At 36.3% G+C, this 286,316-nt stretch overlaps 7 protein-coding genes across 13 annotated transcripts; 3 read left to right on the top strand and 4 right to left on the bottom strand.

The window, feature by feature from the left end:
* Positions 1-651: 651 nt before the first annotated feature.
* On the top strand, positions 652-61,098 carry LOC139119667 (neuronal acetylcholine receptor subunit beta-3-like). Its single transcript, XM_070683493.1, has 6 exons — positions 652-803; positions 37,870-38,009; positions 51,264-51,308; positions 52,582-52,691; positions 57,285-58,377; positions 60,089-61,098. The coding sequence occupies exons 1-6, from the start codon at positions 704-706 to the stop codon at positions 60,209-60,211; spliced, it is 1,611 nt and encodes a 536-aa protein (XP_070539594.1). The 5' UTR covers positions 652-703; the 3' UTR covers positions 60,212-61,098.
* A 16,133-nt stretch (positions 61,099-77,231) lies between these two features.
* On the bottom strand, positions 77,232-151,801 carry LOC139120851 (schlafen family member 11-like). Of its 3 annotated transcripts, none has more exons than XM_070685450.1 (5): positions 124,839-124,977; positions 85,866-86,833; positions 83,581-83,697; positions 81,630-82,344; positions 77,232-80,141 (listed from the first exon to the last, which is right to left on the bottom strand). In XM_070685450.1, coding segments are annotated over exons 1-5 (2,580 nt in total). In that variant the 5' UTR covers positions 124,841-124,977; the 3' UTR covers positions 77,232-79,363. The 3 variants fall into 3 exon arrangements, with proteins under 3 accessions (XP_070541551.1, XP_070541550.1, XP_070541552.1); XM_070685449.1 differs by lacking the exon at positions 124,839-124,977 and adding an exon at positions 151,663-151,801 and having other exon boundaries at positions 77,907-80,141; XM_070685451.1 differs by lacking the exons at positions 83,581-83,697; positions 124,839-124,977 and adding an exon at positions 151,663-151,801 and having other exon boundaries at positions 77,907-80,141.
* On the bottom strand, positions 121,053-124,569 carry LOC139120853 (uncharacterized). Its single transcript, XM_070685455.1, has 3 exons — positions 124,149-124,569; positions 123,002-123,107; positions 121,053-122,283 (listed from the first exon to the last, which is right to left on the bottom strand). Exons 1-3 carry the CDS (start codon positions 124,419-124,421, stop codon positions 122,186-122,188), a joined length of 477 nt encoding a protein of 158 aa, XP_070541556.1. The 5' UTR covers positions 124,422-124,569; the 3' UTR covers positions 121,053-122,185.
* LOC139120852 (B-cell linker protein-like) lies at positions 124,516-207,934 on the top strand. 2 transcript variants are annotated; one of them, XM_070685452.1, is made up of 20 exons: positions 124,516-125,228; positions 144,503-144,565; positions 148,855-148,913; positions 156,652-156,711; positions 159,460-159,527; positions 160,340-160,374; positions 163,541-163,597; positions 165,715-165,771; positions 166,811-166,841; positions 169,613-169,660; positions 176,122-176,162; positions 176,380-176,414; positions 176,877-177,063; positions 179,889-180,042; positions 183,147-183,209; positions 184,109-184,885; positions 188,986-189,221; positions 194,972-195,052; positions 200,566-200,721; positions 206,076-207,934. In XM_070685452.1, the coding sequence occupies exons 1-20, from the start codon at positions 125,151-125,153 to the stop codon at positions 206,184-206,186; spliced, it is 2,397 nt and encodes a 798-aa protein (XP_070541553.1). In that variant the 5' UTR covers positions 124,516-125,150; the 3' UTR covers positions 206,187-207,934. The 2 variants fall into 2 exon arrangements, with proteins under 2 accessions (XP_070541553.1, XP_070541554.1); XM_070685453.1 differs by lacking the exon at positions 184,109-184,885.
* Positions 207,935-227,616: 19,682 nt separating this feature from the next.
* Positions 227,617-235,729, bottom strand: LOC139120861 (max dimerization protein 1-like). Of its 2 annotated transcripts, XM_070685479.1 has the most exons (6): positions 235,511-235,729; positions 235,293-235,380; positions 234,373-234,405; positions 231,450-231,564; positions 230,933-231,092; positions 227,617-230,325 (listed from the first exon to the last, which is right to left on the bottom strand). In XM_070685479.1, the coding sequence occupies exons 1-6, from the start codon at positions 235,566-235,568 to the stop codon at positions 230,207-230,209; spliced, it is 573 nt and encodes a 190-aa protein (XP_070541580.1). In that variant the 5' UTR covers positions 235,569-235,729; the 3' UTR covers positions 227,617-230,206. The 2 variants fall into 2 exon arrangements, with proteins under 2 accessions (XP_070541580.1, XP_070541581.1); XM_070685480.1 differs by lacking the exon at positions 234,373-234,405 and having other exon boundaries at positions 235,511-235,709.
* Positions 235,730-252,897: 17,168 nt separating this feature from the next.
* LOC139120862 (uncharacterized) lies at positions 252,898-263,194 on the bottom strand. Its single transcript, XM_070685481.1, has 2 exons — positions 261,650-263,194; positions 252,898-254,832 (listed from the first exon to the last, which is right to left on the bottom strand). The coding sequence occupies exons 1-2, from the start codon at positions 261,894-261,896 to the stop codon at positions 254,099-254,101; spliced, it is 981 nt and encodes a 326-aa protein (XP_070541582.1). The 5' UTR covers positions 261,897-263,194; the 3' UTR covers positions 252,898-254,098.
* Positions 263,195-272,023: 8,829 nt separating this feature from the next.
* LOC139120854 (uncharacterized) lies at positions 272,024-283,362 on the top strand. Of its 3 annotated transcripts, XM_070685456.1 has the most exons (6): positions 272,024-272,326; positions 273,161-273,240; positions 273,971-274,079; positions 275,084-275,271; positions 278,812-278,880; positions 279,352-283,362. In XM_070685456.1, exons 3-6 carry the CDS (start codon positions 273,993-273,995, stop codon positions 279,713-279,715), a joined length of 708 nt encoding a protein of 235 aa, XP_070541557.1. In that variant the 5' UTR covers positions 272,024-272,326; positions 273,161-273,240; positions 273,971-273,992; the 3' UTR covers positions 279,716-283,362. The 3 variants fall into 3 exon arrangements, with proteins under 3 accessions (XP_070541557.1, XP_070541559.1, XP_070541558.1); XM_070685458.1 differs by lacking the exon at positions 278,812-278,880 and having other exon boundaries at positions 272,139-272,326; XM_070685457.1 differs by lacking the exon at positions 272,024-272,326 and having other exon boundaries at positions 272,687-273,240.
* Positions 283,363-286,316: the final 2,954 nt, after the last annotated feature.

Below are 286,316 nucleotides of genomic sequence, written 5' to 3' on the forward strand. Positions count from 1 at the left end.
ACTCGTCTTCTTCCATAGCTAGCTACCACAGTTCACATGTAAGGTAGAATTGCCACAGAAAGTAAAGTAAGTGGTTTAACATTATGCATGTCACTCGCCTACATGATAATTACACCTAAAACGGACTGATAGACGCATACTGCAGGTATGCACCTTATCCATACTGCTGAACATTCTTATTGTTATGCCTTGGTCCTTAGTTTTCTCCCGATTTCGCGCGTGTACATAATATACACGTATTATCGAAGAATTGTTCTAAATTTGGTGATTTTATTTTTGGCTTCCAGTCCTCATACCGAAAATTTGCTCTTTCAACATACATCCCTAGCTTGATGATCAATATTAGTACTTTGTTTGGAATCAAAGCCAACTTAGGTGGACCTATCATCTCACATTTTGACTGAACGATGCCGCTAATGACAGCTCCGAGTAACGCCGTATATCAAACTCACCACTTTAATACGATCATCTTGTGATTGAATTATTACTTCATCGGCCGCGCCTTGGCACAGACGATGTGAAAAACACGTTGATCGTCAGCAACATGAGATGACCCTTTAACTTCGTGGAGCCGCATGCTCATTTAATATTCTTCCATCCTCAGGGAGGCTTCCATTGTTCGGGCCGACGAATTTTTTCGTGTGGATTTTTCAGCTTGCGGATAGCGTAGACGTAACGGATTGGCTCGAACAAAAAGTCCAACATGCCAACTGAGATTGTAAAATGGAATTCATCGATGAGAAGACATGTTTTATTGGTTCACTGTCTATCAGTGCTGGGCTTAGTGGTAACGCTCCCAATGGGTGAGTTCAACAACTTTTACTATATTAGCGTAGCGAACGGCCTTTTTCAATTAATTGATCGGTTTTTCAGAACAACACCTGCCAACACTTAGGTTACAAAACACCTGCTCATTCTAGATGGGTAAAGATTGTGTTTCCTGTACAAACTCGATGTTCTATAACTAATCCTACATGTCTGATCAAATCTGCAATCATAACATTGATGTACAAGGCTTTATTTTAAAATATGCCAAAAATTACATCTGAAAACTCTCTAAGGATACTGGACCAGATTAAAGCCGACTTGTTTATTCCATCTTAGACTCATTTTAAAAGAACTTTAGGGTTTTTTTGTTGCCTTTTGGGTTCCACACGATTTTATGTCATTTGCAACTGTCTTGAATCTGCTTATTAAAAAAATCATCTCTCTCTCACAGTCCGTTTACCAAAACGGGAACTCGGAAGGAACCATTCAAAATGCGATACCACTATATTAAAACTATAGGTAGCTGTTTTTGGTACCGCTTAGCTCGTACAAAATTTCAAACGCTTCGTTGGAGAAATCAGGGTGCTCGATCTGTCTCTAATCTCTAGTCTCACAATAAATCGTGGGTTTAGACTTTTCGTGCTCTCTCACACAAATTTATAGGCATAACATATCTCATTGACAAAGTTTAAGAACATCCAGAACATTCAAGTTTCCAAATATTCAGATTTAATATTTCTTGCTGTATCAAGAGTGTTGTTATGGAGATGTTCTGATGATATTCACAAAATGTTTCATTAACATTTTGAGTGAGAGCAATTTGAATTTGAGGTTTATCCCGTAATATATATATATATATATATATATATATATATATATATATATTATATATATAGTATATATTGTATATATTTTATTTATATATTTATATATATATATATATATATATATATATATATATATATATATATACACACACACACACACCATATTTTATTCTCAAATGGCAACTCTGAGAAACTTTTTGAGACATGAGTCTGAACAAAACTTTTAGACGTCGATATTCTACACGAACACACGATCAAGCGAGGTCCTTTCCTCTCTCTTAATCTTTTAAATATTTGCTTCAAGTTATTTGCATCGTATTCTAGGATTTTCTAATCAGCGTTTACATCCTCTACTTGCAATGTGCTACGTGCAGTAAAGTAACTTTCGCAAACGAAAATATTTTCCTTCTTAATTTAATTATAGTCGAAAACTTTTACGGTCATAAAGAGTGAATTGTATTTTTAATACCGGAACACTCTACAAAGGAACTTGTGTCGCCAAGGTTGGTAAACGCGATGTACCAATGGACGGTTAAACGCAGACATACATAGTAGCAGGCTTATATAGATAGACAGAAACAAGCAGAGAAATACTTACGCTCATGGACGTATGAAACACTTCATTACAGCAATACACTTGTTCTGAATCAAAGTAAGAGTTTCCCCACTGAGCATTGGCGATATAATTGGATAAATAATTGATTAATATTATGCCTGGAGTCCGTCATAGAATATGTTCCATGCCGCTGCTCGATCATATCTCAGATAAGTTGGCTCAAGGACGAGCGTTTTGAACTTTGACTTGAATTCGAATATTTCGAGCGAGTGAAGTCAAGCCAATTCACAAAATGATCTGTTGGTACATGTATAAGATTAGAACCTAGTTCGAGGACATCGAAGTGTTAGATGATGGCATGATCAAATATTTCTGGTGGGGTTCATAAATTCAACAAGTTAAGATAAGTGCAGTAAGCAAGGCAATATATTGAGAGACACAGAGAGCCAGAGGATTTCTTTCGGCAATTGTGATGAGACTTTGGCTACATTCAGCAATTTGATACGACGCTATAGAGCCATGTTAGGCACTGTACGACGCTATAGAGCCATGCCAGGCACTGTACGACGCTATAGAGCCATGCCATGCCAGGCACTGTACGACGCCATAGAGCCATGCCAGGCACTGTATAGTGTAGTTTGGCGGACATAGTGTTTTAATACATAAAAGTGAGAACAGTTTGCATGGAAAGATATATAACAAAAACCCTATCGACGTGGTCTGAATGTAGGTTTAACAAAATTATCACTCTCAGACAAAGGTGTCCGTTGTCACGTGCAAGGTGTATTAGCTTTTGTGCTCAAGAATTGCACACGTCACTTTCTATATTATTGAAAATGCTGATACGACCGACAATTGATTACACCTTGACTATCGGTAAATATGGTAATGTAATTGATAAGTGAAAAACAAAACAAATCAACGGAAACGATTTAAGCATCCCGTATCGTTAAGAGTACCCGTGCAGACATGATTCTCATAAAGCGAAAAATATTGTACGATATTCGGGGCGGTAATTGGATAGATCACTCAAAGTATACCCAGTCATTGAAATGTTTCTCTTCTGCCGCTAATAAAATGCATTTACTGGTCATTGAATTGCATTTAACGAAAAAATTATTTTAAAAACCGTACCAGCATCATTTCAGACTAAACAATGTAATCATAAGATTAACTTTTGCCGAGGATGTTTTATTTCAGCGTGTTGGCATAGAGAAAATGCAATGTCAGCTTCAATACAGAGGAGATACAGAGTTGATTGTTCCGTTAACAATTACAGTCCTTTTAAAGCCGAACATTATCAACAACACCTTTCCTGTAGTATCTATTCAACTCCGATAAAGTTTGTTGACATTGCACAGTTCACTGAGAAGCACTGTCATTGTTACGACCAAGACCAATTTTGCATGATCATATCACAGATATTCCGTTTCTCGCCTGCATATCCCCTCTTTCTGTTTAATGGTAGACCTGAAACTAGCTAAAAATTTTACTTATTTATGTTTTGTATATTGGTCCAAGAATTTCACGGTCACTAGTCAACAACAATTTAAATTCTAACATCAATCATATTGACTTAATTTCATTCGTATTGCTACCAGTTTGTGATATCAACGTAATCTCAGAGTTATTTTAATGCAGATATTACGTTTTTCCACGCAGGTTGCGCATATTTCATTTTCTAGTTTATTGCGGAATTCTAAATCAAATTACCTCCTCATGGGAGAAATCTAAGTTCTGGGAGTTGCTTAGTTTTAACCTTCATATTTCATATCGCAGGGCACATTGCAAAGTAACTGTAATTAAGTGTAGCAATGTAAGGGTCTTTTCCCAATCTTTCTATGGTATCTACTTCCACGGTCATCACCTCGCTACACCTGTCTCTCTGCAGCGTTGAAGACCACGGAAGTAAAACCATAGAAGCGCGTACTAAAAGACCAACACATACTGTTGGAGAAAGTATTTAATCATAGACAGTCGAGACTGTCTATGATTTAATCAAATTTGAGTAATGTCGGCATTATATGCACGTTTAACCGGTAATTCATAGTACTATTAGTATCATTCGTAATTTATACTGTTATTGCAAAGGGGGGTCATTTTGTCAAACTTGTTCAGAATAAATAAGGAATTACAGTCGTGATGGCTTTGAATAGAACGGTATTAAGATGCACGCACATATATGTGGGCATCAGAGCACAACAAAGTAATTCAAAACAGTGGCCATAAAGAGATGCGGGCAAAGCTCATCAGATCGGAACTTTACCTAGAGAATGCAGTAACTACATTATTTGTTGAAGTGAAAAGAAATGACTTTGGTGAAAACTGAGCAAAATTGTTGTTAGATTTGACCGATTATTGTAAGGATAGAAAATGATGACATTTTAAACGTGGGTACATTGATCTATAATTTTGTCAGTACGGGTCATATCGTAATTTCATGGAAGCATTTTCGACGTATCAACCTTAATCCTTAACCTGTATTGCATTTACGAATTTTGTGCAATATGGCCTCATACCTCTAGTTCTACATGGTAAAAAATACATGCTAGGTCACTAGTAATTATGATTACATGCTATGCTCTTACTGGAATTCACCGTAATGTTCATTGAATAGATGGCCGTGTATTATCAGAGGTTATTAACTTAAGGAAAAATGACTGAAAAGTAAAATCGTATATGTTTCTGGCACTCTTTGCTACCATGGGATGCACTTATCAGTTTGTACATGGACTACTGTAGTTCAATTTTTCAACGCGTGCGCGAACGCTGGTTCAGAGAAGTGCATGTGACAGTCTTTCAATATAATCTACAAACAGTGCTGTACTACTTTTTAATTTTTTATGTCTTAGCGTTATTTGCATTGTTTTAATAGAACGAACTACCAGTATACAGGAACTCAGGTTATCATACAGGAGAATTGGTGTCTATCCTTACGTCTGGTCACTTTAGTGTGTAAAAATTGTGTTCACTACCCGGGCACAGTCTGCCAATCGGCTAAAACCTGTACCAAGCCCCGTGATCGTTTGGAAAGACTGATGAGATGGCAGCAATACCTGCTCAAACTTTGTCGACTTTATTACGCTAGAAGGTAAAGGATGAACCATTTGATATTTGGGATAGTAAAACAGGGGCAAATTCACTGAGCTGAACTTTTGCTTGTGTTAAAGTGGCATAATCCGGACACTTCGAAAATTTTAGAATTTGACAGGTATGCATACTATGTAAATTCCGCAAACTAATGTTTCGAGTCTTAGAAGGTGAAAACAACGTCGTTAGTCCTAATTCAAACCAATTTATCTCTAAGGACGTATGTATGCGGTAACAAATTACCCATCAATGAAAACAGAGTTGCGTCATAAGCACTGTCAACGTTAAGTGATGTCAATATAACGATGGGTTGGCCACGGCTGGCTAAGAAATCAGGACAAATTGTTCTCGTGTGCAGAAAACAAAAAAGTTCGCTGAATCCTTCCATGATCAAATTTGTTCGTTCCCACAAAATCTTCATTCAAAATTCAAAAAATTATCTTCATTTTCAAGTGCCACCATAGGGACAGTTGAAATGTCCGTTCCACGAGTGGGGTAGGGGTAGGTACTGGGTAAAATGCTTGATATACAATAATATATACACATATACTAATTCTGTACATTTGTCAAATACGTTAAGTATACGCGAACGTATAAAAATAAATGTACAAGTACAGTATACACTTGGTGTGCTAAGATCTGCATTAGAATATACGTAGGCGCTTGTGCTGCAGAGATATACGTTACGCATATCAACGTATTGAAATATTCCAGACACAACGATATATGTCACGTATACCACTAATGTTGTGTTCAATATACGTCAATATACGTCAATAAGTAGGACGTATATCAAGCATTTTACCCAGTGAGGGGTGTCATGGTCTCAGCAGAGGAGCTTGTTGTTATTGTTTATGTTAGTTTAAAGCCCTTCTAACCAATTTAAAAGCATCAAACCAGTGTTTGTGTAGATGCCATTACTTGACTTACACAAACAATTCCATAAATATACAACGTGACAATGGAAAGAAACAAAACCTTTTCAAACAAAATTTCCAAGCATTTTTTCCATACAAAATTGTCATATTTAAATCTACAGATGTAAGAGTTGGTGATTCATAACATGACCTTGCTGGACTGAGCAGCAAAGTTTGCTGTCTATACTGATGACACTTTTGTGAATATACTTATGTTATCCTGAATCTTGGAAATGAAAAACTGGTTGTTCTCAAGATCTGTATACCAATTTTTTTAGATTCACTACGCACCAGCAAGGGTATAACCACAGTCCGTGTATGGGGGACTGTGGGATAACAGTGCATGGATACCCTTGCTGCTGCGTCCATTGCTGACTTTGACAAAATTAGTCCGTTGATAATCTCGAGATAGCGTCCACGTCCTTTTGGCGCATTAGGCAGTCATCAGATAATAGACGTAACACAGTGATAAAATTTCGCGAAGGAGAAAGAGAAATCTTTACAAAACAAGTGCTAACATAAGACCAAGACACCAAAAGGTGAGTAGTATAATTTTTTATTGGCAATACATACCATAGTCGACCGTATTAAAATAAAACAAACAACAGCAACAAGAAACTTTATTGAGTCTAAGAGACCCCTACCCTCGCCTCCACCCCTGGGGACGGACATTTTAACTGTCCCGATGGTGCCACAATACTAAATCTAGGCATTTTAGTAACACAGTATTTTTACTGTCTTTCATTTTAACTAAATTGAATTAGGACTCACTACCTCTATTACTTAGGTACGACTGTTGTGATATGTCTGGCAATTGATTCTTGACTATTGCCAACTTTCTTACAGTCATCAGTCATCTAAACTACTCATTTAATGTTGATATTCTCTTTTCCTTTTTCGTGCCTGTATTCAGTCAGATGTGACGTGTTCTCAGCGGACACGTCCATGTTGTTACAGGACGTGCAATGGTTAATTTCATCATGTGACACTCAGCAATGACCCAAATGTGTTAAAGCCCCTGTAGCCGTAATTCTTCAATTGTTGACCTGAAAAAGGCTTTCTATTTTCCATGGGTTTCTTTAAATTCTACAAATTTTAAAGATTACTACTGAAAAATTGGTCAAGTAAATTTAAATTTTAATCTTTATTTTGATTTCCCGCCATTTTTAAAAACTGGTAATATTACAAAGAAAACAAAGCATATGATGACCCAGTGGTAAACATTCAGCTCTATGCATAATATTGGACTACTCTGTTGTTTCTATGAAGATTCCAGTGCATATATGCACACCGTACAGTGTTTTTGTTTTACTTGCATGAGGACACCATTTTATGTTTGGGCAAACGTTTCTTATCAAAAATGCTCAAAATTGCACATGTAGTCATAGTGGACAGTTTATTATACTTGTATAAACACCCCTGAATGAGTACATTCCCGCTAACTTGTTTTAGTTTGGAAGTAAAATCACAAAAATGATGCTAAAAGATACAGCTATTGGGCCTTTAAGGTCGCGTTGCACTTAACCAACTCATCTTTTTTAAAGGAATATTTCTTATAAAAAATGACATGAGAATCCCCTAATACTACATATTTTCAAAGACCAAAGATTTCAAGTACGGTAGTAATAGTATACTCGAAGGATGAAGGAGTATATTGAGGGTAGAAAACTTCAATTTTAGTATTTAATGGTAAACATTCGTTTAAGTGAAAAGCTTGAATTTAATTTCTCATTTCAAACTAGATTAGGTTTTCAAATAATAACAATTATGTTTTGCATTATCTATGCTCATTCTTAAAGGGCAGGGATTGAAAGATCCGGGTGACATTCAAAATAATTGTTAAAATTATAATAAGCAAAATTGAAATGATTATTATTCAAGATATAAAAACGTTATTGCCAAATAAAGTTAGTGTTTTGTAACATAGTATTAAAAAAACAAGATTTGAAAATTTGATAAAATTTAAGCAAGCCAGCCAGAGAGCAGAGTTAATTTATTTTTTGAAATGTTGAAAACGAGAGGAAAAAAGCCAGGAAATTGAGTGATACGTACAAATTGCTTTTACATATCCTATTCACTCAAATTACGACTGGTTGTCATGCTACAGAGTGAACCAAACGAACATTTTAATGTTAACAGATCGATGAAAATTGAATCAATCTTTGCAAAAAATTGTGTAGCCATACACTTTGAAGAACCCGATTAATAAACGTTTGAACATCATCATCATTATCATCATCATCATCATCATTATGCGGGTATGATTCCACGTATTGATAGTACAGGTTTATTTGATAGAACAAGTAGAAGGCGGGCATTGTAAAAGTCGATGAATGGAAAAAACGTATGTCACTCTGCTTAAATTTTGAATCACATTTAGATGTCTTTTAACATGAATTTCGTGAATATTTGGGTTCTTTTAGGACACATTATTCAGTTTTAACTTCCAGACGGCATGGAGAAATTTGAGGGGTATCAATTATTCTCAGAACAATTAGGGTTGGACTACAACAATCCAAAAAGGCATTTTAGGGGATACACAAAAACAAAAATGATTGAACAGATAACTGTATTTAATACACAAATATTAAATAAATGAATCTGAGCTATTGTCATGCTATGATTCATATAAAACTTAGTTATACAAGATACGACACCTGGACGTCACTTTAAATGACATGATTATGTTACTAGATCATCCTTGAAAAGTAAGTCATATGATCTTTGTCTAATAAGGGAGTACTCCTTTCAACAAGTAACATGCACCTTCAGAAGTCAAGCTATTTCAATTACTTTACAGTCAGCACGTGCATTGAAAGTGGTCCGCAATATTTCTAATTTGCAATGTGGTGTGTCTGCAATCCCGAAATAAGTATATCATTGTCATAATAACAGCACTCAGAAAGTTCAGATTCACGGTTACATTTACTTAATAATATTAATATTTATTGATACTGAATATTTTTAGCTTATTTTGTTTATTTTCTAAAAAATTTTATGAATAAACTTAACATTAAATATACAATAAAAACACTTACTTCAACATAATGCTTCTCATTTTGTACAAGTCTCTATCTATGTAAATATATGTAACGATTATCACAGTTAGCGCTAGCCGTAATACAAAGAGATAGAGAGACAGACAGATTCGATATTATATATTATAGCCCAAACATGGGATTATGTGCCCGAGGGTAGGTGACCATTTGGCTGACGTAAGGAGGGAAATTGGTCTCCTGCCCCGAGGGTACATAGTCCCTTGTTTGGGCTATAATGTTTTTATTACATGCCTCTCTTACATAGGTTTCACTCAAAATATTTAGGTTTATTTGCAAATTATACTCAAATGTTTTATTTCCGTCTTAGACGAAAAACTGTTAAAAATGGAACGATTTTCATCATCAAAAAACGCATTCATATATTTAAGCTACTGTTATGCGGTTTATCATTTTTAATGCAAAATTTTCCTAAATCGGACTTCCAATGCGAAACATGAAATTTCAAGATATTTACATCCAAAAGTTGTCAAGTTGAAAATAGTTCCGGTTCACTTTCAGTCCAGTGATGACTATGCGGCCCGCGATGTCATCGACGAGTTATCATTGAATGCTATGGAGCGTGCGACGTTCGATATACGAGGCATGTAATAAATTGAACTGAAAGTATAATGGAAAACCATGGCAACTGGAGTTAGTTAACCAGACTTGGTTTCCAAATGCGTCTAAGAGTATGGGACACCATTATTGTTCTACATTGGGTAGCTGGAGGAGGGTGCCTCACGTCAGTTTGACTTTAAACTATGAAGCATTTTTCGAATTCAGTTTAAGATATAGTAAGCTTCTGATTGTCGATTTACAGTGTGTGATGAAAAATATCCCATTATAGACTAACAGCCTGAGTTTAAAACCAACTCACGAAAATCCTCCAAATTTCAATGTTTTTGATGAGATTAACATGCCTCCTGGGTACTCGTGTGTGGTCTATTATTCTAAGATAAATGTCCCTCCTTCGTTGTTTGACTAGCAATGAACACATAAAAATGCCTATCTCATTGATCATGTACAACAAGATAACGAGACAATAAAATGATAGGAATGACATTCCTACTCTAATTTGTCGATGTCATCAACCTCTGTCCTTTGAATTTTAATCCATCAGCAAGCTTCGCTCTGTATTCAAACAGAGGAATTAGCAAGAACGGGTTCAAAATCTGTGTAGACTCCTAATTGGAGTTGTAACACTTAATTTAGATATAGTGTCAACGAAAATTGCCTGTGTATTCAAGTCGCCAAGACCAAGTTTACCGCCAACGGGTCAGAAGTAAACTGAAAATAAATAAAGAATTAAATGTTAACAATACCATATTTAGCGGGATCGACGTCATGGCGTTTATAGAGTGTCAATGGCCCTTTTTATAGACATGGCTTTCTCGATTTGAATTCAGTCAAAGTTTAGCTTTAACCGATTAAATCCACCCGAGATCTCTCTGGCGTTAAAACTGGAAAGATTAGTAGGTTGCATCTATGAGATCTGGGATATGCGTAAAAACCATAATTGTTTCATAAGCCCGAAAATCTGAATTAGGTAAATGGCAATGTGGTCCCTGTGAGACTTAACTTATGCACAGTAAGGGCTTTGTAAACCTTGGACTATATACACATCCAATTAATGAGTGTACTCCGATGACCCGAAGTATTCTATTAAACTATTCCCTTTATAGAAAGAATGTAACACTAAAACGCTGCACACGAGAAGGATCTCGATGGGATCAAGAACCACACGTTTAACAGATTATCTGAGGTTTCACCACACTAATTGAAACCTGCTAAAGTGGATACATTCATTCATATATACGATAGTATTTATGATGTAATAACCATTTTGGACTCTGCACGTATGTGTAAGTTCTATAATTATGTAAATTGTGTCTGTTTACATGTTGAAAAGATGAACACCTCTCTTTAGTACGAAAAGTTTGAATTTTTACTGGAGATATACGAATTTAATCCGTTAAAAACAATATTGTTTTGCTCAATATCAAAGCACAGCCCTCTGAATCGTCTGAACATCCATGAGGAATGTTCTGCGATATGAAGGCAAAATTATACTTTGAATTATGATTAGCATAGTGGTGCCGGTGAATTTTGAAATATGAAGTCTAATCTCGAATGATCTGCTCCCCATTCACCATCAGAATCATTTTAAATTATATTACTAAACGTACAGTAACGATGATAGAAGACTTTGCCACCAACTGGCGATAAGAGACGCCGATTTTGAGAGGATTTTGGCCAACACACTCGGTTTAATAGCTGTTTTTACATCGCTCAGTTGAAGTCATCATTTTATCACTTCTAATTTCATTTAAAGTACGTACCGTTATAAAGGAATCGAATTTTTAAGATCTGTTTGTGACACAACCTTCTGATTTGTGTTCTGCGTATATAAGAGCAGAACTGAATGATTCAACACTAGAGGTTCCAAATTAACGCGGCCGCCGACGTCCGATTGTGATATTGAGAGAAATTGACCCTTTAAATGTATATTTTGTCAGGTTTTCATCATCACGATTAACCTACGTAAAGCCCATTATCCTCTGTTTGCTGTTAAATATAAAAACAAAAAAATCCAAACTTTCGGGAATGACAGTTTTCGCTTTGAACGACTTTGACATTTCGAGTCACACAGTATCGCTGTCTCGAAAACGCTGCCCTGTCCCTGTGAACGTGTAAAATATTCAGATTATAGTTGCACGAAAATGTGTTATCACCCTACATTTACATAAACATCGATAACTCATCCCTGAATGCATTCAACAAAAAACACTGGTACCCTGTTAGTTGTGTAGCCTCTATTCAACTAACTCCAGCTGAGCCCAGTTAGAATGCTTTGAAGTTGAAGTCAGATTGTATTTAACGCTCTTATGATCTGTATAGACCAGTTAATTGATTTTGCGCCTGTCAATGGCTTTTGTCTCTCGTGTTTTCATAGCTAGCCTACGAATGCTTTAGCTTTAATGTTACTGTCTACTAAAGGTGTGATACTCAACGTGTACAATGCATTTTAAAGTAGGAGTTCTTTTTGTACACAGTGTCAATGTAGTATTGATGTCGAGGATGAGATATCTTATCTTACTTGTTAGGGTTATCATCCTTTTTCATTACTTTGATAGTGTTCCATTATCAATTGCAAATTACATGTACTAGTCTAAGCGATACAATCCCGGACCCACGAAGATGACTTCAGTTCGGAAAAATGATAAGAGCTATTCATTACAAACAACGGTCGTTTCGGTTGTATCCCGACACTGTTTGTCAAGGACAGTTGTGATGTTCAAGGACGCAATGACATATTGCGTACTTATGCATCAAAACCTTTTCTCTTGATAAAGGTTGCCCAGATGAATTTTTTAAAAATAATGAATTTCTTAAAACTTGTGCACGTTTTCTATTATCTCGCCGAAACGATTGTCCTCTGTTGTTACTAAGGTTGTTGAAATCTAAATTTGATCACGATAGGGTTGAGATCCGACATCGTAAAGACGTGTTAAAAATGACTGCTCTGTCAGACAATTTTAGTAGGCTAAACATCTAAGAATTATTTAAAGATGAAAATGTGACCTTCTTAAGCCGATTATGCCATAAAAATCCAGCTGAATTCTGAACAAAGAATGCTTGGATGACATGTGAAATTAATGACAGGGTAAAGATTATATGTTTATAGTTCAAGTGATAAATGAAAACAGTGTAGCAGCATGTTGTATGGATCACTTGCCGTGAGAGTAGAGTAAACGATCAGTAAATATTACGGTGATCAGATACAAGTGTGTATTGTTTCAGCCTAGTAAATATTACGGTGATCAGATACAAGTGCGTGTTGTTTCAGTCTTGTAAATATATTTTAAGCTTTGTAACTTTTGTGCCTACCAAACGGTTATTACGTCAACATTCTCTTGGAATTAATTTATTATGATTATGACTTATCTCAGTATATAAAAATTAAATGTTCTTGACTTCGATTTACTTTCAGATGATTTTCGAATTTGAAAGTTAAAATATAGAAATATAAATATGTTGTTAGTTGTAGTGCAGAATTCAAGTCACTTTTACAATTAATGATGAGAGGATATTAAGTCACTTCACGTAAGTAAATCGCCACAAATTAAATGGTGCGAACTGAACGCTGTCAAGCTTTGAATACTTAACGAAACGAACATAGGGTTCAAATAGCGTTTATGTGTGTTGTCGGATTCCATCATTCAGAATTCATCTGTTTAAGTCTACGCTGTGTTTCTTGGCACGGATACATCCATTTATCTCGTTCAAGTTTATTTCGAGGACTGTGAGAACGTTTCATCAAAAGAAACAGGAAACGGACGTGCCAGGGATGTTATGGCAAAATTGCAGATATACACAAAGAATATGAAAAATCATCTGCAAGAACGCTGCATCAAAAACACTCGCTCTAAAATACCAACAATCTTTGATAGCATGTGCTGTCACTTTCATTCGGTTTAGTAATGCCAAAATGTCCTCATTGAAGAAAGGCTCAGAGATATTAAAATGGTGTTTGATACGAAGAGGATTTTAAAAACGCTACTGTATTCAACTTCTTCTTCTTCCTAGTCTAGCCACCTTCATCAAATTGAAGATTTTGCTAGTTGTGCGCAACTAAATTTACAATGTAGATAATCACTCATAGAAATGTGCTACTTTGGCTTTGAAATTTTCGAGTGTTTCTGCTGTCAGAATGTCTGGGGTAAATTGTTCCAGTCAATAATAGTTCTTGGGAAAAAGGATTCTCTCCTGTAGTCTGTCTTAAATTTTGGAACCTGGTACGTTCTACAGTGCATGTGTCTTGTTAGCCTATTTGGGTGTTTCAGGAATGTATCGTTATCAATGGCTACTGATTGCGTACTAATTTTAAACAAGTCATTGACAATGACATAGTCCCACTTGTAATAAGAGTATAAGTCTTGATGGGGCAGGGAAATGTGGTCATTAAGAAGTATCACTGGAGTGTATATGTTGAGATCTATGGGCACATAGGTCTATGTCGTTGTTCCCAATTTGAAACACATGAGGCATGTCTAAGTTATGATTCTAAATCGGGAAAAAAGATCAGACCTCTAGCTGTATTGGCCAGCCAAGAAATACATATGCGCATAATAAATGAGGTACAAGATGTGACATCTTAAGGTCTAATATCCTATCAAAATTGGAGGGTATAGAACTTGTGGTTACTGAGTTATGCATATATATGTATAATCAAGGTCAAAGGTCATCGAGGTCACGTGACATTAAAAAAAATTGTATTGCTAATTAATCCCTATATGCCAAAAATCAGACCTCTAGCTCTATTCGCTTGCCCAGAATTAGATATGTGCATAATTAATGAGGTAAAGCGTGTGTTGTCATAAGGTCTCCCATCCTACTAAATATAAAGGACATAGCACTTGTGGTTACTTATTTATTGACATAAACGTATATTTTAGGTAAAAGGTCATCGAGGTCACATGACATTTTGTCAAAAAACTTCTATCCTATAGTTATCCCTATATACCAAAAATCAGACATCCAGCTCTATTGGCTTGCTCAGAATTAGATATGCACATAATTAATGAGGTACAGTATGTGGCGTCATAAGGTCTCCCATCATACCATATATGAAGGGTGTAGCACTTGTGGTTACTGAGTTATGGACAAATATGTATATTTGAGGTCAAAGGTCACCGAGGTCACGTGACATTTTGTCAAAATATCTGAGATATCTGCGTGAACGGATGGACGAACGGATGGACGAAAGGATGGACATGACCCAATCTATAAGCTTCCTGGACTTCATCCGTGGGGACTAAAAACTGTCACTGCATCCTTTTTGCAAATATAAATACGATGAGAAACTAGATTTTATTTTTCTTGACCTTATACATGGGAGTCTATGGAGAACTGCCTTATACATGGGAGTCTATGGAGGTGTAAACTAAAAAGTCCTCTAACACGGCCAAATTTGATCGCATTGTGAAACAAATCGACGTGCATCTGTATGGGGTACGGTACTATCCTTGTGCAAAGTTTGAAAGAAATTGACCAGGGCATGTCTGAGATATCTGCGTGAACGGACGGACGGATGCACGCACGCACACATGCACGGACGGACGCACGGACATGACCAAACCAATGCCCCCCCCCCCCGGACGGTGTCCGTGGGGACTAATAACATTGCAAGTCTGGTCTCTTTTCTACATAGTTCTAGGGATTTCCATTGTAGTTTTTGTAACATATCATTAACACTTCATTGGGAACGGTATTTGTTGAAAACGAAACGAGCAGCACGTAGGTGCGTATTCCAGCATACTCATGTCAACTTGTGCAACATGGCTGAACACTCAACAAATGAATGCAATTATGTGACATTGTTTAACACTCCACGCGTCATCTGTGATGCAGCAGTAACAATTTGTATGGTGTTGACATAGCTGTAGCAATAGCAATAGCAACGGGGGCTGCTATCTGCAGCTCTCTTGCAGGGTTGCGTGTTACTTGTTCATCTTTTCAATTTTTCAATGTTTGACAAATCTATTGTCAATCTCCTCTAGAAGGCAACCGTTTCGGGTCAGCTTGCATATGGCAGAAAATGGACTGACCTCATTTACACAACTGTTCAACAAATTTGCGAATTAGTGTAAAAATAAAATATAGGGAAACAGACCGATCAAAAATAGCTTGCAAAGAGCTACAGACAGCCACAATAGTTGCACCAATAAGGTCATTGTCATTGTTCACATCGGGAACTTAACGGAACGGAATCAGCCTGTGTATGTGGAAGGCTGTTAGTAAAATAGAAAACAAATAGACTCTACGACATGTATGTTCAGTAGACAGCCTATGCCTATACCTGCCATTGTCCAATCAATTTCCCATTGGCTATACTCAGCTGAAATAATTAAAGGTATCATAATTAAATGTCAGAAGTACCATCCATTATGTGGCATCTTTGATTACAACGCTCTGCCAATGTCGGAACGGTCTAACTTATTATTTTTTAACATGTTGCATTTGGTGACCAGCACATTCATGCAGAGGATGACAGATGGGTAGATTGTTGTTGCTGATAACGTTTCTTTAAAATCGCCCATCGTTTATGAGACAATGCTTTACAACAAAGGCATCAGCGCAGAGACGATTTTCGTTAATTCTACACAATTTTAAACATATTTGCTGTTGAGTGTGTGTTTTTGTCGTTTCGAAAATCGGTCGAGTGCTACGCTTTTTCATATGGGTTAGCCAGATGTAAAGACCATTACGTTTAAAGATGTCCAATCCGTGTGTGCTCTTACAGCAAAGGATGTCACAAAACTGAGAGCTCCATGGTATCGTTTCTGTAATTTCGAGACACTTATAACCTTTGACCTCTCAGCTACTTTCCATAACTCTGATTTACACCCATATGCCATGGGTAAATGAACCACTTGGTTAGTCACGGTACACCCATAAACCGACTCGGGTCATTATTATCCAGATTCTTGGCATGGGCGCTGTGGTTCTCCGCTCTCTTCATGCTACTTATGTTCAAGACGGATAGTATACAACGAAGGTCTGACTCAGTGCAACTGATAACTACTGTAGAATTGTACCAGCCCTTAACTGATAATGTTCAAGTTAAAACAACACGATTGGAACTAATTTTGGATAATTGGATAGTGAAGTAATGTCGGTTTAATCTGCAAATGTAAGCTCATCTGCTTTTCTTTTTAGGTTGTACACTTTTTTTATGAGTAATTAGTAATATTGCAACATTCAGCTAAAGGGCACCCAACACTTTTGAGAATTTTGAACAATGTGGAGATCCAATTCTCTAAAATTAGTTCCAATCATATTAAACTTAAATCGTACAGCAAACGTTTACTGCAATCATTGACATGAAGTGGGTTGCATAAAACTAATTCATCATAGGGCGCTTCATCAAACTAATTTATACATGTATACTTTCACATATTATCTACACGAAGTAGGGCCTATCGCTTTGCTGTCGTTTAACGTACACAATAATAAATATTCCATCTGACGAGATGTTAAGGAACTTACATCGATTCTACACGTTCATTATATTATTCCTAGCGACTTTTATTAACAAGGGAAAGACGAATGTTAACATGACCTACCCATCAACGCAGAGAACGTAAGGCCCAATCGATACCAAGGTAGAAAACCCAGTGAGCAAACGCTCGAATTTTTATTGCGGCAATGCTGGATATTCACACATCTTTTATAAAGCTCGACCGATTGTGACGAGAATGTTAATCATATTGTGGATATGATGGCGAGAAATGTTGATGTTAATTTAAAGGTGATTTGATCACATTACTAGTTTGTTTATTGACAGTAAAATATCCAAACATTAAAGTAATTATGTCCTTTGTACAAAGGACATAACTAGCCACCTCGTTCACGGCAAACTTGTAGATTCCAACAAAAACCTAACTGAGAGTCGGCCAGGCCGTTTGGTATTAGCTTGCATCGGGCATTCCATCAGGCGGTGGTCCATGAAATTCGAATTTAAATATAAACCTCGTGTATGTTTTTAGAATGCATAAACACATGCCGCGAAATAATAAGGTGACAGCTGATTTAACCTATCAGCTAGTCTTCACGATCTGCCGTCTCTCTCGATTATTTCAATTCTTTGCGCACGTGCGAATTCTAAGAATTTTGCCGATCATATCGCGATAACCATTAAATTATGAGATGGACTCAAGCTAGCTTTACCGAGACCTGATATTCTATATCTGGGAAGAATATTGAGAGAGCATCTTACTCACTCGGACAGCTCATTTAAAGGTGGCTTTTGTTACAACTTGCTATTTTCAACGGCATTGAAGATGGGATTTGTCGCTTCTGTGTCTGTATGGGTTTTGCTGTTCGTGCAACACTCTCTGCAGCTTGGGTTCGGTGAGTACATCTGTCAGTACTTACCATTTTCAACAGATATTGACAGAAAACGCCAGAAGCTCAAACCCAAGAGCTTCAAACCGGACAAGAGTTAAAGTCACACGTGGCATCTATTCTTTCGTACAGTAATATCTTTTGACGAGAACAAATCGCTATGGCACTAGCTGTCACTGCTCTGTTGAATGCACTACAAAGAAAACATTCTTCATCATAAAGCACATGGACTAAAGGATATATATATATATATATATATATATATATATATATATATATATATATATATATATATATACTTGTTTAGTTCAAGATCAGCTGGAGTAGAGTGCTCAATACTAGAGTAGAGCTAAATACACAACTGAGTTGATCAGGATAATCGATCACAGCCACCCGATGAGTGTAGGCGGCTCTGCAGCCTATACGAAACAAATTTGTAGTGGAAATGTAATATTTTAGATTATCCTGATCAACTCAGTTGTATATATATATATATATATATATATATATATATATATATATATATATATATATATATATATATATATATAATAACACAAGTTACTTCAAGTACAAAAGAGTAATAATACATTCTATATATTATATGACATATATGAATGTGTCATGGGTACAGTTGTGTGTGTGTGTTCAAAGTCGTGTATTTATAATTTTTGCGTTCGTCTATTTTCATCATCGTTGTACGTTGTGCACGTGAGGAAAACTTCAACCCTAATTTAACTGATTATCATTGTCGATCGGTTACTGTACTTTCACATGGATGAGGATATTTCATCTTTACACTTCACTTCATTTTATTACAACGGCAATGTAGTCGACCCGTAAAGACAAGGTTCTACATTAGATATTATTCATCCGTCCAGTACTCTTTATTGCAAACTGGAAAGCCCAGTGCATCCTCAGGGAAAAAAACAAGTACCAAAATACATATAAAGGAAAGAATTGTACATATCAAGGTGTGACATACAGAAATAGGTTTGACAAGAATTATTGGACTCCTAATTAAACATCAAGCACAAATTAGCAAATAATTTATGGCTAATTCGGTAAACTGCTCAAGGAGTTTTTCACTCGGTTCAAATTACCGAAACTAACGGAGCGGCAGGCATATGATATCGTTACAATTTAAATTCTAAAACCTAGCAGACGATATTGTACAAACTGATAATTATTAAATAATATGGTACAAAAGTGACTTTGTAGAGAAATAATATTTTAATAATTGAAGATAATGTTCTTATATTGACTACGACATGCTGAATTGCCAGTTAATACGTGTAATTTGAATTCAGATACAAACTATTTGCTATGGTAAACCTTCTGCGACCGACCTTTATGTTTATTTATGATGTTAACGAGAAACCAAAACCTCTGAAAATTTGACTCATAAACTGCATTATCTGCTGGGTTATATCTTGAACTAAAATAGCTGAACGATCGACAGATGGCGACTTACAAACCAGAGCAGAAAATTGATGACAGATTATTAAAGATCATGGCCAAACAGCCGCTTTTCAAACACAAAGGTTGAAAAAAAACAGCTGCTATTAGTGCGAGGAAATTCCCAAGGCCAATTCTGGACTACTTTCCATGTCAAGGAAATAGGCACCTGGAAAATGATATCCTGGCTTATACCTTGCTAACGGAAGCTTGAACTATCCTCTTTCATTATCTAGTGTCACCGAGCAAACTGCTTGAATGGAACAAATTACCTCAATTGATTGATATTTTAAATTCAAAGTTACCATTACGCTCCGAGTTGACTTTAGAGAAAAATTTAATTTTAATTTTCGACAAAGCCGGACAGTGAAGACTTAATTTTAATTACAAGTTTCAAAATGAATCTACACAAGATGTGGACCAGCAATTTAAATTAAACATTTTAGAGTTTAAAATCTGTCCCTGAGGCGCGCGATGAACCATGACTTAAAGTGCTGGGTAAATTCGATGGCCATGCTTCTGTTGACGAAAGTGGTGAACGCGAACGTCCAATTTGGATATTGAAATATTTGTCCCTCAGAAAGCTGAATTTCATAGAGAACCACTTCCCCAAATTCATCATAGAGAGCTACTTCCCCAATTCATCAGTCAAGCTCGGGATTAGTTATGATCATAATGCAAGTAAATTATTTTCCTTGGAGAATGATGAATTCATTGTATTTTATATTTTAGCCCTGCAGCCGTAAAATTACACAACCAAGTTATTGTTTTTACGACTGACTGTCCGAACTTCTTTACCACAAACTAAACATGCCTCAAAACGATCGATCGAGAAAATAACAGAGAAAATGAACAGCCGGATATTGGTTGTTATGGAGATCATAACTCTTGTATTGAGTCTCGTGGAACATGTTATGCAATATTAAATAAATATGGGAATACGTTGACAATTCATCGGCTCCAGTGTTCCTTCACGAGAGCCTGCTAGTGATCGACTGCTCTCATGCAATCAATCCATACGTAGATTCCATGTAATGCGGTAAGTCTTTAACTTTCAGTGGCAGCCACTCACTCTCTCTCCCTGCAATAGTAAAATAGCTAAAAACCGCCTAAGTAAAATAAATAAAGATGCGCTGCACTGCAAATATATGACACTATGATACAATGATGTATGTCTGAAAGTACAGCTGTAGGGGATTTTGCCGTACGTGTGAAATGTTCATAGTTTCGCCACAATTATAATTAAGTAGTTTTTTATGTGCACATAGTCAATCACAACCCCCTACCATCACGTGATCAGATTTTCCTTTCTGTTAAAAGCAAAAGTCCATATCCTTCAATCATATGTACCAATGTTGTTGATGTATCTTCAAGAACTTTGATGCTGTTTGAATGCACCTTCGCTTTCTATATTTGAATATAACGCATATCACACCATATAATCTATGGTAACAGTTATCGGTAACAGTTAACTACTTTGGCTTCCTATCGGCATAAAGGCTGCCTGACACTATTCAATTGCATTTCAACTGAGAAAACATTTTTTTCCTAATCTTTTGTCAATTTTAAAGTTGAAACGCATCTTTTCAAGAAATTTACCTCTTGGTAGAAGATATGGAGAAATCGTCTTTTAAAAATTTAAACACCGTGACGATTTGAAAAACAAAATTTCAAAATTTTCTGTTCATTTACAATTTTCACTCTTTCTCTTGGGATGTCACTTTTTCGATTAGAAATAAAACATAGCACAAGCTAACCGCTGTACTTTACTTTATGCAGTTTTAGTTCAGAGCATCATATGTTAGATTACTCTATTAACCCTTTGAGCGCCAAAGCCAACTTTTGTCCCCTTATAAAATGTACCCCAGTCAATTTTTTTTTCAGATTTTTGCAAAAATTTTGGTGAAAACCTGTAGCCAATGCAATATGATGTCCGTTTGGTCCAAAATAATCAAAACAATTACAGAAAAATTCATAAAAATTGTTAAAATGTTGCACTAAAATTTTGGCCGGAAAAATTACAGCACTCAAAGGATTAAATAGTCTTTTTAACGGCATCGTGATCGAAGTCACTGGCTTTTAAAATAGAATAATATGCTACAGTCGCTCACGGAACAATCAAGTAAAGGTCAAACGAATTTCATCAATAATAATTTGATGGGAATTACTGCTGGAAGAAAGAAAAATGAGGTGATCGGGTAGTTTCGCTAAATAATGTGTTGTTTCCAAATTACTGGTACCCTGTGAATGCAAGACTACAGTAAAACGGATCACGTTCTACTTTAGTGATTGTTCCAGACTGTGACAGATTTATATCCAATATATCATGTCACTATGGCTTTGCATTGACGTGTTCTCCGTCTCCTCAATTGAAATTACCGTCAAGCATTTTATTTCAGTTCTGCAGAAAATTATGATAAGAACCCTGCCTGTGCAGAGATGCTGCATGGAATACAAATAACTAAAGTGACCAGTTTGATAATTTTTGATCAGCATTTGTTTATGAGCCGAGATATCATACCAGCGTATGCTATGACGTTTAATGACCATTTAATTTCTTTCAAAGATAATTATCATGCATGACAAGACTAGAGACCTAATGTTAAATAGTTTTTCTGATTAATGCAACAAAGGAAAACCTCAAACTTTTCCAGCTGTGGTATTTTTCTCTGGAATGGGAAACGGATTGAGTGAGAGCACTAAACGGTTGTACTACCCGTTACAGAGCATACACTGACCCTGTAAGAAATTTGCTAATTCCACCGGATAATTGAAATTAGAAAATTTCACTTTTCAGTCCCTTGCAAGCATATTTTCACACTTTCCAACTATTCAAAAAAGTACAAAGAGAATATTTATAAACTACTGTCAATTGTCAGACTTAGTCGGAGTAGTCCACCCACCAAATCACAAACCACGATTTAAATGAGGCCATAAACTTAGACGATAACCACATGGTCCACCACACCGTAATATTGAACTCAATTCATATGCATTCATATTCAACTGAATACTGCAAATGCACTTGCCATCCTTGACAAACTTTAATATTTGTTACTGACAATTTTTTTGTAACATACCCTTCTTCGAATTTTTGAAGTCGAATGTATGACAACGAAATTTTCCGGTTTTCCCTATTTTTGGCGTTTTTAGACTTTACCGTTACATCACAACCCCACTCATGGTCAAATATTTTTAAAACCTTTTTCATTATGAAATCTCAGCTTAGTTCTCTATATACTTTCACTAGTTGATAACAAGTAGCCCTTTTTTTCTTAAAGCCCTACCAGCTGTAACTCATGAAATTTGTTGACCTTAAAATAGCTTCCTATTCTCTCCTTGTCTTCTGTGAATTCTACCCTCTGAAGGGATATGTGCTTTTACTGCATTAGGAAACCATTTCTTTGTGAAACATTTGACAAGTAAATTCAAATAACGGTCATTCTGAATTCCCACAATTTTCAAAATTGGTAATATTACTACTGTAACAATGGAAACAGAACATACAATGTCACAGTTGAAAACATTCACCCCTATGCATTACATCAGACTCCTCTGTGCTGTTTATGTGAAGATTTCAGTGCAGATATACAAAGTATTTTACTTTTCCGCATGCGGTTGCGACTTAATGTTTAGGCAATAGTTTAATCGCAGTGTAATCTTTATCTTATTCAAAATCGCACATACAGTCACGGCGGGTAGTTAATGATAAGTTTATACACAGACGAACTTGAAAATTAGTACATTCTCATAAACTTATTTTCGCTTGCATAAAAATAATGCTAAAAGATACAGCTTGCGGGGCTTTAAGTAAATAAGCAGGACTGTGTATTATAGAAAGAAAGAAGAAATGAGATTGTAACGAATTAAATCAAAGAGATCAAGGTACACATCCCAGATTATGCACACAGTATTCGACCTTAAACATAGCAAAACGTCCTATAGTTTACCAGGTCACAGGTCTTATCCAGTGTATTACATTGAACAATTCTATTCGACCCGAGAAAAAAATCACAGGAAACAGTTTTATCCTCTGGTGATGACTCCGAATCATGTATAAAATCTAGCAGTCATGGTGAGATATGTTTATAATGTGTGTAAAATGCCAGGAAAGACTATAGTCTGATTTTAGGTAGCAGTACACACGAACAAGGAAAATGTTTCCACTCTGAATTCACCCAATATCGAATACAATACCTATCTAGACACTGCATAATCAAAATAATGTTTACATTTTCCATGTTTTTCGCATACACAAAATCCTGTAACGTGATCAACTACACCCCAGTGACGTCATGAGGCTCAAAGATACTTCATGACCTTATGAAAGTACCTTTTGATATAATTTTTGATAAAATGATGATAAGTGCGTCGAGATATAAATCTTGCTCTGATTTTTATCCTGGATGAAAAATTTAAATATGTTTTCAAGCCCTTCTAAATGCAAAGCTAGCAAGCAAAATTGCATCAAAATTGAAATCACTTCAACTAAAAATAGCTTCATTGTTTTAATCGCCAACATATAACATGCTGTGCGTTTAAAATGAATGTTGTTTAATGTCTTCAGAATGACTCCCTGGTAACCCATTGGAGGACAAACAGACAGTTTAAGGACGGGTATTTGCACAAGTCTTGTCCAACTTTTAACGGTAGAGTTCTGTTGTGGAGGTCAGGATTAAAACAGAATTGAATGAGCATCATGCTATGTAATACACAAGTCCTGCTGTCCGCACTGCAGCATATTATTAAAAACAAGAGAGACTACTCAAAGGCTGCTGTGCGATATCAAATATCCCATCAGACATATAATGTGAACGGCAATATAAAGTTTCATCATTGATGAGAACTATGCGAATTAACACTCCCGCTTAGAATTGTCGCATAGCGTCAAATATTATTTCACATTGCCATGTATTCAATTGTGATGGGAAGAACACATCTTGAATATCTATGAGGAATGATTTCGTAGTTCCCAGGAATTTTTTGGTTAACATTCTAGAGACCGTAATGTCTCGTCCAACAACGACTTGGCAATAGCCCAACGTAAGGAAAATCACTGTTTTGGTGATGAGCACCATCCCTTGCGTGAATATTTGAGATCAGATACTGACTCAAAGTTGAGCATTCTGAATGAAATCAATATTACATCTCACAAAATTGCTTTCACTAAATTTTCAACTTTCCTCAGTTTCTCTCCAACCTTCATTAAATGCGTACAAATGCCTACTTGTAAAACACATCTACCTAATCTGGCAAACAAAATTGAAATTGTTTTCCAATCTAAAGTTCAATTCATCATCAGATAATGACTCTTTCAAAGTAACATCTTAAGGCGTGACTTTCTGGTTACTTACCAGAGCTGTCCTATATATAGGGCTAGGCCTCAAATGTTTTTAATCAAGTTGGCACCATAATGATAAAACCACAGAGAAAGCCCGAAGGTGGTATTTATTCTTCATATAGTTGTGAAGCTAGTTCTAATTAATTGTACCAGACATGGCGGCGCGGATGATCTTGACATTTCGTCATCGCCAGTTGCATTTCATTGCCTTCTAGGGGTTTGTGAGTGTCATTTCTTTTTTTATCACTGATGCCTTTGTAATGATTGATGCAACCGTTTTAGATATTCATGTTCATCAACAAATATGTCAGATAAATTGCCGAACAGCATTACATGTCGGTAGGACAGAAATAAATTGACCATAAATGATAAAGTTTTCCATCTTTGTATGGGCGCAAAGAAAATTAATATTCCACTTTCACAATACATTAGCGTCCTTGGACGTGATTGATCAAGCTGCAACTCTTCTTTGTTTGGACTCTAATCTGTGCAAATCACCAGAGATATATTATATGAGTCATATCCTGTACCTGCAACTGCTAATGTCTACCTTGTTACGAACAAGTTTCCAATCAGTCAAAAAGGTAAAACTCCTACTCGAACTTTCATTGTCATCTTTTGACGTATTTTGAATGTTCCAAAAACCGCCGTAGACATTGCTTTTATATTTTGAGTATTGCACTGCTCAGATTTCTCCAAACTATTATGATATTCATAGGTCTGTATTTTTAAAGGCTTTTTAAAAATTTCAAATGTGACTGGTATATTCCGAGGCGTTACTTCCATTCAAAGACTGTGTATATTAAGAAAACTTTGCATATTGTAAATGTTTCGGTAACTTTTTAACACGATTGGAACTAATTTGGGATTAATATTTTTTTTCAAATACAAAACTACCTTAATCTGTATATTTACAGACGTTTGATAATTCATTTTAAAGTACTTACTTAGTTAGGATGGTTAAAGGTTGATATGTGTGCAAGAAATTTGATTTTGGAATTTCACCGAAATGTTGATTCACTATACATTAGAGTCTATGAGAAAAACTATGAATAATTTTTTACAATGCTAAATTAAATTAATTTGTGCTTTTATAGGTGTTTGATAATTGATACAAATGTTAATTGATACAAATGTACTTGATTCAAGTAGGGTGTTTGAAAGTTCAGATTTTGATAACAATTATGATATTGGAATTTAACCTAAAAGTATGTGGTACTAGTAGCCTAATTTCCCTGACAAAACTTGCTATATCTCTAGTATGTAAGTAATAGGAATTGTTCAGTGAGCTCGATTTACAATAAGACAAGCCTCAGAGTTGCCAAATCAAGATGTTCATGTGACAGATCTAGATAGTTATACTTTTTGTTCAGAGAATGAAATCATGCAACGAATCATTTTTATCTCCCAGAATATTTCTGAACACTGAATCTGATTTTTGACGGGACGGATACTTATGAAAATTAAGTGACGCCATCTGAGCTGTTTGAAAAATACATGACCCTCCCCCCCTTTGCAGTTTTCAAATTTGAGGTGAACCCCCCTGGATTTTGCCGGTCCACCCCGGCCATAATAACTGAACGCTCCCTTATTTACATGAAAATATCGTTACTTTATTTAAATCCTTTCTGTTACAAATTTTCAAATCAATGTCTTTTTGATATAAGGTTAGTGTGTTCACTTCTTCTCCGTAGTATGAAACTGTTTGCAAGGAAGATGAACATTGCTGGGCATTTTATTATGTTGTCTGTCTTTCAGTCTGCCCGTCTACCTGTCCGTCTGCCTGTCTACCTGCCCGTCTATCTGCCCGTCTGCCTGTCTACCTGCCCGTCTGCCTGTCTACCTGCCCGTCTGCCTATTTGTCCAGTTACACTTACATACAGTTTCGTTCATCTGTCAAATTAGCAACCAGGTTTTAAGTCATAAATCCTGGGTACTTAAGAAATACACATGTTACGAATCCAAAACAGCAGTGTTTTGATTTACTAATTTCCTGAGTGTCGCTAGAGTGAAGGCTGCATTGGTTCGATGAAACATGCTATTTTGGTTGGCCACAAAATCTTGTGAGAACGAATAATTAAAGTAAACACTAGAATAACCTGGTCGTTCTGCATAAATCGCGATGTAAGTAAAATTCCTTTTAGGATATTTAGTAATGTAAACACGGAGCATATGATATAATTATGAATCGAATCATTAACATGGCGTGCACTTGCAACCAAGTATTGTGTAAACGACACGGTCCCAATGAGTCCCATTTTTCGCATGAAAGATCCATGCAAGCGATAGCAGACTACATATTTATTATACTAAAATAAACCAATGATCAACTGAATTGCCTGGTAAGTTTGAATAGACTTTAATGTAAACCTGTGCTAATAAAAAAAAAACAGCAGAAAGTTTTTGCTGGTTGCCATTGCGTAAATAAGAGACTGTGCTGTCTTTGGCCGCGTGAATTAATGTCATGACCCAGCTAAACATGCTATCGTCCAATGCCACTTCTTTTCAGATTACATCTACAATTGCACTATAGCCTGTAGTTGAACTAAATCAAATCAAAATGTGTATCCATTGAACCATAGAAATCCATAAACATCCTTTACATATTGTTTCTTTTCTGAACCTATTTGTTTAACCACGGTCTCTCCACTTTTTGTGGAGGGACCGTGGTTCAACTAAAGTGATGCTATTGCTAGCCAGGGCTTGTTCTATCGCCGCCAGGGCAAAAGCTATCACTGAACGGGCCAGTGCTACTTATACTAGAGACAGGGCCATTTCTGAAGATGTAAAGCTAGATACATTTGCTGTATACAATCATAAGGTATAACTTTCGAGTCACCATAAAACAACTGATCACAATCTTTATTCATTGGGCACTTTCCTGGAAGTTGAAACAACAAAACGTCCCCGAATTCCCTCGACAGCAACATCTTTCATTTTCTCTATATCGGCAAATTTACGTGCTTTGGAGTCTACATGAAGCGATCAATGTCATTAACATTTAGAAGAGGCCAATAGGGCATAATAAGCGGCTACTGTGTATTAATATTTATTTGAGATCTATCCCAGGTGCCAGTAGTTGCTATGCGTGTTTACATAAAATAGTACTGACTACAAATCGACACATAATTACTTAGTTTATATAAAGGATCTGCATACTCGAGTGACTTCGGTTTTAAATTAGAAACAAAAACACGAGTTTTCTTTGATAATACACTGTGAATTCAGCAGAGAATACTGGTGTTTTTGTTTTTGTTCGAAGTAAATCTTAACTATTAATCTCTGGGCATATAGAACACGATTAGAACTAATTTGGGATAATTGGATTTTCATATTTTGCAGATTTCTCAAAAGTGTTAGGTGTCATATAGATAAATGTTGCAATATCGCAAATTACTCATAAAAACAAGAGTGTAATAACAAAAGAAAAGCAGATGAGATAACATTTGTAGATTAAATCGACATTAATTCACTATCCAATTATCCCAATTAGTTCCAATCGTGTTATAGGAACTTGTTCCTCACATCAGAGGGCAAGGTACATTGCCCGTCTTGAATTTTGAGGGGCAGTGACATGGCATCAATTACACGACACGTTTTTGCAAGGATATAGATCCGATCAGTGACGAAATGTGTGAAAGATCGAGGATAATTCCTGAGTAACAGTATTTGGTGGAAAAGGAAAACGCCGCGTCCTATCCATATATTCACAGTCCGATTGTGATACCTTCAAGACAATTATTTCAATCAATTTTTTAATTCGCTAAATCGGATTAAAAATAGGTTGAATATCTACCAGATTGGTGCACTTTATTCTGTAAAATCATGAATCTGATCCACCACACCTATTCGGAAGTAAAAAATGGAAACCTTAGTCAGTAAAAGATTTTCAGAAAAACCACGTTCATTCAGAAGCTTTCTTTAAATCCTTAATACATTCATATCTTTCTTCTACACCCTTCTCGAAATGTTTAAGATTTGTTTCAGATTTGTGATGAAAGGATTACTTGAAAAATGAAGTTTGAACTCAACTTAGTACTTCTCTACTCCTCTCTGACTCAGAAAATCTTCAACCAAGTTACACAACTATGATAATTGCAATGTAACTCATAATGATGTACATTTAGAGTAAATCACGTCAAGAGTTGTCCCTGATTTTGTCTGATCTTAACAACATCTGTTACACTGGTGTTTACGTCATCATAATTACCTTAACGCATATTTTGTTGCGAATAAACTTCTCTAGCGATTCCATACCGAGACTATGTCTGAGGTGATAATCAACTTTAGATGGATGAAATGGTTTCTATTTAAGTAATTGCTCATTTCTGTCTTTTATCATTTATACATACAATTTTGTAATCTGACTTGCAAGGAAATAACGTATTTCCATGGTGACATCAATGAATGAAATAACTTTGTCGGGATACTACCGTAATAGCACGAGTCATGAAATCTATACACAAGTGCATCAGACATTTTGAGTTATCAGTTCCAATAGGTATGCCAAAAGCTGTATAATTAGGAGTAAAAAATAGGAAAACGTCAGCGACAAATACATAACGAATTTCGCAGAGTCAATCAAACGTGGTCTGGTTTTGTATGTTTCAAATTATACAAAAAACTAGCATTGGAACGAAACGTTTTATGCTGAGAAATATCGCATACTGTCTGTTAATGGCATTAATATCAGCTTTTTACTTCTTTCAACAGATTCACCTAATGTTCATTTAATTAATGAAGCGAATAATTTCTAATAATACGAACTCCTCGAGTCTACCATATTATTTCATATTAATCTTGGAGGGGCTAAACATGCGGTATTAAAAAAATCATTTTAAATTTTGTGTTACTCGCTTCTGTAGCTACCGATATTGACTCTACTACGCTGAAGTCTATGAGATGTATAAATCTGATTGACGTGAAAAGTTTCATCTACACAATCAATTTGGGGCTGTAAGGTCTTTTTGACTGAATGAGAAACGTTTTATTGAGTGACTCATCTACTTCTACATCTACGCTTAAACTACTCTCTTTATTTGAGTGAGAAACTAACTTTTGAACTAAAATTTGTATTGATTCTTCATGGACGCATTGACTCTACAAACTGACTTACCCTCATGTTAACCCTACTCGCTAGTGAACGTAATGTCATCAGACGCTTATTAATAAAATGATGCACTAAAAAAGAGAGAATTTTTTTGAAAAGAAGCAAAGCCAATTCCAAAATTGATTAATGCACAGCATATGGAAGGATACGAGCCAAGTAATTTAAAGATCAGGCTACGTTGACAGTTTTGTCATGCAGAGCAGTGAATCCATACCAGCAGCTGTGTGTAGAGTCAATTAGATACCGTGATCCAACTTGCAACCAGAGCCGTCTGTAAGATAATAGTACGCATCTGACGTCCTAGGGATTTAGAGGTCTGTGATCCTTAATTTCATGCCATCTTATCAAGATTCAAAATATGAAGGATATGAGGAAGGATATACAGCGTTTCAACACGTGTTTCAGGACTGCCTGGTGTTTCTGAAATCTGATGCGTTCACTTGATGAGTACGTGTGTCTTGCAGATATCGCAGCACGGTTCATATTATGATTTCAGGACAAATTGAAGAAGAAGAATTTCTGTATGCTGAATCACACTGAAGATTTGTTGAAGGGTGAACGAAGTAGATTACGTAGTCTAGATATTGACAGCAGGTTACTGTAGTCATAAACTGATGTTGGAAATACATACGGTGTACGTGAGACGTCACTGAGACCTGACGCATCAGTAAACTTCTATATGGAGTGAATCACGTATCTAGTCAAAACAGTAAACTCATTTGTACTGACTTTCAGTAAAGATAACCGGACAGTAACTTGCTTATCTATGGTTAATTAATTGCTAATGCTTTTATTATGTAGACAATTACTTGCCCTCATTGTGATTGTCCTTCTTATTATTCATGTCATATAAAAAAGCACAGACAGTAACGTTAGAGGGCCAAACTATTAGCAGCTAACGACACAGTATGTCAACAAATGCCAATTTCAAAATTCTCAATATTTAACAAATATTTTTTTATATTGAATGCTAATATCAATAATTTGATTTGAATATATAATTAACATACTGACAGATAAACAAAACTGATCGTAGCCATTGAAAATATTTGCCATTTAGTCCAGAACTGCAGTATAGGCCTGCTCGTTTAGACTTTTTTCTGTCTACAAGAGGCACAGGAAATTTTACCGTATGAGATGATAGGTCAACGCTATCCATCAACATGAACATTGTTCTTATAAGAAACTCAGCTGCGAGTGATTGTGATTTCATGCGTACATCTGGTTGAATGAGCTAATTCAGACAAAGTCAAATTATGATCACATTATTATTATCACTGTATTTTCAGTTTCAAGTTTACTTACGTAGAACTATGGCGACTGCCCGGTAAAGCAGTGATAAATTAAAATGCGGAACGGACTGCCGTTGCATTTTTCCTAGACAGACAGGAACCCATTCCACTGCAAGGAGATTCCGTTCGTTGATTTGAAGTCTAACAATTGCTGTAGCTTATATATCGGTCATCAGTGTTTTGTATTGTCGTTAAAAACTCATGGGAACACAATTGCAGACACTGTAGTAACATCTGCCGACGCGAATTTATTCTAGCCATTCGATATCAATGTCGTTAAATTTAATGCAAGTCTGTAAAATAATGGGCTTACTATAGGCAATAGTACAATTTAGGTGATTGTTTCTATATTTAATATGAATTACACTGCCAGATATATTACTGCCACAGAAAACCATAAGGCATACGATATTATACATGAGCGCGAAAAAAGTAAAAGAATACGTAAAATTCTTGATCTTATATTATTTGAAATAGAGTAAGAATGAGAATTCGTTTCTGGAACGTTCCTACTCTCAAGAGATAATACAGCTGTGTCTTTTTTCAAGTATAATCGGTTGCCTTAGTTTGAAGCAATTTTGTTCCATATATCGATGTACACTGGGGAAGGAAGTTTACGATATATAAAGAGCATTTTAAACCAACTACCTCGACGGAAACACTTACCAGCCGTATTACATTATAATCTGGATGTTGATGATAAAATTTCTTGGCGGTATAAATGTTCTGTTGACGTCATTTCAGTCATTCATATCCTTCTCTCCTCTCATAGCGCATTTATGTTCTGCGTATGTATCACAAAACTTTCAACATTAATTTTCGCGGGGCCTGAAGAGATCAGCCGATAATTAATTTTATCTATCAAAGACGTCATTCAAAGAAGGCTATCTGATGACTATTGACATTAAACCCTTGAAACGTCTTCCTCATTCGTATACTTAAATAAATCATCTTATCAGTTCTCTAGAAGATTCTGTCATCAGTTTGATTAGAATTCTGTAGGAATTTTATCACTTATTTATCCATTAATCGATGTTTTACAGTGACAAAATGAACTAATATGGGCATAATACGACCCCATTTTGTCTCCTGGAGTTTTGTTAGGGTGAGATTCTTCGAGTTTCGTACAGAGGGGTTCTGAACTCTGGTCGAGTTCGCTCCCGATGACTCCTATTAAAAAGATTTCATATGTCTGTAAACATGTAAGCGACGTAATTATAACAGGTAACAGGGCATCTCACAACCAAGCTTCTATAATACTCAAGGATTGCACATAAAAATAAAATGTAGAATTACGTGAAAAGATATGAACACCTCTGTTACCGTCATTATCCAACGCATTAAATACCACCAAATGTTTATAGTCACCCTTACTATCGTATTACATCATAAAACATCACAAATTCAATTTTCATATCTATGCGACTCAAATAGACTGGATTTATGACCATGCAGATGAGACAGTAGCCGTATAATTTGCACAGCGGGCGTTTAAATGAGAACGTCAAAGAGTGCTAAATAATGATAAGCCTAGTATCAAGTTGGCCCCCCCAAAAAGCGAGCCACTTTACTCTCTCTCTCTCTCCCCTCTCTCTCTCTCTCTCTCTCTCTCTCTCTCTCTCTCTCTCTCTCTCTTTCTCTCTCTCTCTCTTTTGAAGATTTAAGAAGATTTTAAAAGTGTCCTGTATAGGGATACGATGATAAACCTAAGAAAAATGAAAACAAATCAGTAGTCTTACTTTGTGAAGACGTCAACTCTCAACTTGTTACAGTCCAATATTCAATTGGTGACGCAATAATAGCTTAGGAAGCTACATATTAAAACATGTTGACGTCAGTTTAAGTATGGCTACTTTACAATTAAGCAATCTGAGATCTATATTGGCACTTAAGGCAATAACACGCGAGAGAATGAAGTAAAACCATTGCAACTCATTTTCTACATCTTTAAAACATCGCGATGTGATACGCTCCCATTAAAGGATTATCATTCCTCATTGCTACTTTACAATAGACCATGTTCCGAACCGCGCGTGACATTCCGAGATATCGCGAGAATATGTGGTTCGCAGTGGACGCGTTCTCGCAACACAGGACAAACTGCGTAAAACAGGACAAGTCGCTAATTACGTTAAACACTGCATAAAATATATGAAGTTGCAACCTTTGCTCAGTTCTGCACTTTTTCTAGTTCCATACAAAGTTTGACTTGTATTATTAAGCTGGAAACCTGTTTCTACGGGCATGTATTAAAGTCTCGCGAGATCTCGCAATCAGCGGAAAATCGTCTATTTAAATGTTGCAACGATTCTGTATCCGAAGAGAAATTCGAGGCGTAATAAATTACAACACATATTGTTTCCTCAGGCTGTTTGAAACGGTTTGGTGGTGAAAACAATTTTGTGAAATTACAATTTCGTGCTTAAGGAGAGGTTTACTCTGACTGTAGTGACACAATATAGTCTGCTTCTCATTACGCATTGTAATGGGGAACCATGATACCAATGTTTATTTGATACACTTGTCTTTGCTGTAACCACTATGCGTGCATATGGCACTCATAAACCCCAGCAATGAAAGTGCCTGGATCCGTCATTTGGTGTACTTGTGTTTTACGTGACACATTTTTTATCCGTTTCAAAGTCTACTTTATCCTCAGACCTACAAAGTCATAGTAATAATGATTGAATACTTAAATAAAGAATGCATTCTGTATGTGATAATATCAGTTTTCCTCTTCTTTAACTTGCTTTCATTGTAACCTTTGTGGACAAAAGTCAATGGTAAGAGAACTTTGCTTTGTTTACGAGTGGCATTTTAATACGGCTTGTTATCTCACGTGTTCGTGTAATGTCTGTAGTAATGTTGTGCATGTAAGTTATTCTACTGAAGACGGCAGGGTGTAAATTCCATACAGAAATACAGTAAACATTGAAAAAGCTGCCTGAGTTGACTTTGTTTGTCATCGCGTGTATTATGAAAATAATATTCAGACATTTGAGCCAATGTTGACAATAATCAGGTTGCCTTTTACGCAAAACAGTAGATGGGTACCAGCTAGACTATTTGGTTTGTCCACATTTGAAACAGACACCTTTGAATTCGCCATTAAGTAGCCGTACTCCATCGTTGCTGGCAGCTTTTACTTTGTTGATTGTAAGCTTTGTGACATCAAACCTGACACATATTTCGCCTAGCATGTGGCATATAGTTTGTAGCCATGGAAACTAGAAAGGCTGTTTAAATTAAAAAGAAGAAGAGGAAACGGTGCCTCACATTGTAGTCGCTATTTTATTGTCAATGAAAATTGTACTTATGTTAATTGATGGTAAGTATTATTCAGACTGTTTGGGTTTAAAATGCATTTCAACTCCAGTTGAAAAAGACTAACTTGCCAGCGATTTTTCGATGTCAACCTCAAGAGAACCGTAGAAACAACTTGCAGTAAATGGTTTTGGCTTCAACAATGACACTACTTGGCAAACTTGAATTATTTCAATAAATGCTATGGGTAAGCAGGCTGATGATCTCTATCACAGATGCTTTCATTTGACGTTATTATTTTTATAATTAGCTAATGTAATACCAATTACGAATGTAAAGAGACCATCAGATGAATCGTCGTTGACAATGTGACTGATAGAATTTCAGCGAAACGGTAAAATTGGTATTTCTTTCGTTTGACCTGAATTCGCGACAACCTGAAATAGAAAGATGTCAAAATTATTTTTAACTGGTATAACCGCATTTCCAGTAAGATATAATGCTTTTAAAAATTCAATATCAAACGTTGCTAACTTTAGCAACCAAACCAAACGACTTTCACATATCGTTTTATGAGCAGAAAATACCATAAATTAACGTCTGACAACTTAAGTAGGTCTTGCAATTGAAGTGTATAATGGCCCTTCCACTTGCGGCAGCCGCTCATGAACAACGCCATTCTTACCACCCGAAAGTTTCCTCTTACGGATTTTGCCCAACACGGACACATGTAGGACATTCCAATGGATCTGCCTTTCTTTTTGTCATCGGTATGTGGGTTAGATGGATCCAAGAACATGGAATTTTGGCCATGATAGTCAATAATAATATGAATAGAATAGTGTGTTAGGGTAAAAAGCAGCAGGCATGGTGTTATTTTTATCTTGCGATATAAACAGTGGCTGGTATCAGAGTTGACAGGGTTTCAATTACAGTTTTTTAAAAATACCATCATCCTGCATGGGGCTCTATGATTCCAAGAGTCTCACGATTTAAACCTCGAAGGAGAAACTCTTGAGTCAAAAAATAAATATGACAGAATTTTAGGCAAGCGATTTTCACATTTAAACTGAATTGCAGCGTTGCATGTTATGCAGTTTTACACGATTTGACGGCGTTTTAGATGTTGACATAATGAATTGCACAGGTCTTATTTTCATACTCTGTAATATGTCTATGACCGCATGAAAAGCTACGTTGATGCGTATGTAACATTCAGTACGTTATGGGCCGTGCATTTATTTGAATGCACGATTAGAAATACCTTATGAATAAATTATTTACCCGCATTTTGATTAACTTCTAAACTAACAATTTTTCATTACATTCCTTATAGTCTGTATTAAAAAACATCTGACTATCTTCTGAAATAAGAGTACCGGAAAATTTACAAAGATGTGTTCAAAGATAGCATAGAAATGGCGGGGAAAATTGTGAACTTATTGGAATTTTATATTGTACTTGAACCGAAAAGTATTTTAGCAGAGTGTACTTTGGGTAAATAAGAATTACTGCGGGGAAACTGAGTCTTTAGAGGCCGCATGCTTTCTAAGGATTAATATTTGTGTTTCTTTTACATCTTTCTTATGACCATTCTGCTTGCTTTTGTCAGTGAATTTGTGAATCTTGGGAATTTAAATATTGCTCATATGCCACGCAATGCAAGATTTAAAGTATTATTTGCATTACTTGTTGCTTGTTTGCCTCCATTATGTACTTGCAGGAGCTTTCGGTGACCATGGTATAAAATGGACAAATACTGTGCTAGACAGTTGTCATTTTACTGTTCAATCGTCAACATCCGACATGAACCACAATAAGAATTGTTAAGTATATCAATACTATGTAGCTTTTCTGAATTATTGTCAAAGACTAGATGAAAAGTCGAGTCTATAAAAAAGATACAACTGAATCTATCACATATCTAAAACATACAGATACATGCATATTACAAACTGAAATCTCTGATTCAGTACCGTTTTAAGGTAGAACGCGCCTCTGGGACAGATAGTCGGACTCTCAAATTTCTATTTTTCTTTTCTTATCTACCACTTGTGGAGCCCATTTTAAAGCTCTTGCAGAAAGAAAATCTATCACCGTCTTGGTTTTGTCAAATACACAAATTTAATTTTCCTGCAGAGAGTTAAAGGGCCAGTAATGCTAACTTTTGAGAAAATTTTCGCCATTTTTATTTTGAATGTCAACCATAACTCCTGGTGTCACTCCTCAATGTTGATATACACAATGTTCAGCTTGTCAACTCAGCCATGCATGTGTAAACTGCATTTTTATTGTTGAAAAGTGACTTTTGGTCCGTACTGGAATTCAAATGTAAACAATAACAATGCAGTTTACACATATAGACACTAAGTTGACAAGCTAAATAGTGGATGTTTCAACATTCTTTGGGGGAGTAGAATAAGAAGTTGCAATTGATTTATGAAATAAAAACAATTAAAAAATCATCAAAAGTTAGCATTACTGACCCTTTAACACAGAAATGGCGGTCATTTTGAATTTCAAATATCGCAAAATGTTGGGTAATTTGTTTCACTAATTCCAAAATTTGCACGTTGACCCCGATTTGTATTGTTGATTTAGTGAGAAAATGGTTGAAAATTTCATGAAGGAAAGTTTGAGCAAAGGTCTTTTCCTTTCGAGGGGCAAACTACCTTGAATATAGATATACAAATTCAGATCCTCGATAATCAATGGCATTGTTTGTTCTGTGATGACAGAACAAGACTAAAACTCGAAATCTATCGACCGGTGAAATTTTAACATAATATCTTCATTCGTTTTAAGTCATTGTATTTGACCTGTGCAAAACTGTGTTGCAAACATTACGAATGAGAAAATACGATAAGTAAGGAGCAGGGAGGCGCATATTTGAAGTATCTCAAAATAAATTATCGTTCAGAACTAACGTTTTTGATTTGTTTTCTGGAAGACTCTTAGAGGAACATTAAATGCTTTAATTGTTGCCGTTTTGTACATTCACCTTACCTATCCAATAATGGTATACACACTCCTTCGTACAGGTCTACCTAACTATTCACGCTGGCTTTTCTATTCTGTTCTAATCTCTGTAAGACAGTAACCGAAGGCTCCTATTGTACATTGTACTCTCACTCTACTAATACATGGCTTTTCATACTCATCTGATCGGCAGTAATTCGTAATATCGCATTTTTGAATCAACACTAAACTAAACAACCAGAGTTTTTCAGTGAAAAATTTTCATGAGGTCGGTAATATTAGTGTGGTTATTTTTCAAAATTTGTCACGGTTACTCTTTCAGGAACTCATGCAGCCGAAGCAGAGGAAAAGCTCCACAGAGCTATCTTCGCGGGTTACAAAAAGTACGTACGACCTGTGAGAAACTCCTCTGAAACTGTTGTATTTCGCTTTGGATTATCAGTTTCGCAAGTTTCTGATGTGGTAAGTGATAATATGCCAATGTTTACAGCTTCATCTATTCAATGATGTCTTCAATTGCAGGCGAAATGACAGCTGTCACTCCTACGTACAACACAGAGTGTTACCTTTTTTTAATGCTGGTGCCGCCCGTTGTAGTTGAAAGCCTTTGAAACACGTAAGGGGTGGACCATTTAGTATTCTGAGGGGGGCTTGAGAGGTTGATTTTCGACCATAATTTTTCCACTCCTATTCTTTGAATTAAAAAATAATCAAATTTGATGCCGTTGTGTGCAACCTGAGAATGGGACCAATTGCTGAAAATATGTTTGCTTTTCAAAAACAAAGGCAAGCACAGGAGTATAAATGTGATGAGTACGAGAGGGGATTTACTTATTTCTTTCATCGATACAGAGAAAACCCCCCCCCCCCACACACACACACACATATATATATATATATATATATATATATATATATAGATAACTGATAATCTAGCACTTGTAGTTTGTCACTCCTACAGGTTTTTTCATGCGCAAAAGCAATCATGAGGAGGAATTTGCTGCTGTGTCTGCATTTTCTCAAAATTTTCTCAAAATGCAGACACCGCAGCAAATTCCTCCTCATTAATAACTGACTTGCCATTGGCCGCAACCGTTTATTTGAATATGCATACTCACCTGCAACACAATATAAACAGTTCCATTAACGCCAAACCCTCACTCCTGATGATTGCTTGGCGCATGAAACAGCCTGTAGAGTGACAACTACAAGTTTTTTGTTTTTTTTTTTAACGTTTTTATTGGAGTTATCAAAAATTTTCAAATACATGTCTCATTAAATCTGAGAAAAAAAAGACATTACAGAAATCAATAAAGTAGTGATCATACATCATTATTGTGTATGTCTGTTGTGCTAGGGTCTTGGTGGATATTAGTACTGTAAATTCTCCACTTTTTATTATGGGCAAAAATTTTATCTTTTCTCAAGGCAATGTGATACTCAGTTTTTTGTATAGAGTTCACAAATCTTTTGTATGCTGTAAAGTTAGGCAAGGTCTTTTTACAACGACAAATATAAATGTACCTTGAGATTTGTACCATGTGAGAACTCCATATGTCCCCGTAATTGACTGGACCAGCGTTTCACAGTTTTACATGTGCTATGGGTTTCTTGAAACATTATTATGTTGGCATTACTGTCTCTCACCCATTTAAATACCTTTTTCCGTTTTTTGTACCCACCGAGGCCCCTAGCATTCAATGATATTACTTTGATTTTAGACATACCAAATCTAGTTTTGTTTCTTTCATGTTTTCCCAGATTTTAGTATTCATAACTCCTTTTTTGTCATAAGAACAGAACAAACACAAAACAGGACTAAACGGACAAACATAAATCAGATAAATACCTGACAAAACTACATTAGAAAAACAAATACAAAGTGTCTGTGGTTGATGGTACCACAGACGTGACCCATAAACACCTTTGGGTCTATATACCATGTCTCAGACACAGGCTCCTACCCTGATCATCCTTACAATAGTAAAATTTTGTAAAAAACAGCAATAATAAGAAACTCTTTCAATAACAGTTTAACCTCGATTAGAAAATCTGCGTGTATCGTTTTAAAGGTTGTATTCGACCGACGGCGTCGATCGAAAGACCAGCAAATAAATAGGAAACCGAAAGCGTTAACAACAGTTGGGTTTCCACACATACTTTTCAAAGTTACATAATCTGTTGAGCAGCTACCGTGTAAACTACACAAACAACGCAATACTTTCCTGAAGTATCACTATCATGTTCTGGCGCAAACTATTCAGTTCATGTTGCAAATCAGATGCAAACAGTCAGTTCTAAATTTCTGCTCCGCGGCGCTGTAGTTCAATCGTATTGCTGACCGTTGATATAGAGTTTACCGTTTACGAATCTTGGCCTTTTACCTTGTTCATAGGCTTTTTTCATCACGTCTCCTAGTTCACACTTTCGCTTGTAGTCAGAGGGGCACAGATCCTCCGTGACAAAAATGCCTGATCCTTCGAGTGCACGTCTTGCTTTCATCAACACCTTCAGTCGCTCTGGGCGCTTCATGAACTTTACGATGATGTGGCTCGGTTGACCAGCACCTCTCCTTCTGTTTGCTGTTGCCTTTCCTGTGCGCGCGCGGTGTGCGTTTTCCAACATGGCGGTGGCGTTTTCGAATCCAAGTTTATCTTCAAGTAGATCTGCTAATATTTGTGTACAGTTCTCTCCCTCTCTCTCTTGTATCCCTCCAAAGCGGAGATTGAAACTTCTGGAGTACCGCTGCAAACGGATATTGTCTTCAGTGGTTGTTTTTAGCTTGGAGTCAAGAGCCTGGATAATGAGGTCGAGATCTTTGATGCGTTCTCTGTGACCACGTGGTCGTTCTTCAATTCGTCGATGTCCTTGGCCGAGTGCTCTAATGACTTTTCAAAGTTGTCTTGTTTTTCCTCGATACTTACAAGTCTTTCTCTGAAGTGTTTCTGTTCATTTGCGGCTTTATCTATCTTTTCTTCCATCCTTTGGAGGGTGGCCTTGACGAACTGTTCGAATTCACCTTTGCCGTGGTCGTGCATCTTGTCGGTTGTTCTCGACTGCTCTTCGTCATCCGTCCGATCCGAATTATCCTGTTGGTGGTCACGTGCTCTGGCAGTGGCATGGCTGTTGAAGTTGAGAGTCTTCTGATGAGTTGTCTTTGTGCTCTCTTTACCTGATTTTCCTTTCGGTGGCATGGTTTTCACTCCTTCAGTCGATGCTTGCTACTTTTATATGTCCTTTAGTGGTAAAACTGTTCTGGATAATACTGGTTGTGCTGTATATTTTACTGGGTATATTGGAGCAATACGATCAGTGGTGCACGCTCATGTCGGTGACCCCTGACCTCTCCGACAACTACAAGTTCCTAGATACTCAGTATTACCGCCCTGCAGAAATACATTGAGCATTGCATTGACAAGCAATTCATTTGTCGTGCATATATATATATATATATATATATATATATATATATATATATATATATATATATATATATATATATATATATATATATATATATATATATCACAAATTACTTCAAATGCAAAGTAATAATATCTGTTACTTAAGTTTCATGCATCCTGCAATCCTCAGACAGAACTGTCTGGAGATTGCAGGATGCATGAAACTTAAGTAACAGATATCATTACTTTGCACTTGGACATCTGCACACTTTGACATATAATATACAAATGTATGATCTGACTTGGACTTTGTCTAGTTGTGGTAGTTGCAGTGAAGTGGTAGGTGCTGTTGTACTCATCGAACGTTTGAGAAAACTTGTAAAAATTCATAGACCATGATATGTTATACATTGTGAAGAAGACTATATGTGTGTGTTTCAATTCTTCTGTAGACTCTGCAAAATTCCTACGGTCACACAAAAGGTTTTTTGAGATAATTTGCTTACTTTGGTCATGTCTTTACATATGCACGAACAGACGATGATGATATTGACTCCAAAAGAAGAGCGTTCTGTTGTTGCTAAAGTATGTTTTTGAGAAATTGAGCAGTTGTAGACATGAAGTAAAAGTTCGATGTTTAATGCATTTTGCAACAATGTCTATGTGATATACCTACCATCTGTAGGATACGTGTTTGCCATGATATAGATGCATTTCGCAGATTGTCAGGGTTCTCAACATTAGCAGTGTTTCATCTTCATTTCTGAAACAATGTAGCTCTCTTATCCGGATTAAGTGCTGTGAAAAGCAGTTGCTACGAACGATCACAGATGTGCTGTTGAGTTTTCAGTGTTTTAATATTTATTCAACAGATCTTGAAAAACCACTTTGTTTTTCAAAGTTTGTCTAAAAACAACAGTCAAGTATCGTGAAGTGTATTACCAACACTGTGATTACCAACGGTGAAAACACTGAAAAGAGGTGCTCAAAGGGCACAACCGATGTGGAAAATAAATACTAAATGTAAACTGTTGGTGCATTTGTTTCCTTCATGTTTTGCTCGCCATGATTTCGCTCGCTGTCCGAGGCTGGATTTTTTTCAAGGTGTCTCTGCTCGGACTCCTTTCTTCAATAATCATGGCCATGCAGAACATAAAATGAACAAGCCCTAAGTCATCACATTGGCTCATAGTGGCTTCCGAAATGATCCTAGTGTGTATGAGGGCTGAATAATGGATATTGCCCCTCGTAAAAAAACTGAAGGCAATTCATTGAATTCTCGTAAAGTGGACCCTGGTAATACGAGTGATTTTATTATAGAAGCAATCAATAACACATCGGGGAATTGTTTTGGATCAGCTGTGGATGACCCAGAAAACTATTGAATATCTATATCAGTCCATACAATACCTTTCAAATTTTCGATTGCAGCAAACTATGTACATTGCAAATTTCATTTTCTCGATGTCCTCTCGATGATTTTCTTGCAGCTATAGAATTACATAATTGTCTTTCCCTCAAATGAAGGTTGCATCTCGGAAAACTGTCAGTCCTTGCATTCTTTGTCACTAGCTGTGAGAAAGCTGTTTTGGATTTACATACTTTGATTATAAAGAGAGTCAAGAGTTCAATATTTCAACTTAAAGCTCGTATAAAGACTGTTTGCGTTATGAAATTTCAAATGTTTATTATGTATTATATTTATACCACCAATATTCATGGCGATCCCTGTTCCCTTATGTTACAAAAGTCTAAGGCTGCGTTCACAAGTAATGGTCGGGGGGAACTTGAGGAATCGCGATTGAAATCTTATATTTTGCAGATCCCCCGCAATAGCCTGGCTCAAAATATTTTAAAATCCCCCATCTCTATGATCAGAATTTGTCAAGTCCCCCCCAAAAACTTACAATATAGCCGCATCAGGGATACGCACAGAAGAATTGCGCAGTTCTCGAAGATGTTCGACAACACTGTTGTCAGCAGTTTGTAGAGCAACATTCTTAAGGCAACTTCTTCAACTGATTCATGTTTAAATGCATCAGTTGACTCTTTTGATTGATTGGTCTGAGCCGATTTGAGTTAATCCAACTCTGGCCAGATCAATCGCACTATGAAGAACACACAAAATAACGATCATGAGAGAGTATGCAAATTGTGAATTCCTACTTCATTTTGCAAAACTATGAAAAATTGAGCACAGTGACCTACCGAAAAATATTGGTTCATAAGTACAAAGACATATACAACTTAGATGTTGCTTAAACAGTTTTACAAAATTGAAAATACTGGAAGGTTAATTTATTCCATCAAATAAACGTTTTAATCTCTGAAATTGTGGGTGTAATACTGGCAACTTTGTAATAATGGTAAAAAATAAATCCATTCCATGTAGTCACACATTTTCTCATTTAAAATAGAGTCCTGTTCAAAGTTTTACTTTTATTGTACGATGAAAATGTGAAAATTTTATTCACTGCACGAACTTGAAGTGGTTTTATATATTGGTTTTAAGTGAGTTTCATGGAAAACAGTGCCTTTTATAGTACATTTATAGAAAATCAAGCATTGTGACCCCATCTTTTTTCTTTAATACTTGATTATTCTCGTATGCCAGAATTTAAACTATTAAGTCTCCCCGTGTTCCATGTGTTACTGTCTGGCCTGATCTTGTGTACAAGTATTTTTCAATGTAATGAGCGTCCTATGACCCTAACTATTCTTCAACTACATCAGAGCCAAAGCTATCTCTGTCACTGCCGGTATGCAGTGACAGTCGAGCCAAAGCTATCTCTGTCACTGCCGGTATGCAGTGACAGTAGAGCCAAAGCTATCTCTGTCACTGCCGGTATGCAGTGACAGTCGAGCTAAAGCTATCTCTGTCACTGCCTGTATGCAGTGACAGTAGAGCCAAAGCTATCTCTGTCACTGCCGGTATGCAGTGACAGTAGAGCCAAAGCTATCTCTGTCACTGCCGGTATGCAGTGACAGTAGAGCCAAAGCTATCTCTGTCACTGCCGGTATGCAGTGACAGTAGAGCCAAATCTATCTCTGTCACTGCCGGTATGCAGTGACAGTAGAGCCAAAGCTATCTCTGTCACTGCCGGTATGCAGTGACAGTAGAGCCAAAGCTATCTCTGTCACTGCCGGTATGCAGTGACAGTAGAGCCAAAGCTATCTCTGTCACTGCCTGTATGCAGTGACAGTAGAGCCAAAGCTATCTCTGTCACTGCCGGTATGCAGTGACAGTAGAGCCAAAGCTATCTCTGTCACTGCCGGTATGCAGTGACAGTGACACTGCCCGTAGTCAGTAGCAGGGCAGTAGCTGTAATAACTTTGATAAATTGACAATATTTTTGTTCAGTTTATACAACTGCGATGTTGTTCGAATCCCATGGCCACCACGCCCCTAACTTAGGTACTTTCTGTCACTATGTTTTTCACTTAGTCAGGACATTCAGCTATCATAATCTACTTATTTGTCATTAATCTGGTGTTGGGTATGAGCGTCAGCCCTTTTGCCATGGCAGTGCAGTAGCAAAAAACTTAAATCTCAGAAAACGCCATATATGTGTTACTAAACAACACAAAAACACATTGTAAGTGTCTAGGTATATGTCTGAAGATGGCCAGTTGACTGCGATCACAATATACGCACTGTTGAAAAAATTCACTTTTAAAGGAAAAGGGAGGAAAAGTGATATTTTTGGAACAACCCTGCACAAAAACACCTTCTAAGTATCTAGGTATATACATTTGAAGCTGTTAGGCCATCTTGCAATGCTGGGGTAATAATTTTTTAAAGTCAAAATGCACTTTTAACTACATAAATCGATATTTAAAGTCATTTTGCATTTAAAGGTAGTCTAGCGCTCTTTACGTAGCATGTTTTTCGATCCTATATTACGCTTTGAATTTGGCCGGGAAACCGCCACACACCATATATTGTCAGAAAGCAGAGTATCTGACCTTATCATTGCATGCAGTTGCAAGCTAAAATTCCTTAATTACGTTTTGTTTCATAACTTTTTGACACGTTTCTTTTGAAAGATGAATCAAGACTCTTTTCATGTAAATCCTCGGTTTTCTTTCTTGCTTTTGCCTCCAGACCCACATTGACACTTTGACCCATATTTTGTAGTAATGGTTGAGAAGCATATAGTTGGCGTCATCCCCAACCCCAGAATCAGCTTCTGGTGACTTTTCTAGTCGGTACTAAAACTGTGTCAAAATGACGCCACTCAGCGTCAGATTCAAAATTGCTGAACCTTATTGGATAAGGTGAAATTCGTCGCCTACATCGATATCCAAAAAGAGCGTGCATACTTTCACATTTTTTGGTATATTGTAAAGTTGTTACGCGAGTCATTTTTATCAGCAAAATATCTCACAAAGTCAACGACTCATTTTTATGCAGTGGTAATCTGCGATCCAAAATCCGATGGCCGTGTTTGTTGGGGTCATGGTAACTCTACACCATTCAAACTCATGGCTGAAATGATGTGTCGTAACGACATTGCCGTAAACGGACATCAAATGTTGGAAGTTGAAAAAAACATAAACTACAATGTTTTGATTAATGTTTGAAGTCATCTAAAACGTGGAGTACATTTTTACGCTTACTGAAAATGTATGATATGCTAATCGTAAAGTCGGGAAAAGTTGGATCTGACCTTCAGTGAAGCTGACACTGCAGTGTCATACACTCAGAATCCTTTTTGCTTGACCTGTGAGGCTGAGGGGAGTATGAAGATGACGCTAATTTCACGCTCGTAAGTGGTTATTCCACCTATAATATATAGCAAGTTAACTGCAAAGTTGCACATTCCAAAAACAGCAATTAACGTAAACCGTTTTACAGAATCGGTCGAGAGACCATGACACGATTAAGTTCTTCATAGTTGTCGTGTACTATTTTGTTTTTAATGTACAGAAAGAGTTCGGGGATCTTTGATTAGTTGTTGGAAATGAAAAATAGGAAACTTTAAGGTTGATATGATTAAAATAAATTAAATTCTTGTTCCCGACGTCTTGAGTCTAATGTCTCTGCGGTCATTGGTAGAGCTCGGGCAACTCAAGGTCAGGAGGGTTAGATTTCGAGAACGAGTCTAGTGTTGAATGTACGACTTTGAATGAAACAGAAGTGTTCAAAGTTATAACCATCAACACACGACAGTACAAAGGTCTATCATGGTTAACTTCATGGGAATGTGTTAGAAAAAGGCAAAACTTTCCCCCATTCAATCTTTGCTTCACCATCATGTTTGATTTTGTGTTTGAGTTATATTTATATGACATTTGATCAGTGAAAAATGATTAATTCATTACAACGTAAGTTTTTGACCATGACTTTCTATGATATATTTTTGTTAATGTGTCCTAACATAAAAATTGATGATAACAAAATCTACATGTATAATCAATAGGTAAACCGAACTACCCATTTTCCAAATCCCTTATCCTGAAACTTTTGCCCTTTCTACATTAAAGTCACCATATTTTCTCAGATATATACATTGAAGCTACTACGAGTGAAAATAAACTGCATATTTTATGTTTCCTAGCCGTCCTAAGAGCCCATAAGTCGACGAATGGATTTTTTTTGGAACTTGATAGCCTACCACTCAAAGGTGTTCCGTTGTTAAAAATACATTCATGTTGCTACTATTGATATTAAAGTGTCAGTAAAGTGTTGTCTTTCAACTGTACATGCCTCGGAACTATTTTTGTAAAGAAAACATGCAGCATCATCTACTTCATCCTTCGAAAGCTTTTTGGCAGCTTCGGATGCAAATTATCGACCGGAAACCAGCCTCTCATAACAGATGTCTTTCGCGAAATCAAGGTTGTCACTATGGATGAGCGGGTGCTCGAAGACTGACTCCTGTCACTTGGCTTTTCTTGACAGCAGTAACTGGCCGGCCAAGCCTGCGCCTTCACCCCACTGTCAAAGCAAAGGCCTGCCACTGTAACGCGACAGTCTGCAAAGATTATTCCTAATTCAATTTATTAGGCCTATATTTTGATATTAATAAAACATTTGAATCATCATTTTAATATCAAACTTGAGGCTAGTGGAAACATTCAGCAGGTATATTTCGACTGTTGGACACACTTTTCCTACTCTACACAACAGAAAATACCTTTTAAAATCACGTAGTGACAATTTTGGCCACCATGCCATCCTAATCAAAGGACCAATTTGCCTACAATTGACCTATATTCCATATCAATAATAGTGACCACTCTCTGTGTTTACTCGAGTGAGAAAATAGAATCGTCGCTTTTAGCACGTGTTACTTTGATATTTTGTGTGAAGATCCCTTATTTTAATTTTAATGATTATGTCAAAAATGTGTAAATTAGGTAAAAAAAACATTTTTGGTTTAAAATCTTCTCCTTCACAAACGCTGGTCCCACAGTTTTAATATTTGGTATACAGGTCTCCAAGGATACCTGAGTCAAGTTTGTTCAAACTATGATTGAGTATGCAAGTTTGTATTTTGAAGGCAATTTTTTTTGTTACTGGTCAAAAATATCTTTACAAATCTTCTTCTTCAAAACTGTTGTTCAGATAGCTTTGGTATTTGGTATTTAGGTTCCTAGGGATTACCTATTTCAGATTTGTTCAAATTGTGCAGAAATATGCAAATTTGTATTTTTGAGGCAATTTTGTCAATTTTGGTCAAAAATTTATTTCATCAAAACTGCTTGTCTTACAGCTTTGATATTTGGAACACAGGTTTATCAGGATGATCAAAATGTGATACATTCAAATTAAGATGAAATAAAATTTTGTGTTTTGGGGCAACTTTTGCCAATTTGGTCAAAAAATTTGTTTCTCAAAAGCTACTCTACTGATAGCTTTTGTATTTGGTATACATGTTCCTAGGATTATTTTAATATCATATATTGAAATTACGATGAAATCCGCAACTTTGTTTTTTGGGCGATTTCTGCCATTTTTGGTCAAAATATGTTTCTAAAAAGATACTCGTCTGATAGCTTTGGCTGACATGTTATATGTTAAAATTATGATGAAATCTTTAATTGTGTATTTTTGCATCTATGTTTGCCATTTTTGTTAGGCCACTGGAATGAGCTATCAAAGATTTCCACCTTCTTCATCAACACGTGTCACAAGTAGTTTTTCCCTACATAACACAGCAGAGCTACATCGGCTGTAAAGTCGCTTGTTGAGGCAATATTTTCAATTTTTGGTAAAAAGCTACTCTGAATCACAAGACTGATATCTTTGAAATCTAACATGTATAGCCTGTTGTTCAGTATGTGCCATTTTTGGTCAAACAAATTTGAATTCTTACATAATTTTTTATCAGTGGTAGCGAGACAGTGTCCTTGACGCTATTTTTACGAGAACACAACAGTGAAAACTTAATTTTCCCTTTTCAGTTTTGGAAATGAAACTGCAAAATTGTAATGCAGTAAAAAATGTATGACTTCAACATCATAAAGAATCTGGAGCCCTGAAAAATGAGTAGCCTTATTATGACCGGAGTCAAACAATATTATTATTATTATTATTAAACTTTATTTCAGACAGGTACAAGGACCGTCCATAGAATCAAAAAAGCTACACAGTACACCAAAAAAGTACAACACCAAACTACAAGAAAGTACAGACAGATTACAAACACACATTAAAAAACAGGAACCCTGAGAGACAATAAAAAGCAATTCTAAGACTAACGATACAGAAGCTGTCTCCAATAAGATTGCAATCCAGAATGGCCTACAGTCTGACAAAAGTAAAACTCTTAGAAGACTGTTGTCGGTACATTGCAGTCTCCGGACAAGACTGTATACAAGTCTTCTTCTAAAGACTGGAAAATTTCGTACTGGAATCATCAGCACCTGTTGATTCGTCCGCCCTGTTGTTAGTCCATCGAGTATGGTATATATTTTTCCACTTTCCTCGGTGGAAAATATGCACAGGGTCATTTTAAATCTAAACAGCAAAATAATGAAGAACAGAATAATGAAGATGACCTATAAATGTACGTTTGATGATGGGGCGGGATGACTGATATAAAAAAGGCCTAAAAATATGTTTCCTGTAACATGTCTCTGAGAAATAGGGTACGTCAATCGGCTGAATTTTTTTATTCCATGAAATGTACGTTTTTCATTTTTTTTTGCGAAATTCAGCAAAAACACAAGTAATTTGCAAAAAATCCGAAAAAAAAACCGTTTAGGGTAGGCGAATAGGTCGGATTACCTCAAACACAATTTTTTAGCGTCTTATCAGACAAATAGCAGTGACCTGCTATGGTCACAATTTTATATTAACCTTATAAACTAGAATGACCTCAATAAATGTCAATTACTTGCATCATGCTGTTGTAATGTTAACTTTTCTAGGCATGACCATGACCTTCATTACCTTAGATTTTTAATGTAATCGATCGGACAGCTAAAAATTCATACATCTGGAAATTAGATAATGCTTTTGTGTTGTTTACTTACTGAGAAATTACATTTTTCTGAAATTTTAGTTATTCCATCACCTATTGCCATAGCAGCAGCCCTGACCTGACATGACCATGACCTTAAATGACCTAAGTTTTAATTGCAACCAACTGGGTAGCTTCAAACATATATAGACTCATATATTTAGAGCAGCAGGCTGACCTGACTGCGAAATGGGCAGAACCTCTTCTGCGATTTCCTATATTTCATTTACATATAATTTACATATAAATATATGATTTGCATATCTTTAGTATCTACTTAGCCTAAATTTTCTTATCCCCACAGGCTAGGACTGAGAAGGTTTAGGCTAAGCCCCTAATATTGTGTTTTAATGTTGGTAATTACAAAAACATGAGATTTTTCTCAAGAAAAAAGATTTTCAATAGGGGTTGCCCAGGCAACAACCGTGATTAGATAAAACCGTAACCTTAAATGATCCATATATTGATTGCAATCGACTTGGCAATTTCAAACAGAAATCTAGGCACCCATATGGCGTTTTTATGTTGTTGAGCAACAAATATACAGGATTTTCTGAAATTACAAATTTCATCACACTTTTGTCATAGCAACACCAGTTCAATGGCAAAAAAGCAGATTATGACAGCTGTGGTCCTTAGCTAACAGGAAAACATGGTGGATAAAAGTGCCTGGTTTCATATGTTGGCTCGTGGACTACTAGTGCATGTTGAGCTCTCCAGTATTCAACTTGCCAACACAGCCTGTTTATGTGTACTGTGCATTTGTATCACTGACAAATGACTTTCTGTCTGGAGACTGATTCAATTATCACCAATAGCGTTTACATATACAGGCTTTGTTGAAAAAATGAATATTGTGTGTTTTAGCATGTTGAGGGAGACAGCAACAAACTGTATTTGATACATTGCATAAATATATTTCAAAAATTATCAACAGTTGTAGCTTCTGCCCCGTTACAAGGCCTACGTTTTGGTTTTCTCATGAAAATTAAATTACATTCATATATTTGAAATGCGAAAAAATGGTTCTAGATTTTGTTTTAGGTTCTAGATTTTTTATTACTGACATTACAACCATCGGATGACTTAAAATATTCATCGTCGTAAACCACGCGCACTTTAACGACAACAGCTTGGCGCCATCCTTGATTTTTGCGTGTGTCCGTGGAGCGGATATCATGCTCTGGCTCGCGAGAATGAAAATGTTATTCATAACCTACCAAACAATGGAATCGGAAAATGTAAAAAAATAAAAGGGAACCAAAATATTTTCAGGTTCCCCCATACGCAGAGCAAAACTTTCAAGTCCACCCTACTTCAATGAATATGAATGTTTGGACATGCTAATTGAATAGCACTTGCGGACAGTAATATCATGAGGTCAACTAATCGATCCAATTGATAAAATTCAGACGAGTGGAATTTAATGGTGAAAAGTAATGAAAAAGTGTATGATAAAGCCTAAGTAAATTCTGTACTATTCGCACAAGTCGCACAGGTTTCGTTTATCGAATTGTTTTGTTCCGAAAATAAGAATGAAGATGAAGTTCAAAGACAGAAATATCTCCAATCTTCTCTATATGGATTAATTTCACTTTGAACCTATAGGACGGCTCCTAATACCATTGATATCTTCTATAATAGCGATTATCATAATAATGGGTCCATTTATCAATATGAGTAGGTTTAGCATTTCGGCATAACGAAAGAACCAACGTATGTAAGAACACAGAAATTACTTTTAAACTTTCATTGCTGGTTCTTGAATTACATTAATTAAGATGTCACTCCTAATGATATTTCACCTTTCCTGTTTTTCCTTGTCTAATTTTCTCTCCAAGAATGAGAAGGACCAGTTCATGGAAACGACGGTGTGGCTTGATCAGGTAAGAAAGATACACAAACAATTACTGAGCCTCGTTATAAATTACAATTCTGTCTCCTGAAGGTTGCCTTGTACCCTTTACACTTTAATAGTTCATATAAAGTACTAGCAACCCTCTTCTACATTGGCCTTCTTTTTTCAATTGTTCGTATTTCCCTCAGTTCTATCCATTCATTCGTTGGCAGCATCAGCGATAAACAACAATGATATCATATCAAATCATATCATGTCAACTTCTTCATCATCATCATTATCGTCATCTTTGTGATCCAACGATAGGACGTTGTTAGTGATGATTAAATGATCTTTATATTATCTTAGAGTTGTAAGTTTTAAATGTTTGAATGTTGATATATTTACAAAGTATTTAAAAATCCCAACCAAATAATTTGAAAAGGACAGATTTCTCATCAAATTGTGATTTTTCACATTTCACATATGGAGAGGGGGTGATGGTAGGCGATGTAGGATTGTAAATAGACCGGTGATCCCATATTTTTATTTGATGCATATAATGTGCAATATCTGAACAGTAATTTATGTGAAAATAAACAAAAATTGTTGGATTGGAAATCTAAATAATTCTACTAAGTATAGATAAGGTTAAGTAATTACTTTTAAGTTTGCAACAGCTTTAACTGTTGTTTTGGAAGGTCTTAGAAGTGATAATTTAAATTCTTAGGCACATTTTCAGCGAAAATATAGCTAAAACTTTCATTTATTATTCAATGTGGTTCACATGTAAGTAAAACAAGTGCAGCATTTCAAGAAAGGGAACTGAAAGTAAATATGTCAGGTTGGGCAACACTTACGGGAGATTCATAATTTCTGTCATTCCAATGAGATAAAGTGGGTGTATTTCAAATCCTTCTAGCTGCCAAATTAATCTGGTGACATATTGATTTTTTGTCGTAATCTCATCCTCACATATAAGTCTTACTGTTAGAGAAAAATAACGAAACTTGTCGGTAAAAAATTTAGTGGCTCGATCATCCTTAAAAATTTAACAATTTATTCCAGCAAACAACTGTGCAATCTATTCAACTTCAAATTTTCGAAATTCAAGATTTCAAGACTTTTTTCACGGTCAATTTCGGCAGAGTTGTAGCCCGCGGATGCCCTTGGCAGTGGTGAAACAGTGCTCTCTTGACATTATACTCCCCCTAAACAAAAATACGTCTGGACAAAACCACGAGTTGCTTTGATTTAGTTACGTGAATATACTTTATCTCTAAGGCGTTTTCTTTCAATACATTAATTGGCTTTATTTTTAGTGGTGGAATGATTATCGTTTGATGTGGAATCCTGACGATTATGACGGTCTGGATTATTCCGTGATTCCAGTGAAGTGGCTCTGGTATCCTGATTTAGTTCTGGACAACAGGCAAGTATGACTTCATATCCTTTTCAGAAACAGTTTTAAAAGGGGGCATAAATAGTTCGGGTATCCTGGTATTTAATCCTCAATTTTCTGTTTATAAAAATTATCAATTGTAATGTATTCACACGGAATGAAGCATTGAAGTGAAAATACATTACATTACATAATTACATTTGCTATTTAGCTGTAACTTTTGGTATTATAACATGATTTTAGTTTCAAAATTACATATGTTTGTGCAAATATACAACATACTTAGAATGTGTGTATAAGCATTGTTAGTGCAGGCTATAGAACTACCGGTGGAAGTGCAAATAAAACAAATAATGAACGGTATACAGGTCTCCTTCATGCAAACATATAGAAACAGTGGATATGGCATATTGTTCATTCACACATTGAAGTTCTCTTGTCACCAATCGAAACACGTGGGACTGAATGTTCTCCTCTTAGACAGTGAATTTTGATTTCTTCTTCTTAAATTATGAAAACTAAGGGATATCAAAAAAATCAAGTTAGCGAGGACTGTTAATTCCTTCGACGTTTGTTGTACACTATATGCTTTTCACTTCACAAATCTGGCGCTGTTTTACAGACTTGGTGCCAGGCAAATGAACAATCGTCTGCTATTACAGGGCATTTGTGCCAGGCAAATGATATATCATTTGTTATTGTAGGGATTTTGTGTTCGGCAAATGAACAAATCGTGTGCTATGGTAGGGAATTTGTGCCAGGGAATTTGTGCCAAGCTAATGAACAAATCGTGTGTTTTTGAAAGGAATCTGTACCAGTCAAATTAACAAATCCAATGAAAAAAGGCGATAACAATTTAGCTGCCAGTGTATTTAACATTTTTGTTCCCAAATGTGTTTTTCTTAAGAGAAATAGAATAAAGACAAACCAATTGCAACTCTTCGACAGGATTTCAAACAAGAGAAAACTAGAAGAATGGAAGACTATAGCAGTTAAATACTGTAATTAGGAAGTTGTCTGATTTATGCGGTAGACTTTAGAGCAACTGTAGATTTTTTCTTTATCTTGTCCTTGTAACATATAACGGTAAATTGCTTTCATTTGTTCGAAAATAGGCGCCTGGAAAAACATTTCTGAGAATTGTATCTGAAGAACTGTGTCCTAGATACTTAGTCATAACAACTCCCTAATCAGAAAGCCTAAGTAAGGGAACAGAGATACGTGTGAAAACTTTGATTTCATTCTAAAATGAAGTCAAAACATAATTGTTTTGTCCAGAAGTCGGGGAAAGGTGGGCAATAATAGCCATCACGTATGTAAGTTCATTCCAGTGAAAACTGTTCCCATGTGATGTCAAGTTTACACTGAAATGACACATTGCTATTGCAACATTTGACGATTCATTCTGAACCCTTCCTCGGCTTATTTGACGTAGTAAATTCACGCATGTTCAACTCCCCGGATCGCTGACGTCAAGATTGTGAGAGGTCGCAGATGTGAAGCCCATCAGAGGTCGATTCCCGCGTGTATTTGATGTCTTTGTTCTCAGAGTTCAGCTCTTTGTTGAGTTTATGCACTATCATGGGTCTAGTTATGCTTCATAAAACACAGCTCCTTGGGTAAAGTACATTTTTGAAAACGCATGTAGACAAGATACAGCCACTGAGTTAAAGGGATTGTGATGAAAATTTAGCCAGTGAATGGGTAAGGCCAAAAAAAAAAAAGAAATGTTTCTGGTCAGGTCTTTCTTTAAAAAATGGTGCGGCGACGCGCATTTTATTCTATTTTATTTTATTTTTTTTCCCTCAAGGGAGGGAGGAGGGTCAGTTTTATAGTTTTATCAATATAGTCACATATATACTGTTCATGCAGTCACTGATCATGTCCCCCAAAGAATTTTTTCTTTCTCTTCAGCCATTTTGGTTTGGTGTCAGCCACGGCCGTCGGCCACAAACAGAAAAAAAAGGGTGACGCGCTGTTGTTCAAGTGACGCGCGCGCTGGCCTAATTGATATTCAATTCATGCTGTGACCTATATTCACCGCCGTAGAGTTTCTTCTTGATGTTCGGCATTCAGTTGTTTTAATAATTACTCTTGGATGCTTTTATCTCTCGATTTTATCAGCTTTTGGTGGAATGAATTTGTACAACACGTGATAGCCATTTTCTTTCTGGCACTCTACAATCCTTGACCGTCTGTGCTATGTACGTCATTAGTCCATGATTCGTGGAAGATGACACTCTCCTCGGGGACATATATTCCGACTATCAATTTTTACTATTCTATTTTAGTCTACCACATATGGCGACTCATTAAAAGCTCTTCGTGTAAGAATTTTTGTACCGACTTGGTTTTCCGAAAATCGAAAATTTTATTTTCCTCGTACAGTTAACACAGGGATGGCGGGAAATTCGAATTTCAAATATTCGGTAAATTTTAGGCAATCATACATCATTCAAATCTGGTCGATCAGTTATGACAAAACAATTAAAAAGTGACAAAAATTATAGTTTCATTAGCTGTGAGGGTGTGTACAGGTTTTACTTTCGGGGAGGGTGGAGAATTTTCAGGGAGCGGTATCAATTTACCATCGGAGAATTTAGGGGAGTCACAAAAACACCAGTCTTCTAAGGAGGTCATAACGACCAAGATTATTTACTCAAAAAAAAAAGACTTGCAATCCTGTCACTTCTGTATGTAATCTGTCACGTTCATTGTCATTTTCAGTGTCACTATTACTGAAACCGGAAATGCACTCTGATTCGTTAGTTTCATTGCTGTTATCACTTTCAAGAATTCCTATAACACCCTCATCAAAGTCACTCAATGTCCGTTTCTTACCCATCTGTACTGTGGAGAATAATGTACAGGAGATGATATGGACCACTGATGACTGGTAGTACCCAACTTGAATAACTGTGTATATAGAGATGAAGATATATATAAAGATGGTCTTTTCAAAAAACAAACATTAATGTGAAAATACTCAACAGACGTCACATGGACGGTCTGTTTGATGAAAGTGGATGGGGTATTGTAGAGGACTGGATTAAGTTTTTTAATATTATCAATTTATTAACTATGAGGGGTATCTCAGAAACTTTAGCTCAGGAATGACAACTGAAGCGGTGACGCCCTTTGCCCAGGGCAATTTTCTGGAATGTCTCAAGGCCACCGGTAGTTGATTGGGGATGATCTAGAAATTCAGTGGTCCTGGTATAGATTGTGTATTAAGAGATAGGTATACCGGCTGCATTAAGCATTTTACTTCATTTCTACAAATTTAGGATAACTGCAATTGAGTAACATGCCGCATTTAGTAAAGTATTAGTTTAATGTAAGCTCTGCAAGATTTCGTTGATTGGTCTTGTAACCTCCACAAATGTAATAATCTCCACAAATGTAATATCAACCACAATTGTAATAAAATGCACCCATAAATGTAATATCGCCCATAAATGTAACAAAAACCAACCATAAATGTAATAAAAACACCAACCACAAATGTAATAAATGGTAACCATAAATGTAATAAAAAAATCACCCATAAATGTAATACTTGTCAACCATAAATGTAATAAATCTATTTTCTCGTTGCAATTGAGGAATTAGCCCTTAAATATTGATCTATGTAATAAGGAAAGCAACTCCACACATTATTCATTTCTTAATTGTTTGCGTTTAGTGTGTTTTGAAAGTATTTTACGTTTCCCTGTTTTGTGTACAGAACTGACTGGTTAATTTTATTACAATTGTGGTTGATATTACATTTGTGGAGATTATTACATTTGTGGAGGTTACAGGTCTTTCATACTTTTTCATCTGTATTTCGGTTTTCAGCCGGATGGTTCGGAGATGTCTTAAACAATAACCCTCGCTGAGGGGGATACATACCAGGACATATAGCACAATTCACGATATATATGCACGAGCCTAAGGCAATGCATATAATGCATTGTGATAGCGCCATACCCGTACCGTATACACCCGTCATCAGCTGGAGGGATTATTGCTATTGTATCATATCACCTCCATGTTGTTTTGTAAACATTAATATCAATAAAAAGTGACTTTATTCAAATACTTCTGGCAAACGTTTTGTTCATAACAGTGGTTAAACAGTGGTCTCCATAAACACCCCCACTCGCGGACACTTGCGCAACACTAAGTGTCATATCACTTCGCAACAGAAAGAATTAAACATATATATATAGAGATATATAATAACATTTAATTAGTGTGATGAAATTGGAGCTTTTGTAATGAAAGGTATCACGGATGATTGCTATTGCCAAAGGTCCACAAGAGACACCTCCAAATGAAGGATTCTACGGTAGAATGATTAGTTTGTTTTATGGAACTCTATCCAGCAAGCAATGGAATGATGGCAGGCTGGGCGAGGGGTTTGGCGTATATAACTACGCAAAAACACTTGTAATTCCAGTCCAGTTCCTGATAAAAGAATAACATTCAAATGGCAGCAACGGAATCATGTGGCATCCTTTATTGTTTGCTTCAATCATGCAACGATGGGTTTACTTTCGAAATTGTTGAAATTTTATCAAACAATAAGACAAATCATTTAATCTTGTAAGCATAAATGGTTTTTTTTTCCAATTGTAGCGTCGATGGGAATTTTATGTTACCGGTATGGAAGTATGCTACCGTGTACAGCGATGGTCAAGTTTGGATGACGCCTCCTGGAGATCTGCGCAGTTCGTGCAGTTTGAATATACGGTATTTTCCGTTTGACAGACAACGTTGTTACATGACCTTTGGACCATGGGAATACACAGCAAATGAGATCAGACTTCAAGCAATTAAGGACCACGTCGTTAAAGAGAAGTACATTGAGAACGTTGAATGGGATTTAGTGAACTCTTCTGTTGAAGATATTTCCGAAGAACTTGAGTGTTGTCCCGGAGAATTTTACAGTGTTCTCCAATACAGCCTCGTTGTGGAACGTAGGCCCCTATATTACATCATAAACATCCTAATTCCTGGTGCATTTATGGCTGTGTTAACTATATTAGTATTTTATTTACCTCCGGATTCAGGAGAGAAAATATCTCTGAGTATATCGCTTCTAATCGCATTGTCTGTGTTTAGCCTTCTCGTTGCGGACATAATGCCACCGACATCAGAGTCACTTCCTCTGATTGGTCAGTATTTTTTGTTCAACATGACAATGGTGACTTTATCACTGGTAATGTCTGTCCTTGTCCTCAACGTACACCATCGAGCAGGCAAAATTCATCGTGTTAGACCATGGATGCGACGACTATTCTTCATTTTTCTGCCAAAACTATTGTGCATAGACAATTCTATATTTTTACACAAGCAAGAGAGTGTCAAGGAAGAGATCTCTTCACACGTGAGATGGTCCGAGGTCATATACAAAAATACATCACTGACACACATCCCTCACAACAATGTAACTGAAGAGAACGAGGACATTTGTTGTGGTGGAAAGCGAAACAAAGCAAACAAACACAGCCATTTTCCCATGATGCCCCTTGGTGCAAGATCGCAAAAATCTCGTCGCAATCATGATTTGAAGGCAGATATGTGTCTGGGAAACAGCAACAGTGAATCAATGTTGCATGTTGACAACCATATGTCTGGTGAAAGTAATATGACATGTTTTGAAAAGGAAATGTTACGGCACATGAGATACATCACAAACAGAATGCGTGGTGACGATAAAGATAATGCGGTAATTATGCACCTACTTTGGAACATAATTCAAATATTAAAATATTAAATTAAATATTAAATATTAATTTAATATTAATTAATTTAATATTTATTAATTTAATATCAAATATTCAAAGTAACGGTGATATCCTTCATCACCGGTGTATGTCTCTATATTTGTATTCATTTAGTTATAAGATTAAAGGGCAAGTATTTGGCCCTTCTAAATAATGAATTCTCTGCCAAAATCTCAGCTTCTAACACAATCAAAGTAGCCCGAAGGCATAAATATTGGCAAATGCTGTCATGTTTACTTGTAATCATTGCTTACAAAAGGATCATGTGATGCCTTGAATTTGCATAATCATAAAACTCTGTTTCACCTTTCTATGTAAAACGCTGCGGTGTGTCTGGTAGAAAGTTTCTCCAGCGATCGACAACATAATGAACTCGGAAACTATGTTTTGGATTTCTTTGTCTGTCTTCATGTTTTGTTACATGCCCTTAAATGATTCAGACTTCGGATAAGTCAAAAGTAAAAAATTGTTGTGTGCAAGTTCAGGGTCGTCAATCATAAAAGCTGAAGCACTAGAAACGTAATCCTTATTCGTTCATTGTCAAACCCCCACGTACAAATCGCGGAAAGATACTTCAGAAAGCGTATATCTATCATGATTTTTCCTGGTACAAACGTATAAAAAAGGTAAAAAACGGGTTTCATAAATGTGCTACAGGCAGGTCATTACCCGGGTTAATGACTTTTTTGCAATTTCCTGTTCTGAGATTATAATATCGTATTTGCTATGGTTTGCAGTCTGACTTTTTAAAATTTTGTTAAAGCAAAATCCGTATCGTCATCGTGAAGCACGCAAAAAGTATCGAGGTCTCAAATGCCATTCCCCTAAACTAAGGACTTATTTTAGTGCGTCAGCTTTTGTGATCGACGGTTCCTATACAACAGCATTTGATTTGGGCAGCGTTTGCTTAGGGCTAGGTAAAAACCAATTTTGAGAGGTTATGCAAATTACCTGTCACATGATCCTCATGTGAACAATGATTACAATAAACAAATCACAGCGTATGCCAATATTTAGGTTTTCAGAAAATATACTTAAATAGGGTTACGGACTTGACTTCTTACTGAAATTATTGATTGTTTGGAAGTATCCAACACATGTCTCGGAACCTAAAATCTACTAAGAATCTTCCTTTAGCCCCGTCCGGTCTCTCTATAGTATTTGGCAAATTTTCCATCACTTCGAAGACTTCAGATCGCAATTCGCTTTGTTAGCTGAGTTGGTTATATTAAGGTTTAGTGGTAACATAAGTGAAAGGATGCGGTGCTTATCATAAAGATAGAACAGTTCAGTTACTGATAAAAGATGACTGAAGTTGGCCGAGTGTAATTTTCCATATTTCACATTTTTCATTCTGATGGATGTGAGTTTCATGTTTTCCGATATTTATCAGTACCTAGTGTGTGCTGTGTGAACTAATCCGCCCAGTCTTGTTTCATCTTGTGTGTGCTGTGTAAACTAATCCGCCCAGTCTGGTTTCATCTTTAATCGAAACTCTTAATTTCATCAACCGTTGACTAATCAACTCATAAAGCTATTAAGAATATTGTTCAAAGAGCATATCTCTCTCTCTCTCTCTCTCTCTCTCTCTCTCTCTCTCTCTCTCTCTCTCTCTCTCTCTCTCTCTCTCTCTCTCTCTCTCTCGTTATACAGGATATGAGTGAATGGAAATACATAGCCATGGTAATCGATAGAACCGCAATGGTAATATTCATAACCATCACCAGCATAGGAACCTGTGTTCTCCTACTCCAAGCTCCACACATTTGGGGATGACAGTCAATTGGAGGCATTGACATTTGGGGATGACAGTCAATTGGAGGCATTGACATTTGGGGATGACAGTCAATCGGAGGCATTGGATGTTGATTGGTGCAGACACAAAGGGGACCTGCAGCCTATTCAGACTATCACAGATATTAAAGAAATCTGTCAATAAAAGAACATGGTCGTTGAAATTATGATACTTTTTCAGAACTGCTCGGTCGGTCTGAACGAAAAGTGTTATAGTGTTGTGGATCAAGTTACTTTTGCTACATAACACAGTTACAGGCCGATCGGCTGCACTGTATTCTATGATATTCATGAGTTTTTATTTCAGAATAGATATAAATTTACCTGTGGATAGTGCGTCACAGCACTATTAAAAGGAAGTGAGCAGTATGTGCCAGTTTGAACAAGAGACATAATAAATGTGTGTTCCACTCAAATATGCCCGCCTTCTTGAAATACGAAAATAATCATTGGATAAGACGCATACATGCGTTTTAATCTCTCATAATGGCATCACGTTTTCATTAGAACAAATTGCACTAAATGTCCTCACATGGAAGGTTTCATACCCAATTTTTGTCATTTTTTCAGCTCTTGAAAATGACGGGGCATCATCAAAATGGACTGAAATCTGTTAAAGTTATGTGCTTACTTTATTTCCATAATGTAGTTATAAAGCAGTAAAACTTTAAATGTGTTGAAAGGCAATCCATACATCAATTGTTCTGGGGTACCGATGTTAATGACGTAACACTCAAATGTGAACATTCATTGTGTATCGCTTTCATATTTTCTACTTGACCTTTACATTTTATTCTTATTGTCTTGAAGAAGTTCGTAAAAAATGAGGTTCAGTTTAGATGACCTAACATGGAATTATCTACATCAGGGAAATGAATCTTTTCTTAATGTTATCGCTCCAACTGTAAGCTTTACTACTTAGGGACACGGGGGTGGGGGTGCATCACCCCTATTTGTAACAATCAACCCTATTTGTAACAAAATTTAATTTTCAAAAAAACTTTGCCGTATATGTTGAAATATTAATAAATATGCATATTTGTATGTTTGAGGGCAATTTTCTTTTTTTTCCTTGTCAAAACTCATTTTTCCGAAACTGCTTTTGTTACAAATTGGGTTGATTGTTACAAATAGGGGTGACATGTCAACCCTATTTGTAACAATCAACCCTATTTGTAACAAAACCTACATTTCAAAGAAATTTGGCCGTATTTGATGAAATCTCGATGAAATATACATATTAGTATGTTCGGGGGCAATTTTCTTTGTTTTCCTTGTTTAAACTCATTTTTCCGAAATGCTCGTGAGATTGAATTTCGTTGTTCAGGTTCCTAGGGATAAGAGCCCTACTCGTAAGATATAATCAAGTCGTGCAGATACATGCCAAAGGTTTGTTTCGGGGCAATTTTCACCATTTTCGGTCAAAAATGTTAAAAATCTTGTTTTCTGACCGAAATCATACTAAACCTATATTGGGTTAACTTTTGTTACAAATTGGGTTGATTGTTACAAATAGGGTTGACGTGTCAACCCTATTTGTAACAATCAACCCTATTTGTAACAAAATTTAACCAACTTGTAACAAAACCTAATTTTCAAAAAAACTTGGCCTTATTTGATGAAATCTTGATGAAATATCATACTAGTATGTCTTGGGGCAATTTTTCTTTTTTCCTTGTCGAAACTCACTTTTTCCGAAAATACTCGTGAGATTAACTTTCGTTGTACAGGTTGCCTAGTATAAGAGGCCTACTCATAAGATATAATCGAGTTGTGTAGATAGGTTTGTTTCCGGGCAATTTTCACCATTTTTGGTCAAAAATGTTAAAAATCTTGTTTTCTGACCGAAATCATACTAAACCTATATGGGGTTAACTTTTGTTACAAATTGGGTTGATTGTTACAAATAGGGTTGACGTGTCAACCCTATTTGTAACAATCAACCCTATTTGTAACAAAATTTAACCAACTTGAAACAAAACCTAATTTTCTACAAAACTTGGCCGTATTTGATGAAATCTTGATAATATATATACATATTAGTATGTTTTGGGGCAATTTTTATTTTTTCCTTGTCGAAACTCATTTTTTCCGAAAATGTTCGTTAGATTAACTGTCGTTGTGCAGGTTGCCTAGTATAAGAGGCCTACTCGTAAGATATAATCGAGTTGTGCAGATAGGTTTGTTTCGGGGCAATTTTCACCATTTTCGGTCAAAAATGTTAAAAATCTTGTTTTCTGACCGAAATCATACTAAACCTATATGGGGTTAACTTTTGTTACAAATTGGGTTGATTGTTACAAATAGGGTTGACGTGTCAACCCTATTTGTAACAATCAACCCTATTTGTAACAAAATTTAACCAACTTGAAACAAAACCTAATTTTCTACAAAACTTGGCCGTCTTTGATGAAATCTTGATGAAATATACATATTAGTATGTTTTGGGGCAATTTTTATTTTTCCTTGTCGAAACTCATTTTTCCCGAAAATGCTCGTTAGATTAACTTTCGTTGTGCAGGTTGCCTAGTATAAGGCCAAAAAAATAAAATTGTGTGTTTCCTGTAACATGCTCTTCAGAAATAGGGTAGGTAGGTAGGAAAAATTTTTTTTTGGTAATTTGTTTTTTCTCTGCAAAAAAGAAAATGGGAAAATTTTAATACCCTTCGACAAGGGTCGATTCATTGTCATTGTCAACACAAAAGATTACATACACGAATGCGAAAGACAATTACGCAACACTCAGTATACACAACTAGACAGTGACAACACGGAACAAACAGTAAACAAAGTACAGGAACTATTAAACAAAATGTACGAGAACAAACACATCGACCATGATACTTATAAGTATCTCGATCCAGAAAACATAAAATTCCGTACCCCGCAGTGGTACTTATTGCCTAAAATTCACTAACCGCCGCCTGAAAACTCAACGCTTGCAGGGAGACCAATAATTAGTGGCTGCTCCAGTCCCACTAACAGAATTTCAGAATTCCTGGATTACTTCATAAAACCACTGGTCCAGCAACAACCGTCATATATAAAAGACACAACAAACTTCATACAAGAAATAGAAAAAACAAATGTCCCCCACATGTATTTCTTGTAACACTCGACGTGGTGTCGATGTACACAAACACAATTCACGACGAAGCGATTCGGCTAGTCAGTGACAACCTCGCTTCAAACAAATTACGGCATCAAAAAACCACCCACGGAAACATTCACTCCTGGAAAGGATTCAGAGATGATGTCTTTGCAATCTTTCTGGGAACACAAACCGAACTCACTAACTTCATTCAAAAAATCAACACAATGCACCCAACGTTTAAGTTTTCATACGAAAACTCAACACAAGAAATTTAATTCCTAGATGTAGTAGTTTTCAAAGGTGCAAGATACCACAAAGAAAATATCCTCGACATCAAAACACATACTAAACCAACAGACACATTCCAATTTCTACATAGAGAATCGTGTCACCCGACAGCAACATTTAATGGCTTATCAAAGGTGAAATCCTTAGATACGCTCGCACTTGTAACAACAATGACGACTTTACTAAAAAAAGTCGCTTTCTTTAGAAACAAACTACTCAACAGAGAATACAAAGACAATGAAATCACGAATAGAACAGTAAAAATAAACCACAGTATTCGTAATACACTAACAAACTGTACAAATACACGTAAAGAAGCAACAAACAAACTTATCTTCAGTACAACATACAGCCCTTACATAAAAACAATCTTTTGAAACATTGGGCTGAACTGGAGAAGGACTCAACACTAAGGAATCTATTCCCAGAATCACCAATCATTGCTTACAAGAGAAACAAAAACCTAAAAGACACACTAGTCAAAACAAAATTTACAGAAGTAAAGAAACAAAAAAACCAAACCAGACCACCAAACGGACTCACAACGAGACCCAAACATTGATATTCTTGCCTCGCTATTGGAAGAGTAAGACCACCAAAATACATTAAAATAAATTTTCACAAACACAAACTAAGGAAAGAATCTACATTGCGACTGATGTGAAACCACACTCGGGTTTCGAAACGCAAGCGTCAAAGGGCCACTCTATCAACTTTGTAACACCATAGATCCGGCTGCGTCTCGCCATAAGCATTCCCCACACAAACAAAACATTACCGTACACAGTAATCTAAACTTCCCTACAAATATCCGAGGCGAAACAAACATTTTCATTAACACAAACAATCGGATAAGAATGTAGGAACACATTTTTGGAACGAATCAAACAAAAACTCGACACAAAAACATTTTGGATAGTTAGGTGGGGAGCCTCTTTCACACTTTTTACATTTTTTCTAGAACGTGATCGCATTTCTCACATGTTACGGAAAACACGCTTGCACAAGCAGTCGCTATTGTTGTTTAATGACGTCATGAAATCACGCGTGATTTAAAACTTTTCAAATACGGCCAAGTTTTTTTGAAAATTAGGTTTTGTTTCAAGTTAGTTAAATTTTGTTACAAATAGGATTGATTGTTACAAATAGGGTTGATTGTTACAAATAGCGTTGACACGTCAACCCTATTTGTAACAATCAACCCAATTTGTAACAAAAGTTAACCCCATATAGGTTTAGTATGCTTTCGGTCAGAAAACACGATTTTTAACATTTTTGACCGAAAATGGTGAAAATTGCCCCGAAACAAACCTATCTGCACAACTCGATTATATCTTATGAGTAGGCCTCTATACTAGGCAACCTGCACAACGAAAGTTAATCTAACGAGCATTTTCGGAAAAAATGAGTTTCGACAAGGAGAAAAAAATTGCCCCAAAACATACTAATATGTACATTTCATCAAGATTTCATCAGATACGGCCAAGTTTTGTAGAAAATTAGGTTTTGTTTCAAGTTGGTTAAATTTTGTTACAAATAGGGTTGATTGTTACAAATAGGGTTGACACGTCAACCCTATTTGTAACAATCAACCCAATTTGTAACAAAAGTTAACCCCATATAGGTTTAGTATGATTTCGGTTAGAAAACAAGATTTTTAACATTTTTGACCGAAATTTGTGAAAATTGCCCCGCAACAAACCTATCTGAACAGCTCGATTATATCTTACGAGTAGGCCTCTTATACTAGGCAACCTGCACAACGAAAGTTAATCTAACGAGCATTTTCGGAAAAAATGAGTTTCGACAAGGAAAAAATAAAAATTGCCCCAAAACATACTAATATGTATATTTCATCAAGATTTCATCAAATACGGCCAAGTTTTGTAGAAAATTAGGTTTTGTTTCAAGTTGGTTAAATTTTGTTACAAATAGGGTTGATTGTTACAAATAGGGTTGACACGTCAACCCTATTTGTAACAATCAACCCTATTTGTAACAAAAGTTAGCCTCATATAGGTTTAGTATGATTTCAGTCAGAAAACAAGATTTTTATCATTTTTGACCGAAAGTGGTGAAAATGCCCCGAAACAAACCTTTGGCATGTATCTGCACGACTTGATTATATCTTACGAGTAGGGCTCTTATCACTAGGAACCTGCACAACGAAATTTAATCTCACGAGCATTTTCGGAAAAATGAGTTTCAACAAGGAAAACAAAGAAAATTGCCCCCGAACATACTAATATGTATATTTCATCAAGATTTCATCAAATACGGCCAAGTTTCTTTGAAATTTAGGTTTTGTTACAAATAGGGTTGATTGTTACAAATAGGGTTGACACATGTCACCCCTATTTGTAACAATCAACCCAATTTGTAACAACAGCAGTTTCGGAAAAATGAGTTTTGACAAGGAAAAAAAAAGAAAATTGCCCTCAAACATACAAATATGCATATTTTATTAATATTTCAACATATACGGCAAAGTTTTTTTGAAAAATAAATTTTGTTACAAATAGGGTTGATTGTTACAAATAGGGGTGATACAGGGGTCATGGAAGTTCATCCGATTGGTCTTTGCAACATTCATAATGCCATCGTCAAAGCTACACTGTAATTGGGCTGAATACTGATTACCAAATGTCAGTAAAATGGATTGTAATTGGTTTTGCTGCATGTGTTTGGAAATTCTTGATTGTTACAGATTTTAAATCTGGATCACTTTAAAGAACAGAGATGAACATCGAACAGCAGGAACAGTCAGTATAATTAAATCTTCCTTCAGCAGCAATATTTAGGATCAAGACCTGTTTACGACTACATCTAGAACTAGTTATACCAACTTTAAAGGGACATGAACTGTAACTCTTTACTCTCTTCAGTTGTCCATTCTATGCATCGATTATTTTATTCTCTGTCTACCCCTACATAAGGTGAAATATGCAGTTACTGGCTTGTCGTCATAGACATGTCTGACATAGACCACCGAATTCTTGTTCGGAATGAAATTTTGTGATCAAAAGTAAAAATTCTAGGCTATACACCGATAAGATGTATTGGTGTTTGTACAGAGAATGTAAAGAAACTGTTGTTGATAAATCTAACAAGGGTGCTGTATATACCAAAGTTACAGACATTCAGTCAGTTCCCAAACTCTACAACCTGTAAGCTTGAGGTAGACTCGCATGCCAAAGGTTCAAACGCCATAAACTTTAGCTACCACGATGCATGTTCTGAAGATACAGCAACTCTGAGACAGAAAAAAATTATTTGATTAATATGCAATGTTTACTGCATGCTTCATCTGTTCAATGTGCACACTTGTTTGTACATAAAGACAACTATATATCCATATATGCACGTTTATGAACTTCAAATATTTCTTATTATTTGTTCAATAATGTTTCCAAATAAATGTTTCTATAAAATTTTATTTCGATATATAATTGTACTTCATTAATCACCTTCAGTTTTGTCCCTTGTTTCTGTATTACTTGAAAAATATGACATGTTACTATCATCTGTACATTAATCAATGCGGCATATTTAAGCAATAGGATTGAGTTTGTGAGTTAGATCATTTCAAAATCTTTTCTTATCCTTGGAATCAACGACGACAAACAAAAAAAGAAACTATGTACATGCCTTTACACTATTGATGATAAAATCCTACAATTTGAAGATGAAATGACGAATGTCTGTACCCCCTCCCCATGGCTCTAGGTATTTCATAGTATGATTAATTCTGTCATATAATATTTATAACCAAGATGCATGTATTTATCGGAGCCTTTCCTAAGTTTACAATAGGACTGCCATGCCTGCTTCACTCACACCAAGGGATTGCATGAAGGGTGACCATAGTCATACATCTGTAATCAAAAAGTAAAGACGCCGAAACACTGGAGAGTAAGGTTCTCTCAATTCAGAAATCGTTTCTATTCAGGTCAAAGTAATTAGAGTTGGTGAAACAATACATATGCAAATTTCCCAAAAGAGATGTGAATGAGTGTCAGTAAAGTTCAATGACTCGGGGTTATGAATTGGTTGGTCGACTTGTGTACGGCAAATAGTGTACCGTCCGCTTCTTCCTTTTTTCCGGTGTTTGGTGACGATATTTGTTGTCACTTTTGAGGAATCGATTAATAAAATGGCATCGATCTTGTAACGATCTGCTGGGCTGTTTCGGACAAATGTGCTATCGACGGTTTGTTGGTTCTGGGCCAGACTTACAGCACCAAATGTACGAAATAATCAATGGACCAAAAACACATTACCATAGCAACTTATTTGTTGGTGAATCTATATCATCAAGAAACGTGATGCAATCTGTTCACTTCAAGGATAGCAAAGTACAAATGATACCCTTTTTCATGGATGTTAGAGAGGCGAGCTACAAGTCAGACTTGGCGTCACGTGTTTCCAACAAGAATAAATTTGAAATATTGTGTGTCCATCACATTACGAGCCCATGCCCAGTGCACTAATTCCTTCACACAAACTATATGTTCCACCTACAAAGTAAGATAAAATCCGTTGCCAGCCATCAATAATATTCATTATATCGAAGGCTACCCTTTACATTGAAAAGCAAATGGTGGAATTTGAAGATGAATTGACGACTGTCGGTGCCCCGATGGTTATAGGGAGGCCACTGACTTTATCTGAACAACAGGCAAGGCCCGCCATTGCGCCACCAGCGGCTGTAAATTTTGGTCAGATTTTCAGTCGAAAAGTCAAATTTCATACACTTATTCAGTGACCTAACGATAGATGACACTTCAATATCATAGGTCTAGTGTCTGACATGACACAAAAAGAAGGCCAAAGTTCGTGCAGTGTTTGACATCCGACTTGACGTGATGAAGAATTATGATTTTGCTGATCGTTTGTCTTTACATCCAAAATCACCCGATTGAGCCCTTAAAGGCAATTTTCGAGAAAAGGTGCGTCTGTAACGCTATTAGGGAGATTCATGACTTGTACAGGAGGGGTGATGAATAGTTAGTACAACGTTTCTTACATCGTCCGCTCGCACGGCTTGGTAGCCAGACAGGAGTCTTCCACTAACCACGATTTCGGGAAGCATCCAGCTGCCCGGCGCGGAGACCTTGGCAAGCGAAAATGCGTTGCTTACACTTCGACTGAGTCTACACAAATGCCTTGTGGCTAACAAAATTAAGTTCTTCCAAAATGCACCCTGATAGCTGAGAAGCAATTAGCTATTTCATTAGCCAATTAGTTCATTGAAAATGATTTTTTGACCAAAAAAGTGAAAAATTGCCCCAAAAATACAAATATGAGAATTTCACCATAATTTAAGATCAAGGAAATCAAGTTTAAAAAAGTAATCCAACGAGAACTTTGAAAGAAACTGATTTTTGTAACCATAAATGTGAAAAATTGCCCCAAAAATTCGATTATGAGAATTTAAACACAATTCGAAGCAATCTGACAGAGGCCAACCCTGGGATCATGCATACCAAGTATAAAAGCAACGTTCAACGTAGTCTACGGGTAAACCTACCGTTTCGGGTACCCTGTTCCAGAATCAATGTTCGTAAATACTCCTTTTTGCCACGTGCTTTAAGAACTTATGACGACAGTTCAGAATTACGCTCGAGAACTACAATTTTTGACAGATTTAGCCTTTTTAAAACAAGTGTAATAAATTATTTTTATTCATGATTTGTATGTTCTTTGTAATTGTCCTTTGCGTCCATTGTATGTTTGTCTCTATTTTATGTATTTTCTATGTTTTGCGGAGCCTGTAATTGGGAATTTACTCCTGTTGGTTATCCGAATAAATAAATAAATAAATAAATAAATAAATAAATAAATAAATAAATAAAAGCAGTGGTATCAGTAGTTTCAAAGAGGAAGAGTGTTTGACCAAACATGAAAATTTTGCCTTAAAAATACCACCATGAAAATTTCACCATAGACAATATCACCATAGCCATACTCTTAATTATGAGCAGTATTTCTTAGATCAAAAAGTCAAGACGCTGAAACAAAGAAGAGTAAGATTCTTTCAGTTCAGAAATAATTTATTCAAGTCAAATAATTAGAGTCGGTAAAACAATGCACATGCAAATTTCCTAAACAGTTGTGAACAAGTGTCAGTAAAGTTTAATGACTTTGGGTCATGCATTGTTTGGTCGACTTGTATATCATCCGCATCTTTCTTTTTTACCATGTTCAGTGATGTTTTTCAATTTAGTCATGTTTTTAATCATTACGTCAATATATAAAAAGAAATTCACCAACGGCCTAGGCATGACACATTTTTGCCAGGCAAATAAATGTGTTGAAACGGAATACATAACTATGAAGACATATAATATACCTTTTGCTTCTGACTTTTCCGAACTGACTTTTCCGAATGCGTGTAACAGCTATGTTAGTCAGAGACATCGAATTGCAAGAAATCAAAAAAATACCACCCCTCAAAGAAAAACCAAAAAAACTCATTCTGAGTTACGTTTTGTAACTATTGCAAGTTTCTCGGCAGTCATGAAAGCACATCACGTATAGCTTTGTGAGATTGATGCTGACACGCTCTGAGAAACTGTCATTTGTAATAATGCAATATGTTGACTTGACGGATATTGATGAAGTAATTAGGGCAACATGACTGGGTGTTACCTTCACATTTCCGACTGGTCAAGAGAGTTTTGTGACATTTGAATATTATTATTGCAGAATTTTCAGAATGAACCTCATATTTTAGTAGCGAAATATACCTTTACTCAATAACTAATCATAGAGAATTTAATTGCTACAACTGTAAGTAATATTTGGTTCCCATTTTGCCATTTTGTCAGTGTTCAGATTTTAATTTGTCGACACGAACACAATATCTTGTTAACTTGTCAGTGTTCAGAGCAGGTGCAAAAAATGCCGTGACTTCCAGTGATGCAATTCGTAGAAAGGATAAGCTTAGGTATCCATAAAGAGTATCTAGATATTCAAAAGATACAATTAAAAGTTTAAAGTCTTACCAGAAAAAAGTGATTGCAAACCTGTTTGTTAGTTTTTAAAGTACCCACAAAACATACTGATATCTGGTCAGCTCTTGTGGTTCAAAGCATGGGAAGTGTTCACCCATGCTACGTAAGCCGGAATTTTGAACAACAAGTATAACAATTGTACTGTTCAGAATACCTGTCAATATGTGAGAGTGCATCCATACTCTCTTGTCAAAAATAGTAACAATAAACAGTTGGTTAAAAAGGGAGAACATAGTATATGAAAACCAGAGCTCTTTATAACCGCGGATTGCCACTAAAACATCAACAATAGGAATTGTCTCCTAAATTAAACATTAACCCTTTGAGCGCTGCAATTTTTCCCACCAAAATTATAGTGTGCAAGATTTTACCAATGTTGTGAAATTTTCTGTTACAATCAGACTATTATTGCTAGCTGTGGACACATGCGATAAAGGGAAAGCAACGCCACACATCGTTCATATCTTGGTTGTTTGCATTTAGTGTATTTTCATTGTGTCATTTGTGAGTGTAGTTGATGTTTCGCTCTGTTGTGCATACAGCTGATTATCCATTAAAATTAAAATGATGATAATGATAAAAATGATGAATTTTAAGCGACTGATGAAGAACACTCTGTTTACAAAGCGAAGCGTAAAAGGGTCGCAGTGTCACATATTGTCTCTCAACCCTAGTGCGGGTTCTGAGCAAGACACGTAGATTACGGGTACGTCTCGCCAGGGCTAAATGATCAGCAGCCAAATATAATATACACTTACACTATCATACATATTAAAAACGAAAACAACCAAGATACGAAGGATATGCGGAGTTGCTTTCCCTTTATTATATTATACACAGTCAGCAAGCTTGGTTCTGTTTAAGTCACTCAAAATTTGCCAATAACGTCTGTCTGTCGGGGATTTCGAATGCAAGACACTCGCCCGGGTTATCGCATATGAACTTCGTTTTTCATCGAAGTAAAACGTTTTTTTAATTTGTGATGGAATTGTTGCCAGGTCGATTTTCATGATATTATACTCTTCTTTCACAACCCGATATCAAGTCAATCGAACGTTTCCCTCTTTGTCTGTTAGACTGAAGACACGGGTATGTAAGAAGTCGGAAACGGACGATCTGCGCTGATCGATTACGCCGGCGCATTACAATGCATTTGTGGAATGTAACAGTTCGTAAGAGTTGGTAAATTCATGCAATGCTCTCCTATTTAAACAAAGCTCCATCCATGATTCGGTTCCGTAGCAGGGCATAAATTTGCAAAGGACTTGGCGTCAATATCTGTTAGGCACTGTCGGAATTAGTGTCCTCTCAACACCTGGTATGTTTCCGTTACATTGTTGTGAGCGTACAAGAGAGGAAATAGGCTTGGAATTTATGGAGTTGAATCAGAGGCGATGATGTACGGCTGGTATGGCGGAGGAATTTACTGTTCTGAAAAGACAAAGATGTCTCTCTAATGCAGAGGTCATGGCCGAACGTTATGTTACTTAGCAAGTGGACACCAAAACAGGTCCAATGTCGTCTTTAAATGTGTTTATGATGACAATCAGTATCATTAAAATTAAATAAATAATTTACTCGGTTCAAGGAACAAAAAGAAAATTACAATAACGATGAAGTTAGACTTTGCTTAATACATTCGTCAAAAAGCCTTTTGCAAATGCTCGACTGTTCTTCAGGTTCGCATTTTTTAGGTTTCTGTAAGTATTTTTCAAGATTATAGTTAGACCCCTTGAAACTATCCAACTGTAAAGTGATTTCAAGTCTAAAGCGACAAATGTATTTCAGAGATCGCTCCACTTCACTCATACGTAAAACAATAAAGTTTTGATATGAGGTGAATTAACGTTAATTAAAAACCGTGATGAAGAAGAAGAATAGTATTGATTTCATCTCCCATGTTGAAAGTTAATTTGCATGTGTCTGAAATTGTAGATGAAATGACTTGTGCCGTTGACAAAATTTAATGGGGTTTCGTAAATTAGCTTCTAGTTTCGTGCCGTCATGATGGCATGATTTTCAGGTATACGAAAATGCAGCTGTACAAATTGACATTTTCGATGTTCGCTGATATGGAATAGTTACTACTTACCGAGGCAGGGTTTAGATTATACTATAGGCAAGTGAAAATCACTCTCATGAACTTTGATTTGATTGGCCTCAAAAGAAAAGCTCTTGCAATTGAGAAAAACATAACGGCAACCAATATGAAATGAATTCTGTGAAAATTGTTGACAGCTTTAAAAATTACACTCACTGGTCCACTTTTAGGCAATCCGCGAAATCGTAATTACACTCGTATTTCAGACAGAGGTTTTAACGAATGCAATAAATTACCAGATTTTCTTCGAGTTAAACTAAATTTGATCTAAGTATTGTGAAAATGAAAGTTGACATTAAGGTTAGGTGCTTATTGAATTTATGGGTGGGTGTTCATGTATTTAATTTGCATCTACAGGGCGAAATGATCCAAGAGTCATAAGATTACGTCACTTGATGGGGGGAGCCGGTGGCAGAATTGCATTTACAGTGTTTCACTTTTTTAAAACAATAAAATCAAGTCATTAATTATGACTTAATATTTAAGAAAGCACAATACATTTTTCCATTTTTCTCATGATGAGATTTTTCTACAGCTACAATCAAAACATGCGATATTATAATGTAATTCCTTTTGCGTAAATGGATATATGATGTAAATTGGCTGCAAATTTATTGCTATCTTTCGAAATTTTAAGTGCATGATTGCACCAAGACAAGGTTGAAACTCGTCCCCATCCCACCCCGGCAATTATGGCAGGATCAGACGGCCGTACCAACACCGTGACTGCAAAAGGGAGGTTCAAGTTGACCAAAGGTGCCCATGTGTTGGGTAGTCTGCAAGATCGATCGATTTTCTACTCGGTTTATCGATCCCGTGCTCGATCTGCCCACCACTGCAACCTAAATACTTCTAAATAGGTTGCAGTGGCAGACAGATCGAGCAGGAAATCGATCGATCTAGCAGACTACCCAACCCACTGGCGTCTGTGAGGTTGACTGCGTACTGAGATTCATGTGATAGTTTATTTCGGCTGAAAATTGCGCGAAAGATTCATGCGACAAAACTAATCAAGAAAACTAATCAAGCAATACGTACATTGGCGGTCAAAATTTTGTTTTATGAATACAACTTAAAGTCGAATAATTGAAGTCCAGCCAGCAAGGATACAGCAAATGTGGACCTAAAAAAAAGGGTACTCCCCACGTCACGGCCAACTTCACGCGCCCTCTGGTGAGCGAGACTGCGCGAGATCCTCATGTTTATGTTATTACTTTATTTAGGACAATGAGCATGTCCATACATATAAATCATTACAGGATTGGGAGAATAAAAATGATACAAATATGGTGACATCAAGAAAAATTCATTGATGGGTTAGACCTAGCCCTGCGTACGATGCTGTGTGTTCCGCTACAACTAATAGCCCCGCTCACCACAGCCCTGCAAAGACCCGTACGTAGAGTTGGTGACTTCAAATCCATTTTTGGACTTGACGTAAAAAGCCAAATTACTGCCGAAATTCAGCGTTCTTGGGCCCAAGTCGTATCCCTGCCTACCTCAGCTACTCGATCGCTTCCAAAAATGCCAGTCTTTTATTCTTTTTTCGTAAATAACCGTCGATGTCGGCAACTCTCTCGCTAGCCCTGCGTACGTACGCAGTGTACGCTGTGCATTCCCTGTGTGCGTTCCTAACACACAGCGTACACTGCGTACGTACGCAGGGCTAGCGAGAGAGTTGCCGACATCGACGGTTATTTACGAAAAAAGAATAAAAGACTGGCATTTTTGGAAGCGATCGAGTAGCTGAGGTAGGCAGGGATACGACTTGGGCCCAAGAACGCTGAATTTCGGCAGTAATTTGGCTTTTTACGTCAAGTCCAAAAATGGATTTGAAGTCACCAACTCTACGTACGGGTCTTTGCAGGGCTGTGGTGAGCGGGGCTATTAGCTGTAGCGGAACACACAGGCATCGTACGCAGGGCTAGGTTAGACCATGAAGATATATTTCTGTGCAAAGAAACTCAGATTTAGAAGAATGAATTTATCCATCTTCTCCTCAAGTCAGAAGTGAAGTACACAACATCATACACCTTATGTATAATTAAGTTTTCATTCATAGAAATCCTTTTCATCAAACTGTTGATTTGCTTTCTAACCAAAGTGTCAATCCTATTATACCCAAACATAGTATTAGCACTGCTGTGTCTGTCATATCGTAGGAATATGCAACCAGCGTTATTGTAAGCAACTTTCAATTGTTTCAGGGCGCTTTTATTATAGCTGACCCATAAGTTACCACCATACAATTGATAACAATATGCTTCAAATATTTTACACTTAAGGTGGTTGGAAAGGCTAGAGCGTCAGGTATAAATTTCAACAAAACTATTAAATATAAAAGTAGTCAACATTCTCTGTGGAATAAAAAAAACTAGACATTTGGGCACAAAGGCATTGCAGAGTTACAGCCTGTTAAAACTTCTGAAAAACTGACCAAATAAGAAGAAGTTGGGGAGTCCTATAGTGTATTAACTGTGGTAGAGGTCCTCTAGCTTTTAATAAAATGTTTGAAAAGGGAAAGTCATTATTTGCTGTTTTTCAGGAAAGTTTGACAAGGCGGTGCTGGCATTCAGAGTGAGTGACTGCTATTGTAAATGCATTTTTAGATTCTTTGAGTGTCAAAGAGGTGTCAAAAGTGAGATTAACCAAAAAAAATGCTCTATGACTTCAAAAGAGGGGTGCAAATATGGCTTGTTTTCAACATTTTTGACAGAATAACAGTTTTCCTACATAATTGTACACCAATTTAATCCAACTTTGAAATGAGATATGGATATGGAATTTTTACAGCCTATTAACAAAGTTACATATAAGATTTGTACGGCACAATTTTCCTGTATTTGAAGTACTTTTTGAAAAATCACATTTTGAAATTTTAAAGAATTTTTAATAATTTTTTGATATATAAACCCATGTAAAATCATAAAAACAAATTTTATTTACAAATCCTGCCGTACAAATCTTACAATTAATAGTGTCAACATATTTATAACTAATTTGGTAATATTAATACTATCAAATTATTATTAAATTCAAATATGTAAAAAAAATATGAAAATTAAATTTTAATATTTACTGGTGTCTTATTTCAAAATCATGGCTGCAAATATACAATTTTTATACTTTTTGGAGAAAATATTAACAAGGGAGTTATCCTGAAAATTTGAACTAAATATCTTGATTCTAACACTTGAAACTTGACTTAACTCTGAGAAAAGAATTGGTGCAAAAATAGCCTTTCCAACCACCTTAACACTTTGAGAACACAGAGAAAATGTTCTCAAAAGTTAAAAGTTATGTATGTTAGCAGAGACCTAAAAAGATCTCCTCTGACGCTCGATATCAGAATTGTTACTGAAGGTATTTGTCAACAGATAGCCGAGGTGTTTTTTTCTTTTCAACAAATCCCAGTTTAACTCCATTGAGATAAACAGCTGGAATATGCTCAATCACACATCCCTTGAAAGTTATACACATACATAGAGTTTTCTCTGTATTGAAAACAATATCATGAATATTGCCATAATTGCTGCAAATATTTAAAAGTATCTGAGTTCCTTTCGCTGAAGGGCTTATCAGACATATATCATCAGCATACATCAGATGGTTAACAAAAATACCACCGATGTTGCAACCAACCTTAGAATTAATCAATCTATGGCTCAGATGGTCCATATACACATTGAAAAATTTTAGGGACAAGACACCACCTTGCTCCACTCCGTTTTTAACAGTAAAATGTGTTGAAATACAGTAGCCCATCGAATAGAGATTCTCTGCTTTCTATACCACGTTAAAAGGTATCTCACATAACAAATAGGAACATTACGGTTGATCAGCTTCTTGAATAATGACCAGTGATTCACACGATTGAAAGCTTTAGAAGCATCCATAAAAGTAACGATAACATTGCTACCATGACTTCTATAGTAGCTAATGACCTCTTTCAGGACAAACATACACATATCAGTAGAATGAAAAGTTTTAAAACCAAATTGGGTGAGATCCAAGTAACGACTGAAACAACTCAATCTTATTCAAAATGACTTATTCAAAAACTTTCGAAGTAATAGAGGATGTGAATATGTGAGACAAAACGTGTATACTGGAGGGAGACCACCGCGATTACAATATGTGACAAATTCCGTCCACCCCTTCTGATGTGTATTCTAAAACACTTGTTTTGGCATTTTTTATTTGAAATTTTGATGATATAAGTTGTGACAAAGTCCCAGTCCTCAAATGTTCACAGTAAAGAAAACACTTAGGCAGATGCAAGACATCCTTCTTTTACTATATATCAATACAACGGTACCAGACTTTAAATCAAATAAGTCAAAACGTCGTTTTAGCGTGACCAATCACGTCAAGGTGATGTGTCATCTTTCAGCTGTTCTGGGCTATCATCATGACAACAGTATCATTGGGCATATTGCTTTTATTCCTTCTGGCCTATACAAATTTAATATTCAATAAGGTCAACTCTTATTCTTTTTTTTTAAAAAAAAGATATATTTATTTCAACATTGTCGCAAATAAAACAAATCTACACAACTATGAATGCATTAAAAGTACAATGCGTCTTGTCTGAAACAAAAAACAAACAAAAACTAATTAGCTGTTTAAATTTAATTACAAAGATCATCATATGAATACATTCAAGATGCATTCTTCTCCTTCAAGTCTTACAAGGCTTGAAAACTTTGTGATAAAATCCTCAGTTTTGTTCATCATCTTATAAGTGAAATATAATGTATTCATCCATGAGAAAAGATAACATTTTAATTGCATAACATAGGATTGAAGGGAAACTTTAATCCCATCAAGAGTAACTGAATTTTGAATATTCCACACTGTGTATTTTACAATTTAGGAAGTTAAATACAATAAATAATGTCAGATGTTGCCTTATTATCATTTTCGATTCCTGCAATTGCTAATCTTACGATATTAATATTGATATTGAAGCCAGACTGGCAGATTGTGTTACCTCACTGGCCAATACAATCTGCCAGTCTGGCTTCTCGGTAAAGTTGTCAAAAGCACAAGTGGAAAAATGCACTATACTGCGAGAGAGGGACTACCTTGTATGTGGCCGTACACTTCTCAGTAGACACTTGTCTTACTGACATTTATTTAGCAATTCCGTTTCGTTTATGATTGTTTGTTTTTTTCGCTGTTTTTGCATACTCATGCCAAGATTCCCCTGCACAAACGCTGTAGGTTCGAAATCATTTCCATATGAAAAGATACCTTACTTGAGGTGTGAACTGACTATCAATCGGTGATTGCTCTACAAATATCACGGATGATATCATAATCATAAACATTGTGATCTTTGGGTCTACTTGATCGGTAGTTTATTTACTCTCTGGGGAGTCATAAGCCATTAATTTGGTAACGCGGAAATTTTCCAGGGGATTAGCTTAGATACATGGTTTGTGTCGGCAAATCCCCTCACGCGAGTAGCTAGCAAGCATATAAAAACTGCACAAAAACTCTGTGGATATGTACGGCTACCCTGTATCCCGCACACGAGTACACGGCTATGAAAGCCAGTAAACATGTGGCAGCTGCAGCCGTCCGTGCTGGGTGATCTCATTACCTTGCTCGAGCTTGACTGGTACATTTTATAACTAGCAAAAATTTCAGGTTTTTTAAAATCTTGATGGTCATAATGTGACATTCATTAAATAATTTGTTTATATATAACATCAGTGACCTGATTATAGGAGTAAAATTTGAAAAAAATGAAAGCATGTCTGCTAGCTACCCCACCAAATGGTCTTCCAAGTAACAATTGTTTGCTGATATCAACTATATAGACTGGACCTGTAATTGCATTGCTGTCTCTTGTTTCTGCTGTCTTCCCATCGGAATCAAAGACCACAATTATTATTTTCACCTGGTATGTTACTAGAACCATTTACGCAAAGAATACATTAAAACATGTGAATGTATAATATTTAAGAACAATAGCAAGTTAAGCTATAATTTCATCTACAATTTTATAAAATATTTACCATGATTCCTTGGCAGCAGGGTTGATATTACTTTGAAAGCTAAAAACAATTGCACCCTAGTCCTACTTAACAAAAGTCAACTGTTCAAGACATTGAAATCTTGGATACCTTTCAACAATCAGGAGGGGTGCCATTTTGTAACTAGTGTCCTTTCAGACTGGAGTTTGATATTCCATGGGGCTTCAGATTTCAGAATTAGATTTATAGAATAACAGTCTGAAGATAGACAGATCCATCTGACATTATATCAGATGTATGGACTGTATTGGCATGTCAGGTCTGTATGAAAATACTGAATTACAAAAAAATGAAATACTGCATGGAGCTTCCATAATCACAAATAAGTTTTTCAGAGTATCTTTCTGATTTATACCTTATGCAGATTTGTCATATCTCCCACAAATTGAACAATACGGTCTTGATAAAAGTGGAATGAGGTTTACATTGTTGTGGTTGTAAAATATCAAGAATGGATTAACACTGCTGTGATGATGAAATACCAAGAATGGACAAAGAGTCCAATGCACTATCCCTGAATAATAACTTCAAGTAAACATGGAGAACACCACCCAAGTCGCAGATAACAGCCTCTAAGAGAGTCAATTGTCATTACTGCATTTGTTTACAATCAGTTTGAGTTAGAAGTTTGGAGTTGTCAGATTCATCTGCTGAGATAATCACCAATTCAGATGATGCACGAGATGCCAAATTTAACATAAATTTGTTAAAATCTGCAGTTACTGGATTCACTTTTGGATGAACACCTATAACAATTGGTTTATCTAAGCCACTGAAGTGTTTGACAGTGTTGATATGTGCGTTGCTTGATAGACCCTGCCAAGTCTCGGCTTCCCTTCTCTTGCTGAACAAGACGGCCACATCTTTTGCTTGGTAACCCTGATTAGCATACTGCTCAATAAGCTGAGGTAGTACATCTTTGATACAATCAGAATGACAAGAGATAAATTGAACTTCTCTACCAGGGTATTGATTTACACAACCTAATTGTCCTGAATCAGTCTCATCATTAGAGTTGAAATACTTTGAAGCAAAGCCGCAGATTTCTTTTGAACTTCTCAACACCTTAGTGAGTTCAAAGGTCATCTTATTGGTGAGATCTGGGATGCCAGTTCTGAATTTATGTACCTGTATAGAAGTATCAACAAAGGCCCACAGGTAACCATGGCAATCACGTCCATTGTCTCCAGTCTTGATGATCTTCTCTGCTAATGAATACCAGTCTCCGTCTCTGTCTTTGAAATTTTGTACTTCATCAAAGATGATATTTTTGACCTTATCATAATATTTATTGGTATTTTTTTCCGTATTGTCATCTGCATTAGCCAGGAAGTATCTTCTGGAGACTGCTTTACAAATTTGCAGACTCCTGCAAGAATGTACGAAAGGAAAACATCCAATTACAAATATTGCACCAATTTAAAACATAGGGCCAAAGTCCCTGAAGCTACTATAGACATGGATACAAAATTAAGTATTTCCTGACTGTATGAAATTATCTCACTAAGGTCAACCTACGGACCTGTAAACCAAATATTAAAGCTGTCTGACCAGTGGTTTTTAAAAAACAAACAACCCAACAGTTGACAGAGCTCTGCTGTGTTATGTAGACAATAACTTTTTGTGACACATGTATTGATGAAGACGGAGGATATCTTTGATAGCTCATCTCAGGATGGCCTGACCAAAAATGGCATAATTAGCTGTAAAAATACAAATTGATGATTTCATCATAATTTTAATATTACGATAAAGCCTAGGAGCCTGTATACCAAATATCAAAGCTATCAGATGAGTAACTTTTGAAAAACAAATATTTTGACCAAAATGGCAAAAATTGACCCAAAAATACAAACATTGAAGATTTCATCAAATTTCAGTATATCACACTAAGACAAGCCCTAGGGACCTGTATCCCACATATCAAAGGCATCAGACAAGTAGTTTTTGAGAAACACATTTTTTGACCAAAAATAGCAAAAATTGCACCAAAAATACAAAATAGCAGATTTCGTCATATATTCAATGTATCATATTTAGTTCATCTGTAGGAACCTGTATACCAAATATCAAAGCAGTCAGAGAAGTGGTTTTGATGATATAAAGTTTTGACCAAAAATGACCAAAAAAATCCTTAAAAATACAGATTTGCATATTTCATCACAATTTGAACAAATCTAAGTTGGGTTATCCCTAGGGACCTGTATACCAAATAACAAAGCTGTCTGACCTGCGGTTATGAAGAAGATGATTTTTTACCAAAAATGCCTTTTTTGGCGCATCAATATCAAAAAATTAAAAAAATTGTTTCTCAAAATCATATTTATCATCTACACAATAAATATCAAATCAGTAAGTACTGCGGTTCTCAAGATATTTGAGTGGACGGACGCCTCACAAACGGACATACATACATACATACAGACTGACGCCGGTCGCCGGATGGATACCCATCCCAATAGCTTCTATAGACTGGTAGTTACTGATCATTATTGCTAGTTATCACATTTACAAACATCCATCACACGGTGGATTGAGAGTTGTGCTCAATGTATCAAATTCATCACTCCTAACATGGTACCATGAGCCAGTCAAACAGCTTTTTTATGCAAACCATTAGTAAAGGCACAGGATCAAATGCATTGCCTCTAACTACTACTGTTCTGGTTTCAACAAATCAACATTAACAGAACCATTGACCACCCGACAACAAGCACATCAACAGTTATACCTATACTTCATCAGCGGGGATGCAGACTTCCACTACATATTCAGGTCCACAAATTTCGAGAGTTACAGCTACAGGGGCTTTAATATAAAGTCTACATCCAAAACCCTAGAATCTGGTAACTCTTACCTTATTTTCTCACACAGTGGTTGATGTTCACATATGTAAAGGATTTCATCTGTTGAACAGCCACGTCTCAGTAACTGCTTTATAAACTCAACCGCTGCAACCGTCTTCCCTGTCCCTGGGGGACCATGCACCCATAATTCCTTGTACTGCTGATGTTGCCATAGCAATTCAAACTGCTGCTCACTCAAGGTCAACAAGAATTCATCCTTGTGTTGAAACTCACTGAAAATTGGTGGAAATGTTGCTAGGGTAACAACCAAAGCATGCAATACATATTCCAGTTTGTGTCTGTTGAGTTGATACTCTGGTACTGCTACAGATAATTTTGGCAACTCTGCGTATTGTGTATGTGTTATGACATGACACATTATGTTAAATTTCTCCATACAGCCACCATCCATAACAAGTCTGTTTTTCAACATTTTGCCAAGTCTGATGTTGTAGTCTTCAGAAGCTGCAAAGGCAGGACCCTCTATCAATGTTATCAGGAAAATCCCAACAGTTGTTATCAAGAGAATATCACACAGGCACTCTGCTGGTTTTGTTGCTATGGGAACTGTCAAACATAAATCAGTCAAGTTGACAATCAGTGCTATTCCTGTTAAGGATATTTTAGTTGCAATATTAGTCAGCCATTCCAATCCTACATGTAACTTATTCGATAATCTTGTGAGGTCAGGTTGCCTTGGATACACAAGTAAGGTTCCTTCTGAAACTGAAAGAGAGAAAGTTGAATGTGAAAATTCAGATTAAAAACCCATGTCTACAGACACTTTTATGAAGTCATTTATAAGTACTTCATTTTATCGTAACATGACTCATCTGATCATGACAAATAAGCTTTTTCTCTCTCATATTCGTATTTCAAGAATTTAGTTTTGAACTTGCAGTGTGCCATACAGAGATGTAATGCTCAGACATTGGATGTTCAATAAAATAACACTCCGTTAAAAGAGAATTTACTATATAATTATGGCAGAGAAACACACCAATGATCTGATGCTCAATGGTACACTGAATTTGCTAGTATAAATATTAGGAATTTCTCACTGATGCTCAATGGTACACTGAATTTGCTTGTACAAATATTAGGTATTTCTCACTGATGCTCAACAGTACACTGAATTAGCTAGTACAAATATTAGGAATTTCTCACTGATGCTCAACACTACACTGAATTTGCTAGTACAAATATTACGAACTTCTCACTGATGCTCAACACTACACTGAATTTGCTAGTACAAATATTAGGAATTTCTCACTGATGCTCAATGGTACACTGAATTTGCTAGTACAAATATTAGGAATTTCTCACTGATGCTCAACACTACACTGAATTTGCTAGTACAAATATTAGGAATTTCTCACTGATGCTCAACGGTACACTGAATTTGCTAACACAAATATTAGGAATTTCTAACTGATGCTCAACTGTACACTGAATTTGCTAGTACAAATATTAGGAATTTCTCACTGATGCTCAACGCTACACTGAATTTGCTAGTACAAATATTAGGAATTTCTCACTGATGCTCAATGGTACACTGAATTTGCTAGTACAAATATTAGGAATTTCTCACTGATGCTCAATGCTACACTGAATTTGCTAGTACAAATATTAGGAATTTCTCACTGATGCTCAACGCTACACTGAATTTGCTAGTACAAATATTAGGAATTTCTCACTGATGCTCAACGCTACACTGAATTTGCTAGTACAAATATTAGGAATTTCTCACTGATGCTCAACACTACACTGAATTTGCTAGTACAAATATTAGGAATTTCTCACTGATGCTCAATGCTACACTGAATTTGCTAGTACAAATATTAGGAATTTCTCACTGATGCTCAATTGTACACTGAATTTGCTAGTACAAATATTAGGAATTTCTCACTGATGCTCAACGCTACACTGAATTTGCTAGTACAAATATTAGGAATTTCTCACCTGTGAAGTATTTTTCTTTGATTGATGTGATGAAATCTTGTATCATATAGATAGGCAACAATCTTGAACTGTGTACATTGATTAATCTATGGTACTTGTATTTCAATTCATCAATACCTAAAATTTGCAGAACAAAATAATAGTTTAGAAGACGTAGTGAATGAATCATTTCACAATACAAATATTTAATCTAAAGCAGTGGAAAGAAGTTTGAGGTGCAGAGACTTTAAAATGCCCATGCAGATTGCCTAGGGCTAGCCAAACTCTACATTAAACACAATACCGGTACAATAATGGTCCCTTCTTATTGTTATTAAACCTCTAAAAATTTACAGATCAAAAACTTACAACAGTTTGTACGGTATCTTAATGATAAACGTTGTTATTACAGACATGAATTTTAGTCAGACTAATCTTCAAATGCAGTAACAATACATTTTACACACAGACACTCTGTATTTACAAGTTGAGCACTGAGCATGTCAACATGGTTTTGGGAGTTGAACATTAACCTGTTCACCCCCAATTCCCGGTAAACAGGTCCACACTCACCATTTATAACAGTAGGTTTGAGCTAAACCATGAGGGTGAAAGGGTTAAGTAAATATACAGAGTAGAAACAAAGAAAATAAAATAATCATCAAACTTTACAGCTACTACCTGTTTCAGACTTACTTTATAGACATTTACAGCCATAATTTTATTGCAAGTGAAGTACCGGTAGCTGTGAAATTATCCTCAAGTAGCGCAGGCATCAGTGACAATAACGCTGCGTATACTCACTCTCTCTTTCCGCACACTTTTCAATGTGGGTGGCTATCTACTTTTTCAGCTGATGACACTGTAGACCCCACTCCCCATACAACCAGTCAAGAGTGGCAGGGCTACGGATCTATAGACTCCCCTACTACTCTGTACATTGAAAGTTCAGGCGGCAGTAGGGTCTGTTTGTATACGTACCCCCCATATTGGTGACAACACTATAAAAGAAGGACTCAAAATTTAACAAAGTCGATGTTTTTGTTAGACTAAAAAAATTATGACTGATTTTTACAAATTTTGACATCAGACAAATTTTGATCACGGGAGAAATATGGGCCACCATATTGTTTGTTGAGCACATTGAAGATCTACGCAAAGAAAAGTTCCGACGCACCCAAATTGATGACATAGCAGTTGATGCAGGTTGTTGTGACATACATTTGTAGAATGACCAGAGTATAAATCCCAGTATTTTCTGTTTAGAGACGACAAGCTTGGCTTGTGCATGTGATAATAAAATGTAGTTGCAATTGATATTAATAAATGACACTTTTGGCCCACTGTGAGATCTCAGAAAAGATATAAAACAGGTCATCGCTGATGACACAGTCCCCACGGGATTATGGTGTTTGCATTATGGTGATTGAATTACATGCTTTGTAGCTTCAGTACTTGGGGAGAGGGTTGACTTTGTTAAATGTTGGGAAATCACATGATAGTAGTCTGGGGGGGGGGTGGTCATGTTTGTGTACTTGGGACAGTAAAGTTATGGCTGTTGGTGTTTTCCATGACAAGATCAATAGTTACATTTATTTAATGAATGTTTACCAACATTGAACTAAATCAGTTCAGGGATAGTTGAGTTATGGTTCAAAAATGTGAATAAATCACAACAAAATGGCCATCCGGCAACCATATTGGATCGTATCGCAAAATAAATTGATGTATATATATATATGCCATAGTACTTTATCTGTGTGCCAACATTGAACTAAATCAGTTCAGGGATAGTTGAGTTATGGTTCAAAAATGTGAATAAATCACAACAAAATGGCCATCCGGCAACCATATTGGATCGTATCGCAAAATAAATTAAACTGCATATATACCGGTATACCATAGCACTTTATCTGTGTACCAACATTGAACAAAATCGGTTCAGGGATAGTTGAGTTATGGTTCAAAAACATGAAAAATTCGCAGCAAAATGACCGCTCGGCACCCATAGTAGATCATATCATGAAATAAATTGACTAGCATTTGTATGACACAGTACTTTATCCTTGCACACAGTTTGAATAAAATCAGCTCAGAGGTGACAGAGAAACGGCTGCTGACGGACGGGCTGATGGATGGACAGATGGATGGACAGACGGACAGGACCCAATCTATAAGTCCCCACCAGACTGCATCTGCGGGGACTAATAAATGGCACTTTTAGCCCATTATGAAGTTTCAGAAATGATACACAATAAATGGCACTTTTGGCCCATTGTGAATGTTTCAGAAATGATATCACTCACCCACACTTTGCAGCAGGATTCTCCTCCTCCATTCGTTGAATGACATTTGCTGAACTTGACCATCAACAATGTAATAACTCTCAGGCAATTGTGTATAAACCAACCCTGGGTATCTTACCACAGATACTATAATTACAAAACGTGATTTTGGAGTTCCTTCCGGTACATTATGAACTGGATAAAATACAATATCCCAGTGAATGCCTCTCTGAACACAAATATTTGGCATTTTCCATACACTCTTCATCATTCTATCGTTAACTTGACTGATAATGTTTCCTTTGGTGTCTTCATCTGGTACATCTTCTCCAAAGACAAGACAACTCTTGTCTTCAATGCCAAACAGAATATACCCTCCACGGTGATTGGCAAAAGCTGAAATGTATCTTCGAATGAACCAACTGATGCGTTGGGCAAGTGGTTGGTGGGAAGGGTCCTTTTCATTGCTGAGATATTTGAATTGAATTTGTGAAGTTTCTTGTCTGAAATTCTCCAATGGCTGACCATAACAAAAGTGTTCAGGATGCGCTGGCAATTCTGTCAGGATACCTATTTCATGACTTTTCTTCTCAAATAGCTTTAAAATAGTATGATAATTGACAGAGAGAGTTGCTGTGTCTGTAGGCACTCTTGCATGGTAGGAAATAGTGCATACATGATCTGAACTTTTCACAAAAATGTACAAGTCTTTGCTGTCAAATTTGCCAAAAAGATCAATATAATTACATACATCATCTTGCGAGATCAGCCAGCGTATCTGTTGTTCAATTCCACTCCACCAGGTATCTAACAGTTTGGAATTGACTTCATCGTTACTTGTTACATTATTACTCAAATGCAGGATGCCACCTCCAGAGTTCAACAAAGCACACAGATTAACTTGTACAGAGGCGTTTTCACCTTCATTGATTCTCTTGAAAACATCAATATCACAGTGGAGTAGATGATCACCAAAGTTGGATAAATTCCTGAAGATCAAAGAGAAAGAGCATTACCAATATAAGTTTTTATGTCTACAATATGAAGCAACAAATGTTACTTAAATATAAATGGATTTCTTTCTTCCTAAGCATTACACATACTAGTACTAAAGTCTGCAGGCTGCATACGTATACATGTATGTACATTAACTGAATTAATAAAATGAGTGAAAAGAACCAGTTGAGAGTGGTTGTAAACATTGAAATTGGGATCAGTTTTGGATTCACATTGGCCTACTATCTGTATCTGTATCCAAAGGCTGGACTAATTACAAATAGAAACTTGTCAATAAGAAAACAGAAACTACATGTAAGTAATGACTTGCAATAACTTGCAGCCCCTTGTTGGCAATGCAATTTATCCAGTGTAGCCTGACTCAGTAAGCTGGCTATGCACTGTGGCTATAGTGTAGCCTAGTGAGCTGGCTATGCACTGAGGCTGGTGTAGCCTGACTCAATGAGCTGGCTATGAACTGTGGCTGGTGTAGCCTGACTCAATGAGCTGGCTACGCACTGTGGCTGGTGTAGCCTATAGCCCTGCGTACAGGTCTGTGTGTTTTCGGTGTTATACGGCTGTGGTAAAGGTCATATAACGCCAGGAAAACACAGACCTGTACGCAGGGCTAGTGTAGCCTAGTGAGCTGGCTATGAACTGTGGCCAGTGTAGCCTGACTCAGTAAGCTGGCTATGCACTACGGCTGGTGAAGCCTGACTCAGTGTGCTGGCTATGAACTGTGGCCAGTGTAGCCTGACTCAGTGTGCTGGCTATGCACTGTGGCTGGTGTAGCCTAGTGAGCTGGCTATGAACTGTGGATGGTGTAGTGACTCAGTGTGCTGGCTACGCACTGTGGCTAGTGTAGCCTAGTGAGCTGGCTATGCACTGAGGCTAGTGTAGCCTGACTCAGTGAGCTGGCTATGCACTGTGGCTGGTGTAGCCTAGTGAGCTGGCTATGCACTGTGGCTAGTGTAGCCTGACTCAGTGAGCTGGCTATGCACTGTGGCTGGTGTAGCCTAGTGAGCTGGCTATGAACTGTGGATGGTGTAGTGACTCAGTGAGCTGGCTACGCACTGTGGCTGGTGTAGCCTAGTGAGCTGGCTATGAACTGTGGTTGGTGTAGCCCGACTCAACAAGCTGGCTACACATTGTGGCTGGTGTAGCCTAGTGAGCTGGCTATGCACTGTGGCTGCTGTAGCCTGACTCAGTGAGCTCGCTATGCGCTGTGGCTTGTGTAGCCTGACTAAGTGAGCTGGCTATGCGCTGTGGCTGGTGTAGTCTAGTGAGCTGACTATGAACTGTGGCCAGTGTAGCCTGACTTAGTGTGCTGGCTACGCACTGTGGCTAGTGTAGCCTAGTGAGCTGGCTATGCACTGAGGCTGGTGTAGCCTGACTCAATGAGCTGGCTATGCATTGTGGTTGATGTAGCCTGACTCAGTCAGCTGGCTATGCACTACGGCTGGTGTAGCCTATAGCCCTGCGTACAGGTTTGTGTGTTTTCGGTGTTATACGGCTGTGGTAAAGGTCATATAACGCCAGGAAAACACAGACCTGTACGCAGGGCTAGTGTAGCCTAGTGAGCTGGCTATGAACTGTGGCCAGTGTAGCCTGACTCAGTAAGCTGGCTATGCACTACGGCTGGTGAAGCCTGACTCAGTGAGCTGGCTATGAACTGTGGCCAGTGTAGCCTGACTCAGTAAGCTGGCTATGCACTACGGCTGGTGTAGCCTGACTCAGTGTGCTGGCTATGAACTTTATCCAGTGTAGCCTGACTCAGTAAGCTGGCTATGCACTGTGGCTATAGTGTAGCCTAGTGAGCTGGCTATGCACTGAGGCTGGTGTAGCCTGACTCAATGAGCTGGCTATGAACTGTGGCTGGTGTAGCCTGACTCAATGAGCTGGCTATGCACTGTGGCTGGTGTAGCCCGAATCAATGAGCTGGCTATGCATTGTGGTTGATGTAGCCTGACTCAGTCAGCTGGCTACGCACTGTGGCTGGTGTAGCCTTGCTAGTGAGCTGGCTACATGTATGTGCTTTCGGTGTTTAACGGCTGTGGTAAAGGTCATATAACGCCAGGAAAACACAGACCTGTACGCAGGGCTAGTGTAGCCTAGTGAGCTGGCTATGAACTCTGGCCAGTGTAGCCTGACTCAGTAAGTTGGCTATGCACTACGGCTTGTGTAGCCTGACTCAGTGAGCTGGCTATGAACTGTGGTTGGTGTAGCCCGACTCAACAAGCTGGCTACACATTGTGGCTGGTGTAGCCTAGTGAGCTGGCTATGCACTGTGGCTGCTGTAGCCTGACTCAGTGAGCTCGCTATGCGCTGTGGCTTGTGTAGCCTGACTAAGTGAGCTTGCTATGCGCTGTGGCTGGTGTAGTCTAGTGAGCTGACTATGTACTGTGGCTGGTGTACATGTAGCCTGACTCAGTGAGCTAGCTATGCATTGTGGGTGGTGTAGCCTGACCCAATGAGCTGGCTACACATTGTGCACTTTCCTAATTCTCTGTAGCCACGATCCCTCCACAAAATGAGGGACCGTGCTGTAGCTTAACTCTGCAAATTTCACACAGTCAGCCCATTATTTAGCATAAAACATGTTTGGCATGACTGAAACTTAACCCTGACTGTATTAAAGATTCATATACCAAGTTGCTCTCTGAAAATTTAGATCGCCTTGCCCTTAATGCATTTAACAGAGAGATGCTTTCCTGTCCCTCTGATATTGATTGCTTCACAGATAAACTTAGTCAATGTCATGCGCGATACTACACAGAAATATATTCTAGCTTCTTGTTTTCAACTATATTTAAAGCCTTATTATAGGGATATCAAACCATTTCACAAATTGGCTTTGGAGCTCTACAGTGAGTGGATTCAAGCCAATAGACCCCGAGACCTACAATATAAATCCTTTTGCAAAGATTCTAAAAGTGAATTCAGGAGAGATTTAAGAAACCGACCACGCCAAGCTGAAAGGGAAAAGTATGACTTTATTGAAAACTGTTTGGAACTTGATCAGTCTCTTTTTTGGCGCAGCTTCAACCTTCGCAGGAAAAACAGGTCTGACTCTTTTCCTGTTCTAAAGGTTAATAGTGTGAAAATTTCTGATCCCGACTGTGTTTTAAACACATTCACAAATTACTTCAAGTAACTTTTTACGAACCGTCTGAAGATGAAATGTTTTCGGCTAATTTTAAATACCAAATCGATAACGAAATTTGTAAATTGGATAACAACAGTCCGTGTAATATTGACACCATTTTTTGTAAGCCTTGTCAGCTGAAGAAATCACGCATGCAATAGGGAAACTAAAGGTGATACCGAAGGATTCAAAGCGCGCGTTGGTTGCTATCGCTGGCAACGTTCTAAATGCGCGCTTTTGCATGTGCAAAATCTTACCGTTCCGTTGTTTCCTATGGATTTTCAACTCCTGTTATTTTGAAAATGCTAAAAATCTTTCAACTCTCTCAAGTAAACCAATTTAGCTGATTTTTTGTAGGATTATTGAAGTCATAGACGAGAATATAGATAAGCATGCGTTTCTAAAAGTTTTGGACAGTTTATGAGATATCGCCGTAAAACCCGTCAAAATTTTACAAAATGACACAGTAGATATTTTCCTGTTCAAAAATTGTTTGTACCTGAACAGATAACCTAATCCATGCTAGGGGCTCTAAACAGGTATCTCATGTGTTACATTTGAAAATTTTAGAAAATTTGGTGCAAATTTGTAGGGGCTGAAATGTTTTAAAAGAGAGCTGTGAAAATTTGTGGACATGTGACGTCACTGATCAATAGCGTGACACTCCTGCGTCTTTTGGAATAGTATGGTTCTGTAAATCTTTATTTATATATGCAAAGAAAACCATGAAATCTTTGCATTTTGATTGATTTTGGAAATTACCCTTTGCAACCGTTGCTTAGCAATCTGAATCCTTCGGTATCACCTTAACTCTGCGAACCATGTTTTATGGACAAAAATGTCAAATTGCCTTTGGAAAGTATGTTTCACAAAAATACCAGGTGTTTTCCAAGGTGTGCGTCAGGGAAGTATTCTCTTCACCTTTTCAAAGAACTGCTATATTGGCTCGTCGTTTTTAGGCTCATCTTCCTTAGCAGATGATATTTCGATATTAGCGCCAACTCGCACTATTTGCCAGCAATTACTTGATATAGTTTGTGTGTATTGCTCAAACTTTCCGCATCAAAAAGTAAACTTTTAGTTTTCAGAGAAACAAAGTTAGAATGCCATTGCCAATGCAAACTTTTGTTATATATAATTCTCCTGTCACAGTAGTTGAGTCAATCACCTATTGTTGGCATACAAATTACTTCGATAGATCGCACATTATCTGCCTGCAAAAAAGCCGGGAGATTGATAAATTTGCTTCGCAGTGTGGGTATTGGGACCGCATGGTCTAAACTTAAAGAGGCACTCCCACTTGGTAACATTTTTAAAACACATTTTTGGCGACTGCGCGCGGATCGCGAGATATTGACAAAAACATGTCCTCAAAAAACTTAAAGTTTGAATTCCGGTGGCCCACCTGAATTCAGCTTCCGAACATAGAACGTTTGACACTGGGGCCATTGTCAACTGAGCTATGGAGTACGAGTCTACGCTGACGCTGCTGTACGCCACAGCAATACCACTCGCGTCGGTGAGCGGTCATGTCACAGAGTCCTACTGACTGGCTAAAAAAACCAACCAAAGTTTGCTGATTCCACCAGAATTCGCATAGGTGACTAGCACAGATACGTGCGGTTGATACATAATATGCGTAGTGGCCGCCGCGTGATATGCGCGCATACCGCACGTGGTGGCCGCTATGTATAAACCAAGCGTAACTGTGTGGCAGACGACAAAATGTAGTCATCAGAGGCAACTAATATTTTACACGTAATAACTGACATCTATGTGGTATTGTTTAAAAATTTAATACAACTGATTGAGAATAATGAAAATGACAAAAATAGCGCCAATGGCACTTGATCACAACTGGCACATTGTGAAACTACTCATAATTAATGAGGTACAAAATGTGGCATCATGCGGTGTCCAATCATATCATATATGAAGGGTGTAGCACTTGTGGTTACTGAGTTATGGACAAATATGTATATTTCAGGTCAAATGTCACTGAGGTCATGTGACATTTTGTCAAAAAAATTGAATTGCTAAGTCATCCCTATATACCAAAAATCAGACCTAGCTCTATTGGCTCGCTCAAAATTAGATATGCACATAATTAATGAGGTACAATATGTGGCGTCATAAGGTGTCCCATCATACCATATATGAAGGGTGTAGCACTTGTGGTTACTGAGTTATGGACAAATATGTATATTTGAGGTCAAAGGTCGCCGAGGTCATTGGAGATTTTGTCAAAATTTTGATATATCTGCGTGAACGGAGGGACATGACCCAATCTATAAGGCCCTGGACTTCATCCATGGGGACTAAAAACTGTGTCACTGAATCCTTTTTGCAATATGAATATGATGAGAAACTAAATTTTTATTTTACTTGGCCTTATACATAGGATTCTATAGACAGCTGACTTATACATGGTAGTCTATGGTGGTGTAAACTAAAAAGTCCTCTAACATGGCCAAACTTGATCACATTGTGAAACAAATCGATGTGCATCTGTATGGGGTAGGGTACTATCCTTGTGCAAAGTTTGAAAGAAATTGACCAGGGCATGTCTGAGATATCTGCGTGAACAGACGGACGGATGCACACACGGACGCAGGCACGCACACACGGACATGACCAAACCTGTAAGTCCCCCCGGACGGTGTCCGTGGGGACTAATTAGACAGACCACGAAGTCAATGAGCAACATACAGCTGAAAGACTATTTTTCACATTGCGATTTTAAGCCCATTTTTATGAGAAAAGGGACATGTACAGGGTTTTCTCTCGATTGCGCAAATTGCGCATTTCGAGTCATTGTCTGCCCTGAAAAAGTCACTGACTGCGCGAAAATCGCGCACAGAACACAGCAAGCAAAGACTTCTGCATATACTGACATATGAGGGTGACCAAATCACAGAGTACAGCGAGCTGTGTGTATCAATGATGGAAGTCGAAAAAATCGTGCTTTAGCATAATGATTGTGTATAGGCACGTGTATAGCAATGCAACACCATCGTTTGATCGGCGCATAGGGCTTGGTACATATTTTCATGGATTTATTTAAAGCCCCCCAGATTCGGACCGAATCGTATCCGAGGGAAACATAGATGTCAAATCCTGAGTCGGGGAAACTGTAGGTGACAATTAGACAGAAGATAGCATATGTGCTGCATACGACAAAGACGACACAACTGAAGTGGGTGACGATCGTAATGATATCGATGAAGCGCTTCATAGGAAGGCAAAATTCACATTAAAAGTGACTGCCCTTTTACATGTCAAGTCTGCCCCCTTATTTTGATGAATGGGGCGAAAGTGCCCCTTTCAATGAACATGCAGAGGAAACCTGCATGTATATGTATATGGAGAAAAAAGCAGAAGACATATTTGTAATTGTTTGTTAAATGACAATCATATATGCATCTCTTGAAATTTTGTGGTTATAAGGTATAACAGTAGTGTAAGAATAATGAGGTTAGAATAAGTTAGTAAAGCTAGTTGACAGTAATTAAGATTACAAAATTATACACTAAGCTGAGGAAATCTGAATGAAATAAATGTTGAAAAGTAGCAAAGTCATGGTCATCTTTTGTCTAATACCTTGTGTAAGTTCATGAACTTTACACAAATCTTGCTATAGATTTGTTGCTATGGGCAATAACTGTGTTTCAGATCATTTAAGAGCAATCCATCCATGACAGGTTTAAATTGTAATATACTTCTATTTAAAGGAGAGAAACTTCTCAAATAATTTTTTTCCCTGTAATTTCCTGTGAGAACACATGGACATGCTTAGGACTCTATGCTGGTGCTACCTTGATAACTAACCTACAACTTGTAACGGCATTGTCTAACCTGATCACCCCAATTTCCTGTAGACAGGTCCACACTCACCATTGATAACAATGGGTTTGGGCCATACCATGGTAGTGAAAGACTGTAACATGTGAGGTCCTGGATACTTAATCTCAGGAATGTCAAAGTCTGTATATTGACTCAAGGATGTTTACATAACAAATGCTTAGGGTCATCTCAAAAGTGAGAATCTAAACTATGAAATATGTTTTTTTTTATTGCTTTTGATACCCAAAAGAGCATAGAAATCTCTTATACTTTGAATCAGCCATCCTGCATATTTCTAACATTCATCAAAACCTCATTTCTGTTCCACAACTCATAAAACAGTCCACAATGCAGGATTGGTGTACATTCCAAACTACATATATGAAAGACCCCTAAAATCAATTAGTTAAAAAGGGGGGTTAGAAATTTCCCAAAACTATATAACCTCCGCTCCGTTTGGCTCCATTTTTCGGAATTGGAACCAGTCTATGTATCGGTACCAAATATCAACGCAGTCTGTTCAGCAGTTTTTGACTTTTTGTCGTTTACGGAAATGGACGACATCAAACACCGGTTGAAACCACCTCTATATCACAACTTCCAGTTGTGATAAAACTAAGGAGAAGTTTTAAAAAAGAATTAACAGAGGTAAAGGCATTGATAATGATGTATATAAAGTCATCGCAGTAGGAGGTAATTAATTGCGTCATTCGAACGTTTTTGGACTCCTTAGAATATCGTCAATCAGCACAACAACACACTTTCGGGGGATTTCGGGTCATAACCAGAAACGATCGTACAACTTCGGGATGTGAAAAATACGCTCAGGAAATGACATGTTTTTATAACTATCTCCGCGATCCGCGCGGAGTCCGCCACGTCAAATATCGACCATTGGCATTAACCCTTTCACCACCATGGTTTGTCCCAATCCTTGTTTTCTATGGTAAAGTTGGATCTGTATACAGGGAACTGGGGGTGAAAGGGTTAAAAAAATGTGTTTTAAAATGTTACCAAGTGGGAGTGCCTCTTTAATTCTCAGCTGTGAAGTCTGGAAACGTGTGTGCCTTCAAGCTGATTTTCATGCAATGTGAGCTTTGGTCTCTCACAAAAACTGAACTGGTTATGCTTGAGAAAGTCAGTGTTATGTTGCTAAAGTCGTGCAGGGTTTTCCCATCAGAACTGCCACTGACTTCGCTTTAAAGTACTTTGGGTCTCATTTCAATTGAAGCCTACATTGACAAATGTAAACTGTTATTTTTTGGAAATCTTTGCTACTGTAATATTTTCAAAAAGAAAATGTGTTTTTTTCACATCAACTTTTTGAATTCAAAATGTCTCCTACAGAGAAATCTTTAGGATTTATTGCTGATACTGTTAAGATCATTTCAAAATACGATCTGACATGCTTTCTTGATGAATTTTGCACCACTAGCTATTTCCCTTAAACATTTATTAGGAAAACAATTGTGAAAGATGCAATCATGAGAATGAAAATAATTGTTGGAGACAGAGATTGGAAAGTAGAGATGAAACGCTGGTTTACTCTTGATTACACACAAAGTTAGTTCCACTTCACTTACTACACGTATTTACGTATTTACGCAGTTTTCCTGAGCGCCGTCAAATTGTTTACAGTGTTGTACAATCCCAGAAACGAAGACTATTTTAAGTGTCAGATACAGTTGATGTTTTGACTAATTTGTTACCTTCCTGTTGTCATACAACAATAGCAAGGGACTCTTTTTGGAACTCGCTTTTTGACAAAATGGGCATCACTATTCAAATGACCTTCACTTCAATCTAATATTTTAGGAGATAGCATTTAAACGATTAACTACCAGGAGTCTGGTGAACATGCAACTCTTCAAGAAATTGTGCTGGACTTTGTACAAATGTGCCTAGAGAATTGAATAGTACCGTGTATTGCTTTCTGTCAGAAGCTTATGTATAATTTAGTTCAATGCGAGTGACTTTTTTTTCTTTCCCTGATACCTCTATAATTAAGTGTGTTGATGTAACTCATGTTTTGAGGAGGAATAAAGGAACAACAACAACAACAACAACAACAACTGTGGCTAGTATAGCCTGACTCAGTGAGCTGGCATAGCAACAGTGCATGTTAAGCCAGCAGAGGGCCCTGGGAGTGTATATAATGGTACCAGTCTAAATTGAAAAAGAGGAAGATACTGACTAATATATCAGGACTTATGTTCTGCCTCATTACATGTAGAATATCCATCACGTGAATATGCACATGGTTAGACAAACAAGATCATAATTGATAGTGAATGTTAATTTTTCTGTCCCTAAGGTGACTGCATGGTAATTTGATGTTTTTTAAAAAAATATCTAAATAAACCATCATGATTCCTGTCTTTGAACAAAAATTACCCATATATTTGGTGTCATGGGCACAGATATACTAGAATTGAAGGTGGATGGTCAGTTATCTGCTGATACATTTGAGAATTTCACACTCTTCCATGTTCATACCAAGTTTACAGACTTACAAGAAAAAGGAAGTCAATGAAATTTTGCAGGCAATTAAGTTGTCAAATAAACATGGAATTGATGTATGAAAAATTAATTTTGTAATATTCTCAAAACAATATCACTGAAAAATACACAATGAGGAGGAAAATGACGAGACAAAATATGCCATTATTTTTGGCAAACCACTTCTGCCAGCAAACTTGTTTAAAAAAGCCAACCAATATTGTAAATTTGCAGTAAAACATCTGAAAAGTGCAAAAAATAAGTAAAACAAGTCATTGACAATGACAATTTCCTGCTTGTAATTGGGAATTTGTTCGTGGAAGTAACTAAATTTAAGTCCATATGATGATATACCACGTTTCATAAGTTTTGATGCAATGCTTCTAGACATTCAACCTCAAACCAAAAATTAATTTTGTATGCAAATTAGCAATGATTAAACTATACCGCTAAATGTCATTGCATTCTATTACAGCACTGTGAGATCAAAAACTGCACCAAGCTTTATCAAACTTAATACTGTATTTCTGAACATATCAAACTAATAAGGAAAGTTCATTACATATGCAAATTAGCAATTATCATGACAATGTCTTTATTCTCTATTCAAGCACTGCACTGTGAGCACAACATCTGTATTAAGTTTCATGACATTTGATAAAGTATTTAATGACATATCAGCCTAATTACAAGAATGTATTGAATATGCAAATTAGCAGTCAATTGACATGATACTGTTAAATTTCTTTGCACTGTGAGATCTACATCTGTATCAAGTTTCATCAAACTAGCTTCTGCATTTTTCGACATATCACAATAATTACGAAAGTTCCTCAATTATGCAATTAGGATAGAGGCCAGGGCTTGTAAGAAATTTTATCTTTATATTTTGACATTGAGGAGAAATTCTGTTAGCTTTATGAGTATTCCCAATAAAATAAACTGTAATGTTTATCACAAAACAGTTCCTGAGTGTGCTGCTGATATTGAGTGGGAAGAATTATATTGTACACTAAATACAAGTATTATTCAAATTAGGGAGGTGAAATATCAGGACAACTGATGGCCTTTATTTCAGTTTTGGGTTTCTTTTGCATATAGTCCAAAGCTCACCAGCATCAATATTAATGTGGTGGAAGTATGGAATTGCTACATAACGCTGTACCCAATGATATGAAACCAGGGTCTATAAGACCTGACAGTAATTGGTGTAATTCAGTTTGACATATTTAAATTACATTCCAATTGTATCATTCAAAAATTTCACTATTGAAAACTGATACATTTGTTGTCTCTTACATTTTATGACTGGTTGAGAATTATAACCTTTTATGCTAGGTCATAGCTGTGGAAACGCAGCTATCTGTTGGTGGGGTAGTGTGCATAATTGCTATGTGGGTCATCAAAGGGTCAATCCCGCCACGGATATGACCTTTTGATGACCCACGTAGCGACGCACGCTACCTCGCCAAAAGATAGCTGCATTTCCACAGCTAGCTAGGTCACTGCTATAGAAGACTGAGGCAGTTTTAAACTATTAATTAAGTTACATACAAAACTGAAGTATCTCTTACTCATTTTCGAAAACAAGCAGATTCGAAGAAATGATCAGACAGGAGAGGCAAGGAGAGCTCTCTCTCTCTTAATACTGAATTTATGAATTATCTGACATCTACTAAATACAATGTAGCCAAGTCACAACTATAATAAAGTCACGCATCAAATAACTAAATCAATGAAAGTTTACATGTAAGTGAGATGAGGTATTGTCATTATGACAAAAGGTGACTATGGACGCTTGTATCCATCATGTCTATAGCTACCATCCAGGGTCACATAAGTTATCAGCCACAGTCTCAGCAATCATAGCAAATATTATGCAAATTTTACCGGGTAAGTGCAGGGCATGTGCAGGCACATGCGCGTGGAGCGTTCAGAGTGGAGTGACTTTTTATTTCTGTTTAGACTGCATGTGCTTCGAATGTAGAATACGAATGTCGGGCTTTGGCTAGGCCACCGTGGGAGCCGGCGGCTGAGCAAAAGCCTGACACTCTCGCCATAGTAGGGCTGAACAAACTGAGCGAGGATAAGGCTACGCTGCGCGCCGCGTTGTAGTTCATGTCATTCATCGTAACTGCTAGTAACTAATAGCTGCTACAGGGCTCGAAATACTTTTTTTCAACCACCTGTCCACTGGACAAGTCAAAATAAAAATAGCGTCAATGACACTGTAGCTCCCATCCTGGACTATTTAGTGTTTGTTCTCTGGTCAGATATTTGAACATGTGTGAAAGGGATAAAGTGCATGAAGTGAAAATACTTAAATGAAATGTACTGGAGACAGTGAAATATGTTTAATGTAATTATTCAGAATATAAAATGGAAAAATACAGAATTAGATATATCGAATACCGTGATACAACCATTAACTCAACAAGTCATTTACAATGACATAGTCCCCACTTGTAATAGGAGTATTAGTCTTGATGGGGCAGGAAAATGTGGTCATTAAGAAGTATCACTGGAGTGTATATGTTGAGATCTATGGGCACATAGGTCTATGTCGTTGTTCCCAATTTGAAACACATGAGGCATGTCTAAGTTATGGTTCTAAATCGGGAAAAAAGATCAGACCTCTAACAGTATTGGCCAGCCAAGAAATACATATGCGCATTATAAATGAGGTACAAGATGTGACATCTTAAGGTCTAATATCCTATCAAAATTGGAGGGTATAGAACTTGTGGTTACTGAAATATGCATATATATGTATAATCAAGGTCAAAGGTCATCGAGGTCACATGACATTTTGCAAAAAAAATTATATTGCTAATTAATCCCTATATGCCAAAAAATCAGATCTCTAGCTCTATTCGCTTGCCCAGAATTAGATGTGTACATAATTAATGAGGTAAAGCGTGTGTTGTCATAAGGTCTCCCATCCTACTAAATACAAAGGACATAGCACTTGTGGTTACTTATTTATTGACATAAACATATATTTTAGGTAAAAGGTCATCGAGGTCACATGACATTTGGTCAAAAAATTTCTCTCCTATAGTTATCCCTTTTTTACCAAAAATCAGACATCCAGCTCTATTGGCTCGCTCAGAATGAGATATGCGCATAATTATTGAGGTACAGTATGTGGCGTCATAAGGTGTCCAAACATACCAAACATGAAGGGTGTAGCACTTGTGGTTACCGAGTTATGGAAAAATATGTATATTTGAGGTCAAAGGTCACCGAGGTCACGTGACATTTTGTCAAAAAAATTATTTTGCTAAGTTATCCCTATATACCAAAAATCAGACCTCTAGCTCTATTGGCTCGCTCAAAATTAGATATGTGCATAATTAATGAGGCACAATATGTGGCGTCATAAGCTGTCCCATCATACCATACATGAAGGGTGTAGCACTTGTGGTTACTGAGTTATGGACAAATATGTATATTTGAGGTCAAAGGTCACAGAGGTCACGTGACATTTTGTCAAAAAAATTGTATTGCTAAGTTATCCCTATATACCAAAAATCAGACCTCTAGCTCTATTGGCTCGCTCAAAATTAGATATGCGCATAATTAATGAGGTACAATATGTGGCGTCATAAGGTGTCCCATCATACCATACATGAAGGCTGTAGCACTTATGGTTACTGAGTTATGGACAAATATGTATATTTGAGGTCAAAGGTCACCGAGGTCACGTGACATTTTGTCAAAAAAATTGTTTTGCTAAGTTATCCCTATATACCAAAAATCAGACCTCTAGCTCTATTGGCTCGCTCAAAATTAGATATGCGCATAATTAATGAGGTACAATATGTGGCGTCATAAGGTGTCCCGTCATACCATACATGAAGGCTGTAGCACTTGTGGTGCTGAGTTATGGACAAATATGTATATTTGAGGTCAAAGGTCACCGAGGTCACGTGACATTTTGTCAAAAAAATTGTTTTTGCTAAGTTATCCCTATATACCAAAAATCAGACCTCTAGCTCTATTGGCTCGCTCAAATTAGATATGCACATAATTAATGAGGTACAATATGTGGCGTCATAAGGTGTCCCATCATACCATACATGAAGGCTGTAGCACTTGTGGTTGCTGAGTTATGGACAAATATGTATATTTGAGGTCAAAGGTCACCAAGGTCACGTGACATTTCGTCAAAAAAATTGTTTTGCTAAGTTATCCCTATATACCAAAAATCCGACCTCTAGCTCTATTGGCTCGCTCAAAATTAGATATGCACATAACTAATGAGGTACAATATGTGGCGTCATAAGGTGTCCCATCATACCATACATGAAGGCTGTAGCACTTGTGGTTACTGAGTTTGGACAAATATGTATATTTGAGGTCAAAGGTCACCGAGGTCACGTGACATTTTGTCAAAAAAATTGTTTTGCTAAGTTATCCCTATACCAAAAATCAGACCTCTAGCTCTATTGGCTCGCTCAAAATTAGATATGTGCATAATTAATGAGGTACAATATGTGGCGTCATAAGCTGTCCCATCATACCATATATGAAGGATGGTAGCACTTGTGGTTACTGAGTTATGGACAAATATGTATTATTTGAGGTCAAAGGTCATCAAGGTCACATGACATTTTGTCAAAATATCCGAGATATCTGCGTGAACAGATGGACTCACGGATGGACGAACAGACGGACATGACCCAATCTATAAGCTCACTGGACTTCATCCGTGGGGACTAAAATTGTGTCACTGCATCCTTTTTGCAATATGAATATGATGAGAAACTAAATTTTTATTTTTCGTGGCCTTATACAGGGAGTCTATGGAGATCTGCCTTATACATGGGAGTCTATGGACGTGTAAACTAAAATATGCAAATTTCACCACGATTTGCCCAAATTTGGAAAGGTCACTCCTATGCACTTCCATACCAAGTTTCAAATCAATCGGACTTGTGGTTTCAGAGCAGGAGATTTTTTGACCAAAAATGGGAGAAAATTACAAAAAATTCATGAAAAATAGCAAGTCCAAGATACTGACCCAAGATGAGCACAATCATTTCATGTCAGCCCAAAGTACTTACATGCTAATTTTTCATGTAATCTGCTCAGTGGTTATTGAGTTTTTTCAATTTTGACTGTTTTTACATTTTTTCACTTAATTTGCATATTTTTGGCAATGACAACTTCATTTGAACAAAATCTCATCTACAGCCCATCATCCATGTACACACCAAATATCAAGATGAAATGTACAGCGGTTTTGGAGTTTTTGATGTTGACGGACAGACATACAGACATACAGACATACAGACATACAGACGTACAGACATACAGACATACAGACATACAGACATACATACATACAGACATTTCCCTAGCCTATAAGAATAGCTTCCATTGCCATATATACATATGGCTATGGGAGCTAAAAAGTACCTGTCCCAGTGAGAAAAGTACCTGTCCAAAATGGCATAATTTATTCTAAGAAACTATACTAGTTTCATTCAATTCAACAAACTCATGCCTGTATCATATGCAAACTGGCGTAACAGCATGTCGAGATAGCCCTGAGAATCTCCCAATCTAAGAGATTTGAGACGTGACCTTAGATAAATCAATATGCTGCCTCCTGTAAACAGTGATTAGATATTATCGAATTTTCTTTACTTTTTTTAGCTACTATAGACTATAGTCTATAGAAGCTATTGGGATGGGTATCCGTCCGGCGTCCGGCGTCAGTCTGTATGTATGTATGTATGTATGTCCGTTTGTGAGGCGTCCGTCCACTCAAATATCTTGAGAACCGCAGTACTTACTGATTTGATATTTGTTGTGTAGATGAAAAATATGATTTTGAGAAACCGTTTTTTTTTATTTTTTGATATTGTTGAAAATAGGCAAATTAATGCCAAAAAAGGTGTTTTTGGTAAAAAATCTTCTTCTTCATAACCGCTGGTCAGACAGCTTTGTTATTTGGTATACAGGTCCCTAGGGATAACCCAACTTAGATTTGTTCAAATTGTGATGAAATATGCAAATGTGTATTTTTAAGGAATTTTTTTGTCATTTTTGGTCAAATTTGACTTACATTGTATGTAATTCTTGTACTGTATAAACCCTATCAATTCACCCAGAAAAAAATAATTAATATGATTTTAAATAATTGAATTAATTAGGAAATCATCAAAGCCAAATAATTTTAGTGTGGAATTATCAGAAAGTTCAACTTTTTTTGACAGTTCATAGTGAATTGAGGATTAAAACATGTAAAGGCAACTTTCCTGAATCCCAACTTTGATATATTCTGAACCACCATTTATGTTATCTAAAAGAAATTGCTCATAATAGTTTGTCATGATAGGGTGGTCAAATAAATAGAGATAGAGAAAGTTCTAATTTCCATTTATGGTTGACTTGGTAAGGATAAAATAAGATTACTTTTTGAGGAAAAAAATAGAGTGGTCAATTAAAAGAGTGGTCAAAGTGATAGGGTTTTTATGGTAAAGCTGGGCTGTAAGATTCCTCATGTGCTATTTATAGCAATTATGCAATCTGTGTAAACAGTGCAATGAAAGTGTAACATGATTCCTTATAATGCTTTGATGACCTTGAACTTCTTAAGTTTCAAACATTTGTCTCTTCAGTGTGCTTTCTCTGAGTACGTACAGTCTCAACTTATTCAACAGAACTTACTTACAATGTTAATTTGAAAGTTAAAATGTGCTTGGTTAATAGAATGAAAATACTGATATTAAAAGATAACCAGCTCAAGATTCTTTATAACCTGACAGATATGCTGTTTTTTATGACGTAAATCTTGATTTAAGCAAGTCTTGTTTACTTTAATTAGAATGTAATTAACTCTCGTTTATTTGCTATTATAGACTAATATACCGGTAGTCTGTTGAAATATGCAAATCTGTATTTTTACGGAATTTTTTTCCATTTATGGTCAGGTCATCCTGAAATGAGCTATCAAAGATTTCCACCTTCTTCATCAATACATGTGTCACAAAGGTTATTCTCTACATAACACAGCAGAGCTCTGTCAACTGTTGAGTCGCTTGTTTTTTCAAACAGCTGGTCAGACAGCTTTAATATTTGGTTTACATGTCCCTAGGATGACCTTAGTGAGATAATTTCATACAGTCAGGAAATACTTAATTTTGTATCCATGTCTATAGTAGCTTCAGGGACTTTGGCCCTATGTTTCTGACAGGTAAATATCCAAATAATGATTTCAAAATTGTAAAAGGTATATACTGTAAACAGCGTTTCCGTTAACGCAAAATCCTGCGTATTTTACGTAAAATAGTCTAAAATATGCAAAAAAAATCATGACTGCATCAACTAACGCATTGAGAATGCCGCCCCTTGACACGGACATACTTGACTCGCACTACATTGCCTCAACGTGGCGCGTGGTTCAATGCAGGACAAAAATAGAATATATGCACCTGCTTGCAAGTGACATTTATCATGATATTGCAACAATTTAGACTTTAGCGGACCGCAACTCTTTATGAAACATTGTATTTCATCATCACAAAGCATCGTGTCAATCAGTTCTGTATAGGCAATGACACTACAGATGCAAAAAATTCGTGAATCATCAAGTCTACCTTGTTGGTAACACAAATACATAGGCCGGTGTCCTACTAATTACTGCCCGTCACTGCCCGTCACTGCCCGTCACTGCCCGTCAGGAAATTAGCCTTCCAATTACTGTAATCAGTCGATATTTCAATACCAAAGACCACTACTCTTTGTAAAAACGAACGAAATAATATTCCAAGATCCGAAAAATGTTGATTTTCGAACGAGTAGCAACGCTAATCGTGTGATCGTACATGCATCTATGGTGCCAATCCATGCCAAAATTACTACTTTGATTTTACAACACAACATGCCATTCCGAATTCTATTTTACAATTCAACATGCTATTTCACAACTCAACATGCTATTTGACAACACATCATGGACTTCCAAATCCTATTTTACAACTCAACATGCTCTTCCCATTTCATTTGACAACACATCATGGACTTCCAAATCCTATTTTACAACTCAACATGCTCTTCATTTGACAATTCAACATGCTATTTCACAACTCAACATGCTATTTGACAACACATCATGGACTTCCAAATCCTATTTTACAACTCAACATGCTCTTCCCAATTTCATTTGACAACACATCATGGACTTCCAAATCCTATTTTACAACTCAACATGTTCTTCCCAATTTCATTTGACAATTCAACATGCTATTTCACAACTCAACATGCTATTTGACAACACATCATGGACTTCCAAATCCTATTTTACAACTCAACATCCCATTCTAAAGCTAGCTCTGCGGAGCAGGGCAGTGTTACTGGCTATCGAACAAGATTCAAAATGGCGGACGCGAAATGGTCCCCTCGCACAGAGAGAGAAATGCGAACTTTGCACAAGTCTAAAAACGCAGCTTAGTACATTGTGTATCTAAACAAAATGAGCGTGCTCGAAAACTAGGATCGATCACGATTATAAATTAAAATTGCCTGTTTTTGGAAAAGAAACTGCGCGCTGCAATCAGCAGTTTTGTCTATTGTGCACCGTGCGTGGGAGGCTTATCGTGAAAGACCGAGATTTACTATATGGCGCATCTGATATGGTCCCATCGCATAGAGAGATGAAAATAGGCTTTGTCTAAGTTCAAAAGCACAGCTTAGCTCATCGTGCATCTAGACAAGTTGAGCGTGCTCAAAATAGGAGATCGATCACGATTTTGGGTGAAAAAACCGATTGTTTTCGGTGGAGAAACTGCGTGTTGCAACCAGTGGTTGGTTTTGCCTATGGCGGTCAGCAGGGCTGTGGTGGGAGGCCTTTAGCCGGCAAGGGGTGGACCATTGGGGAGTGGAAAATTTTCGAAAAAAAAATTCCCCACAAATTTCAATAAAAATAATCAGCCAAAGAAACTTGAGAAAAACAGATGACGCACTTAGGTAAAAGGAAAAAAAAATCCGTCAAAATTCTGAAACATTTTTATTTTAGTCTGCATCAGATATACTATGATTCTTTGGCCAAGAAAGGGGGGGGGAAGGGGAGATCTGAAGGGTATAATCGTGGCCAGTAAATGAAGTAACTTTTTTATTTTATAACTTTTTGTTTTGTTCATCATATGTTTTTCTTTCACTGAAGTTTGGCATCGTAAGTAATTCGAGATATAAGATAATATAAAAATCATATCTGTGATATCGATTGTTAACACTGTATTGTGGGTCTTTACACTATGATTATTAACAAGAATTCAACAATTCAGGCAGCTTGTATCGGTACATAAAATGGGAAATATTCACCAACCATATGACAAACAATCACTTTCTTTGTATTTCACTATTCAACGAAACTGATTTCCATTGTAATGTTTAAACTTTATTTTACAATTAAACATTACAAATCCGTATTTTTCTTTTCAAAATTTCATTTGTACACTTGTCTTGACGGTTGAATACCGTGCGTGTGAAATGCAATAGTGCAGAAGAATACGGATAGCGACATTACAGCGACCTCTATCGGTTGTTATCCACAAGTCTTTCTCGCGAAGTCCGTTCCAACAGAGCTTTGACCCTTGTCTGGCCCCATATTCGTATTTTACATCTCCGCTTGCTGAGGCTTAGTTGTCAGTTGTCATGGCTGCTGCTCGCTACTTATGATAATCATTGAAATGAATCGTTCACGTAACACAGCCTTCATCAGGCAGACCATCACAGAGAAAATACAGCTATTGGAAAGAGAGTTAGAAAGTACCGATCATGAGTATGATGGGCTACACCGAAGAATGGTAACACTGCTCCGGCTTGTTGTTGTTCTGAACGGCACTGGTCATGGTATCATAAATGATGATGTAGTGACCAATCTCCAGCAAGCTGAGTATGAAATATCTCAATTGCAAGCCTGTGTATATGACGAGGGATATTATGTGGAATTAGAAAGAAAAAGCGAAACCGTCAAGACAAGTGTACAAATGAAATTTTGAAAAGAAAAATACGGATTTGTAATGTTTAATTGTAAAATAAAGTTTAAACATTACAATGGAAATCAGTTTCGTTGAATAGTGAAATACAAAGAAAGTGATTGTTTGTCATATGGTTGGTGAATATTTCCCATTTTATGTACCGATGCAAGCTGCCTGAATTGTTGAATTCTTGTTAATTAATCATAGTGTAAAGACCCACAATACAGTTGTTAACAATCGATATCACAGATATGATTTTTATATTATCTTATATCTCGAATTACTTTACGATGCCAAACTTCAGTGAAAGAAAAACATATGATGAACAAAACAAAAAGTTATAAAATAAAAAAGTTACTTCATTTACTGGCCACGATTATACCCTTCAGATCTCCCTTCCCCCCCCCCCCCTTTCTTGGCCAAAGAATCATAGTATATCTGATGCAGACTAAAATAAAAATGTTTCAGAATTTTGACGGATTTTTTTTTCCTTTTACCTAAGTGCGTCATCTGTTTTTCTCAAGTTTCTTTGGCTGATTATTTTTATTGAAATTTGTGGGGAATTTTTTTTTCGAAAATTTTCCACTCCCCAATGGTCCACCCCTTGCCGGCTAAAGGCCTCCCACCACAGCCCTGCTGACCGCCATAGGCAAAACCAACCACTGGTTGCAACACGCAGTTTCTCCACCGAAAACAATCGGTTTTTTTCACCCAAAATCGTGATCGATCTCCTATTTTGAGCACGCTCAACTTGTCTAGATGCACGATGAGCTAAGCTGTGCTTTTGAACTTAGACAAAGCCTATTTTCATCTCTCTATGCGATGGGACCATATCAGATGCGCCATATAGTAAATCTCGGTCTTTCACGATAAGCCTCCCACGCACGGTGCACAATAGACAAAACTGCTGATTGCAGCGCGCAGTTTCTTTTCCAAAAACAGGCAATTTTTAATTTATAATCGTGATCGATCCTAGTTTTCGAGCACGCTCATTTTGTTTAGATACACAATGTACTAAGCTGCGTTTTTAGACTTGTGCAAAGTTCGCATTTCTCTCTCTGTGCGAGGGGACCATTTCGCGTCCGCCATTTTGAATCTTGTTCGATAGCCAGTAACACTGCCCTGCTCCGCAGAGCTAGCTTTAGAATGGGATGTTGAATTGTGAAATAGGATTTGGAAGTCCATGATGTGTTGTCAAATAGCATGTTGAGTTGTGAAATAGCATGTTGAATTGTCAAATGAAATTGGGAAGAACATGTTGAGTTGTAAAATAGGATTTGGAAGTCCATGATGTGTTGTCAAATGAAATTGGAAGAGCATGTTGAGTTGTAAAATAGGATTTGGAAGTCCATGATGTGTTGTCAAATAGCATGTTGAGTTGTGAAATAGCATGTTGAATTGTCAAATGAAGAGCATGTTGAGTTGTAAAATAGGATTTGGAAGTCCATGATGTACGTGTTGTCAAATGAAATTGGGAAGAGCATGTTGAGTTGTAAAATAGGATTTGGAAGTCCATGATGTGTTGTCAAATAGCATGTTGAGTTGTGAAATAGCATGTTGAATTGTCAAATGAAGAGCATGTTGAGTTGTAAAATAGGATTGGAAGTCCATGATGTGTTGTCAAATAGCATGTTGAGTTGTGAAATAGCATGTTGAATTGTCAAATGAAGAGCATGTTGAGTTGTAAAATAGGATTTGGAAGTCCATGATGTGTTGTCAAATGAAATTGGGAAGAGCATGTTGAGTTGTAAAATAGGATTTGGAAGTCCATGATGTGTTGTCAAATAGCATGTTGAGTTGTGAAATAGCATGTTGAATTGTCAAATGAAATTGGGAAGAGCATGTTGAGTTGTAAAATAGGATTTGGAAGTCCATGATGTGTTGTCAAATAGCATGTTGAGTTGTGAAATAGCATGTTGAATTGTCAAATGAAGAGCATGTTGAGTTGTAAAATAGGATTTGGAAGTCCATGATGTGTTGTCAATGAAATTGGGAAGAGCATGTTGAGTTGTAAAATAGGATTTGGAAGTCCATGATGTGTTGTCAAATAGCATGTTGAGTTGTGAAATAGCATGTTGAATTGTAAAATAGATTCGGAATGGCATGTTGTGTTGTAAAATCAAAGTAGTAATTTTGGCATGGATTGGACACCATAATGCATCACCATTGGCCATACATACTGCCCGTCGAGGTCCGACCACTGCCCGTCACTGCCGTCGGGAAATTTACCTTTCAACGACTGTAATCAGTTGATATCTCATATCAAAAACATTACTTACTATACAACCAAACAAAATTGTCGTCCCAGACCCCAACAACGTTGATTTGCGAACGAGTGGCAACGCTGATCGTAATCGATGTCCGAACACTGCCTATCATCACTGCCCGTTGAGTAGAGAACTTAGCGCTCCAATATTCACGTTAGTTCTGAGACAGGACTCGGGCATTTGGAGTAAAACAGACTCTTATTTTGTAGCTTTCTATTATATAAGTGGTCTTTGGTATTGATATATCGACAGATTACAGTAATTGGAAGGTTAATTTCCTGACGGGCAGTCGACGGGCAGTGACGGGCAGCGACGGGCAGTAATTAGTAGGACCGCATAGGCCTAATCATGGTCATTAATTAGGTCGCATGTTATTTGGAAAGTGTTTACGGGTGACGATTTACACTCTGTAGTGTTGCATCTTGAGAGGTCCCGCTGGACTTTGATCAGTATCTGCTTTTTGTTGGCCCTTTGAAAACACTAATTTCATTGTCAGACAGTATTTTCTTTGAAACTTTGAACATGAAGTCATTTGGCTGCTCAACGATCATATACGAGACATGCATCACGGCATTGCAAGCGTTCAGCTACTATACCTTGAAGCCCCCCCCCCACGTTAGTGTTTTTGTTAATAGAGCATGCGCATTAAAGGAAACCCCCAAGTTCGACAGAAAAGACTGCCAACTCACTTCAGATACTACGGTGGCCCCTACACGCCACGGAACTCTATTACTTTTGAATATAAACTCTAATTTTTCTTGACAATATCTTTAATATTTGTAAGAGATTTTATTTCTCCACCGCAAACTTTTAATTTTGTACGGGCAACATTATCTTAACATTATCTTAACTTTAACTTCTCGAAAGTAGTTTTAGTTTTAACCATAAACAAAATATGTTTCTCAAAAGTATTTTTTATTTTGTAAAACAAAAGTAAAAATTTTTCAAGATAACAAACTCCCCTACACGTCATGGAAATTTATTACTTTTGAACATAAACTCATATTTCTTGACAATATATTTAATATTTGTAAGAAATTTTATTTCTCCACAGCAAACTTTTATTTCTGAACGGGGAAACTTTATTTTTGGGGTAAACTGTTTTTAAAAACTTTTAACAAAAAAAACTTTAACTTTTAAAAAATAACTTTAACTTTGAACAAAATATTTGTTTCTCAAAAGCATTTTTTATTCGAAAAGAAGTAAAAATTGTTCACAGCAAGAGTTGGAGATTTCTGCTAAGTGCGAACTGAGTTACTTAGTTTGTTACTTAAAACCTTATGTCTTTAGAGCAGAAAACTTAAATTCTTAAAGAAAAGTTTTATTTTTCCAAGAGTAAAATTAATTTCTTTATGGAAAAAAGATTTTCTCAGAGCAGCAAATTGAAATACAGAGAATAAAACTTTTTTCTCAATGGAGAGAAATTATTTTCTGAAGACAACAAAACTAATTCTTGCAAGATATATTTTCTACATATGAGTGTGGTTTAAGAATTTGGTAAAACTGAACTGAGAAAGAACGAAAAAGGAAGGATGAAAAAGTCAAACTTACTTTTCTTCAGAGCGAAATTTATTTCTGAGAGGAGAAATATTTCATGTGAGGGCGCAATTACCTATAATGCATAGCAAACTCTTTCTAGCGAGAGTAAACATATTTTGGGGAAGAGTAAAACATTTTTCCGACGAGCAAAACTTTATTTTAACGGCGGCGGAAGTTAAAGTATCCCACCATGCAACATCCAAGTTTGATGACCCAGAGTCTCCGAGACAACCATGACTGACTTCATCGGCGATACAGGCACGCTAGCCCGGCCCTAGCTGCAGTACAGTATCGAGGTTTTACCTGGGTATTTGGGTCAGACGGTTTGCCGTACTGTACTGCAGCTAGCCTGGCCCTACCCACAGGTTATCGTAACGTTGCTTGGATATTCGTTCGAGGCGGGCGGCCGCAGGTCGCCGTTTACTTGGAAAAAAGAAACCAAGTAAACAGCGACCAAGTAAACAGCGACCTGTGGCCGCCCGCCTCGAACGACTATCCAAGCAACGTTAGGGACGATTCAGAATTTACTTCCAGGGGGAGGGTGGAGGATTTTCTATTTTCTCGGTGATTTTTTTCCATGGCCCCCCCCCTAGTAAATTATAGAAAAAATCTATGGCCCCCCTCATCTTTCCTGTTTTTTTTCCATGCCCCCCCTAATATATACATGCATGCTTATACGGTACATTATAGACATATCTAGTCTAACAAGTTGCAGGAACTGTAGGGCCTAGTGGACATTAATCGATGATATAACAAATCATTTCAGGGTTATGTGACTATAAAAAGAATGATTTGCAGGGACTGCAAGTGGCACACTTTTGGAAAGGGTAGCAATAAACATATCTGGTTGTAAATTTCTAAAGAAAAGTTAATTACTAAATATGAATACTTTTTTCGTTATGTCTCACTGATACATATGATGCACACAAAGACAAGCAAAGATGTCAGTTAGAAATGGTGAACAGAAAATCAGGGAGCAGATAATTGGCAAAGTGATATATATCTTGAAGTTTAATGGTACATCATTTGCAGATATCCAGATATTTCTGGAAAGTGAGATGTACATGTACATGCACACGTTCAGCATACATTTTCATTTGATGATGCTGAATATTTGCAGACTCGCGGTGAAAGTTTTAAACATTAGGAATTAAAATTGGTGAAAGCCAACTTGTTTTTAATTTTCTCTTTTTTTTTTCTAATTTGGTTATCATAAAACCAAGTAGCTGCCACTGAAAGCAAAAATGCTGAGGAATATTTTAGAACATTTCTTGGACAAAACACCTTATCCAAAACATGAATTCACATTTTATTCTGCTCATTCCATTCACAATCCAATGTTCATATTAAAATGCAGACAACCCTGTGCAAGTCAAAATTCACATTTTGTCAGCAGTATTTTTCAAAATTGACAGAGCATGCATATTTCAAATTTTTTTAACAAACTTTAATTTTAAAATAGTCATGATGCGCATGTTTTCAGATGACACGAAACAATAACATGTTAATTTGTTTTTTTTTTTGCCGTTTCTCCAGCCGCCACTGTGAAATCTTTGATTATACATATCAGAATGAATGGGACACATAAGTATTAGCATCAATACACAATGTGTAAGCCTATCCACATTTCTCCTAGCCTCATACACACTGAGATCACTTCTTGGACTACAGCAAATTTCTTGTGTACACAATATTTCAACAATCCGACACCATAGCATTGGCGCAGTGCCACATGATCTTCTGGATGCACATACAGGATTATTGGAAAATCAACCCTTTTGTAAATTTTTCACCATATATTTTTGACAGTAATACATAATATTTTTATTTTCAACATTAAAAAACTATTCGCTGAAAAGCACCTTGAAGATGAAACGGCCATAAATTTATTTTCAAAAAGTTTAGAGTAGATGTAAGCACTGTAAAAAGTTATGTAGAACATTTAAAAAATTTAGAAAGGGTAAAATTGATGAGAATGAAACATAGAAAAAAGGAGCAGAAAAGAAGAGTAGCAGTAGCAGTAGTTTACTCAAAGGATGAAGTGGGTGTATATTTGGGGTAAAAAACCTCAATTTTTGTATTAATGATAAAAATTTATTTAAGTCAAAATCTAGACAGTATTTTCTGAAATGTAATATTTCACTTGAAAGGAGAGTATTCATGTAGAAAAAACAACTATTTTATTTGGCATTATCCATCCTCATTTTAAAATTGTAGGGGTTTAAAGACTGACACTCTAATAATTGATTAAAATCATGATCAGCAAAATTAAAATGCCTCTTATTCAATATGCCTCTTATTAAAAATGAAAATTTGACCCAGCCGGAGTGGAGTTAAATTCTTTGGAAATTTGAAATTGGGAGGCAAAAGAAGCCAAGAAATCAGGTGATTTGCATACATTTGCATAAATTAACACTTCTTTATCATGCAACTTTCAACTGCTTTACAAGCTACAAGGTAAACCCAACCTTAAAAAGACATTTGCTGTAATTTTTAGCATTTGTTCAATGTTCATCTCTGTGTATCAGCATTTGTTTGTTATTCTATCACTACATAGAACACCCAATGCTGTATTTAGCAACATACCAGTGTGAACATAAATGACCATTGTTATTGTTGATAAATGAATTCTAGTCTGGACTTGATCTGAGATCTCTTTTCAACAAAAACAACCTTGACTGTTCACTGTATGGTTTGTATTGACATGCTAAATACTGGACATTTCATAACGCTTCAGGGAGGAGAACAAGATACTGCAGTAGATGCATAAAACAAACCACTGTGAATATTACCGAATTTGGCAGCTAAAGGAGTTTAACTAAACATGTTGAGTTTATCTGTCACCCAGGTAGCGTCTACGGTTCTCTTTTGTAGAGATCAGAAATTCTGGGCAAATATTGAATTGAGTTTTTTTTTTCCTTGGCCCCCCCCTAAAAGATTGTGGTATTTTTGTCTGGCCCCCCCTAAATTTTCTTGGGAAAAATGGGTGCCCCCCCCCCCCTCTGAAAATCCTCCACTCCCCCCTGGAAGTAAATTCTGAATCGTCCCTTACGACGATAACCTGTGGCCCTACCCTGCCTGCTGGGCCGTATAATGCCAGGAACACACAGCATCGTACGCAGGGCTATGGGCACGGGCACGCAAACGAGTCAGTTCAACAGTTGCCACATGTCTGAGTCCCCGAAGAATGGTTTTGTGTTTGAGTGATTCGTCCTGACTGCAGACGTTGTGCGACGGGATGGGCCGCATTGGGTTCCTTCATTAGCTCTGCATGGGCTGTGTGATACCGGCGTTATACGGCCTCCCACCACATAACGCCAGTAACACACGCCCTGCCATGCAGAGCTATTCCTTCATCAGTTGCTGTGTTGTTAATGTTATGTTGTGTGATAGTCATCTTTTCTATAAGCCAGATTCGTAATTGATAGAGTCTTCGACTGAAACTGAACCTGGCCCGCCAGATTTGACCACAGTCGAGCTTGGTTCAATACAGTAGTTGTGGGTCCACAGTTGTGGTGTTTTCGGACGGGATATGCCTTTTACGGGCTGGTTGACTTTCACGTTTTTGACCCCGCAAACCACACGTGAAAGTCAAAACCAGTCCGCGACTGTGGTCAAATCTGGCGGGCTCGTTTCAGTTTCAGTTTCTATAAATTACGAATCTGGCTTCTCCTCTTAGAAAAGATGAATATCACACACATTGGCTGTGTGTTACCGGTGTTATGTGGTGGGAGACTGTATAACGCCGGTAACACACAGCCCTGCCATGCATAGCCCTGCATACAGGTCTGTGTGTTAACGCCGGGAACACACAGACCTGTACGCAGGGCTATGCCATGCAGAGCTAATGAAGAACCCCAATGCGGTCCCGTCGCACACCGTCTGCCGTCAGGACGAATCACTCAAACATAAAACCGTTCTTCGGGGACTCAGACAAGAGGCAACTGACCCGCATGCCCGTAGCCGGCCCTGTGTACGATGTTGTGAGTTCCCGGCGTTATACGGCCCCAACACACAGCAACGTACGCAGGCAGGGTAGGGCCGGGCTGGCGTGCCCGTATCGCCGATGAAGTCAGTCATGGTTGCCTCGGACAGCAGATCGTCCATGTAGCCGACACGAACACGAACTGTCTGATACCGGCTACCAACTCGGAGACTCTGGGTCATCAAACTTGGGTGTTGCATGCTGGGATACTTTAACTTCCGCCGCCGTTAAAATAGTTTTGCTCGTCGGAAAAATGTTTTAGGGGTGGACCATTTGATATCCTGGGGGGGGCTTGGAAGATTTGGGGAAAAAAAAAGATGCCAGGTGGAGTTGCTCGAAAAAAAAAATCTGGCTTTAAGTGGCTGATGGAAAAACAATTATGGACCATTGCGACTCGGAAAAAAAAAATTTTGGCAATTGTTCGATGCACACTGCAGCATCAATAAAAATCAAGCAGTAGCTCTGGAGTTTTATAAAGCATAAACTTTCAAGCTTGAGGAACAATAACTGAATATGAACAATTGTACAGTATACATGACCTTCTGATTAGAGGAAGTATGCTGAAATTGAAATTGCTCACCAGTGTTTTCCAGAAATGTGTAAATCTGAATGTAAGGATTTTGTCAAAATACCACAAGAAGAGAGACAGCCTGCAAACATTTTACTATTATCGTTTGCGTATAGAAAACTCATAACAATGAAAAATGCGTAGAGACTCAATCCAATGTGTAATATTATTACGCATTGGATCGACTCTCTACACATTTTTTCATTGTTATGAGTTTTCTATATACGCTTGTTTTATTCGTAAATGCGAACACTGTTATAGTGAATTATCTTACCAATGTTTTTCTTAACAAAAGCGAATGTGTTTTGATTAGAATTGAATGAGTTTGATGGTTTTGGGGAAACTACTATGTGGTAATGAAGAATGGGAAATGAGCAATGAAATGAGCAGACAGCAGGTGATTTAAGATTAAATGTTACATCTTCACTGCAAATAAAACCATAAGTGTGTCATAAATAATACAAACAAAACAAAATCATGTTTGTTTGTTTTGTTGTATGTGAGCCACGTCTAAGACACACAACAAAAGTACTGTTTCAGTCAGTAAATGTCAGATGCCACCAGAGAAAACCATTTCCACTCCAAAATTTCATTTTTCGCCTTGCGAGAGGGGGGACACCCCCCTCTCGCGCTCTCCCCCCCTCGTTCGCTACGCTCACTCGCCACTCAGTCGCTTCGCTCCCTCGCAGTCCACCCGTTTACTTTCTTAAATTACCCGGCTACTTTCAATGTAAGGACAACACTGACAAGTAATGCCATAAATGTACATGATTTTACATATATGTTTTTGTAAAGTGAATCAAAAATGTACATGTATTTACATAACTTCATTTAGTTTCTTGAATATAGTCTGTGTGCGATAGAACAGCATCTTGTTACTGGGTGTGAAAAACCAAGCAAACAAACATTGCACCGAAATTTGGTAAAAAAAAAATATATCTCGAAGAAGGAAAGTGAAAAAAAAAGTTGCCAGCATATGCCCTGTAGAAAAAAAATAATTCATGGTGAAGCACGTGGGAAAAAAAATAATGGCTCTCCACCAATCTTCCAAGCCCCCCCCCCCAGGATATCAAATGGTCCACCCCTTACTCTTCCCACAAATATATTTACTCTCGCTAGAAAGAGTTTGCTATGCATTATAGGTAATTGCGCCCTCACATGAAATATTTCTCCTCTCAGAAATAAATTTCGCTCTGAAGAAAAGTAAGTTTGACTTTTTCATCCTTCCTTTTTCGTTCTTTCTCAGTTCAGTTTTACCAAATTCTTAAACCACACTCATATGTAGAAAATATATCTTGAAGGAATTAGTTTTGTTGTCTTCAGAAAATAATTTCTCTCCATTGAGAAAAAAGTTTTATTCACTATATTTCAATTTGCTGCTCTGAGAAAATCTTTTTTCCATAAAGAAATTAATTTTACTCTTGAAAAATAAAACTTTTCTTTAAGAATTTAAAAACATAAGGTTATGTCATTTAAGTAACTCAGTTCGCACTCAGCAAAAATCTCCAACTCTTGCTGTGAACAATTTTTACTTCTTTTCGAATAAAAAACGCTTTTGAGAAACAAATATTTTGTTCAAAGTTAAAGTTATTTTTTAAAAGTTAAAGTTTTTTTTGTTAAAAGTTTTTAAAAACAGTTTACCCCAAAAATAAAGTTTCCCCGTTCAGAAATAAAAGTTTGCTGTGGAGAAATAAAATTTCTTACAAATATTAAATATATTGTCAAGAAATATGAGTTTATGTTCAAAAGTAATAAATTTCCATGACGTGTAGGAGTTTGTTATCTTGAAAAATTTTTACTTTTGTTTTACAAAATAAAAAATACTTTTGAGAAACATATTTTGTTTATTGTTAAAACTAAAACTACTTTCGAGAAGTTAAAGTTAAGATAATGTTAAGATAATGTTGCCCGTACAAAATTAAAAGTTTGCGGTGGAGAAATAAAATCTCTTACAAATATTAAAGATATTGTCAAGAAAAATTAGAGTTTATATTCAAAAGTAATAGAGTTCCGTGGCGTGTAGGGGCCACCGTAAGATACCGATTCCCATAGGCAAATAAGAACCGAGTTGCGTAAAATCGTACGCAAGTTTTGAAATTGTAATGGAACGCTGTTATATAAATTTAAACTTATGAATATTTGCTGTAGTCATAGGTTGAAATACTGGTTGCAGGCTGAAAAAACCTACCTGTCCCTTGGACAAGTACTTTTCAAAACTACCTGTCCCAGGCCAAATTTCACTTATCCAGAGGTGCTTTCGATTATCCTGCCCAGGCAAGCCCGAGCTTCTCCGGAGTTGCTCGAGCGCCGTTCGATTATGTCGTGACGTCAGAATTAGAGAACCCCGGCAAGCCTTTCTCTGCCCTGGGACGACAGTAGAGCAAAGTTAGGGAAGGTCAGGGGTCATAGTATTGACAATGGCGAACGACAGAGACATAAACTTTACCGCGCAGTATGAAAATCGAAAAATCTCATTTGTTATTGGGGAAGAAGACTATTCAACTATTTCTGAAAGTGAGTTTTACAGATATATAAGATGTGCATTTGTTTTATTTATTTTTTTTTCAAATTTATTGATTTTTTTTTTTCTACTTTCACGTCGTCGAACATTACGATAACATTGATTTGATAAGCTTAGTACGCGGTCGGATATTATTATGCAAGTATTTTTAGGGTTAATAAAATATTTGGTTAAAATTTTTTTTTAAGTTAAATTTATAATGTTCCAGTACATAGTAAATATTACTCTTACTTTTAATTTTGCAATAAATGCTGGTAAATATCCATGTTTTAGAGCTTGGTGAGATTTTCGAAAGGAGCTGAACGATAATTTCTGTCCAAAATTTAAAGTATGCGAAAGAATTTTTTACAAATGCAGGTTTGCTTTGAGCTGGATTGATTTATTTTTCATTTTATTTATTTATCTATTTATTTATTTTTTTTTTTTTGATGAGGTGGCCGAATTTACATGAGATGATTAGGGAAGCTATACACATCAAAAATTGGCTTGACGCACTTTTTTTCCTAGGTTTTGCTTCTTGTGAAAAAAATGGTTTCGCTCAAGGAACTTCAATGAATTGTTCACAAATCTATATTCGCTCAACAAGTTTTCTTGCAATTCATTGTCTAAATCGCATCCACCGACTCAGTCTGTCTCTTTTCACAAAGGTCCGTCTATGTATTTGGAGAGCCCTGACTTTTGTCTCAAAATATAAATTCAGTTTAGACACGCTCACTATACTGTGGATACCGTCTACATTTTGAATGGAGTGTAGCGTTGCTGCCGCAACTCACAATTTTTACTGAGGGTGCCCTAAAAAGTTAACAGAGAGCTATGTCAGTCGTCATTTCACACTTGTCATCAAACTTTTTTTATTTTTTTGGATCAAAGAGATTTGTATATTTATATCATTTATGACCTGTCATCAAGTTCACAAAACTATTCATAGTAGGATTGTTGTTCTTTATCTCCCTTTTATTTATTTATTGTCATTTCTAGGTATTTGCAAATTTTGATGCAAAAATTAAGTTGGTTAGATTTTTTATACCCATAAAGATCTTTTTGTAAATTAAATTACTATTAGGGGTTTGAATAAAGATAAATAATAAAACATTAAGACAAACTAGTTGGAGAAACAAACATATCAGCAAACATGAGTTCATGCCCATCAGTTTCATCCATGTATATCAAATTTCATTTCTGTTCAGTATGATTGCTAAATGTACAAGAAAATCTAATTACTGATTTGCTTTATTTTTTCTAGACCCTGATTTAATTCTTTCAGTCATGAAGACGATGCCGGACACAGTAAGTGAAACTCCAGTTCGCATCAAACTAAACAAGAAACCTGTAGTACCTCCACCATCCACATCAGATTTATCCTCACCGTCACTACCACCACCACCACCTCCTCCTCCTCTTCCACAAGCATCACCATCACCATCACCACCACCACAACCACAACCACTCCAATCAACTTCAGCAACATCGACAGCAACAACTACATCATCATCATCAACAACAACAACAACATCATCATCATCATCATCATCATCTGCAACAACAGCATCAAATCATACAGCAGGAATCAATACAGTGGCAAATACAGCAACTACTGATACGCTTGAATCAGCAGTGTTGGATGACCCACCAGAAGATTCCTTGAGAGTGGAGTGGACTGAAGAAAGAACAAAGTGCCTCATTGATATTGTAAAAGAAGAATGGGCAAAGTTGACCAACGCAAACAAGAAAAGACCTGTTTGGGTCGAAATATGCACCAAAGTAAGAGAGAGATGTGGTATGTCAACGACCTGGGAGAAATGTCAGGACAAGTGGAAGCATTTAAAGAGGGCATATCGGAATCATGTACAATACAGCTCAAAGACAGGATCTGAAAGAAGGCACTTTGCCTTCGAAGACGCAATGGCTGGAGTGATGGGTAACGACCCGACAGTTACTCCTCGATACACTGCGGGAACTACTGCATCTGAAGATAACAACCCAGAAACCAGCAACAACAACAACAACAACAACAACAGAAGAAGTGCTGGAGAGGGTAACAGTGGAACAAGCGTAGATGCTACAGATGAAACTCCAACCAAGAGAAAGAAACGCCGAATGATTGATGAGGTCAAGGAATTCATCAGTGATAATAATAATCAGATGTTTTCTCTAATTAAACAAATGCATGAAGACAACAAGAATTTAATGGAAAGATTAATTGAGAAATTGTAGATATAAAATTTAATTGAAAAATATTATGACATACCTGAAGAAATATTTGATTGTAAAATTAATTCAGAAAGTTTAGAAGATAAATTTAATTAAACAATCATATTCAAAACAATCAAATCAATGAATCTTTACAAACATAAATGTCTTTTTAAATACTTTTCTGGATGGAAAAGGAAAATTAAAGTTATAAAGAATGTTAAACTTTACTTGTTTCGATGTATTAAAAGTATTATAAAACCATGTTTAATAACATAAAAGTTCATTTTAAATTAAGTTTCTTGATAGTTGGCAAAAAATAAAGATTGAAAGAGATCTTAATCAAATATGGTGTCTGTCATTATTTACTGCTGTGTAAGGGTGATTGTATTTGTTCAAATAAATAAATAAATATAAATAAATAAATAAATACAAAGACACACACAACACACACAGATACATCCTACTTTATGTAAACATGTAACCATACATGTTGTTAAAACCTATATAAGGACAGTGATGTCAGTTATTTATCACTTGAAAACATTTATTCAAGAAGTGATGCTAAAGTCATTCACTGAAACATAACTGGTATATTCCATGGTGTCTAAGTTATCTCTAATCCCAGGAAGTAAAAACTCTTTTAGGCCTGATTTGCTTTTGACATTTTGATATTTAAACTAAATTGAGTGAGATAACTGTACATTCAAACATATCTGAAAACTTAACTACATGTATTGCATGAAGGTTAACACAACATAAGATTTTTAATAATGTACAGTATACTGCATGATAGGCATAGACAGACAGAGACAGGGTTTGTCTGTGTCTATTTCTCTCAGGCTCTCTGCGTCTGTTTATATACATCTGTTCTTTTTGTATGAACCTGGCTGAAATTTTCAGATCTGCAATTAACTTACATGTCTTTCGCAGGCAGAGCTGACCAGGCCAGGATACCAAGACAATGCCAGAGGTTTGCAGATCCTCAAAATTCATCCAGGTCAAACATTAGTAATAGATGATGACAAACAGGTGCAGTCATAAGAATGGAACAGACACATGTAGACTCCTTTATGTGTCTGTGTGTATATACTGAGGAATGGGGGTACTTGACCTGGACATCGGTATACAATATAGCAGCCGGTTTCAAACATAGGCACAAATTGATACAAATGTGTGAAAAACAGGTCAAAGACTACATTTTTCCAAAATTATGATGTCAAAAGCCTAGTTTACCTAAAATTACAGGTCAAAGGTCATCATCAATCACCTTTCTATCGAAGTGCCTTCCCTATAGATACATTCCTATCTAATTTTGTCTCATCCCTTCAAACAATATCAATTGTGGAAAATAGTCTGATCATATTTTTTGTTAAGCCCTCATGCATTGTCAATCTTCAACTGAATTTCCTAGGCACAAATATGGGGTTCACACACATACATTTAAGCCACTTCTGAACCGAATAATAATAATAAATCAATCAATCAATCAACAAAAGTTTATAGCGACCAAATTCCAAAACAGAAGTTTTGCTCTGTGACGCTCAATGGCTCCAGGCCTATACTAGTAAAAAAGCTCAACAATATAAAATTTAATACCAAATATTCCTCCAGTGCCTGCACTGTAATGACTCTTTATATAAATATGCATAAACATTCTTAATAGAGATTCTCAGATTTCTTTAATCTAGCCATAAAATTACAAACATTTTCGTAGTAGCTCTCAAAAAGACAGTATATATATATATATCATGAATTACGCACATACTACTTATATTACATTGTCTAGAAAGGTCACATCAGCATGTACCTGTCATTTAAAGACCCATCAGCTGATTGGCCTGATAGATTAAACATCAAGCTAGAAGTCATCATAGCGATAAGAATCACCTTTAGACTATGAAAGATTTTCACATATAGAAAGCATGTCAATGATCGAATAAACCCTGAGACAAATGAATTCGAGAGTTTGCATTGTCCTTATTTGAGAAAGACGCATTACGGAAAAATCTCAATCACCGGGCTGCTATTCCCAATCATAGTTCACACCTGAATATTACAGAATTTGTCTTTGCCTACATTGAGTGAATTTACATCATTAGGTTGAGCAGGTAGAGACGACGTTGGACACCCGCAGCATGGTTATTGAATGGCACCATAAGATCATCATTGACGTCAATCTCTTGATCTTCATCATACAGTTCAACCAGTTCTTCTGCATTTAGAATGCATATATTATGCAAGATGCAGGCACTGACAATACCATCAACAATAAGCTCCATATCATCAGCATAAAAAATCACGCAGTTTGCGAAATCTTCCTTTCAGCTGACCAAAGGATCTTTCTATTACTTGTCTAGCTCGACTTAACTCTCTGTTGAACATCTTCTGTTGCTGGTTTAAATTGCCATAATCTCTGAAAGGGGTCATTAAACAAGGTTCAAGGGGATACGCACTGTCTCCAACTAATGGCAGCCATCAGGAATTGTAGTGTTTCTACTTCTATAGAAAGGGGAGTTCCTCCAGACTCGAGCATCGTGACAGCTACCAGGCCAACCTGCATATACATTGGTGAACAGCATCTTTGAATTGCACACACCTTGCAGTACTATTGAAGGGAATTTCTTACGATTGATATATGTGTCCGGTCTTACTCTTGGTGCCTTTATACGTATGTGGGTCCCGTCAATTGCTCCAAGAATAGATGGTAGATGAGAGAGCTGTCTGAAACCCTCTGTTGTGTCTTGGATAGCTTGTTGTGTATGTGGCCAGGTTATGAATCTTGATGCCATTTTACTAACCATGGTTTTTCGAAATTCTACGCCAACACTCATGTGCAGTAGACATAGAGACACCAAATCGGTCAGCTATAGACCGAAATGTCTCATTGTTCCCTATAAACAATTAAGAAAAGTAAGAAAAGATTATGTATTTGATAAAAAGACAAATGTCTTGTCTATGCTTGTCAAATACAACAAAAAACACCCCCTACTAGCTAATCAACAAGTAAAGTGTATGATAATAATCAAAATAAATATTATTTTTTAATTTGTCCAACACTGGATACTATGTGATGATTTTATGGTACATTAACTTACAAAACCCAATGACTGAACTTTTTTCTTGGTTATGAGGAGGAGGTGGCTTGACTTCAAATTGTTCTGATACCTTTTGAAAACATCAGCTTTAACAACTATCAGTAAACAAAAATATTTTGTTAATGTCTCACATTTTTACTTCCTATTTGATCATCCATATTATTACACCTCATGCAATATTCAAAACACCTGACTGCCCTAGACTGAGTCAAGTGACATAGAAAAAAAATGATATTACACGGGTGACAGAGACTCCTTGTATCAGCTTAGCCTATTCCTTTGTACATATATGTTTTAGTGAATCATAATGATGATACATACTGTTATACCAGGGGTATGTATATTCTTTAATAAATTTATAAATAAATTTATACATGTGGGTGTATGAATCTAGGAATGAGAGATTGACATCTATTTATTTGTCAGAAATCTATCCTTTGAAATAATGAAATAGCTAACCTGGCCGTTAGACGGACAGCGAGTTATCAACCATACTAGTAGTTATCTTACTTACCTAAGTACCACAAGAAAATCAATAGCTGTTTTTCAATCAGTATGGGCATCTTTCCTCTAAGCCCATCTTGTCCTGGTTGTGGTATTTCATTGCATTCCATCAGCAACTAAGAAAGATGAGAGAACATTTACACTATAAAAACCTTCACCTATGCTCAAAAGCAACATGCATTCTACATCAGCAACTGAAATTAAAGGAATGTAATCTCTAGTGTTTGACATAACTTTTATATTTCCAAATTAGTACTAGTCCGAGTGTTTATCAGATATCAAATTTTTGTATCATACTTATTTTACATAGCACTGTAAATAAAACTATGCATAACTAAAAACATATTTTTAATTACAACAACTGGTTTTGACAGTGAAAGCTGTCACAAATAGGTTACGATTCTACCATTTGGCAAAACTGCATCAATCAATGTGGTTCTCAAAACTACATGTATTTGCAATCACTGGTAACACGATAGCCATAGTATGGCATCATGATATTCAGACACTAATAAGTTCTTTATTGTATATGCTTCATTGATCCTAATCTTATTACAGCTAGTTTACTGAATTACTGATATACTGGTAAAATTAAAAGAGATTGTATAATGATACTAAACAGTAGGGAGTAAACTACTATTTACCAACACAAGACCTTTATTTTTCATGAATGCTACTGCTGCTTTTTACTATATTTTAACCTGTGTCATCGATTTTTATGTTGCACATTTATAGTATTTTTTTAACATTTATCTAATATATTTTTGACTGTTATTTACAGACTGCTGAGACAAGATTGTGTAATGGTCTTTATTATTATTATTATTATTATTATTATTATTATTATTATTATTATATGGGTCGTATTCCGTATTCAACTATAAACTTGGACACCTACTTGGAAAAACAAACATCGTTTGTTGTCGTTCTGTCTGCAGCTCAAGTAACATTTGAAACAACTTCCCAAACCAATGCAGTATGCTCAAACATTTCGATCAACATTTTCCTTCAACGTTGGATAGGAACTGTTGTAACCACAGGCGCTCAAACCAGCCAATGATCGTTACCGTTTACATACGAGAAAAGGACAAGATTTTTTGTCACATATTTATACACTTTATTGCCATATGAGAGAAAGAAGGGAGATAACTACTTACAGTTAGAACAGCTTCAAAACTTTCTCGACTCAATCGGAAATGTTCTCTGAAGTCATCAGGATCATATCTCGGAATTACACTTTCCACATAGCCCTCGATTCTTGGTTTTTCGTCTTTTCGGAGACATGCCAGAGTTATCGCTTGGTTTACATTTTGACTGTGGGTAAACAAGTGACTTAGTACTTTTCTTTCCGTCTGCTGTATCAAAAGACCAGCAAACACTGCCAATTTCCGTCTTCTCTCGTTGTTATTATTGTTATTGTTGTCCGCCATTTTCAAAGATAGAGTCGTTCGATTAAACTGCGTTGCTGGGTAGCCCGGGCATGCGTGGTGTCAGTCTGTTGACGTCACTCGGGCTTGCCCGGGCAGGATAATCGAAAGCACCTAAGGACAGGCAGACAGGTAATATTTCGAGCCCTGCTATAGCTGCAACAATTGTAGCTCATGGGCCGTACGGAGGTTTTTTGTGTCGTGTTGGCCAAAGCCTGGCACCGCCGTAGTTGATAGCGCTTTTCATTAAAGTGTAGTAGAAAGGGGCCCTTTCTACTACTCATAAAGAGCACTATCAACTCCGGGTATCAGCTACGGCGTTGGCTGTGTAGCGCGACGGGTCGGCGCCCAACACGACAGAAAAAGCCGGCGCACGACCCTTTTGCACCTACTAGTATGACCATGGTATGACTAACTTACATGACCCACAAGGCATATGCATAACTGCATTAAACGATCTTCAAAACTACCACTTGCGGAGAATATATATAGTTAGTGTACGACATTTCATCGTGCATGGAGGTACGGACATACAAGTACAAGTTGAACTAAATTTTGAAAGATGTCAAAGGTCGTGAGGTGACCTTTAATATTGCGCAAATCTTGCGCAGAATGCGAAAATATAAACAAGGAAGTGCCTTCGTTGGAAATTTCTCAGATTAAATGTGACGATTGGTACATTGTGTGTAAGATCTTCATGTTTAATTATAAGAAGTTTGTTTTCAAAAAATAATGGCCACAAAGAACTTGCCATCGGCAGATGTTTTACAGAACTGGACTGTCAACGAAGTACAAGACTGGTTAAAGTTGGTAAGTTGACGCCTACTCTAACACTTCACTGAAGTTCATACATAAACATGCAGTCGGTATCCGAGAAGTTTCAAGTGTCATTGCAATGTGCGGAGCGTATTGTAAGCATGTTCATCCCGTTCACGGTGATTTTGTTTGAAAGTTTTCCACATTTTTAAGAAAGAGAGATCGAATTAGTTTCCCTCTGACGTTGTGCGCTGCGCCAACTAGCCGCCTCAGTACGTCCTCGCAACACGCCGTACAAAATATTAGGAATTACAGTAAACTCGAACAAGTTTTCCAACGCGCCCAGAACCAACTCGACCGTTTCCATCTCGCCCAATTTCAACTCGCCCGTTGTTTGAGATGTACAATGTAACATGTAGTATAACGATATATCTGGTGTTATAGATTCTACGCGCCTTGTGTTGTAAAATATACGGAATGTCCACTGACAGGCGATTGTCAAAAATTGGGAGCCTGAATTGGCTATTGACAAGCGGGACTATTTTCGGCAATATTCACCACATTCAGTTAAAAAAACTGCTCTTCTTCCACTACATGTATGAACCGCCTGAGCAATAGCATAGCGTTAGGCACGGTCCTGCACGTGTATTTTGATTTTGGCCGATTGTTGTCGTCGATTTAATGTATCTTGCGTCGTGAATCCTTCCTTTTAACTAGCCGGACGTTATTTATATTGAATGGGGTAGGAAAAGTAAGCCAAAATTATCTTTTGAAAGATAGACTTTGTCTCAGATGTGAAAGCAACGAAATAGATGATGAGTTTCATTTATTATTCTCAAGTAAAATGTGTATCACTGAACGAGTTTTATTGTTACAGGAAAGTGGATAGATTACTCCACTTTTTCCAGTGTCACACAAAAGGAAACGGCCCTTAAAAGGGTTACAGAGTATAATTTTCTAGATCTTGCTATATTCTTGAAGAACACTGATTTGTGCCGACCCTCCTGAGTAGCCTTCTCACTGTTAAACAGCTTGCTTATTGTACAACTTGGATACTTTGTTGTCCTCTTGAAAGTGTTCAATTTTGTACTTTGTCCAATTTTGGAATGTACCATACCACACTCTCTGCTAGTGTGATTTGAGTATAATAAAGTTATTTAAAGTTGATGATTTGTCAGGATGAGGTACTCATGAAAATTACAAATTGATTTCGGGCGAGTTGGTATCAGCCGAGTTAGTATCGGGGGAGTTGGTATCGGGCAAGTTGGTATTGGGCGAGTTGGTATCGGGCGAGATTGTTCTGGGTGGGTCAAATATTAGTACTGAAAACAATATGCATGGCAGGTAAATTACATATCTTATTAACCAGACTCGTTTGATCGGAAATTTCCCATTTGTTATTCTTTTAATTGCACTCAGTTGACTGCCCAAACATTTACAGTTTCAATAACATCGCTGTATCAGAATGGCTTCTAAGTAAAACTTTTTAGTCACCTCGACCCCTGACCATTTCAACCCCATCAATAGTTCGCACCAAAACCACTTCGCACCATACTTCTCGTCCCATACCATTTCGCACCAAAACCAGGGCTCGAAATTAGCGGTAGTCCCGCATCCACAGACTACCAAGTTTTCTTTTCATTATATGAACCACAGGAGGGACTGTGTATGACCTGACTGACTTGAATGACAGGCACAGGAAATGATGGCCAATGAAAACGCATTTTTGCTGCATTTTGATCAGTGTATCAATCATGATTACACGGAAATTATGCCTCCTCCCTACAGAAAGCCCATGGTCTATTTTAGCCCTGCTATAATATGTCTAAGTGCTGGGATGAGAAGGTCGTATTGTTGTCATGACGACTCTCAAAATTTGCATACAACTCTGAGAGTGAAATTGGTTGTCAAATAGGTCACCAAACTTTTGAGTATAATCACTGTCGTCCATTATACCTGTTTCCCTGGGTATTAAAGGTGTGCAATATTCACATCAAATGACTAGAAAATGCACTTCATGAGCAGAATCTTGAAAAATTGCCTTTTCTTCTCTGGTTAACGAAAAAAGATATCCCTGAACTAAAATATGCATGGGCTATCAGCCATTGTCACTGGGCCAGCAACTTAAGAAAATAGTAGCCCAAGTGAACTACCAGGGTCAAAACGTTAATTTCGAGCCCTGAAAACAACCTCTTACCAAAACCTCTTTGCCCTAGGAGTCATGTCGCCCTAAAATCATTTCGCCCCAAGACAATGCCACTTTGCCCCAAACTGTCGCCAACCAGTAAAGCTGAAAATAACCAACAACAGCCATCGAAGTTTTCATCCCTTTTCAATCATCCCAGGACCAAAGTTTTGAAAGTGTACACATTTCGAATAAATGACAACACACTATTCCGTGCAAGGCACCTGAGTTGTAACATTGCACTTTGCATTTGTCTCTTTTGTAATGCTACCGTTTGTGGTTTTGTACATTGAATAAATGGTTTGTGGTGGCAAAAATATCCTATCATTGTAATGTTTCAAAGTTCAAGTAAAAACAACGCTATGATACAGGTAGTACTAAGATGGTATATATTGCATATACTTGGGGCGAAGTGGTATTAGTATAAGGGGGACTTGGGGCAAAGTACTAGTAGCGTGGGACGAGGTAGCACTTTGGACGAAGTGGTTTTGGTACGAAATGGTTTTTGGACAAAGTTGTGTGGGCGAAGTGGTTTTGGGGTGAAGTCTCTGGGCCCTGTCCAAGTCACCTCAGTCCCTTCATACTTATCCTTTGGTATCAAGGACACAAACTGGTATGATTATCTTGGAAGCTCGTTATCAATTGTGTTTGATGCATAGCACTATAACCTGTTCACCCCCAGTTCCCTGTAAACAGGTCCAAGATCACCATTGATAACAATGGTTTGGGTAAAACCATGGTGGTGAAAGGGTTAAGGACTTTTACCATAATACCGGTAGTGGGAGCTTAGTAATGCCGCGACACGCCATGTGCCAAAAAGAGTCCGTGGCCAAGCGTAGGCAGATGCATAAGGGCACAAGAGGCCATTTGTCGCCACTTTACGCACAGCTTGTTGTTATGAAGCAAGCATATCTTCATACTGAAAATGAGAAATGCCGCTGGCATCAGTTTTCCCAACCAAGTTACATGATGTTTAAATTTGCTTCCAGGTTGACCCTGGAGAGTTATCAGCAATTGTTATATATTCGGCAAAATTCTTTCTCGTTATATTCTATGATTGTGAAAGGCTGTGAATGAATTTATCGTCATTTATTATTTATTTATTTCATTTATTTATTATTTAGAGTTCAATTGGGTCACTTTACAAAGAGAGCATTGGTATTAACACATGATTTTTCAGGTAGCAGATTAAGACGTGACATTCAAATGTGATTGAGATTAGTAATTGTGTTGAGCAGTGAAGTTTGTGAAAATTTCTCATTGCAAGCTATGACTCAGCTTTGCATGCTTGTTCAATTCACAGTGCTTCTAGAGGGACCGTGTTCAATTGTAGAACCTGAGTTGTACTCTTTACTGCCACTTTAGCTGAAATGGCCAAATTTTGGAGATTCTTCTATCCTATTCAAAACAAGATCCTGACTGCTATTATGCCGCATTTTTTTTCACATCTCATTCTTCGTGTATCAAAAGTGAGAGGTAATGCCTTTTATATCTTGGGAGTGGCAGGAAAAAATCTGTTCAAGAGCTCTTTTTTTAAAGTCAAGATCATTAGAAATTTCTTTCAGTATTACTGAAGAGAAATTTTTCTGTCTTGTTGAGGCAAAGCAATTTTTATCTTAGTATAAACAAATATAAATGGCAAATACCATCATAATTTAAGAGAGGATTTTGGGGGAAACACAATTCAAACAAACATTAAATATTACTTTTACATATATAATAATAATAGGAATTATAATGAATGGTGAATCACAGACTGGAGACTGGGCAATTGAAAACGGTAAAGACTACTTTGTAAAGAGATAAGTATTGAGAGAATAAGAGAAGGATAGAGTAGACTTGGAGTGACGAAGATCAGAAGGAAGGTTTTTAGCTCATATTTGGTTTTATATATAAATACCAAAAAGAGCTTATATGATGAGTCGGTGGCGTCTGTATGTCTGTATATTTGTGGGTATGCATGTGCGGATGTACATGTACTGTATGTCCGTATTTTTTCTATAATGAATATGTACAGTAGGGCCATTGTACTAGAAAGATCTCTCACCAAAGTCTTTATGGAAACTCTTGGGAAAGAAAGAATTGGAGAATCTGAGGAAGAGAGAAGTTGTCTTTTAGGATTACTTTGAGGAAGAAAATTAAAAAGATATTGAAGTGTTGTACATGCAGCTGAATTGAAGCATATAGATACAACTTTGTAGTGAATGAGAACTAATGGGAAACCAGTCAAGTAACAAAGTTTACTGCATTTACAGTTAAGTTACAACCTTCAGTAATGAAGTTGTTACATCACTGGCAGTACTCTAATAATTTATGTTATAAAGATATGACTTGTAAATTATTACATTATAGGTGACTGGTCTGTGCACCACTTCATAGTCTTCTTAATGAAAATATTTTAATGTATTTACGTAATACATTTGACCATGGATGTGAAAAATAGATTTTTTACATCCATGATTTGACAAAGGTATCATTCTATACAAAGTATACATGATGTATTTATCAAAATGGATTCAAAGAATACTGATTTATGCTTTCCTTTATTCACTATTCCGTCTATTGCTATAATACACAACATGAACTTTGCATTCACCAGCATACACTTTAGTTTGTGATAAATTTGTCAAAGAGAATAACACCATTAATATCATTTTCGTACAAGACTAAAATAATCAAGTCTTATATATTATAATAAGTTTGATAAATCATTTTTTGCATTCATATTTTGGTAGTTCAATGCTAATATTATTACATTTGTAAAACTATAAATGCAATTAGATATGAATACCAACAAGGGATTTGAGTTTCTGCAGTTTCCAGGAGACATTTTTGTAGCCCTCAGTTGCAAACTTTTTATGCTGTTCTGCAAAGGCAATTTTTCTTCACAATAAGTCTGCAATGATTTTAACACCTCCAGCTTCACACCAAATGTCAAATAAAACAAAATGAAACAGCTGTATGATTCTTCACAAAAATAGGAAATGATCAGAATTAATGTCATTTCAATGGAAATTGGTTTTTACCTTCTCAAGTTGAATTCCTATTCATGTCTTCTTTACCTGACAATGTTTCACTATAACTTCGATCTATTTCTTGCAATGCTATATACATGTACATGCATATATTGCAGTAAAATACATCTACATACATATATTGCATAAAAACATGTCTTGTTCTTTGCAAAACCAATTGACCCAACAGAAACATTATTACAGAGTATTTCATGGAACTTCCTGTTGAGATTCAAGGAAAAAACATACATAAACAATGAATGCATTGTTCATAAATATCATATGTCATATAGAGATACAAAATTGGTTGCACTCGTAGTTAGGGGAATTACGAGTTGAGGTATCAGTCTGGATCATAATGCTTTCAGGAACTGAAGCTGACACATAAGACGAACAGCATATTTTGAAATTGACACAATGGTAAAGTACTTAGCAAGTGCTGTTCCTTGGTCAGTATTGTTTTATCATCACATACCTACTGGTATGCTCATATTACGTCAGCTGTGATACTAAGGTAAACACCAAGACATGTGACATGTGACATGTTACTGAACTGCATGTACAAGTCATCAAAGCAAAAGGCTGCTGCTCTCTAAGGACAGTGTATGTTCAATCATAGACCCTTGAGAAAAATGAGGGTCTATGGTTCAATCTCACAAAATTATCAGATGGTAGTTCCATTGAAAGCTTTGTCATTTTTAGCTCCAATATTGTCATATTGCAGTGAGAGCTTATTTCATAGGTGGTACATGTATGTCTGTATGTTCTGTGCTACTATTCAACAAGTGTTAAATATTAAACTCTGAAATTTAATGCACGGATAAATTCTGTGTTGAAAAGTTCTTTTTATTCAAGTCCCAAGATATTCAAATGAATTTTAAAATCTGAAAATGGTATCAAAACCCAAATGGGCTGATTTTTTTTTATTACAGATACTGCTTGTCAAATTGCCTTGGTATATAGCTTTCCAGAAATGCACTTATTAAGTGTGACGAAAGTTAATTTAATGACAGTTTTGCTTTTTCACGTTTATGACAATTTTGTGTCTTGTTATGCTTAAGTTTTACATAAATCTTTGTCCAATAACGATCAAATTTGGTTTAGAAGATCATTCACTTTTTGTTTGAATGGTGATGAAATTTGCAAATGCAGAGTTCATTGGATAATTTTCTTATTTTTAGTCAAAACATGTACTGAACCACCAGTTTTAAAGCTTTGAAATTCAATACACGTAATATGTAGCCTTCCTCATTGAATTGAGTAGCATTAGGCCAATGGGCACTGGAGTCTTTTCATTTCCTTTGTCATGATCTGTGACAAAAATACATTTACCAATTGTAAAATCATATGGCTCAAACAAATATGAAACATGCTATCATATGTGAAAGGTCACGCCAAATGTTTGCTGATAGAGTCCTTTAATGGTCCATGGCTTATCGAAATCAAATCAATAGCCCTAACTAGAATTGAAACATGCTCAATAATAAATAGAGGTTCACAAAACATATCGGCACAATATTTTGATTTGCCTCTTAGCAGTCCCCTTTACATGTACATGACATTCATCTATTATCTATCCATAGACATCAGAGCAGAAGCCGCACCACTATCTATGGTCTACATTATTGAAAATCAAATTTGATGCATTCGTGAGAAGTATAACCAATAATGTTACTTACATGTAGTTATGGCCTCTGTTCATATTCTAACAGTACTTTGTCATATATCTGGCAAGAGGCTTGTTTTTCCTATACTGCACACAGTTTTTGCCTAAGCCAGTTCACACATATACACATGAGTTATTGTTTTGACTTCACTATGCTAAAAATTGACCAGCGAAGGAAAAAAAAAAGTATTATTTGAAAACAGTAAAAGAGATGTTACGGCACAAAATGAACAATTCTAACTGAACACACATACCAAACATCAAGTAGACTCATGTATGTGAGTGGTGTTGATGAAAAATTGAAAGTATACATTTTGACTTAGATCTTGTCACTGTAAAACAATACCTTTGTCCAAGTGACCATCATGGCAAGTTTAAGAAAAAGTTACAGATCTTTTTCGAGACATTGCCAACTACAGCTAGAAGCACACAGATATGATGTCTTTAAAAGCCATATCTGTTTGATTTATGGTCCAAAGATCTCAAAATTGTTATAAAATATACATATTTAAATTTTTTTTATTTTTTGTACAATTTTCCTCAAATATATTTTTCTCTGAAACCCTTTGTTCGAGAGCTGTCAAATCTGGTAGGTACATTCACTTTGAATTCCTCAATCAGTTTTACACGAATAATAATGAAACGATGAGAAAACACTGTATTGGGTAAATTACTCTTCTTCCACTACCAACTTTATATCATGCCAAAATGTCAAACAATACCTATAAACAATGTATCAATTTTGTGCTAACAAAGTACTGAAAATTAAATGACTTTTTTGCAAAAAGTGATGTTTAGCAAAAAATTCTGTGTCAAACAGAAGGCCCCCTTAATTGTCTCGTTCAGATTGACCACTTTGCGTCAGTGTAGCACCGGTGCTGGGCCCGGGCAGACGTAATGGAGACACATAGTCAAAAATGCCGCGCACTGGTTATTTCTCAACTGCGGTCTTATATATACATGTGCCATATGCTCATCCAATAAATTGTGAAGATCTCTCCGATGATTAAAAGGGCGAGTGGTGTTCATATTTGCTCTTCTTGTGCGTAAAAACGAAGTAAAATCATGAAGCAGCGTGCCATTATTCAAATGCACCATTTTGAATGTTAACAGGTCAGAGGTCACAAAGGAGGAAATTTACGTTGGCCCATTCTGGTACCGGTAAGTGTGGATAAGTGCGGACGGACGCGGACCAAATCTATTCCCAAAAGGACAATTATTTTGCGTCTGCCCAAATTTCAGTTGGGTTGCAAATGTGAACTAAGTAAATGAGTCAGTGACTGTGATATATTTCCTGATACTCAAGCTAAATATTGTACATGCAATGTGTTTAAATTGAAAAGGAAGATGTTATCAGTTTGTTGAACAGGTAGACGTCATGCAGGAAGTGTAATAAATACCTAGAGAAATGTCTCACATGATAGCCCCTAGGGCAGGAAAGATAAAGTTGACTGTGCTGTTCAAAAGCTGTGCCAATCAATGCCCTACATTGTACTTTCAAGCAGAAAGACATGTACTGACAGAAATTGCTACAACTGAAATATCACAATATCAAATCGAGATTTTAGAAGTGCAGTAAAAAACTTCAGTTACATAAACAACAAAAACAGGAATTTCACTTAGCAAAGGAATACACTATGCCGTTTATAGCTGATGAAAGGCAATATGAAAAATTGCAACACTCACAACTTATATTACAGACAAGAAATTCATTTTCAAGCAAAAAAATATGCGTGTTTTGCATACTATGGGATATATATTCCCGACAGGTTGACAAACATGCAATATGCAATACTGAACATTATTTGCTTAACATGAACACTACCATATCAACAGACAGGCAAAGCAGACTGATCCTACCAATATCCTGAATCCATCAAAGTCTTTGTACACAAAGCCAAACAATGAACTGCTGAAAAATGTTAACGAAAAAAATACTCTTCAACCGTAGTTGATTTTGAGATGTCATAAACAGAAACTTCCTGAATGCATTCAAAGCTTCCAATGTTTAATATCACCAAGGTACCATCTATGTTTCCTTTGCTTTTCACCAAACACAGTTTAACGACTCAATCATTAGTGTTCCTCAAGAGACACAATGCAGTGATCGAAATAATCGGTGGCAATGGTGGCATTTGCCACCAAAAACTGTCAATCTGCCACCACATTTTTTTCTGGTGGTATTTTTCTGCCACTAAATTTTGGGTCATCATGTCATCGATCCTACAGCTTGAATGAAGGAACACTAGTCTGAAGGAACACGCTATGTCTGACGGCGGAAAAACTCATTAGCCAAAAAAAACAAACCCAAACTAATTGCGACATTTTGGCATGAATGAAAACACAGCGTGAATCCAAACTTGTGATTGGCTAATCTCCATATCGATGACAGCAGCTTTTGTACACTGGACATGTTGTTGCCCTCTGTGATAGCCGCATATGCAGTCGTACGGCACAAGATAAGACATGTTGTGACATTTTGAAAACAAAGCCAAACTACAGGCTGCATGAATTAAATAACAATAAATACTTGCAATTCATTAACCAGTACAGGGCTCAAAAATTCCTATCGCCCGACGCCCGTGGCTAGTGAATTTTGCGTTCGGGCAAGTAAAATCAATATGCTTCCCGTCCGACGGGCAAGTGCACCAGCGGTTGAATTAAGTAAGCTCTGGACAATTCAAGCTTGAAAACGTATTTCATTAGGTCTGTACACGCCTACAATCATTGTAAGTCCTTCAACTCTCAGAAGTTTTTTTCTGAAAACCCTTGAAAATCCGCCCGACATTGCAAAATAATCGTTCTTGCTGTTGTAAAACACAAAAAGTCGTAAAAATACAGTTTTGCGATATGTTCTCTCCGACGACACGGAGTGAACTCACTGTTTTGTATGTGTGCCGTAAAGTGGTATGCTCTTGACAGTGGTTGCCATTCTCCTTGTGCAAGTGCAGCACGAGTCGTATGACAGTCGATCGGCTTCACGCGATAGTGTAATTGCACCCTGTGCTTGGTAAATGGATGTAAACTTATTCGAAGCCATGGATCTCGGCAATGCTTACTGTTCAACGTAAATCAACACCCAGATGAAAAAGTACAAGTTTACATCGTAGTCGAAACGGGCTCAGTCGACCAAGGAGGCCACATATTGCAGCTACGTAGTGCGTGAGATGCAGACAGTTTCAAATTACGTGACCTTGGTTGTTAGGGATCGGCTCTCACTTACAGAAAACAAATCTGCACTGAAGAGTAACGAAAACGAAACTTGAATCTGCTCTCTTGACGAATACATTTATCAAAATAAAACTTTGAAAGACGGCTGTGCTCAGTGAGTAAACATGTAAACAGGTAAAAGGGTTGCAGATGTACATGTGTGTATGCATTGGCAGATAAACACTAGCAGAGCAGTTGTTTGTGATCTCAGCTTGATAATAAAGAGCAGCAGCCAGCCATGCACATTGTAAATCACACAATCTTATTACTCTTATGCAAAGATTTTAATTTGGATTAGGTTGTGGAAAAATTCCAAATTCAAAGATGTTTTATAGATGGCCAAATCTACAGAAAAAAACTAAAGTAGTCTCACATTTCTTCTGCGACATTTCAGATTTGGTAATAGTCCTTCATTTTAACAAGAATGTAGTTCATGTTTGAATCTGTTTTTTCCCTCTTTGAATTCACTTCATATGGCCAAACTCTTGCTTTCTGTTACAAATTACTAGTACAGTTATTAGAAATTTAGGGCAAGTAATTTTTCCTCTCGGGCGAGTAAAAATGAAATTCACGTGTCCCACGGTTGGTGAGTTTGAAATTTTTTTTTGAGGCCTGCAGTATGGGTTGATTTTTTGTGACGTGTACTCACCAGATTTTTAAGAATTTATAAATTAGAATGAGTATGTGGCAATGACAAAATGTTGTATTATACCGATCACAAACTGCCACCAGATTTTTCATAATTGCCACCTGATTTTATATCCGGTGGCAAACTTTTGCCACAAGAAATAAAAAAGTATTTCTATCCCTGCAATGTCATAAATTGCTTGATAGCTGCGTAATTTTAACTAGATGACCACTAAGAATGACTCTGTGCAACCAGTCTGAAACCAGTCATTCTTTTGATTTGAAACTTTGTATACAGATACCCAATACTGTCCTTATTAAATTTGCTTCATATTATGATAATCCATTAAACAGGGAAACAATTTAGTATTGCTATACGGTACATCAAAATCATATTTTTGAGGATATTTTTCTTGCTTTTAGTCATATGGTCATTTGCTGCCTCTAAATAAACTATATTCTTACAATACTGTCCTACAGACTCCTTGTTCATTTCTTAAATTAAATAACTGGCCATCTGCCAAATGTTTCACATTTACTCATCAGTCATATTAAATGATATGCCAATTATATTATGTTATTGCCATTGGTGTTATTTTTTTTTTTTGGGGGGGGGGGGGGTAGGACGTGAACTCCAATCCCACACATTGAAACTATTGCTGTGCCAGTGGGGATTCTCATATGAAGTGTTCATTTTATGTCAAATGGTTTGTTTTTATATGCCTGGCAATTGTAAGTAGAATACTTGTTTTGTAAAAGTTTGTTTTAATACATGATCTTTTTGTTGAGTGTTTGACACATGTGGTCTCTTCCATCAGTCACTTGATTTCTTATAATGTTGCTATTTTAATGTACAATGCTGGTTGAGTTGATACATACATGTATATTGTTCTTCCAAAAGGGATAGAAAAGGTAGCAGGATATAATTTTATGTGATCAGTCTTTGGATATGTTTGTGGCTCTCCAGATTTCATCAGAGAATACACAGCGTGTGTTGGTTTTTAGTGATTCTTTTGTTTTTATTTGTTCCATTTGCAGATCAACTTCTACTACGTTTTTATTGTTCATTTCAGTGTTGCTCAATGAATCACAACCTTAACCAAAATGAACTTTGACTTGGAGTATTATACATTAATAAAATTTGTTATCTGTGATAACTAAAGTACCACTTGTACTGAAATCCTTCAGACAGTTTACTATAGTGATTTAGTTCATACATACTGTACATTCCTTTCATGACCATAATTGCTGGAAGATAAAAGATAGTTGAGTGGTGGGCAACCCTTTCCATTGCCTTGTTCCAAGTCAAACCCCAATAAAATTCTTAAATTTTGTCGTGAAATAATTGTAAAAAATATGACAAAAAACATGAAACTCACTGTACAACAATATTGGTACTTTAGCGGTTTTCCAGGACCATGAACCAGTTTGTCAAGACATTGCCATTGCCAAGGCCAATTTCAAACATTATTGGCAAACATTATACCTATGATGATACCGTATTTGAACTCTTCTGTTTAAGATATGTTGCTATCATAGGGACAGGTTTTTATCAGCCCCCTCGGACGCAGTCCAGCGCGGACTTATAGATAGGGTTCCGCCCGTCCGTCTGTCAGCAGCCCTTTCTCTGTCACCCTGAGCCGATTTTTTTCAAACTGTGTGCAAGGATAAAGTACTGTGGCATACATGTGCATGTCAATTTATGTTGCGATACAATCGAACATGGCCACCTGGCGGCCATTTTGTTACAAATTTTTCATGCATTATACAACTTTATTAAAAGAAGTTGATTGTACTTCTTTTGTTTGAGTCAAAACGGACAACCAGTTGAATTGGAAACAGCACATCATGGATCTGAAAAACAAGATTTGTAAACTACGGTAACTGGTATTTTTAGCTCACGTGTGTAAACACGTGGGCTATTGTCATAGCGATGTCTGTCTGTCTGTCCGTGTGTGTGTGTGTGTGTGTGTGTGTGTTAGTGTGTGTGTGTGTCTGTCTGTCTGTCTGTCTGTTTACACGATAACTCAAAAACGCCTGAACAGATTCAAGTCAGATTGGTACACAGGTACCATATGCAACTCGAAAGAACTGATTAGATTTTGGTTAGTGTGGCTTGCATATTAATGAAGTTATGCAATATCGTTTTTTTTTCCGTACAATGGTTTCCCTATGGAGACGGTAATGACAGTGTAGACATATATCAAGAAATACTGCACAAAATTTCATGAAACTTTCACACAGATGACAATCTCAGAACATTATGATGATACTGTGAGTGTCATGTTAATAACATCTCATTTACATATTTAATGAACTTTCTGTTATTAGTGAGATAACTCTAAAATTCCTGCACCAAACTTGATGATACTTGCAACAAATATTGATCTGATATATGTCTAATTATACTTAGAAGCATTGGGCAGTGTCAAGTTAATAAATAGGTCATTTGCATATTTTATGAAGTTTTGTGATTAGTCATAAACTCCGATATATCTTCGCCAAATGTGATGAAATCTGCTGCGACTGATATCTAACTGTAGTGTAAAGCATTCAGAAGTGTGACATTAATTAAGGGTTCATTTGCATATCTAATGAACTTTGTAATTAGGTATATAACTCTGAAATTACGGCACCCAAGTCTTTGAAATTGGGTACAGATATTGTTTTGATAAATATCTAATTGTACTGAGAAGCATTTGGCAGTGTCAAGTTAACAAATAGGTCATTTGCATATTTTATGAAGTTTTGTAATTAGTGATATAACTCCAAAATAACTGCACCAAATGTGATGAAATTTGCTGCAGATACTGATCCGACAGATATCTAATTGTGGTGTAGAGCATTTACTTGTGTGAAGTTAATTAAGGGTTTATTTGCATATTTAAAACCTTTGTAATTAGTGATATTACGCCAAAATTACAGCGTTAAATTTGATGAAACTTGCTACAGATGTTGATCTGATAAATATCCAATTGTACTGAGAAGCATTGAACAGTGTCAAGTTAACAATTAGCTCATTTGCATATGTCATGAAGTTTTATAATTAGTTATATAACTCCGAAATAACTGCATCAAATATGATGAAAACTGCTGCATATACTGATGTGACAGATATCTGTGTTGTAAAGCATTTAGTAGTGTAAAGATGATTAAGGGTTCATTTGCATATTTAATAAACTTTGTAATTAGGTATATAACTCTGAAATTACGGCACCAAATTTTGTGAAACGTGCTACAGATATTGATTTGATAAATATTTAATTGTGCTATGAATCCTTGAACAGTGTCAAGTTAATATAGGGATTATTTGCATATTTATGAACTTTGTAATTAGTGACATTACTCTAAAATTACTGCATTAAATTAAAAAAACGTGCTACAAATGTTGATCTGATGGATATCTAATTGTCCCATGAAGCATTGAGCAGTGTCAAGTTAATTAACAGCTCATTTGCACATTAAATAAAGTTTTGTAATTAGTGATTAAAATCTGAGAGTACCGTGCGATGTTGAAAAAAACCTGCTTCATTTAGTGAAAACATCTATCTTATTGTTCTGTGAAGCGTACTACTATTAATGAACCTGTTGTAAAACACGTGAGCATATTCAGTTCATATCTGGTTTATAAATTGAGATGTATGGTTCCCCAAACAATACTTTTAAAGTTGTATAATACATTTGTTTAACCTCACATCTCTTTCAGTTTAGAGGTGTGGGGATCTACATACCAGTCATATTTATCAGATATTTTTGTCATGCAAAAAAGAATTGTGTGTATCATATCGGGTAGTAGCTATCACGCTCATACTGCCCCTTTATTTAAGAAACTTAAAATTCTTGATGTGTATAAACAATTCAAGCTTCAGGTCGCAATTTTCGTTTACGATGTTCTACATGATAAACTTCCCATGAATTTCAAATCATATTTTTCCCCAAATGATCATATGTACAGTTCTCAGTCCAAAGACAAAAATGTTCTCCATCCCCCTAAATTCCGAAGCAATTTAGGACAAACTTCTATCAAATTTGTTGGTACTGTAGTATGGAACAGCATTCCAGAGGATCTTAAAAACATCACTTCCATATTTAAATTCAAACGAGAGCTTAATAATTATTTACTAGAATTGTAGTTTTGTTGATTTTGTAACTCAGACCATTTTCTCTCACAGTTACTTTTTGCTCCTTTGCTGAAGTTTTGTGTTTTTATGTATTTTTTCCAAGGCTTCATGCCTAGTACATTAACTTTCTGTAATATCTGTCACTGTGATATATCAGAACAGTCGCCATATTTAAAAGACTGTACATCAATCTTTCTTGAGTTTGTGGCTGAACTCGATTAGTGCCTAGAGCAACTATTTTTCAGTCCTTTTCTCATTGTAACACTTCAATGTGTACAAATTATTGTCTTTTTTCAAAAGAATATGAGAAATAAATTATTATTATTATTATTATTATTATTATTATTATTATTACAAGTTTTGGGGCTATAAGTATTATATAGAAATCTAATAACAGTTCATTGGAGCTGTGTGGGAATTCTGAAAAATAGGTGTTGTTTATTTAATTTTGTTAATAGGGGTGACTTCCAATTGTTGTACCGGTACGTGCAGCGCAGAATTATGCATCATACTGTACGGAGAGAGGGGCGATATCAATAAGCCAAAGGGTAATTAAATGCTTGTCGGAAAAGTGACACTAAGCAGTACGAGCAGGACTAGACGTTACCTTTTTTGCAAACTTTATGGATACACGTTCGATCGGTTTAATTTAATTTTGTTTTTAGTTTTCTTCCATCAAAAGTCACGACTATGAAAAAGATTTCAAATATAAATTAACAATATCTCTCTCTCTCTCTCTCTCTCTCTCTCTCTCTGGTATAATATTTCTGTTGATTACTGGATTTTTACACTGGATATTTGGTCTTTGTAACCCAAAATATCCCTTTGATATAACTCATTCTGTTGATTACTGGATTTTAGGTGGAATCTTTGAAAAACTGGTAATTTTTACTCCTGAATGGTTGCCATGGAAACATCTCACATTAAAATGAGTGTGATTTTTTTGGTGTGCTAATCAGAAAAACCCTTATTATCAATTTTTTACATCAATCAATAGTTCTTTAATAGGAATTAGGGAAAAAGTAACATTTTCAATCCAAAAATAGTTACCATGGCAACTCGAAACATTAAAATAAGTCTGGTTTTTGTGTTCTCTGACCCGAACTCCCCAACTAGACAATTCTCATATCAATCAAAGTAACTTTTCATGGAATATTAGAAAAACTGAAATTTTCAACCCCTAAAATGGTTACCATGGAAACATGGGGCAGTGAAATCGATATCATATTTGGTCTTCTCGACCTAAAATACCCTTAGGCCAGGAAGAAAAAATAAATTGTTCATCGGAAATCGCCGCTTCTACTTTGGCATATTTGGAATTTTTTTTTTTTTGATCGCGGCAAATTCTTACTTCCGCATTACAAATGTTTAGTACTGCCGCTGGTGGCGCCCTACACTTTGTCGAGTTTTCGCGGGCACGGGATTTTTAATGAGACTTCCTACATGTTTGTACGGACTTAGTTGACCGCCAACACGTTGTTGTGACGTCTGAATTTGGCGAATCACGACGCAAAGTGGGTCGATTTGGTTGGGTTAGTACATGTCACATCATAAGTATTAATTTGATCGCCAACATTCGACGTGATGGCCAACAGTTAGTTCTAAAGACGCTATTCAGTGTTTGTCCTGATATTACGTTCGCCGATTTGTTCAACAAGATCGTGACAGCAGATGGACGGTGCATCCGATTGAATGAAAATTGCATCGAAAGTATAAAAAATTACGGCAATGACAAAACACATGGTTGCGTCGATGTTAAAGTACGATCTGAATGATGACTATATAACTTCACTCCGATCACAGTACAGTGTTGTTAGACCATTGTGTAAACTGTGTAGAGACAGTGTAGACAGTGGTAAAGAGGTCAAAACATGAGGCCAAAGTAAAATGAAAAATCTCAGATGCTAGGTCCCACCAGGACAATATTAAAGGACAATACTGAATTGTTGGATTTCAGTGATTTGCTGTACATTTCAGTTTTATTCTGAGAGAATGTTGAAATATTCAGAATATGTAGTGCAAACACTAACTGTGAATGTAATGGCCTATGTTATTGTTGGGAAATATAGTCTTGAATTCAGTTACCAGTATCATTGTTTCTTGTCTGAGATATTTCTGGTAAAAAGGGAAACAATTATCTTGCCTTTTCTGCATCTGTGCAAAAATGCCAGAGAACCGCGTTTACCTTCGGCCTAAAAAAAAAATAAAAAAAAATTTTCGCTCGCCGCTCCTGGACCTTGGTCCAAAAAATCCGATGAACAAGATTTTTTTTTCTCTGGCCTTATGGTGAAATTTTCACGGAAATTGAACCTATTATTATTCGTGTTAATATTTCTATATAATACTTTATTAATTATTATTATTATATTTTTGAACCATAACTCAACTATCCCTGAAACGATTTGTTCAATGTTGGTACATAGATAATGTACTATGGCATATATATACAGTTCAATGTATTTGTGATACACACCAATATGGCCGCCAGGCAGCCATTTTGTTACGATTTTTAGCTCATATTTGGTATTGATATAAATACCAAAAAGAGCTTACATGTATATGATGAGTCGATGGCGTCCGTATGTCTGTATGTATGTATGTAGGTATGTATGTGCGGATGTATGTCCGTCACACGTAAAAGCTCCCATACCATGTTGGTATGTACCAATTCTGATCATATTTGAGCGACACCGTATAATTGCAGTATTTTTAATGCTTTTGAACCATAACTCAACCATCCCTGAACCAATTTCATTCAAAATGTTTGGTACACAGGTACCGTTGTATGCATGTGAATTTATTTTGCAATACGATCCAATATGTCCACCAGGCGGCCATTTCATTGCGGTTTTTTCATGTTTTTGAACCATAACTCAACTATCCGTGAACAGTTGATCTTGCCATGTAAAACTCCAACAGCCATAACTTTACTGCCCAAAGTACACAAACATGACCCCCCCCACAGACCGCTATCATGTGATTTCCCAACATGTAACAAATTCACCCCTCTCCCAAGTACTGAAGCTACAAAGCATGTAATTCAATCACCATAATTCAAACATCATAATCCAGCAGGGACTGTGTCTTCAGCGATAACTTGTCTCTGGGCATGTTGATATAAACTGTGCACAGTTTTCAAAGGAGAACAAAGGACTAAAATCACATATACAGTCAATGTCAACAACTACTGATGTGAGAACCAGTATTAAAATGGAAGGACATGAACATGTTGATAGACTTAGCAATATTTCCTTAAAAAGATGCCAACTACATTTAAAATGAGATGTTTAACAGTATTATACAGATGGTAGTATGGTGACCAAATGTTTTTCTGATAAGCATCTCAATATACTGTATGCAAAAATTAAAATATTGTAAAAAATTATTGATTGAATATGAAATACCAGACAATATGTAAAATTGATAACGAATTTTAGTGTGAAAACAAAATGATGAATTATGCAAAGTATCTCAGTTTATGTCACTTTAAACGTAAAAGACACAATATTGTTGTTAATAAATAATGTATGATGAAATACAAATTAAGTTATTTTGTTCAAATCAACCAAAAAGCATACACATATACCGGTACAGAATAAGATGTAATTTATCAACCCAGATGACCTACAGAATCCAGGGGAAAGAGCTTAAAGGCGTAGCCTCCCTTTAAAAGGGCGTGAAGCTATGGCGGCGTTCATTGTGTAAGTGGACACAAACAGGCAACACGCGGGCACACACTTCAGAAAATGACACTTTTTAGTTTTTTCCAGCCGCAAAAACGCAGACAGACTGTCTGCTGGTTATGTTCAAATTCTAACGCGACTGGAAGACGATTTTTTAGGAAATTCAAGCATTGGTGGTGGGGAATCAATGGCCGTTGGCGATTTGAACCGACCATCAATCTAACGCTTGTATAAACTCTGTTTGCAGGATTAGCAAAATGTGACAAAAGGTTGAGATCAGCTTATGCAATAAATGTTATAGAAATCAAACATCGCACTGGCCAAGTGTTTGACTGGGAGGAGAACTCCACTAATGCGAGAACCTTGGATTGAAAATTGTGACTTCAAAGACTTTAACAGCTTATTGCCAAAACACTTGTTTGGTGACTCATGTCTTTTTCACTCATTTTTCTCGGCATTTTAAGTTAATTCATCTTTCAGTGACAAAAGTATTTAAGATATTGTTGAATACAAATTTAGTGGCTTGATTACCCTCAAGAATAAATGCATTGTTCATCAATCTTCATATGGTAATAATCTGCTTTATCTCAAAATGCATAGACTGAAACATACAAATAAATGTACAATCCGTACTGGAAAGAGTGGAATTCTGTTTTCTCAGTCTTGCAGTGAGTATCTGAGGATTATTCTCTCAGGCGTTCAAATGGGACTGTTCAAATCCAAGTCATAAGTTGTATTTCCATTAAGTAGTTTTCATTGAGAGGGAAGATTTAGATGATATAATTTCATATTAGTCATGATCGACATTCCTTTTGTTTACAGAATAACTTCAATGAATTCGTTTTACCATTCCGAGGACATAAGTTTGATGGAAGAAAACTTTTGGTATGTATTTCATGTTGGATTCTTTCAACCTTTACAAGGACATTTTTTGTCAAACCCTGTATGCATTGGCCGGTCATGTCGGAAAGAAATAAACCATGGCACATCTGAGAAATTATCTAAAGACAGGTGCATAACATGCATCCACTCATACCGGTACATAGATGTCATTGTTCCAGATTCAGTTGTACAGAATATGAAAATAAACAGCGAGAAGAAATGTTGTCACGAAATAAAAATAAATACTTTATCATAAATGACAACATTTCTTCTTAATGTTCATGAGTTTTTTTCAGCATTCCATTTGATTATTCAGATTTGTCCCATCTTACCCACATTCAGATTTGTCCCATCTTACCCCACATTCAGATTTGTCCCATCTTACCCCACATTTTCATATTCTAATTATCATTTTATGTTCTTGCCCAAGGGATTCAAAACCAGAATTGACATTTGTCTAAATGAATCAGATTATTTTCATTGTTCTTTTATATCTAACGTTAAGTTATGTACATGTAGAGCACGAATTTTACAGCACTTCTTCCCTATTTTATAAATAACACTTGTTTGTATAAGTGTAGAGAAGTCATTTCATTTTCGGAACTTTAAAGTATATGCTGCATGGAGAACTTCTACAAAAAGAATGTAAGAGTGAAATGTACACTGTTAACGAAAGGTGATCATTCAGACTAACGGTACTGCTGTCGAAGAGTGTTAGTTTCCCTTTTTGGAAAAATTTATCTAAAAATCATTCAAAGAATGTCATATATGATATATCATTCCTGTGATAATATTGTTCAGATTATCTGCTTGTACATGTACTAGAATACATGTATACCATGCAAAATGAAGTGTTTCTGCTACCGTACATGTACAGTAGTGAGAGAAGTAAACTGAGATATTTATCAAAAGATGGAAACCAAGTTTGGCACATGAGTCTATCACATAACCAGAAGTGGAATTGTTAGTAAGTCTTGATTAAGGGGGAAGGGGATTGCCGTCAAAAATATCACTTGCAAAAAGTTGAACATTTTGCAAATCCAATGTCAACCTGAATATTAAGAAATCAAATATCAGCCTGATGTTCTGCTGCCCTGGTGTTGCTGTCAAAATATCACAACAGTTGAACATTTTGCAATTATTTATTTATTTATTTTTTATTTTATTTATTTATTTAACCCAGGCTCCAGGCCCATAGATGTAAAGTAAAAAATAAAAAAGAATGTTAGTAGAAAGGTATGTTCACTTGCAAAAACTAAGAAAAAAATACTAGCTAAGGTGATATAAAATTTTTCTCCAATGCCTGCAGTAATCAGAAATTATAAGTGTACAATCATAAATATTCTGAACGTATAAGTTTGTACATTTCTGTAATTTACTGTTAAAGTTACGAACACACTTATGCATTAACTCACAAATTATTTCAAACAAAGTGGAGAAATCCAATCAACCTGATTAAGAAATTCAATATCAGCCTAATTCAGAATATTATAGAATGTCTACCCAATTTAAAATCCAATGTCAGCCTGATTCAGAATATTATAGAATGTCTACCCAATTTAAAATCCAATGTCAGCCTGATTCAGAATATTATAGAATGTCTACCCAATTTCAAATCCAATATCATCCTGATTCAGAATATTATAGAATGTCTACCCAATTTAAAATCCAATATCATCCTGATTCAGAATATTATAGAATGTCTACCCAATTTCAAATCCAATATCATCCTGATTCAGAATATTATAGAATGTCTACCCATTAAGAAATTCAATATCAGCCTAATTCAGAATATTATAGAATGTCTACCCAATTTAAAATCCAATGTCAGCCTGATTCAGAATATTATAGAATGTCTACCCAATTTAAAATCCAATGTCAGCCTGATTCAGAATATTATAGAATGTCTACCCAATTTAAAATCCAATGTCAACCTGATTCACAATATCACGCACTATCAGCCCAATAAATCCAGTGTCAGCCTTATTTAGAAATTGTAATATCAGCTAGGCTGATTCAGATATGCAATATCAGCCTGATTGAGAAATGCAATATCAGCTAGGCTGATTCAGATATGCAATATGAGCCTGATTGAGAAATTTATTGTCATGATGATTTAGAAATCCAGTGTCAGCCTCATTTAGAAATTCAATTTCCACCTGATTTTAAAGAAATCCTGTGTCAGCTTGATTCAGGAATTTTATCCTGATTCAGAAATCCTCAACCTGATTCAGAAAGCCAATGTCAGCCTGATTCAGAAATCCTATGTTATCCTGATTCAGAACTCCTATATCAGCCTGTTTCAGAAATCCTATGTTAGCCTGATTCAGAAATCCTATATCAACCTGATTCAGAAATCCTATATCAACCTAATTCAGAAAGCCAATGTAAACCTGATTCAGAAATGCAATGTCTGCCTGATTTACAGAATACCAGTAAATACCGGTGTGTCAGTGTTTCGCTGGGATTCATAATGGATTGAGCGTACATTCAAGTAAATTAGATACTGTATATGAAATGTAAGATGTGCTGCAGTTGTTTCCTACCTTAGGAAATTTATAGAACTGTTTTCAGTTTGAGAGTATTGCCAGGGACATTGATGATATTCAGTAGATGTAAATTAATTACTTCAAAATATGGGCTATGGTCTCACTTATTTTAACCACCATGGTCTCACTTATTTCAACCAAACAAAATGATGGTACACCATGAGATTTTGACCAGTTCAGGACATGAATGCACTAGTGATAGCAAGTGCTTATATGGTGTGAACTGGTCAAAACCCTTTGGTAGTGTATGGTACACTATTGCTGAAGTGGTGCAATGACATCATATAACTATGATGAATTATGGATTAGCTCTGTTATGTTCACGTCTTGACCAATCAGATCACTTTATTTTTGCACCCTCAATATACTGGTATGATATTATCTATGATTCAAAGAATAATATATGTACTATATGAAATACTAGACTAGTGTATGCTGCAATATACATGCCCTTCCATGTTACAAGTACGCTGGACCGGATGAACACAAGTTGCCAGACCAAGGTTTTACCCTTTGAATGTCAAAAATAGACAAATGCATATTCTGAGCTTTACCTAAACATGCCAAATTTTCTGCTTTTCTGACATTTTGATGAGCAAAATTTCCATAAATTTAGTATTTTGTTGACATAAGAATATATTTACTGACAATGAGAAGTTCTCATATACACAAAAATTAGAAATATGTGAACCATATATAGCCATGCAATTGAACATGGGTGCAAAAATAGTAAACACTCAGGAAATGCAGACATAGCTATAAGGGCAAAGGGGGATCTCGCATGGAATGAGTTTGGGGGAAGGGGGCGATTTGGAATATATTATTGAAATAACCTGGCCCTGCTTTGGAAAGTTAATTTGTGTTGATGCAAAATCTAACACAATATTTGCTTAACCACCTACCATCTTTCAAGCTTTGACGATTACATTCAATTTGGTGTACGACAGTCAGTCATCTATTTTTTCAGGAAACATCTTCATTCTGCACCCTGCTCCAAATGAGATATACCAAGTGATGCTCATAGATTTTGATAGGCCAGAAACACAAACAATATCAGTAAAATATGCAAATGACAAATTTTGTGTTTACCGTAAAAGGATATGTCTTCCTCATTCCATTAATGACATGAAAAACAAGCAACACAAAAATTGTGGTGTTTCCTCATATATATACAACTCTGTCTTGTGTCTGCAGGTATGTTAATGGCTTATTGAGAATTTACCCTTTGAGTGCTGTAATTTTTCCAAGCAAAATTTTAGTGCAACATTTTAACAATTTTTATGAATTTTTCTGTAATTTATTTTATTATTTTGGACCAAACAGACATCACATTTCTTTGGCTACAGGTTTTCTTCCAAATTTTGGCAAAAATCTGAAAATATTTGACTGGGGTAAATTGCATATAGGCGACAAAAGTTGACTTTGGCACTCAAAGGGTTAAGTACACACTCGGATTGTTGGGTTAATCTGTTGACTCTGACAAAGGACCGAAAAATCCTTCATTTATTAACGTTAGATGAATTTCCAGCTGTATTGAATCGGGTTTCAAAGTTAAGATTATAAATACTGCATATAAAAGTGAGGTATTTGTCATTTTGCTAACCATGATAAGAATATCTCACTAAAGTATACAGTACACACATGCTATAGACAACCTTACTATACGCCATAACCTACTGCATTAATTGGATTTTTCAACTCATATCAGACTTATTTAACAGAACTGTATGCTTTGATTTTCAGATGATTTCAGAGCAGTCTCTTGCTGCAATGAACCATGAATTTCCAGAGAAAAAACAGAAGTAAGTACCTCTATCCCTGTTGTGCACTCTGACAGTATCTGTTCCTCTTGTGAAGACTAAATTTGGTGAGACTGTTACAAACCAAGACAACACCAAAGAGTCACTAGAGATAAAAACACGGAGCATCAGAGGTGTCTCACTTGTGACTGCCTCTTCCCTACAATGTGTAGTGGGTTTGTTGTCTACAATGTAGTGGGTTACTGACTGCCAATTGTCTAGAATCCCGTGGGTAACTGACCCGTTGGTTGTCTAGAATCTAGCTGGCTACTGACAGTTGGTTATCTAGAATTTAGTGGGTTACTGACTGTTGGTTATCTAGAATCTAGCTGGCTACTGACGTTGGTTGTCTAGAATGTAGTTGGTTTGTGACGGTTGGTTGTCTAGAATCTAGTGGGTAACTGACTGCCAATTAGAATCTAGTCAGTTACTAACTGTTGGTTATCTAGAATCTAGTGTTTACTCACTGCCAGTTAGAATCTAGATGGTTACTAACTGTTGGTTGTCTAGAATCTAGTGTTTGCTCACTGCCACTTAGAATCTAGTCAGTTACCAACTGTTGGTTAGCTAGAATCTAGTGTTTACTCACTGCCAGTTAGAATCTAGATGGTTACTAACTGTTGGTTGTCTAGAATCTAGTTGGTTACTAACTGTTGGTTGTCTAGAATCTAGTAGATTACTAACTGTTGGTTGTCTAGAATCTAGTGGGCTACCAACAATTTGGTGTCTAGAATGTAGTGATACTTACTGCTATGTGTCTAGAATCTAGTGGGTTACTGACCACTGGTTGTCTAGAATGTTGTCAGTTACTTACTGTTGGTTGTCTGGAATGTTGTTGGTTACTGACTATTGGTTGTCCACAATGTAGTGGTTTACTCACTGCCATGTAAGAATCTAGTGGGTCACTATTATAAAGTGTTGATTGTCTAGAATCTAGTGGGTAACTGACCCGTTGGTTGTCTAGAATCTAGTGGGTTACTGACCTGTTGGTTGTCTAGAATCTAGTGGGTTTAGTTACTAACTGTTGGTTGTCCACAATGTAGTGGTTTACTCACTTGCCTGTTAGAATCTAGTGGGTTACTGACCCGTTGGTTGTCTAGAATCTAGTGGGCTACTGACATTTGGTTGTCTAGAATCTAGTGGGCTACTGACATTTGGTTGTCTAGAATCTAGTGGGTACTGACCCGTTGGTTGTCTAGAATCTAGTGGGTTACTGACCCGTTGGTTATCTAGAATTTAGTGGGCTACTGACATTTGGTTGTCTAGAATCTAGTGGGTTACTGACCCGTTGGTTGTCTAGAATCTAGTGGGTACTGACCCGTTGTTGTCTAGAATCTAGTGGGTTACTGACCCGTTGGTTATCTAGAATTTAGTGGGCTACTGACATTTGGTTGTCTGGAATCTAGTGGGTACTGACCCGTTGGTTGTCTAGAATCTAGTGGGTTACTGACCCGTTGGTTGTCTAGAATCTAGTGGGTAACTGACCCGTTGGTTGTCTAGAATCTAGTGGGTTACTGACCTGTTGGTTGTCTAGAATCTAGTGGGTTTAGTTACTAACTGTTGGTTGTCCACAATGTAGTGGTTTACTCACTGCCATGTTAGAATCTAGTGGGTTACTGACCCGTTGGTTGTCTAGAATCTAGTGGGTTTAGTTACTAACTGTTGGTTGTCCACAATGTAATGGTTTACTTACTGTCAGTTGTTTACAGTCTAGTAGTTAACTGACAGTTTTATCATTAATACCAAATTTGAGCTTTTCCACCCCAAATATATACCCCTTCAAGCCAACTACCGGTACATTGTATTGCTACCTTAATAAACTGTAGATTCTCTGTTTTCTGGAACTATGCAGTGTGAAGAAGTTTCCTTGTCATCTTTGATGTGAAAAAACTGTGGTGGCAATGTGTAACTCCACCTTTACACAGCCAGAAATTCTCTCCCCAGTTGCTGGACTAGATTGTCTGAGAATCTGTACCAGCATGCAAGAAATTTAAAGTGAAACGGTCAACCTTTTTATACATGTCCACACTACGGAAGGTACCGGTATACTGGTATATGGATTTTTTAATGATGATATTCAGATACTCAGATTTGATTAAGTAATGGGCAAGCTTTGGCTATGCAGTCCTTATAATATCTTCAAATTTATTTGCTTTTAATATTTGGTAAAAATTCTAACTTTTGTCAAAAAATCAGTAGAATAGTGAGTACAGTTGTTTCCATGTTAGATTTTAAAGTGTTATGAACAAATTCTCTTCATTGTTGTTTTGATTGAAAATAATGGCAGACTAAGCCACATAAGCCAGTTGACTGGTTGAATTGTCTTCCTCAGTTGAATTTTACTTGGTCCTAGTATGTCACTGCATAAGCAACTACATGTATTTGTCTGTAAAATGAAATTTAAAGTTTAAAAGGGAATTTAAAGCTAAACTTTTCATGGCTTGGCTTTGTATAGAGGGAAGCATATTTGTGTTTAGCAAAGTAATTTTCAGGTAAATTTCTAATGAAATTCACATGCAGCCAAACATATAGGATCACTCTTAATGACCCCCCTAGATGCGATGTCATTGCTGCAATCAAGTATCTTACCTTGTACTAGGTATCTTACCTCGTACTTGAATATTTTACTACATGTAGCTTGTACAAGGTATCTTAACTTGTACAAGGTATCTTACCTTGTAAAGGGTATCTTACCTTAATTGTACTAGGTACATGTATCTATACATATCTTACCTTGTATAAGGCATCTTACCTTGTACTAAGCATCTAGGCTGGCAAATTATACTGAGAAACCATCCTGGTAGGCTTCCATTGCTAGCAGATTATACTGATAAACCAGACTGGTAGGCTTTCATGGCTGGCAGACTATACAAAGAAACGATCCTTGTAGGCTTTCACTACTAACAAACCTGGGGGTTGTCCTCAACATCATTCTTCATTCTGAATTATTTGCCTACCTCTGTTGGAATCACCAAAGGACTTTACAACGAAATCTGATATTTGACCTTATGACCTCACTGATGAATAAATGCAATTTTTCAAACTGTAAGATGGAACTATTGACAGGGCTGGACATTGCATTATGTGGAAATGAATGAGAAGTGGCACAGTGTATCAAACACATTCACTTCAGTGTGTTTTCAATGACATCTGATATTCTGATGTTCTCATCCATTATGTCACATTTTCCTGTTTTCATTAATGCATGTACATTGTACTTTTAAAAATAGGTGCATAATCTGTACCGCCAACAATCAGGAGCATCACAGCTGCAGGGTATCCTGTAATTACCTGATTGGTTCTCCTGATGAGTTTACAGGAGGTTTTATGCTCACTAGATGTAAATTACCAGAGTAGTCATATTTATTGATTGACAAGAGTTGATTTGCTGGCATTGAGGATTTGCATCTGACACAAGCCTGCTTTGTAGTTATGCTAATCACAGGCAAAAGCACTTTGCATGTCAATAATCCCCAAGTATGGGGATGCCCACAGCTTTTTCAAGGTTATCTGAGATTGGTCAATTGCTCTATGTTTCTGTGAATTCACATTGCACAAACAGGTGTGTAAATCCTATAACCAATGGTATAACATCTTCTGCTCATCTGCAGGTCAGCCCTAGGTAACTCATCTTTGAGGTATCACACAGTCAACCTGCAAATGGCTCTCTAGGTTCTATTACATGTACACTACATAAAATCTTTAAAATCAGAAAAAAGCCAACTGACCCTATGTTTCAATTTTTATTTTGATGTGTGACAGTTCTGAGCAATTTCATGCATTCTTATACAGTGTATAAAAGGCTATTCCAACATACACACAGGAGGGAGGGTTTCAGGGAGGGGGTCCCCTCCCTGTGTGCAAGAAATTTTTAAAATTTGAAGACATTTTGGAGTAATTTCATGCATTATTGATTGTATGAAAGACCATTTCAGCATGATGAGAGTGTTAAGGATTATATTTAAATTTGAAGACATTTCTGAGCAATTTCATGCATTCTTATACAGTGTATAAAAGGTTATTTCAACACACACAAAGGGGGAGGGTTTCAGGGACGGGGTGGGCAAGAACTTTTTAATTTTGAAGACATTTTGGAGTAATTTTATGCATTCTTGTACAGTTTTAAAGACCATTTCAGCATACAGAATAATCATTATCACTGCCAATTAGGGATAAAGTTTAAAAGAAAAGTCAGAAAAATTAATTGATATCACTCAGGCCTGTCAACTGCATTCAGTTGACAAGGATAACAGCAAAATTTCACCAGACTGTTGTGTAGAATTATGTTAGCTCATGACTTGAACAAACATTTTGAAATACATCATAGAACGTGGGGCCTAGGGTTTTCACAATCCAGATAATGATCCGCTAGAATCCTGACCAGCCTGGCCGTACAAAGTGTTTTACTGATTTAAATAAACGTGATTGACGATACAGTAAAATCAAAGAGTTTATTCAATTCAATGAATTATAGGAACACAATTTTCAGTGAATTTAATTCACTGTACTAATTTCACAATAAAACGAATCCGCGAGCTGATTATTGATTTTTTGCTGATGTTGAATATAATTGAAAAAGAGAGCTAAATTTCAGAGTTCATGTTTGATAAAACCTCAAACTAACGACACTGAATGCCAGCCTGTACTACGCCGTGTGTGTACAAAGTACCGGTAGTCAATTGTAACACAGTGACAGTACACACAACGCGATATCGGTCGACCTGAAATTTGACACTGTGATCGACGTAGCGTTTCAATAGTACGAAAAGTGAGACCAAGTAATTTTTTGTTTGTTTAGATTTGATCTAAACCTCCCAAAACCAACAGACAAAGTCAGAAAATCAAAGTTTTCAAGCGTCGACTTTCTCTTCCGGGATGCACACAACCACGGCCCCTCCACAAAACGCGATGTCGATCGACTGAGTTGAATATTGACATCGTGATCGACCATGGATATAGATTGACATGGCGTTTCGAAAGTATGAAAAATGAGACTCAGTAACTTGTGGTCGCTTTAGATTTGATCAAAAACCTACCAACCCATCAGACTAGGCCCTACTCTTACGCAGAAAACCAAAGCTCTCAAGCGTCGATTTTCTCTTCCGCGTTTGAGCGAAACAAAATCGGCTTCATTCGGAAATGGTCGGCTATTCGCGGGCATAACGTAATTGTATATTAGTCCAATTTTCGGCTATACCCGATGTGAACGTCGGAATAATTCGGGCTGTAATCGGGCGAGCCAGGTTGACCTCGAGAGCGATTCCCAGTGTATAGTACTAACACCACGTTCGCTGATCGCGGTACTACAGTGATAGCAACAAGTTCACCGCGTAAATTGCTAGACTACATTAATAGCCACATCGGCACTTCTGAAATATTATCTGCGGCTTGCAAGACCACCATGTACCAAAAAATCTAATTATTGTTATCAAAACCAGAATTTCCGGGCCAGAGAGCGAAACAGTGCTGAAAAGTAGCCGGCCAATATACGAAAGTAGCCGGTCAATTTGGCCGGCATCCGGCTAAAAAATGAACACGCTGTTCAGTGTTGTTGTTCATGCAGCTGATTTGCATCGTGGTCCCAACCTTCCGTGTTGTAGTTGTGGTGCATTTTAATCACGGTCCCATTTATGTTTTAAGTTACTGTCGTTTTGCATTGCGGTCCCGACGTTCCGTGTTTTAGACAAGCGCATTTTAATGGCAGTCAAAACGTTCAGTGTTGGTGTTCATGCAGTTGATTTGCATTGCGGTCCCAACCTTCTGTGTAGCAAGTAGCGAGGCTGGCTCAGCCGAGGGACCGTGGCTGATCGTACGAACCAGCAGAGACAAGCACATTATGGTTCAAACACTCTTCACTTGACAGGAACTTGAAAAAGTTTACAGTTGAGCCATTCATGTTCTTGCTGCTGTCACAGCCACCAAAAGAACGTTTTCCCATAGTGAAGGAGGACACTGTCCTGATCATGTAAGCGGAAAGCTTAGAAGTTACCCCCGCAGGGAGCTTACGGAGGTGTGAAATACTTTACTTCCCGTTATGAGATACGGCGTCGGGCAAACTTTGAAAGCCGAATAAAGTCTTCTGGAGAGGCTCGGGGGACACGCCCACATTGCATTTTTCTTTTGCCATATTTCATAATCACGCGCGCTAAACGAAAAAAGAAATGAATGTAACTGTTTTATAGAACATCAACTGTATTTCTGTGATTTTGCAACATGGGCATTTAACCAGACCTTTAATGTACAATGTACATGTAGGATACAAATGTTGACGGCTCATGGGGTATCAATAGATAAAAATAATCCACTGTAACATCTCAAAAAGAATGAAGAAAACATAATTTAAGCAATCTTAAAGTCCATAGAAAATCTAAGTTGTGATTTGGCTGATATTGTGTAATTCATGTGTAGTCACTTACCATAAATAAACTTAGTCTGGGTATGAGCTATTCGGCAATGATAGTGTGATGTTACGTATATTCATCATTATTTCCATGTTTGCAAAGGGATTGTAATCAGCTCACCTAAACAATACTACATCCAATTTTTTATAATATCCCCCACCAACCTGTGTGATATTACATACATGATATAACAGAAATATACAAAAAATATATAAATATGATACCATATTAAAATGCTAGTGTTTAGAAAATAGGCCTGTAATTTGGTCAGGAAATCCAAAGGAAGTATGGTCTGATGTTTACCAGGGCCAACTTTTATGGGGAAAATAGGTCTTCAACTTGATAGTTTTTCCAGCCCTGTTTCCTGCAACAAATGACCTGTTTCAATTTCAGTAAAGAGGGGAAAAAGAATATTTGCATTCCAACTTCAGAGGAAGAGGAAGGTTTTCTCTTTCTAGAGACACTAGCTTCTTATTGTTTTCAACAAAGTCACTTTTTCAAGCCTGCCGTCACCATAATCATTTGGTGATCAGTGGATATGGGTTACACTTACAGGGATGAGCAATCATTTTCAGATCCACCAGTCCAGTGTACATGTAGGCGTAGCAAGCCACAAATGATCATCCAAGCCGTTGAGTTTGCTTTAGCCAACTAATCAAGATTTCAGTAGCAGTTGTCCAGTCCATTTGGTCCGCAAAATCCTTTACAGAAACAGTTTTCTGCTTTCTGTTAAATTAGTGTCAAGAGTTTTAGTGCCAGCATTTGCTGGGATAATAAGTACATACATGGAAAATTTACTTTGAAACTGAACCTCAGTATGTGGCTGCTCCTTTCCCAGATACAGTACACAGCAAAACTTGTGTTCAGACTCGGCCGGTTTTTTGACGGCATTTAGGCACGTTCAAGTCGTGTCGGAGACGTGCCCAAGACGTGTCAAAAACACAACCGTGGCAGCTCATTATCTCACAATGGAAAGAAGGTCATAAGCAAGTTAGATAAAGATAGCTCTCTTTTTCAAAAAATCTCACTAAAGTGTGCATCCATCAAATTCTAAATCAATTAATACAAACATACAACATGATCAGGAAGACATTGCTGTCATTGGGCTGTCATTGTGCTTACATTGCTAAAGTTACCGGTATGAATATAGAGAGAGTACCCCCAGTACATAGAGTGGATAGATGTGAATTTCTGAACCAGACTCAGAGAGTACCGCTGGTACATAGAGTGGCTGGATGTGTATTTCTGAACCAGACTCTCATCAACATGTACCTCTTTTAATACTGCTGTCTTTATTATTTGTTTTAATGAACTTAAACTAAACATTTTTTTTGTTCTAGGTCCATGGTCAAGCAAGTGGAAAAAGTTAAAGGAAGGAAAGGGTTTTTAAGAAAATTTGGGTAAGTTTGACTGGAAAGTCAAATTCGCATAAACTAAATCACATTAGTAATAACAGGCTAATCACAACTACATGTACGTTTGTCATTCTGGGGGTCAGCAAATCCATTGCTAGTAAGTCAGGGAGTGCCAATATATAATTGCTTGCACCAATGAATGTGCCAAAAGACTGTGAATAAGTTAATGTTAATTCCATGATGGAAAAATATGCAAGATTTACTTGCAGGACTAGCAAACTACATGTACATGTAAACTGTAGGTCTAGCAAACTACGCTGCAGGTGTAGCAAACTAGACTGTAGGACTAGCAAACTAGACTGTAGGACTATCAAACTAGACTGTAAGACCAGCAAATTAGACTGTAGGACTACCAAACTAGACCGTAAGACCAGCAAATTAGACTGTAGAACTACTAAACTAGTCTTTAGGACTAGCTGCAGGTCTAGCAAACTATGCTGCAGGTCTAGCAAACTATGCTGCAGGACTAGCAAATCAAACTGAACTAGACTACATGATAGGGAATCATATGTTGGTTTTGTTCATCTCATGCTAATGAGTTTGAAATTGTTTCTCAATATTACAGTTCTGAGGGTAATTATTATGACAGTTATTGCTGTTTGACATTATCAGGTATTTGATCTGTTTAAAAACAAGAGAGGTGGCATAACTTGTTGATGATAGTACAGTTTGATAGCATAGTATGTCAAATTGTATTGTATCCTTTTTTAGCTCCGCTGTCAGCGACGCGGAGCTTATCAAATAGGTTGATTTTCCGTCGTCATCGTCCGTCAACAATTGCCTTCTCCACTGAAACCGCGAGTCCAATTGCTTTGAAATTTTATATGCAGTTCACTTGGGGTAACCTCATTTCAGTTTAGTCAAATCGTGGTGAAATTTGCATATTTGTATTTTTGGGACATTTTTTGGTGTTTTCGGTAAAAAAATCTTCTTCTCTGAAACCGCTGGGGTGACTTCAGTCAGATTTGTTCAAATCGTGGTGAAATTTGCATTTTTGTATTTTTAAGGCAATTTTTGTCATTTTTGGTAAAAAAATCTTTTAAAAATCTTCTTCTTCAAAAGTACCTATCAGATAGCTTTGATATTTGGTACATATGTCCCTAGGGATGATCTATTTCAGATTTGTTCAAATTGTGCAGAAATATGCAAATTTGCATTTTTAAGGCAATTTTTGTGTCAAAAAATGTATTTCTCTAAAAGTACTGGTCTGATAGTTTTGAAATTTGGTATACAGGTTTCTATAGATGAACTAAGTAATATATATTGAATTTCTGATGAAATCTGTAATTTTGTATTTTTGGGGCAATTTTTGCCATTTTTGGTCAAAAAATGTGTATTTCCAAAAGTACTGATCTGATAGCTTTGAAACTTGGTATACAGGTTCCTACAGATGAACAAAATAATATTTATTGAAATTATGCTGAAATCTGCAATTTTGTATTTTTGGGGCAATTTTTGCCACTTTTGGTCAAAAAATGTGTATTTCCAAAACTACTCATCTGATAGCTTTGCAATTTGGTATACAGGTTCCTACAGATCACCTTAATGATATTTATTGAAATTATGATGAAATCAGCAATTTTGAATTTTTGGGTCAATATTTTCCATTTTTGGTTAAAAAAATGTGTTTCTCAAAAAATACTGGTCCAGCAGCTTTGAAATTTGGTATACAGGTTTCTATAGATGAACTAAATTTGATCTTTTGAAATTATGATGAAATCTGGAATTTTTATTTTTTGGGGCAATTGTTGCCATTTTTGGTCAGAAAATTTTATTCTCAAAAATTACTCATCAGATAGCTTTGGTTGACATGTTCTTAGGGATGATCCGATGTGATATATGCAAAGTATGATGAAATCTTCAATTGTTTATTTTGCAGCTATTTTAGCCACTTTTTTCTGGCCACTGCATTGAGCTATCAAAGATTTCCACCTCCTTCATCAACATGTGTCAAAAATAGTTATTCTCTACATAAACACAGCGGAGCTATATCGGCCGCTAGGTCGCTTGTCTATTATAAGTAAAATGTTTGGGTTAAAGAGAGCTTACAGTACAGGAGACCAATATAGGGCTGTTCATGTGAATCAAATTGTCCTAGCCTTGTCTGTCCATGGGCTGAGGTCAACCAGAAAAAATATGAACAGTGTCAGGACAATTTTTTTTCAGTCAATGAGGGGATATTATGTCAAACCAGTATTCAAAGCAAGCTATGAGAATTCAAAAACTCCCGCCCAGTGTATGCAAATCGCTGTGTCATCAGTAATTTCCCTATTGTGCACCCACAGTCCTGTAACTTCCCATTTAATGTGAATGTACCGTACTGTATGTCAACAACTAACACATATCACATTGCTACCCACTTGAATTGCAAATGAAATGTATTCTAATATACTGATCAAATTGCTCAACAAAGCTAGCTAATGACAATGACTAGAGTGTTGTCCCTTTTCATATACAGTGCAGAAGAAACAGGTCATTTTAGTTTCTTCACAGCAATATAATTCTCTGCAGAACAATAAGATACTGCCTCAGAGAAAGTGATGTTTATGATTAACCCTTTGAACCCGGCTCGGACAGAAATGTCCGATGACGTCATAGAGTACCAGGGGGTCAGGGTGCAAAGGGTTAACGTTATGCAAAATAACTTTCATAAGATTATCTGCTACCACAAAATGAATATTCATACTTGTTTCAGTACTTGTTCTAGGTTTGAAGTTTGTGATATCTTTTCAGGGCACCCAACATCAAAAAAGACCATGCTCCTGCACCAGCTCCAAAGGATTACATGGAAGATGATGAAGGTGACCTTTGTAATTTCAGAATAATAATTCTATAATTTGAATATTAATTTTGTATTTACATGAAGAAATCCCCAAGAAAACCCACAACTGGTATACCGGTACTGAAGAAGTTCTGAAGAACATCAATCTAGTCCATATGGACCTCAAATTTCAGTATTCCATAAATTTGGAAATTGTATCATTCAAAAAATTAGTCCATATATAACAAATTTGAAATTTGCAGTCCATGAGAAACAAAGGACACACATTGTTTTCAATTAATTTATTCACTTTGCAATGAAAACAAGAACAGTTGCTGATGAATTGTTTGATTAGATGGATTAGTATAGCAGCACCTTATGATTGTCATTATTTTTGTTCTCAATCTACCGTAGTTTCTTAATCTACTCTCTCAACAAATTTACCACCATACTTTGAATCCAACTCCATTGCATTATATGGTAAGACCTATAGAGATGAGATTTTGAATCTGTTTTCCCTAAGTGTGCCTCAGTAATGGTCTTCAAACCACCGAGTGTAACTCAATACCCAGGTTCTCAAACCACCAAGTATACCTCAGTACTGGTCCTCAGACAACCAAGTGAACCTCAGTACTGGTCTTCAAACCACTGAAGTGCACCTCAGTACTGCTCCTCAAACTAGCAAGTGTACCTCAGTACTGCTCCTCAAACCATCCAGTATACCTCAGTACTGGTCCTCAAACCACCAAGTCTACCTCAATACTGGTCCTCAGGCCACAAAAAAGGATTGGCTCACTTCTAGTGCCAATAGAATATCAAGAGTCTGATGATCATTATCTGTTTAATTTTCAGATGATGGCTGGGGCTCTGACTTTGATGATGATAGGGTAAGTTACTGCAGCCATTTCTGTCTGAGAAAGTTCATTCTCTCCACAAGTCATGTTAAGTAACAATAAAGGTGTATTAAGCTTTAAAAAGCTGATTTAAGGTAGAACGCACCTCGGGACAGACATTCCGACTCAAACTTTTACAATTCTTTTCTGATATACCACATGTAGGGGTTCATTTTAAAGCTCTTGGTGAAAGTAAACTTTTTACCGGCTTAGTTTTTCGAAATTCGAAAATTTTTTTTTTCCTCTGTAGAGTTAACACAGGGGTGGCGGCCATTTTTAATTTCTAATGTCGGTAAATCTTGGGTAATTTGTTTCTCTAGTACCAAAATTGGTTCAAGTCGGTGAATTTAAAAAAATAAAATCATTTATAATAGTTTCTCTTGTGTCTCTCCTATTTCGTACAAACCTATCCGGAATTCGGCAGCTCACGCCAGGTTTTCTCAGCGACTGAAAGCGTCACATTTGAGTCTGCGCAGTAGTGAGTTAGTTTCTGCCGGATTCACCGACTTGGACTTCTTGCAAAGTACAGGCGGTGAGACTGACTGTGTACACAGTGACGTAGAGCAAATACAAAATGATTGACAGCCCCCGCCGTTATTCTGGCCAATAAGAAGAACGCATGCTAATAAACCTCTGCATGCATTAAAAAGTTTGTTGTCATCTCCGTGCAAAGCTAGACATCGAGAACGTTTTATATCTGGGCGAATAATGGTATCAAGTTCGTACATCAACCGCGTTTACAACTGATCGGTCGACCATCGCTAATCATGCGAGATTACCAAAGAAAGCTTGTTGAGAGTTACATTGAGGGAAAAGATGTGTTCGTCTGCGCACCAACCGGCAGCGGAAAATCACTGACATACAAAGTCGCCCCACATTGTTTGATTTCCATCGCTTTGGGCACGCATGGTCCCTCCCCAAAAGTGGTGGAGGGACTGTGGGGCACGTAAGAGAACAGACTACAAACTATAAGGACGGTGTCTTTTTCCATCCTTGAATAACCGGCGACGATTTTCGGATTTTGCAACAAGGGCCCCACAAACAACACAGATATTTTGACGCGTTTTCAGTGACACAACAGAGGTCGTGCTGACTTTTGTGGCAATGATCGTACTCGACATTTGTTAACAACGCCATGTGAGTTTTATGCTCGTCTCGTTTGGGTCAATTGGTAACTCCTCCCAATGTATAAAATTTAGCGATGTCATCTTATGAATAATATATGAGTAAAGAAAACGTCATCTCATGAATAATTTATAGCAACGCAGATCGTGCAAGAAAGCCAAGTCTGTGATTCCGGGTGAAACTCCGCTGTATAGCGTTCACTCCACTCATCGCGTTCACCCTACTCATCGCGTCCACTCACGCGCGCGTTTCACATGAAAGCAGAATACAAATCATTGCGTTCACTCCACTCAAACATTCACAAATCACAGACTTGAACCAAGTCTACTCTAGTACCAAATTTGCACGATGACCCCCCCCTCCCCATTTTTATTCTTGATTCTGAAAGAGAATGATTGAAAGATCCCTTGAGGAGAGTTAGAGCAAAAGTTTAAGTCTTTCACTGTCAAGGTGCATACTACCTAAGGATCCAAGAATATCAACCATAATTTAACACATTTGTACTCAACAGCAAAGATGTGGTCAGCAGTAACAGTGTACAAAAATAAAATGTCTTGGTAAAGGTACACTCAGAATCAGTATTGTAACCAAACTTTAGATGCAATATGCATCATCGTCACTGTAGATCATAGGCACTTTCTATAAAGACTTCAAGGCAATTTATTTGACTGTGTTACCATCATGCATCTATTCATTCATCATGATACACATACATTGTAATTTACTTAATAGCTTTATATCAACATACAAGACAAGAGATGATCCCTTTAACCCTTTGAGCGCTGTAATTTTCTCCCGCCAAAACTTTCGTGCGAAATTTTACCAATTTTTATGAATTTTTCTGTACATTTTTGATAATTTTGGACCAAATGGACATCACATTTCATTGGCTACACTTTTTTCTCAAAATTTTTATTTTTTTCTCAAAAATATGAGAAAATTTTATTTTGGTTTCTTTTATAAAGGGGACAAAAATAGACTTTGGCGCTCAAAGGGTTAAAACAAAGGAATCTTTGTTAGGTAGTGATCAAGCAACCATTCTGGTCTAAAATGTTGAAAGGCAACATTTGACTCTTCTGACATAGTTCAAATACCGGTAAGAGTGGTGTGTAAAGGATTGTGTTCTATGGTTAAATGAGGCAATCTGCCTACTGGTAGTTAGTGTTATAACCATGATTTGTGTATTACTTTCTGCACATACCGGTAGTTTAAATATTCTTGAACATCTAGCATTAAAACTCTGTTCTCTTCAGTAAATTTTAGCCATGTTCAAAGGGTGGACAATGCAACTACATACATACTGCACAATTTCAACAATGTTCACAATTGACGGTTTTTATTGCCAGCATCTTTGAAATCAGTAAAACAACAAAATCCATCCAACCACATACTAGATTTACACTACAGTCCCCAGTCCCTTGTTTTTGAATTAATTCATGTTATACATTTACCATTGAAATTGTCTAACTCTGTTGTTTTCCTTTGAAAGTTTTATCAATTTAATAAATTTGTTTTGAAATAAAGCTGATAAACAACCTGCACCTTGAAAGACCATATATTTTTTATACTTGCCAATATTTCTGTATGCAGATACCAAAGTAATCAGATATTATTAACCATATCACCTGTTCCTGTGTCGTATTGAGCATGAGACAAAGTTTGAGAGTCTTGCATAACACAGATGATGTGATAATTAACCCTTTGGGTGCCAAAGTCAACTTTCGTCGCCTTTATAAAAATGTACCACAGTCAAATGTTTTCAGATTTTTGCCAAAATTTTGATGAAAACCTGTAGCCAATGAAATGTGATGTCCGTTTGGTCCAAAAGAATAAAAAAAATTACAGAAAAATTCATAAAAATTGTTAAAATGTTACCCTAAAATTTTGGTGGGAAAAGGATTAATGCCTCTATTAGGGTTCATAAGTATTTGGTTTGATCGGATCTGCACAGGCAATGAAAGTTTTAGGCCACAGTGCTTGGTTTTGATTATAGACCGTACAACATTTTTAATTTTTTAATCTTTGTTTCAAACAGGGAGACCATGCTGATATGAGTGACGATGATCAACCAGATTATGATTTACCTCCAGAGGTGAGAATATTTTGACTTGACTTTTTCCATCAACTGAAATTGATTTATTGTATAGACCAAGTCTCATGTCAACTTGTCTGTTATAACGGTGTGTTTCACATACCATCATAACTCTACAAAACTTATAACCAATGGCTTGCAGTCCCTGCACACTCAGGTCCAAAACCAACCAATGGCTTGCATTCTTTGCACACTCAGGTCCAAAAACAACCAATGGCTTGCAGTCCCTGTACACTCAGGTCCAACACCAATGGTTTGCAATCCCTGCACACTCAGGTCCAAACCAACCAATGGCATGCATTCCTTGCACACTCAGGTCCAAAAACAACCAATGGCTTGCAGTCCCTGTACACTCAGGTCCAACACCAATGGTTTGCAATCCCTGCACACTCAGGTCCAAAACCAATGGTTTGCAGTCCTGCACACTCAGGCCCAAAACCAACCAATGGCTTGCATTCCTTTCACACTCAGGTCCAAAAACAACCAATGGTTTGCAATCCCTGCACACTCAGGTCCAACACCAATGGTTTGCAATCCCTGCACACTCAGGTCCAAAACCAATGGTTTGCAGTCCTGCACACTCAGGTCCAAAACCAACCAATGGCTTGCAGTGCCTGTACACTCAGGTCCAAAACCAATGGTTTGCAATCCCTGCACACTCAGGTCCAAAACCAATGGTTTGCAGTCCCTGCACACTCAGGTCCAAAAACAACCAATGGCTTGCAATCCCTGTACACTCAGGTCCAAAAGCAACCAATGGCTTTCAGTCCCTTCATACTCAGGTCTAAAACCAACCAATGGCTTGCATTCCTTGCATACTCAAGTCCAAAACCAACCAATGGCTTGCATTCGCTGCACACACATGTCCAAAAACAACCAATGGCTTTCAGTCCGTGCACATTCAGGTCAAAAAGCAAGCATTATCAAGTGAACCCAGTACCCTTTCACTTGACCATGGTTACTGGCAGCTACTAGTGACTTGACTATTCTACAAAGCAACATCGTTATGAAGTAAATTATATCATACCAGTATATTTATGGCGTAAATGCAGCGATCTGATTGGTCGAGACGCGAAAAGAACCATGGTATATTGGCGATATACCACGGCTGGCATACGCGCAAGCTCTCTGCTGGAGCAAAAACGCGTTTTTGACGTTCCATGCCAGAATGTCAATATACTGTTATGATATAATAGCATTAAATCACACCCATGCAGCAACGGTATACCACTCGATTCAGACCAGTTCACTTCATATATGCACTCGCTATCGCTCGTGCATATATGTCGTGAACTGGTCAAAATCTCAGGGTATACCGTCGCTGGGTGTGCTTTATTGCTTAAATAAAGCATGGCTGATTAGCAAACATGACATTTATGGTGTGTTTTACCACTGGTGAGGGCAGGGAATGAAATTGGATACTGTAACAAAAAGTGTATGTTAAAAGAATCTTAGATCATTTCCATAAGCCATCCTGATTGTTTACTTTCAATTTATTCAATATGCGGGAGTGTTAACTCTGATGTTTTGGCTACACCATTGTCTTGTAAACACTCAGTGATAGGTTAATGGTTTAATTCAAAGATGAATGATGGCAGTATTGCACCAACTTGAAGGATGTGATATCACCAGTGGTCGTGAATGAATTACTATAGCTACGGTATATCACCATGCTTGATGCAACTGAAGTTCAGAGCAGGTGGTATACATAATTTCTATAATTATAGACTTTCTGTGTGAAATAATGATCTTTGTGCGGACAATCTTATTCAGAAGTTAGAGAGACTGTTGCTTTGGAGCCATCTTGTGTCAGATGGTGAAATTATTGTTGATCTATCTAGCAAGATCTGAGGATATTGCTATAATTGTTATCTGAAACAAGGTCCTCATTGCATTATTGTGAAAATGGAAGTCCCAGTTTGTTCTTTCACATAGCATTTTCAGATCCTCAGGTAAGGTACAAACTTCTAAAGGTGGAAATTTTCTCTAGCTGGTTGTATCTCTTACTTTATCATCAAAATCAAACTTCCTGATGTCATTGATTGATATTAGCTAAATCACCAAAATCATTGCTTCTGAAGAATATCAAAACACTTAATACTTTTTTCTTCACACAGGCAGACCAGGGTGGTGTGAGTGATGATGATCAACCAGATTATGATTTACCTCCAGAGGTGAGAATGACCAACAAACAAACCAACATCATCCACATTATCACTATCTCTCTATAACTTATTCCCATGTTACTGTATATTATGTGACGTCATCTCCTAGATTATTACTGACAATGTATCCGATTATCAAGCATTATGGCCCCAAATGGTTTCTACATCTACAAATACACTGGCAATGCCAAATGTACCCTCTCACAGCCCAAAATGTACTCAAACAAACTACATGACATGATGTGCTCAGCTTTGCCACATATACTATGTCATTCAAATTAAGTTTACTTTCATCCATCATTGGGGGGGGGGGAGAACATTAATCTTTACTTATCTCAGCTGAAGTACCATTAGGCAAATCACACTGTAGCAAGTTGTTTGTGAGTCGTATGCATGTTATACCGTTATATATATGTTATATGTTCCTTGTCATTAAATGTAGCAGTTGCAGCAACATGGCCATTTCAAACAGTAAATTGTACACAATGCAAAGAGGATCGTGGATAACAAACTTTTCTGCCGACAGTTGACATCTCTGCTGTTTATGTCATTTGCTAATTGAATACACATGAATTTACAAGTTAAACTGTCATGACAATTGGATTGCCATCTAACACAGTGCGATAGGGACCGTGCACAGATGGAAAATATTTTCCATCATTGAGCATGGAAATTGTACAGCAAGAGGGTATAAGTTGGTATATTGCCTATCAGTGCAAAGGTTTCCTTCTTAGATCAGTATTTGGATTTAAAACTCCTGATTTTGATATGTAACATGGCCCTATTAGCTAACTATAAATGTTGGATTTCTTTCAACTGATGTAATGCATGGTCCCAAAACGTGCAACATGACAAACTCACAATGAACACCTGACTGAGATATGAATTGTGATGTTTCCGTGTCTTCAAGGTTAGAATGGGATAGTCCATGCACACATGGAGTTCAAAGGTTATTCATGGTATCACTCAACATATATTGAGAGATGCTTTTCATTGTAGTTATATATTCCTGTTTCATAGTTAATTACATTTCATTTGCATCTTTTAGCTAGAGGATGCAGAATATGTTGCCCCAACAGGTATGTGAAATTTCCTACTTTGACTCTTGTGTCACCACACACATTCACACATACAATCAGTCTGCCACAGAACCCTGATTTCCGGTACCATTGTATCATGGGTAATTTTGGCCAAAATGGCGTTCTCGGCGAGACCTGCTGATCAGTGGAAAACAACAACTCTCTCAACTCGGCATTTCAACACGAATTCGCGATGCTCCGTGTTTATTTCTATTCCGACGTTGTGGCCCAAGTTCGAAAGAATACCATCAAAGCCATATGTCACAAAGTTACCCAGTTTTATTGCCATGATCATTGTTTTAAAATCCGGGGGCTAAAAATAGCTTATTTTGCAATAAACAACTTCAAAAACGTGTACTTTTGTGTCCAAAGAATGATCTGCGAAGACACATGTAGGATAACGATCGATACCTTTCTGACTAATGGTGAATGGGTCAGCTCGGTGATCGAATGCGTCATTGTCTCGTAAAACCGCCAGAAACCACAGGTGGTAAATTGGTCAAAATCGTTGATTTTACGGATTTTTAAGAGGTCGTACAGATCACAGCGTTTATTTAGTTTTGAACCAGAGAGTAGAATCATGTACAGTAACATGCCGCCATCGGAAGGAACCTGTTGGTGGTCATGCTTGCATACTTTTACTGGCCTGTCAACAGTAGAATCCAACATGCACTATTTCCGGGGGTTGGAGCAGTACATTTTCGCGAGCGTGTACTTTTGTGTCCAAAAATGAAATACGCACAATATTGTCATCAGCGTGTAATACATTGACATTAAAAACCTACATTGTAAAATTGGGTGGAATTCTGACGCGACGACGGTTTGAAGACACTCGAATTTCGAGTAAAAACGTAAAATTCTGTACAATTTCAACCACTTCAACACACCACTGAAATACGAAAACACACACAGCGATGCCGTTGAATTTCCAGTGGGTTAGTCCGGACAACATGCTCTTTCAAGCTGCCCATCAATATCTAGGCTGTACCCTAGTCAAACTTTAGAACGTCATCGGATCGTGATGACAGTCATAAAATTGTAAAGTGACACATGTCAAATTCCTCAAATTGAGGGCAGTAAACACCGTTCTATCCAATCATAGCATATGCAACACAGTCTGGTCTCCTCCTACTGAACTCTGACACTCAAATTTTGCATGATCACCCTCTATATAAGGTAAAATGGGCAGAACATGCTTCTTTTTTGGCATATTGCATTTGGCGGGAAATTCTGGCATGTCCTAAGGACACGCCCAACAATAATGTCACATGACATATTTTGGCAACCGCCATTGGCCAGCTACTTTCATTATTGACACAAGGCGACGTGAATGAATATATTACTAACCAAGGTCACTCATCATTTACGCGCAAGTAGCCCCGAACGAAACACCAGCTCGTCTTCATCTCTGCTGAATATTTCATTGCCGTCTTCATTTTATTGTAGAAATCACTTTCAATACTGTATTCTGAAAGTTTTGATGTTTTTTGCACGAATTATATCTACATAACGTAGGCTCCTGTTTGTTCGTGAGCGCTGTAGTAGTGCCACCGGGTGCCAAACTAGTCCAGTTGGTGAGTGACTGGTACTGATTAAATACCTTCATGCCGAGTCGGAGTATTTTCATCGTCTTTTTCAATTAATAATCAAGTAGGTTATCACGTTCAACAGTGTGTGTTGAAAAGTCGGTGAAATATTGTATATTTTACAGTAGATAATTAGTCAGTAGGTGAACGCTTTGTATGATTACTTAGCTCTGAGTTTATGACGCATGGCCATGCCACACGCTGTGATATAATTTGATACAGTTCATTGTTAGCAAACGTGTCAAAAGCCCTTGGCAACACTAGCGATCACAAAATTCTTCTTTCAACGAAAATTATATTGTATCACTTATTCTGGTAAGTCTGTGAGCGAAACGTGCAAAAAGACAACACAGTTGCTTTCGAGGGCATTGATAATTACGTTGATAATTAATCAACATGCTGTCAAAAAATGTTTCAACATTGATTGGTCATGATCTTAAACGCTACCTATTTGAATTTAGTTCATCATTGTTGCTGTCTAGCTGTGATATCGCAGCGGTACTTGTGGCGTATATCGAACGCGCTTGGGTCATTCGGGTCATCGCCACAGTCTGCACTGGCGGAAACCATTTTTATTGTGGGGCCAAAGCGAATGCTAATGTGAGTAAGGTTGGCTTGTAATTGCACAGATATTTCTTATATTTGCGATTCAATTACTTAGTAGGAGTTTCAGATAAATACGCAGCTGAGAAAGCGAGAAAAAATATAGTTTAGAAGCACTTAATAATTTTTTTTTGATCACACGTAACTGGCAATATCCCCCTTCCATAGTGAGAAGTACCATGCATGATGTCATTGCTATAGATCCAATCAAATTGCTGGTACCGGACACACCCCCAAATCAGGGGTTCTGTGGCAGACTGACTGTACACACAAATACAATTTGATAAACATGAAAAACATGTTGGCATTATTTCCCCTCCCCTACTTTATCTATAATTAACTTCAAAGCTTTCTCATTGCATTATTTTTTCATGTCAAGTCTGTTTCATGTTTTTTTCAAAGCCAGTCAGGGTGTTTTAATAAAAAGTAAAGCAAGTGTTAATTCAGTCAGTACTTGTAATTGACATGTTCTGAGTATCACTATCAGAAATCTTCATATTTGCCCAGTGTTTTAACTTCCAAAAAAGAAAGAATATCTTGAAAAGTATTTGTACTATACTGCTTTTCTGTTCCAATCTACAGATACAGTTGATCAAATACAAGAGGAATTTTATGAAGATCCTGATGAAAGTAAGTCAGTTTGTGTCTTTGTTTTATTCAGAAGTAATCAAACTATACACAGGAAAAATTTTTAATGTTTGTTCAACATTACTCAGGGAAACTATGTACTGTTTTCTTTCAGTCAAGTGTATTACACTTTCATGAGCCGTGAGTGTCACAGATATGGAGAATGTAGTACAATCATGAGTTATGAGTGTCACAGATATGGAGAATGTATTACAGTCATGAGTGCTATGAGTGTCACAGATATGGAGAATGTATAACAGTCATGAGTGCTATGAGTGTCACAGATATGGAGAATGTATTACAGTCATGAGTTATGAGTGTCACAGATATGGAGAATGTATAACAGTCATGAGTTATATGAGTGTCACAGATATGGAGAATGTATAACAGTCATGAGTTATATGAGTGTCACAGATATGGAGAATGTATAACAGTCATGAGTTATATGAGTGTCACAGATATGGAGAATGTATAGCAGTCATGAGTTATGAGTGTCACAGATATGGAGAATGTATTACAGTCATGAGCCGTGAGTGTCACAGATATGGAGAATGTATTACAGTCATGAGCCGTGAGTGTCACAGATATGGAGAATGTATTACAGTCATGTGCTATGAGTGTCACAGATATGGAGAATGTATTACAGTCATGAGCTATGAGTGTCACAGATATGGAGAATGTATTACAGTCATGAGCTATGAGTGTCACAGATATGGAGAATGTATTACAGTCATGAGCTATGAGTGTCACAGATATGGAGAATGTATTACAGTCATGAGCTATGAGTGTCACAGATATGGAGAATGTATTACAGTCATGTGCTATGAGTGTCACAGATATGGAGAATGTATTACAGTCATGTGCTATGAGTGTCACAGATATGGAGAATGTATTACAGTCATGAGCTATGAGTGTCACAGATATGGAGAATGTATTACAGTCATGTGCTATGAGTGTCACAGATATTGAGAATGTATTACAGTCATGAGCTATGAGTGTCACAGATATGGAGAATGTATTACAGTCATGAGCTATGAGTGTCACAGATATGGAGAATGTATTACAGTCATGAGCTATGAGTGTCACAGATATGGAGAATGTATTACAGTCATGAGCTATGAGTGTCACAGATATGGAGAATGTATTACAGTCATGAGTTATGAGTGTCACAGATATGGAGAATGTATAACAGTCATGAGTTATGAGTGTCACAGATATGGAGAATGTATTACAGTCATGAGCTATGAGTGTCACAGATATGGAGAATATACAAAGCTAACTAAATTTATCAATATTGGAGATTCAAAATGGGTGGCCATTTTCCGCTCTCATGCTGTGACCAAAAGAGGTAATATTTTTTACTTTCACAAAATAAATTGATGATACATTTTTTACCCAACAAATGGTTTCAAATGAGTTTTGATGGAAAATCATTAAGAGACATAGAACAATGATTGTGTAATATGTGGCAACATAATCTGACTCTAATCACATGTATAACACAGTGTTGCAGCCAGGAATTTTAAACCAGGGGACATTGTGTCCCACTACCATTTATTAATTATTGGGGACATTTTGCACATTTTGGGGACAATATGCGTCAGTTTTCAATCAAATTTTTGTATTATTTTATTATAAATTATTTTCACAAAACAAAATTCAAGTCACCCGGACTGTGTCGCTATGCTGTAATTTCATGCAATTAGTATACCGTATCTGCCTTAATCTTAGCTCAGTTGGACTACAACCAAGTGCAGCATTTTAGTTACTTTTAATCACAGCTTTGAAAGTATGTAAATATAAGCATCAAAATAATTATGCAAAACAAAGACCATCGTCAGTGTCAGATATTACTTGCAGACTACTCCCATTGAATACAGTGGACTCATGAGTGTGCCCAGGGTGACTCGCAGTGCAGGAGAATGTGGGACTAATAGAATCTCACACCCCCAAGGACCTGGGATCAGATTTCTGACACGAGTTGGGGATATTTTGTCTCACACGAGCCGCAGGCGAGTGTGAGACAAAATATCCCCAACGAGTGTGAGAAATCTGATCCCAGGTCCTTGGTGTGTGAGATTCTTTTTCTCACATGACCACAAAATGCGTTAAAATCAATTGGACATGTACAACATTATCCAAATCGTGACTAGTCTGTCGTCTGCCACTGTACTTTGACCTGCTTTACTTTGTAGTTCTGGTCCGTGTGTTACTCGTCGTGCCATTGGATAACATTTTGCGCGTGGAACTAAACAGACTGTTTATCATCCAATCAGAGCTCGTGTAATATTTACTGCAGAGTGTGGGACGGTTTCTGAGAGTGTGGGATCGATTTTTCCCACACCGTCGATCCCGCACTCCCAGCGGCCAGGAATGTGAGAAAAAGGATTCCGTTTTGGGGACATTGTAGCAAGGGCATGTCCTGGCTGCAACACTGATAACACAGTTCCCAACAACAGAAACATCAGCTGAGTCATCATTGATGATGAAGATGAACTACGGGTTTTACATTGCATGCTTCCTCATTTCGCAGTGTCTGCCAAACACTAAAATATGTTTGAACCGCATGGGATAATATCCAGATGAAATCCTTAGAGGAGTAGTTGGCAAAAACATGTTATGCATGTTTCAGGGGAAAAAATTGCAAAGTATATTTATCAGTATCTCTTTTACCTGTTAAAGCAACATGATTCCTTATGTTTAATGGCAAAATTTTGATACTCAGATTTTGCATTGGCAGTCAAGGTTGAATATGTTAAGTTACGTGACCACAACAAAATAGTTCATATAACTGCTGGAGAGGGGTGACTTACATATTGGCAAATTATAAAACAGAAATGGCAAATAATGCTTTCCAAGAAGGTACACAATATTGATGACCATCATCACTCTGAGGTAGCCATATAGCTTGTGATGTCTTGGCAAAGGCTCAAAGCAAAATTTTTGTGTCCTTATTTTCTGTACAAACTATTCCTAAATATGGAAATATATCAGTGTGCAACATCATCCTTAACAGCTTGACTTTGAAGAACTTGCGTATCACAATATCTCAGTGACAGTGATGGTTGAGTCATGGTAAAATACTGGATTTGCTGGTCAGGTTATTTTGAAAATGCTGCATTTGTATGGATTCTTTTTAATAGAACATTTTGCAAAAGTAGGATCTGAAATTCGTGATTAATTAGGTACATCTTTCTGATGAGAAATACAACGAGCATTCTTCAAAGTTTTTGTGATGTAACTGGTTGTCACAGCCATTATGAGGCTCTGGAAAACTGTAAGATTAGGTAAAACAACAGCATATTATGTGCTGAACAGTGCGTAACTTGGGAAATATTAGCAATGAGTAAATTTTTAGCATTTCAATCACTGAAAGTAACCTTATCTTTCACTAGAGTAGTCAGAGTTGCATATTCGTTGTGTTTACACGTAGTTTCATATTACGAGACTACAAATTGTAAGATTGGTGCAGGGAATATTGAATTGATAGTGCCTCACTAATGTGTATGGTAAACAAAGAAAATGAGAAAATATTGTCATGAATGATTATACCTGACAAAATCTCAAAAATTTCTTGTTTCCAAAATTTCACAGTTAATAGTACCTCTGACTGTGGTTCACCAGTCTGAAATTCAGTCTACCGAGAAGACTGCAACAATCTCGACTTTGTCTTTGGTCATATTCTGTCTGAAAGTACCAGGCCACGGTGAAACATATGCAACAGATTAACATAAGCTTTCATTTCTGCTATCCAGAATGATTTCCAGTTTGGTTAAAATGATGAAAGCTGAGTCAAGTGAGCTGATTGCATATGCTATTCAAACAAGATGGCACTCAGCACTGAGAGTTCAGGATCTCAGATCTGATCAAAGCAAATGTTTCTCATGATCTACAGCTTCTGCACTAATTAGAGGAAAAATATCATGGCAAAATGCTGTGTTATTGTGTATTAAGGTAGAACGCACCTCGGGACAGACATTTGGACTCTCAAACTTTTACAATTCTCTTCTGATATACCACATGTGGGGATTCATTTTAAAATTCTTGGTTAAAGAAAACTTTTCACTGGCTTAGTTTTTCGAAATTCGAAACTTTTTATTTTTCTCCATAGAATTAACACAGGAATGGTGGCCATTTTGAATTTGACATATCAGTAAATCATTGGTTATTTGTTTCTCTAGAACCAAAATTTACATGGTGACCCCCGATTTTTATTTCTGATTTGGAAAGAAAACTGTTGAAAGATTCCTTGATGAAATTTTAAGCAAAAGTTTAAGTCTTTTACTTTCGAGGTGCATACTACCTTAACTGGTTGTTAGGATAAAAGGCCAACATAATAATCCAGTAAATATATTTGGTCAATCATAATGACCATCTACATGGCAAAACTCCTACAAGAAAACAGTCAGTCCCAGATTGCAAGACTGATGCTAACTTCCAACACTACCAGGAATGATAATAAATGATTAACTGTAGTGTAGTACCTACTAATTATCAGTTTTGGTGAACAAAATGGTAAAGTTGGATACCGGCAAGGCAACCAACCAACTAGCATTGTCATTGTCAAGGTAAGCAAACAGTTGCCAAGGCATCCAACAAGCAATGTTGTTGTCAAGGCAACAAACATGCAGTCTTATTGCCAAACCAAGCATCTGGCAATTAAACATAGTAACCATTGGTTTTGTCGGTAATGACAGTAATCCAGCTACGTCATTTCCAGCTATTTACTAAAACCTTTTTATGAAATTTCATCTCTTTGAAATCACTTACTCTTCAGTGCTGTTTACTGATTCTTTTTGTTGATGTGATACATAGCATATGAGAGTAGCAACTATTGCAAGACTTGAATTCATCAGAAATGTGTTCTGCTTTCATCACTCCTTCCTGCTATTGTACTGACTTTAAGGCCTAACTTTGTTGCCATAGTCTATAAATACACAAACATTATGTTTTCATGCTATGTTCCACCAGGTTAATTTCTGAGTTTTTCATCTATGCTATTGCTACATACACTATGATTTTGTATGTTTATGGTCGTTTTGATACAAGCAACCTGCAATATGTAACATGAAAGTATTATCGTCTGTCAGTTTGGTGATCCAGTGTGATCAAACAGGCTTTAGAGATTAAATAAGGATACTATCCATGTAGAATTCATAGCCCAGTCAAAGCCGATTAAGTTGTCATGCATTATATAGGGCACTTCTTCTGTTAAAGGCAACTCACTTGTGAAATTACTAAAGATCTACAAAGATGTAAATGTAATATATTGCTAACTGACACAATGCGACGACTAGTCTACATGATCTTTCTGTGTTTCAAAGATGTCTAAATTTGTGCCACAGTGTAAAATTTCATAATTTATCAGAAGCTGGTTTGTTCTTAATATTGAAGGAAAACTGTTTAGGAAAATAAGAGATATTACGCCAGAGGGTCAAAAGCAAAAAAGGACATAAAGTTAGAAGGACTCTCTTGGAAGTACCTAAAGAATTCTTTATATTTGTCTCTGTATTGACTGCTAAGGCAACTTGTTGATGGAAATCATCTCAGATATAATAAGCCATGGAAAGTATCGGCTATCAATTTGGTTGCTGTAGCGTATTCTGCCACTGTATTGTAAAGCTGATCCATTATTCTACAGCCATGATTTAAACAGAATTTTAATACTGTAACAGATATAAATGCTGTCAATATTTTTATTGGTTTTGGAAGCTGAACTCAGCATGATTGAGGGATCCGAAATTCATTTATAATCTTGTTATGAAGACTATATCTTTTATTTTGATGCATCTATTTATATCAAATTTATCTGTCAAAAAAAAAATGAATGACATGATCTTTGTTTGTTTGTTTGTTTGTTCTGTGATAATTTGGACCCTAGAGACGAAGGTCACATTTTAACAACCTATCTTCTTAAATGTTATCATGTGTGAGTTACATGATTATTGCTGTTTTACTTCTGCAATGTCAGTGTTTAGATCCCTGGCATTTGCAGCGCACCTGTCAATTGAAAAGCCAACATTTTATTTAATGATGTTGTTCCCTATGAATGTATTATGCAATAATTATTTTAAACTTTAAAAATTCATAGGTTATTTCTGGATTAGTAACAGTGTTGTAAGAAGACTGTTTTTAAAGCATCTCTTTGTACTGCCCAAATAACCCAGTATGTCTGTAAGTTTTCTCAAACATAAAAACTGAAGTGCAATACTGGTAGTTTAGTATATCAGGTGTGTTTGTTTAATGTCATTTTTACTGAAAATACACACAAGTCTCAGTACCTGGGATTGTGACCCATGTGTCAAAGGTAAACAGAACATAGTTCCTCAATGCAAGGAATTTTAGCTTTAAAAAGCCAGTAAAGTTTCACTTCCCATCAAAACGTCATAGTCAGACTTTGTGGTTGTATGGTATCACATCCTGTAATACAATCATGTTATCTCTCCTTTTCCTGTGTTATTCAGCACCACCAACCTTTCCCAGACGTCCTCATGCCAAACACGGGGTAAGTTCAAATTTGGCATAATTTTTGTGACTACATTGTTTTAAATTCAGTCTGTTCTGTGTCTGTTTATCATTGGATTTCAAAGGCATCGTGTTGGACTTTCATATCTTTCTAAGATAAGACACACACATATGTAAATACACTTTTTGTAAAACAAGCACCAAATACATGGCCACTGTGAGGAAATATTGCTTAATTAATTGATAATTTTTTACAGGCAAACTTCAATCCACAAAACGGCTTTGGTTCACGGTAAGTTACTTCAGAGTCTTCATATTTCTGTTGTATTTCAGTGATATTTGTTAACGCACAGCTAATAACCATAAGTTTCCAAGAAATATAGTTTGAAATGAGTCATTTTAATAGGGCTAGTTAAAATTATTAGGGTACATTTGTCACACATCGTACACTTTTCTCAAATTTCACTGGACTATAAGTAATAAAGTTAATATGTAACCTATATAGTTTCCAATTAGATGTTAAAATGTAATGATAAACAGTAAAGAATATGTCTATTGTACATATTTATGAATGCATAGCTATTTATTAGAGATTCAGTGATGAACTAATTACCTAAAAACAAGTGACCACGCATTGTGTAAATGGAAAATGTATCTACAAGAACTTCTTGATCAAAAAGTGGCAAACTCAAAACATCAAACTGTAGATTTGTCTCTCTTCCTCTGTACAGTATAATATTTCTTGCTTTGCCAGGCCTCCAGCTTTGCCAACAAGACCAGGCATTCAGCCACCAGTATCCAGTCAATTACACAACCCTATGAAAGTGCCACCCAGACAACCACAGAGTACAGCTATGCCTGTTTCAAGTGCTAAACCACCACCAAGGCCGGCAAAACCAGCACATATGATACAAAGACCAGCTCCTCAACCAAGTCAACCAGTAAGTACTACAACTGTCTCATCGGAATTTACATTCAAGACTAATATTTTTTTCATTTGCATATGAGACAGTGTATGTACAGTGTGAATCCAGAACCTCGTAAAATTCTACCACACCTAACATCATTAGTCCTAAAGTATCAAATGTGAAGTATAGCTTCAGTCCCTCCAAAGAGTTAAGCTGTAGTTAAAGCCACAATAGTACTTATTTCATGAATTATTTCCATGATTTTATTTTCAAACCAAACTTTGTTAGTGTAAATGTGCCAACTGACAGACATGTATTGGAAGTACCACTCTCACTGATTTGGACCATGCCTATATGTTTTAACAGGTTAAATAATAAACAGGTTCCACACTCATAAAATGGCACGGAAAAGTACAAAAGATGCAGTTTTTCATGCACATACACATTGTGATCATCAAAGAAACAACCATGATGCCATTTGCTTGAATAATAGCACATGATGGCTGACTTTTTGTTGTTGTTATCGTTATTTTCTCTGTCATATACCTAGTTTATGAAAATACCAGGAAATCTAAAAGGATACTAAAACGTTTTAATTTACATGTATAATACCGGTATGCCACTTTCGACATTTATGACAGTGTTAAACACTTTTTCATTCTTTAATGGGCTTTATTCAAAGAAAACTCTTTGAAAACTCAGAATATTTTGAGATAGGTTTATGACATGAGTAGTCATTGAAGAAAAATAATTTTATGACAATTTTTTCGACTGGCCCAATGTACTAAGAGGAACACCTAATTCTCTTCAAATTGTTAAACAGACAAAGCATGTGGAAGGAAGTTTACTTAGAGCAGAAGAGGATGAAGTTAGTCAGCAAATTTTATCACAGATTTACACTGTATGTGTATAGTACGTTTAACTGGTCTATCTATTCAGTTTCAACTTTGACCAACGGCCATTTCAAAGCAAAGGAAATATCTTATCCCTTGACTTCCTTTGGGGATGTCAGGATTGTTTGTGAAGTGAATAGAATTATCTTTTAGAGTTATAACAGTTTCTTAAGGAGTGCCTTAATAGCCAAAATATTGATATTTTTATAAGGCTCATGAAATGCCCTATTAGCCAAACATACGATTCATTTCTTTTAACGCCGTGATATGATGTATGTTCATTTCTTTTAACGCCGTGATATGATGTATGTTCATTACTTTTGACCCCATGATGTGATGTATATTCATTACTTTTGACCCCATGATATGATGTATGTTCATTACTTTTGACCCCATGATGTGATGTATGTTCATTTCTTTTAACCCCATGATGTGATGTATGTTCATTTCTTTTAACGCCGTGATATGATGTATGTTCATTACTTTTGACCCCATGATGTGATGTATATTCATTTCTGCTTGCCATAGTGAGATGAATTGATGTGTACAACACAAAGGATGGACACTTCCTACAAGTTTGCCATGTTGACTTTGATCTTTTGGAAGATTGTCCGAACTTAAAAGAATCTGGATGAGCGATACTTCACACCTTTGAATAACACCTTAATTACGTTGACAAAGAGACCAGGCTTTTGTTCATAGAACACTATGATCTTATTTCAAGCAGAAACATGTTAGCTTTCCCAGTAGTGTGAGCATTGGCTACTCAGCAATTGTCCCAAAATGGGTTTGCAGCAAAATTATTTTTCAGTGTTGACATGTTATGTCAAAGATATCAGTACCGGTAGTTCAAAGCAGGCACAGATGACATTGCCAGATCAGAGGCGATCCATACATGCAGAGTCTGTGGTGGTGATCATTTTGATGATATTTTAAATTCAAATATGGTGGCTTGTAGGGATAGTCAACAGGGAAATGGGGTGACTGAAGCATTTACCAAAGTTTGAAGTTGAACAACTAGCTATAGTCAGGGTACTAATAGATTTTGGCTGTCAATATCTTGGTGCACATTGTGTCGTCTTCCAAATGATGTTCATGTCTTGTCCTCGCACTCACGTCACTGTGTACAGCAAAGTGCAGCAACAAACATTGGAAGTATGTTTGGAGGAAATAGTCATGGATGGACAAATATCATTAAGAAGTTGCTTGTAATTGTCAGGTTTCCTATGCCTGCATTGAGCGCTTTTTGGTTCATGCTGTTGTCAACATATGTTACAGAGTATGTTTGAAAGTCAGACAAGCATCTTATTTGCATTCATTTATTGTCCTGTAGATTCAACATATAAGATTTCTCTCATCAGTGTAATAAAACGAATTACAACCTAAATTTCATATATCATTCAGCACCAGGTAACATACTGGTATTGTATTAATTAACTGGTTACTTTATTTAGCCTTCATCTGTCTACAACCACAGTCTAGATACTGACTAAAGATTAGAGCATTTTCAGTCTCAGAATGATTTGAGTGAAATACTCAATAGGAGCATGAGCATGGAGCATGATATTATTCTGTCAGATCATTGGTCACACTTTTGAACATACAAACTGTAAATGTACGCCATTTTCTCTCTTGAATGATGCAATCATAATTATTAACACATTACTTCTATTTTACTGAATAATTTTAGAGGTTCAAAACCAAAATGCCCATCACACATTTTAAGCGGGTGGCGGCTTTTTAAAAACAGCGCCCTCACATAGGCATTTTTAATACAAAGGAATGACCCTTTGACCATATATGGGCATATTTAGACCTTTAAGTGAATATCTGATGTTGTGATGTGTCACTCTAGTTCACATTCAACCACAAGCATGTGTGATACCAGTAGATGTATGGAACGCATAGGTACTATACCTTTCCTATTCTTAATTTATGGCATCTTTTTAAAACGATCTCACTTAGATCTGTGAAGAAACCTATGAAATACCTGAAGAACAAGAAACATATGAAGTTCCTTTAGAACAAGAAGGACTTGGATACAAGAGTGAAGCAGCAAATGTAGAAACTGAAGAGTTTTATGAAGTTCCACAGGGTCATGATGATGAAGAAGAAGAGGGTAAGATTAAGCACACAGATCGTAATATCGTAATTGTAATATAATACTAATACTAATCAAAACACCTGAATCAATGGCAAAATACCTGTATCTTGAAATTTGCTGACAATTTACATCATAAATTCTGGTCTTTAACTCAACTGGGGAAACTCTATGAAATGTTCTTAAGAAATTAGCTTAATCACATCTACCATAAGTAAGCAAAGATACTAGACCTAAGTCCATTGTAAATAATATAGAGGCAAAATTTTTAGTTAGTTACTCAATAGACAAATTATGGTTAAAGGGCTTTTCAATGATATCAACAACATTATTGTTCCATTGGAAAATCCTTGAGTCAGAGAGCTCTGTTCCATGATACTAAGGAGATAGTACTGTTCTATAATATTAGAGAGAGTTCTATGATACTATGTACTGTTCTATAATATTAGAGATAGTTCTATGATACTATGTACCAGTCCGGGTCAGCTCCAAAATTGGAGCGCTATACCATAATATTTCCCCACTCTCATTAGCCAATCAGCGGCCAGCGCGCCATCAGTAAAAATTGTATTTCCTGGCAACCTCCACATGCGTCCTTCGTTACGTACGCCATACTGTGTCGAACTCCCGCGCCGTATTCTGCCATAATGTCGAACAGTTGTGTGGCCACTCTGTCAAAACACAATTTCAAAAGCGCGTACCAGTTTATTCTGGCTAAGACGACCAAACCCCATATATCGCTGTGATTCCTAGACTCTGGCTTGAAGTCCTGCGAAATATAAATCGTGTACCTACACAGATCGTTCAGAATACCCCATTTGTATCGGTGATGGCAGCGATACAAATTCTACCGTATGGGGAACAGTTGTGTGTCCACTCTGTCAACACATTTTCAAAATCGCGTACCATTTTTAGTCTGCGTTTGACAACTACAAAACAGGTATCGTTTTAAAGCTCTGACATTGCTCTTCTTCCTTGCAAAATGTTATACGCGTACCTACACAAATAACCTTTATAACAGTATTTCTAATAGAGATGACGAACATCCACAAAATGATTCTCGGTACTTGAGCGAAATCGATAAACTGGGGGTAGAAATGAATCGTCAATATTTCGAATATTTGTTCACTAATCGGACTCCTTGTTGGACATGACCTTCTGCAGAACACGTGGATTATGTTGACTGTCGAAATTCGTCGAAATTCACAAGACAGGGGCTTAATAAGCGGCCCAAAACTGCCGATCACACTTGGTGGGTAATTTGTGACCCAGCGTGACCTGTACTTTATTAATGATGTAATCTGGTCGATGATTGGCTGAATGCCGGAATACATTATCATAATGAGTCTCCAATTTGGATCTGACCCGGACTGTGTACTGTTCTATAATATTAGAGAGAGTTCTATGATACTATGTACTGTTCTATAATATTAGAGAGAGTTCTATGATACTATGTACTGTTCTATAATATTAGAGATGAGTTCTATGATACTATGTACTGTTCTATAATATTAGAGATAGTTCTATGATACTTATGTACTGTTCTATAATATTAGAGATAGTTCTATGATATTATGTACTGTTCTATAATATTAGAGATAGTTCTATGATACTATGTACTGTTCTATAATATTAGAGATAGTTCTATGATACTATGTACTGTTCTATAATATTAGAGATAGTTCTATGATACTATGTACTGTTCTATAATATTAGAGATAGTTCTATGATACTATGTACTGTTCTATAATATTAGAGAGAGTTCTATGATATTATGTACTGTTCTATAATATTAGAGATAGTTCTATGATACTATGTACTGTTCTATGATATTAGAGATAGTTCTATGATACTATGTACTGTTCTATAATATTAGAGATAGTTCTATGATACTATGTACTGTTCTATAATATTAGAGATAGTTCTATGATACTATGTACTGTTCTATAATATTAGAGATAGTTCTATGATACTATGTACTGTTCTATAATATTAGAGATAGTTCTATGATACTATGTACTGTTCTATAATATTAGAGATAGTTCTATGATACTATGTACTGTTCTATAATATTAGAGATAGTTCTATGATACTATGTACTGTTCTATAATATTAGAGATAGTTCTATGATACTATGTACTGTTCTATAATATTAGAGATATTTCTATGATACTATGTACTGTTCTATAATATTAGAGATAGTTCTATGATACTATGTACTGTTCTATAATATTAGAGATAGTTCTATGATACTATGTACTGTTCTATAATATTAGAGATCTATGATACTATGTACTGTTCTATAATATTAGAGATAGTTCTATGATACTATGTGCTGTTCTATAATATCAGAGATAGTTCTATAAAACTATGTGCTGTTCTATAATATTAGCGATAGTTCTATGATACTATGTACTGTTCTATAATATCAGAGATAGTTCTATGATACTATGTACTGTTCTATAATATTAGAGATAGTTCTATGATACTATGTACTGTTCTATAATATCAGAGATAGTTCTATGATACTATGTACTGTTCTATAATATCAGAGATAGTTCTATGATACTATGTACTGTTCTATAATATCAGAGACAGTTCTATAAAACTATGTACTGTTCTATAATATTAGAGATAGTTCTATGATACTATGTACTGTTCTATTATATTAGAGATAGTTCTATTATACTATGTACTGTTCTATAATATTAGAGATAGTTCTATGATACTATGTACTGTTCTATAATATCAGAGATAGTTCTATGATACTTGGAAGAGAATGCTGTTTTTCTGATACTAATATCAGTCTTGTTCCAAGACTCCAATGATGTTGAGCTTGTAGGCTAGCATTCACTCATCCCAGACATGATGAAAAGTATGCAGTCTCGCTTTTTTAAAAAACCTTAGGCAATACAGATTTAATTTTTGCTTCTATTTAGGAACTCTTAAAATGGTTTAGATGTGACATTCATATCAACTTGAGACTTCATACAAAGGGAGAGGTGCAATAGCTAGCACTGCAGCCAAATTTAACACTGACACCAGGCTTCGTCAGGTCATCAGTTTGACATTATTTTATTGTTATCAGTTGTAATGAAGCAGACCTATCTGTGTATTTTCAGATGATTTTGATTATGAAGAACCTGAAGAAACTGTTGATGATGATCTGTACCAGGTACCAGAAGGTAAAAGAGGATCTGTCACAAGTGAATGTATTGTGTCCACAAAGAGTAATCATATTATCCATTTCATCATTATAATATTCAACAGCAAATTCATATGCACATAGCCATCTAATATCACACTAAATACGGCATTTACGCAGCTGTCAATGCAATGTTGTCAAAATGGGTAATGCCAGGTATTGTAATTTAGTGTATTATTTTAATATAGCACATACATGATTGACAAACTGTAAATTTCCCCCTTTGTAACAATACTGTTTACATATTTCTTCTTTAACATGTACACTTTCTATTTTATGGTGATTTAATCAGTATATTGTACATCATTATCACTACTTCAGGTGTTGTTTTCCAAGTTTTCAATGCCACAACCATGTTTCAATTGATATTCTTTAATGACTGTTAATATCTGCATTTATTTCACAGTTTTCAATCTTTTCTTACTTGGATGTCTTTCCTTTACTCTTTCTCTCTGGATATAACTTTCTTAAATCCTTTTGTCGAGGTCTGTTTTTTCTGTAATGTCATATGTAAGAGTAAAACCATTGCACAATCACGCTATAATGCCCACGTCTTGCCTCAATCAACCCCTTACCTGTAATTTTTCATCAGGAAATTGTGAAGGTTGACATGTAAGGAAATTTGTTTTCTTCAATGCCTTTGTATTCTTAATTTAACTAGTGTGTGACATGTATTCTTGAATAATCATCTCATATATTTAATGTTTTCCTTTCTCTTCTATGTGGTTGTGAAGGTCATCAATTTGTGGTTGTAAAAAATATATAACAATACACATTGCCATTTCCTTTGGTAGTATTCTGTACTCTCATGCAAGAAGAGGATAGGCCATCTCCATTAACTTCAAAACAACTTGTTACTGGTGTTTTCTCTGTCTATAGATGAAAGTCCAGTACCATCTCCGAAAACACCAGGAAGTCGTCCACCAATGCCACTTCCTACCACCCAGCCATTTTCTTCATCACATCCAGCAAAAGATGTTGGAAAACCATGGCAACGTGACAAGAAAGATCAGACACAGTCATCAGTACCTCCTGTTCCTAAGACATTTGGACCAAAACCCTGGCAGAAAGCAGTACCAACGATACCACAAAAAAATGAGAATAATACACAAATACCATCTTGGAAGTATCCACAGTCAAGTGACAGTGCATCAAATGTACCAGCCTGGAAAAAGAAAACTGCTGATACACCTCAAATAACCACATCAACATTACAAAGGTCACAAGCCAATGAAGCATTCTCATCTTCAGCTGGTAATATTTCTGAACAAAGGTCTCCAATCATGCCAAAGAGACATCTAACAAACAAAGATGAAGAAGTTACAGTCAGAACTGGTGGAATTTCAAATTTAAGAAAGATGTTTGAAAAGGATAAAGCCCCAATCATAGGTGGAAAACCTGCGACGGCAAGTTCTACAAAACCAGAAATAACTGTGAGAGAAAGTGGAAGTCCAAGTGGAAGCGGTGATGGAGTGTTTTCTAAACCACCAGCATTGCCTGAAAAGCCTGGTAAAATGAGAAGTCCTGGAAACAGTGGTGATGGTATCACATCAAGACCACCCCTTCCACTTCCATCAGTGCCACAGTTGCCTTCAGAAAGACCACCAGAAAGACCACCAAAACCTGGTGATTTCAGCAAACCACCAACTCAGACTGGTACAAACACTTTAAATATTTTATATATAGTTTGATATTGTATACCTACATGATATGGTTTCATAAAATTGATATATCATGCTGTGTAATTGCATCATGTTTTGGAATGGTAATGCTTCCATATATTCATTTCAAAGCCATGTGTAGATTCACTGGACAAGCAAGCCCTACCATACCCCAAGGGACATACATGACCACATTGAACTCTACCATTGTCCACTGAAGGAATCTCAAACATGCAAAAGTCGTGGAAAAGACATTGACAACTTAAATATATGATAACTCAGCACAATGGTGATTGCCAGGACTAATGTAACAACAGCTTACTCAGCCAGTATTCCCTGTAGCTGCTTTTCCCAAAGATGGGTACTGTTACTGGAAAAAAGATGGTCGGGAAATTGATCAGGTTCTGTTATTGGATGCTCATCTCAATAAATATTTGAAAGAAAAGAGCTGAAACAAGTGCTAATGAGTCAAGCCATGGAAAACTGACCACATGTATATAAAGTGCCTGCTTTGACCTTACTGCAAGTAAGGTCGTGCATCTTCTTGAAGATAGAATTGATAAAACCATTGAAAAGAAAATGTATGGAAAACAAGATAGCTGCACATAATAAGTCTATATCAAATGTATGGTTTCTCCTCAAAATTTTCCTGCAAGACACTTAGAATAGCGTAGGTCACATACAAACTCACAAAATGTGTTGTGAATATTTTTGTCTGGCTGGCATACTCTTGCAATAGCTTGAAGGAAATTCAGGAATTCAAAGTTTCTGAGTTTTGAGCCAAGCAATACCAACACAACTAATTATCATTTATAGGACTTTGGTTAGATGACATTTTGGTTTTCTGACTGACCTTTCCACAAATAGACATGATACTAAACAAGGATATGCAATGGCTGATGTCAATATCTGTGAAAACACCTTTACTGTATACAATCGCGATAGCAGACATTCTAAAGGTTGACAGATCATCACAAATATATACAAGCGACCTAACAGCCGATAAAGTTCCACTGTGTTTATGTAGAGAATAACTATTTTTAACACATGTTGATGAAGAAGGTGGAAATCTTTGATAGCTCATTTCAGTGGCCAGAAAAAAGTAGCTAAAATAGCTGCAAAAATACACAATTGAATATTTCATCATAATTTGAATATATCACATTGGATCATCCCTAAGAACATGTCAACCAAAGCTATCTGATGATTAGTATTTTGAGAATGAAATTTTCTGACCAAAAATGGCAAAACTTGCCCCCAAAAATAAAAATTGCAGATTTCACCATAATTTCAATATATTATATATTAAAATAATCCCTTGGAACCTGTATACAAAATATCAAAGCTATCAACTTGCAGTTTTTGAGAAACAAATTTTTTGACCAAAAGTGGCAAAAATTGCCCAAAAGTACAAAATTACAGATTTCATCATAATTTCAAAATATCACATCTCGTTCATCTGTAGGAACCTGTATATCGAATTTCAAAGCTATCAGACCAGTACATTTTAAGAAACACATTTTTGACCAAAAATGGAAAAATTTGCCCAAAAAATACAAAATTGTAGATTTCATTATTATCTCAATATCATTAAGATCATCTGTAGGAACCTGTATACCAAATTTCGAAGCTATCTGACCGGTACTTTTTGAGAAATACATTTTTTGACCAAAAATGGAAAAAAATTGCCTTAAAAATGCAAATTTGCATATTTCTGCACAATTTGAACAAATCTGAAATAGATCATCCCTAGGGACCTATGTACCAAATATCAAAGCTATCTGACTGATAGCTTTGAAAAATTAGATTTTTAAAGATTTTTTAACCAAAAAGGACAAAAATTGCCTTAAAAATACAAATATGCAAATTTCACCACAATTTTTGAACAAATCTAACAGAAGTCACCCTAAGTAAAGGACGACGGACGATGACGAAAAATCAACCTATTTGATAAGCTCCCGGTCGCTGACAGTGGAGCTAAAAAGCTGATACAGAAATAGTACCAAAACTTTTTATAAAAAAACATTTTGTATCATCAAAAGAGTATCCAAAGATAGCTGTGTATACTTATTCAGTCATTGTAGCACATGAATAAAGTAATCAACTTTGAAAATGCTTAAAGTCAACATTAAAAAACATTGATTGCGTGATAATTCCAGTTTTGATAATGATCTTCTTTTATTGTACATAGTACTTTTACTTTACGAGAACTGACAACAAACTTACACAAAAGACACCTAAGCTAGAACCCATGCTTTGACATCGTTCTTCTAAAGTTTAATTTCATAACTGTGTTGGCCAAACATAAATCACAAGAATTTCTCTATTGTCTTTTTTCCAAGTAACTGTACCCCAACTGACATGATACTTCAGTGTTGAATAACAGTTGAGAGTATCTACCCAAATTAACAACATGCCATGTGTTGGTTGTTGTTGCCATGCCATGAACCAACAATCTTACATACCTCTACCGTAATACTAGATGTCAGTACCGTATCCTGACTACATGCCATGTTCATCATTGATTCATGTGTTTATGAGTGTGTTGAATGTTTATGACATTATACCACAAAAACAGTATTTCTGTAGAATATAGTCCAGAAATTTGTTACATATAATTCTCCATGACAAGAATAGTTATCAAATCAAATACAATATACCACGTGATGGCTAGCCATGTAGCAAAATGCCAAAATTGGTAGCAGCCATCAGATGATGAAATTCTTCATCTAAGAGTGGTGCCTACCAACACAATTCACACATGTTGCAAACTGGAGAACTCAACCCCGTTTATCCCACTCAGATATCTTTTTGCAGCTTTCCAAAATGTAATGAATGTCCTCAAAAAAGTACATCATGTAGAATTTCTATTTCACTGGACGGGTCAGCTTGAATCACTCCATATCCTCTATATTAATCAGAGATTGCATATGATCACGATCAAGGCTCTTGACATGTAAATTTCACAATACACAACCATCACCAAGCATGAAATTTTCATAATTGTGTATTTTGAAAGTATTTTTCACTTTCAACTTTTCATAGAATTTTAAAAGGCATGGTTATAAAGGATATTGAGCTAATAACATTGTTATCTTACCAGAGTGTGCTTACCTGCCAGAGATCGCTTGTCCAATCTAATGGGTTTTGAGTCACTTACTACAAATGATTCTGTGATGCTACTAACCTTCTATCTTGTTTTCAAATGCCAATGTTCAGCCATATATACATGTATCTAATTGTCAATGCTAATTGCTGGAATGATTATCTCATCTCCATAAAGCTGACATCTTGCTACAGCTGACTTCTCCAAGCTAATACGATATCCATTCTTGGCAATCAACAAAATTGGTTATTTCTGTTGTTAGACTGTCATTTGTGCAAGCTTCTGAACAGTTGAACAACCATCCATGCACACTACTGAACAAATCCATTTCAGCCTCTTGCATTCAACTCTCACTCCATTATCCAGTCTTTTTTGTATTTGTCCATACAAACGTGCTGAAATGTTTTCATGAAAACCTTTCAGTGAAAGCTTATTACTGAATACAAAGTATGAATAATTATCAAACAAATCTTCACTGTTAAATGCAGTAATTGTCATGATAACTATACAAGCTTGAAGATCAAAATGCATTCTTCAAACCAGAAAATGAAAATAATGCAAGCTGCTGATGCTATGGAAGGTATTCAAGAACAGGTACAAGTAGTGAATGGTATGATTCGAAGCATCTAACATAAAATGAGATAATGTTGAAGGGGTCATATTAGCAATTTGTTACAGGTGTCATCATATATTGACTATCATTTGTTCTTCACACTTTATTCATTTTAATGATAGTTTGAGCCATAAAGAGATTTCAGACTTCACATTTTACGCCTTACAATTGATCACTTTGTGCATTCTGATATTTTGATGGACTTAGTAAACAAAGACTTATGCTCTTACTTTGTGATTATGATGAAAGTGTTGGATGTCCAAATATGTTTAGTATGTCCACTTGAGGTAATTGTTTATCTTCATTAGTCCTTTTCTTCTAAGTTTCATTTTTTTTGGTGAGAGGTTCACATAATGTATTTCTCTTTTAAAAATAGAACGAACACTCCCAGAAAGACCAGTTAAAAATGTTCCTTTGCCAAGACCACCATCAGAACACAGTACACCACCTCCAAGACCAGTTCCACTACAACCAACACAAAGTACACCACCTCCAAGACCAGCCCCTCTACAGCCAGCACAACCAGCAAGACCTCCACCTTCACACAGTACGCCTCCTTCAAGATTACATCATAAAGAACTTCCTCAAATTCCAACATCATCGTCCTCCACAGTAAGTCATTCTTCTTCATCAATGTTGATCTTCTTTGTTATGCACACATGACTCATTTAGTGATTTCAAGAACTTGGGCAGAAGCATACGTTTCATTCAGATAGTGGAAAAAGAGAAAATAATCTAAGAACCACAAATAGAATGATCACAGTTTAATTATTAAAGAGGAATACTTGATTATACTGTCACAGTGTACATTAATGGGGATGTTCCCAAATGTATAAATTTGGCAGATTTCTAAGCAAAAGATGATTGTACACAAAATTTCTTTTTGACAGTGTACAGACATGGTGACTTGACATGACCATCTAAAACCACTCCATAGAAGGGGACTTGTACCTACCCTCTAAATTCTCTCAACAGAAGGGGACTTGTCCCTACCCTCTAAATTCTCTCAACAGAAGGGGACTTGTACCTACCCTCTAAATCCTCTCAACAGGAGGGGACTTGTCCCTACCCTCTAAATCCTCTCAACAGGAGGGAACTTGTACCTACCCTCTAAAAACACCTCTCAACAGGAAGGGATTGTCCCTACCCTCTAAACTCTCTCTCAAGGAACTCAGATTCTGTTTACCCTCTAAAATGTATGGCACCGAGTACCATGTACTTCATTGACTATTCTGAACCTTGACATCACTCTACAAAAAACAGTTCAGATGAATCTTTGGTGCTCATATCATACATGTTTTAGTAGCCATATTTATGCTGATTAATTTGTTGTGTTTAGTTTCAATTGGGTAACTTTTACCAGTTTTACAGTTTACTGCTGTTTTTGGCATCAACATTTGGAATTTGACAAGAATCTCAACTGTGAGGGCGTTTGCCAAGACTGTGACCAGATAATCATCACATTCATAATTTCTAATTTCTGATTTCTAATTTCTCAGCCCCCACAACATTTCCCCTCCTTCTTATTGACTATTTATTGCCATTTTCATTGTTTGGTTTATGTTGATCAGTTGTCCACACAGAATGAATGTTTATTTTGAAACAGTAACCAGTTTGAAACTTTTGTAATAGAAATCCTATTATTAAAAGTTGACCAAGTGTGGTGAAGCTTGCTGATAACCATCCATTGCAGGGTCTACAAATAGCAATCGCAAGACTTTCTGTTACTGCCATTTCAATAATAGCAGTATATCTATCAGTAACTTCAGTTCCTTCCAGTAAGCAATAAATTAATCACAATATATTCTTCACTAACCTTCAGTATTGAAAATATCACTGCCAGTGTTGAAAATAAAAAAAAGAATACAATCATTATTTGTCTTGCTGAAACACAAACATAAACTTTTTCCCATACCTATGGGAAGAAAGTTTTTTCAAAGTGCTTTGATTGAAGTTATGCTTTTGTTCCTCACTCACTCATCAAGTTTTTTTCTTTGCTTTTTTCCTGAAAATCATCCACGGCCTTAAAGAAATGAAGTTTTTCAATATTTTCCACTTTCTCTCTCTCCAGAAATTAAATGGTAGTATCATCTGCTGCATCCCTCCAGATATTAAACAGTAAAATATTTGCTAGTTTTTAATTTCAGGGGGAGGGAAGTGAAAGATTTTCTACCACTTTGACCGCAAATAGAACTACTGCCATAGCCTAATGTCTCTTGATTTTTTTGGCTGTTTTTCATCTTCCACGACAGTGCACTTACAGCTTTAGGCACCACATTTTGTTAATGTTGCGTTGCAGTGGCAGTATCGAAATATTGATGGTCATAATTCTTGCATTTTTAGTATGATTGTGCAGCAATGGGGCAGGTTTAAGGTGGGTTATTATAAGACAGTGAGTTTGTGATCGAACTTTTATTCAGTTCCTGTGAAAAAATGATTTATTATCGTCCTTGATTTTGTAATATTAAGTTGAATTGCTGCATTGTCGACCTAAATTAATTTTCCCCTCTTACTACATCTCTCTAAAATTTCAGTATGACTGCTGATATATCAATTCATTTTTAAGTCCAGTTTATTTTTAAAAACACATTGTTAGTGAAGATAATATCAACTGGAACAGAGAATAATTAAAAATGTTGTCATTCCCCTTTACTCCCAGACCCCCTGCCTGGCTCAGTAAGTGTTATATCACTTAGAGCCTGCAGATCTAAGTGACTGAATCACAATCTAATAATAAATGTAATCTAATATCCAAACATAAAGTGCCAATTTCAATAAATTACCACACACATATGTATTTAGCATATTATTGTAAATTTGATAATAATTTAAAGACAAGTATACCAGTACAAATAACTCAGTTGCTATCACAGAATAATACCATTTTCAGCCTTTCAAGATCATGCATCAATGGTGCATAAAGTACTCAGAGAGACATAGTGCTGCATATCTGTTGAACATGAGATTGGTACAAAATATCCTATTGATATACTGAACAGAAGAGATACTTTTCCTGAATTTAGAAATGTTAATATTAAGTTATCAACTTTATACAAACACTGTGATTGTAAACATTTTGCTCAGCGTTGATACAGCTGTAGACAGGTGATGTACTTTACTGACAGTTTTAAATGAATGACAACTCTCACAGAAATGAAAAGGAAAATAAGACCACTGCAGCAATGTATTAAAGTCTTACTTGATGTTTAATATTAATATGCTCTCATTTCAACAAAAATGCTCTCATTTATGTTCAAGCTTCAATGAAAATGTTCAAGCTTCAATGAAATCTCCGTCGCACTTGGTGAATCTCTTATTCCATCGGACACATTCCCCTTGAATGTGACATTAATCTGGCAGCTCCGAAGCGGATTTCTTACAGTGATCATTGGGTTTACAACTACAAAAACGCGGACTTCAGTCACTTAAATACCACCATTTCCACACTTCCATGGTCTGCTTTTCTGAACAGCTCAAACATTGACGAAGATGTAGAACTTTTCTACGATATTTTACAATCAGCTATAGATGACACTGTTCCTAAAGTCCGCATAAAAAGAAGGAAGTTCCCTCAGTGGTTTGATGCTGACCTGATCTCCCTTGTAAGGGAGAAGAAAATTGCCAGACGCCAGTATAAACGTTCTAGGTCCCTAACCGACTACTCTGTTTTCTCACGTTTGCATGCCCAAGTTAGGCTAGCCAATTACATACTTTATCGGGAATATCTCTCAGATGTCCAGGCCTCCATCCACGATAACAGCAAACACTTCTGGGGTTATGTGAAATCAAAACACAAATTAAGTCTGAATTCTTTGAACTTTGAATTGAACTCCAGCTCGGAGGCTGCTCAATTGTTTGCAGATTTTTGCCTCAGTGTTCACTGAAAACAATGATCCTAATCTGCACAAGCTTATATATATAATTGTCCATGTTTTGGACAATTATCACACATTAATATCAGTCCAGACAGTATTAAGAAAGTCAACAATAAACAACAGGTAGATTCAATTTACACGGACTTTAGCAAGGCTTTTGACAGTGTTTGTCACACACTTCTCCTATACAAAGCCGCCAAATTTGGTATATGTGGTAACCTGCATAGTTGGCTGGCTTCTTATCTCCATCTTAGACGACAGAGGGTAGTGTTTGGTAGTTGCTCGTCAAAACGGTACACTGCTTCGTCAGGTGTGCCCCAGGGTTCACTCTTGGGGCCACTACTTTTTGTTATATTTATTAATGATATTTCACTGTTAGACATTTCTGCAAAGCTCAGCATGTATGCCAACGATGCAAAGCTCTATCACACCATCACATCCCTCGCTGACTGTGTCATGTTACAGCAAGATCTTGACAGATTTGCTCTATGGTGTAACAACTGGAAGCTGTCACCTAATATCAGTAAATGCAAATTTATCAGTTTTACACTTAAGAAAAGAGTCATTTCCTCTCTTGATTACTCCATCAATGGTACTCCTCTTAAACGGGTCTCTGTTGTCAAGGATTTGGGCATTTTACCTTACTTCCAATCTTAATTATTCTTTTCACATCAATAACATTGTTTCTAGAGCCTTCAAATTTCTGCCAGCCATTCAATGACATTTCAGCAATTATTTCTCTGTATTTTGTTTATGTAAGATCTATTCTAGAGTATGGCTCTGTTGTGTGGTCACCCCACCAGCAGGGCCGGTCAGAAAAAATTGAGCGAGTACAAATTAAGTTTGTGAAATGCATTTGTTGCAAACTCAGTGTTCACTGCAGTAAATCCAGCTACCCATTTTATTGCAGAATTCTGAACATTCCTTAGTTATACAATAGAAGACATGTTCTTTTTATACAAAATAATCCATTCGTATTATGATTCACCAAATATTTTAAACCAAATCTGCTTTTATGCCCCCAGTAGAAATTTACGCAAGAAACCCCTTCTCAACAGTGCCCAGATGCATGTCTGTTTTTAACGATTTCTCTTTCAAATGTAATATTGATATTTTCTCTACGCTGTGTAGTTTTAAAGCTATTTTATCCAGTCATTTTAACAGTTCTCTTTTTTTTGATTTGTGTATATTTTTTCAATTTAATGTAACATGTTACTTTTATGGTTGTCTTGTACATTTGTCTTGTTATGGTGTGACTCTTTTGTTTCGCAGATCTGTTAGTGGGTTTTCCCGTTGATCTGTGTATCAAATAAAAAAAATAAGGTAACCATCAGAGTCAGGCTCTTAAATTAAAATGCCATAAACATGTCCAGTTACTTGCTTTATAACTCCTACTGTTTGATGTGATAACCTTGATTCACACATGATCCATAGTTCAATAAAGAGGGATTTCTAGGATCCACTTTGCCAAATGAATATATGGCTATGGAAGCTATTCTTTTGTAGGCTTGAAAATGTCTGTCATCAGTATGCATAATATATTTTGTGTGTGTATGTAATATGTCTATCCACATCAAAATTGAGAGAACTGAAGCACTTACCCTCCCAGTTTTTGGTGTGCAGGTGCATCATAGGATGGTGATATGAATTTGTTCAAATGAACATTTTTGTGTAAAAAAATTTGCAAATGAGTGAGAAAAGGCAAAAGTAGTCAAAATGTTATAAATCTGGAACCGCTGTCCAGATTTGATTCATATTTTGTTCATAGGTACCTTGCACAAACTCCATGCAAATTTGTTCATTTTGTTGGGATATGTACCATTTTCTATTTTTAAGAATATTTTTGCCATTTTTGGTCAAAAGATCCTCCTTTTCAAAACTGCTTGTCCAAGACCCTCAAAATTTAGTCCAGCTGTTATTTTGGATGCCTTGATGTGAATTTCTAAAATTGTAATGAAATTTATCTCTTACTATTTTTATCTTTGTTAGTCTTTGGTAAAGAATTAAGTTTTTCAAAACTGCTCATCCAACTGCTTTGAATTTGGCATACTGGTTCCTAGGGATGACCTTATTCAAATGAGAGCATATTATGGTAAAATCTGCAGTGTAGCATTTTAGCGTTTAATAATTTTTTGAATTTTTATTTTAGCTCCACTGTTGGTGACGTGGAACTCATAAGAAAGCTGGTTGTACGCCATCATCAGTCGTCTGTTGTTTAAATTGTGTCAAATTTTTGGAAAAATATCTATTCCTTTGAAAATGCTCATCAGATTGCTTTGAAATTTGATATGAAGGTCCCTGGAGATGATTTTTATCAATTTTGTACAAATTATCAGTTTTGTACTGACAAGTGTGATATTGACTTTGATATATAACACAGTTCATATAAATATCAGTAGATTGTGATAAAAATGGAAGCCTGGTATCAATGACAGTATTTTTTTATCATCATTTCAATAATTAATGTTATAAAATGACATTTTTCAGAGTGAATTTGAAGGATTTCCATTTTACCACGGTCCTTTGGATAGAAAACGAGCAGAAGCAGCTCTCAAAGATAGTAATAAGGTAAGCTTCTACATCTGATAATCAAACTGGGTTTTTTTAGCTCCCATATATGCATATGTATATATGCAAATGGGAGGTATTTGTATAAGGTGGAAAAATGTCTGTATGTATGTATGTATGTATGTATGTATGTATGTATGTCCGTCCACATCAAAAACTCCTAAACCATAGCACCTACTGTCTTAGTATTTGGTGTACAGGTGCATATAGGGATGGAGATATGAATTTGTTCAAATGAACATGTCAGTGCCAAAAATATGCAAATGAGGGGGAAAAAAGGAAAAATCCTGCAAATGGCTAAAACTCAGTAAGCAGTGATCAGATTTGGTTGAAACTTGGTATGCAGATTTCTTTAGGTATTCTAAAGTATGTGTGCAAAAATTGGGGTGAAATTTGCATGTTTGTATTTTTAGGGTATTTTTTCAGTTTTTAGTCAAAAAATCTTGTTCTCTGAAATCGCTCGTCTGATTGCTATGAAACTTCATATTCATGTTCCTCAGAATGACTTCATTCATGCTTGTACAAATTGTATTGATATTGTCATATTTGTAATTTTGGGGCAATTTTCCCAATTTTGTTTGTTTATAAAAAAATTTTTATCCAAAAACTACTGATTTGATAGCTTTGATATTTGGTATACAGGTATCTAAGATTAATCTCAATATAAGTATTGAGGTATGTTGAAACTGGCAATTTTTTTTTTATTTTGGGGCAATTTTTGCCTTTTTTGTTCAAAAATTTTTCTCCTAAAACTTATGATCTGGTAGCTTTGATATCTAGTGTACAGGTTCCTAGGGTTTATGTTGATTAGATATATTTAAAATTAGGATGAAATCTGCAATTTGTATTTTGGGGCAATTTTTCTCATTTTTGGTCAAAAAATTTGTTTCTCAAAATTTACCAGTCTGATTGCTTTGATATTAAGTAAACCGGTTCTGAGGGTTTTTGTTAATAAGATGTATTGAAATTAAGTTGAAATCTGGAATTTTGAATTTTTGGGGCAACTTTGCAAACTGTCAGTTTTACTGGGATATCTTTCATTTTGTATTTTTAAGATTTTTTTGGTAATTTTATATCTACTGGAACTTAGAGTATATAATGTGGTGATTTAGTAAGCATTTGATATGGCCAACTTTATTTGGTGTTGAAATGCGGTAAAAAAATCCTGGCAGATTTTGAAAAAATTCCAAACAAATGCCAATAAAAATTCAGCCAGAGAAGGTTTAATAAAAAGAAAAGGTGAGACAGTGGGGAAAAAGAATGTACAATGGATCGGATAAAAAAGATAATGTACCTCATCGATCTTCCAGACACCATCCCTCATCAAATGGTCCACCCGATGTATTTTTGTGCATAATTAACCATGCAGTGTATTTAGTTTAAGATGTCAAGTTAGGTAAGGATTTGAAAGGAATAGTCAAGTTCACCACAGTTTAACTTTATCTCTTGTGTCATCATCCTTGTGTACTTGGTTAAGTTTGTAAGTTGTTCCAGATGTGGATGCACCAGCTGTTCTGGAAGAAAACAATGTTTACTTTTCCCTGTATAGGGTTTTCTGAGTTGATGATTTTATGTTGAAATTTCTCCATGTATCTGGTGTATGGGCAAAGTGTAAACATTGGTTGCACGTTATGTATTTCAGTCCATGTCAAATATTGTAAATGAAAAATCAAGAACAGTTTACTGTGTGCTTGTAAAAGAGAACATATTTATCAATACTTAAACTGCCTTGCAGATTGATTGTCTTAAAGATTATCACAGAAGTAGAAAAGGAAAAGAAACTAATCAAATTGCTGTAACATATTCACTCTCAGTGCCTGTGTAGGCCTATACTTAACTATTTTATCATTACATTCAGCTGTTTGTTATATCTTTATCACTCTCCATGGGCCAAGGCACATTTGGGGTCAATGTCATCACTCTGTGCCAGTCTGTGTATGTCAGTCTGTCTGTATATGTATGTCCATGTTTCATACAATTGTTGACTTGTTTTGATAACTATATGGGAGCGAATAGTGATATTGTCACTATTTTTTATTTTTACAAATGATTATGATAACCTAATAAAGAGAGAACATGTTTGTAAAAGATCATAAATTAACAATCTTCGGTTTTTTTCACATTTTTTGAATCATGGGGATCAGCCATAACTCAATTATTACAAGTAGTTCATAAAATTTGATGTTAAGCTTTTTTCTGAAGATAACGTATTTATAAATTGTTCGGCAGCAGTTATACTGTAATAGGCATCAAAATTCCAGTTGCGTTTTTAGCTACTATAGACAGTAGTCTATCGAAGCTATTGGGATGGGTATCCATCTGGCATCAGTTTGTATGTATGTATATCTGTATGTATGTCTGTCTGTCTGTCTGTCTGTCTGTATGTATGTCTGTCTGTATGTATGTATGCATGTTGTATGTCCGTTTGTGAGGATTTCTGTCCACTCAAATATCTTGAGAACCGCAGTGTTTTTCATTTTTATCACAAGTGGAAGTTGTGATATAGAGGTGGTTTCAACCGGTGTTTGATGTCGTCCATTTCCGTAAACGACAAAAAGTCAAAAACTGCTGAACAGACTGTGTTGATATTTGATACCGATACATAGACTGGTTCCAAGGTTCCAATTCCGAAAAATGGAGCCAAATGGAGTGCCGGTTAGATAGTTTTGGGAAATTTCTAACCCCCTTTTTATCTAATTGATTTTAGGGGTCTTTCATATATGTAGTTTTGGAATGTACACCAATCCTGCATTGTGGACTGTTTTATGAGTTGTTGAACAGAAATGAGGTTTTGATGAATGTTAGAAATATGCAGGATGGCTGATTCGAAGTATAAGAGATTTCTATGGTCATTCGGACTTCAGTCTTTGAAACATTGCAGACTGTTTTGGGTTCAAATGCACCGACTGTGCAATTTTCGAAAATGCTGGTTTTAGGGCCCATTTTACCACTGCCAAAACAGTATTTTAGCATCGGTGGAATGAGTAGCATCGGTGGAATGAGCTCTCGTCCAATCAGAATGGGGCATGGTAGCATGATATTATACAATTTGTGTTTGGGGGTAATTTTTGCCAGTTTCGGTAAAAATTCTTCTCAAAAGCTGCTTGTCTGATAGCTGTGCAGTTGGGTAACAAGTACCAAGGGATGACCTATTTAAAGCCATATAATTTGTTCAAAGTAGCAGATAATTTTGTATTTTTAGAGCTAATTTAATGTTTCAGTCTCTGACCTGAAATGAATTATACCAACCCCAAATACCTTGTAAAAGAGTTTTGAAAACTGTAACTGTACAGTGATAGAGTCATATTTGGTCTTACTTTGCAGTAAAATTCAATCAAAGAGTTTTGAAAACTGTAACTGTACAGTGATAGAGTCATATTTGGTCTTACTTTGCAGTAAAATTCAATCAAAGAGTTTTGAAAACTGTAACTGTACAGTGATAGAGTCATATTTGGTCTCACTTTGCAGTAAAATTCAATCAAAGAAACAAATCAAATCTGCCTGAAAATTGAAAGTTCAAACTCAATGCAAATACAATAGCACTTTTTCAGGCCACTCGTTTAAACATCTATTTTAAGGGGTTTTAGTCAACCAATTAGTATTGTGAGTTCAAGCCCCATAAAAAGTAATGTATCCAGTTAGGCTGTGCCAAGTTTGATGACACTTATTATATTTGTTGTTCATACAGAGAAGTATTGATGCTGAACAATGTTGAGCAGTATCAAGTCATCCTTAGAGAAACTGTTTGTGTAATAGATCTTAAGATTTTTTGTCAAACTGCCTGTATAAATGTAGACCAAGTGAGAGAGACAGATGGCAAAGATACTATAGGCATAGATGGCAGTTTTCTGTGCTTGCCATTGATGAATGTCTGTGTATATAGGTATCTGTAAGTATGAGCCACACTGAAACAATTTACATTGTATTGCCAATGGACCTGTGCACTCACTATATCTGGTATTATGTTATGTATGTCCTCTATACAATTGACGTCTATAGTAGCTTCAGCTCAACAAATACTCATCCTTGCAAAGTCAAGAGGGCTTAAATGATCAGTTTTTAGCTCCCATAGCCATATGTATATATGGCAATGGAAGCTATTCTTATAGGCTAGGAAATGTCTGTATGTATGTATGTCTGTATGTCTGTATGTCTGTATGTCTGTATGTCTGTCCGTCAACATCAAAAACTCCAAAACCGCTGCACATTTCATCTTGATATTTGGTGTGTACATGGATGATGGGCTGTAGATGAAATTTTGTTCAAATGAAGTTGTCATTGCCAAAAATATGCAAATTAGTGCCAAAAAAGGCGTTTTTGGTAAAAAATCTCCTTCTTCATAACCGCTGGTCAGACAGCTTTGATATTTGGTATACAGGTCCCTAGGGATAACCCAACTTGGACTTGTTCAAATTGTGATGAAATATGCAAATCTGTATTTTTAAGGAATTTTTTGTCATTTTTGGTCAAAAACTATTTCATCAAAACCGCTTGTCTGACAGCTTTGATATTTGGTATACAGGTCCCTAGGATAACCCCACTTGGATTTGTTCAAATTGTGATGAAATAAGCAAATCTGTATTTTAAGGAATTTTTTTGTCATTTTTGGTCAAAAATTTATTTCATCAAAACCGCTCGTCTGACAGCTTTGATATTTGGTATACAGGTCCCTAGGATAGCCCAACTTGGATTTGTTCAAATTGTAATGAAATAAGCCAATCTGTATTTTTAAGGAATTTTTTTGTCATTTTTGGTCAAAAATTATTTCATCAAAACCGCTCGTCTGACAGCTTTTTACAGTGTTCTTTAGAAATGTTTATGCCAATCACTTTAATATGTACAATTGTTACAATATGCAACAAGCTGATATTGAAATTGTCTCCTTTTACCTCCTGCATGCAAACTAAATTAAAATGTTCAGAAACCACAGTAATATCAAGACTATGATTAATCATAAATTTAACTTTCTGATTCAGTTAAACGACATTGCTAGTGATTATATTCCCTGCCTAGTCTAGAAAATGAATCTGAACAGAGTAATCACACAGAATGGATAAAAAATATCAAACATAGATTTATTTCCTTAATTAATATAACTTTCAAAATTTGTGTGTAAAATTACAAAATTGTGAAATAGTCTTTCCAGAATTTAAGTACCAACCTGTCTCAAACAGAGGGTTGTAGTAGGTACAGAGAAGGTGTTTGTTTTATGCATTTGGAATGCCTGAAAAAATCAATAAAGTTTATCAAAGTGGGAAATGGCAAACAATTATTCAATGGAATTGTATTAACATATAGGTAAGCAACAAGTAGCATTCACAAATTTGCTGTTAAAAGGAGAAATCTTTGCCAAGTGAAGCAAGAACATGGAGCGGAAAAAAACAAAACAACAACAATGACTGTAGTTTCTGTGTCATCATTTGAATAGTGAGTGCCAAGTATGCTTTGGGATGTCTGGTTATTTACTTTATTCAAATCATTTTAATTCTTTCGTTATTTCCTTTTATTCATAGAATGGAGCATTTATTGTACGTGACGGAAGAGATGGAATCAATTCAAATGATCCCTACACTATATCAGTCTGGTACAATGGAAAGCCATGGAATCTCAAAATATGCAAGCGACCAAATGGAAAGTATGCACTAGGAGCAGTCAAACCTGGCGAAACGGTTAGAATTGCTGCATATAATTTTCATCAATGATGAAATGTCTGCATAATGTTTTTTTAATTTGCATTTGACCTGTGTCATTATACCAGTAGTAGTTACTTGTGTGAGAATTAATACAGCATGCTACATCTCCAAAGTGTCTCGGACTGAGTCTTCAAACGGTTATTAAAACAAGAGAATATAAAGACGTGGCAAGCAGCTTGTTGGCAAGAAGAGTCTAAACCAGCATTGCTCTGTACCGCTAAGGCTACAGAGTCTAACCTGGCATTGCTCTGTACCACTAAGGCTACAGAGTCTAACCTGGCATTGCTCTGTACACTAAGGCTACAGAGTCTAACCTGGCATTGCTCTGTACCACTATTAGGCTACAGAGCTAGTCTAACCTGGCATTGCTCTGTACCACTAAGGCTACAAAGTCTACCCTGGCATGCTCTGTACCACTAAGGCTACAGAGTCTAACCTGGCATTGCTCTGTTACCACTATTAGGCTACAGAGTCTAACCTGGCATTGCTGTGTACCACTAAGGCTACAGAGTCTAACCTGGCATTGCTCTGTACCACTATTAGGCTACAGAGTCTAACCTGGCATTGCTCTGTACACTAAGGCTACAGAGTCTAACCTGGCATTGCTCTGTACACTAAGGCTACAGAGTCTAACCTGGCATTGCTCTGTACACTAAGGCTACAGAGTCTAACCTGGCATTGCTCTGTACCACTATTAGGCTACAGAGTCTAACCTGGCATTGCTGTGTACACTAAGGCTACAGAGTCTAACCTGGCATTGCTCTGTACCACTATTAGGCTACAGAGTCTAACCTGGCATTGCTGTGTACACTAAGGCTACAGAGTCTAACCTGGCATTGCTCTGTACCACTATTAGGCTACAGAGTCTAACCTGGCATTGCTCTGTACCACTATTAGGCTACAGAGTCTAACCTGGCATTGCTCTGTACACTAAGGCTACAGAGTCTAACCTGGCATTGCTCTGTACCACTATTAGGCTACAGAGTCTAACCTGGCATTGCTGTGTACCACTATAGGCTACAGAGTCTAACCTGGCATTGCTCTGTACACTAAGGCTACAGAGTCTAACCTGGCATTGCTCTGTACCACTAAGGCTACAAAGTCTAACCTTGCATTGCTGTGTACCACTATTAGGCTACAGAGTCTAACCTGCATTGCTGTGTACCACTATTAGGCTACAGAGTCTAACCTGGCATTGCTCTGTACCACTAAGGCTACAGAGTCTAACCTGGCATTGCTCTGTACCACTATTAGGCTACAGAGTCTAACCTGGCATTGCTGTGTACCACTATTAGGCTACAGAGCTAGTCTAACCTGGCATTGCTCTGTACCACTAAGGCTACAGAGTCTAACCTGGCATTGCTCTGTACCACTAAGGCTACAGAGTCTAACCTGGCATTGCTCTGTACCACTATTAGGCTACAGAGTCTAACCTGGCATTGCTCTGTACACTAAGGCTACAGAGTCTAACCTGGCATTGCTCTGTACACTAAGGCTACAGAGTCTAACCTGGCATTGCTCTGTACCACTATTAGGCTACAGAGTCTAACCTGGCATTGCTCTGTACACTAAGGCTACAGAGTCTAACCTGGCATTGCTCTGTACCACTATTAGGCTACAGAGCTAGTCTAACCTGGCATTGCTGTGTACCACTATTAGGCTACAGAGCTAGTCTAACCTGGCATTGCTGTGTACCACTATTAGGCTACAGAGCTAGTCTAACCTGGCATTGCTCTGTACACTAAGGCTACAGAGTCTAACCTGGCATTGCTCTGTACCACTATTAGGCTACAGAGCTAGTCTAACCTGGCATTGCTCTGTACACTAAGGCTACAGAGTCTAACCTGGCATTGCTCTGTACACTAAGGCTACAGAGTCTAACCTGGCATTGCTCTGTACCACTATTAGGCTACAGAGTCTAACCTGGCATTGCTCTGTACACTAAGGCTACAGAGTCTAACCTGGCATTGCTCTGTACACTAAGGCTACAGAGTCTAACCTGGCATTGCTGTGTACCACTATTAGGCTACAGAGTCTAACCTGGCATTGCTGTGTACCACTATTAGGCTACAGAGTCTAACCTGGCATTGCTGTGTACCACTATTAGGCTACAGAGTCTAACCTGGCATTGCTCTGTACCACTAAGGCTACAGAGTCTAACCTGGCATTGCTCTGTACCACTAAGGCTACAGAGTCTAACCTGGCATTGCTCTGTACCACTATTAGGCTACAGAGTCTAACCTGGCATTGCTCTGTACACTAAGGCTACAGAGTCTAACTGGCATTGCTGTGTACACTAAGGCTACAGAGTCTAACCTGGCATTGCTCTGTACACTAAGGCTACAGAGTCTAACCTGGCATTGCTCTGTACACTAAGGCTACAGAGTCTAACCTGGCATTGCTCTGTACCACTAAGGCTACAAAGTCTACCCTGGCATTGCTCTGTACCACTAAGGCTACAGAGTCTAACCTGGCATTGCTGTGTACCACTATTAGGCTACAGAGTCTAACCTGGCATTGCTGTGTACCACTATTAGGCTACAGAGTCTAACCTGGCATTGCTCTGTACCACTAAGGCTACAGAGTCTAACCTGGCATTGCTCTGTACACTAAGGCTACAGAGTCTAACCTGGCATTGCTCTGTACACTAAGGCTACAGAGTCTAACCTGGCATTGCTGTGTACCACTATTGGCTACAGAGTCTAACCTGGCATTGCTCTGTACACTAAGGCTACAGAGTCTAACCTGGCATTGCTCTGTACACTAAGGCTACAGAGTCTAACCTGGCATTGCTCTGTACACTAAGGCTACAGTGTCTAACCTGGCATTGCTCTGTACACTAAGGCTACAGAGTCTAACCTGGCATTGCTCTGTACACTAAGGCTACAGAGTCTACCCTGGCATTGCTCTGTACCACTATATATTAGGCTACAGAGTCTAACCTGGCATTGCTCTGTACCACTATTAGGCTACAGAGTCTAACCTGGCATTGCTCTGTACACTAAGGCTACAGAGTCTAACCTGGCATTGCTCTGTACCACTATTAGGCTACAGAGCTAGTCTAACCTGGCATTGCTCTGTACACTAAGGCTACAGAGTCTAACCTGGCATTGCTCTGTACACTAAGGCTACAGAGTCTAACCTGGCATTGCTCTGTACACTAAGGCTACAGAGTCTAACCTGGCATTGCTGTGTACCACTATTAGGCTACAGAGTCTAACCTGGCATTGCTCTGTACCACTATTAGGCTACAGAGTCTAACCTGGCATTGCTCTGTACCACTATTAGGCTACAGAGTCTAACCTGGCATTGCTGTGTACCACTATTAGGCTACAGAGCTAGTCTAACCTGGCATTGCTGTGTACCACTATTAGGCTACAGAGTCTAACCTGGCATTGCTCTGTACCACTATTAGGCTACAGAGTCTAACCTGGCATTGCTCTGTACCACTATTAGGCTACAGAGTCTAACCTGGCATTGCTCTGTACCACTATTAGGCTACAGAGTCTAACCTGGCATTGCTGTGTACCACTATTAGGCTACAGAGTCTAACCTGGCATTGCTCTGTACCACTATTAGGCTACAGAGTCTAACCTGGCATTGCTGTGTACCACTATTAGGCTACAGAGTCTAACCTGGCATTGCTGTGTACCACTAAGGCTACAGAGTCTAACCTGGCATTGCTCTGTACCACTAAGGCTACAGAGTCTAACCTGGCATTCCTCTGTACCACTAAGGCTACAGAGTCTAACCTGGCATTGCTCTGTACCACTATTAGGCTACAGAGTCTAACCTGGCATTGCTCTGTACCACTATTAGGCTACAGAGTCTAACCTGGCATTCCTCTGTACCACTAAGGCTACAGAGTCTAACCTGGCATTGCTCTGTACCACTAAGGCTACAGAGTCTAACCTGGCATTGCTCTGTACCACTATTAGGCTACAGAGTCTAACCTGGCATTGCTGTGTACCACTAAGGCTACAGATCTAACCTGGCATTGCTCTGTACCACTAAGGCTACAGAGTCTAACCTGGCATTGCTCTGTACCACTATTAGGCTACAGAGTCTAACCTGGCATTGCTCTGTACACTAAGGCTACAGAGTCTAACCTGGCATTGCTCTGTACCACTATTAGGCTACAGAGTCTAACCTGGCATTGCTCTGTACACTAAGGCTACAGAGTCTAACCTGGCATTGCTCTGTACCACTATTAGGCTACAGAGTCTAACCTGGCATTGCTCTGTACCACTATTAGGCTACAGAGTCTAACCTGGCATTGCTCTGTACACTAAGGCTACAGAGTCTAACCTGGCATTGCTCTGTACACTATTAGGCTACAGAGTCTAACCTGGCATTGCTGTGTACCACTATTAGGCTACAGAGTCTAACCTGGCATTGCTGTGTACCACTATTAGGCTACAGAGTCTAACCTGGCATTGCTCTGTACCACTAAGGCTACAGAGTCTAACCTGGCATTGCTCTGTACACTAAGGCTACAGAGTCTAACCTGGCATTGCTATGTACCACTATTAGGCTACAGAGTCTAACCTGGCATTGCTGTGTACCACTATTAGGCTACAGAGTCTAACCTGGCATTGCTGTGTACCACTAAGGCTATAGAAACATAATAAATGAGTAAACAATGAGGAAAAAACACAACACAGATAAATGTAATAACTTTTCACAGTTGTCACTGTGACACAATGTGACTATACATGAAATGAGACAAATTGCATGAAATGATAACCTTCCTAAAGTTTAGTGAAGAACAATATCCTTGCAAATGTACTGTATGTCATTATCTTAGGAAATAGCAATATCACTGTAATTTATTCCTTTTCTAAAAATATTTTGTTAATTAAGGAATTCAAGATGTTAAATATCAGAATCTTATTAGATTTTATGCCTACTTTTGTATGTATTAAGTATTTAGATACTAGCATCATCTGTATCAATCGAACACCATTTCACACTTACCAAAAATGACATTCTTATAGGTAACTGAGGTATGTTCACTGCTCCAAATTTTAGTTTATTGTGTCAAATTTAATCTTATGGTAGGTACATGATTGACACGCATGTACAAAAAAGTCATTAAATTGTACCCAGTGTTATATTGAATGCAGAATGAAATCAATCAATATTTCAAGTTTGAAAAATGCAACAATATGTAATTGGTTGTAATTAGTATAAAGTGTTTCTCAAAGCCTCACATTAAGAGCAGAACCATAAACATTTTCTCCCATGAATTTTGTTTTCTTTTTTTCCAAACTGAAATTGCTTGAAGCCACAAATACCTATCAATAAAATGCTGTGTGTTATTTTCACAGACATTTGATTCACCGTTGGAGCTGGTACAACATCACCGTGACAACAGCCTTGTTCTAGCTGGTGATGCAGGTCGAGTGTGTCTAATGATTCCAGCTCCAGTTTATGATTAAATTTATCAACAAGAACAAGGAGGAGATCATGCAGTTCCAGATCAAATATTACGTCAGAAAACATTTTTTCCAATATTTGTGTGATAATCTGATAAAGACACTATTAAGAAGAAATCTTCTCTATATTTACAGGAATAAATTTGTTGTAATAAGATCAAAGATCAAAGATAGCATAACAAACTAGCATTGTTGACTTTCTTAAATTACAACATTTTAAATTTTGATGTGATTGCTTCTATGTCATCATGTCTGCAGCACTGATAGAGAAATCACATGTAGACATTAGCATGAAAAGTTTAAGGTTTTCTTACAGCTGTTCAAAACTTGGATATAGCAAATCTCAAATCAAAGCAAACTTTCAAATTGTTAACATTGTACCGAAATATTCAATAGTTTTGATCATAAAATGTGTATATTTCTCTATAGCTACAAATTGACATCTGAAGTCGGAAACTGGACATCAATTTGTTCATTGCATGAAAATAAAAACATATTTACAGAAGGTACCTCTTAGGAAAAGCAATAAGGCACAATTTTGACAGCTTTTGCAACAGAGTGCAACAAAGAGCAATCATCCCTGATATAATGACATCTTGTATCTTCCTGTTTGCCCCTGCACACATGACAGTACTATTGATAGTATGCAAGCAATCACAATCAACAGCTTTAGGAAATGAGATGACTTAAGAACAGATACTAGAGTTCAGAGGAGCCTATGCAGCTGCTTTGTAATTGTACAAATAAATAGATACAGCTGAGGAAAGGCTGATTTTCAAGATAGGGTTGTTCAGGATATGGATATGTGTTCCACTGTACAATTAAATGGATACAGCTAGAGGAAAGGCTGATTTTCAAGATGGGGGTGTTCAGGATATGGATATGTGTTCCACTGTACAATTAAATGGATACAGCTAGAGGAAAGGCTGATTTTTAAGATGGGGGTGTTCAGGATATGGATATGTGTTCCACTGTACAACTATGCAACTCTATTGAAATACCTATGCATTTTTGAAATTCTTGCAAAGATGGAATATTGATAGATCAATTATCTTGGTATATTCTCAGTTGACAGTAGTGGTATATTGTCTTTTAAAAGTCCCTGAGTGATGGTTGTCCATTATTTCCACAAGTTGCCTATTGAATGGCATTTATAATTTTACAAGATGACATGATGAAGTGAACTTGTTTTCGCACATTGACAAGGTCATCATGAAAGAGAGAGTTGTATTAAGGATTTATGGTGTGACACTTGGAGCTGATATCTGGGTCCTTGTTGTGACACTTGGAGCTGATATCTGGGTCCTTGTTTGCCAGTTGCTATTCCATATTGATTTTATTCATAAATGTAACAACAGTATTGCCATTTTATACAACAAACAGAGTGTATTATGTGATGATATACAGAGAACTTTGTATTTTTTATCCAAGAAATAGACAATATTTTTATAAATTACTTACGTAAAATTCAAGTGGTAATAGGTCTATTCAAGATTTTCATTTTTTATATGAAACTCTTATTGAACCATGAATGAAACAATATAAAATTGCAGTTGAACATTAAGAAAGGAAGTTACCTAACTACAAGTTTTGTTAAACACAAGGTTGTGAAGAATATCTGCAAGTTTAGATTTTACGATACAAAATATTATGTTGAAGTGTAACTGGGTGTTTTATGTCAGTATTGAAAATGAAACTGACTCAATATTTTTCAAATATGAAATTAAAGGACACATATTATGTGATTCCAATATCAATGGCTACAAACTATGAAATGTGGTATGGCAGTGTATGTGCGATGACTGTGGTGCAGTATGTCAGTGTATTGTCAGCATATCCATGTTCTGACTGTGGTGCATTATGTCAGTGTATTGTCAGCATATCCATGTTCTGACTGTGGTGCAGTATGTCAGTGTATTGTCAACACTTCCATACACTGACTGTGGTGCATTATGTCAGTGTATTGTCAGCATATCCATGTTCTGACTGTGGTGCAGTATGTCAGTGTATTGTCAACACTTCCATGCACTGACTGTGGTGCAGTATGTCAGTGTATTGTCAACACTTCCATGCACTGACTGTGGTGCAGTATGTTAGTGTATTGTCAACACTTCCATACACTGACTGTGATGCAGTATATCAGTGTATTGTCAACACTTCCACGCACTGACTGTGATGCAGTATATCAGTGTATTGTCAACACTTCCACGCACTGACTGTGGTGCAGTATATCAGTGTAATTGTCAACACTTCCACGCACTGACTGTGGTGCAGTATATCAGTGTATTGTCAACACTTCCAGGAACTGACTGTGGTGCAGTATGTCAGTGTATTGTCAGCATATCCATGTTCTGACTGTGGTGCAGTATGTCAGTGTATTTTCAACACTTCCATACACTGACTGTGATGCTGTATATGTCAGTGTATTGTCAACACTTCCATACACTGACTGTGATGCAGTATATCAGTGTATTGTCAACACTTCCACGCATTGACTGTGGTGCAGTATGTCAGTGTATTGTCAACACTTCCATGCACTGACTCAGTGGTGCAGTATGTCAGTGTATTGTCAACACTTCCATACACTGACTGTGATGCAGTATATCAGTGTATTGTCAACACTTCCACGCACTGACTGTGGTGCAGTATGTCAGTGTATTGTCAACACTTCCACGCACTGACTGTGGTGCAGTATGTCAGTGTATTGTCAACACTTCCATGCACTGACTGTGGTGCAGTATGTCAATGTATTGTCAACATTACCATGCACTGACTTTGTCAGAATGCAAGATGGTCTGCCTGACCATTATACTCAGATCACAATACAGTATTTTTAGACTGTTTTGTAAAAGTGTGTTTGATACTGGCAAAGAGACCAAAACATAGAATCAAAGTGAAGCTGAAAAGTGCAAAAGTTTGGCTCTTATCTCCAGAACATATACCATAAAAGGACAACAGTTTTGAACTCCTACTTTTTAGCATTTGTATTGTGCATGTTTCCACATTTGCTTGTACTCCAAAAATGCATATTGAACTACTCAGCATTCACAATGTAATGTGCATTCATTGGAAAAAAAATTTATTGATTATCTCTCTCCAGTTATATTCACATAATCAGCATTCATTGCCCTAAAATTATTAGGGTAGGAGTCATACACAAGAAAAGCCATGGGCCTTACATGATGTAAATTAAATTTCACACAGTAGACCGATACAATATTTTGGCATGAAATGTAGTTGATCCAGAGGGAAGATGACAAAGTTCATTATATTCAAATTGGTTTTAATATTGAAGGATTAGGTAAGGCTATGATTAGGTCAAGAGTTAGAGTAAGTTTTATAATGGTTGTGCCACTTTGTCAGATCCACTGATCATGTACAGCCGACATCTGTGAATGATTTTAAAGTTTTTGACACAGCATAATATGACTGGCACAGTACAAAAATAAAAGCATGATATGCATGTGTGTGTAAGGATTTTGAAACCAATGATCCATCCTCTGTTAAGATTTGTGCAAATTTTAAATTTACTTTTATAACAATAAAACTTCACATTTTATTCTTTCATCTTTTATTCAGTTGTCAGCCAGTCTATTCAGCTTTTGCTTTCAAAGCAAATATTTGAACTTTTTAGAGTTCATTTGCTGTATGTATATATACCAAAGAGAGCTATCTGATAAGTCAAAGGCATCTGTATGTCTGTATGTGTATGTTAGTATGTATGTATGTACGGTATGTATGTATGTACAGTATGTACCGGTATGAAAAACACAGCTTCTAATATCTTATGATTTGGTGTACAGGTGCATAAGTGTGGAGATGTAAATTTATTCAAATGAACATGTCAGTGTCAAAAATATGCAAATGAAGTAAAAAGAGGAAAAATCCTACAAATTGCTAATTGAAAAGTTCTATAATAACAGGCCAGATTTGGTTGTAATTTTAGTATACTGTTTCCTTAAAGTGACTTAAGTTAAATTTGATCAAATTTTGGTAAAATTGCCATTTTTGTATGTTGAAGCATAGACAGTAGTTTCTCTACTGTCTGTGGTTAAAGGCAGTTTTTCCTGTTTTGGGTCAAAAAATCTTCTCTTAAAGTTCAATGACTTTGAAAATTGATACGCATGATCCTAGGTTTGACTTCTGTTAGATTTGTTCAAATTGGGTGAAATTTTCATATTTGTATTTTTAAAGGCAATTTTTCCCGTTTTTGGTCAAAAAATCATCTCTGAAAATGGGTGTCTGATCGCTTTGAACTTGGTATACACGTGACAACAGGCAGATGTTTGTGGTGTGTATATATATATATATATATATATATATATATATATATATATATATATATATATATATATATATATATATATATATATATATATATATATATATATTCTTACAGGCAACCTTAGTTTAGAGTCTTAAAATTGTGGGGAAATTTTCATATTAGTATTTTTGAGGCATTTTTTCCAATTTTTGTTCAAAAAATCATTTTCTCTGAAGCTGGTTGTCAGATTGCTTGGAACCTTTGTATGCATGATTCAAGGGTTGACCTCTGTTAGATTTGTTTAAATTGTGGTGAAATTTTCATATTTATATTTTGGGGGCAATTTTCCCCATTTCTGGTCAAAAAATCATTTTCTCTGAAACTGTGTCTGATTGCTTTGAAACTTGATATTCATATTCCCAGTAAGAACCTAAGTTCAATATCGTAAAATTGTGGTGAAATTTTCATATAATATGCATTTGAGGCAATTTTCTCCATTTTTGGTCAAAAAATAATCTTCTCTGAAACTGCTGTCAGATTGCTTCTGCTTCAGAAAAATCATCTTCTCTGAAACTTTGTATACACGTAACAGATGTTTGCGGTGAAATTTTTATATTTTTATTATTGGGGCAATTTTTTCCATTTTTGGTCAAAAATTAAACTTCTCTGAAATCAGTGTCCTGATTGCTATGAAACTGTGCATACATGTTCCTAGTATCAAACTTTGTTGAGTTTGTTCAAATTGTGGTGAAGTTTGTATATTTGTATATTTTGGTCACTTTGTCTTCTTTTTTTTTTTCAAAAAATCTCTGAAATTTGCTGCTTCAATTGCTTTAAAATTTGATATGAAGTTGGTATTATATCAGTTTGTTCAAATGTGATAACACCTGCAATATTGTACTTTTTGGACAATTTTTGCTCTTTTTGGGCCAAAAAATGTTAAATATCTCATTCTTGAATTCCCAGGTCCAATTGTAAAATTTGAGAACTGCTGCATTTTTCACCTTTGTATTTGGTGTGTAGATGCATGCTCAATTGTAAATGGGAATTAGTTCAAATGAAGTTACCATTAACCACAGCAAAAGTGTAAACTTGGTGAAAATCTCAATAATTGTGAGTCAGAATATCACATGTTGGTGACGATTTGTACGGTAACACAACCATGCCAATAATAACTTGTTTTCTCAAATATTACTAATTGATGAATTACAAATATTGGTCACATTAATTCCATGGAATACAATATTACAAGGGGACATCTTTACTCTAGTATTGTAGATTGTTTCACGAATTTTGATGAACCAGGCTGCATATTGTTATGTGTGTGTGTGTCCATTGCAACAGTTTCCAACCATTACGTACTCTACCTTGGTATTTGTGGTGCATAAAAATTTGTTCAGATGCACTCAATTGACATTGTGAATATTACAAGCTAATTTGACCAATAGCAGCTATTAAATATTGTATGTACACTAACTCTGGCCTTCTATATCTGACCAAATTTAAGCAAAGTGTGATTGACGCTATTTTTTAAATGAAGTGAATATAATTAATGTTGTCTTTGTCAACACAAACTCTCTGTGAATACTGGGTGTGTCTGTCGTATTTGAAATCAGATTTCAAGTTCAAGTCATTTTAAATGAGAAAATACATCTGTATTCCATCCAGGATTTTGTTATTTGTGATGCATTGTAGTGAAATTTTCTCTTGTCACTTTTGTAATGATCTAAATTGTAATAATCTAACTTTGTAGTCTTTAACCTCTAAGTCTGTAGAATAACAGAAATTATTATTACAAATTTTAAGTTTGAGATTGAAACTTTGATTTGTTCTGATCATGACCAATGGTTTTTTCAAAATCACACAATATGTGCTGTCCTCATTGCATATTAAAATGTAAAAATGAACAATTTTTAACATGAGAAAACTGAAACAGAGAAAATTGCTACATTGCTTAAATTTGTACCTCTTGTACTTTGAAATGTCATATGATGCTCCCAATAGTTTTTTTTCGAATTTCATCTTTGCATTAAATGATTATAATTGAATTCAATCTTCAATAAACTGTCTATTATGAGTGGATTGCTGGCACAAATACTGAATTTCTATCAATGTTACCATCATAACAGTTGCCCATTTTGTCAACATACCATAATGTGCAAAATCATATGTAAATGTGTACAACGCTGAATAATACCAAGAATATTAATTCTTTATTGACAACGTTTCCATTTTCAAATAAAATTTGGAATTTTTTCCTTCATTTGTGCAGAAGACGTTGAATAGAATTAAGGCATATTGCTAATTCTCTATGCACATTAAGTATGAGTTTGCAATTTAGAGTTGTATTTCAAGTGAATTGTACAGTAGACCGTCAAAGGTGTTTCAGTACTCTATTCTGCCCGCATGCACATGTCGGTTGTCAAGGGTAACCAGCATTCAACTAATTATGGTATATTTGCATACTTTTTTGTCCATTAGCGAATTTACATACTGATATCTTTCATTAGATTTCAGCAGCCATTTACAGTAAACAATGTCATCATTCAAATTAACTACCTTTTGCACATGTGGTGTGACAATTGTACACCATGTATGAATATTGTCCAGTCTGTTGAAGACAACTGTCAGCCAAATCGTATGAAAGCAATATTTGCAAAAGCTGCCAGCAGAATTTCTACTTGACACAGTCTGTTATGACAACATGATATTTGGACCAAAGCTAATGGCTGTCTAGCTGGTGTATGTAGAGTGCCAGCATAATTTGAAGCCATTGCTAATGGCAACATGTTGCATTGCTGTGTGCACATACAGTGCCAGTAATGTTTACTTTAATGCTATTTCATTCACTTGCATATCCCCATTTTCTACCAGTGTACAAGGTTCACTGTTCAAATTTATTAACAATAGGGATATACCATAGCTCAAGAGGGGTTGAAGGCTAAATGACAATTGATGGACATGAAAAATGGATGAATTCTTCCCCTCTTCAATTGAGTTCCTATTGATTAAAGCAACTCTAACACTAAAAAATTCATTGACATCAAAAATCAGTTGACTCTGAAAGACTTATTAAAGTGGTTTAATGATGATATTGACTATCATGTATTGCTATGAAACACAAAACCAATGGTTTTATATACCCCATTCATTATACAGACTTCAGTGGAGAATTATGGTATTATTATTTTGACCCACATGCATTGTGTTAAAACAAATGTGACTGATTCAGAAATAGAGGCAAAAATTGATGCATTTCTAGAAATTAGTATGACTCATTTAGTAATGGTTATTTACTTGCATTTAAGAGTTCACATAATGTATAAAGCGCAGTCACTGCAAGAATTTTGCATCGATGATTGTCTTTTGAAATGCATTATCATACACAGCTCTGAGCCTCTAAGCAGCATCTCAGATAATAAAGATACTTGTATTCTCTGAAATATGCAAACAATGAAGAAGAACCCATGATATTTTTTTCCAAGAATGTCAAATGACCATTCACAAACATTTCCATACAACAAAAGTAAACAACACGTAACTTAATCAAATTCTTGTTAGTTGACCACAGTATTTCAAATATACCATTGATAAATAATGCAATAAAAAGCATAACCTTTACAGTGCATTTTAAATATCAGCCAAGTCTTGAAGAGAATAAACACTTGAATTTGGAATATTTTGATATCTAAAATAAATATCATGTTTAGCCCTGTATTTCAAGGTAGTGTACTCAGAGAAAGCTACAGTGACCTTCAGCAAATTTTTCATTTCATAAATCTTTGTCTAAAAGCATAAAATCAGGATTTTGACAAAATTTCACACTTGAAGTCATTTATTATACATATATCAATAAACACATTTCTGTGTGTCAGTATATTACTACTGTACAATGAATGTACTTGCATACCGATAAAAGTATTTTATTAAAACCTTGATATACATAATATTAATGGTTTTATTTATATGTTGTAACCTTGAATTACTCTTTTCCTCGTTTGACCGATTGAAATGTCAAAAAAACAGACAATACAGTATTTAACAATTTACAACTGAATGAATACTGTTGGCCTTGTATCTTAAGGCTATCTTGCCATCATAACATGCCCAGGCAGTTGTATTAGTCCACCCATTCATTCCATCTGTGTGCAGAATCCAAAGACTGTGTTACCATGAAAACATTTTGATGCATAGAATATGATTAAATATGATTAATTTGTATTAATCAAACAAAACATTGATTCTTTGGTTCTTTTCAATCATTTCAAAGTTTACTACAGGAGCTACAGAAATATGATACAATAATAATTACCCTATGAAATGAAAAACTCGTGCAGAAAACAACTGAATAGTTTTGTATTGAAAACAATTAATTCCTTTTTGAACAGCACTGTATGATCGTGTGCTGTAGTCATATATGCATGGTTGAAATACGTATAGGTACACTATTGAAAAAAATAATGAAAATGGATATTCTCTGTAAATTTAATTATAAGTTTGTTGATCTTTGCAACACTTTTTATGAGCATTTATTTTGTAATTAATATTTAGCATTTAACTGTAAGTAAATATGGAAAAAGTAATTGTTGAATTTGTTTTCATTTGGGAGTAATAGGTTAAATTCATTGTGTTTTGTGAAACTAGGTCAGTGGACTAACTGTGGGCAAATACACACACACACACACATCTAGGTCATTGTAAGACATTACTTAGCTGTTCATGGACACATCAAGGGTTCCAAACTGTCACTCTAAGTGTCTGTGATCTCTACAACTTGATTATTTTATTATACCAAAACTCATCACAAAATGATGAAATTTGGGAGAAATCCTGTTCATTGGTTGAATCGTGTGCATTCAATTCAGCTCATGTTTTTGTTATCTATTTTAAATAGGCCAGAGTTCAAATGAGGTCATTTGTATGCAGTGTCTTTGGTGAATCTTTGAAAGCACAATTTCTCTTCTGATATACAATCATCAATGATAGGTCTAATTAATATCAGAGACGTAAACATCATCAATAATTATCGTAAATTTTTATTTCATGATATCACATGCAAGGCAACTGCATAGATGTCTTTTCACATAATTATTCATCCATAATTATTGTGATGTATGATATTGTTGCAGCTCATTTTCTCATTGAAATATCTTTGAAACTACCTGTAACGTGTTATTAATCTCTGTTGGCTAACTGTGGTTGTTTAATTTCACAAGTCCATCACATTAGTAACTAACATTGATTATAAGGTCATCATAGTGCCTCAAGTAACCATGCACTGTGACTTTTGAGAAATTTTTATTTGTTGAATTCAATCAACAATATTAATACGTGTCCCTCATGCACGAGCATGTAGATATATATGATACAAAAGCCAGTATTTTCATCTTTGTGTTAGGGAGTAGACTGCAGTACCACTTCAGAGAAAGATACATGGAACAAAGATGCTAAAAATAGAAATTTGGTCTAAAGTTTCAAATGACATATAAGTGATGTGGCGCCTGGTGTTCTAATTGTCACAATATGATTTTGATAATGTTACATTGAGCATCTTCTGTAATCAAAATATAGCAGAGAGGTATTTTATTCCACAGTATCACACATAAGTTCTTTCACTGTCCCTTGGGTGTGTTCATATCACAAGTATTACATTTAAGTCATTGAAGTGATCAGTAAAACTGTAAACCTAAAATATATATTTTACCATAGCCTGTACCCATTGAATATTATAGCTACCAGTAGTAGCCAACCCTAGAATGTTGCTACCAGACCATCCAATCCATTATAATGTATGCAATGGACTATAACCAAGAATTATAAGTTAGTATACTCTAGAATATAGTACTAAGTAGCTCTAAAATGTCAGCTACAACATTGTACCCCTAGAATGTAGCTATAACCCATGAATATAATAGATGAAGATATCTGCTGGTCTATATCCATAGAATGTATATAGCTTAACCCAGAATATTCGGTAATCGATGAAGATATCTGCTAGTCTATACCAATAGAATATATATAGCTTAGATTATAACCCCAGAATATTCAGTAATCGATGAACGGAAGATATCTGCTAGTCTATACCCATAGAATATATACAGCTTAGATTATAACCCCAGAATATAATAGATGAAGATATCTGCTAGTCTATACTCATAAGCTTTGAATATACCGGTAGAAGGAGACTATATTCCCATAGAATATATCCGCTAGTCTGTAACCTAAAGCATAATAGTAGACTATCCATAGAATATATCTGATAAAGTATAACCCTAGATGTAGCTATGGCCATTGGTTGTATCTGCTAGCTAGTCTATACAACCCTAGATGTAGCTATGGCCATAGGTTGTATCTGCTAGCCAGTCTATACAACCCTAGATGTAGCTATATGGCCATGTATCTGCTAGCTAGTCTATACAACCCTAGATGTAGCTATGGCCATAGGTTGTATCTGCTAGCCAGTCTATACAACCCTAGATGTAGCTATGGCCATAGGTTGTATCTGCTAGCTAGTCTATACAACCCTAGAATGAAGTTGTACACTGTAGCATGAGCATGTAGCTATATTCACATTAGGATGCCAGTACAGTAGCCTCAGCTACTGTAGACTAAAACCTCAGACTGTATCAGACTGTAACCCTGAAATTGTTTAGACTACAATCCCAGGGTAAAGTTTGTAAGAAAGACTCAGACACTCATTGTTGGTGACTCTATGCTGAAGGATATCAATCCTTCCAGGGTGTACAGAAATACTCATGTGAGAACTCTTAGAGGAAGTAATATTCCTCAAATCACAAGTTATATTCAATCTGTGTCAGCTTCCAACATAAATAATATTGTCATTCATGCTGGTACTAATGATATTGATAGTGGTATTCCTGTAGAGGAATGTGTAAACAAATATTCTGAGTTGATTCAGGTAACATTAGATAAATTCCCAAAGTCAACAGTTTTTATCTCATCAGTCATTCCAAGACAAGACAATTCATTATTCCATGCTTTAAACACACAACTGCATAAAATGTGCAATATGCATAATAATTTAGTGTTTATCGATCACAACAATATCAATGCAGCAACACATTTGCATGACAATGTTCATTTAAATGACCAGGGTACAGCTTTGTTAGTAAGGAATATTAAGGATATGCTCGCTCCAAACCTTGGTGTGAACCGAAACCTTTTCAGGAGAAGACAGTATTTTCAACATCCTGTTAATCCGGTGGTACAGCAATACGGGGACGCAACACAAGGTTTTCATTGGTCTAGAAATCACCCCATTTTGCCACAATATGTTGATACACCTCAAAGCCATAGGCAAATGATACCAATCAATAGATATGAGTAACTTTACATTTCAGAAAAACAGCAATATACAAAGTTCACTATCAATATCCTACTGGAACATACAGGGTTACCAAGAGAGAAAGTTTCAAGACAGTGACTTTATAAATAATATTACTCAACATGACATTATTGGTATTGGAGAAACTTGGCTCACAGAACAATTGAAACATACTTTTCACATTCCTGGATACTATGACTATTCTGTTGTCAGAAAAAAGAAAAAACAGAGGGGTGGTCTTTCACTTTTGATAAAAAATACTATAAAGAAGGGTGTAAAAATGGTTCATTCAGATGCGGAAGATATGGTGTGGTGCAAACTTTCAAAAGTTTTTTTCAGATTACAACAGGATATATTTATTTGCTTTGTTTACAACGCACCAGAAAATTCCAAACATAAGTCTGAATCATTTTTCGAACGTTTAGAACAGTTGATCACAAAATATAGCTGTTCTGGATCTGTCATGATTTTAGGGGATTTTAACGCCAGAGTAGGATTACTGCCAGATTTTATTGACAATGATTTCTCAAATCATATACCAGTTCCACCAGGATATTCTGTTGATACACATCTTAATCGCTGCAATATGGATAAGATCGAAAATAAGTATGGTAGAAACCTCATAGATTTATGTAAAACCACAAATACAAGAATTATGAATGGTAGACTACCTGGAGATATTTGTGGAAAATTTACATGTTACCACTGGAATGGAAACAGTGTAGTAGATTATGGTCTTGCAACAACAGACGTCATCGATAATTTTGAGTATTTTAAAATACACAATTTCACAATTTTCTCAGATCACTGTCAAATTTCTACTCTTCTCAAACTAACAAATTTTAATCCAAGCAGTGTTAAAGATACTGTGAATTTGTTACAAATGCCCCAAAAATGGAAATGGGATAAGTTATCTGTTTTTAATTACACAGATAGATTAGCATCAGATGAGCTACAAAAAGATTTTGCAGAATTTTGAATACTAATATTGGTAATAACAAATCTGACATTAACTCAGCCACTAAGCATTTTAATGACATCTTAGATAAAGCCTGCAGTGGAATTTTCAATAGACAAAAGCAGAGAAAGAAAAATTTAAAGAGGAAGAAATCAAAATGGTTTGACAAAAACTGTGATGCAGCAAAAAGGGACCTAATAGCAACAGCAAAACTATTAAATAAAGCTCCATATGACAGTCAGTTAAAAATTATCTATTACACAAAGAAAAAGAAGTTTAAAAAACTTGTTAAAAATAAGAAATTGCAATTCTGGCAAAAACACTTAGACAAACTAAACAGTCTACATGCCAACAATTCACATGATATGTGGAAATTGATCAAGTACTTAAAAAATAATGATAAAGATAATAATACTGGAGATTGTGTCTCAGCAGCAACATGGATGGAATTTTACAAAAATTCATGCTCAATTGAAAATGACAGGTATAATGATTTCCAACAGCAAATTATTGCTAGTTTAACATCTGAAGAAACTAAGAATCAGGCTAATCAGCAGCTGGATAAGTCAATAACAACTAATGAAGTGTTATCAGCAATTAGAAATTTAAAAAGTAAAAAAGCAGCAGGGATTGATGGGTTTTGTATAGAGTTGTTAAAACATGGTTCCTCCTTTCTCTGTAAACCCTTAGCTAAATTATTTAATGCAGTTCTAGATACATCCAACTTTCCAGACATCTGGAATACAAGCATTATGACACACTTATTTAAAAAAGGAGATAAATATGACCCGAAAAATTATAGGGGCATTTCTGTCGGAAGTTGTGTAGGAAAAGTTTTTCTTACATTCTAAATGAAAGGTTAAATAGTTTTTTAGATGACAATCATATTATACATAATAATCAAGCTGGATTTCGCAAAAACCATCGCACAACAGATCACATATTTACCCTGAAGACAATAATACATAAATATATTAACAATAAGCAGAACATTTATGTTTGTTTTGTTGACTTTGCTAAGGCTTTCGACTCGGTATGGAGAGTTGGTCTTTTCCATAAACTTCTCAAAAATAACATTAATGGCAAATTATACAGACTTATAAAACACATGTACACCAACACAAAAATACACATCAAAACAAATAATTTATCTCGCCCAGCATGAAAGTTGAAAAAGGAGTAAAACAGGGCTGTGTTCTAAGTCCTAGTCTGTTCAATTATATGTCAATGACTTGAAAACAAATCTAGACAAAGTAAATACTCAACCACCAGTGTTGAATAATACCCAGTTAACTCATTGTTTACGCTGATGACCTTGTCTTAATCTCTACTTCAAAAGAAGGTTTGCAAGGGAGTTAAATACACTACACACATTTTGCTCCAATTGGAAACTTGATGTTAATTTACAGAAAACCCAAGCAATTAATTTTAGTAAATCTCCTTTGGTAGATAAACACTTATTTAACTATGGTAGTACATGCATCAAATCTGTTAAGAGCTATACATACTTAGGACTGACAATTAAATCAAACGGTAGTTTTAGTGACACAATTACAAATTTGGCTGATAAAGCAGCAAAATCTTTGTATAGTTTAAAAGGGTTTTATTGCACAACAAAAAGATAAAATTTTCCCTACATCTATTTAATGTTTTCATTAAACCTGTTTTACTGTATGGCTCAGAGATTTGGGGACAAGATTTCATGGATTACAAGAAGTGGGATAAATCAGCAATTGAAAAAACTCACCTCAAATTTTGTAAGAACATTTTACAGTGTAATAGACAAGCTTGTAATGCCGCTGTGAGGGGTGAACTAGGACAATTCCCACTTCTACTTGAGATCAAACTTAACATTGTTAAATACTGGCTTCATATTGTACAACTGCCACATTGTAATCTTGCTAAAGAAGCTTTCTGGAGCAAATGGTAAACAACACTAACAATAGATCCTGGTTTTAACTGTTTAAGTGCTTTAATTAAAGACAATGGAATGGACTTTCTCCTTGATAAAGCTCCATCACTTAAACACCACAAAGTTATAACTGGTTTAATGAAAACAAATTTAACAAACAATTATGAAGTCTTTTGGAAAAAGTTGATCACTGATGAAAATATAAACTAAGAATGTATGCCAAAATAAAACGTAATTTTAGATTAGAACCCTACTTAACACAGTTGCAAGGTGAGAAAAGAAAATTGCTCACCAAACTTCGCATTAGCAATCATGATCTAGCAATTGAAAAAGGGAGACACACTGTTCCAAAAACCCCAATTACTGAAAGATACTGCAATCAGTGTAACACCAACAGTATTGAAGATGAAACACACTTTTATTAGTCTGTCAGAAATACAAAGTCCAAAGAACGAACTTTTTCAGTAAAATCAATTTCCCAAACGACGATACTGAAAATCAGCTTATTTCTCTACTAACAAAACAAGAGTTATCTTTTAATGAACAACTTGCAGATTATATTTTTACTTTATATAAACAAAGAAATACCTAGTTATATTTATTATTAGCTACTATTATTATACTGTAATACTTTATCTTTATTGAAGAAAATTTTAACTTATTTTTGTATCACACTTTTATTGCCACAAATGTGATGTAAATCCTATATTACAAGCAAGCAATAAAAAATTATTATTATTATTATATTATATGTATACCATAAAATGTAGCACCAAGCCTGTTACTGGTACTGTAATTGGCTAATTATTGTTAATTTTGGAAAAACAGATCATGTACTCATAAAATAATAATTTTACCAAGTTGGTTGTGATTATAAAACAAACAAGAAATCCACACTGGCCTATACCTTTTTGTCCACATAATTTGTAAATTATAAAATGACATGAAATATCAATGTACTCATGTCACTATATCGCTGCAAGTATGGAAAGTGAACTTAGTTGATTAATAGCTGTTTCTGCATTTTTCATGATATATAGTGGTACTAGCAGCTTATACTATAATAATGATGAATAGTTGATATTGTGACATTTCTTAATAATTATCTAAGGTAAGGTTGTCAGGGGGTTCTTAATAAAATCAGAGAAAATGTTCTTAATTCACTGACCCCACCCCCCCCCCCCCGACATGGTTGTGAACACAGCCTCACACTGAAAGTTATGTAAAAAAAAAATCATGACAACTGTTTGTCCAATTGCTTAAAATTAATCCAACTCCTCTATAATTTTCAAATTGTGATCAAATGTGATGTTCTTTTAATTTTCTCCGAGGCTTTCTTTTGATGAAGAACATTCAATTCAAAAACAGCATATCTCTTTGAGATTCCAATCTTACTCTACTTTCATCCCCCCCCACCCCCCCACAATTTTACCACAATCTATGTTCTAACTGAAAATCATATACGACACAGAAACTGCATGTGTTGCTATTTGAAGCTATTTAATGTTGCTTTTAATCAACCGGCTTGACAGTTTTGGCCAAATAAAAAGCTTTTGTTTTTCATGCTGATGCGCATCAATCAACTTATCCTGTCAGCCATTTTATAATATTTGCTTAAAGAAAATAAAATATAAAAAATGGTATCATTCTTGGCATTTCAGAAAATGATAATATCAGTAGGACTTGTCACTTGTACACACTGCAAAGTTCTGAAAAGTGAAGATATCATCAACATTTTGCTGTGTAACAGCTGATTGTCAACATTTCTGTTTTGATCATTTTCATATCTGTGGTCTTATGAGCTAAAAAAACCAAAACCCATGAAATAATAATCTGTGCCATCACATCATTTTTGTAAAAGAGATAAAAACAAACCTGTAATGTTTTTAGCCTAACACATCGAAACTATATTATATCAGTTTGGATCTTTCATTTTTTGTTGAATATTTTGTGTCTGACAATATTCAGGATAATATTTTACAAGACAAGCTATATGATGAATTTTTAATACAGGGCATTTAAGCCATTCCTTCAGACAACTGCTGTAGTCATCTTATTTGAAAATCTTTCTCAAAACAGACACATGGAACATCAAAATCAATCGGTTTTCAATTGGTTTTCTTTTGATGTAGGTATTACACAAATATAGGAATTTATCAATCTCTAAGTAATATTTGCCATTACTCATACTGAATTATATCTAAAAACATTAGATTTATAATGTTGATTTTTAAAATGCAAGGCTTATCTTTCCTGATTACAAAGTGTTATGTACTTCTTGACAACAAAGTAACGTTGCGTTGTCTTCATTTCATACAGATTTAAATTTTCAACATTGAATAGAAAGCAGAAGTGTGACTTTAATTATTGTATTATTTTGATTTACCGTTTCATGCCTGACAATCTACTAACTTATCAGAGCTACCCCTATCATATAGGGGTTGAGGCCTTAAATGGTTTAATATTTTGTAATACTATTTATGTTCAAATTTAATCCAATAATACAATAGACGATGTACGGTACATGATGTGTATGATAAATATGGTATTGTTTATAAAATTTACTAAATTGCTAATCCCAGCTATGAGATCAAAGTCACACCATGTATCCATCACTCAATAATACTTAGTTTTTAAACACAATCTATTCATGAAACTATAATCAGAATTGGCCATTCATGTAAAAGTCAACCTCTATATTGCCAACGAGCTACCTACATTCTAATTTTGCCCAAATCATTTTATTTTACGGTGATCTTTAGTTGTAAAAGAAATTTATGCAATCATACAATTATTGAAATTCTTGCTATGTGATTAGTGAAGTAATTTTTATCTAAAAGGTCCACAATTGTCATTGTCTCAGATACCATATGGTGGAGAATTTATTTTTAATTAGGTAATGTTTTTAAATAATTATACTTGTTCGAATACAATGTGAAAAGTTAAGTAAAATGTTTTTCTGAATTTCAGATATAGAAAGAAATGATAACAAATGTCGGTAACAAAATGCTGACATATAACAGAATTGAAACACTCCCTTGATAAGTTGAGGTAAATCCCCTTCTATTTATAGAACTGATCTAGTATTTAGATTTTCAAATACTTCCATTATACACCTTAGCTTAATATGGTATGTTAAAATGAAACCAACATCAAATATTGACCAACAATGACCGTCATTTTTACAAAGGTCACTAACTCACTAAAAATGGTGGATTCTGAAGACAAGAAGGACTATATAAAATAGGCCTAGACATGTCCCAGTTTTTAATACCTATAGAAACTGTACACTGACATGTTTTTGGTATAACTGTTAATGTTTGACAGAGGTTGACATTACCCAGTGTGGACTGCAATAAATTGTGTGTCACAAAATCTACAGGTGATAATCAGCAACACAAGAAAATTGAAATATTTAAGTACAAACTTATGAGGGATCAGTGATAATGTGTCTTCAATAATGAAACCCCCATTTATTTGAAAAACCCATGTTTTAAATTTTTTCAGGTAAAAGAAATGTTAAAAACATAAAACATAAACTCTGCATATTTGAATGGCTTCTCTGTGTATTAGTTTGTTCTAGCATAACACAATGCAGAGTAAACAAGGTTGGTTAGTTCAAAATACTGCAATGGAAAACATGAAAATGGAGATCAAAGGTCACAACCTTCACCTGTAGAGTCTGGTCATTGAAGAACACTGTCACAATGGACAATAACCCTTTGTTATGAGTGTCACGACCCTGGAATCAGGGTTTCAACTGTAAATTGTCATTCATTAGATGAAGGACAATATGATGATCCTTCAAAACATGAACACACATGATTTCAGGCTGTCCAGCTTCGTTCCATTGAAAGAATTCAAATTTAATGTACCCTATAAAAATTGGCCTTGAATTGCAAACATATCTAATCTTTCAAGCTATGAGCATTTCAGAAACCCACTTTTTCCCTGCAAATTAAAACTTTATTTTAAACTCTTCCGTTTAGCTTCCTAAATACTATTACAGCTAGTACAGTCATATGTAAATTTATTAGTGAGATATTTCAAGGACTTTAAGAATTCACAGTGGCCAACCTGGCAAGTAGTTTAAAAGCCCAACAACAGGGTGCAAATCAAACAATGGTTTCAGCATTACCATGGTAGCATTGTGTGAGGCTGTGTAACCTTTAATTCATTCAATGTGGCCATGTGATATCCATGCGCTACTCTTTTATACCTTTGTTATTCATCCATGACACAGCATACCTATTCACAGAGAAATACCAGCAACACATGTCATTAACACTCTCAAACAACATAACCCTCAGGTTTTAAATTGTGAATGTTTCTTGATCTACTATGGAGCCTTCATAAATTATATTGGAAATTTCCAAAATCAAACCAAGGCATGCATGTGGTGATATGGTGTTTATCAGTGAAATCATCATACCATTCTAATTCCTGTACAAACACTGCAGAAAGGAAAATCATGACATATTTTTAAATTGCTTGGATTGATAGTACTGCACCGTAGCTGCTTGTGAACACTTGATTATACACATGCTGCTATAGAGGAAATTTTCAATTTTAATGAAGTCAGCCATATTGACTCAATGCAGTTTTTTTATAATACAGAGGTTAGCATGCTTGCAATACTGTCTGTTGTATTATTTTGACAGACCAAAGCCATTATGAAGGCAGCTGGCAAACCATTATGTACTGAAGTTTTTCTCAGTTTACAATCTGTCATCAAAATGTAAACAGACTGCTACAAAGTATCATCTGGGAATTGAACTTTCATGAAAAAAGATTGATTTACCAACCATTTACACTCATTGCACTATAACACATTGAAAAAATATATATGTATCAGTTGCACTAAAGTGACACATAATAGTAAATTGCATTATTTGATGTTATAGATAGAAATCTATAAAGTTTACATTAAGCACTGTTTTGCATGTTGTATGGGTTGAAAAAGTTGGAAAATAGCTAAAATATTGTCAAACATAAAAAGATATCAAATATTTTCATGGCTCATTTCTTAGCAATTATTAACTTGGCGGTATCGAGCCAGCAGTCCTTGGCTGGCTTCTTTGTTTTCAAATATATTTGTACACTTTTTTTGGCTTTTAGCATGACGATATTAACCGTCATGACTATGCTACAGAACATGACGATATTAACTGTCATGACTATGCTACAGAACATGACGATATTAACTGTCATGACTATGCTACAGAACATGACGATATTAACTGTCATGACTATGCTACAGAACATGACGATATTAACTGTCATGACTATACTACAGAGCATGTCAAGTGCTTTTGGGTAGACACTGGAATTTTTGAGAAGTCATCGACAAAAATGATTTAAAACAAACATATAACTTAAGTAGGACAAGATATTTTAAAACATACAATTGTGTTTGTTGTCTGGTGAGGAATTCTTAAATTCGGAAGTTTGAGCAATATTGTATTGCTCTTTTCTATATACGGTACCACAATTGCACTGGCATTCACTTTAACATGTGACATCTTCCCAATTAATGCATATATGAGTATTCACTCAATGCCAAGTTAACCCTGTCATATTGCCATGTTTTGGCCACAATTAACCCATGGTTATCAATGGTGATTGCGGCCCTGGTCACAGGGAATTTGGTTCACTGTGGAAAGACACATATTTCTTTTTGCGATATATTTGATGTTCATGTGGCATACTAGTATATTAAGATATGAAGAAATAAAGGAATTTTTAAATTTGGAACTTTGAAAACAATTTTATTACAAGCATGCATCTAGCTTAAATGTTACACTAATTTGGAAGTGTACGTGTGTCTTTCTGTCCTGAAGAACGTGAACACTGATAAGTAGTATACTCATGTAGATAATGAGTACCACAGCAGAGTAACAGTAGCAAACCACAAGAGTTTTCATTTTGGAACGAATCATCTATATTTGATTGCAAAACTGACAGAAGAGATTTACTTCTAAAGATTTAAAATGTTTCCATAAAGTATTACACTTTCTGCATGACATAATTATTGCCATGCAGTTTTCTCATCACTCTTCAAAAGTTCCTCATTATCTAGGATCCTGACACAAAATTTCAAAGCAAGCACATATTAAGCAGTTGCTCCTCTTGACCAAAACATTAATGAATTTTATAAATGTAACGAGAACAGAGGGCAGAAAAATCTGGGGCGACAGTGGGCAACGCATGAATATTTTACTATACAGTAGTAATAATATCCTGCCATAGATTGAAGAGTCTTGAAAGAGACGAGTCTTCAGAACCTGCAAAACACATTACAGAACAATGATACACACTATCCCACAGATTTCTGACATTTTCTGACCAAACATAATGTTTGACAACAAGTCCGAGGATGATTGAAAACTGCAGAAACAATATGTCCAAATCTACATTGGTCATGAATATACCCATAGGTTACTGAAAGCAGTCTGACCTGAAGTTCCTGGCCTTTGCATCTTGACATTTATGCTTCACACTGTAGTCCATATTTTCCATCCATCAATACAGCAGATCTCAAGTTTTGCAGAGTTAATTGAGCATAAGCTGGCATACATAGCCATTTTACAGACAACAGCTGTCAATTGATCTCATAGGCTACAAATGCAATATACACATACTATGGAAAAATAGTTCATAAACTGTTTATTGTAATATGACCCTTGTACACTTCCCATGCTAGGGATGTCCTCTGATGACCCAACCAAGACAGCAATCAAACACAAATGAACCATGATTCCAACCAAGATGGCAATCAAACATTATCTACCACACAAAGCGAAACTAGTTTTAATTGCTTTCGTTTGAATATATATTGTTCAAAGATGTGTAGATGCATTTTCTAACTGTAACTTGTCAGCTTTTCATATTCTCACATGAACGATTGCACACCGTAGATGAAATGTCATATTAAAAGCACCATAACAAATGCAGTTTCCTTTGCTGGGAAATAAAAAAGAAACCTTCTTTATTTATATCTGGACAAAGTTTGAAAGGAAGTCATAATACATCGATTGTTGTACATGGGTAGCAAAACAAATATGTACACATAGGCTGGAATATACACTAAACAGCAAACCAAGGGTAAGCACTAAGAAATGAACAAATCCTGAGATTTGAGAAACAACACCATCAGAGAAAGATAGCAACTTAGAATTACCATTTATAGAAAGAACTGCTGAAAGAGAGGAAATGTATTTATTCATTTCTACTGAAGGAGCAAGCTATCCCCCAAATTTAAATCTGCCATCACTAGTTTAAAACTCTCACTAATGTTTTTATTATACTTTTTAAGTCTTTTTAAAATTTTTTGTTTTTACATTTGTTTGCTTTGTACACATAAATTACATGCTCAAATATACAATTGAAGAATAATGGGTTATTTATGACCCTCCATTCTACATATATGTTCTTTCTACCAGAATCTGTTAAGAGAGAACACAATATGACGTACCACGGGCTTGGACGATGCCGGCCTAGCCGCTGTACTCAAAATATCAAATACAATGCAACATTCAAATTTACAAGAAAAAAAGTTCTCTAGATACTGGTAATTTTTGACTGCTAAAAAATCTACATTATAAATAGCACCATATAAAAGCTCCCTGATCAAAATTACTCTCTAAAATCCAGGTGAATTGGAAATCTATAGCTTTTTTCTTCATTCAGTCAGTCCAGTAAAAATGTAGCTAAGAAGTCAAAGGGGTTTGCACATGCATAAACTAACACATTGAAATATAACATGGTAGTTTCAAATCCATCTAAAAAATTCAACTTCTAGTTATGTTTGCATTTATTACTTGCATTCATTCAATTTAAAAGCAATCACAGAACACTGAGTGACACAAAGTCAGTGGCGAAGAAAGTCAGCAAACAGACAGGTATATATGAAAACTAGATTCTTGTCCAAATTCAGCCCTAAACCACCTATGTAAAAAGCGTAGCTGTAAAACTGGCATAATTTGATTATTCTAGGATATGCACAGCAAGCAGGCTGCTCAACACTGATCTCTACTAAAATACAAGACCAGCTTGTTTTGTTCCAGTTTGTTTTGAAGCAGTGAAATTGACATAGGATATCTGCAGTATTGCCCTGTTAAATTGTATTGGTACAGCTATGACCGTACAGCTGCACTGAGTGTCCGCTACTCATATGCCACAGATGACATTTTGGCAAATCCAACTAAGTTTTGTTAAATATAAAATTAGATTTTATAAAATTGAAGAGCTTTTTGGAATGTTTATTTAGTTGGTGCACTAACAAGAAAGTAAGGGGCATGATATTATGGACACCAGTGCATCACAATGCTTCTTACATAGCTCTTACTATCTTAAGATAGAAGACTTGTATTTTTTTCTATCAGCAGATTGATTGGTTTGAGTCTTTTCAGCACTGTTTACACAACCATTCTACATTACAAATCTTACCCTGGCCATGGTTTGTAACCCTATTTCAGCTTTGCAAAACAAATCATATGATTTGATAACTCTACAATCCTTGGCATTTCTTGCATGTAAACAGACTTGGACTGGCTATATGCATATGAGTGGCCTATATGGAAGTCTTATGATGCAGTGCAAATCCAATTAAGATCATCACATCACTTTGTAAGCTATAGAAATCAATAATGAACAATCAATTCAGCATTACTTGGTCCCAATTTGATTGAGAAATATTTTTGTGAGATGGGGGGGGGGGAGGAGAATATGGCAAAAAGACATGTTGAAATGGGACATTTCTGGACTTGTGCACATTTCTATGGTTATAGAATGTAATTATATAACGCTGGAAGCATTGCCCTGCATGTTAATCCCAAGGATTGAAATTGAATTCTATTCAAGCTTTTATAAATAGCAGACTGAAAATGAGACTAGCATTGCCATTGAATAGCGGCCAATCCAATGATAGCAATATTACCAGTAAAACAACAAATTTAAGTGCTCTTGTCAAGCACTGATTTCAGTATGTTGCCCAGGCTTTGGGGCTTGTCCAATGATATTCACTGCTATAGATGATTCAATGGTCTGCACAGTATCTATGCTGAAACTGACATGAACAATTTGTTGTATCTTCAGGTGTATTCTCCAACAAAACTAAACTTCATGCTCATTCTGCCTCAAAAACAGAAAAACTTGCAATCTCAGTATATTAATGCTGTAACTAATTTGCACATTTGTAAACTTGTCAATTTTAACATCATTCACGTGCAGTCTCATTGGTGAATCATGGGTAACTTTTTCATTTGACGTCTGTCTGCTGATAAATGTCAGCTCCTGTTTGGCAAAACCTGATGAAGATAGTTTATGTAAGGCTCTGATATTACGGGTGTTCAGTCAATGGCGGTCAGTAACCATACACAATAGGAAGCAGCTGCATTAAGGAAAATATTTCAGCTAATACTGCTTGGCTCTCTTTGTTAAACTCAGTCTAACTTTCAATGTCTTCTACCAAGCTTTGCCAGACTGTTGCAGCATTCAGTACACCATTTCATTATTTGATTGGCTGATATTAATCATAGTTCTTCTATACAACCACCATTTTGATGCTGTTTAACGTATATCCACCATCACTTCCATTTGTCTCAACGCTACTTCGTTCATCAGAATCACTGTGGCTGGTGTATCCAAGCACATCAACTTCATCTGTAATAAAAATTCAAGAGTGGCATCAGCTTAGCTTTTTCAGTACAGGCAATCACATGCAAACAATGTTTACATTTAGCACAAATCATTTTATACAGAAATTGACATGGTTGTGATCCACAAGAAAATGGCAAAATACAAACAACACCACAGAAACAATACTTCATCTGGGAAAAGCAGCACATTTTAATGATGCAAATATGTATGATTTATGAATAAGTTGAAAATATGATGAGCTTAATGTAATTGCTTTGTTTATTTTGACAAGTAGGTAGCGTTAACTACTGGTAGTGGACATTGTTGACATCTGGTTGCATACCTGGTGTAGTGTAATTGTCATGCAAATTAGCACTTATGTTGATTTCCCTGGAGGCACACATGAACATTTATTGCAATGCCATTAAACAGACATTCTGAACAATGTGAGTACAGTTCATTGAATTCTAAACCTATACACGGACCCTACACTTATTTTGGAATTAAAAGTATGCATGTAAACAACATGGATGGCAGTTCTCACTTGCTCACAGCATACATTACATAATTAGTAAATACTGGTGTAAATTACCAACATTGATTTCACAGTAATATTTGTGTTGGAACATACCTTTTTCTGAATCATCAGAATACCCTGTGCTATCTTGCCTCGGTTTCCGCCTGTAAACACTTCTCATTGTTAGCTGTTCCAGTCTCCTCTTCAGAAATCTTTGTTCTCTGGACAACTTCTCTTTCTGCTGAGCTTGCTTTTTTTCTTTTTCCTCTAAATTCTGAAATCCCAAAATTTGATAAATGACATTCTCTTCTGACACGTCAGGTCAATACTCTTCATGGAATATCACTACATTTTACTTTTATGTTTAGAACACATGGAGATTAGAATATTCAAAGTGACATATCCATTTTAAATTGAATTCTAAAAGCTGTTACTATTTCCTTTCATAACTGTTCACAATATCATTCAATGAAATATCATTGATAAGGAATCAGCTGGCACCATGGCAACAAACTTGCATGATATCAGGAATTGTATGACTATTAATTACATATTCACATATCAATCCTTTGCTAGATGTCAAAGAATAATACTTCAATTTCATTAAAAGCCTATCAAAGAAAACATTTACCTGGATGAACATTTTGGCTTTAGTAAGCAGACCTAGTGTGGTATGTCTCGAAGCTTCACTGCCAACAGGTACTATTTCTTTTAACCTTTCAAGGCAATTTCGGAGATGTGCTCTCCTGTAATACAATGGTAACAAGTATAAAAGATTCAATGCTAATGGAAGAAGAACTATTGGTTGGTATTAGCTGAAGTCCTGGCTCTGTTTCCACACACTTTACTTTATATCCATTTGTCATGGTTGGCAGAACAACTATTAATGTTGAATACTATTGAGAACACAACCATAACTTTTCTATGGCATGTGTGACACATCACTCTCACCATTTAGATTTGCCTTGTGCACTCCCTACTTGAATATCTGTGCGACCCTGACCTGCTTTTTTACATGGTTATTCAAACCTTGATGTAACAGTAAAAAGCTAGCATGTAATACGTAAATGAATCTAGGTACTTAAAGCCAGGTCTGTTTTGCAAGTCTCGCATTAATCCAAATAGTACATATGCAATAACATGATGTATTAGTATGTCCATCATCTTGCCACAACTAAAGCTTAAACTACGTAGCACTAGTAATTGTCCAAGAACCATCAACAAACACCCGAAGGATAAATGTAAACAAAACTAGCCAGTCTTGGCAATAAAACTCAAAGCTTTCAACAGTTAGAAACCATGGTACTTAGATGGACAAACTGCCAGACCTCAACAGTCATGTTTTATTTATTTTTAGCAATATCAAAAAAGACACATTCACTAGGAACACTGCTGGGCCTGGTAATTACAAATCAATAATATAAGCCTGGCCAATCTATCATTGTAGTTCAAAATTACACCAAACAATATATTAAATGCAAATTACATATACCTATCTCAACTAAACACTGAACATTGCCTTTGCTTTCAAAATTTATTGAAACAGTCTTTGAACTATTTCATTTTCCACATGTTCTCTTAATGAAATTAAACTTAAAATATGACTATCTTCATTTTATTTGGTTGTATTTATTTGCATGATGAACATCAAAGGAAGTTTAAAGAATTTTAATTACATATCTTTACAACAATAAACCATTGTAACCATCAACATGTAAAATCTTCCTGAAAATTTCAGCCAATTTCAAATTAAAAAAAATTACAGCAATCTGCTTCACACTCAAACAAAGTCAACATCTAAAATAAAATTCCAATAATTCTCAGTAAGTTTTAGCAACGTTGATCCTTGTCAGTATAAAATAAATGTAATATATGAAAAGCATAAAATAGCTTTATACAACGCTCACGTACACAGGCAAATATCCTTCACCTGTGAAGGCTAACCTCACCAATTGAACTTGAAAGTGGTTTGACCTGACATGATACAAGCGCTATGACAAGGTCACTTTACAAAGAGGTGTTGCCAGTACATGGGCTTATCGTGGTTCTTGCCCAGAAATAAGTCATTTAATTCTTTAGTTTACATTGGTAAGTTCTCATAAAAAAACACTAAGTCATATTTAAAACAATTTAAGAATCACTTTAACAACCACTTCAAGGATGTGATGTCATCTGCTGACAGGTATAACACATTTCAGTGAAATTAAATGCTATCAGTCATTTTCTTTACATTCAGCAACGTGTAAACTAAACAGAAGCAATTTCATTTATTCCCAACATACATTTTTAATCAGCTCTGTAATGCGTTCAGAGTGTTGCTCATGAGAAACTGCTATTATGAGAAACTAAGTTCACAAGGACACAAAAATTTACACCACTCAACCATTGCCATTAAGGAAAATGAAGTTCACAATCAAATGAAAATGTATAACCTACTCCACCACGGTCTATTTCAAATTAATGTATGATTTCCCTTGCTGTTACAGTGGATATAGATATAAGGGCATTTTCACAAAGTCATTTCCAATACAGAAGAATTGTTTGGTTCCTTCAAATCTTGAAACCTTGCAAAGTCAACTGACATATTCACATTGGAAAATGAGATGTACTGCTGATATTGTCGACTGCTCTAATACAAGTACACTATACAGCTATACATTTACAGTATACCTAACACAGCTACGGAATACAAGCACCAAGGAGGTCAATATGCACCACTTGGTAATATATTAGCATAGGCTAATCATCTTCCAATAGAAAAGCATGTCACTGAGTGCCCCAGCCTATTGTATGCAAAAATATTGGGGCTGCATAATGGCTTTTACACTCACACACTCACACTGTTTCAGAGACACACAGTCCATACATATTTATCATACCATGAATCTGTTTGTTATAGGGAGTGATGTAATTCTCTTGACCAGTTAAACGCCTCCCCAAGTAAACTACCATAGTTTCTATTTGAGGTTGTGAGGTCATATCTGATAAAGATTGACATAGCCTCACTGCCAATAGGAAGTGTCTCTTGTATATTTTGTAGCTGTGGTTTTAGGAACACTAATCAATATGAATGCCTGAAAATTTATGTTGAGTTTGCCAACTGATTGATACTATATGATTTCCTTACACTAAGAATGTGCTTATTTATTCCCAAACAATATGATACTGTTTACAGCAGACCAAAAAACAATAATTAGCAATTTGCGATGCACAGTACCATATCTTCATACATTATGCTATGAGATGTCAATTTCAATGCTAGCGTTTCATAGAAATTCCAGGCCAAGGTTGACAGGAAGTCACATTCACTATGCCGAAGTTACATAGGTAAAGCTCCAAGATAATGCATTACACAACACCACTTCAAGTCCAAAATCCTTATTGTTTATACCAACAACCAACTGTCAATAGTTCGGGTCAGTTAAATTGGAGCCGCAACCAATCATGCATAATTCATGAGGTATTATCCTTTTGCCGGTTAAGATGTGGGCAATGGAGGGAAATTGACAACAACACAACGGAAAAAACGTCTCCCACACCTCCGTGCAACTTACCTATTTTTCTCTAATTCGTTGTGGGTTGACCGACTGAAAATCAGAGAAACACATAAAAATGCGTAAACATTAGTCAACCGGCAGTATCATTTCAATACTTTGAACGATTTTCCTGTCTGTCAGTGTCAGTCTCACGGTTTGTTTATGTACGCTTCACCCACGTTGAAAACGCTGTCACGGCCGCGCCGCTTTTTTATTTTATAAAGACGTGTACGTTTGTCATGATATTACAGGCATTTGCAAAAATAATTTAACTCGCGATTTTTTTAAAATTATTTAAAATTAATTACTGATTTATTTATGTATTAGTCGCGTCAAATCCAATTAAAAAGGAAGCCTACGGTTATTTTTCTGAACTTGCGTTTCGCCCCGCATTTTGATTGGAGCAGCTGATCGTCTGAATCGTGCATGCAGCTGGCTCGTTTTATTGTGCGAAGTCCAGCACGCGACCGACCGACTTTTTTTCGTGACCGTTCGCATGGCGTAATTGTGCGTACTTTTTTAACATGCACCTACAAATGCACGATTTGAACTGATACTATAAAAGTTTCGGTTTGTTTTTCTTAAAGCGCGTTGGCAAGTGAGCGATCAATTTCCCATGAATACAACGGTAACACTTTGCCGGATTTTGGGCAAACGTCAACAAAAAAATGGCGCCCTGACGGCCACGTCGACTGACGTAAAAATCTTATGATTTAATGAAATTTCAGACAGAATAGTACACTTTAAATGACAAAACAGAAGTGCAACAGCTCGATCATCTCGCAGTGCGAAACGAGCCAGGATTTTTTCTGTGATGCATGTCGCCCAGGTGCCCTGCCCATATTGTCAGCTGGTCGGGTTTGTTTACATTCAGATTTCCGAAACCAACATCAGGAAACGTCAAAAAAATCCCCTAAAATTATTCTGGCATTACTCACCTACTACTGTGGGTTTTCTTCGTTTTCAGTCGTTTTCTCGATGATTCTTCGTTTATAGGCAGTTGTGATGCATACCCATGCTCTGATTCTGGACACAAAAAAGTCTGGGTCAGTAGAAAATCGCCGCAAAGATGGAGATCATGCCCAGCTGTCACGAACGACACGGCATGTCGATTATCAACATCACAACACCCGACTCGATTGTCAGTTTTACTTACCACGCTCCCTTCTTTCTAGATATTCCGCTGCCTGAATCAACTGGGCTATGTTCATCATTGTAATTTACTAAATAATTTTCCCAAAACACTAAATTTCTGGCAAGATGTGGAAAGGAAAATGTCCAATTGTCGTCGATCGATGCGTAGCTCGCACAGTTACCTATAGCCGCATATATTCTTGCAATAAATTTTGCACGTTGAGGTCAGTTCACAAACAATATTAGCAATTCAAATTAAAATCCCGTATCAATATTTTCCAATTGGCCAAAATAGGTCACATGATCAAATTTATCCAATCAATGGTCATCATGCTGTGTCGTGACGTCACTGGACGACGACATGTGGGACACACGTGGATGACGCCACGCCCTGTAGAAAAGAATCATAACAAGCGAACTGAACGAAAATTCTCTCTTTCACAGTGATATTTAGGTCAATAAAATCTCACATTCTTGCAATATGGAAGCAGAATATATTTTGTACGGTATCAAATCAAAAGTGGCGTGACACTACTTGCAGAACTGGAAAAAAAAAAATTGACCAAAACACTACAGTGCATTTTGGGATACATTGCGAGGGGCGTCTGTCGTTTGTTATGACAATGTCAAACCCAGCTGATAGTGTAAATAATCTGCCTCTATAAATAGCCACATGTATTTGCTCCAGTTTATGTACTGGTTCAGCCAAAAAGCCGTATTCTCCGCCATTCCCTTCTCGCGCTGAATCAGAATTATAACTATGATAAGCAGGAAGTCAATTTCTCAGAAAAGAAGGCACAATGTTGACAGGCAAAAATGCACGTTCGTACTGCTGGCGTACAATAGAATCCCACCTACGCGCATGTCGCGTCATAAGTACCCTCGAGTTCCTTTGCAATATTTAAATCAGGGTTTGCCTGCATTGCACAGCTGACTGTGGTATGGTAGAAGAAGTAATAGAACTCAACAACACAAAGAATTCTCACATGAGCGCTCTCTGTATTATCTTGCAACCTGCACTGCAAGTTTTACAACATAATTTGCGGTGGTGAACGCGGTTATGGCATTTTTTATATGCCGTTCGGCTCAAAGGGACTGTCGAACGTGCGATTACCCACGTGTCGTGTTGTTCTTGTACAAAGTTCGTAAATGATGTAGAGCATTGCAGGAAACACGTATTAAACGCTCTCGACAAGGATACAGGATGCCCTCGACGGGGATCAAACCACCCTACATTGGGGTCGACGAGGCCAACAATTTTCCTTCGACAAGAGATGTCAATGATGGATGGAGAGATATTTTTTATTAGACACATTTTATATAATGAACTTGACATCATGCCAACTCGTACGATTCTGAGACCACGTGTTCAGCTTGTTGACATGGTGGTAACATGTGCCTGTCCTGTCATATGATACGTCATTTGATACTTCCCAACATTTAAGTGTACATTCCTATTCATCAGGTTTCCATGGACTCTCCTGATTGGATATTCCATAGACAGCGCAAGCCACACTCTGCACAGATGTATCAACACCCAATGGATTATATTATATAGTGACTGGGCAACTTAATGGCAAGTTGTTTATCAGCTTTAGCCAAAACTTGGCAAAAGAAAATTGACCTAATTAACTAGCTGACAAAATTTTCAATATGGAAATAAAGAGTTACCATTACTTTAATACTCATGATGTCAACAAGAGTTGATGCGAGAACCAGGGATTGAAGACTGCCCCTTTAACAATTTAAGCACAGGGAACTCTGGCTCCTTGTTTGAATGTTTGTTTATACATGTTTGTCTATGTGTTACGTATTATTATTTCCATATACAATAAAGAACCTATAATGCTCGCTGTTTGTTTTAATATTTGTCGATAGAGAACAGTGCTTGTTTGTTTGTTTGTTTATTGACTGTATTTACAAACAAAAGAAATTACTACATCAGTTGTTAAGGTAGCTACAGTAAGACTGTTATTTTTTTCTCAGTTATAGAAGTCCAAAACCCCAATAAAGTATATTTTCTGAAAGCCCTAATATTGAGAAATCCGACTGTACACAGTACATAGTCATTATTTGCATTATAGTCACATGACAAGCATTTTGCTGAACCTCCACAAATAGATTTTTCCTCCCTTCAGTGAACACTCTGCATGATTTCCAGTTGAAATTTGGTAATACCCTTCAGATCAGTGTCTAGGATTTCCTATATAAGCCTTTTTTATGGTATGCACTATTAAAGGTGTTGGACTATAGGGTGCTTTTCAAGGAATTGTCGCACCATATAATTTGAATGGAGACTCAGAGAAAAAATTGCAGACAGGGATTTGAAGGGTATTGCTAAGGCTTGTCAATGCATAAATTTCAACTGAAACTTGTGCAGCGTGTTCGTTAAAGGGAGGAAAAACCGATTTTAGCAAAATGCTTGTCACGTGACTATTATGCAAATAATGACTGCTATTTGATTATGTCCATTATCATGAAATAGTGCATATTTGCAATTTATTGATTTACATGTGAAAAATACTTATCAGAAGCACATTTATAATTTCAAAGTCTGTGTGTATATCCATGTTAAAATATTATTGTTTAATCTAGAATTTGTTTATTTAGTCAGTTATTCTACATGTATTGTAATAAAATCTTACAGTACAATTGTCTGTGCCATGGGGACACTTGAATCATACTTGTTATGAAAAAGCAGCTAATGATTTTTATTGGTCAATATATATTCCTGTGTTTGTCCAAATATTCTGTGAAATAATGAAGAATAAATTTCTACTGTATTTTATTTTTGAGTCAGATATCTCAGCAGAGTTGCATCAGCCTAATTACTTGGTTATACACGTAGTAACTTTATTAATGATTTAACCCTTTCACTGGCATTGGGTTGGCCCATTGTGGATGGTGGACTTGTTTACAGGGGAAATAGGGGTGAACAGGAGAATTTTTTTTACAATACTCTTGACATAGAGTTAGGGTAGTTACATACCTTATAGACACTTTCAGATTTATATTTTTTCTCAGTTATAGAAGTCCCGAGCCCAAATAAAGTCTATGTTTTCTGAAAGCCCTGATATTGGGAAATCTGACCGTGCACAGTACACACGCATGAAAATATTTCAAAAAAACAAGATAATATTCCTGCATAATTTCATAGTAATAATTTTTTTAAAAGTTAGTTGGCATCACTTCAAACAAGAGTTTCTGGACTGATTTTTTCTAAGAAATGAACAAAATGATCTCATAGAGGTGTAATCTTAATCATTTTGTTACAGTAAAAATATATTTGAATAAGTAAATATAAGTAGCCTTTAAAAATATAAAAATAAATTAGTTTTTCAGAAAGGGTCAAAAATGATCTAGCTACTCAGAAAATTTGAAAAACTGTTGTAAATAATAGTGTTAATTGCTGACTGATAAACACCTTGAAAATAATAGAATCCATGAAATGAATCTTTTAAAGGACTCTATATTCAATATCATTTAACAGATCAATCACTCAAGAAATTAGTCTTGTACCAAATACAAGCATTGCCTTCTACCATCATGGTACAAAGCTAGTAGTAGACTTTTGAAATGACATGTAGAGTATGTTTAATGAGTACTTTCTGTGTCCACATTGGTTAGCTTTCAGAATATATCTTTTCTGATTGTATTCTTCTGGGGCAGAACAGGGGCAGAGATCCTAACATAACATAGTCTGAGTTCTTTCATCACTCACTTTTCCTGTTCTTATTCAGGGTCTTATACCTATGAGCATGGTGAATTTATCTTTCATATACCTAAGTCTTATCCATTAAAATGTTAACAATGTTCACAATGATTATTGATATTTTTATAGTCTTGACAAATTAACCAAACTGAAAAATGTTTGCATGTACTTTTGGTTGAGAAGGAAATTACAGCTGCGAGGATACACTTTGTTCTCATACTGGTAATTTGGTTGGATAAAACAGACCACTCATCAGCCACTTTACACCTCTGCAAACCTACCATCACAATTCCAATTGTTTCAAATTGGAATTGGAACTTGTTATCACACAAAGATTGACAACTATATATTTTTTCCAGAACTTTTCTGCAATTGTCAAAGGATATTTTGCTAGTATTCTTCTCTTAGAACAGGAAAAAAGTATATTTCTCAGAGTTACATAATGCCAAGTAAAGGTATGATACAGAATTGTGCAGCACCCAATATGAAGATATAAAGTAAAATAAGATCTTATTCAGATACTCAGTTTCTTCAACATGACTGCATTGAGTGACACTGGAACCATGAAGAGACTTTTAAGTCACAATTATCAGTCATGTTTGCTGAAAGTGAACTTTATTCTTGGTAAGTGTTGACAAATGACCTTTGTGGAATGTGATAAACAATTACAGTTACAAAGGCAATGAGTGCATTATGCAAATAACATGCTTCAGATATCACTAATGATATATCTACTGGCTGAAATACAGTGTGTTAAATTGAAGTGATGATAGACAGACCTGTATTAGTGGATCACACTGAGGGAAAGTATGCAGTTATACATTTGCATAAATTAATTAACACAATGGATAGTATTCGGTTGGTCAGAGTCAGTATAGGAGTAGATGGGATTGTCGGCTTTGACAATATTACTGATAATATTAATGTTATCAGATATCATTAGATAAAAAAGAAAGGAGTATTATCTTTTCCTCCCTGACAGCCTCAGACTGTCTTAAAAGCATCAACTTATTCAGTATATCTTACCATCACATTAAAGCACATATAAAACATCAATCTACAATAACCCTCTGCAATATCCCTGACACTCTGCTATTGTCAGACTAACTTTAACCCTTTCACCACCATGGTTTGCCCAAATCCATTGTTTTCTATGGTAAAGATGGACCTGTATACAGGGAACTGGGGGTGAAAGGGTTAAAGTTACACAATGTTATTTTAAAAGTCACAGTTTGAATACATGCCATTAACAGAAAGCTTTCACCCTCCAACTGAAGAAATGAAAATGGTGCAATATCATTTGAAGGAATCAGAAAGAATTATCCTTATAACACAGTTTGTTCGGTGCATAAATGTTAATAAACACTCTAGAGACAAACCCATTACCCAGGTCCTATGATCACTTATTTTTCCATGATACAGAAAATCACAAAGACCTTAAAGCATTGTAAGAGTCTAAAAGCTTATGAAAACGTTATCATTGAAAGATGTATTGATATGTAGTACATTGAACACACCTTCCTTCTGTCCAAAAAGTTTACCTTGTTGGTCTGAATTCTTTACATTGTCATATTAAGACCATTAAACATCACTAGTACTTTTTCTAAAGCTAATAATCTATGCAAAACAATCTTCCTGTAAATTTCATTTTACCTTCTGGCTCTTAATAGATTTGGTTTCTTGTGTTATATACCTCTGTTTATTTGAATTTACCCTGTAGTTAATACTACATTTGAATGATTTGAATGTTAGAACAGGATGAGCAGTTCAAAATAGATGACATATGTACACCAAATTACCTACAAGAAAATCTGAACAACACGTTTTTGTACTCTTATAAAGTCCATGATTGTTTGTGACACATATAAATATACGGCTGTATTCTACCTTTGTTTGAAATGTCTACACTACAGTCAGTTGGGAGTCAAACATTTCTTTTACTTACAAGCTATTTGGCGTTTGGTAAACATGCATTGTGTGCATGGAACCAGTAATCACAGCCAGTAGACTGACTGTTATTGACTCCTGGATGAGTCAACTTTATAATGATGAAAGAAAGACTGGTAATGGTGATAAATACATACTTACAGAGTGTTTAAATCAAACTTTACCGTGGAAAATTATTTGCATAATATTTCTGACCTTAGCCTGAGGCGTTGTCTTACAAAGTTTTGTGTTAGTGACCACAATTTAGAAATAGGTAGGAAAAAACTCCTAAAATTCCCTTAAATGAGAGAATTTGTCATAGATGTAATATGAATGAGTGAGATATGATGAATGGCATCTAGTTTTTTCCTGTACCAATTTACAGAGGAAAGAAAACATTTAAGTTGTGAAATTATAGATGACAGAATCACTGCTGTTTACAAGAGAAAAGCTGTTATCATCAACATCATGGGTTACACAATACATTACAATTTGCAGTTTTCCTGAAAAATACAATTACTTCCTCCAGTGACTCTGCCCAAGTTGTTGGGGGTTTGTTTTCCATTGAAATTATCATCAAGTTATTGAATTTACTTTGAAATAAAGCTGAAATAACCTGGGACCTTTTAAAGACCAGTGTACCTGTACACTGAACATAGCTGACACTTACCCGACACAGCTGTTATAATATAGCGGTTCCGTCTGAATTTGTGGGTTACATCTTAATAGGTACTAATTGAGATATTCACTCCTACATACTTGCCAGATTTTAATGCTCCTGAATTTGCCTGTAAGTGTTTGCAGACCACAATACCAGTGATAATTTGGAATATACTAGTATATACTACAAGTTAATTATTACTGAAATTACACTGGAACAGCTTAGATTTCTTACCATTGACGGAATATACCTCACAGTTCATGTAAAAGACTATATGAAATCTGTTCAGTTTCATACTGGGGGTCATTGGACCGTTTGATAGGGGGGTAGGAAGGTCTGGAAAACCTTTGAATATAAATGGACTCCAAGAGGTTGGTTGCCTTTGAAAATAAAATTAAGCCAAGTATGGCTCGAAAACAGAATGCAGTAAACAAAGAAATAGCACAACAACAGTTACTTTCAATCATTACTTTCAATCATTACATTTCATTTTGCTCCATTGTCTTCATAATGTCTTGTTCAGATGATTCCTTTGTGCATATTACTGCAAAGTTCTTTAATGAGCTGATGAAAGCTTTTAACATGTAATTTTGAGATGACTTTTTCATCTCTCTCTTGTGAAGTGTTTTTCAATCTTGTAATTCTTTTGCTTTGTATTTCTTTTTATGCCAATGTCACTTATGTGTACACGGCTAAATGAATAAATAAATAATATCTTTCATTTTCAACATGATCTATTACTATATCAGATCATACTTTTCTTGTTGTTTAAGATGTACCTAATTGTTCAATTTTACACATTTATAGCAGTATTTAGTTGTCATGCTTCTGATACAGTCACTTTCTCTTCCTACTCCCTAAAACATGCTGGAATATTCAATTCAGCTACATGTCCACTGATAGCCAACATTGGATATCTGATGTCCAGTGTTGCTCTTTTCAATTGTTGGTGGGCACACCATCAACAATTGTTTTTATTGTAGATGAAGGGGTTCCTGCACCCTTCCCCAATATCAGTGTTAAAGACACTCCTCAGCAATTTTTCATTTTGAAACAAACTACTGCAATAAAATTTGACAACGGTTAGACAAGGGCACAAGCAGATGTCTTCAGATAGACCGAACTAATTGTCTGCATGTGTTTGTTTCCTGACTGACTTTGTCTTTCAAAGTTCAGGATACAACAAATATAGAAGCTGTATTTCAAAATGAATAACCATAGCATTGCTTTGAGCTCATATATGAACATTTGAAACTTTAAAATCCCAATCACTTCTGTAGCATAAAAAAGCTGCATTTGGATTTCTTAGCATAAATTAATAATGGGATGTTAGTGTCATAATTTAAAGTATGGCTTTTAAATAGAAATTTTTTTCATAGCCCCGATAGGACCTCACTTGTCTCTGTTGACAAGGTTGGTGTAATCATAGGTAAGCTGTTTTTATTGAAAAGAGGGAATATTATAAATGGCATTTAGTGGTTTGTGGAAAAAATCGTCTGACTGGAAAGTAAACAAAAACATCGGGCCAATGTCCCTGAAGCTACTATAGACATGGATACAACATTAAGTATTTACTGAATGAATGTAATTATCTCACTAAAGTCATCCTAGGGAGTCCCTGTTTACCAAATATTAAAGCTGTCTGACCAGCAGTTTTCAAAAAACAAGCCACCTAACAGTCGACAGAGCTCCAATGTATTATGTAGAGAATAACTTTTGTGACACGTGTTGATGACGAAGGTGGATCTTTGATAGCTCATTTCAGGAGAGCCTGACCAAATATGGCAAATTAGCTGCAAAAATACACAATTGAAGAGTTCATCATAATTTCAATATATTATATTATATTAAGATAAAACCCTGGGAACCTGTATACCAAATATCAAAGCTATTAGATGGGTAACTTTTGCGAAATCCAGCTTGATTATTATGTATACTATGATTGTCATCTAAAAAACTATTTAGCCTTTCATTTAGAATGTAAGAGAAAACTTTTCCTACACAGCTTCCGACAGAAATGCCCCTGTAATTTTTCGGGTCATATTTATCTCCCTTTTTAAATAAGTGTGTCATAATGCTTGTATTCCAGATGTCTGGAAAGTTGGATGCATCTATGACTGCATTTAATAATTTAGTTAAGGGTTTACATAGAAAGGAGGAACCATATTTTAACAACTCTATACAAAACCCATTAATCCCTGCTGCTTTTTTACTTTTTAAATTTCTTATTGCTGATAACACTTCTTTAGTTGTTATTGACTAATCCAGCTGCTGATTAGCCTGATTCTTAGTTTCTTCAGATGTTAAACTATCAATAATTTGAGGTTGAAAATCATTATACCTGCCATTTTCAATTGAGCAAGAATTTTGTAAAATTCCATCCATGTTGATGCTGAGACACAATCCCCAGTATTATTATCTTTATCGTTATTTTTTAAGTACTTGATCAATTTCCACATATTATGTGAATTGTTAGCATGTACGGTAGACTGTTTAGTTTGTCTAAGTTGTTTTGCCAGAATTGCAATTTCTTATTTTTAACAAGTTTTTAATCTTCTTTTTCTTTGTGTAATAGATAATTTTTTACTGACTATCATATGGAGCTTTATTTAATAGTTTAACTGTTGCTATTAGGTCCCTTTTTGCTGCATCACAGTTTTTGTCAAACCATTTTGATTTCTTTCTCTTTAAATTTTTCTTTCTCTGCTTTTGTCTATTGAAAATTCCACTGCAAGCTCTATCCAAGATGTCATTAAAATCCTCAGTGGCTGAGTTAATGTCAGATTTGTTATTACCAATATTAGTATTCAAAAATTCTGCAAAATCTAAGACTGGCATCTTTGTTGTTATAGGCAAGTGCCACCAACAATTCCTGCTTGAATATTCTAGGCTTGTATCATATCAGCTGTTGCAATATACCCTCTACACCTAACATTTGCTCAGTTTCCATAATTCAGCATTGGGGATACCATGTACTGATTCTGTGGTTTGTGTTGGTTAATTACTATATGCCTGTTTTAGACACATGGTTGGTTCCATGCACACAATAATACTAGACACTGAAATGGTGACGTAGAAAGGAATGGGCAATATGTATCATTATATCATACCAGTGTATTGATGGTGCAAATACTGCGATCTGATTGGTCGAGATGCGAAAAGAATCATGGTGTATTGGCGATATACCACGGCTGGAATACGCGCGAGCTCTCAGTTTGAGCAAAAATCTATTTATGACATTCCACACTAAAATTTCAATATACTAGCAATAAATCACACCAAGCGACGGTATACCACTCACTTCATATATGCACTCACTATCGCTCATGCATATATGTCGTGAACTGGTCAAAATCTCATGGTATACCATCGCTGGGTGTGCTTTATTGCTTAAATATACAACTTACCAGAACATGAAATTTGTACTGTGCAGATAATTCAAGTGCATTATGTATTGTGTAAGGACAGGACAATACAACAGTTTCTGTTGTTGCATTGAAGCAACTGACATGTGATAAGGTGTTGCATGCACCTTCAATATAGGATATTTATGCTCTGGAAAATTACCTATAATGAATTATATATGAATATGAATATGAATTTCTCACACTTGAGTGGAATTAACTTGTAATTTCTTCCCTCATTTTTTGAACTCTTGTTTGCTCAATTTCTATATTGTCATTATCATCTTATAGCATTCATCTGAATAATTTTAGATATAATTAGAAATGGCAATCTCCATCCAGGAAACAGATTATAAGATGATAAGATATCAAAACAGGTCCAATAATCAATATCATTCAAGGTAAATAAATATTTACCAATATTAACAAAATGGAAAATGACAATATCGATAGGGTCATCTTGAATCACTGTTTAGTGGTGTTAAATCAAAGTGTAGCAGACAATGAAATTTATACTGATAGCATATTGTCAGGCCTGCAGGCAGACATTTCATTGCCTTACACATTCTTTAACTATTAGCTGTAAACAAGTTAATCGAAATGTAATGCGTTTGACAAAAAATTGCAAAGAGACAGACAATGAATTTATCAAAGGTTTAGAAAGTATTGATATTTGGATATGACATTGCAAATGTAAAACACAAATAGCTTTCTATGGAAGGAATCGAAATTATCATTAGTATGGTAGACAAAGTAATAATTGCTGCTGTGCTTGAAGGAATAATCCTATGTTAGAAAGTACTTGCACATTCATATGGTAGACACCCCTTACATAGCCTAGACACTATTCTTCGTTTTCGGCCTTCGTCCACACTCCGTCTATCCTCGAGGTCCACTTTTAGCACCGTAGCATAAAAACAGCTCATTTAAAAGTGAATGGTCTCCAGGAGAGACGATGATGTCACTAGCGTCCCTTTGAAAGTCAATCAGTCCAAATGTTCCTCTCATGATTGGCCAATGATAAAATGGGTGTTGCTTATAAACTAGCCAGAGAATGTTTAGTTTATGATTAACCATTTAACCATTGGCCAATCATGAGAGGAACATTTGGACTGAAGTTGACTTTCAAGGAACGCTAGTGACATTATCATCTCTCCTGGAGACCCTTTCAAATGAGCTATTTTTTATGCTACAGCACAAAAAGTGGACCTCCAGGCTAGAGGAGTGGGGATGAAGGCCAAAAGCAATGAATAGGTCTAGGCTACCCTATATTACACAGCTTTGATGATAGGGTATAAAAATAAGATACGCCCATTCCACCATACATTTGCAGAAATACAGAATGCGATCTAAAAATAAATATAAATGAAAATATTCCATGTGTATACCATGATTAAAATGATGATGATGAATGCATTATTGAATGAACAGTACATGTTTTGTAGACTATGTTGGACCAAAACCTTGTTAAATTATATCATTATCCCTAAATCATAAGATGACGTTGTTAAAGATTCCAGGAACAATTCAGGCATATGGCCATTATAATTATAGGGGTGGAATCCAAAGACTTCAACTACCACTTAATATTAGCTCCTGATGAATATAGTGATGATGTAACAGATAATTTGGCATACTAGAATACATGGGAAGTGGTTCACATGTCATTATACATATATGTATTTAGCTCAGGTTCAGGTTTAAGGGTCAAGACACTTTTGGAAAAATTGCTTCACTCTGATCGTTCAGAGTTCTACAAGTATACCATTAATTTAATTGGGAAGTGCTGTGATGCATTTTTCAGATTGGAAAGCTGTGCACTGATTGGATGGATGTGGACCAATAAATGAAATATAAGAACTATATGAGACAGACTGCCATGATAGTGCCTGTGTTGTCTTCTGGATTTTTTCAACTGGTACAATTTGATTAAAAGAATCTGGTGAAATTCAAAATATCCTAATAGTATTTGCACATGACCTATAATCTTTGATTTCATTCCATTTCAGATATAAAAATCTAAGTTCACCAGCATAACACAACAACAGTTACTCACTCTTTCAACTTTATTTAAACTCTGGCAATTATGTGGCATCAGTGAGACATTAAAAACTTACAGTAACTAACATGGAATTCCACTGCCATGGAAAACTTCAAAGCCAAAACTTCTTTTTCTTCAGAACTGAAGTGTTATCTGTACATTGAACAAATCAGTATAACTGTGGACCTATAACTGTGGACATGTAAATCAAATAATAAACCATTAACACAATTTTGATAACACAATTCAAAAAAAATTAATGCTGTGTGCTTCAAGTTGACCAACATGTGAAAATAAACAAATATTATTAGTTAGATGTGTCACAGGGACTGATATTCAGACACTCAAACTTTTACAATACACTTTTTATTCCTTTACTTTCCTTTATTTTTCCTTTATTTTTTTATTCCTTTACTTTTTTTTTTTTTGGCTTACCACTTGTGGCGGCTCATTTTAAAGATTGAGTAAATAAAGTTGTCACCGGCTTATTTTTTTTAAGATCAGGAATTTTCAGTAAAAACTCAAAATCACCAATGTCAAACTTTAGTTGAGATTAGGCACATCCTTTCAATTTGAACAAATTTTAGATGAGATGTTAGAGAGAGATATAAAAAGCAATGACCTGAACAGTTTGAAGAAAGTTGATAATAATAAACAAATACCTTAATATATTTAATAAATTCTACGCCATTAAGTACACATCAAAGACATATCAATCTTGGGGAAAAGACCTTAACTGAAAGCAAACTTAGTTTAGAAAAACTTGCAAATCATTAAGGGAATTAACAATGACATCCATCTTATGGGGTCCCTTTGTAGGTCAAATATTGGGCCAAAATAAATTATTTGAATCGAAAACTGTTGAGAAAGCCTTCCAATCTATATTTGATGAAATTTCACTTCACAACTTGAACACAGGATCAGACATCACAAGTCATCGCTGATGACACACTCCCCGCTCACACCATTAATTGACATGCACATGCACACTACAATAATGTCTGTGTGCCAAGTTTGAACGAAATCTGTTCAGCGATCGTTGAGTTATGGTTCAAAAACATGAAAAATCGCAAAAAAAACCAGGTGGCGATATTGGATTGTATTGTGAAATAAATTGACGTGCATATATATGCCACAGTACTTTATCTGTGTACCTACATTTAACAAAATTGGTTCATACTAGATACTAGGGATACTAGAGTTATGGTTCAAAGACATGAAAAAATCACAACAAAATGGCCGCCATTTTGGATTGTATCGCAAAATAAAGTGATTTGCATACGTATGCCACGGTACTTTATCCTTGCACAAAGTTTGAAAAAAATCGGCTCAGGGGTGACAGAGAAATGGCTGCTGACGGATGGACGGACGGATGGACAGGATCCAATCTATAAGTCCCCGCCGGACTGCGTCCGCAGGGACTAAAAATCCGGTTAAATTTCTACATTCCACTGACATCATATTTTGGAAGAAATCTGAAGTGGCTGACAAATGCTTCCAAATGAAGAAAACAAACCTGTCTCAATTGATTAAAATATTTATTGAAAATAACACAAAATTTGTGAAATCAACATGCAATAATGGATTAACTAAAATTCCACAATTTCAAATCAACAAGATTCATGCTATGATATTCAATATTTTCCCTCCATGAAGAACACAATATGTCACCACATCACTTGCAACAATCTGTTGCAGATGGACCTGCATTCCCATATCTCAGTATCATTGAATATTTTCATCTGACAAGTCTTTTTGTCTTTGTTGAACGATAGATGGAAGAGTTTCATGGCATTTTGTACTAAAGCCAACAGGGAAGGGTCATACTTTGACATCACTGTTGGTACAACACAATGGCTCAACTTGATGCATCAAGGCTTGAACAGACAAATCAATATGATTACATAAGAATCACATATTCCTTCTGTCCTTGTAAAATTTCAATACAGTCACGTTTCCACGTTTGAGGTCATTGCTATTTACATTTCATTCAGATACTAATTTGGCACCTGATCAAATTTTACGGACAGAATGGGAAAATCAATAAAATGAACCACACTGTAAACAATTTAGACCAAATCTATTCCATACTCAAGGCTACAATATTGATAAGTACAAGTGTGTTGAAAGGGCCAGTGACTATAACTTCTGATGATTTTTTCCTTTACTTTTGTTTGCAATGTCAACTACAATTCTTGTGCTACTCCTGAAAGTATGTTTAACACCTACTATTCAGTTTATCACAAAGCATCTATATGTGTAAAATGTACTGTTTATCTGAATTTTGGTTGGACCAAAATTCACTTGTAAACAATACCAATGCAGTCTACACATGTACAGGTTGAGTTGACAAGCTGAGCATGTATCTCAACATGCTTTGGGGAGTAGAACGGTAAACTGCAGCTGACATTAAAAACAAAACAATGAAAGATCCATCAAATGTTTCAGTTACTGGCCCTGTAACTTAACACTGAGCAGAAACAATGCTCTTCTACCGGTAATAAAATAAGGGACAAAAAACTGATCATCTTGACATATTCATGGAGGTACAATGTAGGAAGGGACTATTACCTCCATGGCATATGTGATATCATCCACAATTTCTTGTTTGTTGTTTCACTTAGCCAGCCACCAACTGTGATCACCTGTGAAGTTTAGTCTATGTATTTACAATTTTACAATATATTCTTAAATATACAACAGAATGCAATATCTCTACTGGATACATATAAAACAGCAGTGTAAATGAGGAATTTGAAGCTGTACCTGTTGATACATCATGGTGTTCAAGCTATAGTTACAATTCCCGATTCTCCCATAAGTTTTTATTTTCATTGCTAATTACATGGCAATAGTCCTTTGCATTTATTTGAAAGTTTTATCAAGTCAATAAATTTGTTTTGAGATAAAGCTGACCAAAAACTACCCCTTCAAATAGTTCAATGTTTTGTTTACAATGTGGGTCATTTACCCATGATGCATCACTTCATTAAGTCACTGGAGGGCCTGTGATTACATCGACCATGCCAGGGCTTCATCAGGGTATCAATGATCTTCACCACTGCATCAAGTAATGCTTCAACACTACACTACCTGTAATGGATTCCATACAGTTAATGTACCAAGGCAGTACATACACCAACAAAGGTCATAGCTCATGTATAGATACAATACATGATTGCATTGAATACACTGGTACCTCATAAGTTAGGTGACAGCATTTACGAGATTGACAAGAGTGTGATTGGCATTTCATCTACTTGCGTTACATGCAAGCACACTGGCATGTAAGTCCACATCATATTCTTAGGGCAAGATTATCGCCACATCACTTTTGAAATGAATCCATTTTTCGTTACAAATATGGATCAAATACGAGTGGTTTTTCCTTCACTGTTAACTGGATCATTAAAAGAATAAGTTTAGATTGAACAATGAGACACTTGATAATACTGTGACTAAGACATGGAAACCACTGTATTCCATGCTGGTATCATTGGGAGGTCTTTCAAGGTAACAACTCTCTTTCAATTTTGCTGTCCTAATACGTTATTATGGACACACAACTTCATATGTTGCTTTTCAAGTACGATCATAAATTGTTAGTTTCTAAGCTTTTGAACATGGATGAGGGAGATAATTCTCTGTTGCACACTGGATATTCATCAGTGATAGCTGTATATTAAAAATTAACATGATCCTCACCTGATAGACCAGTGACCAAAGTTAATTAGATTTACAAAAACCAACACTTCAGTTCCAATGAATAGAAAGTTTTGATTTTGCAAGTCTTCTTGTCAAGTATTTTTCCACTGTCTGAAAAGTCATGGATTCAGCTACTGTATGTTGTAGCGTATATTGTCATATGCCTCTGCATGACACTGAAGGTCCAGTTTGGCTGCATGTTCATTTTCTTACAGCATTTGGATATACCATGACTTGGGAAGGTCCTGCTACAGTTTTGTCTAAGCATTGCCACATTTACAATTAACAAAGCCCAAATACTTATGACATTATTTTCAAGATTTTACTTTCAAACTACCACTAGTCAATGTAGATGAACTTAACTTACTGGTGGGTATGAATACACAAAATAATTATTAAACAGATGCTGCATTCATTTATTACAAAATTGTTGTGTTGGATTGCCTATTTGACATCGGCATGAAAAACCCAACTTAGAACTGATAAGAAGTAGCATGACATCACAACAGTAGAGTATGAATTGACGAAGGTGAAACAAGTATACTGGGAAGCCCTATGGTCAGCTACAGTCACGGTTTAGACACCTTTGTACCAAGTAAGGTAGTCTACGGCAGTGAGTTGACTTAGATGGGCACAGTGAGAACTTTCCCTAATTGCAACTCAAATTGTTTTAGTGAATTTCCCTATTCCTCATTATCTATGCTCACTACTGACTCAACATTAAAGCCGCACTTTTCAATCCCAGGTTATCGCATTAATGGAGTTCTGCTGCCAGTCAAATACTTGGCCATCACGATGTTTGATTTCTATACCATTAATTACTCAAACTGATCTCAATCTTTTGTCACCTTTTGCTAATCCTGCAAACAGAGTTTGTACAAGCATTTGATTGATGGTTAGTTCAAATCGCCAACGGTCATTGATTCTCCACCACAAACGCTCGAATTTCCTAAAAAATTGTCTTCCAGACTTTGAATATAACCACAGAGTTCGATCGGCAGCAACTTCGCGCTGACCGCTTGGCAGTCTGTACGCGTTTTGCGGCCGGGAAAAACTAAAAAGTGGCATTTTCTGGAGCGTGTGCCCACGTGTTGCTTGTTTGGTGTCCACTTACACAATGAACGCCACCACAGCTTCGCGTCCTTTTAAAGGGAGGCTCCGGCTTTAAGTCATATGCATTGATTAATTCATGATATTATTTTATATGTTATGTAGACAGCAAAACTTTTCAATGTTTCTCTCAAAAATTGAATTGAGTAAACCAATTGCTTGATATATGAACGTGGGCACACATTTACACCAAACAATTTTTCAAGTATTATATACAGCACATGCCAAAAAATTTCTCCACAAATCACTATTGATAATCATATAATTGACAAAGATAGGAAGTCCTTTGTGGTTGAAAATGAACAACTTGGGGAGCCTTTATTCCTTGATAAGCATGTTTGTAAATGTAAAATGTATTTGGTGATTTCAAAGGAAGCACTTTTTAAGTGCTTGCAAGTAGGCAGTTTACCAGTACACTGAACTGGTTACATTTTAGTCAAATTGGTCTGCTTCAATGTTGTGTTATCAATTCACAGTTGGTTTTACCTACCAATTTCAGAAAACCAATTGCAACACATCATCCGCCTTGACTGCGAAAATCCCAAAATTTTGGGGTGATTTAAAATATATAAGAGACGATTGAAATATCTTACCGTGGAAAAATTAATGCTCAAAGTTGCAGCTTTTGGGACTAAATTCAATATTTGGCTATTTAGTCTTGTGTATCAAATTACAATTTTTATCAAAAATCTTAAAGATCCTCACCTGATAAACCAGTGATCAAAGTTACACTATGACATTCCTCTATCATTAGTATCATAATTTAAAAATACATCTTTTTCCCATGATACTTTGAATGTGAACCAAAAACAATGTCTCTGCATTGTTGGCAAATGAACAGATACATGTATTTTCAAATACACCATACTGACCATCGAATATGGTTGTTTATTACACCTTGCCTATAGTACAGATCTCGTGATTGGCTAAAAGTCCACCACCTGACATTCAAAAACAAGTGATATAACATGGTTCAATTTGCTATTACTCGATTCTTGCCCACTATGCGCTAGCCATTCGAAAATAAGTTCAAAGTGCACACACACATCATAGTATACAGGCGCCAGGAACTCTTCTACGAGATATATAAAATGCGTCATTTGAAAATTTGCACATCATTTCAACATGTCCTTCAATGCGCACAGTACAAATACTGGATTTTGTGATGATTTCAAATGTTCAGTGTAATAAAATTAATGACACATGAAGATCAGGCAATATCACAATTTGTGGCCTACCTTCAGGCTGGTGATCCTGACCATCCCTTGGGCAGGCCACAAATCGTGAGATTGTCCTCACTGTCATGTGTTATCATTTAATTACTAATCCCTTTGTCACAACATCCCAGGTGATCAACATATTGCTGTTTTGAAAGTTGTTTGACTTACAGTGTCTACCTATAAAAGAACTTGCCTTTGACAATGTCCAAGTTGAGAATAGAACGCCATGAGGTGTAAAGATTTGAAAAATAGGCACTGAGCACACTTCGTGAGATTGTACTTTCGCATTTGAGATATTTTGTTATTAGTCACCTGTAAAATCAGTGGTTTTCTCAGATACACATATGTCCATTATATTTCCCAAGTTACACATATGTCCATTATATTTCTCAGATAGACATATGTCCATTATTTTTCTCAGATACACATATGTCCATTATATTTCCCAAGTTACAAAATTAATTGCTATATTTTATAAGCATTGCTGTAAAATCTATGACACATAAATATTAATGTAATCATTAAAGAGACACATACTGACAATGTCTTGCTTCATTTTGCAAATAACCAAATACTACATGCCATGTAAATCCTTTACAGCAGCAAGTTGTGTATTTTGAGATTGTAAATCATGAAGTATGCAAATCATGAATGAGAACTTAAACACAGTTCCTAACAAGATTGACTGTGATGTAATTAATTACATGGATTGTACATTAACTTGTTTTCCTTGAAATATAAAACCATACTATATTTTGATATTTTGTGATATTGAAAAAACAAAATAGAAAATTAATACATTAACAATGATTATAGACAGAATACACTTTGTTATGATAGAGGCCAGACTTGTTTGGGTCCTTTCCACTCACATAAACCCCACATCAAACCTTTCTCACGTTCCATTCTGTATCCAAGACAGTGGGAGACGTATCGTACATTATTAACAATGCGGTCTCGATTACGATGCTGATGACCATGAACATGAACTTTTGACCCTAATTGTCGTATTTGGGTTTCTAATACTTTGCATCCTGCAAAACGAGTGAAGTTGAAGCCTGGAAAAGCACCCTGACGCTGCAATTTCATTTCAGGTAGCGACAACAATTGACGTTCCTTGACAACAGCCTCATCTTCCTCCTTAGTAGGTAAAACAAGATCAATCCTTGGTAGAAAATGACTGAAACTAATCACGGGAACATCATACTGCTTTATGTGCTCTTCATTAAGCTTGGCAAAATATTTAGATCTTGAGGTATCTAATTTTGGCCAGATGCAGAAGTGATTATCCATCCACATTTTATTCATTTTTTCCTTGTCTTCTGGTTCTGGACCACAGTGATACAAGGAATCATCCAGATCTTCCTCGGGTGTTGAATACCAGGAATATAACGGAACAATGATGATATCTTGCCCTTCTCCTGTGGTCATTCTCTTTGGTTTTGTGTAGACATCTATTACTTCACACATAGTTATAATCTCATTGAATTTCTTGATAGAATCCATACTGCCAGTATTGGCGCTGGCTCTCTGGGACTCTTTTCTCACCCACAGCTCATGGTTACCTTGGATGAAGTAAATCACGTCAGTATTGAAGATTAAAGATATGAATAAAGTAGACATATACACATTCAGTCATTATTAAATGAACAGAGAAAGAAACAGTCGTAAATATTGTATATACAGGTATTGACAAAAACTTTAATTACCATAGTTACATGGATTTTCAAAGCTGATTGGACAACTCATCTTTCAATTTAAATATCACAATAGTCACGGCCTTACAAAATATGCAGAAAATGAAGATAATTAATTAGAAATGTGAAAAAAGCAATTTTAATAGATGCTGCAGTGATATAGGTCTTCCTAGACTGGGTAATTTGAATGAGATTTGTATCTGAGATTTTAGAGATATAACAAAGTAGTTGCCGGGTGGCTCTGGTTGTGTAGGTTGATATGAATATCTATGGGTTTCATAATAGGCACAAGACCACTAATTAATTTCCCATAGGCCACCATAGTAGCGTTGAGCTCAAGTTCCTATTTTAAAAAATTCATCGGCAAGAATGCTCTTGACAGGTGTTAAGTTAATATCAGCTTGACTACTGATTAATTTTTCATGTGGGCAAGGCCATGGAAATTTTGAGTAAGCAATGATTAAAAATAGCGCCCTCAGTGGTGTTTTTTTGACAAAATTAAGGCTCATTGTTATGTCTGCACTATTTTTCACATTAACTACCTTCGTGGGTAAAGAACCCAGAAGTGAATTAGTGGTCTTGTGCCAATATAGTGAACCTTAATTGGACAAACGTGCACAATTTAAACACCAATGAATGTACTGGTGAATCTGACTCAAATATTTAAATAAAAGACAATTTACCCTGACACTTCAATTGCTTCACCTGCCTCAACTCATAGGCCCTGTGGCAGCAATTTTCGTCGCATTTGTACCAAGCCATATGACATAAAAACACTCCTGGCAAACAAATTTTGTTTCCCAAACACTCAAATCAGAATACTTTTGCGATTGCTTCATAGTGTTCTTCAGTTCTACAGTTATGTTTATTTCTTTTTTTGTTTAGCGCGATTATTAAGTATGGCAAACGGAAAATGCAATGTGGGCGTGTCCCCAAACCCTCTCCAGTTGACTTTTTTCGGCTTTCCTAAGTTTGCCTGATGTCGTATCTTATAACACTGATAACAGAAAGTAAGTCATTCACACCTTCAGGGAGTAAGCTTTACTTCTAGGGTTTTGGCTTGCATAATTAGTATCATACTCTCGCAACACTTGCAAAATGCGATATTGAATGAGGTGAAAAATTCTATCAAAACAATTCTCCACACTTGCAAACAAGATCAATAGAAAGATAGGTGGCAGGGGAGGATAGATTCCAGCTATTCTGCCTGCCATCTATCTTTCCATTGCAGTCTTAAATGAGTAAGAATAGGTGGCAATGGTAGAATAGGTGGCAGGGGAGGATAGAGGGCAGCTACCATGCCAGCTATTCTGCCTGCCATCTATCCTTCCATTGCAGTCTTAAATGTGTAAATTGTAGAGAGATTTATAGAATTCGTAGAGTAGGTGGCAATGGTAGAATATATGGCAATGGAAAGATAGGTGGCTGGGGAGGGTGGCAGCTACTCTGCCAGCTATTCCGCCTGCCATCTATCATTCCATTGCAGTCTTAAATGACTGAATCGTAGGGAGATATAATAGCACTGGTAGAATAGGTGGCAATGGTAGAATAGGTGGCAATGGTAGAATAGGTGGCAATGGTAGAATAGGTGGTGATGGAAAGATAGGTGGCAGGGGAGCAAAGATGGCAGCTACCATGCCAGCTATTCTGCCTGCCATCTATCCTTCCATAGCAGTCTTAAATGTGTAAATTGTAAGGAGATATATAGAATTCGTAGAATTGGTGGCAATGGTAGAATACCAAGTACAAATTGCGTGTTCACACAGACAAAGAACAGCACAAGAGATGCAAAAAGGGGAAGTAAAATAAAATGACACTTATGCAGTAAACGGCTCTGTTAGTACTCATATTTGATTGATTACTTTAATTGTCATGTGGCGAGGGGAATACATCTTTAGTAGCTATAGCAAAATGCAACATTGTACTCTTAGGCAGACATGAACATTTCGCACTTTTGAAGTTTCGTTTTGGGGAGGGGGAGGGGGTTTTGATCTAAACAAAGGAATTCCGTTTCTTGAACTTCTGCGACAATCTGAGACAGTCCCTTAGATTAACAATGCTTCCACTTGTTTTGCATCTTCTTGGAACATCATTCGTGCAACAGATACTATCCTCCAATTTGCATAAATCTCAAGATGGTTGATCAGGCGTCTCTTCGCCAGGTGTAGAGAGGAAATATTATCAAACAGACACAGTGTTTCATAATAGCAATTGCTTACACCATGTGCTATCTTTGTGTAAACCTTTTTGACATGCAAAAATTTCAGAAACTTTTTTGAATGAATTCTATTTTGCATACCTTGATATTGAATTAATGATTGACCTTATTTAGTCCTTTGGTGTACACTTTTTTCTTACCGATGAAACATTTACAACTTGTAAGATTGAAGCTATCAATGTGCATTTTATATCCCACTGCATTTGTAACTAGCTAGGGATACTCCAAAGGGTAAAGCTGCTACAATTTTCCACTAATCCTTCATGAAGAAAATGACGCGTCCCTAATACTGGTACATGTACATGTATGTGCAAATCTTATCACAATGTGAAAGTAATGTGTAATCAGATCACTTAGTGAAACTGATGAGAAGTCATACAAGAAAATTAATGGTGCTGACGCAGTTAACTCAGTCAGTCAAATTTATGTACACTCCAATAACTAAGCTACCGTGATGTGCAGTCAAGTCACTAAGTGACTTTAACCCTTTTCCTGCCAAGTCCATATTTCACCACCAGGTCAAGATGGTTTAAATTAATGAAACACAACATATTCCATATGGTGTATTTTAACATAATACTGTACATTTGAAGGCTGATGAAAATATAAATACTGTAAACTTAATTTTTTTGGACCACAGATGCTATAACATACCAAGCCAAGGGGGTAAAAATACGCCATGTTTGGGCTCAATACCGCTTTTTACTGACTTGGCTGATGGGGAAGTAATAGTCTTAACCCTTTTCCTGCCAGACAGTATTTAGACTATTACTTCCCAATCAGCCAAGTCAGTAAAAAGCGGTATTGAGCCCAAACATGACGTATTTTCACCCGCTTGGCTTGGTATGTTATAGCATCTTTAGTCCAAAAAAATCAAGTTTACAGTATTTATGTTTTCAATAGCCTTCAAATGTACAGTATTATGTTAAAATACACCATATGGAATATGTTGTGTTTCATTAATTTTAACCATCTTGACCTGATGGTGAAATATGGACTTGGCAGGAATAGTCTTAATACTGTCTGACAGGAAAAGGGTTAATGTATACATGTAGTCAACTCAGCCATGCAGTCACGCTGATGGGCAGGTGATACTGATAAACAGTCAAGTCACTAAGTGATGGTGATGTGCTGTCAAATCACAAAGTGACAGTGATGTGCCGTCAAATCACTTAGTGACACTGATATGCAGTCAAGTCAACAAGTGACATTGAGTCACTTAGTGATACTAATATGCAGAAACTCAGTCAGTAATACTGATCAATGCCCAGTCAAATCACTTAGTTACACTGATATGCAGTCAAGTCACTAGGTGACACCAATGTGCAGTCAAGTCACTAGGGGACACAGATGTGCAGTCAAGTCACTAGGGGACACCGATATGCAGACAAGTCACTTAGTGGCACAGATGTGCAGTCAATTTACCAGGTGTGCAGTTGAGTCACTATGTGACAGATGTTTAGACAAGTCACTTCATGACACAGATGTGCATTCACTTGGTTCAAGTCTGTGATTTGTGAATGTTTGAGTTGGGTGAATGCGATGATTTGTGTTCTGTTTTAATGTGAAATGCGTGAGTGGGGTGATAGTGATTAGTGGGATGAACGCTACACAGGGGAGTTTATCCCAAAAATCACAGACTTTGCTTTCTTGCACAATCTGCATTGCTATAAATTATGGATGAGATGACATTTGTATTTACTGATCTATTATTCATAAGATGACATCATCGTATTTGGCATATTGGTAGGAGTTACCACTCGATCCCCAAAGATATGTGCATAAACCTCACATGGCGTTGTTGATAAATGTTGAGTCGGATCACTCCCACTGAAGTCAGCACGACCTCTGTTCATGACCAAAAACGTAATTGAACAAGCCTTCCACTACACAGGTCATATCGACTTTCTGATCGCTGATGTACACAGCTTTCAGTCCTCTTTCGTTCAACTTCTGGCTTGCTCCTTCATTGAGCAATATGTGGAGGAGATTTCAATAGGTACATGTGCATGTTTAGCCTATTCTCTTACCATGGAGCTCCATGTTCTTACATGTCCAAAGCGATGAAAATCAGAACAATGTGGGTCAACGCCGTACGTCAGTGATTTACCACTGCCAGTTGATGTGCAGACAAACACGCAATTTTCCTGAATATGACTTTCGACAACTTTTCTCTTGTGAGCTCGCATGATTTGCGATGGTCGACCGATCAGTCTTAAAATGCGGTCAATGTGCGAACTTAATGCCATATTTGCTAAGCGTGTGGTACTCAATGTGGAGGCATTCTTCTTATTGGCCAGAATACCCAGGAGAGGGCTCTCAATCATTTTGTACATCACTGTGTACACAGTCCGTCTAGCCGCTGGTACTGTGCAAGAAGTCAAAGCCGGTGAATCCAGCAGAAACTAACTCACTACTGCGCAGACTCAAAGGTAACGCATTCAATTACTCGGTAAAACCTGGCCTGCCAAATTCCAAATAGGTTTGTATGAAATACATGTAGGTGAGACAGAAGAGAAACTAGTACAAATAATTTAAATTTTTAGAAATTCACTGACTTAAACCAAGTCTAAGATGTGCAGTCAAGTCACTTAATGTGACACTGATGTGGAGTCAAGTGACTTAGTGACACTGATGTGCAGTCAACTCACTGGGTGACATTGTGCAGTCATGTTACTATATGGGACACTGATGTGCAGTCAAGTCACGGGGTGACATTGTGCAGTCATGTCACTATATGGGACACTGATGTGCAGTCAACTTACTGGGTGACATTGTGCAGTCATGTTACTATATGGGACACTGATGTGCAGTCAACTCACTGGGTGACATTGTGCAGTCATGTTACTATATGGGACACTGATGTGCAGTCAAGTCACGGGGTGACACTGATGTGCAGTTGAGTCACTAAGTGACACAGGTGTGCAGTTGAGTCACTAAGTGACACCACAGTCCCTCCACACATGCGTGGAAGGATTCAGTGGTGACACAGATATGCAGTCAAGTCAATTTGACTTACATGCAGTCATGTCATTTAGTGTTACCATAATGAAACGGGAGTGAAGTAACAATATTTTGTGATTTATTGTTCCAAATTCGAATGCCCATCTTCTACTTGACAGTTTCTGTACATAACTGCTGATCGCAGTACTACAAAACATTTTTCCACTCGGAATTTCAATGAAAAAGATACAGATTAGCATTAACCACTAGAGCACAGACAAAATGTTTAAGATTACAAAGTTGGTAAGTCCCTATCAATATCCTTTGCAATGCCATCCCCCTACAATAACTGCCAGGAAGTTCAACTCGTGGTTTATGCCGCTGCGTCCTGCTGCTTCAGAGTGTACGTGTTATCTTCACTCAGTCTCCCTCTACTTCCCTAACTCTGTGCATTTTTGCTTATTAATAACGATTATGTGTTGTTCATTTATTTAAATCCCAATCAGCAATTACAGATGTATTATTTGCAACATTCCACATGAATATATCACTGCAGACTATCACACTTTGTGGCCTGCTGCAACTTGCAGTTCCAACCACAATGAAATCTTCATACGTATGTCATTTAACCTCCTCAAGTTTGATCATGATCAGCTGAAGCAGTCCAGCATCCCATGCCCATCACTTAGTCTCATTGTAAGCCTCAATTTTTTGAACTATCTTAGGTTAACGTTGTACACAGACTGGATTTGTTTTCATCTCATCTGTGATATTTTCACAGAAAAGCCTTTATTGGAAGACTATACAGGAAATATTTGTTACTGAGAGAACAATGAATGAACTTTTCAATAAGCATTTAAATTTGAAATGAAATTTATCCTGATTTCTTGATTGAAATTTATCCAGATTTCTTGTGGGGAAGCCCTAGCTGACATCTCCTTGTCATTTTAAACACTTGCATTGATTTTCTCTCTCTTTCATGTACATATTACCTTTCTGAATATAAAATTCAACAGAAAATATATTTAAGATGGTATGCATATCATGGACAGATATTCAGATTCTCAAATTTTACTAATTACAATTCTTTTCTGATTTATCACTTGTTGAGGCTTGAAGCACTTGGCGTAAGAAAAAATATCACCATCTTAGTTTTTCGAAAATTATTTTTTTCCATTTCATACTAGGATGGCAAGCAACCATTTTGAATTCAAATATTGGCAAATGTTAGGTAATTTACACGTTTCTTTAGCAGTACCTAACTTGCACGATGACTATATAGATTTTGTTTCTCAATGATTTGGTAAGAGAATTTGTTGAAATGTTCATCGAGGAAAGTTTTAAGAAGTGCGTAAACATGTACTGCCCTGGACAGTCATAATTCTGGTCCATAGTCGCTTGTGGTTCGATTATGGCCCCTGCACGGAGCTCTAAACGGACGGCCCCTGTTCAGTTCTGTAGCTGCAGTAATGTAGCTCGAGGTTTTGCCTGGGTATTTGGGTCGGACAAGAAACCCGTACCTACCTGGAACATAGAAGACAGTGTCGAACTTCTTCTTCAGCATTAGCAGAGTGGATTTCAACAGTGGTAGGCTATCGGTTACATCACCGGCAACGATTAGGATATCGTTTTCGTAGCTCTCTGACCAATTTTCTACCCATTTTAAGTTTTCGGGGTGATCTACATGTAAATCGGAAATGGCAAATACTCGCCTCGTCATCCTCAATCCACACAGTACGTTACAACTAAAACAGAGAAAATTTGTTCGCATATCAAACAGGATCTAAAACAGGATATGTGCACTATTCTTGATCGTCCGCATTTCGTAAGGTCTCAGCATGCACCACGGAAGGGATTGTGGTCTCAGTCATACCAGCAAGTTTCTGGCACAGAGCGTAAAGTTGGCGTCATCCTCATCCTCATCCTCAGCCTCAGGTGACCTTTCTAGCTGACGCTGAAAATGACGCTGCTCAGCGTCAGCTTCAGCGTCGTATCCGAAGATTGCCGAAGTTACGCTACCCGATGACGGATAAATGATAAAATTCGCCCATAACTTAAGAAAATAACAACTCCATTCTTTCTCAACTTTCTTTTGAATCGTTAAACTGGTTCGCAGGTAATTTTTAATCGTTAGAATATCTCATACAGGCTAGTTTATTGGAAATGTTCGTAATTTTCAGTCCATGGATCCGTAGATGTGTTTGTTGGTATCCTCTCAACTCTTGCGTTAAGATTTTCCAAAAATTGGTGCAAAAAGGTATACATGGTCCGAAATTTGTAAAAATCGCCACTATGAGAGGCGATATGAAAGCCCTAATTATTCAGAGGATATATAAAACAATTAACTTGTAGAACTATGACTTGAGGCCTGAAAAGTCAACGCCACCTTTGAACTTTACATTGAAATTAAGGGCTAAGAATGCTGCGTTGTAACTACATCGTGAGAAGCAGAGAGTTTACTAAATATTATGAAATACAAACCCAACTGTGTTTTGATTAACATTTACAGTGATATGAAACTTGGAGCACATTTTTAAAGTCGTTTTTACACTTACTATTCCATCAGACGCATTCGGGAATAATCGGATCTGACGCCGGTGAAGCTGACGCTGTAGCGTCATCCTCATCCTCATTTTCGCGTGACCCCCGAGGCTGAGGATGAGTATGAGTATGACCAGGGGTGAGCAAATCCAGTGGTCCGAGGTCCGGGACCATCGATTTTTTGCCGCGGACCATTAGTTTTTCACTTTGTCTGGTCCGACGGACCAGTAGATAATCAAAAAATAACAGATACAAAAAGATAGCAAAGTGCGCAATCCGATACCCGCAAGCGTGTACACAACGTTGCCAGTCCTGCACTGCCATCATTCTCGGGTCATATTTGGTATCAGGTGACTTCCACTGCCACTTACATCATCTTTCACGCAACAGGGTCAATAGGGGTACCCAGTATTGCTGAATTGACTTGTAGTTGCCGATCATGCTGTTTCTATAGACAGTACCGTACAGTAATTGAATAGAGCTCACACAGCAGTGGTCGATCGTCTGCTGCATTGAGTCAACTTTGTTCTGCATAAAGAGCAGGTTCTTTGAATGACTATTGTTACGTGCAGAGAAAACGAACAAAAGGGTGAACTCAGCAGTTTCCGTTTAAACAAAATTTATTACGAAAACAAAACTAATTGCTAAGTTAGGGACAGAGTACAAGCTTTAAAAGTGTACAGACTACTTATCTCAGCTGGGACGGCAAAGCTCCAGTCTCAGAGTTGTAACAGTCAGTCGGATGAATGAACAGTCCTTTGGCTTGCAGGCTTGAAGCTGCACAAAGTCCACAGTATAAATCCAGCGTTGACAGTGAAGGTCTTGAAAAGTCTTGAGAATGACTACTGCTGGAGTTTAGTAACACACAAGAGACACGATCCCAAAAGTCTGACTGGAAGCTGAGCACGTCCCTTTTATAAAGGCATATAAGAACAATCTAGAACTTTTATTGACATGCTAATTACTGTTCTAAAATTATCTCCCTTACACAACTAATCAACTTTCCAGAACATTCCAAACATGACTAATTGAATTCAAGGTTGTGAGGTCATTGAGGGTAGTGACCTTGAGAATGTTCTAGACTAATTGAACTCAGGTCATGATGAGTGTGGGGGGAAATGACCTACATAACACACCCCCTCTTCAAAAAAGAAAATTTTTCAAAGAAAAATCTTTCTTTTACAAATGTAATCTTGAAAAGGATTTAAGTACTCAAATTTTGTTTTACTCTAAAGTAAAATTTCTTGAAAGTGAACAACAATAAAATTTCTTGAAAGTGAACAACAATAATTTCTAAATACGAGAGAGACAGTCTGCAATTAAATTGTCTCTGCCTTTGATATGTCTAATGTCAAGATTAAACTCCTGTAACATTAAACTCCATCTTAGCAATCTCTGATTTTTGCCTTTAAATTTCTGCAGAAAAACAAGAGGGTTGTGATCAATATAAACCACTATTGGCTGATTTGAAGAAGTAACATAAACTTCAAAATGCTGTAAAGCTAATATCAAAGATAAACACTCTTTTCCATTGTAGAGTAGTTTCTCTGGGATTTGTTAAATTTGCGTGAAAATAGCAAACAGGATGATCTACACCATGACTATCCTCTTGCAATAAAACAGCACCAGCAGCCGTATCACTAGCATCTACAGCTAATTTGAATGGCAAAGTGAAATCTGGTGCAGACAACACTGGAGCACTTTGAAGTATGGCTTTAAGTGTATCAAATGCCTGTTGGCATTGCTCTGACCAAACAAACTTTACTTTCTTTTTAAGTAAGTTAGTCAAAGGCTCAGTAATTGCGGAGAAATTTGGACAGAATTTTCTGTAGTAACCAGCCATACCGAGAAAGCGCATCAGTTGTCGTTTGCAGTTTGGTATGGGAAAACTTGAAATGGCACTGATTTTAGCATCAACAGGTTTTACCTCACCCTGTCCTACAGTATGTCCGAGGTAAGTTACCCTCGCCCAACCAAACTCAGATTTGGCAAGGTTGACAGTCAACATTGCTTTACTCAGTCTCTCGAAGAACTTCCGCATGAGCTTAATGTGTTCCTCCCAGGTGTCACTATACAGGATGACGTCGTCAACGTAAGCTGCACACCCGTCTAGCCCGGATATGACGTCGTTGATCATCCGTTGGAACGTTGCCGGAGAGTTCTTCATTCCAAATGGCATCACCTTGTACTGGAACAATCCGTCTGGTGTAACAAAGGCGGATATTTCACGAGCACGATCCGTCAGAGGGACTTGCCAAAATCCCTTCAGTAGGTCAAATTTTGTCACATACTTGGCTTTTCCCACTCGGTCGATGCAGTCATCAATCCTCGGGATTGGGAAAGTGTCTGTCTTTGTTAAAGTGTTGACCTTCCTAAAGTCCGTGCACATACGATAACTGTGATCTGATTTGGGAACAAGTATGCACGGCGAACTCCAGTTACTTTTACTGGGTTCAATAAAGTCATTGTCCAGCAGGTATTTGACTTCTTCCTGGAGATATTTGCTTTTGTTGGATTCAGTCTGTATGGATGTTGTTTTACAGGCTTACTGTCCCCAACATCAACGTCGTGATAGATGACGTTTGTCCTCGTTGGAACATCTTGAAACAGGTGTTTATATTCGTGGAGCAGTTCTTTCACCTGTTGTTGTTGTTCTGGCTGGAGGTGTGCCAACTTTGTAGACTCCAGCTTCTCCAGGATTTCTGAGTTCTGAAGCTTGACCGAGCCCAGCTTTGAGTTTAGAGTATTTTCACTCAAGTCAGTTTCAGTATCACTATCTTCATAATGGTTTGAACTGACTGCACTGACAGGCTGAGTTATAGTAGGATTATCCCTATCCAAATATGGCTTAAGCATATTTATGTGACATAGCTGTTTTTGTTTTCGCCTGTCAGGTGTTATTATGATGTAATTTAAATCACTCAATTTCTTATCAATTAGGTATGGCCCAAAGTAACGAGCATGGAGTGGTTTGCCAGGAATTGGAAGTAGAACAAGAACTTTTGACCTGGTTCAAACTTCCGTTTTGAGGTGTTTTTATCATATTTGGTTTTCATTGACTGCTGAGATGACTCAAGATTTTCTCTGGCTAATTCACATGCTTTAGAGAGTTTTGTACGAAAATCTGACACATATTGCAAAATATTCAGACAATCATCATCGTCTGATAGGAATTTCTCTTTAACGAGCTTAAGTGGGCCACGGACTGTATGTCCAAATACAAGCTCAAATGGGCTAAAACCAGAGACTCTTGAATTGACTCTCTAACAGCAAAGAGCAGAAAATGAATTCCTTCATCCCACTGCTTCTCTGTGTCAAAACAGTAGGTCCTAATCATGTTTTTCAAAGTTTGATGAAATCGCTCAAGAGCACCCTGACTTTCTGGATGATAGGCGGATGACCTATACTGTTTAATGCCTAGCTGATCCATTACTTGTTGGAAAAATTCCAGACATAAAGTTGGAGCCTTGATCGGACTGGACACATTTAGGGAGGCCGAATAAAGTGAAAAATTTGACTAAAGCTTTCACTATAGTCTTTGTCTTTATGTTTCTCAGTGGTATGGCTTCTGGGAACCGAGTTGATGTACACATAATTGTCAACATGTACTCATTTCCTGATCTTGTTTTTGGTAGGGGCCCAACACAGTCTATTAGTATCCTACTAAATGGTTCTTGAAATGCAGGAATTGGCTGTAAAGGGGCCTTTGGAATGGTTTGATTCGGCTTTCCTACCATTTGACATGTGTGACAAGTTTTACAGAAATGTGCCACATCCTGCCTGAGATTAGGCCAATAAAAGTGACTGAGAATTTTATGATAAGTTTTCCTGACTCCTAAGTGACCAGCCCAGGGCGTTTCATGGGCCAGGCGCAATATTTCAGCATGGTAGGGCTTTGGAACCACAATTTGATGTTTTATAGCCCAATCGTCATCAACCAAAACATCTGGAGGTCTCCATTTACGCATGAGAATACCAGATTTTGTATAATAGGAAACAGAGCTATCTGAAGTTTTACCTTCATCATCTACCCTGTCAAACAAAGACAAAATATCTGGGTCTTTGTGTTGTTCTGCAATGAGATTTGATCTAGAAAATGTCTGACTTTGGTCAGCAGAAGTTTTACTGGAAGTTTCAAATCCACGAGGGATAACGGAATGATCCGTGTCAAACACCTGACTGAGAAAGGTGTCATTTAAGTCAACATCTGTGACATTATTTTTGAGAGTATTTTGATTCTTGGAAGTTTTCTTTGACATGGCTCGAGTAATGGCACATGATGGGAAAAGGCCGGGAATGTCTTCCTCTATTGGCTCTGGATTTTGATCTAAACTAGGATTATCAGTCACAAGTGGATTAGTAATGACCTTGTCCCCAGCAAGGTCGTTTCCAAGAAGAAGGCGAATCCCTTCGAAAGGCAAAAAAGGCCTAATACCTAAAGTCACAGGTCCAGAAACAAAGTCCGAAGACAAATAGACATTATGGAGAGGAACAGGAATGTAGTCATTGCAATCTACCCCCTTAATAAGAACTTTAGAACCTGAAAATGACTTTTCAGAAAACGGCAGGGTATCTGCCAACAAAAGAGACTGGGAAGCCCCGGTATCTCTTAAAATTTTGACAGGGGTAGCGGAAGAGAAATCACTAGAAAGTGATATAAAACCATTATGAATAAATGGCTCGAAAATACCCATAATGCTATCTTGAGAAGAATTGACCTTGACCTCATTAATTGGGGATAAGAGGGGTTTAACCTCAGAAAATGTGTTACACACATTATTAGACTCTAATTGTGTTGATGAAGAAATAAAGCCGGTGGGCTTAGATCCACTTTGACCACTTTGACCTTCACGTTTTCTTTTCAATTTGAAACAATCTGACATTAAATGGCCGTCTTTCTTACAATAATTACAAGAAAGTGTACCAAACTGTTTGTCAGAAGGAGATTGAGACTTGGGATCTGATGATGTGGGAGTGTTACTTGAATTTTGTGAACTGTTGTCATTTGATTTTCTACTGTCCTTTGCGAAATTCTTGGATGAAAAGGAGGAGTTAAATTTACCTGCATTGTTTCTGTATGAAAAGGACTGGGATGGTTTGCTGAGAAATGAAGATTTGTGTGGTCAATGAATAATCATCGGCCAAACGTGCAGCAACCTCTAATGTATCTGCCTTTTGTTCATTGATAAACGTCTTGATGTCACTCCGAATGCACCTCTTAAATTCCTCAATCAAAACAAGTTGTCGTAATTTGTCATAATTCTGACTGACCTTTTCAGAAGAACACCAACGATCAAACAGTTGTTCTTTTGTTCGAGCAAATTCAACGTAAGTTTGATCTTTTACCTTCTCACAATCCCTAAATTTCTGACGGTACGCTTCAGGCACCAACTCATAACCCTTGAGAATTAATTCCTTCACAGAATCATAATTTGAAGCCTGCTCTACTGACAACTGAATGTAAATTTCTCTGGCTTTACCCACCAAAGCACTCTGCAAAAGCATAGACCAGACTCCTTAGGCCAGTTCAGACTCTGAGCAATTTTCTCAAAATGAAGGAAATATTTATCAACATCCTTTTCTTGGAAAGGGGGAACTAACCTGAAATGCTTAGTGATGTCAAACTTGTCTGAAGGGAAGAATTTTCCTGACTGTCCAAGCTCTAAACGTTTTATTTCTACCTGCAATCGCTGTTCTTCTAATCGCAATTCTTTTTCTCTCTGTCTTTCTTCCATTTCTAATCTTTCCTGCCTTTCTTTTTCTTCCATTTGCAATTCTTTTTCTTTCATTTGTAATTCTTTTTCTTTCTGTCTTTCTTCCATTGCTAACTTTTCACGTGCCAAATCTGCCTGTATTTCTAACTCTAATTTTCTGAGTTCAAAGGAAGACTCAGGTTCATAATCTTTTAGGGCAGACTCCCCAAAATGGCCTGAATCAACTAAATGTTTTGCAATCTTGAACTGTATCTCTCGCTTGCGCATAGATCTTTTGACATCTACTTTAAGGAAATTTGCCAGTGCTATGAGGTTGTCTTTTCTGAGGGAATTAAATGTGTCCTGATCAAGGTCCTCCATAAATTCGTCTGGCTTGAATTCCGCCATGATTGAATTTCGCTGAGTTCACAGTATATAGTAGTTTTGAAAAGCTGTCAAATGTTGTCAAACGGCTCAAAATATTCGTATCCCGGACAAGCCCCAATTTGTTACGTGCAGAGAAAACGAACAAAAGGGTGAACTCAGCAGTTTTCCGTTTAAACACAAATTTATTACGAAAACAAAACTAATTGCTAAGTTAGGGACAGAGTACAAGCTTTAAAAGTGTACAGACTACTTATCTCAGCTGGGACGGCAAAGCTCCAGTCTCAGAGTTGTAACAGTCAGTCGGATGAATGAACAGTCCTTTGGCTTGCAGGCTTGAAGCTGCACAAAGTCCACAGTATAAATCCAGCGTTGACAGTGAAGGTCTTGAAAAGTCTTGAGAATGACTACTGCTGGAGTTTAGTAACACACAAGAGACACGATCCCAAAAGTCTGACTGGAAGCTGAGCACGTCCCTTTTATAAAGGCATATAAGAACAATCTAGAATTTTATTGACATGCTAATTACTGTTCTAAAATTATCTCCCTTACACAACTAATCAACTTTCCAGAACATTCCAAACATGACTAATTGAATTCAAGGTTGTGAGGTCATTGAGGGTAGTGACCTTGAGAATGTTCTAGACTAATTGAACTCAGGTCATGATGAGTGTGGGGGGAAATGACCTACATAACACTATAGCTAATCATTTGAGATATGATTTTGTCAGAAAACAGCTGGCAAAATAGTCCAGCGACAATGTGGAAACACAGTCCCTCCACCAATCGGTCGGGAAACGCTATTGTCAAAATGTGCGAACGAGGGGATCAGCTGGTAGGATGCGCGTTGCGCTGGCGTTCGCTGTTGATGACGTCACACCAGCTGTAGCGTCCCCTCAAAGAGTGGGTACGGTGGTGTCGTCTTTGACGAAGAAACTAGCCTGAATCGGCCGTAAAGTATACAGCTACTTTGAAACGTCAGTTTATTCTCAATAAGCAATATTTCTTGATAAGGAAAGTGGGTGATCTTTTTATTCCTAATCGATTTTCAGCGCTAAATCGGCGTTTGATTACGCTATCGCGTTTTAGGTCATTTTCATTGAATTGCGTCTTTCATAATGTGTCAGGAGAACATGAATTTTTGTTCGCTCTACACTGCAAAAGTATGACGGTCTGTTTCATTCTGATGTCTGTTCTTGTGATTAAGTATACGTAAAATTAAACTGACGAACCCAGTTTTTGAACATGTTGATAAAGGTTTATAATGAGACGCAAACTGATAGTTTATTGTGTAATGCTTTGCTCCGCAATTTAGAAAATGGCGTCCACTGACGATCTGTATTCTCGTTGTGTGAAGAGTCGAAATATTCATGGTGTTTCGTTTTGATGACTGGTCAAATAGGTTCAATTGGGATCTATTTATCTGATTGAAAGCAATTTCAACTTATTTTAGCGATTCAATAACTGCAAATCAAAGTATAAAGGAAGGATAGAAAAGCAGATGACCCAAATTCGGCCGAACGCCATTTTGTTTTTGCGACCCTCGCAGAGTCGATTTTCGATTCTTCGAAATCTTTTCTGATCGCTGTGCCTTGCGTACTACATGGTATTTTAAGGTAGATTTTCTGGATTTGGTACTTGTAACACTATTTAAAATAAACTGACGACGCAATTGTGATCAAACGTATCCATTGGCGGGAATTTTACGTGAAAAATATTGTTGTGATTCAAACCCCATTGCGATTTATCTGGCGTGTCATGAAGCCCTATCGAGCCATGTGCTTGATGTGTCACACAGATCTCCCGGTAGCTGTAAAACAATGCCGCTACGAATAGGAAAATTTACATTTAAGAAAGGTCATATTTGTTTCGATGTCCTATGTCCTCGAAAACCGCTGGCTCCATGCACTTATGCACTCGTTTCACGGACGGGGCATGTGAACTTCGTTTTAATTTAAACTTAAAGTTATACAATCGGAACACTTTAGACCTCTTCACTCTGTTCCTCTGAAATGGTGTTGAAATCGATGTCTTGTCATCAAGAGAAATGAAATCATGGTCGTAATGATTACATTGGTGTTGACTGCAAGTGTAGTCCAGTCAAACGCAACCAGCACGTGTAAATACGAACACAGCCTATGTACGCATGCGAATTGTCCTTTAGTTCATTGCATGTTAGGTAAAATGGTGTCATCATTTATGATAATGTTAGACCAAGTTGCGATAATCTCTTTACGCGAATAAACAGTGTAACTAATGGAAGCGCAACGCGCATCAGGACAATAGAAATACATCACCCCAACATCACTACGCTTGATTTTTATTGAAATTAAAGCGAATGTTGATTATGCTCGTGATTTTATTTATTACAATTTACAAAAAAAAAAAATGGGGGAAAGGATCGGACCACCAGACCAAGTTGCAGGACCACTGAATTGTTTTTGCTACTGGTCCGGGGACCACTGGATTCAAAATGGATTTGCTCACCCCTGATGACGCCAACTTTACGCTGGTGTTCCAGGCACACATCCGATATCCGGAAAGAGTTCAAAGGTTAGTTTCCAGCATCGTCGTAAACCACGCGCCTCTTTACGGCAACAGCAGGCTCGCGACAATGGTTTCCAGTCGAAGTGTACCGGAGGGTCACTGCACAGACTGTGCTCACTGAGCCCTCGTCCATACAGGGCCGTATTTTTTGAATAACCCTATAGTATCTGGCCCATATTCTCGAAGTTATAATAACTGGGAAAAAACCTTACCAAGCATATAGAGTAAACTTCAACTGCCAACCCTTAACTGGTCAGACCAACAGCTCGACTCTCTTAACAATATGACAGCATATAATCAACATGCGACATTTCTCTTGCAAGTTGCACATGTTCGGCGATTCGTTCACCTGAAAAAAAGTTATAACATTATTCCTTACTATTTATTCCAAATATTCTATTTCATCAGAACAATCAGTGTATAAGGTGTCGGACCATCACCTTTCAGGTCTGCTTGATAAAAGTTCAAAGTATTATATCACAGTAGGCTAAAATGAGTCGAAGACTAGGCCTATAGGTAGTATTTTCCAATAATGTAACTACCCTGTAATAGTCTGTGGTGATCAAAAGAGAATTTTTCAATGTATGGCTTTGAAAACACTTACACGTAGTTTGGTATTGTCTACCATGTGCGCACTTCATGATAACGCTAAACCAGTCTCTGTTTCAGGCGATATTGGATAAAGCTGTTGACAGTGACTCTTCAACTTCAGTGACAGCGCCACCATACGCTTAAAAATTCCGTTTGCATTTCGTCACAGTCGCTCGAGAGTTATTCAGCTCTGGGACTAGTCGCCCCATAGACGAGTATACAGAAGCGAGAAATACCTCTCGCTTCTGTATACTCGTCTATGGGGCGACTAGTCCCAGAGCTGAATAACTCTCGAGCGACTGTGATTTCGTCCATGTACCGACCTCCTTTAATTGTTTCCTAATCATGCAATTCATTTTAATAACAAGCTGCTTTGAACCTCTGCTCGAAAAGCATGAAACAGTCAAAGATCGGGATTAACTGAGATGCTAAAGAAGATTGTAAGGTATTTCTGTCTTTTGTTTTCCTTCGCAATCGTTATATAAATGTATTGCGAGATTTGGTTGGAATAAGGTACCGTTCAGTTTTTACGGCCGGGGGGGGCGGCAAAATCCAGGGGGGTCATCATAATTTGGAATCCACGAAGGGGGGGTCATCACTTTTTCACTGGTAGGAAAGGGGGGGTCACCACATTTTGAAAAACATAATACCTACAATAAAGTTCACTTTATGCCATGGCCATGATCGACCCTCTTTACCGGCGGGCCGCCTTCGGCGGCCCACTACAATAAATATATACTTTATGTATTACCCATGACCCTATAGATAGATTTGTGTTTGTGATGAGTAGCTATACTTACTGTCAAAATGTATACGGAAGATAAGGGAATGAGAGCAAATACAGAGTTGGGTGTATACTATTTCAGTTATACACGATATTGTTGTTTATGGGCTTGGGCCTTATCATGTGGCTTGTCTGATTTGTCACATTAAATCTTGCCTGGTTTTACAGACCTAGGTGGGTTTCTTATAGTTTAGACTTGTGGATGTGTTTTAATTAGTGTCAATTTAAAGTACATACTATCTAATCTATGATTTGAGGCAGATTGGCGTTCATCTATGCAAAATATATCAATGAGCATTGTTTATCTAGATTTGATGATAATGACTCATTATGAATGGTGAGTATTCATTTGCCTCAAATCCTACACTGCAGATACATAGGTAAAGAGAAAATATGACATTTCTTCATCTAACAGTTTAGGGTTAACATGAAAATTAAATGTAAGAGCAAAAATGGTACATGGCTAACATAACTTCATTTTATTTCATTTCATAGAAAAGGCCCCGTTCAGCAATATTGAACATCAGTTGGATGTCTGGCACAAATCAACCAAGATAAATGCCAAGTTATCAGAGGTAATAAAAAAATCACTATGGTATTTGTGGGGTTTGAACCCAGGCGTACCATGCCATTCATGTAGTATTTAAGTGCATCCTTACCATCCAGCTGAGGTAAAGTTACAGAAAATAAAATAGAATAGTTTAAAACTTCTTGTAAATGTATAAGAATAATGATATGACAGACATTTGATGCGCTCGTGTTACATTTCTGTAAATATACCACAGTTCTAAATAAAACAGATGAGAAAATTTCTACTTGAGGTAGTTCCTATGTTTGTTTATTGGATGTGTCTGTTTCTTCGTCCCACAATAGTTAAAGTTTATATATTCTTTACTGGGACTATTATTGAGAATATTTTGGTTGTTTTTGTTTCTGTTAAAAATCATATATATTGTTCTGTCTTATATATGCTCAATACAACTCAACTCTTATCTCAAAAAGGCCATACATATTGTATCTACTCCATGATAATATATGGTGCATACCAAAAATTAGATTATTGAAGTAATCATGCAGTGTTTCCATGTACAAGTTGGCAATTTTAGATACATTCCAAAAATTAAATGATGTAAGTAACTGTGCATTGTGTCCCCATTATACCAGGTCTGAGCTGGTGTGACAACTGGGGATTTTACCAGATTCAATGAACAAAAAACAGGCATAAAGAATTAAAAGAATTAAAAGAAACTTGAATACTCAAAATAATGATAATTTTGTCTCTAATCTATTTATCAATATGTCTAGGCTGCTAATATGAGAGGGAATCATGATTTGTGGGAAATGGAAGTCAGCTGTCAGGAACCACTTTTGGTATAGCTCCCGAACCTGTGGTGGTGATATTGATGTCCTGAAGGTAATCTAATTTATCTTATTCACATGTGCCTTTAAAACAATGAAAAACATGACATTTTTAACTCTCATTTGGTATACCAAAGAGAGTTTATTGTATAAGGTGAATCAGTTCATTTGCATATCATTTACATGTCGTCTGTGTGTATGTATGTATGTATATATACCCCGTACGTACATATGTATTTATGTATATCTGTCTGTTTGTCCATCCAGATCAAAACTACTAAACTGTAGCAACTACCATCTTAGTATTTGGTATATAGGTGCACCCAGGGGTGGAAATGTGAATTTGTTCAAATGGAAAAGTCAGTGTCAAAAGTATTCAAATAAAGGGAAAAAGGAAAAATCCTGGAGACTGCTAAAACTCAGTAACCATTGGTCATATTTGATTGAAACCTGGTATATAGGTTCCTTTAGGTATTCAAATTGAATTTGTACAACTGCGGATGAAATTTGCATATTTGTATTTTTTGGGTAATATTATGTAGTATATACGGCTAGTTTTCAATCGGGTTCCAACCCACAACATACATGTACGTCATCAGTCGCCTAGCGTAGAGACCACAGAGAGAACCGCTCGGCTAAATCTCCACTCCCAAAAAAGAGTGGTTCATTAGCCGGCTAAGTTGTTACATTTTTCTGACTGAGACAGCTCCACACGTTGTAGAGTTCGTGAAGCACTCACGCACGCATGCTCACTATCAATTTTTTGTAATTTTTGGTCAAAAAAATGTATTTCTCAAAAACTACCCATTTGATAGCTTAGATGTTTGGTATACACGTTCCTATGGGTTATCTTAATATGAAAAATTAAAATTAGTGTGGAACTATCTATATTCCTTTTTGTAATTTTCAAATATCAGAACTTGAACTGTTGATGAACCAGCTCCGACTAGTGTAATTTGTAACTATGTTAGACCAGTATATAATATTTTTCAATACTTTATGTCGCCCATTTGAGTGGAGTGTCTTTTAAATTGAAAGTGTTTGTTATCGTTCACACAGAATAAATGGACAAGTATCCTGCATCATGTGACAGGCACCCATGAGTGGTTTGGAGGTGCATGTGATCATGGTCCAATCAATGAAGTTACTAAATATCTGGAACCTGATTCACCACCTATGGAAGCCCTCCGGGATATTATAATGGATAGAAACCTGTTGAGGTCATTTGCTTACTACACGAAATTCAGGTAATGCATGTACTGCCATTTAAATTGCACTGATTCACTCATGTTAGAGGTGTATTCTTATTACCCTCGTACTCACTGAGGACAGGAGCAATGGTACACCTCCAACTGACATGCAAATACCCCAGTTTTGATAGCTTACACCATGTAGCTGTTGGATTCAATTTAACATACTGAAGTACTTTGTCTGACATATTTTAAATCAACATGAATTTGACCAAATATGCTCTAAATACACCAGTGTAATCATTCTTGTGTCACATGCTTTAAATACTCAAATCCCTTTGTTGTAGTTGTCGTATATTTTTTCATCTTTCTGATTTGAAATCACAAGCAGTTTTTGTAAAAAATATTCCAGAAGTCAGAGAATTTAAAGTTTTTAAACATCGGCGAGAAGCATATTGCCATTACAAGTGAGCATACACAAGTGCCTCAACACTATTTTAGCTCACATTTGGTATACTAATGTGAGGTAATCGTATTAGCTGAAGTTGATGGCATCTGTATGTATGTGTATATGTATATATGTACATACGTATAGTATGTATGTCAACATAAAAAACTTGCGTCTGTAACCTTAAATGACCTATACCAACCAAAGATATGTTGTGAGACAGTGATTTAATTTTGTCCTATGGGTATCAATTAGTAGTGAACTTTGATCCATAAGACAAAGCGTAGGTTAATTTTTTCATTGCGGACCAATTTTTGCAACTATTCCATGTAAGACACACAAGAACTGATAAGAAATTTTATCAAGGATAATTCCAGATATCATAATCACATCCCCCCCCCAAAGTGGAAGGCATTTCCCTATCTATAACTATAGTGTAGCTTGTGTGCTGTTTAGATTCAAATGACAGCACTGATATCATTTTCAAAATCCCAAAGATTGTAAATAGCTCACTTACATTACATTTCATGCTATCTGGCCATTGTACCTTTTATTTAAACACAGTCAATACTAAGGGGTGGAAAATTTGATATAAGGGAGGGGGAGAACATTGATGAGGTAGCATTAATGTTTTTTAACTGATCATCTTGTTCATTTTTTTCCCCACTCTCCCACCTTTTCTTAATGTCAAACGTTCTCTGGTTTATTTTCTTTATTGACATTTGCTAATGTATGTAAGATATGCTTGTCCCAATGCTATAGCAGTCTATATGCATGTTTCTAAAGTTGACCTCCAACACTTAAGTTGCAGACCTTATTTCCTTCTGTCATTTTTGTTATTTTGGCACAACTGGAAGTTGTGATATAGAGGTGGTTTCAACCGGTGTTTGATGTCGTCCATTTCCGTAAACGACAAAAAGTCAAAAACTGCTGAACAGACTGCGTTGATATTTGATACCGATACATAGACTGGTTCCAAGGTTCCAATTCGGAAAATGGAGCCAAACGGAGCGGCGGTTAGATAGTTTTGGGAAATTTGTAACCCCCCTTTTTAACTAATTGATTTTAGGGGTCTTTCATATATGTAGTTTTGGAATGTACACCAATCCTGCATTGTGGACTGTTTTATGAGTTGTGGAACAGAAATGAGGTTTTGATGAATGTTAGAAATATGCAGGATGACTGATTCGAAGTATAAGAGATTTCTATGCTCTTTCGGGCATCAAAAGCATTAAAAAAAACATATTTCATAGTTTAGATTCTCGTTTTTGAGATGACCCTAGGCATTTGTTAAGTAAACATCCTTGAGTCAATATACAGACTTTGACATTCCAGAGATTAAGTATCCACAACCTCACATGTTACAGTCTTTCACTACAATGGTATGGCCCAAACCCATTGTTATCAATGGAGAGTGTGGACCTGTCTACAGGAAATTGGGGTGAACAGGTTAGACAATGACGTTACAAGTTGTAGGTTAGTTATCAAGGTAGCACCAGCATAGAGTCCTGAGCATCTGTCCATGTGTTCTCACAGCAAATTACAGGGAAAAAATTATTTGAGAAGTTTCTCTCCTTTAAATAGAAGTATATTACAATTTAAAGCTGTCATGGATGGATTGCTCTCAAATGATCTGAAACACAGTTATTGCCCATTAGCAACAAATCTACAGCAAGATTTATGTAAAGTTCATGAACTTACACAAGGTATTAGACAAAAGATGACCATGACTTTGCTACTTTTCAACATTTATTTCAATCAGATTTCCCCAGCTTAGTGTATAATTTTGTAATCTTAATTACTGTCAACTTAGCTTTACTAACTTATTCTAACCTCATTATTCTTACACCAGTGTTATACCTTATAACCACAAAATTTCAAGAGATGCATATATGATTGTCACTTAACAAACAATTTACAAATATGTGTTCTGCTATTTCTCCATATACATATACATGTCTCTTTTCTCATAAAAATGAGCTTAAATCGCAATGTGAAAAATAGTCTTTCAGCTATATGTTGCTCATTGACTTCGTGGTCTGTCTAATTCACAGTGAGTGTGGTTGTTGATAAATGCCGATAATACTAGGCGGTCATTATGTCCAAGCGCCATTGGCGGTATTTTTTAACAATGACCATAGGTCATTATCACATCTGGAAGTTGTGATATAGGGTTAGCTTCAACCGGTGTCAGACAGACTCAGTGTCCATTTTCCGTAAACGACAAAAAGTCAAAAACCGCTGAACAGACTGCATTGATATTTGGTACAGATATTCAGACTGGTTACAAGGTTCTGATTCCGAAAAATGGAGCCAAACGGAGCAGGGGTTAGATAGTTTTGGGAAATTTCTAACCCCCCTTTAACTAATTGATTTTAGGGGTCTTTCATATATGTAGTTTTGGAATGTACACCAATCCTGCATTATGGACTATTTAATGAGTTGTGGAACAGAAATGAGGTTTTGATGAATGTTAGAAATATGCAGGATGGCTGATTCAAAGTATCAGAGATTTCATGCGCTTTTGGTAATAAAATTGATAAAAACAACATATTTAATGTTTTAGATTTTTCACATTTGTTATGACCCTTAACATTACAGACTTGATGACATAACTAGCTGCTGGACCTGTTTACTGGCGCATTGATTTAAAGACAAAGATCGTTTTATTTTGTGATAAGGACGTGTGATTTCGTAAAACATAGTCTATTAGCCTGGAAATGTGATTTTTGCGAATATTGCTTACCCCACTGACAAACAGTGTGGTTTGAAAATGGCTGGAATTCGCTACTTCAGGACTTTGTTTTGTGTGTGGCATTTACTGACAAACTCCAAACCCGCTGCACCTACCCATTCAGTATTTCATGTACAGGTGTACCCAGAGATAGATTAGTTTCACAATGTGCCAGTTGTGATCAAGTGCCATTGGCGCTATTTGTTATTTTGGTTGTGCTGTGCAGAAATCATTGTCAAAACATCAAACTGGAATTTTGGTGCTCTGAACAGACGGAAAGAACATTAATTCATGATCTTACGTACCCGTGTATATACCAATTCCAATCAAATGTGAGCAACACCGTGTCATTGGCGGTATTTTTTAAACATTGAAATAGCCATTTTCTGATATGTTTGAATATATTTTTCAACAGGCACACGGGACACCTAGAATCCTTTCATAACACATTACTCATGTATGCCTCAAAGAGAACATCATACAAGTAAGTTTCAAAGCAAGTCCATATTCAATCTTTAACAATCATCATACTTGTCCTGTGAATACTGCTATTTTTTGTTGATTTTAATCTTGTAGTTCAAACACACTTGGATATAACAAAAATTTTATTTGCCTGTAACACATAAGAACAGAATACCGTTGGTGTCTCAAGACACAGTTTTAATACATGCTGACTTCTATTGTTTATGACAGTAGATGAAGTAATCCAAAAAAAATGTTTCTTCTCCTTGCCTGCATCAACACTTTTTTACATTTTTTCATTTACTGGTTTTGAAAAATGGAAAAAACATATCACATTCTATCGTAATTAAAATAACTAAATAAACATCATATTACTTCATCATTTCTGCAACACTTCAATGACTAGAAACAGTATTTTTTGTGGTGTATGAACTTGTCATGTTTTTCAAAAAAAATTTTTTAAGGTTTATGATTCTATTGTTAATCTTTTCAGATTTGAAAACATGAAAGCTCGGGTCCTACTTGCAGCTATTGACCATAACCATCATTTACATAGAAAACAAGCAACAACTACATCTGGTGAACTGCGCCATGCAAGAAAATACAGCAAGAGATCCAATAGATGGACAGCAGTACCAGTCAAGGAGAAGAAGACCTACTCATATTTGCCTGTCATCACTGCACTCATCTTGCATAAACGTAGAATAGACCAAAAGGGTATAAAGCAACCAACAGTTCTTTCTCAGGAAGATCCTCGCCGCATTGTGCCATACATTGCACCCATCCCTCCTGTGCAGACACATTTAATAGTTAGTGAACAGATATCAAGATTTCAAAATACTGTAAAACCTGTCTAAACTTAACACAGAAGGCAATGAGAAAACTATTCAGTATAAAGAGGTATCTGGTTTATAGAGATCCATTAATCACAGTGTTCTATTTGAAAGTGAATTGAAAAACTGTCCATAATAGACATATGTTGCAAGTTATGACAGGTACGTTTTAGACAGGTTTCACTGCATGAATGTGGCTTTTCCGATTTGTCACATTTTGAGAATTTATATATAGAGTACAGTATGTATTTTGGTGATTTTCGTCATATTTTGGGGGTAAAAATTCTTCTCAGAAACAGCTTGCCTAATCGCTTTAAAATTACGATTTGATGTACTTTAAGGGTGTTACTAATCTGAATTGTTGAAAGTATGACAAAATTAGCTATATAAAATTTTAGGGGCCATTTTTGACATTTTGGTAAATTTATTTCTTGAAAATTGCTGGTGGAAATACTTTAGCGACAGTATTCCTGGGTTTGACTTTTTACAGTGATTCATATCCTTATCATTTCATATAATATTTAGACAATTTGGGACCAATCCTGACGTATGTAACATGCTAACAGGGTACGCTTAGCCATTCAGGACACCTGGTACCTCCACTAACTATCAGTGGTTCAGGATGGTCCTACTTAAATTTGTAAATCACAAATGTCCCATGGACCTGGTAATGTATTACCTTGAATTGAAATGATTATTGGACTAGTTTAAAGGGAAATAGTCGTCAGAACTGTCCCTGTGCAAGTTTCCTACGATGTAGATTATGACATTCATGTTTTAACTTTCATCAATCACCAATTTGCCTTGGATACAACATTGCCATGGGTCATATTGGTTCCATACCACCTTTGAGCCCAGTTACAACGACTGTATCCCTTTAATGTCATATTTGCAATTTTATTTCTAGGTTCTTATAGATACCGTCACAGTAACAAGATATTAAATATGATAATAATGTGTTTTTGGGACAATTTTGTCATTTTCAGTCTGAGTAAAAAATAATGTGATAACAATAAAAACTAAGACTGCAAGCAGTGTTAGCGGGACCCAAGCAGTTGCAAACACTGGTAAAAGGTACCAGGATGATATTGATAACACTCGAATGATAACATGCAATGATAAAACTCAAATGTTGATGGGTGCTACAAACAATGAAGTTAAAAGTTTGTCGCACTTTTGGTTACCGATTGTTAGGAACATTTATGACTCGAGGTCAAAGGTTATGTGGGTCTCTTAAGGATTATGACAAAAAACATGTTCAAAACTTTATCCATACATACCAAAAATCAGACCTGCAGCTTTATTGGCTAGCGCAAAATGAGAAATGCATATAATTAATGAAGTACAGTTGGTGGTGTAACAAGGTCCCTCACTACTGACTATGAAGGGTGTAGAAGTTATGGATTATAGACATATATTCATATACAAGGTCGGAGGTCACCGATATAACATGACATTTTGTCAAAAAAATTTCCAACCATAATTATCCGCATGTATTATTTATAGGCATTTACAGGCATATTGATGATGAAAGGTAGTGTGAGCCTGTTGGATTTTGTGGCAAAAAGATCTTTTTCCCCCAAATTATACATGTGTACCAAATTCAGACATCTGGCTCATTGGCTAGCCCAGAGTTAGATATGCACATAATTGATGAGGCACAGGATGCACCACAAGGTCTTACATCATACCAAATATCAGTGAAGGGTGTAGTACTTTTGTCTACTGAGTTATGGAGATATATGTATATTTCAGGTCAAGGTCATTTAGGTCATGTCACGTTTTCTCAAAAAATTTGTATACCACAGTTATCGGTATACAAATTAGACCCCGATATCAATTGGTTAGTATAGAATTAGATATGCACATATTTAATGAGGTACAAGATATGCTGTCATAAGCTCTCAAATCATCCAAATATGAAGGGTGTAGCGCTTGAGTAGCACTGAGTTGTGGACATATATATATATATATACTTAAGTACAAAGGTCATCAGGGTGATGTGACATTTTGTCAAAAATATTGTAGTCCATAGTTATACTGACGTACCAAAAATCAGACCCCTATTGGTAAGCCCAGATTTAGATACATGCATATTTGATGAAGTTCCAGATGTGCCATCATTAAGTCTCCTATCATTCCGAATATGAAGCGGGTAGCACTTGTGATTACTGAATTATGCACATGTATGTATATTTTAGGTCAAAGGTCATCTGGGTCATGTGACATTTATCAAAAATATTGTAGTCAATAGTTATGCCTATGTACTAAAAATTAGACCTCCAGCTCCATTGGTAACCTTATTATTAGATACTTGCATAATTAAAGGTATATAAGCTGTAACGTGTGGCAAGTTTTTCAATATTCTGCTTCTGTATATCAACAACCGTGTCTGACCCTAATCCGTTTATCATGCTGAAATTTCAAGTATTCTTTTAGTCAACACAACTTGTATGTGTGTAGTGACAATTGTTTATTGTTTACAAATTAATTCTAGTCCAGACTTGAATACAATTTTCAACAAAAACAATGGAGATTATACTCATACAGGTTGTGTTGATATGCTAAATACTTGGTATTAAATTACAGTTTAGGGATTCAATGAAGAAAGTGTAGCGAAACCACAAAACAAATGTTCTGAAGAAATAGACAAAAGATACAGCTTATGGAACTTTAATGAGGTACAGTATTTTGCTAGGGTCAAAGGACAGAGGGCATCCCAAAATTTCAGAGTAGAATTTGGTCCTCTATTGGTCAATGTTCATTTACAAAAACCCTCCCGAACTCTTACATTGGTCAGAATAAGCCATTGCCATAGCTTAGCTGCATAGGTATAGCACAGGTCAAAGGTCATTGAAAAATGTGAAAAATAATACTTTAAAAATCTTCTTCTCTAAACCTTTTTTCACACATAATTCATTCACAATGGCCTGAGAGATGATCTGCTTCCAGTGGAGAAAACCTTAAAAAGTTGTGATTGCTTTACTTGAAAAATAGTATGCAGAGTTAAATTGTTGTAACTTTGATAAAATATGTAGTCATTAGCTGGCACAGGTCAAGTGACTGGAATAAAGATTTAGCATCACTTGCGAATACTTTACAATTTCATCTTTCAGAGTAATGATAAAATTTGTCTTATAAAAGTATCCGAATTTTATGTCTGCGAGAAATTATCAAGCTGCAGATATAGTACTAAACCCACTCAGTTAAAAATGCGCTCGCCGTGTCATTAACGGTATTATTTACAGATTGTATTAGACAAGTGGATTATTTGTCAACTGTCTCTATATTTATGCCATATGAAATATGCTGATTGCTGCAAATAAAATAATATTGTGGTCACTTATGCTATTTTTGAAGACAGAAAATTATGTACTTATTTTTGGAATCAAATTTATACTCTTGGCATGTGCAAGAAATGCAAGTTAGCAATAATTGCATGACTTTTAGGTCAAATCAGTATAATATTCAGACAAGACAACATGATTATGTAACACCATACTTTTTAATTTTAAAACAAGAAAATAAATAACGAGTTTTAATAAATCCATTTGATACGAAATAAATATGTACTATTCACTTCCATTTATGCTGTACAATAAAAATCTTATCTAAGGAGGAGATCATTTCAGTATATATGTAATAAGAATAAACTTGATCATATAGATAAATTGTTGTCATTTGTTGTTAATTCAGTTTATTGTTCACTTCCACAATATATTGAAACGCCTTATATCTTTGGCATATAATTTCACTATTTAATTAACATTGAATTTTAGATATTTCCCCTAAGTTTCAGGGATTTTTACAAGAAATTTAATACAGAAGGAAAATAAGCTTGTACTGCAAAATCATCAAAGTTAACAGCTAAAATACATTGAAACCATTGTTTGATTGGAATTAAATTACACCCCTCTTGAATCCCGGAATCCTGTATATGAACCGTCCCCAGATGGGAATTTGTCCCTAATCATCCAAACAACGCAAGAGGGGCACACAACACGATTTCCTCTTCCTAATCGCCCATACTCCCACATTACATACTGACGGTAGCCTGCATGTCGCATGGAACGATTGTCATATGTGGGAGTACAAACGAAATCATATGACCGACTTGCAATGGCTGTACGCAACACCTCTCCTGTTCCACAGACTAGACGACAATTTGGTGTCATAGTGATGCATGACCTATGTCCACAGCAGATCATTTCTCTTGTTGTAGGCATAGGTCGACATCTCTGACACCTACACCAGTTAGGAGTGTCATACTGCATGCTACTGGTAGGCTGACTTAGTTCCATGACAGATGCTGCAATGCCTGGATGTTGGCCAAGGATACTCTTCAAAACCTCTTTTGTCTTATCTCCATCAAGGGATTCAACAAACCTCTGAAAGTGTCAAAAAATTGTGAAAAGTAAAACATTGTAAATCTATGCAAAGATAAAAATATGGATACCTGACATATGAAAAATTATTTATATTTTGGAGTTTTTAACCCCAGTCTACAATACCAAATCACATAGCACAGAATTGTGCAAACATGATCCTTTAACTCAATCCACATTCAATAAATTATTGTTTCTATAGACAAGTAATCATGAGGGTGCTCTTCTATACATGACCTGGTCCTTAGCTAGCACACACAATAAACATGCACTCTCACAGGCAAAAGAAACACTCAAATATGATCAGAGCAATGTTCACATTCATTGTTCATCAGAGTCACACATTCATAAAGTTTCAAATATGTAACACAAGTTTTGAAAAACAGTTTAAAAGTCCTACGATTCAGATACTGAGATTCAATGTAACAATAGTTTTAGTCAATGAAAATCACACGGTTTATTCTCACATTGCTGATAGGGCACTTATGTACATTTTGTCAAGTAACCACTTACTGAACGCTTGTTTTTATTGAAAAAGATTCACTGATTGATGATCAAATAATAAGTACACTTATAAATATTACACTTCTATGCTTGACAAATATAATACTTACTTCAATGGTGTTATCACAACAACTTCCAGGTGTATAGCAGGATATTTGTCTATTTTCCACAGTATTGCAGTAGTAAAGTAAACGTGGACAACTGGGATTAAGTAAGAATTTTACACCCATTTTATTCATTTATCTACATGAAGCGAAGGAAAAATTAACCATCCATGTAACTAAAGTATAACCCTGACCTATATACGAACTCACGCACGCGCAACAGTGCATTGTCCTGAACTAAGCGGGGAAATTCCCTGCTGAGCATGTTTATACATGTACGGGAAATTCCGTGTGAGTCATCACCATCAAACTAGCCTATATAAAGGACCCCCGTTGTCAGTCCGGCCGGCCGGTCGCGGAGTCTAGCTGATGTTGAACACGAAGTTCCTATCGGTACGAACTAACTTTCATATCCATTCAATCCATAATATCGTAGATATCGCTCCAGCGGCGGACTAAATCCTTCTTGTTTTTGAATTTCTAGCGCCTGATGAAATATGTTCTGAATAAGTTCTGACCCCGGAGCCTCCTCGTTCCGAAGGGTTGCACCTTTTTCTGTATTTGTGTAAGCAGCTGTTTATATTGAACGTAATAATGTTTATACTTCTCTCTTCTTTTTGATACTCCCGTTTTCCCTTGTATTACATCAATAACAACACCAGGTATAGGAGTTAAGGCTAACAGTACCGGAACTGTCGGAATTGCCGCTATGACAGCAGAACTTACAAGAATTCCCTTAGTAATATTGAGAGCCATATCAATTCGACCCATTAATTTATAACTTCGTCGATATGCAGCACTTGTTCTTTCTATGTAATCAGCCAATTGTTCAACGCTTTCAACAACTGAGATGTGCATTTTTTACTGTATATGTAAGGGATGATAAAAAATAATTGTAGTAATATAGAAATACAATATGGCAGAAGGAGGAGAAGATATACCAATCCAGGATTTCGTTGATGCAAATTTAAATGATGATGATGACGCTACTGCTGAAACATCCTTCATAAACAACGATAATGCCCTTGCAGAAGCCGAGCCTTTCCAGGCCGGCTCAAGCGACAGACCCGCAGGTGAGTCGTTGATTAGACAGAGAGGAGAAATTACAGATATAACGGCTAACCAATACTTAGATAGTAATAGGATTACTGATGCGCATAAACGAGAATTAATGCATACGAATGCTAGTATTAGGGATGGAGAGCTGTATTATCGAGACGCTAGGCTGACATCAAATAAAAGCACGAAGTCTTTAATGCCCTCCTCAATAAAAGGTAAGGGAGCTGCAGAATTTAAAAAAGATATATTAGGAATAGATCCAGATTTTGTATCAGAATTGACTGATAATGAAGCAAAAATGTTATTGAAAAGGCCGGCCGATAAACTCAAACCCTACGACATTGGACGACTCAGAGATAGAATAACAGATTTACGAGAAAATTTAGCGATAATGCCGATGAAATACGTACTATCGAAAATAAAATCGAAAAATGGAATAATGAAAACCCTGAGTATAGAGCTATTAATGATGAATTAAGGATTGCGAATATGCGTATTAGCGACCTTAACAACGAAAAAGTTAAAATAAGGCTATTGAAAAGAGAAGCTGAAAAACAGTTAAAGGAAATTCCT

The sequence above is a fragment of the Ptychodera flava genome, chromosome 20 (assembly GCF_041260155.1).
Source record: "Ptychodera flava strain L36383 chromosome 20, AS_Pfla_20210202, whole genome shotgun sequence".
In the NCBI taxonomy this organism is placed as follows: domain Eukaryota; kingdom Metazoa; phylum Hemichordata; class Enteropneusta; family Ptychoderidae; genus Ptychodera; species Ptychodera flava.

Excerpts from the sequence above, each read along its gene's own strand:
- LOC139119667 (XM_070683493.1), top strand. The coding sequence starts at position 704 with ATGCCAACTGAGATTGTAAAATGGAATTCATCGATGAGAAGACATGTT. Across the intron at positions 804-37,869 it reads AGTGGTAACGCTCCCAATGG|GAACTCATGCAGCCGAAGCA; the intron begins GTGAGTTCAACA and ends TTACTCTTTCAG. Across the intron at positions 38,010-51,263 it reads TTTCGCAAGTTTCTGATGTG|AATGAGAAGGACCAGTTCAT; the intron begins GTAAGTGATAAT and ends TTTCTCTCCAAG.
- LOC139120853 (XM_070685455.1), bottom strand. The coding sequence starts at position 124,421 with ATGGCGGACAACAATAACAATAATAACAACGAGAGAAGACGGAAATTG. Across the intron at positions 123,108-124,148 it reads GTTTTGAAGCTGTTCTAACT|TTGCTGATGGAATGCAATGA; the intron begins GTAAGTAGTTAT and ends CATCTTTCTTAG. Across the intron at positions 122,284-123,001 it reads GATTTTCTTGTGGTACTTAG|GGAACAATGAGACATTTCGG; the intron begins GTAAGTAAGATA and ends AATTGTTTATAG.
- LOC139120852 (XM_070685452.1), top strand. The coding sequence starts at position 125,151 with ATGGCCACAAAGAACTTGCCATCGGCAGATGTTTTACAGAACTGGACT. Across the intron at positions 156,712-159,459 it reads GGGTTTTTAAGAAAATTTGG|GGCACCCAACATCAAAAAAG; the intron begins GTAAGTTTGACT and ends ATATCTTTTCAG. Across the intron at positions 163,598-165,714 it reads ATTATGATTTACCTCCAGAG|GCAGACCAGGGTGGTGTGAG; the intron begins GTGAGAATATTT and ends TTCTTCACACAG.
- LOC139120851 (XM_070685449.1), bottom strand. Across the intron at positions 83,698-85,865 it reads AATCCTGCTGCAAAGTGTGG|GTATTGATGAATTGAAATAC; the intron begins GTGAGTGATATC and ends TGCAAATTTTAG. Across the intron at positions 82,345-83,580 it reads CAAAGAAAAATACTTCACAG|TTTCAGAAGGAACCTTACTT; the intron begins GTGAGAAATTCC and ends TCTCTCTTTCAG.
- LOC139120861 (XM_070685479.1), bottom strand. The coding sequence starts at position 235,568 with ATGATGAACATAGCCCAGTTGATTCAGGCAGCGGAATATCTAGAAAGA. Across the intron at positions 235,381-235,510 it reads TCTAGAAAGAAGGGAGCGTG|AATCAGAGCATGGGTATGCA; the intron begins GTAAGTAAAACT and ends TTTTGTGTCCAG. Across the intron at positions 230,326-230,932 it reads TTCTGATGATTCAGAAAAAG|ATGAAGTTGATGTGCTTGGA; the intron begins GTATGTTCCAAC and ends TTTTTATTACAG.
- LOC139120862 (XM_070685481.1), bottom strand. The coding sequence starts at position 261,896 with ATGCGAACAAATTTTCTCTGTTTTAGTTGTAACGTACTGTGTGGATTG. Across the intron at positions 254,833-261,649 it reads CACTGTCTTCTATGTTCCAG|GTAACCATGAGCTGTGGGTG; the intron begins GTAGGTACGGGT and ends ACTTCATCCAAG.
- LOC139120854 (XM_070685456.1), top strand. The coding sequence starts at position 273,993 with ATGATTTGTGGGAAATGGAAGTCAGCTGTCAGGAACCACTTTTGGTAT. Across the intron at positions 274,080-275,083 it reads GTGATATTGATGTCCTGAAG|AATAAATGGACAAGTATCCT; the intron begins GTAATCTAATTT and ends TCGTTCACACAG. Across the intron at positions 278,881-279,351 it reads TCAAAGAGAACATCATACAA|ATTTGAAAACATGAAAGCTC; the intron begins GTAAGTTTCAAA and ends TAATCTTTTCAG.